Source organism: Artibeus jamaicensis, unplaced genomic scaffold (assembly GCF_021234435.1).
Source record: "Artibeus jamaicensis isolate MK-2021 breed Jamaican fruit bat unplaced genomic scaffold, CSHL_Jam_final contig_466, whole genome shotgun sequence".
Taxonomy (NCBI): domain Eukaryota; kingdom Metazoa; phylum Chordata; class Mammalia; order Chiroptera; family Phyllostomidae; genus Artibeus; species Artibeus jamaicensis.
This window is the reverse complement of record NW_026521844.1, coordinates 16817811-17106168: the sequence shown is the minus strand read 5'-3', so window position 1 is coordinate 17106168 and position 288358 is coordinate 16817811.

Sequence of the window (288358 nt, the reverse complement as noted above, 5' to 3'; positions counted from 1 at the left end):
TTTAAGCAATAACTTGCTTCGAGTATCTTCTACCTTGATTGTCATAGAAGCTCTGTCCCATAAAGACACTACTACTAAAGCAATTCCTGGCCCAGTCCTCTTCTGGACTTCACTTTTGGTGGAAAGTATTGGAATCAGGGAAAATAATGAGAGTTCACAGTGACTTAGGCTTCAGAGCCTAGTAAAGACATTATTGGCACCTGGGTCTATCAAATTATGAGTTAGGCAGCTTTAATAATGTATTTATAAAATTGCAAGAAAAATGTACCAAGTTTATAATATTTAGAAAATCAATATTTGGGAATTAATTTATATTTAACAGTTCTAGAATATGGCTTGCTTTGGCAAATATTATCATTTATAAATGTATGCTCCTGCAATCTGTTGATATTGCTTTTCACTCTTCCCTATCATTAAAGCTTTGTTGGCCTGTTTTGTAATCCATTCTGACATTGTGTGTACACGCGTGTGGAGTTTCTGTATGCAGTTTGATATTCTTTCCAGACATTATTAGTTTTTGTACCTTTACCAAGAGTAAATTTATTACCTAAAACTCAGATTGTAAAAAGTCATTTACCACTTTTACTTTTCTAAAGAGACTTATAAAACAGTGAAAAGACAAAGCAAAATCTAGGTGACAATATTTTTTATTCATATACCTGATATAGGACTTGTATCCAGAATATATATAATGTTTTCAAAACTCAATAGTAAATAAAGAAGCCCATTAAAATTGGACATGTGGACAGACACCTCAGCAAAGTATATAGGCTGGTGAATAATGCACAAAAAAAGATGCTGGTTCAAGCAGTTTTGACATGAGGGAAGTGTAGATTACACCCACGTAGAAATATGAATACAACCTTATTACAATGACTCAATTTATAAAGCCTAATCATAATGAATGCTAATGAAGATGTGAAGGGTCTGAGACTCTCTTTCATTACTGATAATAACTAAACTGGCTCCACCAATAAGGAAAACAATTTGACAGTTTTCTTACAGTTAAACATATACCTAATACATTATCCAGTTATTCTACGCCTAGTTTACTGAAGAGGAATGAAGCATACAAAGACTTATACACAAATATTTAAAGTAGCTTTATTTTTAATAGCCTCCAAATGGAAACAACTCAAATATCTACAAGCTCTTCAGTGGGTGAATACAAATGAAATTCCGCTTAGCAATAAAATAATTAACTATTGATATATTCAAGATAACTGGATCTCAAAATTATGCTGAGTGGAAAGAGTCAGAATCCTTTTCCTCAAAAAAAGTATATATTATATAATTCCACTTATGTAAAGTTTAGGCAAATACAAACTAATCTATAGAAAGAGAAAGCAGGTCAGTGATTGGCTGTGGCTGGTGGAGGCAGGGAGAAATAGAAAGGGGCATGAGAACTTTTGGGGATGATGAATATGCATTTATTGTTTGATGTGGTGTTGGCTCTATAAGTGTATGCACATGCTAAATCTTACCAGGCTGTACACTGTAAATATACTCAATTTATTCCATGTCAATTATATCTCAATAAAACCATGACAATGTCATTCATTATTACTTTCCCATTCAAAAGGCCATGAGAAAATTCAGCATCAATTATTTTAGCCACTTAACCAATTGCACTATCATGTGACATTTTAAAGGATAATATCCTAAGGACATGGCACTTTTATGCATCCATTCACATTTAATTTGATCTGAGCTGTCCATGATCTGAGTCACTTTTATTTAGGGATGCTTCACCTTTGTACTAAGGCATACATATTTGTCATGGACATTTATATTTCTCATGATGATGACACAGCCAATAGCAACTTACAAATTCATATCATATGAAAGTGGATACAAAGAGAGTGCTTTGATTTTCTTCAACATGCGTGTCCTTGGTTAATTCCCTAACTATCTATAGAGATGTGAACAAACACTGGAAGTTACAATGGTGTAACTGATATGGTGAAACTAGGTGCAAACACAAATGATAATATACACCCAATGAAAGCTATAAATGTTGGTATTTTCATGCATTCTAAAAAATATTTGTAATAAAAATAAATTTATAATTACCTGGCTAACTAATTTCTTAAAACTTCTGTTTGCTGATCATTCCCACAATGATATCAATACACACTGAGAATTTAAAATTCTATTTTGTACAAAAACCAGAACTTCTGACCTCCAAACTTCACAATTATAGTAAAAAATAATCTGAGGAACTCAGAAAATTTAAGTATCTTTCTACAAAATTTGTGAGGCTGAAATATGAAAGAGAATAATCTGAATCTGAGTATGTCAGATACAAAAATGTCAAATGTAAATGGCTCCTACAAACTTAAAAAATTAGGTACAATAATATTTTAGTTCCATTTGACTGAAAATACTATATGTAAAATGTAACCTTAAATAAATGGTGAGTTAATTATTTTTCTGAAATTGACAAGATAATTTTGTAATTATCTACCTATATATACAGGTATAATTATTACATACATACACTTCAGTTAAAAGGCAGAAATATGTATGAGTTTAAACATTTCCATCCTGTAAAAGGTCTAATCTTAATGATTTGATAATACACTTTCTATATATAGTAAATGAAGTACTAGTTACATAAAATATGATTTTTCAATAATTTTATAATATTTAATTTTGATTTATTTTATTTTGACAATTGTTTTTAGTAAACTAGCCTTACATTGCAGTAATAAAGAAAATTTGTTTCACTTCTCTTTAAATTTCTTTTTGTGCATTTTTCAATAAATATTGAGGAACTTTGAATTAGGTGGTGGGCTTTTAATTTGCTACGAATTACACACTATTAATACCTTCTGTCATCCCGAGTTGAACTCCCTTAGATCTGAAGCTTAAAATCATGATCCTGTTCATGAAACAACCTCTCTTGCATGTCAATTTGCCACGTTAAAAATAAAATACCTTGTGAGAAAGTTCCCTGCTCTTGACAAAGGATTTGCAGTTTTATTTGGAATTCTTGCAAATGTCTTTGAATCTGTGTTTATTGATTCTACATGATTAAGGCCCTTCGTGGACAAAGCACACCAGGATAATTGCTCCAAGAAAAAAAGCCTGCATTGTTTTATATTTTAGTTTGGCTTGCAAGCAAGTTTTTATGTTCATGGTTTGTTTTGACCTTATTATCTGTGTGTGTGTATGTGTGTGTGTGAGAGAGAGAGAGAGAGAGAGAGAGAGAGAAATTTCCCTGTTGGAAGACTTTATGTGATTCTTAATACATCTATGTAGAATATTTTATATTTAACTCTTAAGTTAAATGTATTTTAATTCCAAGTTAAAGTCTATGTTTCAGGCCAATACACAAATATATATTGTAATAATAGCCCACTTCCCTGTTATTTAGCTGTGAATTATTTTAACCTTTGCAATACATCAATGAATCATGGTAGAGAAACCTGAGAATGAAGATCTCTAACTTTAACTTTAGGCCATAAAAAATTAGAAGGTTTCAGTAATGGAACATATTTGTGAGAAATCATACAAGCAGGACTAAATTTATTGCAATAATAACAAAAACAAAATCTAACAATCGCCAAAAACTTACACAAAATATACATAACAAGAGTGAAATATTCACCATGCCACTGTAAACACAGTAATGGATCAGGCTGAGTTCTGGAATTGTAGTAGGTGGTCAAAGTCTAGATAGGTTTGTTCCCCTTCCAATAGCCTCAGGAAATACTGGAGAGGGAGGTCACTATTTCACTGCCTAATTTCACCCATCCCTGCTGAACTGTGAGTTTTGTCATTGAGATGTGAGTACATAGAATGACACTTGATTTTGCTTTTAGTTTTGATTATATGCATGTAATAGCTGGACAGGCAGAGGGAAATGAGACAAAGATAATGACATAGTTATGTTTAGAGAGAAGAGGTTTTTTGGGGAAGAGAAGTAATAAAGTGAAAGCTTATAATATCTGAATTTTGTGCATAACATATATATTATCAGTGTCTAAAGAATATGTCCTTCTTTACTGAAATAACTGATAATCAATTGTACAAGTTAAGCCTGGTGTTATAAGTACACTGAAGAAAAGCAAATGCATAGTCCAAAACACATCAGGGAAAATTCCCTCTATTATTGTGACATCAAATCTTGGTATGCTCCAGATTATAAAATTTTTGGTAGTATCAGAGAGTTAAAGTATACTTACTTACCTAAAGGAGTGTTTGTGAGCCAGTTGATTTGCTTTCTGACATTTATCACTGAATACATCTAACATTATATATTAAGAAAAAATAATACTTGACCCTTAGCTAATGTTAAAAATTACTTGATTTGTTAATGAATATAGGGAGAGATATTGAGAAGTATTTTGGACTGTTGAGTGAATAATGTACACAAAATGCAGATATTTCTGCACAGTTATTAGAGGTGGATTCCACATTTGGTTTCAGGTTTCTAACAACGGAAATGTGAGAACAACAGCAACCAAAATCAACTTCGGGTTCATGAGGTCTGGACTAAAATAATGTGACTTGTGTCTCTACAACACAAAAACTATGAAATCAGATCTCTAACACCATTCTCACTCACAGAAGTATTCCTTTTTTAAAATTATTTTATTGTTGTTCAATTACAGTTGTCTGCATTTTCTCCCCACCACTCCCCCCACCCTGACCCCAGCCAACCCCACCTCCCTTCCTTGCTTCCACCCTCCCCCTTGGTGCATGTGTCCTTTTTTAGTAGTTCTTGAAAACCCTTCTCCCCTCTGTTCCTTCCCCCTTCCCCACCCTCTATTATTAGATTGTTCTTAATTTCAATGACTCTTGTTATATTTTGTTTGCTTTTTTCTTTTGTTGATTATGTTCCAGTTAAAGGTGAGATCATATGGTATTTGTCCCTCACTGCCTGGCTCATTTCACTTAGCATAATGCTTTCGAGATCTATCCATTCTGTCGCAAAGGGTAGGAGCTCCTTCTTTCTTTCTACTGCATAGAATTCTATTGTGTAAATGTATCTTAGTTTTTTGATCCACTCATTTACTGATGGGCACTTAAGTTGCTTCCAGCACTTGGCTATTATAAATTGTGCTGCTATGAACATTGGGGTGCATAGGTTCTTTTGGATTGGTGTTTCAGGGCTATTGAGGTGTAATCCAAGCAGTGGAATTAAAAAAAAAGCCAGGGTAGCAATACTCATATTGGACAAAATAGACTTCAAAAGAAGAGCCATAAAAAGAGAACCAGAAGGTCATTTCCTAATACTCAAATGAAGAATCCACCAAGAAAACATAAACATTGTAAATATATATGCACACAACATAGGAGTGCCCAAATACATAAAGAAAATATTGGAGGACTTCAAGAAAGATATTGATAGCAACACAATTAAAGCAGGGAATTTTAACACCGCACTGTCAAAAATGGACAGATCTTCCAAACAAAATATCAACAAAGATATTGTGGCATTGAACAATGCCCTAGATGAAATGGACTTAACTGACATATATAGAGCCCTTCATCCCAAAGAAGCAAAATACATATTCTTTTGAAATGCACATGGAACATTTTCAAAGATAAATCACATGATAGGACATAAAACAAGCTTCAACAAATTCAAGAAAATTGAAATCACATCAGTATTCTCACTGCATTCACTTAGTATTTTTCAGTTTAGCCAATGACTGCTCACAAGATGTACTGCAGACAAAATGAACTCAGGAACTCCAGTGAGAAGCAATCATATATCTGACTTTCTCATGGCCTGGATCAATGAATAGATTTCAGATTACATAAAGAAGAGAATGGACTGTAGATTCTTTTTTTAAGCATCTTTCTTATGATATAAATGATATACAAAAACTGCTCACACTTAATGTATACAATTTGATATTGGACAGAGGCATGCACCTGTGATAGCATCACAAAAATACACACATCCAATACCTTCAAAAGTTGTCCTGATTATGTGATTAGATGATTAATTTTGTGAAAAAAATTCTATGCAGCAGAAAGAAGGAAAGAGCTCCTACCCTTTGCAACGGCATGGATGGAACTGGAAAGCATTATGCTAAGTGAAATAAGCCAGGTGGTGAAAGACAAACACCATATGATCTCACCTTTAAGAGGAAACTAATCAACAAAACAAACAAGCAAAATATAACCAAAGACACTGAAATAGAGAACAGGCTGACAGTGACGCGAGGGAAGAAAGGAGGGAATTTCAAAGGAAAAGGGTGAAAGGTTTGCAGGAACAATTATAAAGGACACATGGACAATAACAAGGTGATGGGTGGAAATGGGGGAGGGAGGTGGGGGGGCTGGGGTGTTGGGCTGGATTGGGGGGGAAAGGCAGAAAACTATACCTGAACAACAATAGCATTTTGTGTGTGTGTGTGTGTGTGTGAAAAAGCACTTTATTTAAGAATTACCCTCTTATTATTTTAAGTGCATAATATGCTATGGTACTGTCATAAAGATAGACATATAGCTTTGTGATATAAAAATTTCCATTCCTAATATTTTTCTGACTGTTTGATATAATATTTTAATAGTAATTTGGTATTCTAGTTTGATTTTCAAGTTTTCTATTACACTTTCTGATCAGCTCTTAAAGATGGAATCTATTTTGACTTATTTTCATTACTGATATTTGTGTCACTGCACCAATGTCTTATCATCTCTGTCTTTGCACTTTTAGGATGAGACTCTATTTTCTGTCTTTTAGTGTAGAGGTAAGTGTTGCTTGTCATACTCTGTTGCAGTGATTTGGAAGGTATTTTGTTCTAATCAAGTAGTGAAGGTAAGTTTTTCACATTATGAAAATTCCAAAGCAAATGATAAATAATGCACAGATTTTATAATGAGCTGGGAAGCACTTTATTTCACCTTCAATTTTAAAGGACAACCTTGCTGGCAGAGTAGTCTTGGTCGCAGGCCTTTGCTTCTCATTACTTGGAGTATGTCGCGTACCATTTCCTTTCTAGCTTTTAGACTTTCTGTTGAGAAATAAGCTCATGGCTTTATCAGAGCTCCCTTGTATGTTACTATCTGTTTCTTCCTTATTGCCTTTAAGATTCTTTCTTTGTCTTTAAATTTGTCAATTTAATTATGACGTGTCTTGGAATGGGCCTCTTTGGTTTCATTTTGTTTGGGACATTGTATGCTTCCTGAACTTGTATGACTTTGTCCCTCACCAGGTTAGGGAAGTTTTCTCTCATTATTGTTGCAAACAGGTTTTCTACCCTTTTCAGTTTTTCTTTGTCTTATGATATCACTATGATACAAATATTATTGTGTTTCATGTGTCCTATATGTCCCTTAACCTATCTTCATTCTTTTGTGTCTTTTTTTTAATGTTGTTGCTCTGCCTGGGTGCTTTTCCTATCTTGTCTTCTAGTGAGTAACAACAGTGTTTAATTTATTAATTTTCACAATTTATTATTATGGGGTTTGTAATTATAACATTTTTATGTCACTTGTTTCTTTTCCTTATCTCTCTATAAGGTTGTTTTGGTTACTATAATTTATACAATTAAACAAATAATAATTAACAAATATATTTAAATTATATTTATAATTCTTTTAGACCAATTTTCTTACCAAAAAGGCTGTCTTTAAAAATTTTTTCTTACCATAAAAGTATGAATTCAAAAGCTGAAAATAATTTTTATTTCAGAAGTTTGAGGAGGAAAATAATATCCATAATACATCATTATAAATAAGAATATAAAGAGTAGGGAGAAAATAAGGTATGCAAAAACATGTGTCTGTTTTGTTTTCACTAGTCAAACTTCAAAACCATAGAATTTATGAGTTTTTAAAATAATTATTTCTAATTTTGACTCTCTGTAAGCTAAACATTTAAACAAAAACCTGATTAAAGTGATTACCAATGATTGCAAAATATCAAAAATTTTAAGTGACAAATTTTGAGGTTTCCCAAAATTATAAATGCTAGTTACAAAGTTCTTTCTATAAAATATATTAAGAAACAACTTCTCCCTGACTTCTATTTTGTTGTTCTCCATGAATTTACTTATTTTATTAAGAAATTTTCTATTTTCCCTGGCTGGTGTAGCTCAGTGGATTGAGTGCGGGTCTGGGAACCAAACAACCACCGTTTGATTCCCAGTCAGGGCACATGCCTGGGTTGCAGGCCAGTTCCCAGCAAGCGACACAAAAGAGGCAACCATACATTGATATTTCTCTCCCTCTCTCCTTCCCTTCCCCTCTAAAGATAAATAAATAAAATTAAAAAATTATATTTTTAAGATAAGAAAATTGGAAATGAAGAAATAACCAGAAGCCTCTTTCTACTTTGACAATACAGTGCATTACTTATGATTTCAAATATTACCTAACAAGACATTTCTGCATCTCCACACTACTGATATTTTTAAATATTTATAGAATTAAAAATTAATATAGAAAAGGAAATTCAGTTGCATTGATAGTGAAACCAAACATGGAAAAAGCTATAAGTGATTTAAATAAATAACATAGCATATTGTGTTTGCATTCTTCAGTTGTATGATCAGAATTTAATGTCCACAGTATGCTGTAACAGAATCACAGAAAAGTAATGGTCAACTTTCATCATCACTCTTCAGTTGAAGACAATCTTAGTGACACATAAGGGATTTTTGAACTGCTATTTGATAGACTCGGAGAAAACGTTAAAACAATTTGGAATTTAAGATAATAAAAATATTTCTTGAGCAATAAGGAAACCTTAAAGTCATATTTCTTGCATACTAATGTATACCTACTTAACATACAATTTGTAGCGAAGGTAGTTCAAATCCAAGGTTAAAGAGTATTTTTATGTAATTCTTTGTAGTTCCAAGAACATGCAGAAAAAATTAGAAAATGTGTGTACAATGTAACTATATATAAACTGTATATAAATATATATATGTATTTAACATATTTGTAGGTGAGATATATATCATATAAAATTGTGATACTATATATTTAGTATATTTATATACCTTTATACACACACACATATATACATGTAGACACACACATATGCAGAAAAAGCATGCACACATATATTAATGAGGGCAATAGTTGAAAATTGGATCAGTAAATATTTATAAATTATCTTCTTTAAGCATATCTCTTGTTTTAGTAATACAGATCATATTACATTAAATATGACCCTTTGGTCTTAAGGTATATTTTAATATTCACCTTTGAAATTATTTATTTCTACATCTTTTCTGATGTGGATTTACTTTAATATTAGATATGTTCAGTATTTTTTATCTACCATATCATGACTTCTTTCAGTAGCATTCTGCATAATGAGATATCTGAAAGTATATATTTAGTTTAATTTTTATATTAATAGATATGTAGCCATGCTTCTATATCTGCATCTATCAGTTGGTGTTTTGAAAGTAAAATTTATGTTATTATCAGGTAGATGCATGCCTATTTATTATACATTTTTAATTAATTACTTGGGTAACTTCAAAACATCTTTTTATTTATTACTATTTTCTATTTACTAAATAGAAAAATAAAACATCTTTTAGAGTCAAGGTAAATATTTTCTTAGATGAGCAACTTTAAACAATAAAATATAAGATTTATTCTATGACTGCATGTATTTTCTGAGTTAATTATATTTTATCTTACCTAACTCAGTCATGATATCTTCTTCTTCATCACAGAATAGGATGCCATTTTGATTGAGCCTTAGTGACTTTTTCTGAAGTTCGAAGAACATGCAGAAATATTAGAAAATATATATGTGTGATGTAACTATATATAACTATATACAAATTTACTTTTGTTTCTTTATTTTTATATTTCAAGTTTTCAGAAAAAAGTTCATCATTATCACTCAGAATTATAACTAGAGTCTTCAGACATCTGTGTTCCCTTTTTGTACCTATTTCAGTTGTTCCTGTGCCCCAAAAGAGTAATCATAGAGTAAGTTTCTCTGGGAAACTTACACACAAATTTACTTTCATTTAGCACCATAAAATAGCTGAATTCATAACTAATTACACGATCCGTTTAGTTGTGCCAAAAATGTTCATTTAGAGTGAGCCTATTTGACCTCAGTGGGCACCCAGGCCTTTCCCCTTGCTCTGAGTAAGTATAAACCTAAGGCTTTAAATTCTGACAACAGAAGGTTCTCTGTTCAAAGTGAAAGTTCAAAAAAAATTTTTAAACTGTCTCCAAAAGAAAAAAAAAGGTGAAAACATTAGGGTTTTTTCTCTTTTTTTCTTTTTCTGTTTATTTTTCAAAGGCCTGTTTATTAGAAGAAAAATTAAAAAACAGGTTTTGATTTTCATATTAAGTCAATGGAATAACCAACATTATATTTGCAGGACCCTCAAAACTGAATGTTTTTAGTTATTACATATTGTAATATATAATTTAATTTATAGGCTCAAGTTTTTATTTCCATTTCTATTATGATATCTTCTACAGAAAATCCTATAACTTAAATGCAAAAAAAATAAAAGTTATTTAAAGTTTTCAACTCATTCATGTGGTCTGTTTTCCTTCAATCTAATAATTGCATGAAATGCACAGTATCTAGAGAATTCTAAAAAATATTCTGTATTCTAGTGTTCTTGACAAGTTTCTACAGAGTGAAAATAATAACATTTGATTTAGGAATTAAAATCTAGCAAAATATTTATATATAATAATAAATAATAATTTCTTATATTGACACCTGAGTCTTCATCATGAATTCCCACAAATATCTTCTTTGATCTCCACCAATTCCTGTGTGGTAAGATGATATATGAGGAGGGCCCACAAAAACAGAATTATCTTCTGGAGTGTGGTACAGGCCCTTTATAGTACAGGCTCCTCCAGTAGGTGAAGGTTCTAAGAACCCATCTGCAGCTGTGTACCAACTGGTGATGTTGTGAGAGGCTGTGTTTGGCTTCAGTGAATTTTTTTTTGAAGACTCTTTCAAAAATGGGTGCTGTAGGAGTGCATTTGCCCACACAGTGCTGTGTTCAACAGTTTTTGACCAAAAATGGCATGACTTCAATGTTCAACCCTCCCTATTGACCTGATTTCACCCCAACCAACTTCTTTTTCTTCCGGAATTGAAAAAGCCCTTAAAGGGAAATATTTTGCTGATGTGGATGAGGTGAAACAAAAAAAATGCAGACACACTAAAAAGCATCAAAACCAATGGGTTCAAAACTATTTTGAGCAGTGTAAAGAACATTTCAATAGGTGTATTGTATCAAATGGAGAGGACTTTGAAGGTGGCTGAAGTTTAAATGTGTAGGAATAAATACAATTTTTTAAATAAATAAATTCTCTTGTTGGGGTTCCTCCTCACACAAGTGTGCAATTTGCTAGGTAAACACATCCAGCTTTTAAATCAAAGAATACTGGGCTTTTTAAGGTCCTGATCTTGTGAATACTGCAAACACCTTCCAAGAAGTTTAATTGCTTCTAAAGAAAAATGTTTGATTTCGAAATATAGTCAAGGAAATTTCTTCAAGGTAACCCCCACAGATTTTCATCCTGAAGTTTTTAAAACTTCTACAAAAAATAGCAACCGATTTGCTAACATAAATAAAGGTGAAAGCCTTATATTTAATTTATTCCCAAAACCATATTTTTGTAAAGTTGTGTAGGATGTTATCTAATACATGCCCATCTCCAATTCAGATGGTATTATGACTAGTCATCTTTCCAGCTATGGGATGGATATATATCCATAAGCTTAACTGTATGTGTGTGTGTGTGTGTGTGTGTGTGTGTGTGTAGTATAGGCAATAGGGATAGGTAAGGTTTACTAAATAGGCTCCAGGCTAACAGGAGTTCTGAAAACTTTTAGAAAAGAGTTGGGATGTCTAAAAGAGAATAGAAGTAGTTCTTTAATTGTTCTGTTTCATTTTTTTAATGTTACCATTCTAAAGTGTGAAAAGCAAATACATATATAAATGGTGATCTTGGAGCACACCAAGACCTATTATCCTTTAGAATCTTTCTAGCAACTGAGATGGATTTGCACTAATTTGTTTATTATTACAGGCTTGGTCCCATTTGTTTACAGTTCAGTTGTCTGGGTTAGATGTCTGTGGTATCCTTGGTATAATATGCTTTTTATTTATTTAATTAATTTAAAATTATAACAAAAGATATGTGAAAATAATCAATGAATGAATCTTTATGTTCAGATCACTGCTCTACTGTTATATTTTCAGAAGCACTCATTCTAAATTAATATGCCCTTTCATTCCTCAGCTCCATGTAATTGCATTTGGTTCAAAACATTTATCTGACATGATATATGTACTTAATTAAAAATATTTTTACAGCATCTGTCTTCTCAACTAAACTGTGAGTCCCCTATGGACGAGTTTGCTTCTTTTCTTTGTTGCTCTATTATCAGCACTTAAAATTACATTTGTTGGAGAGTAGGAATTCAGTAAGTATAGAAGAAATGGATAAACAGAAATTTATGTAGTTCCCTTCACATCATTCTTTAATGAATTTCTTTAACAAACCAAGGTTAACTGTTTGTTGTATACCCTGCCATGACTTCTGCCTTTGGATATATTGTTGTTTTTAGTTCTTTGTTTTTTAAGGGCATAATTCTGTTACAGTAGTTAGCAAGTTAGAAATTAAGCAAAAGAGAGGGAGGGAATGAATCAGAAGCAGATATTTGATTAATCCTGATTGAGCTGTACAGTCACCCCTGAGGAATCTGCCCCCCAAAACAGGAGGAAGAAGATGAAGCACTAGCACATTATCAGTAGCTGCCAAAAAGGTGATTATAAAAGGAAGGAGACAAACTTGGTAAAATCTGTGAACACGATCTGACTGGATAACCATGCAAGCTCAAGAAAAGCCAGGAAAGAGATCGGCTGGTTTGAAGGAAAGCTTGCTGTCTTCCAAGCCCAAGGAAACATAAAGAAGCTTAACAAAAGGCCCCAGTCTCTTTGTAATATATCAATGTAATGTAATATATCAATACATATTGATATATTAGCAACCTCTAAACCAACGTGCAGCACAGATTAAGAGCAAGACAGAAATGGAGACTAAGCTAGACTCCTAGAGCATCACTTGGTGGGGTAATCGCCAGGCAGCTTTGGGCTGTGACCCTTTTCCTGGGCTTGGTGGGGACAAGTGTGGACCCACAGCCCTGGAAGCTGGATTTCCCCCCTCACTAAGAATGACTAAACTACCAGGTACTGACGATGTGTAAGGTGTGGTGTAGCTCAGGACCAGGAACCGATCTACCAGCTGAGTGCTGGGAAGTGCCTCATTGAATGTAGAAGCCTTTTCAAGGGCAATCTTGTCACTGTTGCTTAAATTCCTCCTTTGTGACTATCGCTGAACTTCCATTCTTGGGACTTTGCAAGAACCTATTTCCAGACCGTGCTGGGACAAGCTGTATACTCATTTAGTTAAATATATGTACAAATTCCCTTTATGTCTACTATGGTATAAACTTCCAAGGTGAAATTTCTGGGTGAACATAAGCTGTTAATTTTAATACATATTGATATATTACTATTAAAACTGGCATTTTATGTTTCCGAGAGCAATTTATAATAATATTTTACTACAGTGCCTTCTTTAAAATTATTAGTCTAACTGATACATGATAAATGTTATGACACAGGTTTTAAATTTCTATTCCCTATCAACTGGTTACAATAACTATTTTGTAGTGATCAGTGAATAACTGTCAAAGTTATTGATCCCACACAGAGGTTAGAACTATAACTTTGGCCCATTATCACCTACTTAAGCTCAAAACAGATTACATAAGATTTATAATAAACTCTAGAAAGTTTATTTATGGCTGCCTGAGATGCAAAAATAACTGTAGCCTAAAATGAATATACATTCAAATTAAGCATGCTTTTCTCAAGTAAAATTAGAAGGTAAACAAGAGTGACTACATTAATTTAATTATAACATGCTCTGCATATATATTTTCTTATTTGTACCAGTCAAAAATTAGTTTCTACTTCTCAGACAGAAATATTCTTTCAACTAACATAAAATAGTTGAGAAAAATATTAAATCCCAAACTGTTTTCAGTAACTGATATTTACCAAAGGTGTTAAATATAATCACAGGGTCATCTCCTGATAAGCTGTTTTAGGCAGCAGGCATGGCAAATCCCTTTTCTATTCTTTTTATCTTTAAGAGAATTTTAAAAACAATTCATTCAGATGAAAACCCTTTCCCCACTTCGGTCAAGAGAAATTGCACTTTCATAAGATTATTGATTATATCCTACCTCCTAAATTGTGAATATTTTCCTTTTTATTATTAATCTATAATTTTGCAGTTTTTCTTCATAATAGCTTTACTCACAAATGTTTTAACTGTTCTTATTACCTATAGTGTTTGCCAGGTGTTTCATATTTCAGATACTTTTTGAGATAATTTTTAATCTTTAGTCTTATTGCTTTTCAGAATTTGTAATTCATTTACTCTTTTTTTGGTGGGGTGGTTTCTGCTCTATCTAATGAAACAATCTTAATTGAAGGTTTTCTAGGATGTGAAAGTTCACCTAGTCTTTGTTGTTCTATATTCAACACTTAGAATGTGCACAGTAAGGTGCTGTCAGATGATAAGGTGCTGGGAGATAACATGTAAGTGGCTTCTCTGCATAGATAGACTACTTTGGTTTTCCTTTTCCGAGGGGACTTAACTACTTGCTTGTTGTAGCAGTCTTTTTACTAATAAATATTATTTAAAAACATTTAAGTGCTGTCATATTGTTCAGATATTTCTATTTTGTCTATTAGGATTATCTTTTAGAATGTTTATAAACTACTTATAAAAGTGTGAAACTGGATATTATAATTCATTCATTATAAGTACCTAAAATAAGCTATTTTTATTTCTAAGAAGATACTATATTAAAGAACTATAGATAAGTCATATTCATATTTAAGACTTCAGATAATTGACTTAAAGGTATTTAGATCAGATTCAATAAATAATATATTGAAATTTATTTCTGAAAAATGTTAATATTTATTTTAATGTTACTCACTTTGTAATGATCATGAGAAGCTGTGATATTTACACTCTAACTCTCCAGCTCTGGGTACAATTTGTGAATCCTAATATTGCAGTGTTTCCTAGTCCCTTTTGATTAGATCTGTACTTCAGTTGATTTTCAAGGGCCTACAATATCTGGTCACCACTGTAGTCATTTGCTTCTCCCTCCTTCATCCTCCACACCCACTTATTCATATGATTGGATCTCTCCCTCTGTTCTCCTTCCTGCTGTTTCCCCTGAAATACAAATTACCTAATATCCAAGTCTTGACGGATTTTGAAGGCTTGGCTCTAACCTGGAAGTGCGAGTTTCTAATCCCTCTAACTGGCCTTCTCTACCACTGAAAGATTGTCTAATGTTAAAAGAACACTTTTTTCCAGTTTACTTATATCCTACTATGAGTTAGAATTTAACTAGCTTTCTGTGGTTTTCTGTTTCTGGAGATAATAAATTATGGGGAAGGAAACTGGGTGGAAAGCGGATGATCACGGTCCATGCTATCTGGCTGAGTGGAAATAATCCACATCTCTGGGCTATTTAATTGTTTATGCTGCTGTTCAGTTGCTAGGCTATACACCTGAAGACTGTTTGAAAATTATTATGGGAAAGTATTATAAAAACACATGATTGGATACAATTTAATTTAGATAAACCCAGAAGCACAAACCATAATGTAGCCATTAATGGAATTTGTACTATGCAGAAAACCAACACAAGCAATATGAGAACCATTTTACTTAATTGCTTCTGGTAGTAATAAATATTTGAAAACCTAAAAAATCAAAAAATGGTCAACATCAAACACTCATATTTTATTGTAAAATAAGAATTAAATGATATTTTAAATAAAACACTCTAGCTGCTTAAGAGAAGTTAAATGATTCTTTAGATAAAACACTTTAGCTGCTGAGCAAATATATCCTCATCAGACATTTATTAAATGCATAATTATGAAAAATTCTGTCCAATTATGGTATGTGGAGTACTATATTTTCTTTACCTTCTAAAATATTACAATCAAATTACCAAAGTTGGCATACACAAAGACACTATCAAAATGTATTGAATAAGTGCAAATACTAAATTAAAAATTAAATTAATAATTCTGTTTTATGGTTTTTTAAATTAGAACTAATATGCATAAGACAGAGTACAAGGCACTAACACAGAAAAAAAGAGGTAAAATATACCCCTTTTCAAATTATGTTTGCTTTGTTTTTAAAAGACAGGAAATAATTGTTCTTGCTAGAAATATGTATGTACTCTTGGGTCTGAATTTATTTTAAAATCTGTGCCCTCTGTCTTTCATCATTAACTTTATCCTATAGAAGCTTCTCTCTCTCTCTCTCTCCTTTATCTTCCTTCTCTCCTTCTACCTGGAGTTATTTTGTATAGTTTGAATTCCATGTTTCCTTGGTATTTCTTCTTGTTGTTAATACTGCTCTGTTCATTGACTGCTATAGAACAGGTAAATTCTTCTAAAATTCCCTCTCTGGCATGTTAGGGAACTTTCTAAGGCCCGTTAGACTTTTCTCTGATTTGTTGCTGAGGGGCTGGGTAAATGCACCACTGACTTTCCTAAGAATGAGTGTTCAAGGAGGTAAACTGAGCTTGTGCACTTGAACAAAAGTTTATTAAACACCTTATAAAAAGAATCATTAGGGAGTAGTTTCCATGTGAGTAGAATATGCTGTTCTGTTTTTTGTAATTTGAGTCATGAGGCATTTTTTGGTTTGCCTGATATATATATCATATATATATTCATATTTCTCCATCCTTTGTACTTCTCAGTATATATTTCACAAGGCCCACACATCCCTATGCTTATATAATACTTATACCATAATGATGATTTAAGCATGTATATGCTTTTTTGTATATCTGAAAATATTATTGCACATACCTTATTGGAATTAGGAAAAAAGACTTTTGTGTCTTACCTTCAGTCAACCATTTTTATCAAAAAGACAGTTGAAACTTTTCCAACAGAGAGATTCTATTTATTAGCAACATATACTTAAGTACTACTGCAAACAAATAAGTACAGTGGTACCATGGTACTCATTGTTAATACACTTCGATACTCATGGTAAGTACCAAAAAAGATGACTAATGAACAAATTTTCCCATAAGAATAATGTAATTAGGAATAATTTGTGAAAGTTCCCCAGAACTTTCACATTTTACTGGGCTACTATTAAGCAATGGGATTCTTTTGTAATACAGACTTAAAATTAAACAGACATGGATTAAAAAGCAATTAATTACATAAACATAAGATAAAATTTAACTTCACTTGTACGGGGAGGAGTCTGTGGCACAGTGGGATGGTGGTGCTGGACTGAAGGAGGAAGAGAAGAGGGGTTAATTGTTGGAAGAAGAGTCCTTTGCCAAGACAATTTCAGGCAATTTCCCAGGGGTTTCTTCTGTTTTCTGTTTCATGGCTTCACTAAACATGTTGGAGACTCAGATTTAGGGAGTTTCCCTATAAACCTGTCAAGAGAAACTTGTTTCTGTCTATTTTTCACGACGTGTTAAAATTGTGATGTTATCTATTGATTAAACAGCTCCTCAGCTCAGTGGCATAGAGCTTTGTCTGGGTGATACTTTTCCACAAAGTTTGGAACGTCAACCCATTTACCGCACATTTATCAGTGCAGTAGATGCTTCCTCCGTTCCCTCCTCCTCGTCAGAAGACGTTTCCTCAGCCACTCTCTGTTGCTGCTCCCTTTGAAATTCCTGTACCTCATGAGAGCTGAGCTCTGCTCTGTGCTCCTCCAATAACTCCTGGACATCTTCATCATTGACCTCCAGGCCCATGGACTTGCCCAGAGACAAAATATGCTATATCATTGGACTACCAGGAGCATCCTTAAAGTCTTTAAAATCCCTTGGAGTTACAGCTTCTGGCTGCAGTACTTCCAGGCAAAGTTCATGGTCTTGTAAAAGACTTCATACCAGGCCTCATCTATGAGAGTAAAGAGTGGAGGATATTAAAATATTAATTTTAGTTAATTTAAGTTCTGGGATATTCCCAGAACTCTTTGAGTATCAACTGTGTATCCAAGGTTACTTCAAAACACCTCTAAAAAATAACATTCATATAGAGGGTTTTGAAGTTGCAAATGACCTGCTGGTCCATGGACTGGAGCAGAGGGGTTGTGTTAGGGAGCAAGAACTTCACAGTTATGAAACTGAACTCCCCTTAAATCGTCCTCTGAGCCTGGAGGGTGAGCAGGAGTATCATCCATAATTAAGAAAGCCCTGGGAGGCAGTTTGTTTTCCTGCAGATATTTTTTCACACTGGGGCCATAACTTCATTCATTGACTCTGTGAAGAATTTCCTTGTCATCCTAGCTTTAGCATCAGCCCTCCACATCACACTGAGCTTCCTTTTATCACATTATCTCTTGGAAACTCATGGATTTTGACTGTGATGCAGTAGTAGAAGCTTAAGTTTTAAATCCCCAGTAGCTTCCTCACACAACAATAGAGTTAGCCTGTCTTTAATCGGCTAGTGCCCTAGCAATGCTTCCTCCTCTTGAGTGAGGGAGGTTCTGTTGGACATTTTCTTCCAAAATAAACCAGTCTCATCACAGTTAAACACTTGTTGGGGGACAAAATTTTCAGCTGTACATAATCCCTAAGTTCGGTGACAGAGCTTCCAGCAGCTTCTTTCTTGGCACTGGCTGCCTCTCCATGCCTCACCACACTAGGGCTGCCAGATCTCTTTTTAAATTTAACAAACCATCCATGACTGGCTTTAAACATTTCAGTGCCCTCACCACTTATTCCAAGCTGGTCTTTTAACAGGTCAGCATGCAATTGCCTAGATTTCTCACAAATTATTGCCTCAGAAATTCTGTCATCCACTATTTTTCATTAATCCAGATATAAAGCAATTTTTCAACTTCTTCCAATATCTGTGATTGTTGCTTATTCACAAACTTGACTACTTTAGCAACATTTCTTGCTTTAATTGCTTCTTTATTTCTCATTATTGTTGAGATTATTATTCTCAGCATCTTATACATAAGAGCGATATTGATATTAGTCACACCTGCACCACTCTCATACATTGCTACAATCTTTTTTTTGAACACATGATTATTTTATTTTATTTGAGGGGAAGGAAGAAAGGGGAAGAGAGAAACATGTGTGTGGTAGCCTCTCAAGCACTGGGTACCTGACCTAGCCTGAAACCCAGGCATGTGCCCTGATTGGGAGTCCAGCCAGGGTGGGGGGAGAGAACCTTTTGGTTTACAGGCTGGCACTCAATCCACTGAGCCACACCAGCCAGGGCTCTTTTCTCTTTTTTGATCACCATTCTTACTAACTGTCCTTTAGGCTTAGTGATATCACTCTGAACCTTTTTGTGACCCATTGTTAACTTTTAAAATCACAAAATTACAAGACAGTGATGACGAATATGTGGGGGCTCTCCACAATTGGTGAGCTATACAGTGAGGCTGACATGTCAATCTCTGTTTCATTGCAAAAGAGGGGGAATGAGTAATGAAGAACTTTCTTTTGCGTGGCAGTGTTGTGGCTCATACAAGTTATAGCAAGGTGCAACAAGTCCCAAGCAAACACTGAGTGCTGAAACAATTTTTTTCTCACCAAAATGCAGTAAGTACAGGGTTTGATGAGTTCTGAAGCTAAGGAGTACTGAGTAATGACTGTATATGTTATTTACTTTACTATGAATCTGTTGATAAAATTTAGAGTCATTTGTGAGAGCTAGTGAATATAAAACAGTAGAGTTCTAATATAAAATACATTTCAAACCAGTTATTAAGTAAACAAACATACTATTTTAGCTGGAATATGTGATATTCAAACAGTATAACAACCTAAATACTTCGATCCTATATCAGAAAATAATAAGAAGAAAATATTTGTCATGAATATACATTATTTTAGTGGCAATCTTAATGTATTTTTATTAAAACTGCTTTGTTTCACTTATTATATTTGGTAATATGGTTGAATCTACATAAGTTGAGATGAATCAGATGATTCCTCCAAAATTCGTGCAAATTCAAGCTAAATTAAAAGATATAATTAGCTTAGATAAAGACAAATGAAATTTTAGAAAAACAAAGATTACTTGCAGTACAAACTATCTCCAATATAATTAGTTTATTGTTGTGTCACTAGTGAATTTTAAAACAACAGTTTGGTAGCAAATCTTAACATCCATTTTATCTAGAGCTAAGACATAGAATCACATTTTCAGCTTTAAAATGACAGAAACTTCTGGAAGAATAAGGCATTTTGATTTATCACTGAAAATCCTTGTCGTTTTAATCACTGCCCTGTGACTGGTTTTGGAAGTGTGTCCATGGCTTTAATCTGATACACAGGCAACATAAGGAGAGTCAGAGAGGCAGGATGGTGGCACTTTTTCCCTTTTCTTGCCAGTAGGTATTATACAAGACCCTACAGCTCCAGCAGGGCTCATATAAGGCTTCCAGCATGATAATGATTAAGGGAGGGCCCTGACCACACATTCAGCCTGATTTACTGCTCGAGCCAGACAACTCCTTTTAGAATGTCTAGAACAGCAGGTTGTCCAGCAATATGCATAGCAATGAGTTCTATTTTTAAAATCTTTGCTTCTCAGCAAGTGATAAGTATTGTATTTCTACAGATTCACAAATGAAAGTATTGTCCTGACTAAAAAAAATAAGAAAAAGATCTTCACACATTGCTTTTGTATTAACTCACAAGCAAACTAAAGGGTTAGATATAAAATGATAGGATTTTGTTTCAAAATTTACAACCATTCACTAAAAATTTATTCTTAAAAATAAAAATGCAAGCTTTGATAACAAAATGAATGATTGGTTTGTTTTTCCTGTTATGGACTACTTAAATACTTACACAATTAAAAGAGTGGAAACTCTCTAGTTGTACTGCATAAAGTTCTTTTTATATTCTTAGTGGATAGTGGTAGACACTACCTTTTATAATTAGTTGTCAGGACTTGTCCTTTTGGGGAATTTTCCATTATTAAACATTCCATGCTAAAAATAATCTCTCTGGCTTGATAATGGTGTATGCCAAATTGCTAATGGAAGTAGTGGTCTGTATACAGTAGACACACACACACACTAACGTACAAACACATGTAAATCTCAAATGTAGAGATGAGTTTATCCTACTCTGCCTTTAGGACAGGATTCATAGTTCTGGACTAAAAAAAACCTTAATTCTACTTTGATTCTTCTTTTTCCTTCATGTCCCTATGCACCCACATTTATATGATTAGTGATATGCAGGTGATATTGGAAAGTATGTTTATTTAATGTACATAAATTGTAGGGTCTTTCATCAAGACTGTTTTCTCTTCTTAGCTTTTACAACACAATACTATCCTCTAATAACCTATCCACTTTGTTATATGTCAGCAATAGCATCTCATACACTTCACCATTTATGCCATGGGCACCAAACAATCACAATTAATAGGGGCAGTGAACAGTAAGTGGAGCACTTTATCTAGGTACCAATTGACCCAACAGCAAGTCTATTGAAAAAAAACTGTATAAGTTTAGTAAAGATTGCCATATTCAATTACAGAAATTTGGTTTTATATGTTGCGTCTGTCTTATCTCAGCTTTTAAATTACCTTCTACATTTTGTAAAGAACCTGTTAATGAGTAGAATTTCCTAATGGTTCTTAGTGGTTCCTTAATTATTTGCATTTTTATGTCTCATGTAGAAAATCTTCCCAACAATGAGGTTCTAAACATGGAACCCTTATCTTCTTTCAAATTGTAATTTTTGCTTTTCATATTTAAAACTCAATTATAAATTGATATTTGTATATGGTTTGAGAGTCTGACTTCAATTTTTTGACACTCACTATGAAGTAAAAACTCTCCTCAGTGATCTTCAACGGTAGCTCTATTATGAACAGTTTCCCTTTATATGTGGTATCGTCCTGTCCTTCAGGAGGGAACACTACTGATGCATCTCCGTATCACGCTTGCTGCTCTTGCTGAAGCTGCTGTTTGATAGTAAGAATTCTATGTGGACATAAAAGTTCTCTCTATTCATAGTTTGCTAAGAATTGTGGTTTTATGCTGACTATTGAATTTTATTGTATACATTTCTATATATGTGACATGATCACATATATGTTATCTTTAATAAGAAAAAATGACTTTTTCTAATGTTAAACTTTCATCTCTGAAAACTAACTCATTCCCAACTTTGCCAAAACCCCTTATATATATGAAGTATGTCCAGAAAAAGTGTATTCATTGTTAATATAATGAGAACAGTTTACACAACATTGATGTAACCTGGAAGCCAAGGAGAGTAGACTGGAATGTGCATGTGTGAACAATGATGACTTTATCTAAAGCCTGGATTTGGCACCCTGGGACTTCTGGCTTTTCCCAAACTAAAAGCACCTTTCCAACTGGCAGGTGGAAAGGAAACAGGTCTGGGAAGGGCAAAGACTCTAAGAAGGAGTGAGGATTGCCCGAGTTTTGAGGCTGTGAACTGGGGTCTGGGTGATGATTGGCCAAGCTTTTGGAGGCCATAGCTTTTGGACCACTGTTTGTGAGATTGGTTGGCAGAAAACTTGCTTGTGAGCATTTGTTTAGAATACCAGAGTTGTGGTTTTAAGTGTTGCTTGAGTGTTTCCAGTTTGCGTGAATTTTTCTGGCCATAGTATTGGGCCTGCTGAACATCCAGGCCAATAGGGGCTGTTCTGTGTTGGTTCCTGGAGAGAGCTCACTGGGTAGAATTTAGAAGCCTGGAATATATGTACAGCCATTTCCAGTATCTTAGGAGGTACTGGTTTATTATTGCAACACTGTGTGGCCTAATTTTCAACTTGGGGGGAAAGTGGCTCCTACATAGTCCTCTGAGTTACTGTGCCATAATGTAATTGGAACAATACTTCCAACAGTTAGACAAATGGAACAAAATCCATTATGTCAATGCATTTATGCCATTGCATAACAGGGTTTCACCAGGGATAGAGAACTCCTTGGTACAGAGAAGAAAAGTGGTCTCAAAACCCACCCCTGACAGTAAGACACAGTAAGAAAAGGAAAACAACAAAAAAAAATGTCTCCTTAATGCCCTCAACTCAGGAGACTCAGGGTTAGCAGCAGGAAGACCTCCCCCATCAACACCACCTCCACTAGCTACCCCTGAAGTAAGACCCAGAGATTCAATGGATCCATCTCCATATGACAAGAAATGGGTCTCCCCATTGAAGATCCATCAGGGCCCCTAATTAATTGAGGGAACAGAAAGGTGCTGGAGCAAGACAGTTCCCTTCAAGGTAACATCCTAAATATGGAGTAAGTCAGGAAGGCCAGCCCACTGACTACTATTGGACCCATACTCCATTTTCCAACCCAGGCTTACTGAAGTGGAAGAATTCCAACTGCTTATATAGGGAGAATCCTTAGAAAATGACAGATCTTGTTGCCTCTATTTTTACCACTCATCATCCAAACTGGGCAGATGTACAGGCTCTCCTTAACATCCTGCTAATAGCAGATAAAAGATGGCTGGTTACAAATAAGGCTAATGAGGAGACTCAATGCCTCCACCACGACAATTCCAATAGGACCCCAACCCAGCTGGGGCAATCACCTTGAAAAAGCCTGACTGGGACCAAAATAGTGGGAACCTAGCCCTCCTGAAACATTACAGAAGGTGCATTTGGAAAGGGCTTAAGAAAAGGGTATCCAAGCAAAATATTTGAATATGATATAAGGCCCTTCAGAAAAAAACAAAAAACAAATGAAGACCCTTCTGAATTTTTAGGAAGGATCTATCAGGCTTATAAAAAGCACACATATGCTGACCCACAGGTATCAGAAAATGTGCAGATAGTGAATGTGACCTTTATTGGGCCAAGCACCCAGGATATCAGAAACTCCAGCATTAATACAAGCCATTGGAAATAAATCCTTACTAATTGGTGAACATAGCTTTTAAAGTTTATAGTGCCCAGGAAGCAAGGAAATTAAAACAGGCCGTGACATTCTTAGAAACAGGGTGGGGATCCCATGAGCAGAGGCAGTACCCTAAAGGAAAGAGGAAAAGCCCACTAGTTTCCAATCAATGTGCTTATTGCAAAGGGGAAGACCACTGAAGTAGGGAATGCCAGAAATTCAAAAGGGAGAAGAGAGAAGATAAAAACCCTCACTGAGTATTCTGGAAAGGAGAGGGCGGCATGATGACAAATGAGGAAGCCCAGGGGCTCCCTTCAACATTTCCTGGCCTATGACTGTTTCTCCATGGAAGCTCTGAGCACAGCTGACTGTGGTGCACAAGCTAAATGATTTCCTCATATATACGAGAGCTAGCTACTCGGTGGTAAATACAAAATTAACCCAGAAAAGTTCAGATGCAGTCATGGTTACTGGAGTGACTGGACAGTTGTAAAAACAGGCATCCATCCCTTCAACCTTTAGAATGCCAGTTTGGGGATCAAAAGCTTATGCACTGTTTTTGCTACATGCCAGCCTGCCCTATTCTGTTGCGAGGCCAAGATCGTCTTTGTAAATCAAATGCACAAGTAACTATTTCTACTGAAAATCAGCAATTATGCATAGATGTACCCCTTTTTCTCGCCACATTTGAAGTTCTTCTGGTTGGCCTAATAACCAAATTAACAAAGACAGATTATCAGGAGAAAGTCAAAGTCAAATGCATGAATAGGCAATTCACATAGACATGATAAATCCATGAATACTCCAAAGATAGTGAGGTAATATTGGTTATACAAAATATTTTAGACAAAGGAGAAGAGAGAGAAGTAGGGTATTAGATTTCAGAAGTGAGAATTGACAGGTAGTTGAGGAGGAGCAGAATGCACAGGGCAGGATACTCCTTGCCAGGTGACTAAGAAACACTGGGACTAGTTAGAGGGTATCTAGTTAACTGGCACTCACCTGAAACCCTCTTGTTCTAACATACATAATTCAAATTAGGCTAAGGCAGCATCGTAACATCTTCTTCCTAAAGCAGGTTCTCTGTCTAAATCTCTTGGGCAGAAAAAGAGTGGGTAGATGGTCAAAGGCTCTCTCTGAATCTTTTGCTTCTTAATAAGCAGCTGAAAAATTGATATCCCAAAAAGTAACATCAGCATGGCAGAATTTCGGGCCTTTCATAGATTATTATAAATAAGGAAACTGCAAAATCAATCCCAACCCTGCATGATTCTACAATCTAGCTGGGTGATAAGAACTCACTCATGAGTTCACCCATGTCCACCACATCAGTGACAATACTTTAAAGAGTGTTTCTATATAGACCACCTAGTCTAGTCATTTAATATGTTTTACAAAATTGTGTCTAATAGTAAAAAAAAAATAGAATCTTGCACATTATATAACTGGGCCTCATGAAAACAAGGTGGTTTACTGGTCTTCAAAATATTAGTTCAAAGGGTCAAGATGTCAGGGCACTAAATATAGTCTAATTTATAAAGTAAATTTGATGTTGGCCCTTTGTGGTATTATTAGACTAGTTCTGAGCTGGGGTTGCCCTGCCCCTGCACAGCCTGGGACCTCTAAGTTCTTGACTCACTTGGTGAAGAATTCAAGAATGAGCGCAAGTGAGAGGGAAACCAAATTTTGTTTAGGAAGAGAGAAAAAGAGGCCAGGACCTGGGTTCCTGGAGACAGGGCCTGTGGGGTGAGCATGGGACTGGCTGCTGCCACCCCTGCTTTCCTGTTTGCAGTTCTCAGGGACTTCAGTGTGAAGGAAGCACAAGTCCATGTCTGAGTCTGCTCGGGCAGACTTGCAGGGAGTACTCACCAAGAGCAGTCAGCTCCTGGAACATTCTGTGTTTCAGGTTCTGAACTTTGTGGTGCCAAATTCCATCTCTGCCTTTGGGTTGGAAGGAGCCTTGTCTCTGATATATGGCCCATTCTGGAATGATCTCTACTTGTGGTGTCAGTTTACATTATTAAGATGGTATATTGAGCTTTGAGGTCAGTCTCTGGTCAATTTATCCTCCATCTTGGATGGGTCTGGTTGCAGTCAGTCTTCCCTTTTTGCTGACTCCTGCCATCTACACAGTAGTTTCCTGCCACAAGCTGTTTTCCTTCAGTGGGGTGCATAGGTGGGGACTTTGGTGAGAAGATACAGCAAGTTCTCAGCCTGTGATGCCTCTACTGCTTCATCCCACTTGTCCAGCACTTTTTTGCAAATTCTTTCTATCCTTCAACACGCTTCCTTGAAATTACTTAATTATACTAAATTATTTCAGAAAAAACTGTCAAATATGATAGAAATCTTTAAATGTGAATGAGGAAAATATTCAAACAATGTACAGAAAAAAACAAAAGTTGACCCTACAGAGTTATGACAAATTGTTGAATAATAAATAATGGATAGATAGACATAAAAATAAAGAAAGAGAGAGAGAGAAGGAGAGAGAGGAAAGGGAAATTTAGATGGGTGGATAAAATGTGGGGAGCAAGAGAATGAATAATCTAGGAGTATAAAGTTGTTAAAATAAGTACTGCCTATTTAGAATCCTGTTTTGTTAGAGAAATCAGCAATAAACACATTTCACTACATCTTCTAAAATCTATGCCTATGTGTAGTTTTTCTATCATAATTATTCTAAAATAAAGAAGTATATGTGTACGTGTCTTTCAGCTATTTGCACAAAGCTTGGCATGTTAACATGTACATAATAGGGGATCAAGACATGTTTATAAGAAAATGCTAGAAAAATTCCCAAGCATATTTAATCTTTTTACTAAAGTTTACCACTTCCTTTTCTTTATGTCCTTATTGAAAACATGTCCTTTTACTGAAGAAGGGCACTTTCTTCCACTTACTAAAATCAGATCTTATTTGTAGCATATAATGTGAAAAAATGAAAGTCTCTTTCTATAATTCACCCCATCAATTGTCCATTATTTTCTGACCTTTTTATTCATTGAAAAATTCTACACTTAACATTTTCCTCTACTCCAAATCTGCTCACACACACTTAGAAAGCAAATGCTACCTAAAGCTAGTCGCTGGGAGTTCTGTCCCTTTTCTAATTCCAGGCCTGCTAAGTTGGAGTTTCACTTGGCCAAAATCATCATGCATAATTTATTTACCCCTCTAATTTTATCAAAAACACTGAACTCTGATCATAACATCCTATACTTTATTTTTCAATTCTTCAATTTCAGTTAGATATTTCAACTATGATATTGCTTTTCTCGGCGAGTTTATCATCCCCTACTGAATTCTATACTAGCTCGGATTCCATGACTGGCCATGAAATTGCTCTATAACAATCATCTTTTACTCTCTTATACCTCTATCATTCTTTACATCTATTCTTTAAAATTTCAAACCCAAAACCATTTTATCATTTCTTAAATCAGATATTATACATTTTCCTCACATTGAATTTTATCTTTCTAAAGCTTAAAATTGCTCTTTTGAAACATCACCAAACTATACCTCACCTTTGTGGTTTTTCACCTGGGCTCTATGTTTCTTTGGATGCAATTTCTACTACTTTTACCGCAAGAACTATCCAATTTTTAAGACTCAATCCAGGATTCATCTTTTTCAGAAAGTCTTCCAAGATCATTGCTAGAGGGAAGACTTCCCTCGTCTCTATTCCCATAAATATTGTTTTATTATTGCATTGTCTTATTTGAGCCTTTTCAGAAGCAGGTACTCAGAATAGGATTTGAGGACAGTTTTTATATCTGGGAGGTAATCCCAGGAGACTTTGGTAGTAGGCTGATAAAGTGAGACAAGGAAGAAAGGAGTCAATAAAGGTATATTTTTCAAAAAGTTATCACTTTGTTGACTGAAGATTAACTCCCCTTGGGAACCTTGAGTATCAATTTAGAACATACCCACCAAGTCATCCAACTCCCATCAGTTGTGGGCAGAGTGTTGCTGGGTGGAAACTATTAATTCCATGGCAATTCTGACATGTCTATCGCTCAGGTAACACAGGCTCCAGGACCCAGAGAGACACACTAGGAAACAATTTGAAAGTAACTAGTACAAATCAGTTACTGTAATGAAAGGGAGCTGCAAACTCTAAAGGAAATAGGAATTAAGAACCAATGAATCAGTTACCTGCTTTACATGATATATTCTTTTTTCATTATTTTAAAATTGATTATTATTGTTAGTGAATTTACTAGAGTGGCATTTGTTATAAAATTACAAAGGGTTGGGTGTATAATTCTAAAATACATCATTGAGTAATGTATTGTGCGTTCACCACCACAAGTCAAGTCTCCTTCTGTTATCATTTGTCTTCCCATTACCCTCTTCTACTTCCCCTGCCCCTCTTCCCTCTGGTGATCATCACACTGCCATTGTGAGGGTTCCTATTATTTAATCCCCTCACCTTTACCACCCAGCCTCCTAATTCCCCTCCCCTCTGACAGCTGTCACTCTGCTCCCTTTGCCTATGAGCCTGTTTCTATTTTGCCTGTTAGTTTATTTTGTTCATTAGATTCCACATATGAGTGATGTCATATGGCATTTGTCCTTTTCTGACTGGCTTATTTAACTTAGCCTAGTACTCTCCAGGTCAATCTATGCTGTCACAAAAGGTAATATTTCCTTCTTTCCTATAGCTGAGTATAAATGTACCATAGCTTTTATTTACTCATCTACTAGATGAACACTTGAGTTGTTTCCAAATATTCTATTATAAACAACACAGCAATGAACATAAGGGTGCATATATTCTTTAGAAGTAGTGTTTCAGGCTTCCTCAAATACATTCCCAGAAGTAGAATAGCTAAGTCATAAGGCAGTTCCATTTTTAATTTTTTGAGGAAACTCCATACTGTTTTCCACAGTGGCTGCACCAGTCTGCATTCCCACCAACAGGGCATTAAGGTTCCATTTTCTACATATCCTCACCAATACTTTTTGTTTGATGATTTATTGATGATAACTATTTGGGAAGGTGTGATGTGATATATCATTGTATTTTTAATTTGCATACTTCTGGTGATTAGTGATGTTGAGCATTTTTTTGTATGTCTATTGGCCATCTATATGTCCTCTTTAGAGAAATATATATTCAGGTCCTTTGTCTACTTTTGAATTGGATTGTTTGTCTTCCTGGGGTTAAGTTGTATAAATTCTTTATTTTGGATATCAACTCCTAATCAGAGGCATCATTGGTGAATATGCTCTACCATACAGGGGGAATCCTTTTCACTTTGTCAATGGTTTTTTTGCTGTGCAGAAGTCTTTTAGTTTGATGTAGTCCTATTTGTTGTTATTTTTTCTTTATTTCCATTTCTCAGGGAGACATAGCAGCAAAAATATTGCTCCAAGATATGTCTAAGATTTTATTGCCCTTACCTCTCTCCAGATTTCCTCCGATGATTTTAGTCTGTTCTACCTTCCCTCTGCTGAAGCCCAGGGTGAGTGGCTGTAATTGAGATTTTGTGCACTGTCCCTTTCACAGTGCATTGTGTCTTTAGCAGCCTCCAGTCTCTCACTAGCAAAAAGAATTCCACTGAATGGGAAATATAGAATCTAAAGAACTTGAGACACATGGTCATAAACTAAAGGGGGGTAATGGTGGGGACAGGGGGTAGGGTGGAGGGGAATGAAGGGGGGAATAGAACAACTGTAAGTTAATTAATAAAGTAGACTTCAAAGCATAAAAGAAAGAATCCCACTGATTTTCACAGCCATATGTTATGTGGGTGCCTCTCCACAGCTCTGGTGCTCTGGGCTGGAATAGCACATGGAGAACATCCTCTGAAAATACAGACCGGCAAATACCATATTCATGCTCCCCTTTGCCATACTCCCAAGCACCAGAATATTCTGGAGAGAATCATTTACATGGGTCTGGTGTCCTACTTTTTGTGGTCATCACCCAGAGAATGCCTCTTGACTGCCTGGCTATGAAGAACATGAGAATTTGAGTTCTTGGTCTTATGGGATTGTAACAGATCACCCAGAAAAGAAGCCTGTGTCCATATCTGGTGCCCTTATTTTGTGTCTGCCTCCAGGTGACACCTCTAAGTTGTTCAGGGCTGCTGGACATCAGAGAGTATTCTCATGGGTCCCACAGGACAGCAACCAATTGAGAAAGAATTACTTAAAAGCTAACACTTCCAGTCATAGCAAAAGGCCCAAGATATCTGTCTTTCTGTAAAGGATGCCTATTAGCTAAATTATTATTTCAGCCTGAGCTGCAAGTTTGTAATTAAATACATATCTATGGTCTGACTATAATTCTCTCAAGAGACCTTAGAAGATAGGCACTATCTTCACACCCTTCCCCTGACATGATCCAGAATGCCAATCTCCCCAAGAGAGGAGATTTATGTACATCTTTCACCATGGTGTTTATGTCTGGTGCCTCATTTTTTTCAGCTTCTGCCCAGGGGATGTCCCTTGATTATTGGCTCTGGTGGCTATGAGACTTGCATTGTTGGGTCCCCTGATACATTTGTGATTAGATGTTGCTCCTTGACAGGCTACCAGCCCAAATCTCTGTATGAACAAGAGACAGAGTCACACACTCTAATATTTTTGTGGAGGCCAATGTAGCCTGTTGTAGCTGGACTTTGACCCGAGAGGCAAGCTTTAGGTTTGACAAAAATCCAGTGGCCAGTGGAGCTACTCCAGGAATGCAGGCTGTGGATGCCCTCTTGGTGTTCTGCCTCTACTTTCCTCCTGCTCACAAGTATCTATGAGAGAAAAGAGCTTATGCAGTTGTGTGGAGCCAGGACTGCTTCCTACCTAGGGGACACCTCCAGAGCACCTGACACTGGTGACATTGAGGTTTAGGCTAGCAGTCTCACAGGACAGTATATATTTTATACATTTAAAAGCTGCTGTCTGAGGTCCAGTTTACAATCAGTTTGAGTTTAGGTCCCTTTGGGCCACTGAAAGATCTTAACATACATTTAAGTACTGGGAGCTATTAAAAATATATAATAGGATGCTTGGACAAGCACAAAGCTTTCATAGTCAATGAAGAGTTAGGGTAGTGTTAAAGGGCAAGTTTTACTTCCTCCATAAGGCCAATTTTTCAAGACTAGGAGAGGTGGTTGTTTCATAAACTTCAGAGAAGTGAACATAGAGAGCTAAGCAAAATGAAGAAACAAAGAAACATGTTCTAGAAACATTCATGTTCAAATGTTCAAAGAAACATTTATCTTGTTCTATCATTTAGAACAAGATAAAACCTCGGGGAGGAAAAACATGTTAACAAAATGGACAGAAGCAAAATGTTCAAATAATGGTAATTAAAATGTTCACTGAAATTAGAAAAAGAAGAGATGAACACAGTGAAAATATCAACAAAGAGATGAAAACTATAAGGAAGTACTAAGTAGAAGTCATAGAGCTGAAGACACTCAATAACTACACTGAAAAAATACACTAGAGGGATTTAACAGCAGAAATATGAAGCAGAAGAAAGTTCAGTAAACTCTTAAACAAGACAGGAGAATTTACCCAATCAGAGCAGCAAGGAGAACATAAAAAAGAAAGTGGCGTTAGCTTAAAAAGGCATATGACAACAGCACACAGACTAACATTTGTACTATAGGGTTCTCAGAAAATAAGATAGAGAGAAAGGGGAAGATTTATTATATGAAGAAATAATGGCTGAAAACTTTCCTAACCTATGGAAATAAATAGATCCAAATCCAGGAAGCTCATACACGTACAATCAAGATAAATTCATAAAGATTCACACCAATGCACCTTATAATTAAATGTAAAATATTAAAGAAAAGAAGAGAATCCTAAAAGCAGTAAGAGAAAGACAACTTGTTACATTCAAGGGCATCCTATAAGACCATCAAGTTTTTCAGGATAAACCTTTCAGGCTGTAGGGGAGTAGACTGATACACACAGAGTAACAAAACAAACAAACAAAAGAATTTCAACCAGTACTGTACTTGGCAAATTTGTCACTTAGAATTGAAGGAGAGATAAAGAGACTCAGGCAAGCAAAAGTGAAAGAAATTCACTAGCACTAAATTGGTCTTAAAAGAATGCTAAAAGGATTTATTTAACCGAAAAAGAAAGCATGCTAACTGGTAACAAGTAAAAATATGAAAAAATAAGTATAAATCTCACTGGAAAGGTGAATAGATATTAAAGGTAATAGATTAATTACTTATAAAGTTAGCATGAAGTTTAAAAGACAAAAGCAGTAAAAATAACTGTCATTAGAATAATTAGTTAAGGTATATACAAAATACAAAGACATAAAATCTAACATCAAAACATAAAATGTGGGGACAAGATAAAATGTCGACCTTTAAAATGCAATCAAACTTAAGTTTTCATAAGCCTAAAACACTGTTCTAGATGTAAGTTGCTATACAGGGTGGTCCAAAATGGGTTTACAGTTGTTCACATAAAAATAATACAATAAATAATAATACAAAAATAAAATACTCTGTGTTTTGCATACTCACTTCGGCAAGCCTACACCCTGTGTATAAGTGTTATAGTGATCACAAAGCCAAACCCATTATAGATACACAAAAGATTAAGGGAAATGAATCTAAACATACCACTAAAGAAGTCACCAAACCACGAAGAAAAAGAATGAGAGAAGAAAGTGAAAGAGACTCCCACAAAAACAGTCAGAAAACAATGAACAAAATGGCAATAAGTACGAACATGTTCAAATGGCAGCAATGTTTATTGTAATAGCCAAGATATCAAAACACCCAGAGTGTCCATTGATGGATAGATAAATGGATTAAAAATTGTGGTATGTGTGCCCTGGCTGGTGTGGCTCAGTTGGTTGGAGTGTTGACCCATGAACCCAAAGGTCACAGGTTTAATTCCCTGTTAAGGCACAAACCCTGGATGTGGGTTTTCATTCCCCAGTCAGTGTGCTTATGAGAAGCAACTGATCAGTGTTTCTCTCTCATATCGATGTTTCTCTCCCCCACCCTCTCACTTCTTTCTCTTCTCTATCTAAAATAAATAAGCCTATCCTAGGGTGAGGGTAAAAATTTGTGGTAAGTGTATAATGGAATATCATTTAGCTATAAAGATTGAAGCCTGCCTCATTTGTGAGAACATGAATGGACCTGGAGGGAATTATGAGAAGTGAAAAAAAATCAGAGAGACAGAGATTAAAAAGAAGTGATCTCTTTCATATGTGGAGTCTTTAAAAAGATAAAGGTTAAAAAAAGCCCTAAGCTTATAAACAAAGAGAACAGATTGCATGTTGCCAGGAGTGGGAGATTTTAAATAGAAGAATAATGCTTTGACTCTGGTTTCTGGAAGTTTCCAACATCCTGTCAGTCAGTTTGACATCTATGCAGGAAACCTGATTCTCTAGTCCAGCCTAATCTCAGGCAAATTATAGAAAAATCATTTTTTAGAGTAAGTGAATAGATTGGGGATGTGTGAATTGACATGTTAAGATTGGTTTAGTTTTGTTTCATGCATTAATTCACTCACACTAATAATATTGTGAAAGTATGTTGATTTAGCATTCAAATAAAGGTATCTTGCATTTTGGAATATTAGCATATATTGGGACAGTAAATAATTTAAACAAGTGAATGAGTTGTCAGAATAAACTTCTATAGAATGCCAGCTGGCCCTGATTCTTTTTCTAGCTAATGACTCTCAGTAACAAGATGATTTCAATGAAACAAATGTTTCCCTTTAAAAAGAAATTTATCCAACATGTAAAAATAAACACGATTCTGTGTTTATTTGCCCAAACATATTTCCTGGCAAAGAAAAAATAATTTTATTCACGTACATAACCACAGTGGTAAGAGAGACATATGTTCATATTTAGATGTTTGGGTGGGAATTTTGCGTTAACATAGCTCATTCATTAACACTAAATGTTAAAATATACAAAGAAGAGCTGTTTGTTTGTTTTAATAAGAAATTTTATAAGCTATCAACTGAAAATCATAATGGTTTCCTAAAATCTCAATTGGGTCCATTCAGCTTATGGAAATGCTATGGATGCATTGAAAAAGGCAAAGCAATAAAAATCATTTCCAACATAGCAGATATGCTTCAAACAGGAGTGCCTTCATAGCTGCACAGGCAGGTGAAAAGTTTGTTTATCTGGAGTGTTAAGAATCAATCTTTTCACTAAACCTTTAGCTCAAAAATAAGTCTTTTAGGTGGTGTGAATGCCCCTTTCTGTCTCTGCTGAAGGCAGTTCCGCAGGGTACAATACAAAGGCCTGTCAACTGTGGTTGAGAGGACGTGGCTTGTAGGCCTCACTGTGCAAGAGAAGCACTATGTCCTTGGGCAGGAGTTTAAAAGTTCTGAAGTCTTTCATTTAAAAAAATATGGAATAATAATTTCGTCATGTCTATATTATTAGTTTGTTCTCCTAATTCAATTAAGTGATTGTTATAAATACTTTGTGTATAAGCAAATAATACAGTTTTAACAAAGATTTTATAACCTCCATTGAAGTACATAAAAAGATCTGAATAATATTAGATGACAAAATATTTAAATACAACAGTTCTCTGAACACTAATATCCACATTCAAGGAAATTTAATTTTTTCAGGAATCTGACAATCTTTCCAAAAATTGTTTCAAAGGCTAAAGATCCACTAAAGCTAAGTCATTTTAGAGAAGAGTGCACCTATGAGATTGTAGTAGATTTTTGGAAGAGAAGAGGAAGTTTAGATCCAGACCTGTTTATACACAGAAACTTTGATGAGATGAAGGTAGCCATGCAACTCAATGGTACATGGTGCTGGGAAAAACGGAATAGAAAGCTGAACCCCTAGTTAACATAAATCCCTGACAGGTTATAGAGCTAAACTTCAGTAGTAAAAACCCCAAATCAAAGAAAATTTAGGGTGAAATCGCTGTTAGTGAGGGAGGACGAGAATCCTTGGTAAGATGCCCATGCGCTCACCATAAGGCCAACGCTCTGGTTGACTTGACTCCTTCTGGCAAGAGTTTCATTACACTGTTCTGTGCTTCTGTTGACTCAGCATCTGTGCCGTTTGGCCAAGTGGGTTGCAATAACTTAGCATTGAGTTAGTTCCCTCATACAAGTGCATACACTAAAATGGCTATATGCAAAGTCACAGCCAAATACAAGTTCCTGGTGGAATTTCTTCCACAGTCCTGTGATCAACTGTCTCTTCTGACTCCCAGTGCCTTCCCAAATACGCTGCTTACATGAGTGCCACGTGGGGCTTAACAAAACCCTGCTCTTTTGGTTTGAATTGACCAGTCTGGCCTTAGCCTGGAGACTCTAAAGCAATCTACCCAAAGACCCTAAAAAAGATGCACCTCAGATTTTGCCTCACTGTCTTCACTCTCCCTTGACCTTCCTGTTTGGGCTTTCTATGCATACTTTCTTAGTGACCTATGAATAATAAACTTCTCAATTTCACATTTTCTTGCGGTCTGTTCTTGAATGTAACTTATTATCTGGCACCTTCATATCTACTTAATTGTGTTCATTTGATAAGTTCATAGGAACATTACATTTTTTATTTAATAAAAGGTACCATGATACAGGTAACAAACCCGAATGCAGTCTGGGAGAAGATATTTAAGATACTAAAACTAATAAGGAATCATACATAAGAAACTACTGTGAATTAAAAAAAACACATGAGAAAAAGTTGTAAAGTGGAAAAGGAATATTACTAGGCTTTTCACAGGATAGATAGCCCAAACTATTGTTCAACCTCATTAGGTGGTAAAAACAATACAATAAATTAAATTATTAAGTTAAAACAGTAAGATATATATGTACACACACATGCACCTATCAGCATGGTGGAAAAAGTAAGTATGACAGCTAATAATGAGATTGTTAAGGATGAGGGGAGACCATTTATGTCATCTATTGCTGGTGGAACTAGAAATATATAGTCATTTCAGGGAAAAATATAAGTATAATTAATAAAATTACTGCTGATTATACTTTATACATTTGTGATCCAAGTTATATAATAGCATAAAACCAAGTATTATATAATAGTTAAAAATTTATCTCTCAAGTCAGATGATTTAGGTTCACTCTACATAGTAGATAGTTACTACTGAATAGTTTACTTAATTTTTCTGTGTCTCCGAAAAATTAAATAGTTAGGAAGACATATAGTACCTTATAACTATAAAAAATGAACTAGGGAACATGCATGAGTATGCCCATTAAAAGATTGTTGGAGTAGAGACTTGGGAGCACCCTAGGTAGCCATAATTAAGTGCATAAAAGAGCAGTATGTGGCTGGTATATAGTATAAAATATTAGGCGGTTGATAAACTTAATGGTCTTGGACAGCAATAGTACATCTAAAATATTTGGAGCAAGTTTATTTGAATTAAAACAAATACTGGACTTCCTGTTTCAGGTCAGACGTGTAAAAACTTTGGAAACAATCATTCTCATCTTTAAAACAAGAAAAAAAAGCTGAAAAAGTTGAAAATCAACAATTCTTTTTACATCCATTATCAACTGAGGTCATAAATTGATACTTGAGGTCATAAAGTAAGTCTCCGCTCCAAACTGAAGATAGAAGCAACTATCAAAAATCACAGTTTCCTGGGAGCAAAAGCTTCCACTGGAGTTAATACTGGTAAGACCATTATCCGAAATATGCAAACAAAAAAAACTCTCTTAAAATTCAACAGTAAGAAGATAATTAAAAGTGTGGACAGAAATAGGAACAAAAACTTCACAAAAGAAGATATATAAAAGGCAAATAAAAATAGAAAGATATGCTTAACATCATAGGTCATTAGGGAATTGCAAATTCAAACCACATTGAGATACTAGCACATACCTACCAGTAGGGCCCAAACCCAGGACACTGACAAGCACATGCCCGTGAGGGGGTTGAGCAAAAGGAAGTCTCATTCCTTGCTGATAGAAATGCAAACCAGCACAGCCACTCCGGAAGACAGTTTGGCAGTTTCTCATAAAACTAAAGCAACTTTTACCCTTCTATCCAGTTATCATCATCGTTGATATTTACCCAAGGATTTGAAACTTACATACAGACAAAATCCTGTACGTGGACTTTTATAGCAGCTTTTAAAAAAATAATTTCTAAAACTTGGAAGCAATTGTCCTTCAATGCACACTGCATACACTCAAACAATAGAATATTATTTAACAATTTGAAAAAGAATAAGCTATCAAGTCACTAAAATACAAGGAGGACATATGAAGCATATTATTAAGAGAAGCCAGACTGAAAAGGTTACAAGCAGTTTTATTCAAAGAATATAGCACTATGGAAAAGACAAATTGTTAAGACCCTAAAAAGATGAGTGGTTACCATGGTTGAGGGGGAAAGTGGGGAGGAGGAGGGGGGCACAGGCATATTTAGAGTGGTTAAACTATTGCATATCATATCCTAACAGCGTATACCTGGCATTTTATATTTCTTAAAACTAAACAACCCAAAGAGTGAATCCTAATGTAATCTATGTGCTTTAGTGAATAATGTATCAGAATTTGTTCCTCAATTGTAATAAGTGTACTACATGAAAAATTTTAATAATAGGAGAAACTGGGGGCAGGTATGTGTGAACTCAGTACTTTCTGCCCAATTTTGATATAAAATAAAACTGCTCCAACAAAGTCTATTAATTAAAACTTACCAATGCCCAGACTGGTGTGGCTCAGTTGGTGGGGCACCATCACACAAGGTGAAAGGTCGCTGGTTTGAGTCCCATTCAGGGCATATGATGAGGTTGCAGCTTTGGTCCCTGGTGGGCGCATGTAGGAGAGGCAACCGATCAATGTTTCTCTCTCCATTGATGTTTCTCTACCTTTATTTCTCCCTCCATCTCCTCACTCTAAAAATAAATTTAAATATAATTAAAAACACTTAACAATTAAACACCAATGAGGAGGGTTCTGCCACCCCACCCCCTGAGAAAAACAGAATTACATTCTGGAGGGTAGGATCTTCATTGTACAGGCTTCCCCCACTAGGTGAATGTTGTAGGAACCCATCTGTTTCAGTGTACCAGCTGGCGTTGTTGTGAGAGGCTGTGCATTTCATGTGTTTGCGCATTTCATGATGGGTGATTTATGAACATACCTGCCCACATGGTGCTGAGTGTTCAGCAGTTTTTGACTAAAACCAGCATGATTCCCATGTCTTACACTCCATATTCATTGGATCTGATCCTGAGTGACTTTTTTTCTACTTCCCCAAATGAAAAAAGTCCTCAAAGGGAAACAATTTGACAGTGTGGAAGAGGTAAAACAACAAACAGCAGAAGCACTGAAAGGCATAAAAATTGATACATTAAAAAACTGTTTTGAGCAGTGGGAATAACGTCTCAACAGTTGTATTGTATCAAGTGGAGAGTACTTTGAAGGCAACTGAAGTTTCAACATGTAAGAATAAACACACAATCTTTTATAAATAAAGTTTCTTTTGGGTTCCTCTTCTAAAGACATATATCAAACTTACCAGACTGGATGGGGAAGAAAATAGGAGTCAGGAACAAATATCAGAAAGAAAATAATGAGTTGAGTCATTAATGGCAAAACTCGCATAATAAAAACTGAGGAATATATTAATAATATTTCTTTCCAGAAGACCTCACATAGAAGAGAAAGTACTAAGAAGTTTCCTTTATACTTATATTGACAACTTGACCATCAATCTTGATAAAAATTAATTTGGAAAGTGTTTAGTGACAAAGAGCACAGCAAGAAGGTAGAAAGAGGGACAGATGGAGGAATCAGGCCAAGATCTCCTCTACCTCTAAGTAAGGGCTCTTTTATAAATGTAATAAATTTTCTGATCTAGCAAAGCTGGTAAGAATACTGCTGGCTTCTGCAAGTGACTAAGCAGCAGTGGTCATTGTGCCTGAAAGTTCCTTTATTTATTTTTTTAAAGATTTTATGTATTTATCTTTAGACAGAGAAGGGAGGGAGAAAGAAGAATCAATGTGTGGTTACTTCTCACACATTCCCTACTGGGGACCTGGACCACAACCCAGGTATGTTCCCTGACTAGGAACTGAACCTGCAACATTTTGCTTCACAGTCCAGTACTCAATCTACTGAGCCACATCAGCTAAGGCCAAAACTTTCTTTAAATCACTTTAGTATTGGCTCTGTGATACAATACATACATCAATTCCTTTTATCTTTGATTTATAGGAATGGTCAATTGAAGGAATCAAGATGCAAGCCTTTTGAAATCTCTATCTTGTTAACAACTAATGGTATGAAAATTAGCATACAATAAGAAAAATGACTTGTTTTTAATTTTTAATATATTTCATTGATTATGCTATTACAGTTGTTCTATTCCCCCCTTCATTCTCCTCCACCCTGTATACCCCCTCCCCCACCATTCCCCCCTCTTTAGTTTATGACCACATGTCTCAAGTTCTTTAGATTCTATGTCTCTCCTACTATTCTTGCCCTCCCCCATCTATTTCCTACCTACCATTATGCTACTTATTTTCTGTACCTTCTCCCCCCTTCTCCTTCTCCCCTGATGCTAACCCTCCATGTGATCTTCATTTCTATGGTTCTGCTCCTGATCTAGCTGTCCTCTTAGTTTGCGTTTGTTTTAGGGGTGGTTCTTCATAACTGTGAGTTTGCTGTCCTTTCACTGTTCATCTTTTTTATCTTCTTTTTCTTAGATAAGTCCCTTTAACATTTCATATAATAAGGGCTTGGTGATGATGAACTCCTTGAATTTGGTCTTATCTGAGAAGCACTTTATCTGCCCTTCCATTCTAAATGAAAGCTTTGCTGGGTAGAGCAATCTTGGATGTAGGTCTTTGGATTTCATGACTTGGAATACTTCTTTCCATCCCCTTCTTGCCTGTAAGGTTTCTTTTGGGAAATCCACTGACAGTCTGATGGGAACTCCTTTGTAGGTGACAGTCCCTTTATCTCTTGCTGCTTCCAGAATTCTCTCCTTCATTTTAATCTTGGCTAATGTAATGATGATGTGCCTTGGTGTGTTCCTTCTTGGGTCCAACTTCTTTGGGACTCTTTGAGCTTCCTGGATTTCCTGGAAGTCTATTTCCTTTGTCAGATTGGGGAAATTCTCCTTTATTATTTGTTCAAATAAGTTTTCCACTCGTGGCTGCTCCTCTTCCCCTTCTGGCACCCCTATAATTCGGATGTTGGAACATTTAAAGATGTCCTGGAGGTTCCTAAGCCTCTCCTCATTTTTTTTGAATTCTTGTTCCTACATTATTTTCTGTTTGATCATTTTTTTCCTCTTTCTGGTCCACTCCTTTGATTTAAGTCCCAGTTTCCTTTCCATTACTATTGGTTTCCTGTGCATTTCCATTCATTTCAATTAGTTTAGCCTTCATATGTTCCTCTAATTTGTGACTAAAATCAACCAGTTCTGTGAGCATCCAGATCACCAGTGTTTTGAACTGTGCATCTGAAAGTTTAGCTATTTCTTCATCACTTAGATTTATCAGCTCTGGGGCTCTAAGTTCTTCTTGAGCCATGTTTTGATCTGTTCATGCCTGTTAGGTATGAGGAGCGGAGCCTTAGGTGTTTACCAGGGCGGGGCCACCCAGGTGGCTGGTTTGTGATGCTGTAGGTGGGGGCGGGGTCAGAGAGGGACAATAGTGGTCCCCTCTGCTGCTTCCTGCCACTGGGGCCTGCATGGTCTGTCTCACCGCTCCCTCTTTCACCGGTTTATCTGCACGCAAATGTTTGACTGTGGTCAGCCCTCAGTGAGTCCGCCACCTTGTGCCTCCGTGAGTCCGCTTCTCCACACCTGGGATCCGCCTACGGCTGCCTGGGTCATGCGCCTGTGTAGCTCTGGTGGATCTTTCCTTCCCGACCCCACTCTGTTGCTGGCTCTGCCCCTCTTACCGGTTTGGCTGAAGAATTAGTTGTTGTCAGACTTCCATGAAGTTCAATTTTCTGTGGTTTTGGCTGCATTTTTTTGCTAAAACTTTGTTGTTTTTAAACTTGGTTGTGGGAGGAGGCACAGTGCTTCCACCTACGCTTCCATCTTGGTGGAAGTCCCTGAAAAATGACTTGTTAATTGTCGTGATGAATGTAGGAAATGGACTCTCATTAGTAAAATTAAAGATATTCAATATATGTAGATTAGCTGAAAATTTTCAGAGACTCTCTCCCCACCTTTAATTACCTATATGTAAGTATCCAACTATTCTGGAGATTGGCTTTCTCCCAAGAAGTAGCAGCATTAAGGTGTTGTGTTACGTGTGTCCTGGCAGTGGTTTTCATTTCTGAATCCATACCTTAAAGAGGTGTGAGCAAGTGAAAGGGCAGAGAGCTGGGACTTTTTTTGTCAGCAGGACGGATGCTTGCTTTGTTCACGATATTTGTTTAATAAGTATCTGCATGTGTGGTGGAATCTGACTGAGACTTTGCTCATCAAATATTCTAAGGGAATATCAAACGGAGAGTATTTAAGTGGACAAATGTGATAGAATACCATAACAATAAGGGCAGTGTGAATTTTGTGCTCTTTGGATTTAGTTACAGGAGGCTATGAGTAATGTTGTAAAAGTAGTTTGAGTTGCCGAAAGTAAAAACAAGAAAGTAGAAAGAGAAAACTGGTTATTTTTACAGAAAATATCATTGTAATTCAAGAGATAAGTTTGCCCATCCTGGATATTGGTTCTGTATCACTTAGATAAGGAGCCAGCTGGCACACAGGGCCTACCCCCCACTTTTTCTCAGTGGGAGCAGCTGGATCCAGACTCAGCTTCCCCGGGAAGCAGTGGGCTTCCTCACTCAGGCAGGGAAAGTCCCCTATACCCTCAAGGACTCCAGATGCTATGCAGCTGGCATTCCCACGGAATTCCTGTTAATCAACTAGAACCCGAATCTACATTGCCTGGTGCCAAGTAGTTTATGTGCAAACTGACAAAAGTACTTACACCTGTATGATAAAGATTAGGACAGGTCCAGATACACTTCTATCTGCTATTATGGGAGAGTGAGAGATTTATCCTTTCTCTTTTCATGGGAACCCTAACCGTGTACAAATTTGCTTTCCTAATAAAGGCTATACCTCTCCCCAGCCCATGTTATGACATGGCTCCAGCATTCTGACGTGCCCCAGGGACAGTGAGGGAGGTTGCAGAGGAGGGGTATGGGGGTACTGTATAAGCAGCATAAGACAAAGCTGAGTCAAAGGAATTTTAGAGTTGAGAGTAGTTTTTAGTTTTATAGAGTAAAACAGACTGCAAATCTTTGAATGCTAAAGGGAAGTGATAAAGAGAGTGGAAGATGTTAAAGATCATAAGACATACAGAATAATCAATAGATGAAAAGTCCTAAGAAAGGCAGAGGGCCCCCTATCCAGGGCACACTCAGTAGTCCTATGAACAGCTCTCCCACTGCATCAAGAGCTGAGGCGAGTTGCTGCAGGTGGTTTGCAAAGGCTCTTTACCTTCAGTTCTCATGAATTCCCAGGTGATTTTTAGTGCTTTCTCTATCTGGGCCAGGTTAAGCCAGAGGATTCTCCCAACCCTAATTATTGTGATCAAGGAATATGCTCCTCACTGTTCGACCCAGGTCTGGCATCCATATCTATCCCTAAACCAGTCCCTCTGGCAAGGGGCACACAAGCACACTTGCACTAGTCAGAGCAACACTAGCTGCTACACAAAATCACAGCTCACAACAAAATACATACTTACTGCTAGGCAGCAAAGAGTTGGATGGGTCTTCTGTGTTGCTGGAAGTCTCTCCTGTGAATAATGATTTAGGGATTCCAGCTTTTCTATTCTTGGTTAAACTCTCTTCAATAGATGGCTTACAGTATTGCCTTGAACATGTGATTTGAACTGGTAGAAAGAAAGCAAAGATCAAAAACTGTAACAAGAGACAAAGAAGCCATGATGTAAGGTTACAGGGGTTGATTCATCAAGAGGATTCAGCAATAATTATATATGCACTTAAAGTCAGAGCACCTGAATATATTAAGTAAGCACTTATAACAGACCTGAATGGGAAAATAGTCAATAATGCAATAGTAGTAATAACTCACATTAAAAAATGAATATTTATCCAGACTCCCCCAAAAATCAAGAAAAAAAACACTGAACTTAAGTATACCTTAGATCAAATTAACCTAACAAACACACACAGAAAGTGGCATCACCTGACAGCAACAAAATATATTTTCCTGTCAACAGCACGTAGAGTATCCTCTAGGTTAGAGTATCTGTTAGGTCAGGAAACAAGCCTTAGCAAAGGTGACAGGAACCAAGTTGTACCAAGTAGCTTTGAAATCACAATGTTATAAAATTAGAAGTCAATAACAGGAAGAAAATTGGGAAATTAACAAAAATGTGAAAACTAAACAACAATAACTAATAAGCCATAGAAGAAATAAAATTTAAAACCTTGAAACAAAAATCAATGAAACACAACACACTAAAACTTATGGGATACCGCAAAAGCTGTTCTAAAACAGAGTTTAATAGTGATAAAGGTCAATATTAGAAAAGAAAGAAAGATGTCAAGTAAACCAAGGAGCTAGAGAAAGAAGAATGAAATAAGCCCAAGTTAGCAGAAAAAAGAAAATAAAGATTATAGCAAAAATGAATAAATTGAGATGAGAAAAACAATAGAAAAATTCAATAAAACTGAGAGCTGTTTTGAAAAGATAAATGAGAGCATGAAACCTCAGATAGATTAACCAAAAGTGAGATAAAACAATCAGAAATAAAAGAAATTATAATGGCACCATGGAAATATGATGTCTATGAGAGACTTTTAAAAATAATTATATGTCAACTAATTGGATAACCTAGAATAAATGGACAAATTCCAGTAAATATATGACCTACCAAGATTGAATTGTAGAGAAATAGAAAATTTGAACAGACCAATAATGTTTTAGGAAATTAAATAACTAATCAAAAGCCTACCACAGAGAAAAGCCCAGGTTCACAGGGTTTGCTGATGACATCAACCAAATATTTTTATTTAAATTAATGACAATTTTTTTCACATTTCCCCAAAAATAAAAAAGGAAGGACAGATTCCAAGCTCCATTTCATGAGGCCAGCATTGCACTCACACAAAAACTAGATGAGGACACTACCAGAATGGAAAACTACAGGTTTACATCCTTGATGGACAGATGCAAAATTTTCAACAACACCCTGGAAAACTGAATTGAAACGCACATCACAAGAATCGTGCATTCATGATCAAGTAAGATTTACTCCTGAGATGGAAGGATGGCTTCACATATGCAAAGTAATAAATGTGATACAACATCTTAACAGGATAAAGCATAATATTAATATAATTATCTCAACGAAGGCAGAAAATTCATTTGATAAAAATTAACATTTTAATGATAACTCTAAACAAATTCAATGCAGAACATTTCTCAAAATAATAAGGTCTTATATAATAAAGCCATACTAATATCCCACTCAATTGTGAAAAGTTCAAAGCTTTTCTGCTGTCCTGGCTGGTGTGGCTCAGTTGGTTGGAGCATTGTCCCATAACCAAAAGGTTGTGGGTTTGATATCCAGGCAGGGTGCATGCCTAGGTTGTGGGTTTCATCCCTGGTCCAGGCACATATAGGAGGCAACTAATTTGTGTTTCTCTTTCACATGGATGTTTTTCTCTCAACCTTCCTATCTCTCTCTCTCTCTAAAAGAAAAAAAGAAAGAAAAAAGTCCTCAGGTAAGTATAAAAATGTTTTTTAATTTAAAAAAATTTCTCTGCTAAGATAAAAAACATGACAATGTTGGCCATTCATCTAACTCTTTTTCAACATACTACTAGAAGTCTTAGCCAGAAAAATTAGGCAAGAAAAAAAATAAGTAAAAAGTCTCCAAATAAAAAAGGAAAAAGTAACATTGTCTCTGTTTGCATATAACATGACTTATAAAAACCTCCAAAAATCCACCAAAACATTTTTAAAATATTTATTTATTTTAGAGAGAGAGGAAGCAGATGGGAAGAAAAAAGAGAGAGAGATGGAGAGAGAGAGAGAAGAAAACAGGGATTGGCTGCAACCTAGGCATGTAAACAGGCTCTGAACAGGAACTGAACCCCTAACCTTTTGATTCATGGGAGATGCTCCAAATCAACTAAGCCACAATAGCCAGGGCAAAAAACTTTTAGCATTAATAAACAAATTCAGTACAGTCGTAAACTGAAAAATCAACATACAAAACTCACATTTTTATATACTAATACAATTATTTTTAAAGAAATAGATAATATAATCCTATGTACAATAGTACTAAAAATCATAAAATGCTTAGGAATAAATTCAGCCAAGGAGGTGAAAGATCTATAAAGTGAAAACTGTAAGACACTAGTGAAAGAAACTGGAGAGGACACAAATAAATAGAAAGACATTTATTGATAAGAGAGCCAAGAGTACCCAATGGAGAAGACAATCTCTACAGTAAGTGGTCCTGGAAAAATTAAATATATTCTCATGTAAAAAAATTAAAGCAGACTGTCATTGTATAGCACTTAAAAAAATCAACTAAAACTGATTAAAGACTTAAATGTAAGGCCCCAAACTATGAAACCACTAGAAGAAAACATCAGAAAAAAGTTCCTTGACATGGGTTTTGGCAATAACTTTTTCAATATTTTTATACCTGGAACCAAGAAAGAGTTGTTAATTCTGAGTTCAGTAGTCTAAAATGATTGCAGTAAGTACCTTTTATCAGATATCTCTATCTCTCCTATGGAATGCATGGACAATTTAAACATGTAGTCTCTCTGAAAGGACCCATTGATTGATTTTAAACTCAGCGTTTCTGACATGGCTATCTTTGAAAAGGAGAAACAAGAAACATCTATTACCATCATCAACATTAACAAAAAAAATTTCTGACTACTTTCAGCCCAGAATAAATATTCATTTTTCTGAAGTTGAAAAATCTTATGGAACCCCTACCACATGAGATTACAAAGAATTGATACAACATTTTCAAAAACTGTCTAAAGAATGCTCATAATCCTTAAAATTACACTTATAATTAACCCTTTTTACATATATCTATACAAATTAAAACTTGGAATAAGATAGCTAGTGTAGGGATTTTGAGGAACAAGTATGAAAGACACAGAGATGAGGACTGGGGGGGGGAATGGGAGGGAGGGGGGGACCGGGCGGGGGGGTGGGGTGGGATGGGAGAAATAGATTAAAAAAATGTACTTGAAAAGTAACTAAATAAAATTTAATATTAAAAAAGATAGCTAGTGTAAACAGTAGCAAAGAGTTACCTTTCAGCAATACAGACATAAGTTTTGATCATTACAATGCATATACAAACCTTGAAATCAAAAATGATATCTACTATTGATATCTACTATTGCTAGAGCAGGAAAGTGTGGACAGAATTTCCTGGTGACTCAAAACTGAGAAGATAACAGAGATACAGAGCATGAGTAAACAAGAAAATACTGTAAGACCCTCTGGCTATGGTTTAAAATATTGGTGAACAGGAGCGTATAGTTTCCATGATGCTAAACTTTTATTTATAATAAATATTTACCATAGCATGTAGTTATATATTCTTGTCTTTATCAAGACTAGCTCAAAAATATACTTTTACTCTATTGACTCCTATAGTTAAAGAATTTATAGTAAACATGTATCTTTTAATATCCAATTGTATTTTAATATAAATTCTCACAAATTCTCTCTAACATTTAATATTGGAAGCAGTTCACCTTTTCTGAGGAACTGAGTATATGTGTATACTCAGGTTTCTTGTTACATATCTCCAGGTTTCTTGTTTAGTCTAACCTCTACAAAATTCTCCAATTCAAAGTTAATATATCGCCACCTATATTTTGTTATAAACACATGTTCATCTTTTCCACTGTTTTATTTTGCTCCTTTTATAAAAAGAGGTAAATTTCCTAATTTTATTTTTTATGTAACAATGAATAAACACTCTTCTGATTAATTTACCTAGTAATTTGTATACAATTTGTGATTGTTCAGTGTTTTCTAATAAATTTTTTTTCTTCTAAACCCCTCTTTTCAATCTTTCCCATTTCAGTTAATGGTGGTTCCATCCTACTACTTATTTAACTCAATAACTGTGTAGCTAGCCTTGACTTATCCTTACCTCACACTTCCTAAAAAATCCAACACATCCGGTCAGCCTTACCTTTAAAATAGTCTAGAATCAAAATATGCCAACCTTTACCACTCCTGACCAACCCACCACCCTCCTTTGCTTAGACCACTGCATAACTCTCATAACCAGTCTCCCTGTTTCAAACCCTTGCATTTTTTGTCTATTAGCAATAGGGTCTCTTTTCAACATGAAAATCACTGTAATCTCCTTAAGAACTCTGATTACATACTGCCTCAAAATTCTCCAATGGCTTCCCATCTCAGTCAACACGAGTGTCAATATGCTTACAACAAATGGGTTACAAAGGCTACATTATCTGGTCCTCTTTTAGTTCTTTGACTTCACCTACCCTTTCACATTGGGCATTCTGCCTCTAAGCCAGCCGGGTTCCTTGCTGTTCCTTGAAAAGAACATATCTATTACCCTTCAAGATGTTTATATTTACTGGTCTCTTTAAGAAATGGTCATAACATCGAATCTATAAATTGCTTTGGTAGTATAGACCTTTTGATGATGTTAATTCTTCCTATTCATGAACATGGTACGCGTTTCCAGTTGTTTGTATCTTCCTTGATTTCTTTCTTCAATGTTGTGTAGTTTTCTGAGTACAGGTCTTTTACCTACTTGGTTAGATTTAGTCCTAGATACTTTATTTTTTTTTTGTTACTATATCAAATGGAATTTTTTCCTGATTTCTGTTTTTGATATTTCATTGTGGGTATACAAAAATACCATATGATCTCACCTTTAAGTAGAACCTAATCAACAAATCAAACAAGCAAGCAAAATATAACCAGAGACATTGAAATGAAGAACAATCTGACAGTAACCAGAGGAGAGGTGGAAGGGATAATGGGAGAAAGGAGGGAAGGGTTTTCAGGAACAACCATAAAGAACATATAGAAAAAAACCAAGGTGGGATGGAATCAGAGGAGGGAGGTGAGGATGTCTGGGGTGAGTGGGGGTAGTGGAGGGAGGTAAATGTAGACAACTGTACTTGAACAACAATAAAATAATTTTTAAAAAGAAATGGACATATAATAACTATATAATTTAACTTTCCCATGAGCATTATTTAAGAGTTACAGTAACTGCATGTCCTAATGCACATTTAGTATGCCAGTCTTTTTAATTTTAGTTATTCTTACAGTTATGTAATGGTATATTATTGTGGTTTAAATAAATTTTCATAATGATAATGCTGCTGGTCATTTTTAATATGCTTTACTGATATATGTATATTATCTTTGGTTAGGTATCTGTTCAAATATTTTATCTACTTTTAACTGGTTGCTTTAAAAATGTTCCTTATATTGCCCTGGCTAGTGTAGCTCAGAGTATGAATGTGAGTCTGTGAACCAGAGGATCATGGTTTGATTCCCAGTCAGGGCACATGCCTGGGTTGCGGGCTGGTTCTCAGCAGGGGACACATGAGAGGCAACCATACATTGATATTTCCCTCCCTCTCTCCTTACCTCCCCCTCTAAAGATAAATAAATAAAAAAATTTAAAGTTTCTTATAAGTTAGAGTTATAGACTAGAGATATTCCTTCTATAGCAGATATATGATTTGCAAAGAATTCCATGTTATAAGCGAAAAAGTATTATTTTGTTCCAACCTGGATGCACTGTATTGTTTTCTTGTCTGAATATATATATATTATATATATATATTATATATATAATATATATTATATATATGTGTATATATATACTGTTTCAGAATTAAATGGTGCTTTTGCAACTTTTTATTTGCTGTTTTCTTTATGAACAAAAACTTTACCAATCGTAGCAGATGAAGCACTTTAAGTGCTCGGGAGAGAGGGTGTTTAGCATTTTGCTAGGATACCATATTCACATCTTCCATAACAACGGCAGTAATTATGTGCCTCCTGGTGCAGAGCATTAGAAACACTCCGGTTATTTCTCAGCAGGCCACAGAATTAACTCTCACAGTCTTCATCATCTATTTCAAGCAGCTCATCTGCCAAGCTGACCTATTCTGTAATCAACTAAATTGTATACTTTTGCTATATTTGCATTTTATTTCCAGTTTTCTCACACATGCACACTTCTCATTCATTCTCTGAAATAGCCTTGCTTGTAAGTTAAGGCTCAGTAAATGAATTTTCTCCTCTCAACTTTCAGTTTAATTTTAAAAAATACATAGCAGGGTGGAGGGGAATAAAGGGGGGAATAGGACATCTGTAATGGCATAATCAATAAAAATCAAAAAATAAAAAATACATAATGCATAATATTTCTAAATATTAAAAGTCTCAATACATTTAATATATTTTTAGATTTCAGTGAAATATATCTTCATAATCTATACTTCCTATAGTAAAGACAGAATCATCTAAACTATTCCTTTAGTATTTACATGGTTTGAAGTACATTTTTACTGATTAAAGTCAAGCCCTCAAATTATTTTTTAAAATATATAATCTTTATTATATTTTCCATTATGATTTAGTCGCCTTATATCCTCCTCTTCCCATCAATCACCACCTTATCGCCCATGCCCATGAGTCCTTTTTCTTTTTTGCTCAATCCCTCTGCCCCCTCTCTGCCCCCACCAACACTAGCTGTCATCTGCTCTCCATCTGTGAGTCTGTCTCTGTTTTACTTGTTAGTTAGGTTTGTTTCTTAGATCCCACATATGAGCGAAATCATATGGTATTTGTCTTTCTCTGGCTGGCTTATTTCACTTAGCACAATGTTCTCCAGGTCCATCCATACTGCTGCAAATTATTTTTAGTAACACATTTCAGTGCCAGAGAGTATTCAATTTAGGATTTTGAGGTATTATTATTTTTTAATTCATGGTGAGTCTGTTGTCTTAGAGGCATAGCAATCCCACTGTATTTTATAAAAGTATCCAAGCCCTCTTTATTTTTTTGCCATTATTTATAAAGTAAACATAAAACTATTTAATTCTAAGGAATGTTAACAATGATCATTTGATGTTCGTGAAGCTTTTAGCATAGCATTTAAAAACATATAAGTGGTGAGTAAATGGCCATTATAACAACTTCATATTTTAGTTGAGGAACATCCTATACACAATGGTGGGCAAAAGCATGTTAATAATAATAAACAAGAACACAATAATTAACAAATAATAACATAAGAATAAACTCTGTGATTTGCATACTCATGGTAAAGCTGCCTTTGCCCACCCCTGTAGTTTACCTCCCCAACTCTTACCAGCAGGTGGATTGAAAATAAAACCCTGCCTTTTGAAAGTTTGTGCAAGAGTATAGCTGTGTAAAAATTATATGTATGTGTGGAATTTCATAATAAAAGTTTACTGCTTATTCATAGCCATGTATTTCCTTAGAGCTGACATGGTGTTGAATTTTTTAATGATATCCTTTGAAGTACATAGGAGTTTCCAGAACAGTTCTGGCTTTCATGCTTGAAATAAGGCTCCTTACTGTGGCTGACTTTAATCACCCTCCACAGCACACTAGGATCTGCTACTGGGGTGACTAATATACTTGCAAAAATACTTTAGAATCATCCCAGGTCTTCTAAGGTGAAATACTCTAAATAAATAATATAGGTACACAGTAGCTGGTATTTTTTTAACCTGAAGTACGTCACTGCAGATGCTACTTGTTTCCTACTTTAAAATCTCATGGTATCAGAATGTTTGGATTATAGCTGATCCCAAAACAGTAACTGCAAACCCCAGCCTTCTGTGCAAGAAGTGTAGCCTGGTTAAGAGTTGTGGCCATTGAGATGAATGTGTTGTGCATCGACACTTATAAAATTTTATGAAAGGCCTCTTTCTCCTTGTTTTTCTTCCTACCTACTGCCTGGAATGAGGAACTGATGTATGGAGTTTCTCTTTTCAGGTTGGACTTTGAACCATTATGTTTTAGAAATCAGAACATGGAGAAAACAAGCAAAAGAAAAAAGAATACTAAATCCATGGGTCTTGTAGAATCACCATATTCTCTTGGTCTACTTGAATATTGACTTCCTGTCACTCACAAATAAGCTTTGTTCTTGTGTAAGCACCCCTGCACTAAATTTTATACAGCATGGAGGCAAACCGGACATAACTGCTACCATGATACATCTTCATTTTTCTGTAACTTGTTTTCCTGAGAGAATTTTGGCAACTTTTACATTTCAATTGCATAGTATTTATTTTACTATTGGATGAGTAAATTCTAAAGCATGTTTCTATTATTAATAATCTGATTATTATAAATAGTAGTTTAGCTAAAATTCTGAAGAATGGCCATACCAAGTGTTGGTGAGGATGTGGAATAAATAAAACTTTCATACACTACTGGTAGAAATGAAAAATAGCACATCTACTCTCTTAAACAGCTTGCTCATTTCTTCAGAAAGTAACATACAAATATGATTTAGCTCTTTATCCTTTTTTAGTATTTATCCCAAGGAAACAAAAGCAAAAGTTCACTAAAACAGCTGTGCACAAATGTTGAGAGCAACTTTATTTTTAAAAGAAATTGTAAAATGTTGTAGAACTTAAAAGCAGAAAAAATCCAAGTATCCATTATCTAATTAACAGATAAATAATGGTATACCTATGAAATGGAATACTATGCAATAATGTAAAGGAATGAATTATGGATATGAATGACATTGGAAAATCTTAAAATAATCATGCTAAATAAAAGAAGTAAAAAAATAATACATATGGAATGATTACATATATATGTATAATTCTAGGAAATTAAAATAATTTACAGTGACAGAATGCAGGTCAGTCATTTTCTGGGGACAGATATGTGTTAGTGAAAAACAAGGTTTGTAAAGAAAGCTCATGAGTCAATTTGGAGGGTAGAAGTATATGTTTGTTACCTTGATTTTAGTGATTTTTACTGATAATTAAATAAGTATATACATATCAAAATATATACCTTAAATAGGTACTGTATGTCAGTCATAATTATACTGTAACAAATAATTATTCATTAGTGCATCCCTTCCATTCCAGGAACATTGTGGGAGAATTCTCATATATTCTTTCAGGTAAGAATTTCATATTCTGTATAATGGTGACAAAGTAAGGGAAAGCCAACTGCTAGCAAGGTGGTTTACACTGATTATCTCATGAAATCCTTATGGCAATACTATGGGATAAGAATTGTTTTAAATTTACACATTAGAAAAAAGTTGACCAATTTGCCAGGTTTGGACTCATGTTATAGAGCCTCCAAGAAAAAAAATTGCCCTCACTGGTGTGGCTCAGTGTATTGAGTGAGGGCCTGCAAACTAAATGGTCCCTGGTCTGACTCCCAGTCAGGGCACATGCCTGGGTTTTGGGCCAGGTCCCCAGTGGGGGCATGAGGAAGGCAACCAACATCGATGTTTCTCTCCCTCTCTTTCTCCTTCCCTTCCCATATCTCTAATAAACAAACAAACAAACAAACAAATAAATAAATATATTTTTAATAAAAAAAAGAAAAAAATTTTCTCTGGAAGAAACAAGGCCAGGACATTGGAAAGGAACTCTTAGCGGAATCATGCCTCCTGCAGTTATTCAGAATGTGGACCAAAATTATTGAAAATGACAAAATTATATACTAACTATGGAATCTATGGAAAGTAACTCTATCTGTTTGAATAACTATTTCATCATTGAAAAATGAAGGAATAGACTAAATGATCAGAAATTTCCTTTTAGCTCCAGAGTTATGTGTTTCTACGAGTGATGGGCAAAGTGAATGCTGGGCATGGTTAGGAACAGAAGGAAACTCCAAGGTGATCTGTCCAGGAAAGGTGTACCATCTCAGTCAAAGCAGACACTGACAAACTTTTGATCATTGCTCCACAGTCAGGACTCCGTTGGAAGGCATTAATATCTCTGGAGCTTGTCTTGTCTTCTGTGAGTCTGTGACCGTGACTAGGAATTTTCCCTGAATCGTACTATAACATTACATGTTATCTATTAAAGGAGGAACATTTCACACAAAATTGGATTTATTTCACAGTAGGTTTTAAATGTACTTTATAATGTATGATTTATTTTTAATTAGAGGCCATCTGTTATAACTCAGCCTATTAATGCATTAGCCTTTCATGTCTGGAAACTGGCTCCACATTCAGCGGTCTACAAGCCTAAAATCATCTCAGCCATATATGAGCCACCAGGGACATATTTAACAACACCGGAAATGGATGTTGGGTAAAAAGAACACTTATATTCCTATTTACTAATTTAACAGACCATTACTTGTGAAGAGTTCATATTTTCTTTATCAAATAAAAAATAAGTGATTTTGTTTCTCTAAGCTGAATACACAATCAGAATTATACTCCTAATAAGTATTCTTGCTATTATTATATTATAAGCATTAATTAAAACAGCTTATATTAAACTTGATTATCTATATTAACTGAATTTAAAATTTATTATAAACGTTTCTTTAAAATATTTTAATTTTACTATCACATTTGAAGGGTTTTAAAAATATCACCAAAAAATCCTCTAATCCTCTCTGAGGCAGCATGGCTCAGTGACTCAGAGCAAACAACACTTGAAATTCCAATCTCAGTTATTAGTTCACCTACTGGGTGACTTAACTTCACCGGTTCTTCATGGGTAAAATTGGGGTGGTGGAAGCATGCCTCTAAAGAACTGTGGGTAAATATAAGTAGTTACTGAAGAATAAATTCCAATCTTTATTCCATAAAAATCAAAATAATCAAATCGCTATTGTTTAGCATGAAGCATCAAACCTAGGCAAATAGGTCATAGAATTATTGTGAGTCATGGAGTCATTGTGAGCCTTTGAAACTCATTAATGTGACACAAAAGTGATGAATTAAATAAAGACCTTCATCGGTTAAAAATAGATTATATGGTTCAAGTTGAATTCAATATTAAGACAGAACATAAATTTCAAAACATCAAGAACATGACAGTCCATAATCCATATGTGTGCTTCTGCTGACTGCTACAGACACAGTTTGATGGTCCTTGTTCTTAGCTGGGTTGAGGCAAAGTAATTAAGTGTATATAATGCATCATATCATCAATATATGCTGACATTAGAGAAAAATGAAATTTAATCTCTTTGCCCCCCAAAATAAGAAAACAAGGAAAAATACATATTCCCTGAAAACCACCCTTTCTGATGAGAGCCCAGTGAGGGCGTGGCTGGGGTCCAAGGGCAGAGAGAAGTGGGGTCCAAGGGCTTTAACATAAAGAGGCATCAGCACCTTCCTGCTCCTCTCAGGCGTTTGTGTTGTTGGGAAGAATCACGAACCTGAATTAGGTACGTTTTAGTAGCTAAACATCAAAAAACATCAAAATAGCATCCCAAACAAGAAATGGCTAAATTCATGACTTTGAGTTTCAACTCCTTATAATTTATTGTTATTTAATGTAATATTCTAACATTCTCATATCACATAAGAAAAGCACAGGATTTAGTGATGAGAAGGCTATGTGACCAGAACAGGAGTGTTTTACAGACTCCTATGTTTTCTTCTAAACATTTTTAGTAAGATATTGATGTATGTTGGAAAAAGTATATCTTTTTCTCATAACTAAAGAAGCCAGGATTCATACTGGTATAAATTGCAGGATTCATCCAGCAATTTCTCAGTTTGCAAATGATAAAACACCCAACTCTCGGTATTTTCTACCATTTCCTATCACACTGGCCTTGATCTCCTGTTGGAGGGAACCAAGTTTTAGCCACAATATTGCTGGTTATAAGTCAACGAGTGAGAGAGATGGTGATGCATCAGTAAAATTCCACCAAGACTTCAGCCTAGGACTTGGATAGCCAATCAGACCTTCCCAGTTTCTGTCCTCAGGGATGGCAACTAGAGCCCAGTCCAGGGTCTTATGTCATTGAAGACAAGCAGCACTACATCAGAGTATGCTATCTTGAATAGTGTTTATAACCTCTTTATTAGACAGGTCTTTAATGCTAGATATGCAAAAGAACATAAATCCTTAACCAAATTAGAATGTTTTTGAGGTTATCTTCCCAAAAAGAAACAAACAAACAAGTCACCACTGTAATGTAAAATCAACCAAAACAAAACATGATTTTTCCTTTTTATTGAATTTGTTGAGGTGAACCTGGTTAACAGATTTTTTAGGTTTCAGGTGCACAATTGTACGATACATCATCTGTACTGTGTTGTGTGCTCACCCCGCCAAGGCAAGCCTCTGCCCATTATCATTGATTCCATCTATACTCTCTTCCACTTTCCTCCGCTCCCCTCACCCCAGAAATCACCACACTGCAGTTCATGTTCATGAACTCTCTCTTGTTTTCTTTTTTTTAATATTAAATTTTATTTAGTTACTTTTCAAGTACATTTTTTTTTCTTCCCCCCCCCCCGGTCTCCCCCTCCCTCCCTTCCCCCCCAGTCCTCTTCTGTGTCTTTCTTTGTTCCTCAAAATCCCTCCCCCTTTTTCCCCTTAAGTTCCCTTCCCTCTCCCCTCTGGTGGCATTTGTTTTTCAGGTTTTGTTTTATTCTGTTTTTTTGTTTGTTTTATTCTTTAGCTCAATCCCTCCACACCCACCACACAGCTCCACCAACCCCATGACTGTCAAATAGGCCGAGTTATAACAGATGGCCTCTAATTAAAAATAAATCATACATTATAAAGTACATTTAAAACCTACTGTGAAATAAATCCAATTTTGTGTGAAATGTTCCTCCTTTAATAAATAACTTGTAATGTGTAGTACAATTCAGGGAAAATTCCTGTGAGAATTTTCCATCATATGAACCTCCATCTATGAGTCACTATTTTGCTTGTCAGTTCATATGTTCATTAGATTCCATATATGAGTGCAATGATACAGTACTTGTCTTTTATCTCAAATTCCATGTGAGAAAGTTGAGGCACATTTTGTGACACAACAAAGTAAAAAATTTTCTTTCCTTTTTTTAATTGTGTTTGAAGTTAAAAATATATTCACACCACTGATATCTTTGTATGTTACAAGTTTTGCTTTATATTTATTGAGCATCTATACATTTTCCTTCTATAGATTTTTCTTTATATTCAGAAAAGCATGCTTATATTATTAATCAAAATGGTAGCTAAAAATACCATGCACACATAGCTTGCTTACATGGGAATCTTAATACACCTAAAAAATTATTCCCTGTGAAATTATAATCATCATATTTATAAACTTTGGTTTCAAAGTCATCTTAAAATCTGATATATTAGTTCTCTGGTATCTTATGCTCTGGTTAAGGAAAAACATCAGCATGAACTTGATTGCAGCAAAACTTAATTATTTTTCTTGATATTAATTGCACACCTGTGTATTTTCTTTCAAGAGCAGCTTAAAAATCTATGGTCTTCATGAATAAGAGATTGATGATAAAATTAGCCTAATGAATTATTTAAAGCAAATCATGAACTCAGTAAACACTAATCTGTGTTTATTCAATAAAATAAAAAGAGACATGAGCTTTAAGATTCCATAGAAGTTCTTCAAATTTGAACCTCTCTGTGACTCACTACCTGACTTAAACTTTAGAGTTTTAGTAAATTATAGAGATAAAAATACAAATCACATGGCTCAGAGTTTGTCCTATAGAAGGCACTGAATAGACATTAACTTGTGTTCTTATAATTAGTACATAACTAGACGTTCATCTAATAAATTTTGCTTAAGTTCTTCAGTGGGCTGCTAAGGTAGAAGAGTATGTGAATACATGTACCTGTCAACTCTCTTTGCCAGTTGGGGGTATCTAGACACAGGTATTAATTAATTACCAAGAAAGTCTTGGAATAGCCTGAGGGAAAAGTCCATTCTCAAGAGCACCCTGAATATTATTACTTTCCCATCACGTGGAAAAAGTCTTTATCAAAAGAGAATGAAGCCACCCTGGGAGAAAGACTGATGCCTCTGTGTGTCTGTGCATGTGTGTGGACAAAACATAGCACACCCTGAGTATCTGAGACACTTGCACATTTATGCCTGCAGTTCTTTTAGTTTAACTCCTTGTTCAACCTAAGTTAGGAATTTGGGTTTCTGCTAGTCATAAAAAAAGAAAAAAGAAAGAAAAATGACAAAAATTTCTATTAAATCTGACATATGCACTCAGAGAAAACCTATATTTAAGTACTGACTCAGTTCTTACCAGGCATCTGAGACAAGGGAAGTCGTGACCTCTTGAAATCTCATGTTCTGCACCTATAAGTTGAGGACAGCTAATTATATCTATTTCACAGCACTGTGCTTTGTCAAAACCAGGCACTTTTATTGTCACAATCTCTACTAATAGTAAGTTTTAATCACTCTTTTTCCTTACATGTGTATAGCCAGAAAACTATTTTAATGTGGGGAAAGACTGAAAATACTGAGTTAACAAAGCAAAACCCACTGAGCTAACTCAAGGTGATGGCTAGGACCTCTGGGCGCTGACTGTGCTTCTCTGTGTTATCGTGAGCATACTTCAGTCTAACTGTCTGCTCGTGGACAATGTATGTAGGCTCAATTTGGTCTCTCCGTGGATACTATTACAATGCCTCTTCAATGCTTTAGTAGTTTGTTCAGACTTATTATTTCTCTTGATTAACTGTAAAGTACTAAGTTCAAGGATATTAAATCTACTTGCAATGATAGATTTAAATAATATAATTTAAATTTTTCTCAGATTTATCAGGGTTTCTTCCCCTTTTGTATCCTTGAATTTTCTTATGCATGGGAATAATTGTCAAAACTTGTCAGTAATTCAAGATGAGACTCAATAGAGAGTATCATCTTTTCAAATTCAAAAATCTATCTTAAGGAAAATTCAAATTTGTTATGAAGATTTATGGACAAGATACTCATTGTTGAATCATTGTGAAGTAAGACAAAAATTGAAACAGTTATAAATTAAAGGAATTTTTTTCTTCTCAACACATCCATTTCTCCCTTTAGGAGGCTACCACCTAATTCCACTTTGCCTCAGACTTTAGAAGTGATCTATCTGCCTCACTAACTTACAGCATATTTCCTGTTCTTAAGAGGTATTACATCATATGTACTGTACTGCAACTTTATTTTAAAACATTTTTAAAGATTTTATTTATCTTTAGAGGGGAAGGGAGGGAGAGAAATATCAATGTAGGGTTGCCTTTCATGCATCCCCTGCTGGGAACTGGCCTGCAACCCAGGCATGTGCCCTGACTGGGAATTGAACCATGATCCTTTGGTTCTCAGGCCTGTGCTCAATCCACTGAGCTACACCAGCCAGGCCTGTACTGCAACTTTATATATCACGAATCCAATCAAATTTACTTCAGTACTCCTAATGATTTCATATAATCTCACCATCGATTTAACAGCTCCCAATGGTTCCCTGTGGTAGGTATTTTAAGTTTCCAGTTTTATGATGTTCTAAGGAATGCTTGAATTACTTTTTCGAGGATACATCAATGTGAAATTATTTTCAAATACTTGTTATATATTATATTTTACAGAGCATAGGAAAAATAACAATTGAAAATCTTGACTTATTAGCCAGTTGAAGTATATTTTTCATTTCCATTCCTAAACTCACAATGGACAGTGGCATCTCATGCCAGGCTGACCCCCTGAACTTGTCTCCAAAACCCCCTTTTCTTGGCCTTCCCAGTGAGGTAACACTGCCCAGCCTGGGCTCTCTTGTTGCTTCTTCTGTGATGAGCCCTTCTTTGTTTTACTGTCCACAGTTTTAATAAAATTACCCTCACAGTCACCTGGGCTTGTGCTGTGAGTACTCTCCAGCATGAACTCAAGAACCCACACACTACTGCCTGGTCCCAGGCAGACCCACACAGGGCCAGGTACCCTGTCCAGAAACAGTTGGAGCCACAGAAATAAAGATAGAATTGAAATTAAGACAAACGTGATGATGAGTTTTGATGCAAAGTATTAACATTTCAGAATATTATACATTTTTAATTCCCTTGCATAGTGAGAGTTTTTACACACAGCAATAAAAAAAACTGGGTTCTCTTCTTTTCTTTCATATTAAATGATGTTTTTACTCAAGAATCAGCTTAATGAAATTACAAAGTTAGCAAGATATTGACAACTTAACAATGTATTTTTCTACATTGTCTATCAAAGATCTATTGGCTGGTTTAGGAAAATATTTGATTCAGAAAAAGCTTTTCCATGTCAAAATAGATCCTTAGTGTCCCCACAAACACTTTGCATTAAATTATCTAAGAAAAGAATAATTTGATTATATAGATCTTGGTAGCTGACCTTTATCCACTCAGTAGCTGAAAAAGTGGACTTGGGAACATAAATCAGAGCTTCAGCTATGTTGCATGGGCAAATGATTGGCTTTTCAAGCTTTCTTTCTTTCATGGGCAAACTATGAGTACTACAAGTGTGTTTACAGAAAAAAAAACATGTATGGATTGAATGTGATAATGGATGGGTAGGAGTTTGCACAGTTCCTAACAAAATATTTTATGTTCAATAAAATATCCATACACAGTTGGCCCTCTGTTGCTGTGCATTCTGCATTCATGGATTCATCGTGCCACAGATTGAGAACACTTGGACAAAAGAAAACAGTACATTGTTACTGAAGAGTACTATGTATTTAGATCTACAGTGGTCACTATCTGTACTAAACATGTACAAACATTTTCCTTGTTATTATTCCTTGTGCAATATAGTATAACAACTATTTGTATAGCATTTAGATTGCATTAGGTATTATCAGTAATCTAAAGATGGTTTAAGTATAGTGAAAGATGTGGATATTTGTATGCAAATACTACTCTATTTCATGTAAGGAACTTTAGCATCTATAGATTTGGGCACCTCTGGGTGTTCCGGAAACAATCTCTGTGGATACTGAGGAATGAATGCAATTATATTTTTCCTATAAATTATTGTGTTATTATTAAATCAATATTCTAAGTGTATTATAAACATAAAAATCATCCATAAGCTTTGCAATTCCATTACTATTAGTTATGTATTATATGTAACACCTCCCAGTCAAACGAAACACACTAATATACTATGAAACCTCCCAGAAAATATGTTTAAATTCCAGAACAAATCTTAGACCAGAACAGAGGTATCCTGATCCCTGGGCCAGGGTTTACATTTCATTATCTCTTTAATATTTTTCTTTTTGTACTCAGAAAGTTTTACGGTTTTGGTGAGCAGCTTCCAGACACCCCTGCAGGTAAAACCTGTAAGCAGGTATCTAGCTCAGTGCTCCAACTGCAGTTCCTGGACCAATAGTGTTGAGTTCACCTTGAAACTTGTTAGAAATATAAATATCTTGGCCACAGTCCAGACCAACAGAATAAAACCTTTAGGGATAGGACTCAGCAATCTGTTTACTTTTTAAAAATTTTTTACTTATTTCTTCTTAGAGAGATGGGAAGGGAAGGAGAAAGAAAGAGAGAGAAACATTGATAATGTAAGAGAGAAACATTGATCGGTTGCCTCTTGCATGCCTCCAACCAGCACCAACCCACAACCTGGGCGCATGTCCTAACTGGGAAGCAAAAGGATGGCATTACCCTCCGAGGGACAATGCCAGCTCACTGAGCCACACCAGCCTGAAGAGCAATCTGTTTTTAAATAAGCCCCCCAGATGTTTCGGATGCTCACTCTAGTTTGAGAGCCACTGCATGTTTAGGGCATTATTAACCTCCAAACCCCCAAATCTGACAACAGGTGTTTGTGAATGCTCAGCTCCTTGAGAAAATTCCTAGGCCTCAGTTTCTTCACATATACAAAAAACATCACTTACTTCACACCAGCAGGGGCAACCTACCAACCCCCAGTAAGAAAAAACCACGGAGAAGAGTGGGAAGGGAGATATTGCTCTCAGGAGTAACACCAAACACCAACTGAATCAAAACAAAAACAAATATATATTAAACCACAAGTGAGTGAGCCAAATTGGCTGATAAAAATATAATACATTTCTGGAAAGGTGAGTCAACAAACAACACTTCTACTGACACTCTTTCCCCAAATACAATAATTTTGAGTGGCAGTGTTTTGAAGAAATTTAATAAGTTGATTAAAATGTTTAAAGAAATTTGTTTTTCTGTTACAAAAATAACCTTCCTTGATTTGCAAAGTTATATAAAATGAATAGTGTTTTGATTGCCTGTGCTGTGCTATATGGTAGCCACCAGCCACATGTGACCGTTTCAATAAAATTTTATAATTACCTAAAATTAAATAAAATTTAAAATTTAGTTTCTCAGTTGATGATATTTCAAGTACTTGATAGCTGTATGTGTTTAGTGGAGACCATACTGGACAATACATTTCTAGAATATTTTCACCATTACTTAAAATTTTGCTCAATATCACTGATTCAGACAAACTAATGTCATGATTCATACTTTATGTAAATGCTTCAGATGACAGGCATTTTGCTCATTTACTTATTTATTGGCCTAATTAGAAAATTATTTATTTGTTCCCTGCTTTGTTGCATAAATAGTTTTATGCAAAAACTGTGATACAGTTAAAATGTAAGTACCTGAAGGGATAAAAACAAACTATATAATTATGAAAAAGATAAGATGAAACAGAAGACAAAATTAGTACAAAAATACTGAACAATTTTACAGGTAAAATTAGAATTTATTACCTCTAGCAGCCAATTCCAAGAGAAGGCAGAAAAATGTTAAAAGATTTGGGAAGTTTACAAAAGAGAAACTAGTAAGTACCCCATAATCCCCAGAGAGGCACCATTATTTAAGTTCTAAGACTTACCAGATATTTATTTTGTGGTTTCTCATAAAAAGAAAATGTATTAAGCAGAATAAAGCATGATCTTATCCCAAATTTCATCTAGCTATTTTATCGAATGTCCATCTGTCACGGCAGTGCTCATTTAGTATAATACATTTTATGGGGTAACAAAGTAATAGTAGCAGTTAGCATTCAGATGTAGGGTCTAACTTCAGAAAACTATGTTAGAAGAACCAGCTTTATAGAACTTCTTTATGTGATGTGATGCACATATGATTTTGAGAATTATTATAGGCATGATTACTCAGAAATGAATGTTCACATAAATTTCCATACAATAGGGGGGTTCATATGACTTGCACATACATGTTAACACTTCAATTTTTATTTTTTATGTAATGGAGGCCACTAAGAATTGTACATTTTTAAGAACATATCCCACAGAGAATAATTCTCATTCACTTCCTATTTGGTTTGAATAGATGTAATGTATCAGTATATCAATGAGCTCAAGATTACGTTCCTTAAAAAGTCCCAGAACATCAAGTTACTGTTTTTGGTTAAAGATGAAGTTATATACTTTACAAGTCAAACAGGAGAGAGATTGCAATGAACTATTGTTTTGAAACCTGATGACACTGAAAATTATGTGTACCTATGTAGAAAATCAACCTACTTCTCAACATAAGGAAGCTGAGGGAGCCCCTGTGGGCTGCAACCTTTGCAAACACTCAATAAATACTTGTTTGCTACCATCACTGACAGCATTAGCAACCAGTAGTCTGAATGACAACTAGCTTTTAAGGATAATTAACTGATGATGCAATGTCAGGCGTGATGGAGGGGTCTTGAGGTACGCTCAAAATCTCTGGTTCGGCCCTCTCAATTCCAGTGGGTAATACTTGCAACACATTTGCAGAGGACACAGCTGTAGGATAGACAGTGTCTAACTGGCTGACAGAAAGTAAATGTTAAAATATTACATGAAGTAAAATTATTAAAATATACTTAGTTAATATTTAAAATGTATAAATGTGTTATTATACATCAAGATGTTAAACTTCACTAAATGTGCAAGGGGGACTTTTGTCTTCACAGCAACTGTTTTATGGATTTTGTTTGAATGCAATTTATTATGAGCCATAAATGATATGGGCTGCTACAAAGTCTAACGTCAATTTTTGCTATAGTGACAGAAGCCTAATGTAAAATACAAGGAAGTAGTATGAAATTTTCATTGAGCTCTGCACTGGTATTTTGTTTGATTCTGAGCAGCACATTTTAAAATAGACACTGACAAGTTATTGATGTATGAAAATGTATACTAAGATTGATAAAGTTCTGTAAACTACATCAGCTGAGATTATGACCCAAATGAGAACTGCTGGAGGGAACTCATTCTGGCAAGGCAGATGGATTGGATTGTTATTTGGAAATGGTGAAACACAGAGTAAGGAATCCAAGATCAGTCAGGTAACCAGTGCTTACGTAGGAAATGATCATAAGAGAGAAGGACAGTTGCTTTACAGCTAAAGACAGTGGACTTGTCAAGAGAAGGCAAAGTCCCATTTCTATAGGGGTTATTTTTCACAGTACTTTGTAGTTTTCAGAAGCAGATGCTCAGGCAGGCCCTGACAAAGACTGGAAAAACTAAATATTTAAGACTAGGTAGAAATCTCCAGTTTAGAACTGAGGTGTCAAGGAAGAGGTAGACAAGTCCTATAAAGGATAAATATATGAACCACTTAAACAATTTTGATGTAAGTTTAGATGTTGATTTATATTTGTCATAGTAATTAAGCCACAGCAGAACCACAATTTTACTCTCCTGCATCTGTGGCAGAAACTGTTCTTAGGACACTCTGAATAAGCACATGACCTCATAATGATTTTATTTTTAAACCACAGCTTCAGGTTAACAGTACAGACAAATTAACAGGCAAGATGAATCACAGAAGCTCGGTACATTGGGTTCACGGATGGCTACAAAGATTAGAAACAACAATATAAAGATTGCTTTGGGCCCTCTTTGGAGGTGCTGGCCAAGGGCAGCCATCACTTGTGTTTTGCCCAGGGCCAGCCAGTGTGATCAACCAAGCGGTCTGTACATGGCTGCCACTTGTGCCAGGCTTGGAGATGCCCAGGAAAGGCTAAGCTGCAGACCAACACCAGCTAGGGCTGGACCTGGGGCCACTAGTGAGAGTTTCAAGGCATGCTGAGGCTGGGTGCTGATTTTTAAGAGATTTTAGGACATGGGCCACGACAGGCCATTTCTGTGGAAAAGCCACTGGAAGCAGCTTGGGACCTCAAGCTGAGTGGGGCAGGGTCTCAGGTGATCACCAGGGCTGGTCAAACTATGTTAGCTGGTTGGATGGTGACTCAGATATGGGGGATGGCCCATCTGGAGAAAAGCTGCAGACAATTCAGTTCCTCCCCATATGTTACTTATGTGTTTTGAGTGCTCTCTCTCTCTGTCTCTCTCCTCTCTCTAATCAATTTTAAAAAAAGGCAGGGACTCCAGAGGCCCTCTGTCTCACTCAGCCATAATCCTTGCTGGTGTTCTCAGCACTGAAACACTAGGCTAAAAAGCCTGGTGCGAGGTTGCTACTCCTCATGTTTCGAGGGTGATCTCTGTAGTCCAGGCAGCCCTTCTGATTTTTAACCACCACACATGACTACGAGTACAGCCAGTTCTATGTCTCTCCTCCCAATACCAGTCTTTTTTTTTTTTACTTCTTTATTAAATTTACTGAGGCCACACTGGTTAATAACATTATATAGGTTTCAAGTGTATGATTATATATACATCATCTGTTAATTCTATTGTGTATTCACCACCCAAATCAAGTCTCCTTACAACACCATGTACCCCCCTTTACCCTCTTCTGTCTCTCCTCACCCCTTTTTCCCTCTGGCAATCACCATACAGCTGCCTGTGTCTAGGAAAATTTTTAATCCCTTTATCGTTCTCACACAGCTCTGCAGCTACCCTCCCCTCTGATAGCTGTCACTCTCTTCTCCATCTATAAGCCTGTTTTTATGCTGTTTTTGAGTTTATTTTTTTCATTGAATTCCACATGTAAGTGAAATCATATGGTATTTACTTTTCTCTGGCTGGTTTATTTTATTTAACATAATGCTCTCCACATCCATCCATGCTATTGCAAAAGGGTAAATGTCTTTCTTTTTTACAGATGAGGAATATTCCATTGTGTAAATGTACCACAGCTTTTTTTTTTATCCATTCTCCCACTAGTAGACACTTGGCCTGTTTCCAAACCTTTGCTCTTGGAAATAATTCTGTAATAAACATAAGTCTGCATATATTCTTTTTAGTTAATGTTTCAGGTTTCTTTAGACATATTCCCAAATGTGGAATTGCTGGGTCATAAGGCAGTTCATTTAAAGTTTTGAGGTAAGTTCATACTGCTTTCCACAGTGGCTGCACCAATCTGTATTCCCACCAACAGCGCACCAGGGTTCCATTTTCTCCACGTCTTGGCCAGCATGTCATTTGTTCATTTACTGATGATAGCCATTTTGACAGGTGTGAGTGATATCTTAATTTGGCTTTAATTTACATTTCTCTGATGATTAGTGAGGTTGAGAGTATTCTCATATATCTATTGGCCATTTATGTCCTCTTTGGAGAAGTGTCTATTCAGGTCCTTTGATCATTTTAAAATAAGATTGTTGTGTGTTTTTGTGTTGAAATTTATAAGTTCTTTTTACATTTTGGATATTAACCCCTTATCAGATACCACTGACAAATGTATTCTTCTAATCAGTAGATTGTCTTCTCATTTGTAGATGGATTCTTCTGCTGTGCAAAAACTCTATATTTTGATGTAGTCTCATGTATTATTTTTGATTCTCTTTCCTGAGGATATATATAAGAAAAAATATTGTTATGGGAAATGCTCGAGATTTTACCACCTGTGATTTCTTCTAGGACTTTTATGGTTTTGAGTGTAACATTTAAGTCTTTAATCTGTATTTTTGTCTATTCTTGTGTATGGTATAAAAAGATGATATAGTTTCATTATTTTGCCTATACCTCTCCAATTTTGCCAACATTATTGAATAGATTATTTTTAGTCCATTGAGTATTTTTGCCTTCTTTGTCAAATATCAATCGACCATAAAGGCTTGTGTTAGTTTCTGGGTTCTTTATTTTGTTCCATTGATTTATATGCTTATTTTTATGCTAGTACCATGGTGTTCTGATTACTATGGCCTTGTAATATAGTTTGACATTAGGTAATGTAATTCCTTCAACTTTGTTCTTCTTTTTCAAGATTGATGAGGATCTTCAGGGTCTTTTGTGGTTCCATATAAATGTTTGTAATGGTTGTTTTATTTCTGTGAAATATTCCATTGATATTTTGATAGGATTTGCACTCAGTCTATACACTGCTTTGTGTATGTATCATGGTCATTTTAATGATGTTAATTCTTCCTATCCATGAACACAGTGCATGCTTCCACTAATTTTTACCTTCAGTGTGTTATAATTTTTCAAATAGAGATCTTTTATATCTTTGGTTATATTTATTACTAGTTATTTTATTTTTTGATACAATTGTAAATGGGATTGTTTTTGTAGTTTCTTTTGCTAATAGTTTATTATGGTTATATAAAAATGCAACTGATTCCTGAATATTTATTTTGTATCCTGCTTCTTTACTGAATTAATTTATCAGTTTTTACAGTTTTTGGTGGAATATTTAGGGTTCTCTATACACAGTATCATTTCATCTGCAAATGATGACAGTTTTTCTTCTTTCCAATTTGAATGCCTTTTATTTCTTCTTGTCTGATTGCTGTGGCTAGGACTTCCAGTAGTATGTTGAATAAGAGTGGTGAAAGTGGACATCCTTGTCCTGTTCCTGATCTTAAGAAAATGCTCCCTCATACCAGTCTTTTTTAAAAGATTTTATTTATTTATCTTTAGAGGGGAGGGGAAGGAGAGAGGAAGAGAACATCAATGTATGGTTGCCTTTCGTGGGTCCCCTGCCAGGAACTGGCCTGCAACCCAGGCATGTGCCCTGACTGGGAATCAAACTGCGATCCTCTGGTTCACAGGCCCATACTCAATCCACTGAACCACACCAGCCAGGGCTCCCTCCTGCCAGTCTTGATGTGGCTTCTTCATTATATCCTTGTTGTAGGACTTCTGTTCAGCAAGAATATAGGCATTCTATATGATGGTTGTATGTAGTGTAGTTGCAATGTTGATGTGGTTGTGGGAGGATTCAAGTACATTTACCTATGTCACCATCTTGGTTACAAGAAGTAATTCGTTTATACCTATAAATTAGTGATAGCACTGCCTGGCACAAAGTATAAATTCTAGACACATCAGCTATTATTATTATATATGTTTAAATGTACTTTAAAAGTCTTATGCAAGGCAAGATAGTAAAGTATCACAGGTCTGGAGTGACACTGAGCTTCACTGGAATTCTGGCTCTGCCATCTATTAGTGGGGTGATTGCAGTCAATTGAAACCTCAGTCTTCTCACTTGTTACGTGTCACTGAGTCCTCTCTGACCCCGGTGACCCTATGATGAGTGATGTTTACAATGTCCTGTCTTTACCTGTGCTGCTCAGTTCCTGTAGACTCATACCTAAAGCTTCTTTTGGGTCAATTCATCTCATATTTTCCTGCTGCCTCCTATTTTCTACTAAATTATTGTCTTTTCCAAATAATCTTGCCTTCTCATGATGTACCTGAAGTAGGACAGCTTCAGTTTTGTCATTTTTTTGCCTCCAGGGATGTTGCAGGCTTTACTTGCTCTACAGCCCACTTATTTATTTTATTTTATTTTATTTTATTTTATTTTATTTTATTTTATTTTATTTTATTTTATTTATTTTATTTTTGGAAATCCAGGTTATCCAGGGAGCGCTCCTCCACACCATATTTTAAATGAAACAATGTTTTCCTCATCAAACTTCACTTTCTAATGTTTGCATTTTTACATAGTATTTGGAAATACAAAAGTGTACATGATCTTAGCCTTGGCCTCTAATAACACATCTTTGCTCTTAGTGATCTCTCCTAATTCTTTCTTTTCTCTTTTTCAGAGTCTCAGCCTTCTCTTGATTTTTTAGATACAGTCTCCACTTCAATTTATGACTGAACCAAAGTAAGCAAAATCTTTTACACTATCAATGTATTCACTGCCTAGGTTAAAGTTTCTTCTGTAGTCATGAATTTTTTCTTTTTGATTATCATTTTTGTCTTTTTGGCATTACAGAAAAAATCCTACTTATCTTATAATTTGGTGTGAGGTTTAAGTACAATAAACATACATATACTTATAAAAATAATTTATACTAAACAGTCTTTTTTATTAAATTTATTGGGATAGCCTTGATTAATAAGATTACATAAATTTCAGATGTACAACTTTATTGCATCTGTTCTCCTATTGTGTGTTCAGAATCTTGATAAATGAGGAATATTAGGACCAGTGTTGTTAATTCAAGTAATAAACTTCAGTCAGCTCACTGTTACATGATTAATCACTTCAAACCTTTCTTAAATAAAATAAAAACCAAGTTTAAAGTGAAATACACTTCATACCAAATTGAATTCCTTGTCACATTTGCAATAATATAAAACTTTAGACTTTGTCAGAAATAATGTAATGTATTTTGCTCCTTTTTCAGGAAAAAAGGGGAAATTATGAACAATGGCATATATATAATATATATATACATATATGTGTGTGTATATGGTGACAACTGATTAAAATTTAATTTCAAAATGTCAAAACAAAAGGTTCAAAGGAATAACTGTGGGAGTTTTATCATCATTATTATTTAGGAATATCTTCTCAAACTTATCTAAAAACCTTGGCTTTTAAAACTTTCCAGGGTAATATCCAAAGTTAAAAATAAGAACACATGATCAAAGGAGTGCTTTTAATTGCATTGCTTTGACTTTTATAACTTGAAGCATGGGATTTAATAACCTCAAGCACTAGATGAGTCTATCAAAATGTCAATAAAATGCCCACTAAAACAGAGATTAAACAGAGTGCAGATACTATACCAAGTGTAGCCTGATTCTGCTAAGTGCTAATAAAATTTAATGGAACGCATTCATATTAAATTTTATCTAAAAATCTCAGTGACTTTTTGTAATGTTAATTTAGACCCAGTTACTATTTGGAGGATGTTTTGAGAGTATTGCTCTTTCTAAAACAAAAGGACATGAAAAGTAAAATGTTTACACATCAAACATGTTGACTGGAAAAAAAATAATGGCTAAAAACATGAATCCAGCTATCAAAGGGAAAAATAAAATAACACCTGAAGGTTTGCAGAACAGATCCTGAAATATATACCAAACTGCTTAGACGTCTGATGTGTGATTTTACGTATCATCAGCACTGAAATGGCTGGGGAAAAAGAGGGTGGCTCATGTGAGATTCAAGCCTGAAGACTCTAGAGCCACTATGAGTACTTCTGGAACAAGAGCTGTATACTTTTTAATAAAACATGCAGGGATTTGCTTTAAAAGAGTTGTGACACAGGGTGTGTTTTAACATTTCCCTTTTCTGTAAGTCTTTCTTCATCTCCAAATACACTCTTCAGGAGTTCTTATCCCCAACATCCTCTTTCCTGGTCAAGTTTCCCGGGCTGCCCTCTGCCTGCACAGCTAAATGGTCTTAGGAAGAACATGTGGTGCGAGTGATGAAACTATGACCTCATTTAAAAAAACTTGGGTTTTTATCAGACATTTCTATTATTTTGATAAATTTGGGGGAATCTCTTAACTTTAGTAATCTTTATAAAATAAAGAGCTTGTGTTCAACTTTTCTGAATTTCTCCAATGACTGTTATTTCAACCAGATGACATTTAGGCACATAAATACTCACAGGCCCAGCATGCTGACGTAATGATCATTCAAGAAAAAGGTTGTGTAATTTTCAGATAGTGTAAAATATTGGCATGACAAATTTTACCAGTAGAGATTCTTCTTTTTATAGAGAAAAATATATTATATTCCGTAGATAATACCTACCCAATACTTTTGTAGGTAACCACCTCTATCTTTAGCCAGAATAGGCTACATTGTGCTACTATAAGATTTGGGCTTATTAGCTTCAACAACAACAACAACAACAAAAATGTTTATTTCTTATGTGGCTAGTGCAGGTTGACAGTGTAGGACTCTGCTCATTGCTATAACTCACAAAATCAGGCTGTTAAGGGCTTCATTTCAGTATTTGTTTCACTATTACTCTAGCGCTGACCACCAAAGCTAAAATATCTGGTCCAGAAATGACACATATTTCCTTTACTCACACATTACCAGCCAAAAATAATCACATACAACCTCAGTGGGTATGAAGTGTACATTGTCAACATTCAATATTGGCCATGATTTTTAAGGTGATTATTTTCATAAGATATATCTAATTGTGCATCTATTCATCTTCATCTGCACAGTGAATTGCACTGAATATCTTTTTCTTTGAATAGCTTCAGCAACACTGATAGCATTCTCTAAAACTGGACTCAGTCGACTAACACTTGAGAGACCGAAGCATTAGAGTACATTGCAGGGATCAGTGAACAAAGGAGAATGTTGAATATGAAGCTGGTGTTTCATTTTGGAAACTTCAGAACTTGCCAATGGAGTAAGGACCCTGGGGTACTGTAATTCATAATCCATGCCTGAAAATCTCATGCCTATTGAACCAGAACTCAACAGTAAAGAGAGATCTAATAGCTCACACTAGAGATATTTTCTAATTATTTAAGATTAATCATTAATGAACTCAGGTTTATTTAGACACACAGTTGATATGAAAGAGTCTATGATACTTTGTAAATATAAGATGCTATATCTCAAAAACAAAGTTTAAAGTGGACACATTTTCCCTTTTCAAAATTAACTTATAAATATATTAAAAAGTTTATACTTCTATCTTGAAATTATATTTCATATTCATCAGATTAAATCTGAAAACGCTACTATAAATTATGCTTTCTTTCTCATTTAAATATTATTTTAAATCATATTATAATGAGTAGACTAATTTTATATAACACAGGCGAATCAGTTAAAAAGGAAACCCATGGCCTTGGTATTGCAGTTTTAAACGCCAGTACTTTAAGACGTCATTTATTTTGCCACAACAGCAACCACACTAAACACATTATCCTGAGCAAAGACCTATCTCTTTGGAGGATTTAGAATGCTTCACTACACAGATAGAACCATTTTATATTAGAAATATAAAAAAGTTTTTAAAAGAATCATCTTTTGCTTTTAAGAAAAGCAGTATTTATTTTAGTTTGGTAAAAAAAAACAGTTTATAGACAGGTTTTGTTATAAAATTTTATTTGTAAGTCTGCTAGTTGGGATTCAAAACATGTTTTCTCAAAGGTGCAATACAATGTTATGTCTAGTAGTTACTTCCATTTGACCGATATTTTATCTGAGCCAAATTACTGACATAGCTCTTCTGAATCCTAGGTATAATAGAAAATGCACCAAAAGATTTGTGGGGGCAAGGAGAGAGAAATGGAGTCTCTTAGCTATTGCAATAAGAACTGTCTGTCCTCAGCATCTTCCAGCATGGTTTTCTGTGCACCACTCCAACCGCCCCCCTGCCCCAGGCACCCAGGCAGCGACCTTGTGCCACATTAGTCTTCTGGGCTGTGTGCATCACGGTGCTTCAGGATTAGTGCTTTAGCAGAAACATGGAAGTTAATCCAAATAAGTTTTCCACATTTTTCCTGGTCACAGATTTCGTGGAGATAAATATATACTGAATATAACTTGCATTGACACATGTGTATTTATGACCTATTTGTGTAACATATCTCAACAGGAGACTTCAGAAACAATTCCAAATAGAGAAACAGAGTTCTGGGCTCTGTTGGAGATAAATTTATGTTAATGGCCTTAACATTCAGAAGCATTTTGGGGAGTATGTACTTTCATTTAGTTCTACTCATGCATTCGAGTTTTTCATAGCTTTAATTCTTTATATATATTTTAATCTATAGATTATATTAAAATATATGCATTCCATAGTTATAAATTTATGGTAATGGTTACATCTATAGCCTCTATATATTATTAATTAATAATCTAGAGTTACAGTATTGTTTTCATGAGCAGCACAAAACTTATTATTAGATATTATTTATAGATTCATTAATATCTTAACATTTAATTTATATTTATTATTTATTTAGTATTATGATTGACATAGATAATTAAATCACATGGTAAAATGTCATTTTTTATTTCATTCTGTAAACTCAAGAACCTTTATAATTTAGATCATTTATAAGCTTGCCCTGGCTGGTGTAGCTCAGTGGATTGAGCACAGGCCTGTGAAGCAGATGGTCGCCAGTTTGGTTCCCAGTCAGGGCACATGCCTGGGTTGCGGGCCATGTCCCTGGTAGGGGACACATGACAGGCAACCACACACTGAAGGTTCTCTCCTACTCTTTCTCCTTCCCATCCACTCTCTCTAAAAATAAATAAAATATTTTTTAAAAAGATCATTTATAAGCTTGATAGAAAAACAATAGGAAATTTAAATTTACAAGTTCAACCATGCAAAAGATCTGATAGTGCCCATAAATTCATATCATAATTAAAATGTCATTAAAGACATACCTCAAATTTAAAATACACACTATGTCCTATATAGTGAGATAGAAGGGTGATTACATGCATTGTGCCTTTTTGCTAAACAATAAGCCAGATCATAAATATGTACCCAGCACAGGCTACAAAAGAAAGTGAATAAAAGACAAATCTGAGAAAATATATTAACAATACATATAAATTAGAAAGAATTTATATTCACAATTAATAAATAAGTAAAGGACAATAAAAAAGTATAAGGAAGTATATGAATCAATATGGAAAAGTCAAGCATCATAAAGAACATCTGATAATTGCCTTAGTTTTTACAATAGCTTCAAATCTTTCTTAGATTTTGAACCTTAACATTGAAATTACTTTGCCTATTACTTTAATCTATTTCCATTTATCAAACATTGTTTCTTTTCTCCAAAGAAGATCTTCAGGCAGCTTCCTAATCTGTCAGAACTGAGTGCTGTTCACTGCCTGATGTACTGATATAAAAAGCAAACGGATAGCCCTGGCTGGTGTAGCTCAGTGGATTGAGTGTGGGCCTTCTAACCAGACAATTGTGGTTCGATTCCCAGTCAGGGCACATGCCTGGGTTGCAGGCCAGTTCCCAGCAGGGGATGCACAAAAAGCAACCATACATTGATATTTCTCTCCCTCTCTCCTTCCTTCTCTTCCCCTCTAAAGATAAATAAATAAAACCTTAAAAAAAAAAAGAACGTATACACTGATTTCAGCTCTTACCAAATGAAAACTTTGCTTCCATATTGTAACTGGGCCTTTTTCTTCAGTTCAAACTCAACATAACTCCTTAAATTTGTTTTGGGGACGTAAATAAAATATTTTCTTTGATGAGTGAAATCTATATTGATATTTTAATTGTATGCCATTGGTATGTAAGGATTATCAGACATCAAAATTTTACCAAGTACTAATGCAGTTGTGGCTGTTTTGGTATTAGCAGAGATAAATGATACACTAACCCAGACTTAAAGAAAACTATATAGTGTTATTTAAAAATACAGTATCAGTGGATTTTACAAGTAGTACTTCTTTGAGTTTTGATTTTGTATAATTTATAATAAAAGGTATTTTGTTTAGATCTTGAAAAAATTTTAAAAAAAGAGCAAATGGCATGGAAAGTAAAACGAGAGAAGCTGGAACATGCATGGGGAGCTCTCATTCCCTGAGGCAGGTCTAACACCTGTAAAAGAAGAGTGGACAAGAAGGAGGAGAGGGTAAGAGGTCCCTTAGACTGCAGCAGAGTATTAAAAGAGCATTGCTAGAGCAGTGGAAAATCCTGTGGTCAAAGCACCCTGTTCTAGGAATCCCATATCCCACAGACCTAGACCTCAGTGGTCTTCAGCTTGGAGTCGTTTTGGGAAGCATGGCCTTCAGGTGATCAAGATGGTGCATCCAAACGAGATAGCAGCAGGAGCCATCAAGGCTCTGTGCTCCCGGAAGGTGGAAATATGAAGCACACAGGTTGAAGGCTTCCACAGCCTGTATCACAAGTCAGTAATTACCAGTAAGTTCAATATACAATTAATAAATACCTGAACTGTTTCATTCAACTGACTATTAACCTTTCTTATGATGATTGTCATGTAGGGAAAGATACAGTTATTACATCATGGATCATTTTTTGTAAATGAGAAAAATGGAATAAGTAATAAAATAAATTACAAGTAATACAATAATTCCAAGTAAAATGTAAAATAAAACTTAATTTATTTTTATTAATTAGAACATTAGGTAAATTAGAAAATAAGATATAATCCAGTTGAAATTTAAGTAAGTCATATTGCTTAGGGTAGAATAGGAACTTGATATAGGATAAGCAATGATTTGTTAGAATGTTATTAAAATATATTTGTGGTTTGTCAGAACTATAGCATAATCAGGACCACAGAAAAAATTTAAATGATATTTAACAAAGTTTAGTCATGTGGATATATTTTAATAGGGAATAATGACTTCGAGATTCACTTAGAAACCACAAATTGTTAACATAAGAAGCAGTAAAGTAGGCCACTTTCTCCAAGTTAAACTCACAGGATGATTTTTAAGATTCTTATCCAGTGAACTTTCACAGTGATTAGAGATGGAAAGAATATCACCAGCTACATTTGACACTTTGGGTGCATGTGAAAATGTGCAAGCCTCTTCTCTGACTGATTTTTTTCCAAATAATAGTTATGTTTCAATACCAGTAGCCTTTTGAAAAAACATAAAAATCTTTTGAAAACAGACCTGGCAATCATAAATAAATCAATAAAATGAGAAAGGAACAAGAAAATGTTACCATAGACATGTAGGTCAGAACACATTTTTACTTTATCCAAGGTCTTTAATTAATTGCCTGAAAACACAGTAAACATACCCTCAAGCACCAAAGTCTGTCTCTTCGATAATATTTTTTCCCATAAGCAGTCACATCCCAGTGAGGACCAGGCCAATAATTCAGACTTAACACAGATAGCAAATTCTCAAAGCTTAACAAAGAGAAAGTTATTAGGGTATATTTTTATTAATAACATATATGAAAGTGTAGAAAAATAAGAATGATTGAGCATAGAGGAAGATGTTTCTCTGCATTCTCAACAAAGGTCTTAGCTACAGCCTCAGTGAAATCCTTGTATACTAGGCACTTCAGACTTATTTTGACTTGGGCAGAGGGTTTCTCTTATTATTCCCATTCTGCTAATCATGCATTGGATGCAGCCTACTTCAGGAAGAGCTCCTACCCATGTGCAAAGCCACTCACTTCAGCCAGTGCCAACCCCAAAGAGGTCTGACAGTTGGAGGCTGGCTGCCAGTAGCACTCCAAGCAGCTATAAGAATAAGTTCTGCTATCCTGAAATAGTACCACGATAGTGTGTCATACCTGTAAAGGAAATCCTTACCTGGAGATTAAAGGAAATACACACCCATGCAAGTATGATCAACTGACCTTTGACAAGGGAACAAAGGGAACGCAGTGAAGAAAACGTAGGATTTTCAACAAATGGTGCTGCAACAACTGGACACCCACATGCACCAAAATAGATCTAAACACACGCAGTCCACCCTTCACTAAAAGTATTGCAAAATTCATCATGGACCTACATCTTAAGTGCAAAACTATAAAACTACTACAAATATAACATAGAGAAAAATCTACATGACCATGAGTGGTAGCTTTGTAGATAAAACATCAAAGGCACAATCCATGAAGAAATAATTAACATGCTTGATTTCATTAAAATTTAAATCCTCTGCTCTGTAAAAGACACTCAATAGAATGAGAAGATAAGAGTGAGACTGAGAGAAAATATTTTCAAAAGACACACCTAATAAAGGACTATTATCCAAATATACAAAGAAGCCTAAAACTCAGCCAAAAAATGAACAACACAATTAAAAATGGGCAAAAGACCTGAATAGACATCCACTAAAAAAGTTCTACAGATGGCAAATAAGCACATGAAAATATCCTCTCCATCATATGTCATCAGGAAAATGCAATTTAAAACAACAATGAACACAAGCATGGGCCTGCGAACCACAGGATCGCGGTTTGATTCCCAGTCAGGGCACATGCCTGGGTTGCAGGCTAGTTCCCAGCAGGGGACACACGAGAGGCAACCATACATTGATATTTTTCTCCTTCTCTCCTTCCCTTCCTCTCTAGAGATAAATAAATAAAATCGTAAAAAATAATAAAATTAATAAGTAAAACAACAATGAGATACACACCTTTCAGAACAGCCAAAAACCAAAACACTGACCATACCCAATGCTGTCTAGAATGTGGGCAACAGGGACTTTCATGAATTTCTAAGGGAGTTGCAAACTTGTACAACACACTGGGACACAGTTTGGTAGTTTTTTACAAAACTAAGCATACTATTGCCATATAATCTAGTAGTCACACTCTTTTTGTCGCCAAAAGTTGGAAGCAACCAAGATATCACTTAGTAGGTCAATTGATAAATAAACTCTGGTACACCCAGGTGATGGGATATTATTCACTTCTAAAAATAAATGTTATCACGCTATAAAAAAATACAGAGGAAACTTGAATGCATATTACTAAGTGAAAGAAGTCAATCTGATAAGGGCACCTACTATATGGTTCCAAGTATAAGACACTCTGGATAAGATAAAACTATGAAGACTGTAAAAGGATCAGTTGTTGCCAGGAGTGAGGAGGAGAGGGAGAGATGGATGAGCAAGGCACAGAGGTTTTTAGTATACTGAAGCTATTTATCACAGTAGGACACTGTAACAGTAGATGCATGTCACTGTACATATGTCAAAACACAGGATGCACAATGACAAGAGTGAACCCTAGGGCAAACTGTAGACTTTGAGTAATAATGATGTGTCGCTGTAGGTTCATGAGCTGTAACAAATGTACCACTGAGGTGTGGGATATCTACAGTGGGGAACCTGGGGTGGGTATATGGGGAGTTTCTGAACCTTCTGCTCAATTTTTCTGCAAAAACCAAATTACTTTCAATAGTAGTCTATTTAAAAAAAGAAATACATAGAAGCAGATGGAATATTCTTTGAGAAAGAAGTCAGACATAGCGGAGGGTGGAAGGGTAGGGTGAGAAATGTGGTTGATTATCTAGTCAGATCCACACCAGAGGGACTTATTTTGATGAAATGCTCTTTTCCAGAATCTGTTTCTCCATCTGAAGCTCAATTGTATCTGTTTCAAGAATTAATGAAATACTATAAATTATTTATGAGCCTGATACACAGATATCTGTAATGGATGTTATATGAAGACTAAACTATTGCATTAATCTGAAGAGGCCACTGTCTACTTGTAGGCAAACTGCCTGAGAAGTCAAATTATCCAAATAATTCTTGAGGATCCTGGAATTCAAATTAAAAAGTGGATGATTTTTATGCTATTCTTCACGATGTGCAACACTGATGGAAAATATCCTGTTTTTTGGGAAGGACTGCTGAGCACCATCCGGGTAGGTGCTGGTCATCTTGCCCCTCTTCTGAGGCTGACCTGTCCTTCCGAATGATGCCATGCTGTGGGTCACACATCAACAGCCCCCATCAGTTTACTGTGAAGTGTTACAAGACGAACCCATTCTGTCTGCTCCAGCTCTGATCAATTATACGCTGACATTTTACATTTCACTACTCTGAGTAAGAACAGTTCACTTATAAGAGAACCTTGCTACTGCCTGCGTTTAACTGCCTTGCTTTAATAACTTATCCTGATTATACATGTGTCTACACATATATGTATATGTATGCATGTGCATAACTTGTGGCTACTAGCAACTCATTATGATTGTTGATGTATGTGTTTTATGGTGGGATTATAAATATAGATGAAGAAAGGTAGTTTTATTTGGTCATTTGCTTTGATCTACCAGGTATGTTCACTAATTCAGTATACTTTTATTGACCATACGCAGTGCCTATAACCTTGCAAGGCCTTGGGGAAATAACAGCAAAACAGAATCTGTTTCCAAAAGAAAACATTTGATCTGATCTCCATAGAAGGCATGACTTGGTGAGCTCTTTGTCATTCATTTTATCATAGAAGGTAAACAACCACACATGACAGTTTCTTCTTTATAAAAATAGGTTAGTTTTACTCAGGCTTTGGTATTTTAATTGGTTTTTTTAACTATCAAATACTTTGTCCTAGAGCATCAAGAGCAAGGTTCATCTCTTTTAACCTTATTTATCCCAAAGAAATATAATGGAATATGTTAGCGTAATTCCTGCTTTAATTTGTTATAATTTTAATTTGGTTCTTATTATTGGAATTAATTAATATTTCTGCCCCAAAATATGTGCTGTTAATTTTCTAGTTACATTGTCAAAATGAAAAGGACTGCAGTAATACTCCTGATTGGTCTGATAAGTAATTTTTCTGTCACTCTGTATCTTAACAATTTGTGGCAACACAATTTAATATTTGGTACTTTATAAAACATAAGGTTTTGCCCTGGCTGGTGTGGCTCACTGGATTGAGCAGCAGCCTGCAAACTAAAGGGTTGTTGGTTTGATTCCAAGTCAGGGCACATGCCTGGTTTCAGGTCAGGTCCACAGTGGCCGGGCATGTGAGAAGAAAGGACATTGATGTTTCTCTCACTCTCTTTCTCCCTCCCTTCCCGTCTCTCTAAAAATAAATAAATAAACAATCTTTTAAAAAAGCATAAGGTTTTATGAAAAAAATTTAAAATTCAAAATATGCTTTTAAGATCCGTGACTTGTGGGCATTGCTACCCTTCTGTAAGTTCTGTGAGCTATAACTGAAGTATGACCATTAAGTGGATCAAATGGTGTCCTGAAATATCGGCAGGAAACTACGAATTGTTGCAAACTGTACAAAGAACCTAAGTCAGATTTACTTTAAAATTATACCAGTTGGAAAGTCACTAAGTAGTTAATTATACTAGTTGGAAAATCACTAAGTAGTAGCAATAAAAAATTATTTATCAAATAAATTTACACAAGAATACATTTAACCAAAGTGAACATTTTTTTTGCTAAAAATTTCTCTGCAATTTTTTTATCTTAACATGCAATTTAAAATTTTTAGATAAGACTTTAATAAACTGCTTTTCATCTCTGTTATTATAATTATTATTATTTTCTGCAAGATGTTTAAAAAAGCTGTGTGATGAACTTCAGACACAAAAATCTTTTAAAGGACTATTAAAAATGTAATATATTTAATGTATTCTGTCTCATATTTACCACACTTCCAGATTTAAAAAAATCCCTGATAATGTAATTACACTTAAATAATGGAAGATATAGGTATAAAGTTTATTTCTAACTTACTGTTCTCATTGTTTTAAAAACAATCAAGATGAAATTGAGCACAACACCAGAAGAGAACCCAAGGTGCTTTGGGGATCATCCAGGACCATGAAAAATACCTGGGCTAAGTTTTAAAAAAATGTATAATCAAACAAAACCAGTTTATGAATAAATCCGAAAAAGGGAAGAAGTATAGTAATCAGTAAAATTAGGGAGGCAATGGTTAGAGGCAAAACAATTAGGAGGCAAAAGCATAATTAAAAAGTGTTGGATATATAATTTGAAAAAATAAAAAAAATAGAACTTATTGGAGTATAAAGAGAAGGAATGTGAGTTTTGTCAAATATTGAGAGATGAGTTGTACAGGCTTGTTATCTAATGCAAATCATTTCACCGGACAACAAAATCTTTCTGCCCACCCACCCAGGTTTCACTGTGATGGTGTTGCAGAATGTATGAAGGGCTACAGGAAAATGGATATAGCTTTGCCAATGTAATGTATACATGAAACCAATATTTTAAATTTTAATAAATTTCCATAAGATGCAGTAGGCAATCATTTCTTGAAAAACATTACCCTTGTTATTGGATTACTGAAATATTTATCAAGTTTAAAGTTATAGTAATTTGCATAGATGAGTACTCTTAATTACATTTGCATATATGTCATTATAATTATTCAACTTGCATATAAATTGAATGTATTATATTACCTGAAAACTTCAGGAGAACTGTAAAATAATGACAGCATTTTGCAGAAAAGCACATTTTGACCCGCAAGTACAGGTATTCTTTTAAAATTTATTTTGTTATGAGCCCTGACTAGCACGGCTCAGTGGTTGAGTGCCAGCCTGAGATGCAAAGGTCCCCAGGTTCGATTTCCAGTCAGCACATATGCCTGGGTTGTGGACCAGGTCCCCAGTAGGGGGCGTGAGAGAGGCAACCACACATCGGTTTCCCTCTCTCCCTCAGTTCCCCTTTATCTAAAAATAATTAGATAAAATCTTTAAAAATAAATAAATAAGCCCTGGCTTGTATAGTTCAGTGGATTGAGTATGGGCTTGTGAAACAAAGGGTTGCTGGTTCAATTCCCAGTCAGGGTACATGTCTGGATTGAATACCAGGTCCCCAGTAGGGGGCATGTGAGAGGTAACCACACATTGATGTTTTTCTAACTCTCTTTTTCCTTCCCTTCCCCTCTCTCTAAAAATAAATAAATAAATAAAATATTTTTAAAAATAAAAAATAAAAATAAATAAATAAAATCTTTAAAAATATTTTATTGTGAATTATATCATACAAGCTATGTATATAAAGAATGTTTTGAATTTAAAAGAATAAAATAAATACCCTTAACTCAGTGCACAAATTGGCAAATAAAATATTACCAGCATCTTTTTAAAATTTATTTATTTATTTATCTTTAGAGGGGAAGGGAAGGAGAGAGGGAGAGAATTGTACGGTTGCCTGTCGTGTGTCCCCTGCTGGGAACCGGCCTGAAACCCAGGCATGTGCCCTGACTGGAAATCGAACCGCAATCCTCTGGTTCGCAGGCTTGTGCTCAATCCACTGAGCTACACCAGCCAGGGCAAAATATTACCAGTATCTTTATGCTTCATCCAAATGCATCCCTATTCCTTAAGAAAATGCCAACCTCTAACTTGAATTTTTATTAATTTTAATTGTGAAATAATTATACCTAGAGAATATACAAATAAAGTGAATAAAACAAAAATGTAAATGTAATAATTTATCACAAAGCAAACCACATGTAATATCCACTGGGGGAAAGAAATTAAATTGTCAATGATATCGTGATATTGTGGGTACTGGAAAGATGGGGAGAATGCTTTTTAAAGTACCTGCTTTTCTAACCACTATGCTGTGTACCCGAAATTAATGCAAAATAATTTTAAAGGTCAACTGTAATGGAAAAAATAAAATTAAAAGAAAAAAAGCATGCCCCGTTTGGTATGGCTGTGTGGGTTGGGCATCAAAGTTGCCAGTTTGATTCACAGTCAGGGCACATACCTGGGTTGCATGCAGGCCAGGACCCCATTTTGGGGCATGTGAGAGGCAACTGATTGATGTTTCTCTGACACATTGATGTTTCTCTCCCTTTCTTTCTCCCTCCCTTCCCAGCTCTCTAAAACTAAATAAATACAAAAATCTTTTAGAAATAAACAAATAAAATCATGTCAAAATATGTTTCTTGTATGTTAATTACATACCAATAAAACTGCTGAAACACATTAAGATATCAAAAAATATTATTGGAAGCAGCAAAGCCACTGTTGAGCCCATTCGCCATCATTGCGCCCCCTTACAAGAGCTTACAGTATGCTGACTTGTATGGGAATCATGTCCATGCATTGTTTTTGACTTTTACCATTTCAGCAGTCCTTTAAGACTTTGGCTTAGTTTTGGTAACTTGAAGTTCATATTAATGGAATCAACAAAATATATGCTGTTTTGGACCTGGATTTCTTTGCCTCAGTATTATGCTTCTTAAATTTATCCATGTTACTAAGTGCAGCTGTATTTCATTTATTTCGATATAGAATGCCACCATACGATTATATCACAAGGTATCCATTCTAAGTATACATTTGGAAGGTTATAAGTTTTCATTCATTAAATAACACAGCTATGGTCATTTTTGTACAAATTGCTTAGTGCACATAAGTAATAGGTTCTTTTGTCTATATGTAGGTGTGAAATTGTGAGTTTATATGGCATATGTATTGGTACTACAAGAGAATAGAAATATGCTTTTTAAAGTGGCTATACAAATGACCACTAACCAGGAAAAAGAGCCCTCAGGAATACATAAGATTTCCTATCCACGTCCTTACCAATACAAGTTAAACTTGATAAATCTCGTGGCCTTTTAATACTATATCATCTTTTTAACTGTATTTTATCTACTTTATTTATTTATTTATTTATTTATTTATTTATTTATTTTAGAGAGAGGATAAGGGAGGGAGAAAGAGAGAGAGAAACATCAATGTGTGGTTGCCTCTCACATGGTCCCCACTGGGGATCTGACCTGAAACTCAGACATGTGCCCGGATAGGGAATGGAACCAGTGACCCTTTGGTTCACAGCCCTCACTCCATCCACTGAGCTATGCCAGCCAGGCTGTATAATCTTTAATTTAAAAATTTTGTACTGTAGTTCTTAATGTTTTTTAAGTCTCTTCTATATAGAAATAAGCATATAGCTCAATGAATTTTTACAAACTAATAATACATTAACAAAAACAAAAGTCAGATCATGGAACAGAATGTCTGTGGCATCTCCGACATCCCAGAAGCAGTCTGTACTCCACCCCACCATTTCTACTGGCGACCAGTATATGGATATTTAACTCTGCAGCTTATTTTTGCCTGCAGGCAACCATATTTCCCTTTTTCCTGTATTTACATTTTTATCTGGTAATTTTTCAGTACTTTTACTCTAGATCTGGCTTGGCTATAAGACCTACAGTGGGTTTGTAACAAAAATGATTTAAATAAACCAGAAGAACCTTTTCCTCATTGAGCTTACTACCATTGTTTTTGCTCTCGGCCATGGACATGAAAACCAGCCAGAGGCTACTTGACAGAAAATGAGATAACACCTGAAGAAGAGCAGGGTCACCCAGTATTTCCAGGTGAGGCTGCTGTTACCTGGTCTTGCTTTGTTATTTCCTTTTTTCTCCTACTTTTGAGTTTAATTTGGCTTCTTTTTCAAGATTCTTGAAGTGGATACTTAGATCAGCTTTTCAGACATATTCTTCACCAATGTATGCATCTTAGGAAACAAACCTTTCCCTAAATACTGTTTGAGGTACATCCCGTAAATGTTGACACATCATAACAATGTTAATTAACTCAAAATGGATTTAAATTTCCCTTGTGGATTTTTTTCTTCACCCACAAGCTATTTAGTTAGGGGTTTTTTATTTGTCATTTTTTAAATTTCTACTTAATTCCCCTGGAGTCCAAGAAAATATTTCCATAATTTAAATTTAATAAAATTTATATTAAATTTATTTTATGACTGACTACATGGAACATTTTTTTTATGTTTGCAGGTTTGGTCCCTGGACAGGGCATGTTCAAGAGGCAAACAACCAAAGTTCGATGTTTCAGGGTATATTCTTAGGGTATAATTCCAACAGTGGAATTGCCAGGCAGATCCAGTGATTATAGGTGGGAAAGTGGTATTTATACTTTCTTTGAGAGAGCAGGTGTATGAAGTTTTATGGTATTCGTAATTATGAAAAAGCACTTTATAAGTAAGATATAAATGGTGTCCCATGGAGAATTATAATTAATTGACTTCAGACTGGCATAGTTACTGGACAGATAGATGTATGAAGATACTCTTAACAAAGGTGAGAGTGGGAGATTTTTGTTTAAAAAAATGATGCTTTGAAAAGCCATAATTAACTTAGTTCTTATTTCTCATCACAGTGTATTCCACAAAACAAAATAGAGTAACATATTGTGAAATCAGATGCATAATAAATAATTTAAAATTCAGATAGTTTTCATGACTGAGGTTTTCAACAATAAAATATTCTACAATAAAGATGGGAACATGGATGTCATCGCCATCATCACTGTCACCATCACCATCAGGACTAACCCCAGGAGGCACATTTGCCAGGACCTCCGAGGTGCACGCCCTCTACCCTCCATGGAAAACTATCACATCAGGACCCTGTTCACATGCAATCTTTTCCCCTTCTCCTTATCTCCAGCTTTATTAGTTTCCTGTCATTGCTGTAACAAACTACCAAAAACACCGTGGCTTAAAACAACGGAAATGTATTCTCTCACCATTTTTAGACCCAGAATTTAAAAAGCGATGTTTCAGTTGGTCCTTCTGCAGTCTCTTCCTGCTTCTGGCGGCTGTCTGCCTTCTTCGACTCCTCAGCTTTCCATCACACTACTTCACTCTCTGTCTCCCTCTTTGACCCGCCTTCTCTGTGTGTCCTCTCCTTTTCTGTCTTGCGTAAGGACACTTGTCATTGAAATTTCGGCACACCTCGATAATCCAGAATGAGTTTATGTTAAGATTCTTAATTTAATTACATTTGTAAAGGCCCCACCTCCCCACCAAAAAGGGACCATTCACAGCTTCTGGGCATTAGGACATAATATCTTTTGGGGGTCCTCCCCTGAAGTCATTACACCACCCTTCCTTCAGGTGCTACCTTCTACATAACAATGGAGAAGTGTGGGGCTTTAGGAAAATTGGGCAAATGTTTAAATATAACCAAAAATCACCTTCCTTTTAACTCAGTGTTAGATGATGTACAATAAAAGATAAACCAACATGTCATCCCACAATACTGATATATAAAGTGCCACTGTCAATTCCAGTTAAACTGCATTCTTCCATGCATCTCCCATATCCATCAGCTTACTCACTTTCCAGGCCAGCAGAGTTTCTCTCATTCAGAGTATCAGTAGAGTATGGTTTTCAAAAAATTATCAACTATACATTACGAAAATCGATCCCAGATTTTTACAAAAAATTATCTATTGCTCAGAATTTTGTTATGAGTTTTTATCTTTGATGCTTTTTTCATTGGTACTTTAGCGAAAAATTAGAAAACATACCAAAAATAGTCAGCTAGCAGCTACTTTAAATAAGGTAGCCAAATCAGAACTAGGTGAATGGGTGATTTTTATTTATTAAAAGTGCTTTGTTTTATATCACTAGTAATTTTAATAATAAATTAATTTTTGGTGAAGTCAGAAAAAGTAATATTTAACAATAAAAAGAAACCAGAAACATTTAAGCAGCTCTTCAAGTTGTGTTTCCTTGTCTTTTTCTGTTTAAAAAAATTATACCTTATTCCAGATGTTGTTTCTATAGTAGATTGTAAATATTCAATAGTGTTTTTCTTATTAAGCCATTTTCCTAGAAACCATGAATTATACTAAATATAAGTGCATCAATAATGTAATATTTTAATTTGGTTATCATTAACCATTTGTCTATTTTATTGCAGTAGAACTTGTGTAATTTATTTGCCCTGAAGTACAATGCTTAGCAAAGTAAAATAGCACACATTTTTTCCTTTTTAATTTAAAAATATATATGGCTAATATCCCTGGGTTTTTAATATATTCATCTTTTTCTAATGCTTTTTCTAAGTCATAAAGTAGATTAAGATATATCATACTATCATGAGAAAGCAGGAATATAGTTATGCAGAATTGAATACTGTCCACCCTTAATGCTTTGATGCCATTTTATATCTTCATCCTTATTAATATTATAGACATTAGGTTAAAATGCAACTGCATATCCTAATATATCAAGTTTATGATCAGCCTAGCTCTATCAAAAATTTTCTATGATCGATGGTATTAGATGCTCACTCTGTATTTTCTAACTGCCTAAGAAGGGACAATTAAGTAAATAATATAGTTTCCAAAATTATTTTTGTGAACGTGTAGAGTGTAATCTGAAATCAATTTTTCAGACTTTGCTTATTATAGTGTTCATGGCTGCCATGGGAGTGTTTCTGAATAGCTATTATGCCACCATAAAAATACAAAGAGATTTTAACTCAAACTGCATACAAATGAATTAAACAATCTGATTTGTTTCCATAGAAGTAGAGACAAAGAAATTAAGGTTATAGTGTTTCATTACATTGAGCAATACATACCAAAAATCTCTCAATACAATGAATAAATAAATGAGAAAATGACATTTCCACAAAATGCATGATATTAGAGATGCTTTGAGCAGCTCCAAGCACAAATGGATATTTTTGAAGAAATGCAGAGGGTGCCATAAATTTGATCCATATCATTACCATAGCACACATCACCAATTTGACATGTGGTCTCATTGTTACTGTGAAGAATGGTTGGTCTCTGATCTTTAATGGGTCCCTGAGAGCAAGTTAGAGACTTTAAATTTCTAATGTTATGCAATTCACAAAACAAAACACTAGAGTCATGCAAGAGCCAGGGAATCTACAAGCAGTCTCTACCTCACTCCTCAAATAGTCTTTGGTGTTCTGGCAAAGTCCAGACACACATTCATAAAATACCAGGGACTATCTTAACTTCTGCTGTGCGTCACAAAGGATGCTAATACTGCCTTTGTTATCACCAGGTTTTAAGTAATAGTGGCCTTATGAATGAATACTTTTCTATTCTAATTTCTCTTCTGCTTTCTCCTAGTTATATCGCTTCTCTGTACATCCAAGTTGTCCATATCACTGTACAAGTTTGATCAGGCTTTATATCACATAATATTAAAGTATGTAGGGAACAAGTAGAAATCAGTCTGATACATTTAGTATGGAGTTGCATATGCATGGAATAAATAAGTATGGTATTCATGCCAAAAACCTCTAAAAGAATATGTATTATATATGATAGATATGATAGATGTGATGGATGGTAAATATGTGTGTATAATTTTATATTTATTTTCATTTTTATTTTAACATATTTTTAATTTACCATATTTTAACTTATTATATTTTTCTACTACTGTCTATACATCTTATACCTTTGCACTTCCACCCTTCCACTTCTACCCACCACCTCCTCTCACAGTCAACACACTGTTGTCCATGTCCATGAGTTATTTTTCTTTTTTGCTCAGTTCCTCAACCCTACAAACTTCCTACACCCAGACCTGTCAGCCTGCTTTCTATCTCTAAGTCTGTCTCTATTTTGTTCATTAGTTCAGTTTGTTCATTAGATTCCACATATGAGTGAAATCGTATGGTATTTGTCTTTCTCTGACTGGCTTATTTCACTTAGTATAATGTCCTCCAGGCCCATCCATTCTATTGGAAGGGGTTTAATTTTCTTGTTCTTTAAAACCGAGTACTATTCCATTGCGTGGATATACCACAGCTGTTCTATTCACTCATATACTGATGGACACTTGGGCTGCTTCCAAGTCTTGACTATTCTAAGTAACTCTGCCATGAACATAGGGGTGTATATATTTATTCAAATTAGGGATTTTGGTTACTTTCGATAAATTCCCAAAAGTGAAATTACTGGGTCATAGGGAAGTTCCATTTTTAATTTTTTGAAGTTACTCCATTTGAATTCTACAATGTCTGCACCAGTCTGTAATCCCACCAACAGTGCATTAGGGTTCCCCTTTCACAACCTCCTTGCCAATACTTATTTTTAGTTGATTTATTGATGATAGCCATTCTGACAGGTATGAAATGATATCTCATTGTGCTTTTAATTTGCATTTCTCTAGTGATCAGTGATGTTGAACATATTTTCACATATTAACTGGCCAACTGTATGTCCTTCTGAAGAAATGTCTATTTAGGTCTACTGCTCATTTTTTAAAATTGGGTTTCTTTTTTTGGTGTTGAATTTACTAAGTTCTTTATAAATTTTTTTATATTAGCCCCTTATCAGATGTATCAGAGAATATGTTCCCTCATTCAGTGGGTTATCTTTTCATTTTTTTAAATATATTTTATTAATTATGCCATTACAGTTGTTCTATTTCCCCCCTTCATTCCCCTCCACCCTGTACACCTCCTACCCCACCATTTCCCCCCCTTTAGTTTATGACCACGTGTCTTGAGCTCTTTAGATTCTATATTTCCCATACTATTCTTGCCCTCCCCCTATCTATTTTCTAGCTATCATCTATGCTACTTATTTTCTGTACCTTCTCCCCCCTTCTCCTTCTCCCACTCCCCTCTTGCTAACCCTCCATGTGATCTTCATTTCTATGGTTCTGCTCCTGACTTAGCTGTCCTCTTAGTTTGCTTTTGTTTTAGGTGTGGTTCTTAATAACTGTGAGTTTGCTGTCCTTTCACTGTTCATCTTTTTTATCTTCTTTTTCTTAGGTAAGTCCCTTTAACATTTCATATAATAAGGGCTTGGTGATGATGAACTCCTTGAATTTGACCTTATCTGAGAAGCACTCTATCTGCCTTCCATTCTAAATGAAAGCTTTGCTGGATAGATCAGTCTTGGATGTAAGTCTTTGGATTTCATGACTTGGAATACTTCTTTCCAGCCCCTTCTTGCCTGTAAGGTCTCTTTTGAGAAATCCACTGACAGTCTGATGGGAACTCCTTTGTACGTGACTGTCCCCTTATCTCTTGCTGCTTCTAGAATTCTCTCCTTCATTTTAATCTTGGCTAATATAATGATGATGTGCCTTGGTATGTTCCTCCTTGGGTCCAACTTCTTTGGGACTTTCTGAGCTTCCTGGACTTCCTGGAAGTCTATTTCCTTTGCCAGATTGGGGAATTTTGTTGATCGTTTGCTTTACTGTGCAAAACTTTTAAGTAGATGTAGTCCCATTTGTTTATTTTTCTTTTGTCCCTTTGCCTGAGCAGATATATAAGAACAAATATTGCTACAAACAATGTCCAAGAATTTACTGCTTATATGTTCTTCTAATATTTTTATGGTTTCAAGTGTAACATTTAAGCCTTTAATCCATTTTTAATTTATGCTAGTGTGTGCTATAAGAAGGAGGTCTAATTTCATTTTTGGCACCCATCTGTCCAATTTTCCCAACACCATTTATTGAATAAACTATCTTTATTGTATATTTTTGTCTTCTCTGTCAAATATTAATTGACTATAAAGCCATGGGTTTATTTCTGAGCTCTCTATTCTGTTCCACTGATCTATATGTCTGTTCTTTATCCCAGTACCACAATGTTTTGATTACTATGAACTTATACTATAGTTTAAAACTAGGTAGCATGATTCCTGTAACTTTATTCTTCTTTCTCAAGATCACTCTTATTATTCAGGGTCTTTAGTGGTTCCATGTAAATTTTTGAAATACTGGTTTTAGTTCTGTGAAGTACATCATTAGTATTTTGATAGGAATTGCATTGAATTTATAGATTGCTATGGGTAGTATAGGCATTTGAATGATGTTAATTTTTCCTATCCATGAACATGGTGTATGCTTCTATTATTTGTATCTTCTTCAGTTTCTTCCTTCAGTGTCTTATACTTTTTTTAGTGAAGATCTTTTATATTCTTGGTTAAATTTATTCTTAGTAATTTAATTCTTTTTGAACTAGTCATGAATTGCTTCATAATTTCCATTTCTCATAGTTCATTATTGACATAAAATGCAACTGATCTGGATATTAATTTTGTATCCTGTTATACTGAATTCATTTATCAGCTCCACTAGTTTCTTGATGGAATCATTATAGTACTTTATTTACAGTATCATATCTTTAGCTAATAATGACAATTTTGCCTCTTCTTTTCCAGTTTGGAGACCTTATATTTCTTCTTGTTCTCTGAAATGTGGTGGCTAGGACTTCCAGTACTGTGTTGAATAAGACAGGTGAAACTGAGCTCTGCCAGATTTTGATGTTGGATATCCCAGCTTCAAAATTGTAAGAGAATAAACTTCTTTGTGTAAGCCATCCAGCCTATGATATTTTGTTTTGGTAGCCCAAGCTAAGATAGATTTTGGTACTAAGAAGTAGGTGCTGCTGTAACAAATACCTAAAATTTTGGAAAGAGTTTTAGAACTGGGTGATAAACAGGCTGGAAGAGTTGTGAGGTACATGTTAGAAATATGAATGTTAATGTTAAATGTGACTTTGGTGAAGACGCAGAAAAAAAAAAGAGGAGAGCTGGATAGAAAGACTCTGCTTGCTTAAAGAATATGTAAATATTCTTAAGAAGAATGTTGGTAGAAATATGAATTTAAAGGCCAATTCAGTTTGCTTTCAGATAGAAATGAGGAAATGCCATTGGAAAGTAGCAAATGCCAGAGAAAAGGTGGTCCTTATTATAAAGTGGCCAAGAATGTGTTTGAATTGTGTTTATCTTCTAGCATTTTGTATAAAGTAGAACTTATAAATAAAATTGGAGTTTTAGCTGAAAGGTGTTCTATGCAATGTGTTGAGAGAGCAGCTTGGTTCTTCCTGAATGCTTATGATAAAATGAGAGAAGAAAGAAATGAAGCCAGGAAAGAATTGTTAAGCAGAAAGAAACCGGAACTTAAATAGTTAGGAAATCCTCAGCTTGTTCATATTGCAAAATATAAGAAAGTATGTTCAGAAGACAGCACCAAGTGTGTGACTGGGCTACACATTAATAAAGAGATTATGGGCTCACACAAGCAGAAAAGTTGCCAGTTTGTGTGAAGGAGATGAAGATGGGACAAAATGAGGAAGGCTGTCAAAATTCTTAAGTCCTGCAGCACCTCACAATGGAGATTCTTAACTGCCAACATGCACTTTTCTTAAAGACAAGAGAAGATTAACCTCACAGGTGATTCAGAGATCATTAGAGCTTCCTCCTCACTTTCAAAGGGTGAGTAGGAATCACCTTGATTTAAATAAGCCAGATGATGGCTAGCTGGAGCATGTGCAAACATGAACATAGTTTATACAAAAATATTGATCTTGTATTTTAAGATCCTGCCGAACATTCCAAACTGGTCCTAACACTCTACCAGGGATGTATAACACTTTCGTAGTCTCTAGGTCATGCTGGTGGAAGAAGAGTTGCCTGGGATCACACATTAAATACACTACAACATATAATCACAAAAAATCTCATAATGTTTTAAGTAAATTTATGATTCTGTGTTGGGCAGCATTCATAGCCAAGATGTGGCCTGTGGGTCATGGGTTGGACACCCTGTCGAGACTATAATGGATGAGGATCTTTAAGTACTTTTATTTAATATATCAATGTGCTCAAATCCTATATTATCAGTGTAAGAAATGTAATACTTTCCTTTACTGATGTTTGAAGCTTTTGCTTTATCAGTTCACTACTTTAGCAATGTCTGAATTTCTTATTGCATATTGTCATTACTTTTCTTTAGAAAAAGACAAATAGAAGCATAAAGTTATTCCACTTTGAACACTGTTCTACAAAAATAAATTATTGATTATTTATATAACTAAAATTTGGCTACATAGTTAATTTGCTGCTTACACTGAAATGTAGAGAGAAGGCAAATGGCATAGAATGGTTGGCAGTTGGCTCCAGTCCTCTGTATAATTAACATTCTCAAGAGAAAACAAGTGAGTGAATGTTTGTCCTTTGTGTGTGGGAAGGGATTCTGTTAGGAGATGAATGCCTTCTGATCACTGATTACTTTCTTAGTTCAGAATCATTTACTTGTGTGCAGTATAGTTTTCCTTGTTTTTTTGATAATAAAAAAGAACTAAATACTATTGCTTATTAGTAAGTTTTCAACAATACAATTCCAATCTTCCATGATTTAATTTTTAGACACCACTTACTGTTCTTTAACAAGATTAATTAAATCTTGTTCCGAATTCCCCATACCAACCAAGCAAAATACTACTTAGAAGTTAATACAGAGGATTGCTCAATAAGCTGTTATTTATGATGAAATAATTGTGAGGGGGAAAAACCTTCCTGTCCAGAGAAGCATAGTGCAGAAGCAAGGGGTGGGCATAATATAAGGCAACTGAGGGTTGATTATGCTCTGACTGTGGTGCTTTTCTGCAGACAGTACAGAAAAATCATGGCCAATAAGTAGTAAGTATCACATCATTCATCACCAGCTATGCCGACTGGGACCTTGAGGAGATTTTCCCGGGGATTAGAAGTGAGAAAAAGTAGAGGATGGAACATCGAAACTCCTTACCTTCCTCCTCCCATGTTACGCTCACTTGCACACCTGAATTTCTTTCATTATTTTGTCGAAGTGCTTCTGTCACCTAACGTGCTGTCCTTACCTTTCCCTCTTTCAAGGTCCATGTTATTGAGTGGTTTCAATTGAACTGTACAAATAGATTAGGGGGTTATCTTTTTCTAAATCTCAATTATTTTACAATATTTTACCACAGTCATATATTTGCTTTTTCTGTTTAATTGAAAAGCCACAGAAGCAGGAAGTTTCAGTTGCTTTTTACAATGCACACTTCATCTTAGTTACTAACCTCAACATAATCTCTTTTTCAGACAAATCTGTTCCCTCTGCCTTTTCTAAAGCATTTTATTCTCTTTTCACAATGAAACTTAAAGCAACTATTGGGCTAAGGTGACAGGGAAATCACTAACATGAAACCAAAGGAAAGAAAAGAGACAAAAAGTTAACAACTTTTTTCTATATGGAAATCTCAGGAAAGCATCCTAGGATTAATATAGCTCCCCTAGCACTAGGAAGGGAGTCAAAAAATTTCTGAGACGGTCTCTTGCATGAAACCCAGAAATACTGTACTTTCCTAAGATGGAGAAAATGAGAACAAGAGATAACACCTCTTCCCAGATCTCTGCCCCACACTGATAGGTTGGCAAGTCTTGAGAAACAAGTAATATCAGTTCACTACAGGTGCAAGTTAAAAATGTAAAACCTCTCTAAGGTGCATGCAAAGCACAGACCTGAAACTGAATGTGAAGCAGACATTGAATAGAACCCCCCCAGCAAACTAACTCACTCCCTAATTCTAGAGGCATCTGAAAGATGGGGTGCAAGGAAGTTAAACATAGCAAAAGCAACCCCCAAATCATATTGATTCCTAATAAGACTTACTCACCCCTTCACATTAGAGCCAAGCAAAAAAGACATGTCCATTTTCAATATAAATAATATATATCTCAGTCTCTATTGCACTATACAATAAGTTTAGGTTTTATACAAAAATTAAGAGATGCTAAGGAAATCACTGTTCAGATAAATTAAGCAAGAGAATGAAGTTCAGATATATTTCAGAAATTATAACCATCAAATAGGAAATTTAAATTAATTATAATTAATATCTTAAAAGTACAAGTGGAAAAGTTCAACATCATGCATGAACAGAAAGGGAATTTCAGCTGAGAGAAAATCTAAGAAAGAATTAGAATAAAATTCTAAAAATGAAAAACACGGTAACAGACATATAGAATGTTGCCAATGGTACCAAAGTCAATGGTCTTAGAAATTAATAAAAACTACCCAAAGTAAAAGAGAAGGAAAAGAACCTTTTAAAATCAAAACAAAATGCAGTTCATTCAAGGTCTGTGGGAAAATATTATCTAATAGATGTATATTTGGAGTGCAAGAAAAAAATTGAGTACTACAGGAAAAATGTCAAAGAACTAATGTTTTAGAATTTTCTAAAGTTAATTTAAAAGGACAAATCAAAGACTTAAGTAGTTTAGAAAATATCAAACAAGATATTGCAAACCACAAAAACCACACACACCCACACACACACATACACACATCTGGAACATAATATCCAAACTGCTAAAACCCAATTATAAAAACAAAGTATTTGAAGGCAACTAGAATGAACAACACAACGCATAAGGAGGCACAAAGTTAAGAATTACAGATAGAGGACTTCTTAATAGAAACTCTGGGAGCCAGGTGACAATAAATGGAAGCCAGTGGAGTATACACTACAAAGAGTGAGTTTTGCTGTATGTAAATTGTATCTTTTAAAAATGAATGGCAGCCCTGAAGATTTCTCTTGCCAAATATCATAATTTTGATTGTTCCGACAAAATTATTAGTAGTATTTTATCAATATTAATTAGAATATAATGACCAGTTACTACATAAGGCAAAATAAGATCATCAAAACATATTGGAAAAAAAAGCAGAAAAGAAAGAAAATCATCCTTCTCTATGCTAACATAACACATATTTTATTTTTATTCTTTTCATTCTTCTAAAAATTAAAATAAAATAACAATGAGTACATTATAATTGTAAAAAGATGTTATTCTAGCACCCTAATATAATTGATATGGGCTTTGAAAAAAATACATTTTATTTAATCAATAATTCTAGTGTTGGAACTCAGTTTTCATGCTAAATCTATTTATTTTCCACCGTAACTTTCACCAAAATATTCTTATAATAGCTTGACATTGCATTCATGTTTAGACTTTTGACACTGACATTACCTTGTTTTTAAAGGGATTCTCTGTAATCCCTTGATTACGCAAGGAATTAACTTGTGTAATGCAAGTTAAAGCTTTAGGTTTGTACAATGCCAATTAGGATTCTATAGAGAATAATTCATCTGAGTTAAAGGAAAAAATTTATAGAACATAAGTCACTTAATTCATAAACAGAAATAAATACTGGAAACAAGAATAAAGCAGGTTAGAATTACAACAGGAATTACATTCATGGGTATTGCATGAAATATATTGGTCAGAATGTCATTACTTCCCAGCTATACCATTGGCTCTGACCATGAGGCAGTCCAGATTGCTGCCAATAGGCATTAGATGTTTCCACTGCGACATATATTTCTAAAGTTGTCTGTGTTTCTCTGTGTGTCCTCCTCAAAATTCAACACACTGAACACGGGGTTATGATTAAGTTACATCCCTTTCACTGATATCCTAAAGTCCTTCTGTCTTCAGTTGACCTTTGTTCCAATCCACCAGACCCTAAGTAATTTCATTTAAGCAAAACTATTTGTGGGCAGTCTTCTACTTACACTGATTTAGTACTGTAATTCTGAACTTCCTACTGAATGGAGTACAAAATCGTTTTTATTGCATTCAAAAAACTCCATGATCTGGACACTGCCTATATCTCTTCTGTTGAAGGATCTCTCACATCTCACATTATACTGACCTTGCAAATCCTCAGGTATACTTTGCAAGTCCTCTAAATATAAGTTGAGTTTTTATATGTATGAATTTTCACTGATGCAGTGTTAGCTAACCAAAATGTCATACTTTGTCCAACACCACCAATTGCTTTCAGACCCATTTCCATGTCACTCAAGATGCGGCTGCAATTTTTTTCAATTAACTACTAGCCAAGTGAATCCCACTTTCCTTTTGCTATCTCTGTATCTTGCATAAGTTACTATTATTGCACTCATCTCACTCTGTTTTAATTCTTTATTTCTGTATGACTCTTGACTGACTTTGAATTCTGTCAGAGCAAGTTCTTTTTTAATTCAAATTTGCATTTTTGTACCTAATAAAGTCCTTGGCACATAAGAGTTTAGAAGAAGATCCTGTTCTAATTTAAAATCAGAGTAGGAGGGAAAAACATATATACATAGAAAGGACTGATTTAGGACTGATTGGAAAATGTTTATACTATTTACGCAGGTACAGATAAAATGTCATGGGATTTCAGAGGCAGAAAGATTATTTCTGGCTTGAGGGAAAAATATTTAAACAGGTGTTCAAACTAGTAAACATAACATCAAACGCACGCTGAGATATTTTGAAAGAAGATATAAAAAACCCACAAAGTTATAGTTAGTTGTCTCTTAGGGATTTAGCTAAATAAAATATAGTTAGAAGACAGGACAAAATTACTGATAATGTGACAGAGGTAAAAAAAAAACCTCAGTAACCTTCCTGAGAGTCGAAGCTAAATGCCGTTGACTGAGAATCAAGGAGGAGAAAGCAATGAGACAATTGGAATGTGATCATGACAGATAAATATTATTTTTAAGTGGCAAATATTACAATGTTAAAACTTAAAGTTCTATAGGTATGCTAAAATAAATTGTTGACTTAATCTACAAGAATATTAGGCCCTGGCTGGCATAGCTCAGTGGATTGAGTGCGGGCCTGCGAACCAGATAATCGCGGTTCAATTCCCAGCCAGGGCACATGCTTGGGTTGCAGCCCAGTTTCCTGCAGGCCAGTTCCCAGCAGGGGATGCACGAAAGGCAACCACACATTGATATTTCTCTCCCTTTCTCCTTCCCTTCCCCTCTAAGGATAAATAAATAAAATCTTAAAAAAAAAAGAATATTAAAAAGACAGGACAGAAGCATATCTAGAGAGAGAGAGTTAATGGTTTACTAGTACTTCCAGAAGCCTGTCGTGACCAAGAGTTAAATTTCAGTGAATTTGCTATGTAAATTCTATCTCATTTTGTTTTAAAGGCCAAAAGATTTTCTCGTCAAGTGAAATTGCACAGATACTTAATTTTGCTTTTTATCTATTCTCACCTATAACACCTACATGGTATTACTTAGGTAATGAAATGGTTATTAAGCAAACTGCACTCTTTTTTCTTCAGCTGGCATTCTGTCAGCTTCTGACGATATGAGGTATGAGAAACAAAGTGTACTCTTTCCTGTTTAGTCATTGTTCTTGTCAGCATCGTGTCTGCAGCAGGCGGAGACAACTGCTTAGTTTCCAGTCTGTTTCCCTTCTCTGAACCAGGGTCCACACACCCTCTACAAAGTACCAGCACAGCACCCCTCCTCTATTCTCTGCACCTCATCTGGAAGCTTGCAGAGTTGAATAATCCGCACTGCTTTCCTTTTGCCCCTCCGCCCAGCATCAGTACTTGCTTCCTGCAGTTACTCTGCTACTTATTTTCCTTTTTTGTCCTTTTCACCCTCTAATACTTTTTAACTAAAGTCTTTCTTTAAATTTTGTCGGTTCAAATAACTAATATGGTTCCGATTATCCTGAATGGCTCTTAACTGTGAAAGATATCTTCTATCTTGACTTAATAAACTTGATGAAATTATTTAAGGTTTCACTACATAAAATGAGATATGGCCATCTAGCAATTGACTGAACAACTTTGCCAAGAGGTATAAATTAATGGATCTTTAGGGGATTCACATGAAATTTTAGGATTATAATCTATAACGTTTATTCATTTTTTAAAAGCTTCAATATGATACCATTGGCTATTTTTAGTATTATCACTAACAAATCAATAATTACAATTGGCAGTGCTTATACAATTACTGCTAATGTTAAACAGAAGTTAAATGAATGGTTTCCAAGGACTGTGAAAGGAATTACTTAGTAGAGTAGATAGTTAGTCTGGATGTTCAATAAAGGACACTTAAACCTTTAAACCTAATGAACACTGTGAATTTGCCTCTCCCTTTTAGAGATTAAATAGGTAAGTATTTCTTCAATTTATATTTAAGATTTAGCCTGGTTAGATACTGGGAAGTGGCTGATAAAAACCTTAGTATATGAAATACAATCATTTAACTATATACATGTAGACAAAAGCTGGTAACATATTAAAATTAATGTTAGACTGGTATAATTGTGTGTGTTTTTTGTTCCTCTGGGTGCTGAACATAAACAAGCATCAGTTCTTCATTAAATTTAACTAAAATATCAAAATAGAAGCCCTCTTTTTCTTCTGGGACTTTGGCCAAAGGGGAGAAGTCCACAGACTCTCTCCTTTTCCACTTTCAACTGGAGTCAACTTTCTACCATCCATGAGAACCAAATTAACTTATAGTAAAAACATCTAAATTGGTAGACATTTCAGAAATTTTACAACTGTTAGAAGTCTTTTTTTTTCTGTTGGAAACTTTTTCTTTCTTAATATCAACATACCACCCTCTCCACCTTCATCTGCTCTTGGTCTTGTGATGTGGATATTGTTCTGGGCCCAGTAATTCCTACTACACAGAGGAACAGAAGACATGATAAAGTGATAGTGCATTTTTTCGTTGTTTAAGGCAGCTTATATAATATGAAATTACAGGAAGAGTTGAAACTTTTTGCTTATTATAGTCAACCATTCTATCTTCATTAGGAAGTTGGTGTATGAACAAGAGTCATTGATGTTGCACTTATCAATTAATTATAAAATAACATCTCATCTCATCTCATCTTATGTCTCAGATGCAAGTGTGAGAGAGAGAGCACAATGCCAGTAAAATCCACGCCCCCTCGTCTCAATCACAGATTTGTAGTGGACGAGAGGCTGAGTGGTCTGCAATTAAATACTTCAGCCTTCTTCCCATCCGGGCGGGGTCACATGACAAAAGCTTGCCAAGAAAATATAAGGTGCAGTGTGATATGTGTGTGTGTGCCTATTACATATTTAACTTCTTGGCCTAAGTGATTAAAAAGAGGGAGTGCCTTTTCCATCCTTTTCTTTTCTTTGAGTTTTTACAAAGGAGCACAGCAAGCTGGAAGCACATGGCAGAGCCAGGAGGCAGAGAGAATGCAGGAGTCAGAGATTCCCACTGTGTGAAGAGGACTCTCCCATCAGAACATCCCTTTGGGGCTCCACAAACTTATAAACCAATTCTGGTTATTGGGGAAGCATTATACATTTTATATGTGTTTTTTTGTTAAAATAGTTACAGCTATAGCAATAGTATTAAATGTATACCCTTACTTTTGCAACAGTGCTTTGGGCAGATTTTATATAACTTCATTTTTTTCTTTTTTAATATTTTATTTTTTTCAATCACTATTTATCTCTCCCACATATGCTCTTATTATTTTACTTTATGTATGTTCAGGAACTTTGAAGTAGGATGTTTAGAGAGGACATGAGAACTATATAAGGTTTCTGTTACTTAATTTGGACCTAGTCTAAGCAGAAGTCAAGATTTACACAGTGACATTTCTGAAATTCAAAAATCTCTGAAATTCATGATTTTTTGTTTTGTTTTGTTATTTTTGTAACTTATTTATTGGAGAAACTTAAGCTGACCTAAACTCAATTAGTATCTGACTTAAAATCTGTGCCAGTATATACTGTGTTAAAAATTCATAAATTTGCTACTATAAATGTGTCTGATTATAATATAATGTAATGTAATGTAATGAAACCTATTTTCATTTTATTTCCTTCAATGATTCTGAAATATTGTTAATTCCAAAGTAACTCTAAATCTAGGTATTTCAGATAAGAGTTTGTGGACCACCCATTTTTAAAAATTTTTTTAATTTATCTTTAGAAGGGAAAGGAAGGAGAGAGGGAGAGAAATATCAATGTATGGTTGCCTCTCATGTGTCCCCCACTGGGAACTGGCCTGCAACCCAGGCATGTGTCCTGACTGGGAATCAAACGGAGATCATCTGGTTCTCAGGCCCGCGCTCAATCCACTGAGCTACACCAGCCAGGGCAATGGACCTCCCATTTTTGATTGTCTCATGGCAATCTCAGAACGGCATGGGCCACATCACAAAAATAATGAATGAATAAATGAATGAATGAATGGTAAATGATAGACGATAGACATAGATAATAGATAGATAGTGAACTAGATAATAGATAGATAATGAATGGGATCAGATGTTATTTCACAGGCTGGTATAGTCAAAGATCTATATCTTTGCCTTCTGTTCCCCATACCTTCTTTATAGCACTTAGCATAGCAAAATCTTCTATCTTTTAAAGTGATTTCTGAAGGTTAGAAACTTTGTCTCCACTTTGAAGTTTTATGAAAAATTAATTTAAGAGGCAGCTTTTTGGCTTTTCTTGAAATTTCTGCTATTATTCCCAAACTTCTGGCTTTACTAGTGAAGTGATGATTGTTTGAAAGTTCTTTTTCACTTGGCAAAGGTGGGATAATATTTTCAATAGAACGTCTCCAGCTCTGTGGATCATATTTAAGGAGCGATGTTATAATGTGAACTGGAACATCAGGACAACAGACTCAGTGTTATCTCTGGCTATTTCATAGATGTATAAATTATTCATAATCCCATATAATATACTCTCTTCTGTTTATTTTAAATTTGAATTGGAATCAAAGTTTACATGTTTGTCTATAATTTGGTATTATACATTAAATATTTATTTCTATATGAAGGTAAGTTTATTGTATTAAGTGGGTCTCTATTTTGTCTGGTTCCCATAGAGGTTTGTAAAAATAATGTATTATAGCTGCAATTTTTATACCACAGATGGTGCATAATTTAAAGATAAGTGAGTGGTATGTAATAGAACCAGCACAATTTCAGAACAGAATGAGATATATATTTACATATCAAATATGTTTAGTATAGAGTGACCAATAGTATCATAATCTATTCTTGAGAATTCTATGGAGTCGAATTTGTCTATTTAATGTGAGCTTGAATAGTTGATCAAGTTTCTCTGAATAAGCAATCAATTCCTCTAAATCCAGTTCCCTTATATAAAACTATCTTGAAGGTTTAAACTGTCTTGAGATCTCAACTGAAAAAAGTTGTGAAATATGTTCAATGTTAACAAAAACAATGGCTTTAGTTATCCAGATCTTGAGTTATTTAGAACTGGAAGTTGATCCAATGAGTAGCATTCAACTAAATTTGATATTTATGAAGAGCAGTATTGTAGTATATTGTAGCTAAATGTTATTCAACCAAAGACTCCTAAGAAACATTCAACCAGCATTAGGACAACCACAACTTTAATGACTATTGATCTTTCCTGAATTGTATATCTGTAGCAATAAAACAGAATCAAGGCTGGCAAAGGAACTACCTAATAGAAACAGCATTACCTTTTGTGTACTTAGTAATTGTATAATGGTCAAGGAAGTTAAACAGACAAAAAACTCTATAGCTAAAGTTATTTTATCTTTCAGGATGTTCAAAGCAAATTTGAAACTAATCATAAGAACTCTTAACAGTTATCTCTCTGGTTTGATTTGAGCTTCTCATTCTTGTCTTGGCTTCACCGGAGTAGAGGGAGTTATCTCTACAACATAAAAGAGGATTAAATGGATGTTTTCTGACACTGTTCTTTAATGTCTTGAATATACTGCCTTTGAATTACAAGGAAAACAAATCTTAAAACAGCAGGAATGTACAGCAGCTATGCTATATTATATTAAGCAAATGCAAATTCATCAGACAGGTGTGCAAGCTGGTTAGATCAATACAATTTCTTGTTAAATTTTAACTAACATAAAAGAATTATTCTTGCCAACAAATCTACAGCCTATCCTAGGATTATAAATATTTTCAAACATAAGTATATTCATTTGAAGAGACCAGGAAGATACTCACTTACTCTCTATATACCATATAGATTCTAAGTGTCTCTCTGTATATATATATATATAATTTATTCTCTATATATTCTTATTGGTATGGTACATGTTGACCATATTGTTTCATAAGTGCTTTTGATAGATAATTTTTCAAGTATTTTGTCTTTGTGATGTTGATTTTTAATTTTTTTCTATCTTGTTCAGCATCAACATGAATTAATTACTCAACTCAGTAGCTCTTTTTTATACTGTAACTAATATATAAACACCACAATTTTCATGATAAAGCCTGATTTCTTTCACAACTTCTTATTTAAATAATTTCTAATGTCATTTACATATATATATAAACATAATACAAAGTTTTTATTATTTAAGTGTTTGAATCAATCTCATTTTGAATATCAGTTTTTCCACTTACATTGTATATAACTATAACCAAGTTTCTAGACATCACTATGGTGCATAATCTTCATCCATGTAGTAAGAATAACCTTTGGGTTTTGTTTACAGATTAAAATAAATCATATGGAGTCCTTATGCTACCGGGAACATAGTAAGAACTTAATAAATGCTAGATGTTGTTATTGGAGTATCATGGTGATACTTTTATTCATCAGAGATCTAGGACATGATGCAAAGGTATTACCGATCTTACAGAGCCACTGGCCAATGAGCCAAGTGGTTAGACTAGAAGAGTGTTTCTCGAAGTGGACAATAACATCAGCATCACCTGGTAACTTGCTAGAAATGAAAGCTTTCAGGACTTGATCACACCTGCTAAATCAGAAATTTGAGGGCAGAGCCCAACACTCTGTTTTAATAGGTTATCCATGTGATCCTGTGAGCTATGGTTTGAGAAGCACCAGTGGAGTAAGACTGAACTCGGCTTCCCAGGAGATTGTGTGCATTGGAAAGAGGTGAGCAGCACAGGATTTTATGTACTGAACTGTGAGTTACATGGTTTTTAGAGGAAGAAAGGATACAGGATTAGGATTGACATTTCAGCTCCCCCAGGACCTCATAAGATTTCACAGAATCCTGTGAATTGTGGTGAGGAACAGAGTTCACCTCAAATCATTGGGTGCAGAGCACATTGGAACACTGATGAGAAGATAGGGACTACAGAGGCTGTAAAACCTGGTTGCAAAATCTGGAAAACAAGGAAAAATTCAGGTACCATATCCAAAAATCAAGGAGGCAGGAGCCAATATGGGGACTAAGATCAGATTCGTCTGCAGTGCTCCATCCAGTGCTTAATCATTTGCACATGACATCAGTGCCATGAGCTCACCAACACTCTGTGGCCTGGACCTCCTTGCCACATGGCGCAATGGCTCCCATTGAGGATAATGATGCATTGCCAGTGATGAGAATGTACAATGAACCAAAGCCGATTCTCCCTTCTGGGTCCTGCAAAGTATCTAAAATAGCCTCTGAGATTAGTATTCAAAATTGAAATTCTGTTACTAGTTTAAATCCGTTGACTAGTAAGCAAGAGCGTGAGAGTGAGAATGAAAGAGGAAATCAACAACCATGACAAGAATTCATTCACACATCTTAATTTTTGTATTCGTTTATTTTGAACAGAAGACAATTAAGAACATATGCATTTATAGCCCTGGTTGGTGTAGCTCAGTGGATTGAGTGCCAGCCTGCGAACCAGAGTATCGAGGCTCGATTCCCAGTCAGGGCACATGCCTGGGTTGCGGGCCAGTTCCCAGCAGGGGACACATGAAAGGCAACCATACATTGATATTTCTCTCCCTCTCTCCTCCCCTTTCCCTCTAAAGATAAATAAATAAAATCTTTAAAAAAAGAACATATGCATTCAACATCAAAATACCAAACTGGGATAATTCAACTTACTTGAGAGCAAGATTACATAAGCTGTTCACATTTGTTCTGCCCTTTATCAGGATAGTCCGGTCATCAAAACTCAAATGCAATAACCATCCAAACAGTTAATCTACAACCATAATAAAGGCATCATTTTCTGCTACTTTTTACAATATAAGATTTATAATGTTATTTTCACAATTCAGTGTCATTATTCCCATGTCTACCTTACATAAACACCTTCCACCTGCCAGGTAACATGCTAGAAACTTAGCACATAAAATAGGTTATTCTCCCTATCCACCAAAATTGTTATTTTTATTAATTGATTAGCATTCCAAATTTTCTCTTTGCCTGTTCTAGTACAAAAGGAACTCCTCAGTGATAAGGACTTCTGATTGCTCAGAAAATCTCTTGCAAGTAATTTTGGACCCAATGATACTCACAAGTAGATCGAGTAAATACAGTTATGATTATTTTTTTAGGATTCCAGTGAATAAACCTGGAATTTCACACATTTAGTATTGAGAAACTACCTCAGGCAACACAAACATGTAACTGAAATACTGAAGAAAATTCTGAATATGTGGTCAGCCATTTATACTTGTATATAATATAAGTGCCTAGATATGTACAAGACACAAAGCTTTGATCACAAAAGATGGCTATCTACACAACAGTTTGCAGAAAGATCCTTTTGTCACTACTGGTGCTATTTATACTTAGAAATAATTGACTTGTGAATTTTTCTGTTGTGCAGATTTAGTAATTCTGTATCATTACTATTTGCTTTTGGCAGAATTTCACTTTTTATAATATTTTTCTTACTTTCTCTGAGCTTGTTTTTCATTATTTCTAGTATATTCTTAAAATATTATTTATTTATTTTAGTTGATTATAGCATTCAAAAATGGTCATTTAAAATATTTCTCTTGCCTAAGAAAACACACACCAACACACATGGGCTGCCTACATGTGGCTGACAGGCTTTCTGTTCTTGTTCTTGGGCACCAGATGTGGCAGACCCTAGCCAGCAGAGTCTGCCTGTTGTGGCTGAAGATGAGAGTGAATGCACAGGTGACAGCAATCCTGTGTGGAAAAAGGGAACAGGCACGACTACTCTCCCAAGGGGAGAGTGCCTATGGGTGCCTCGGCCACTCCCTCAAGAGGGGAGCGCCCTGACCCTTGCCTAGACAGGCTTTATTGTTTTCCTGGGGTCTTACATCAGAGAAAGATTTATTATCTATTACATAGAATATTATTGTCTACATTTTAGGTACAATCAAGAAAATGAAAATTACATGCTGAGGGGAATGACGATGAGTTGATTAGCTCTGTCCTTGGGAGAACTCATACAGGCTTTGGAAATTACCTTGAAGATAGACAATACACATTTGTTGTTTTAGACCAGGGTGATGGAGTTTTAGCAAGAGCAAGTCATAACAATCTGTATGCATTTTCTAGGCCCAATTTCCACGGGAAAACTCGGTTTGAAGATCTGGCTCCTGCCCACCACTTCACTGCTGTAGGTTTTCCATACAGAGCTGAGTCACATTTGCCAGGCTTAAACAAACCAGTCCTTTACACCTAAGAGGAAAGAATATGTTTTAATTGAAAACTGCTATAAGGATTTGCATTGGGATGGATTGTGCAATGTTTATCATTCAAAAGTGGTATTAAGAACATAAATGTCTTATATACATTATATTTGCTTCTTTCTGAATTTTGTCTCAAAAGAAGATTAAGAAAGTGCTAAATATTGGAAATCAATAGCTGAAAAATGCATTCTATTTCCAATGCCCTCTGAATGTTTAAGAAATATGTAGTACAAGAAGGGAAATGTAAAAAAAAATCAATTTTACCCACTTATTTCACCATATAAAGAAATCCACTTGATAAATGTTCAACCCTATTGATTTCTCATGTATTATATTGCCTTCTATTAGACCAGTGAATATAAGTCCATGAGCTCATAGTCTGTGCATTGCACCACTGCTGCAAAATTAATTGTATGCTCACATATCCATATTCACATCGAGACACTATGTTTCATAAGTCCTCATAACAAACGCAACTTGGCTTATTGCTTTTACCTCTGCAGCAGTAGCCTGCAACATGATTTTCTTCTTTAAAAATTACTAAAATTATAGAAAGGATTCATGGACAAGAACAGTGGGGAAGGGGTTGTCTTCATGGAGAGGGTCGTCTTTGGGAATAGGGTAGGGTAGAGCCATAGGGGGAAAATGGGGACAACTATAACTGAACAATAAAAAATAAAGTTGATTTCAATGTGAAAGCATTTCTACCATCCCATAAAATTCTTAGGTTACAACTGATTATTTAATAAAACTACTTGATAAGGACCTGAGAAGATTATTTCAGATCATTTAGCTTCATGCGGGCAATCAAACTTGCAGTGAAGAGCAGTAAAAAACTGAAGTGACCATAACAGGAGTTCCGGCATTCCTTGATTACCTAACTATTACCATTTGTTGGCCTCACTGTAGTTCTGATACTGCAAAAGGTATTACTAACATTTTCATGAGTGCACTAAATTTATTTTAAAAGAAATATTCAATACTCAATGTAACTTAGAGGTTTTTAAGAGATTGTTTAATTTACTCTTAAAGTTATCAAAACATTTACTTTTAAACAAGTGTGTGTTTAATCTTAGTTTGTTTTTTCTATATCATCTTTACATAAGTTTTATATGTATTATATATATATATATATATATATATATATATATATATATATATACAATTACCTTGATTGACTTTTTCAATAAAAATAATGTATCAGTCAGAACTGGAATACATGTAGATTAATAAAGCACAATATAAAAGAGCCATAATATTAATGGAGTCCATTTCATAGAAATGCATTATTTTAGAAACAGAAATAAATCATAAATTTAAGTCCCCAATGTCTCCTCTTCTGCTGTAAAATAATCCACATGAATAGTACCAATAGCCAACTAAGCCTTGTCATGAGCATACTCTAGTTTAGTCAAAATATAAAGGTTTTTAAAGTGGAGAAAAACACATTATTAATTTAAAATTCTAGCAGCAATTAAGAAGATACCAGAATGTGTTCGTGATTGAGTGAGACTGAAGCAAAGCGCCTAGCTTTAACTCTGTATCTTTCTCTGTCATGCAAAAGAGCACAGTGGATTTAAAGAAAGGGAGACTACATTTATTTCACAAGAATGACATTTAAAAAGAAAATATAGTCATTTTATTTTCAAATGCTGGTATTTATGTTAGGATATATTGTGATTCATCACTATGTCATAAATACTATTATTAATTACTCCAAGTGGCTACACAGTACTGTTTTTGAACATCTCATTTAGTTCAGGCCTCTTCCATGTGTTAAGATACTTCATTGTCACAAAACACCCTGGGAGGGAATGTCCTATATTCATTCTTTTTTAACCAGTTACCATAAAATATTTTCTTTGAGAACCCATCTCTGCTATTATTAGCCAGGTGGTTTGTGTGGAAGATTGATCCTCACTCCAACTCCACGGACGGGTTCAGCTTCGGGGAAGGTTTAATCTAATCATCTTGTTCCATTTCCTAGACATACTGATTTCTTCAGAGAGCAAATTAAAGTGAATTAAGGCTAAAGAAAGGTGAGAATATTAATACAGGGACTTAAGGAAGAGTGAAGTATCTTCTCTTCTTCAGGACTTATGGCAAAAGTGTGTGAGACCCAGTGCTATCTCATCCTTACTGCCATAAGGGAGTCCCTCTGAAAATACAGGCTAAGAAGACCAAGAAGTATAGATACACAGAGCCTGATTTAACATTTTTTAATCTATTGGATCGAAACATGCTTAGAGGTCAAGTCGACACAAAGACTGTCAGTTCCATAGCCAGTAAGTTGCCCTTCTCCCTTTCTTCCTTCCTGACTTACTTCCTTTCTTCTCTCATTCTTTCCTTCCTCCTTTCCCTTTCTAGCCCCCTCTCTTACTTTTCTGTACACCCTCCTCTTTTTCTTTTTTTAATTAAATGTAGTTTAAATTGAAGGTTTTTTTTTAACAATTATAATTTTTAATGTGTATATCTTTGTGTCCATACTGAACTTCAAAAAGTTTATGTAATTTGGCTAATAGAACTTATTTCAAATTCTTCACCAAATGACCCCAAAATCTAAGTTTATTTCTTTATACTGTGTAGACCTATTGCTGTTAACAGAGTCTCACAATAGCAGAACAGGGGAAGAAACCTAAGTCTTCTGGTGACTAACCAAAGTATTTTCACAACACCAAACTTGATAAGATTTTATCATAATAAAATTAAAACATATGAGACCAGCCCTGGCTGGTATAGCTCAGTGGACTGAGCGCGGGTCTGCGAACCAGACAATCGTGGTTCGATTCCCAGTCAGGGCACATGCCTGGGTTGCAGGCTGGTTCCCTGCAGGCCAGTTCCCAGCAGGGGACACTCAAAAGGCAACCATACATTGATGTTTCTCTCCCTCTCTCCTTCCCTTCCCCTCTAAAGATAAATAAATAAAATCTTTAAAAAAAAAGGAAGTCATCATTCATTACCCCTTCACAATCAACCCACTAAAAATCCTATCTCTTTAAAGTAAAAAAAAAAAGCATATGAGACCCATATGTAGCCAGTCTAACAGATGTTTATCTTTTCTCTTTTCTCTTTAATAATTTTGCATCTTTACCCTTTCATGTACATGCTTAAAGATATTCTAATGTCCTTTGATAGAATATCATCTTTTAAAATAAAAATATTCCCATATTTAGATTAAAGAAGCAGATGGTAGGGGTAATTTAATTTCCATTGCTTTTTAAATAAAGCATTCTATGTTGTTGCAATTCAATCTCTTTTTTTTCTTCTGATATAGATACAGCTGACCCTTGAACAACAAGAGTTTAAACTTCATGGGTCTATTTATACATGGATTGTCTTCAGTAAATAAACAGTTGGCCCTCTGCATCCCTGGGCTTTGCATCTGAGGATTCAACTGAGCATGGGCTAAAAACAATACTTTGGATCCACAGTTGACACCTGCAGAGGCTGAGGGCCAATTATATATATTGTTATCTGTCATTTTATGTAAGGTACTTGAGCATCCATGGGCTTTGGTATTCATGAGGGGGTCGTAGAACCAATCCCCTATGGATGTCAATGAAATGACTGTAGTTAAGTTCTGTGAGGAGTCCAAAGTTATATGTAGGTTTTTAACTGCAAGAGGGATGGCTGCCATGTTGTTCAAGTATCTATATTTGAAATAAGACAGTGCTTGGGTCTGGCAGAGTAAATAATATAACATCCTGAATCACAAACATCTATGATAATAATCAAACAATAGTGATTATCTTAAGCTTGAGTTACTAAAGCAATTTGCCAGAGCCTATAATAATTTAAGCTACTTTAACTCTGACTCTCAATATTAAACTTTTGCTAAAACTGAAGTAAGCCATTGCCTTAAAAAAGGTAGTGTATGCTTCCAATTTATTTTTAATATGGTAATTATAGAAGATAGAAAATACTTGAAAAGTACTTGGCTAATTCCTGAGCTAGAAACATTTTGTTCAAGCACTGGTAGTTACAAACTATTCAGAAATCTTTTATTTTTTTTCACTATAGTAATATAGTGAAAAATAATTGGTAAATTATGCAACATATATTGCAAAGATCTATTGAAATTAAATATATTGCAATTAAAACCAACTTCCTGCCCCTTTCTCTGTGGAATCACTGCGGTGCCTGGGGCCCTGTACATATCCTGAAAATGGGAGGGCCTTTAATGCCAGCATTGCAGCTCAGTACAGCAGAGCTCGGGTCCAAGTGCTTTCTATACCACCCACTTCCACTTTGACCAAACCATACCCCTCAATTTCTCTGCAAATTTCCTGTCAGCAAGGCCCCAGTATTTGAAGGTGAAGATGGTTTTTGTGTGTTAGAAAGCAATACTGTCACCTACTACTTGAGCAATGAGGAGATGCTGGGAAGAAGTCCAGAGACAGCGGCCCAGGTGGTACAGCAGCTGAACTTTGCAGAGATAACATAGGGCCTCCAGCCAGTACTTGGGTGTTCCGCACCATGGACATCAGACATACAACAAGCAGAACCACAGAGAATGCAAAGGGGGAGGTGAGGAGAGTTCTAGGGCTGCTGAATGCTCACTTGGAAACACAGGCATTTCTGGTGGGCAAACATGGGACACTGAGTTGTCTGCAGCCTGCTGTGGCTTCATAAACATGTCCTGGAGCCTCCTTTCCACCAGACCCTCCTCAACACCAACCACTGGTTCCTCACCTGTGTTAACCAGTCCCGGTTCCACTCTCTCTTGGAGGAGATGAAACCCCATGAGAAGATGGCCCAGTTTGAGGCTAAAATGTCTGCAGAGAGTCAGCCTAAAAAGCACACACCTCAGAAGGAAAAGGGATTTCAGAAGCAGAAACCCCAGGCTGAGTGGAAAGAGCAGAAAGCAGCTGCCCCTGCTCCTGAGGAGATGATGAATGTGAGCCAGTGCTGGCTGCAGAGCCAAAGGCTAAGGACCCCTTTGCTCACCTTCCCAAGAGCACCTTTGTGTTGTATAAATTTAAGGGCAAGCACTCCAGTGAGGACACTCTTTCTGTGGCGCTGCCATATTTGGGGGAGCACTTTGATAAAGATGGCTGTTCCCCATGGTGTCACTTCCCTGAAGAACTTAGCCAGACTTTTGGGAGTTGCACCTTCATCACTGGAATGTTCCAGCAATTGGACACGCTGAGGAAGAATGCCTTTGTCAGTGTCATCTTCTTTGGAACCAATCATAGCAGCTCTATTTCTGGAGTCTGGGTCTTCTGAAGACAGGAACTTGCCTTTCCACTGAGTCTAGACTGGCAGTCATATAGGAGGCAGAAACTGGATCCTGGCAGCAAGACCCAGGTGCTGATTCAGGAGTACTTTTGCCCTTTAACATTTCATATAAAAAGGTCTATCTCAGTGGTGATGAACTCCTTTACCTTGGCCTTATCAGGTAAGCACTTTATCTGCACTTTCATTCTAAATGATGGCTTTGCTGGATAGAGTAATCTTGGATGTAGGCCCTTGCCTTTCATGGCTTTGAATACTTCTTTCCAGCTCCTTCTTAAGTAACCACCTGATGGTCTTGTGGGAACTCCTTTATAGGTAACTCTATCTTTTTTTCTTACTATTTTTAACATTTTCTTCTTATCTGTGATCTTGAATAATGTAATTATGATGTGCATTGGTGTGTGCTTCCTCGGGTCCAACTTCTTTGGGACTCTCTGAGCTTCCTGGACTTCCTGGAAGTCCATTTCCTTTGCCAGTTTGAAGAAGTTCTCCTTCATTATTTTTTCAAATAAGTTTTCAATTTCTTGTTCTTCCTCTTCTTCTGGCACCCCTATAATTTGAATGTTGGAACATTTAAAGTTGTCCTGGAGGTTTAAAGTTGTCCTGGAGGTTTAAAGTTGTCCTAAGCCTCCTCATTTTTAAAAAATTCTGTTTCTTCATTCTGTTGTGGTTGAATGTTTATTTCTTCATTCTGCTCCAAATCATTGATTTGAGTCTCAGTTTCCTTCCCGTGATGGTTGGTTTCTTGTACATTTTTTTAAATTTACTTTGCATAGACTTCACTTCTTTTTCTATTTTGCAGTGATACTCAACCAAACTCTTATTATATGAAATGTTAAAGGAACTTATCTAAGAAAAAGAACATAAAAAATATGAACAATAAAATGACAACAAACTCACAATTATCAACAACCAAACCTAAAAAAGCAAAAACAAAAACTAACTAAGCAAACAAATAGAATAGGAATGATTCACAGAAATGGAGATCACTTGGAGAGTTATCAGTGGGGAGGGGGTGGAGGGAGAATAGGGGGAAAGTTACAGGAAAAAAGAAGCACAAATGGTAGATACCAAATAGACAGGGGGAGGTTAAGAATAGTATGGGAAATGGAGAGGCCAAAGAACTTATATGTATAACCCATGGACATATACTAAGGAGGGGTAATGCTGGTGGGAGAAGGGGATACAGGGATGAGGGGAATAAAGGGGAGAAAAACGGTACAACTGTAATAGCATAATCAATAAAATATATTTTTCTTAAAAAGAGTACTTTTTCTGGGAGGGGGCCTTGCAGCATGTGTGCAAAGACTTCAATTTGGGCAAAATCTTCAAGTGAACATCTCTCGCCATCACTTAGCTGGCTGCACCTGTCCTTCAGGGAGATGGGGGTCATTAAATGAAAGTGAACTTTGAAAAAAATACCTTCCTAAAAAATTAAGTAGATAAAGTGAGAAAAAATGGTAGGAATGACAACAAAATATTCCAAAGTAGAGCTATATCTGCAAAGTTTAATTAATACTACAAAGCCACTAATAAATATAAAACAGTAATGTCTGAGAGATTTACACCAAAAAAAGGGTAGGAGGAATTTTACATTTATGGCCAGAATTTGCATATAGTTTTTAAGAAATTCTCTCCCCACAAAAAAACCTGTTTCTTCCGTTATTTTATGATTGACAAAAAAAAGACAGTTCTTTTTCTCTGAATCCCAGAGGCTCTTATAATATTTTGACATATGATAAATTTATAGCTTAAAGAATTCTGTTTCATATCTCCTGAAATACCTAAAAATAATTTTCAAGTGCAGTTCTTGCCAGTATGGCTCAGTTGATTGAAGCATAGTTCCATACCAAAAGCTGCTGATTCAATTCTCCGTCAGGGCACAGGCCTGGGTGGCAGGTTTCATCCCTGGTCCAGGCTGTACATCCCCAGTCCTGGTGTTCCTGGTGTGTGTGGGAGGCAACCAACTAATGCTTGCCTCTTGCACCAATGTTTCTCCTTCTCCCTTCCTCTCTAAGAGCAATGAAAATATGTCCTTGGGTAAGGATTCAATATATAAATAAATAAATAACGCAGAGAATTGCTAAATTTACTATTTTTCACATACAGCAGTTTATTTTTTACTATCAGAACAGGTAGTTCTGATAGTAGAGTCTAGGTCATTAGCTATATGAGAAAAATTTTTATATATGTATGGATTTAATTTTGAATATTAAAATATCTGTAAAATGAATATTTCTATTTGTATTTTATTAGATTCTGAAATATACAAATATGTATTTTAACAGAAAACTCACAATAAAATACAATTAGACTCATGATTTTCTTCTTCCTTTTACTGTAATTTTATAATTATAAGAAAATAAAATATTTAATTCAAGGTTGAACTGTTATATCTCAGTATATAAGAAAATCAAACACATAAAGATTTTAGAATTTAAGTTTGAAGAAAATATTAATAATGATAATTTTTAATGTATTTTATATGGTATTATAGTGGAATAATTTATATGGTATTATATAAATAATTTAATATGTTAAAATTTTAAACAATCGCAATATACTCTATGACTCAAATGATATAGAAAGTTATAGAAAGCAATAATTTCATGCCATTATTTGTGAAACCATGAGAAAATTTATTATTTATTTCCTCAATTAGTTAAACTGAACCACAGGTAGATTGAATCAAATATTCAGTCAACTTGAGTGATATTTGCTTCAGAAAGGCCAGATATTAAACAAAAATTTTAGCTCTGGCTGCTATGGCTCAGTGGATTGAGCCTGGCTTGTGAATCAAAGCGTCACTGGTTCGATTCACAGTCAGGGCACATGCCTGGGTTGCAGGCCAGGTCCCCAGTAGGAGGTGTGTGAGAGATAACCACACATTGATTTTTTTCTCTCTCTTTCTCCTTCTCTTCCCCTCTCTCTAAAAATAAATAAATAAAATATTTTAAAAAGAAATATGTACAGAATAGTAAAAATCTAACTGTCCTGACTTTCAGACGTGACCCATCTTCCAGGGCAGAGCAGGACCTTTCTAAGGATTTCCTCACCCACACTCTCATTTTGCAAAGTATCCTTGTCTTTTCCAGGGTGAGTGCCTGTTTTTGCACCAGTGAAATTCAGAAAGGAAATACAAATGCTTAAACTTACTGTCTTTTTATTTTAAATAAAAATTATTTTATTGAGGGGAGTTCCGCATTGAAAAATATATATATTCTCACAACCTGAATTTACTAAAAATATAGGAGACAGTCAATGTTAAAATGAGCATCTTTAAACACATGAAAAGATGCTCAACTTCACTGGTAATCAAAGAAACTCTAATGCGTGAAGGGCCATCTTATACTGTCACATTGGAAAAAAAACAGAATAAAAATAAGTTTTATTTTCAGGAAGTGGTCCACACCCAGAGACACAGGTGAGCTAATACTCAAACACATGGCTCCCCATAACTTCCAAGAGATGGATTATATAAGGGAAAATCATTAATCACGGTGACTACAGGAGTTAAGGCTGTGGTCTGCATTGGTTGGTTGGCACCAGGGATGGTGGTAGTTTAGCAGTTCATCTGCTCCTGATGTCAGCCTTCAGGCCTTGCCTCATCTATTTCACTAACTTTCTGGAACTGGACCTGAAACACAACTGAGGCCTAGATATTATCTCTCATTTGACCAAAGCTCTGTCTATGCAATCAATGAACCCGAGGTTTTGTTTCTAAGATTATTTGATGCCCACCAGAACCTCACTGTTCTGAGGGCTTAATGATTAAGGGAATGGTGGTATAAAGAAAAAGCAAGAGGGTGAGTCAGGGTGCTGACTGGGGCCAGTATGAATCAAAAGGAAAGAAAGGAAAAGGAGCATATCAAAGAAAGAAAGTATGTGATTTCAGAAGTTGAAAGAAGACATAACGCAAACTTAACAGGTCTAAATCTACACTGCTGACCTTGCCCTCTAAACATGCTCCAAAATCTGATTGAATGACAACTTCTAGTTGCTTCAAGTTCAAATATTTTCCTCTTATCCCAAATGTAGTTCTTTAGGAAATCACACTGCCATCCTATCAAATCCATACCTAGATTCTGATCCCTTCTCACCAACCCATGGACACCACACTGACCCAAGTCTGGATTATTTCATCTGCTCATTCTGCTCCTATCTAGACCCTACCTATTCATTCTCAATACAACAGGCAGGGCAATCCTTTTAAGTTAATGTTGAATGATGCCATTGCTGTTAATGAGTTTCTTTCATAGCTCCCCATTTTATTCAGTCTAAAAGGCAAAAACTATATTTATGGTTTGTCTTATTCCTCTTTCTTCCCATGACTTACTTGTAGGTGGTAGAACTGTCTAGAAAAAATTCTGTTTGAGGGCTTTTCCTCTAACTCAAAAGCTCTTTTCAAAAATATTCTGAATTACATTGTAACAAAAATTATATTAAATTTAGAAATCAGGTAAAATAATTTTAAAGTTGGGTATTATGCCCTTTCAATGTCATTTGGGAGCACTTTTTAATAAGCCCACCCATGGGTTATTTAACATAATGCAGTTTGTTTGATTTGATGTTTACAACTGAGTTATTGACTATGGACTAATAAAGATTTAGTGAAGTTGTACATTGACTTGCAGATATTTGGTCAGTAAAGATGCATATAAATCTCCCCAACAGGAAGAAAAAAAGGCCTCACAGCTTATGCTTATAATTCAAAAGACATTAATCAGTTTTGCATCTAACCTGTCAAGTTTATTCAATTTTCTATTAAATCACCTATAAATCCAGAGCTCTGCAAAATGTTGTTTGATGAGCCCATCTTACTGATCTCCTCATTAATTAATGATTGAAATAACATCTTCAGTATGTACGTTTTATTATTTGTACAAGAGCCATGTTTTAACTTAAAAAATTATATTTTCATATTAGATTATTTATTTCAAATATTGGTGTGGAAACTACCCCTGCAGTGACTCCTATCCTTGTCTTCTTATTTTAAGAATTGCTATGTACCCTACCCCCAGCACTTCCTGTTTTATTTTGTTTATTTTCTTTCTTTCTCCTGATAGAATATAAACTTATAAGCATACTTAATCTTTCCCTTTTGCTCACTAATGTATAGTTAGTTCTGGTATAATACAATGTATGTGTTAAAATAGACCACATTATGCAAAATTGCACAATGAAAATCAGACTTTGTGGGAGAAATGAGGTTAAATGCACAAAGCTCAAACACTTTATTCGTGATGTTAAATAAATAATAAATGAATGAACACATGTTAAATGACTACGACATACACAGGTACTATAATAAATGTGGCAGTTTACCTTGAAGAAACCTAAAGTGTGCTTGCAGAACTGACCTTGAGAAGCTGCCTCTGCTGTGTTATTGTGAAGTAGTGGAAGGAGGTGTATCTATATTGGTTGCATACTATCATACCAAATGTGATTGTGTGTGTCTGAGAACATGTGTGATGAACTGAGTTGTGTGTAAGTGTGTATGTGCATGTATGTGTTGTGCATTCCTATGAAGTTTGATTCACGGTCCTCCACTGGTGGCTAGAGGAGAATGTTCAAGAGAGAGATTAATTAGGTATATCTTCCATTACTGGTGCATACCTGATCTACCCAAATATTTGAAAATAAGGAACCTCACCAGAAAGTGCATGGATGGAAAATAAGCCCATGAAAAAGTGATCAACATCAGTATTCATTGTTTATTTTGTTGTTTAGCTTCCTGTTAAAGGTGAGATCATATGGTATTTGTCTTTCAATACCTGGCCTATTTCACTCAGCATAATGCTTTCCAGTTCCATCCATGTTGTTGCAAAGGGTAGTAGCTCCTTCTTTCTCTCTGCTGCATAGAATTCCATTGTGTATATGTACCACAGTTTTTTGATCCATTCATTTACTGATGGGCACCTAGGTTGCTTCCAACTCTTGGCTATTGTAAATTGTGCTGCTATGAACATTGTGGTGCATAGGTTCTTTGAAATTGATGTTTTAGGATTCTTAGGATATAATCCTAGCAGTGGAATTGCTGGGTCAAAAGGCAGGTCGATTTTTATTTTTCTGAGAAAATTCCGTACTGTTTTCCATAATGGTTGTACCAGTCTGCAATCCCACCAACAGTGAACTAAGGACCCCTTTTCCCCCACACCCTCTCCAACATTTGTTGTTTGTTGCTTTGTTTATGATGGCCATCCTGACCGGTGTAAAGTGGTATCTCATTGTGGTTTTAATTTGCATCTCTCTGATAGCTGACAATATTGAGCATCTCTTCATATGTCTCTGGATAACAAACAAGCAAGCAGAATAAAAATGAAGACACTGAAATAGAGAACAAGGGGACAGCGGCCAGAGGGGAGAGGGAAGGGAATTTAAGGGGAAAAAAGGGGAAGCATTTGGAGGAACAAATAGGAAGGACACAGGGACGAGAACTAAGGGGGGTGGAAATGGGAGGGAGGTGGGGAGCATGGGGGGGGCTAGGATGGGAGAAATAGACAAAAAAACTGTACTTGAAAAATAACTAAATAAAAAATTTAAAAAAAGAAAAAATCAGTATTCATTGGGGAAAAAGCAAATTGAATCATACTAGAATACACTACACTGCTTTAGTTTGGAAAACTTAAAAAAACTGATATTAATGGTTGACAAATATCATAGCAACTGGAATTCACTTACTTTGCTTGTGAGGATGCTAAGTAATACAAACATGTAAAAAAACAGATTGACAGTTTTGTATAAAGGTAAAAATTCACTTCATATGACCAGAATTCCCATTTTTAGATAACTGTCCAAGACAAATTATAAGTAAATTTCACATAAAAATTTATACAGTAAATTATAACAATTTCACACAAAAACTTGTACAGTAAATGATACAAGTTAAATGATCTGCATATAAAAGTATAAACACATTGTGGTGCATTGATATGGTAGATTACTATTGAGAAATAGAAAAATTATCAGCTGGTACAGACTTCAATATTGATGAATCTAAAATTTCTTATGGTAAGTGAAAGAAGCCATACTCACATACTATGATTCATTGATAAGATGACATCATTGATATGATATTCTGGAAAATTCAAAACAATAGGCATAGAAAACAGATAAGTGGTTATCAATGGCTGAGAGTGAAAAAGACAGACTAAAAACAGCATGAGGAAACTTTTGGATTAATAAAACATTTAATATCTTGATAGTTGTGATGCTTAATGATTACATGTTTTTTGTTAAAAATCACAGAACTCTATGTTAAAGAAGGGTTGATTTTACTGACTGTAAATTTATCTCAATGAGCCTGCCTTTAAAAATGATTATCACTTACCAATTTATAGTAGCTTGAGAGCTAATATGAATTTTGGATTTATTTACATGCATACGTTAAGTGATAGCCATCAATTTATTGCCTCTTATGTTCAATATATTCTTCAAATTAAAATGCAGACATTAACTTACCTTACTTACAAAATAATCTTATAAGGAAGGTACTGCAGTTGTTATTATTTTGTATTTGGGCAAACTAGGCTCAAGAAGTTATAGAACTCTCCAAGGTCATTGAGTCTGTCAATGACAATGTAGGAATTTAAATGTAGAAAATCTGGGATCAGAATTCAACCTATAGTCTCATTACAAAGTCATATGGCTATGTGTATTTATACATAAAATATACAATTTATATAGCCATATATAGTGACATATATGTAAAGTTACATATTTATGCTATTATATACATTGAACAATAACTTTAGAAAATAAGATGCTCATTATATGATATAATTAATACTAAGACATCAAGGGTGGAAAGTATACATAGATAAAAATATACATGTATATATATATGTGTATATATATAGCCTTACTATTTGTGGTAGTTTTACCCTATAAAACTGCTACCAACATGGAATTAGCAAGTGTTGAATTCTTGTTCCTAGCAGAAATATAAGTTAGGTGCCTGTGAACCCCTGGTCATGACATTTCTATCAACAGACCCATAATTACTGTTGTTTTATGTGTGTTTCTGTTTGAAATCACTCTATGTCATATGTTTTGTTGATTCATTGGTATTGAATTCACAGCCTGCAGCAGTAGGCCCAAACAGAACATCAAATACATAAATTTCTTCTGTAAGACACATCATAGTGTTCTTGCACTTACAGAACTCTAAACAACACTTCAGCACTACACTCACAGGCCATTTTAAACATCAAAATCACCAACCAAAATCACAAATTTAGAAAAATATGGTGCCAAATACATAGTGATTATGACACTTGTCTACAGTGTGAATACTGGCACAAGAAATCAGAGCTTTACCTGATCAGCCTCAGCTGAAAGTTTTGACCGGAGCAGCCCAATGTCTTTTGCCCCTCTGCATGTGCACCTGTCAGGAATGACTGAGAAAGCATTTCAAGTATTGATTTTAGGTCAAAAATACATTTTAGCAAGTTAATTGGCATACAAGGATTCCACTAATAATGAATCCACTGATAACGAGGATGTACTGTGTGTGAGTGTGTTACCTCCATACACAGTTCTATTTTTCTTTATTTCTTAGTATTAAAGCATTATTTCCAAAATTACTTAAGTTCATTCTTTGGAATTGCTATATTTGGTATATCACATATAGCATATTACATGTGATCAATCAATTTTTTAGATATTTTTAACTTTGATATTTTTGTACTCCTTCAGTATTATACATTTTTTCAAGGAACAATTTTTCTTTTCTTCTAATTTATCTTCCACTAGAAGATTGCATGTGTCATATAGTTGCGAATATTTTACTGTTTTCTTCACTGTTAGATCCTCTTTTTCTAGGACAATTCCTAGAGCATAGTAGATGTGCGATGAATATTTGGATGAATAATCTAATGCCTTTAAATTCCTATGAGATGAGGGAGTCTGGATCCACTGACTTTCACTCTTAGGAAGAAAAGAAAAAAAACTTTCATGCTTTCAAGATATGTGTTAGTCCTAAGAGTTAAAAAAAATTCGTCAAAATTAATCTTTATTTCAACTATCCATCTCAGAAATATCCATCCATATCCAAGCAAAATAAAGTATTTCTATTTTTAGATACTTGAAAGATGACTAGGTTTTTGCTCAATGAAATAATAAATTTTTAGAAATGATGTACAGTAATACCTACTACATTTGAAGTTATGTTTGAAGTTATGTATAGTTTAATGTCAATATGTCAACAATCTATTTCCATGTCAATATGTCAACAATCTATTTCCATATCTGAATAAAAACAATTTTAAAAATTTTTCTATAGGTACAGAAGAAACCTTTAGTGATGTGAATGCTCTAAATATTCTGTTATATAAATAATCTAGAATGGTACACAGTAATGGTAAGTATAATTATTTGAACTTCAGATTTAAAAAAAACAGATTGAACAAGGGAACCAAAAACAATCACTAAATGCATTTTTTGAGTGATTTGAATGTCTTTTATAGCCAACTCAGTTTGACCTTAACAACCTACTAGCAAGGCCAGTTTTCACATGGATAGAATCTGCTATTGCAGTTTCCTTTCAAACGATCAGCTCTATGAATGCATTTCCTCAGAAAATAAGTCAGTATAATCAACAATATTTGAGTGAAACAGAAAAATACAGTGGTGCCTATTAATGGAACCAATGGCCTTTGTTTTACTTTGGGAAAAGTACAAATCCTTGTTACTTTTTTAACAACTTTCTGAATTCCAGTTCAAATATCAACCTCTAGAAACACTACACTATTAAAGCTTTAATAAGAAGAAATTCAGGTGAAAAGCAGGGCATTACATAGACCGATGTAGACACAGAGAATAGTCATAGGCTTCAATAGAGGCACAGTTTACAATCTCTCTCTGAAATGTCTTCTGTCACTAAGAGGATAAATCTAATAAACTTTCAATTGTGATATTAACATGGGTGATTAGTACATCATTAGCAAAAAAAATCTTGGAAAGGAAGATGGTCTTTAACAATGGTAATTTAAGATATTTCCATTGAAATTATGAATAACTAAGAAATTTCATTTCTCATATTTGTTCTAGAGAGACAATTATCTATAGATAACTTTCATACTTCTGCACAGTTGGGACTTTGTGGGTCAAGGGCAAAGATTAAAAGATGCTTGAATAGCAAATATGCCTTGAAATTAGTGATGGTGAGTTACTCCAGAGATTTAAAGACAGATCTCCCCAGGGTCATTTGCTTACATTCTAGGATGGCGAAACTAAAGAGCGTGTCTTCTCCTTTCTCTTCCCATCCCAGACATAATTTTGTCATATTACAGAGTCATCTCCCTCCCTCCCTCTCTCTTCAAACCTCAGAAAGAAAAGGCAAACCCAACTCATTATCATCTCCAAGTCTCATAATCTCAGCATTGCTCTCCTGGGTTGCACTTCATTGTACTTGCAGGGTAACACAGGGTTCTCACATCCAGGGAAGATCAGGCCTCTGGGAACTGGCACTGAGATTCTCTGTGAAGAACAAACTATCTGTTCTCTGATGCAAGGACATCATGTTTCCTGTCAAAGTATAATTGCAAAGAATAATTAGGTTTCTTGCCAAAGGACTCAAAGGAGTCTTACTGGAAACTGTGGCTCTCAAATTCTGCTCAGTGAAAATCTTGCTTCTTAATGAAAGTATCATTCTAAAAAGATTTAAACCAATGTTTCTTTTCTGACTGATTTTTCTCATGTCTTGCAAAGGTATATCTAGGATATTTCCATTTGTCAGCTACCTCACCCCACCCCCTGATATCATTTAGTTTAAGTGATATATATATATATATATATATATATATATATATATATATATATATATATTCTATCACTTCTAAGGCTAGAAACTATGTGAATACATCTTATATAATTGTGTTTTGAAATCAGGAAAAAGTAAATGCCTTTCTAAAGCTACTTTCCTTAGGTTTTGCTTGGATTCTTGGATGTTATATTTTACTCCCTTCTCAGAATATTCTTTCTCTAAATGTTTCTATTTGCCTCTGTGTTTCTAGAGGTAGACACACTTACTGCTTCTGTGTCATTATTATACACCCCTCTTGGTAAGTTAATTTATTTCTGTCTCCAGTTCTGCCACATTCTTGACAATTACAGTTGACAAAACTTTCGTTAAAATAGTTTTAACCTAGAGATGAAGTGGGTGTTTGGCTAGTGGTCATCAAGATAAAATATACATAGCTCACAGTGTATTATAAAGTATGGCACTTAAAAGTAAATCAAATTGTTATAATTAGGTTCACACCAAACTATAACAATACATATTTTGATATTATAAAAAGAAAAATGAAATATTTAAATCATTTCAAATAGAATATTTTTATAAATCTAATCTTCATTTAAATATTTTAGTATATAAATACAAATTACCACTTAATTTTGATTTGATAAAATAGACTGCAACACTTTAGAACTTGTTACCACAGACCTCACTAATCATAGGTTCCTTAAGTACTGGGAACATGAATAAAACAGATACTATTTTCAATATTCACTAATTTTGTCACTGTGTCAGCAGAGTGTTTTTGCAGGCTTAAATGGCCCTATTATTTCCGGATGGGAGGCTTTCTTAATATTACTACTACAGTACTTTCACGAATCATGTTACAAGTCTCAGCCTCAAAAGAGTAAACATTTCTTATTATGCTGTTTGGAACTTCATATGAGTTCATACCTGCTCAGACTACAAATAGTAGTTGGAGAGTCTAAACTTTCGACCCAACACTACAAATGTCATAGAAGTAAGTCATTTCGTTGCTTTTAGGAAACACAGGAAGGATGACTGAGAAGGGAAGAAAGACTGAGAAGGGAAGTAAAAATAAGGCTGATTTTAGATCGTAAATGTGGCAGGATAAGTCCTAAGATTTGGGTTCTCATGGCTGTAAACTGTAATCTCACCCATGGAGAAATCATTTTTTAATCCATCCCCAAATATCCTACCTCCTGTGCTTTGGTAGCCACATACCATGAAATGCTGAAGGTATTACATTTCAAGGAAAAAGGTAAGATAGTAAGAAGAGCAGCAACTGCATTGTAGAGTATGAGGAGCAGCTTCCTACTCTGTGCCAGTATTGAGACCCAGGTTCTGGTCATTCTCAGGAAACTCCTATCATCCAAAGGCTCAGGCCTGTGCTGTGATTCACAACAAAATGATTTGTATTATCCAAATCTCTTCAAAAACTTTTAGTATGAAAAAGAAAAAAAAGTATGCCATTGTCACTTAAAAAACTATTTCAAAATTATTAAGATGCGTTAATGTATTAATCATTTCATCTTTTTTGCCCTGCCAATTTGTAAGGCAGATATTATTAATAAATGGCATATAAATGAAGGTTGATGATAATATTGTAGGGTGATCAGTGTGAAATGTCTTTTAAATCAGAAACACAGGCTGAGCACTTAGAGCCTGAGAAAACCTACAGTCTTTATTTTTTAATACTGAGAGATAACATTTTTTGAGAATTTGTAAGTAGTACTAAGTACATATATTCTTTTTTTAATATTCAGTGGTATTTTGCATTAGTTTCAGGTGTACCATATAGTGTTTAGATGATCATGTACTTTATAAAGTGTTGCCCAGATATTTCCAGTACTCACCCTGGACCATACATAGTTATTGCAATATTATTGACCTGTTCCCTATTTGTCTGCTTCACCCACAGCCTATTCTCCAGCCAGGTCTGTTTCCAGGCATCAGTTTTTTGTTATACCATGGAGAGCTCCACGTGACACTTTCTATTCCTGCTTCTTCTACTTTCTTTTATCAATTCTCCTTTCAGATACTACATTCGCATTTGCATATAAAGTCTAAAAATAGAGTGACTGGATTTATATAAAACACTGGGTGCTGCATAAGCCAAAGAAAGAATAAGACTTCTGTGCTCATCATAAAAAACAGGAACAAATCATAGTATGAATAGAATATGCACATAAGGACTGTTCTCCTGCAGGTCAGTAACATTTTATTACATATTATGGGTGAAGGTTAGAAGTGTGAGCATTAAGGCAATCTGACTTGTTCAGGATGATCACGTCAATATATATCCACGGGGCTTATCTGGGGGGGATGAAGATGAACTATTAAATGATCTGATGATAAATGATTAAATGAACTATTAAATGAAGATGAACTATTAAATTAAATCAGATCTGAAGTTTAGCTCTTCTTTTCTTTGATGTCTCATCAGTATCAGTACCAGACACTGATGTTGGCAGTTTACAGATTTGTAAATAACCTTGCCTGAGTTCACTTTATGCCATTTCTTCTCTATTGAGACTGATTGTTGTATCTGCGATATCAATTGATGGTGATATTTTAAATTCTTGGTCTATCTGAACTAATGCTTCTGCTGTAGGTGGTGAATGCGGTCCAGTTTTCTGTACCTGTTAAGGCAATTATATTGCTCAGTACTTTTGACCTGTGAGTTCATTTTCCCCAGGAATGTGTCTATTCAGGCTGTTGCTTCAATTGAAAGGAGGAGGAACGTATCTCTGAATTGAAGAGATATCTTCAAAGGAAGAGGCCCTAATCTCTGAATTGAAGTAGAGGAAGGGGAGTATCTGGTCTTACATAGACACTAGACAGCACTTTTATTTGCCAATTCTCCTCTTGCCAGAATCTCAGCTTTATAAACCTAGGTTCTAGCAGCTTTACAAATATCAGGTCATATTTGACAATTAACAAGCCCTTGTGGGCAGGGAGACTGGAGGAAGGCAAACAGATGTCCAAGGGCATTGATTCATCTTCCATGGGCATTGAACTAGGCTGCTGTTAGTCTATGGACCCAATGCCACGAGCTGGCCAGGCTGCTGCCATGATTATTCATCCTGAGGGTGAAACTAATGATGATCTCAAGGTCCTATGATCTAAAAGGCAGCGTGTCCTTTTAAAGAAGGGTCGTTCCTCTCTATCCAGCCCTTTCAATCAGTAGTTCAAGATTACCTTCAGTCACCTTAGGGTTTCCTAATGTTTGTATTTTCTTCAGAAAGCTGGCAGTACTTCTAAAAGCATTACTTGAAACCATAACTTTTCCCTGAGGTACCTTATTTCTTCTAAGACTTGCCCTCCAAGTTGTGCCAATGGGGAGAGAGATTCATGATAGTCTCAGAACCTAAAATCAATATAACCTTCACAAAAAATTATTTGTAACCAATGAGTACTCACAGAATTCCAAACACAGTAAACCTATTGGAGAGGAACCAAAGTCAAGGTACCTCAAAACTCCCATTTTGAGAATGAGAAAACTAAAAGTTCGGAAAAGTCACACCTGTAACTTCTTTGTAGAATTAGAATTATGACCTAATTCTTGACTCCTAGTCAAGTATTTTCCCCAAAATGTTCTTTAAATTCTAATTTCTTTGTGATATCAACTTTATGATGACATAAATATATGTTCTTGTAAAGAAAATAATTATTTTCCCCTTTTATCTCTAAGAATATACAGTAGAATCACATATTTCTCTAAAATCATGAAATAATTTGATGGTATGAATAGATATACAAAGTCTGATACTAATTACCCCTCAATAATAGAATGCTTTTCAGAAAAAATAACATTCCGATTCCATTTTTAATGTCTGTGTGATTTTCTTTCTCCATTCCATAAAAATGACTTGCTACTACAAGAGCAGGTAGATAATCAGACACATTTTTAAAGTTGTGTCTGGCTCTACACATGATACCGATTTTCCTTGCACGGAGCAAGATGGTACACTTAACAAGGTAAATTTAAAAGATGTGGTGTGTGTAATGAAAGGGCTATTTGCACTGGTAAGGTCAAGGTTAAAGGAGCTAAAGTAGATGAAGCACCCAGATCCAACAATATCCAAAGACACTACCTTTCTTTTGCCCGATGTGACAAAAAGAGGGAGATGAAGACAGAACCTGACAAGAAGCAAAGGCTGGGATCACAGCAAGAACACTCAGCAGGATCTGAGATCTGAGGTTATAGGCAGGAGATTGTAGCCAGTGCTGAGGCTTAACAGGAAGGAAAGGAAATATTACACACTCTGACCACTCCTGTCAAAGATCAGTTTCCTACCAGTACCTCCAATTGGCTAAACCCAACCAGACTCTAGAGAGGAAAGGAGGTGAAGGAAAGCAGTCTGTCAGGGTCAATCTTCCTGATCCCAGAGCAGGGGGAACATTCAAGGATAAAAGACCTAGATGAACAATAAAAAAATAATCAATAGAGTCACTATTATCAGTATAGTGTTTTAAGCAGTGGAATGGAATCTAACTGGTACCTCCTCACTAACACAGTGGGACAAACACCATGTTCAAGTTATGATCAAATTACTCAGTGGACAACAAAGCAATGAATAACTGTCAGTTTGAGTTTAATAATAGTTCAGATAGTATTATAAAAACTGGATGCTGAAAAGAGAAAAATAACAAGCATAGAGACATTCAGAGCATTATTAATAAATAATTTAGTTTGCTTTGAACATATGATTAATGAAGTAAAGGGTTAGTTAGGAAAAGAAATTTTTAGGCTATATGGCCAACAGAATATATTAAGATTACACTTCTAAGGGTATGGGGTTAATTCTGTTATTAATAAGGGGTTAAATAAGAGAATAGAGAGACCAAACATTAAGAGACATTATGATTATATGAGATGTAGTTAGTGAGCATGACCTTATGCAAATAGAGCATACTGATGTCTTAAAGAAATTATGTAAAATTAAATGTATTTCATTCATTCTTGTATTCATGTAGATGTAGCATAATTTGTTGCATGGTAAGCACTCAATTAACTACAATAAAAGTTAATTTTATAATAGAGAGAAATTATGAATAAGCAAAAATGAAAACATCAAAATGAAATAAAATAAAAGCATCGATATTTTTCATATTGCTGGAGTAGGTGGAAGAGTGTAAAATGGTTGTTGAAATTTTTAAATCAATGGTAGGCTGCTCATTAGTTCATTGATTCCAAAAATATTTATGAGTGTACTCAATGCACCAGGAATTAGGCTAGAAAATATGTAAGGGAAGAGATATAATCAGTGCCTTCTGGATAGCACATTATCATGGTAGAAACAAGAAACTTAAGTTGCACACTGTTGTCAACATGTGAAAATGGTGCTGGGAGGATACAGAGAATGATTATCTTCATCAGTCTTGATTCTCGTTGTTGGAAGCAAAATAAGCCATCAAATGGGAGGTGTAAACCAGAGCTCTATCAACAGGGGACTGGTCTGATCACACTTTCATTTTGAAAAAGTATTTTTGTTGCACAATGGAGGATGGATTGATAAGATAAACAGGGAAGCACAGGCAGAACAAGGGTTGCAGGTGATGTTGGAAAGGAAATAATTAATGACAGGTGGAACTCCAACATGGGCAATACGTCCTGAGGAAGAAAAAAAATTAGTAGAAAGAATAAATAGAACTTCATTTTAGACAGCTGGACAATTATACATCTGGAAGAAAGGAACGGAGTAATGCCTAGTTTTTGGATTAACCGGGTGTTTGATGATGCCTTTACCAAAGTCAGAATGTACAAAGATCAGATTGTGGAAATGTTAATGAGTATGAGTTGAGATATGTGTGTTGCATCTGATCTTCCCATGAGATATGAAAGTAAAGATCATCAGCACACAGTTAAAGGTACCAATCTGCAGCTCATGGGCAAGATCCAGGTTCAAGACGGAGGTATGGGCAATGGATAGACACATGACGAACACAGTTACAAGCATGAGAGAGACCATGAGTAAAAATCGAGTTACCTTCAACTATAAATAAGGAACAAAACACAACCCTGAGTAAGAATGGCTTAAACATGATTAATACCTACTTACATTTTTACATTACACTTCAGAGCCATTCATTAGCCAGGGTGTCAAACTCATTTTCACTGGGGGCCACTGATGTCTGGTGGTTGTCTTCAAAGGGCAAAATGTAAATTTAGGACTGTATAAATGTAACTAGTCCTCAACTAGAGGCAAAGCGCTCAGTGATTCTGCCAGGTGGAAACAAGGTCCTGGGCCTATAAAACAAGGTGGAGGGCCAGATTCGGCCAGAGGGCCTTGTGTTTGCCACCTGTGCATTAGAGGTTGTGTGTAACAGCACTAATCCACAAATTCCCATTCATCCAGTGTTTCCACTTATCTGGCTCTGTTACATAATTACTAAAAAATGCAGTGGCACAGAAGCAAACAGACATTTATTGTACTCAGGTTGTATGGGTGAAGAATTTGGGTGGGTCATAGTGAGGGTGACGTGTCGAGAGTATGGGCTAGAAAATTCGAAGGCTGGGCTGGATTCATCTGAACACTTGTTTAGTCATAAATCTAGTGGTTTTAATAAATGTAGATTTATTTTAGACTAGAAAAAGAAGTTAACGCCTAACTGAAAATAAATTTATTAGACACTTAGATATTTTCTCTTTTCGTTCATCTCTGTTATTCCATTCTATCTGAAGCATTATATAGAAATTCAATTACATAACATTCTATAATTTTTCTCTTCCTTATAAGACTGTCGCAAAAGTCCATTAAAACTCCTTCCGTCAAAATGAAAGTTTTTGTAAAGCACCTTGATGGAATAAGTTTGCACACAATGAAAGCTACTTTTCCTGACTTTCACCATTTGTGTGGATTTTTTCCAGGACAATTAAGAAGAGAAATAGTGACTGTAATATAAATGCAGTTGAGAAAGTCTATATACTCAAGGCAGAAAGTCACTACCTTAATAAATGAACAAAGAGCTACTGCCAAAACAGAAATCCAAAGGTCTCTGCAGTAAATAAATTATACCCAATATCAGGAAGCAGCCATAGTGGCCTGGGACTTGGGGCCATGTGGAAAGTAGATCAGCAAGTGTGGATAGAAAGTGTCAGTAAATTAATACAACAGAAAAGGGGATTCAAGATTAGATTGCCCTGTGCTAGCTGAAGGGTGGGGAGTTTGCTGCTGGGAACAAGAATTAATAATTCCACCAACATTTAATAACACAGGTTGTATAAGTTAACACTAAACACGATTATTGTATGATTACATATTAGTTGCATGAACTATAAGAAAACTCATTATATGGTCAATTTGCAGTAGTTATGTTCATTAAAATCACTGGGAACACTAGAATAGAAAATACCACATTATTGCTCTTAGGGGAAATACAGATTTAAATTCCTCCCAGCCTATTGTCAACTGACTAATACATAACTTTTTAAATGTTTGTTGTTATTTGAAGACAACTTATTTGATATATACTGTTGATTCATTAACTCTGAACTCAGCCAGTAGCACTGTAATTCATGCCTGAGCAAAGCTTGTATCAAACACACTTGTGTTTTATTTAAAAGGCACATCACAGTTGTCTTCTGCTTCAGGACACAGCCAGCACTTCAGCACTAGGTTTGAGGGCCATTTGAAGCAGCAAAATTGCTAACAAAAAATAGACAAAAAAGGGGAAAAACATGACACAAATAAATTGGAAAAATACACTTGTTTATAGCATGAGAACTGAAACAAGAAGACAAGTTGTCTCTGTCTTTGACTTCAAATAAGAACTTCCCCCTGGGGAGACTGGATTTTTTAGTCTTCTCTGCATGCCCATGTCTGCAAATGGCTGAATACCACAAAAATGGATTTGAAGGTTACAAATAAATTTTAGCCAGTAGGCAAATTCTCAGATACAGAATCTGCAAATGAGGATCAAGTGTTTCATAGAGTAGGTTTAATTCTCATTATAAATTTAGTCATCTTAAGAAGAGTATGTTTTTTCTAGAAGAAGGCATCTGAATAGGGCAGATAGACCTTACTTGTCAGGGACACACATTCCCTCACAAAAATCAAGTGGACCCCTGGCTTTTTTGGCCTTGCTGGGACTCATATAGTCTTGGCAATACATCCCCCAGAAAGGGGGCTACTTTAGGGTAGGATCAGGTCCATTCTCATTAGTTACACTGTGAGGCTTAGCACAGTTTCTGGCACAACAAAGATTTACAAAGACTCTTGTTAAAAACAGGAATTCAATAAATATTACCCTTTTCAGTACCATTTGTGTTTTTATTGTCCAAATTTTATTTTGAAGATTCTTCCATCATTCTCTAGTATTTTTAAAAATCTTTGTCATTGAAATAATCTTATCTTGAATTAGCATTTTAAATTTTGTTTTCCTAAACTATATTTTGTTTACTTAGTCTTATACTTTGACTATAATAGTTTCTAACATTGTTACGCTCACCATCATCAAGTGTTCAGTAACATCCATTCTTTGTTTCATTGAGTATTAGATCAAGTTTAGCAGTTCACGTTGCTTATTCAAGTTGCTAAAGGAAAACCAACTTACCAAAGCAATTAGTTTCTAATATACCCTATTACATGACTCACAGAAATTTAATTCATTAAGAAAATAATAATTTTGTGTATTTAAGAGACTGAGTTTCCCCAATTCCCCCCCGTCCCAGGAATTGCCTTAAAATGTATGGGAAAAACATTATGTCCTCCATTTGGCTAGGAGACACTAAGTACACGCCCCACAGGTCACTTTTGTTTGTCCTTTTCTCCCTTCTTCACTCCTCCTTAATATATGATTGCTTGCTCACCATTCCTAAATGTTTTATGCACATTGCTCTTCACCCCATAAGAAGGCAGACGCAGTATGTTAAATGCTGCATACATTTCTGCCAGCCTCCCAGTTTCTCTCTTTCCATATATAACCTTAACTATTTCAGAATCGGAATCCATGCTAACTTAGATGCTGAAATCTATACCTCATTCCAATGAGTTATAACCTACTTGGAGTGCACAGCTAAACTTGGTAAAACAATATAATGAAGTTGCTAAATTCTTATATTTTAAGCCTGACAATTAAGCACACTGATATAATCTTCTTTTCTTGAAAGTAACAGAAACTTCTTCAAAAATCACTTAAACAAGAAGTATAACTTTTCTGTTAGGATAAAGTGTAATTTTTCATTTAAGATGCAGAATGAGCACATACATTTATTTTCTCTAATCTCCTGAAAACGCAATATAATCTATAATAAAGGAAGTTTAGAGAAATAACACCATGATAAAGAAGAAAACTAGAGGGGAGCTCTTGATGGAACTTACTGATAAGAGAGTTGATAAAGGTGAATATCATACACCTTGCTCAAAAATTGCAGAAATAACCAACCTGTACAGGGTCACCCCTAAGTGTGCAAGTTCCAGGGAAACTTATTTTTCAGAGATCCTGGCACTCTTTTGCCAAATATTACTTTATTTGCATGACTTCAGGTGCAAAGCACTCAGAAAGTTTCAAAAAAGGGATAAATACATACACTTATAATAACAAAAATAGTAGTAGTATAAAGGCATACTTCATTAAGAACACAAAGAGATTGATAATAGGTATACACATGATAATATAACATATTCCAATAATGTTATGATAAACAATTATTTCTAGCTAGACAAAAAACTATAGTGTCAGTAAAGAAAAATACAATTATACATAAATGATTAATTAAAAATAAAATATAAAAATAAAAGTCATCAGTTCAAAAATAAAAGAATGTAAAAATATAGCATCCTGTTTGTGTATTTGAGGGGGATATTACCTTGATAAAAATCATACTACTGTTAATTATCTCTGGAAAGCAATATGCCCTTCACAGCATTAACTAATTAATTCAGTTATTAAAAATGAGTAATTACAGCTATTAGACTAATGGGCCTCTAAGTCCACAAAAAGGTCATTGTTACAGAATATTATTTCAAGTGTGATCCATGGTGCATAAATATCAAAATATGTGTGTGCATGCAGTCTTCTATTTTATAGCTCCATTGTCAATGACATGAACAAAGAATGGAACAAATTAATAATATAAGATATGGCTATAAGGCATAATCTAAGGATATTAGAGGGTGGAAAGAAACATTTGATATTTCAGTTTGAAAAAATGTGTTATAATACAACAAAACTTAGTCAGAGTCAGAGAAGTGATGCAAAATACAAGAAGACGAAATATTGTGGAAATTATATAATTATCCTTACTTGTTAAATTTCCCTGATATGAACTATGAAAGACTGTAACTGGCTATCAGATCATCAGCATTATCACTATTAAATGTGATAAATCACTATGCAAAGCATAGCCTCAACTTTCAACAATAAAATAACACAGTGACTGTTAAGAGCTAAAATGACGGAAGAAGGCCATCACTTGCTATTCTAGAATAAAACAGGCAAACAGGTCAATATTGAAAATGAGATAGGTAATGATAACTTACTACATTTTAAATAAACAAAAGGGGCATGCCAATTGTCATATACTAAGTGAATGTTTCCAAAGAATCAAAACTGTATGATGAAAAGCTATCACTTATACAGACTTAGAATTAGAGAGAGTGATATCTGATTAGTTATGACCCTTTACCCCTCACACAGTGAGCTTGGCTAGAGCTAGGCAACATTATTTGAAAACATACCCAATTTGAAAGAACTGTGTTGCTGAACACATACAAAATTATTTTCCTTTTAGTTACTCTTTGTTCCAAATTTTTTTCCTACTAAAAGCCCTTCATGATTTTAAGTAAAATTATAACTGTGTCAACTTTACAAGTAAAATCTAATGTTTTCAAAAGAGCAGGTCTCAGACCCTAAATAACAAAGTGATAACTTTTAACATAGAAAATGTATATATTGTTTAGTTGTGTAGGTTCCTGTTAAAGGTGAAATCATATGGTATTTGTCTTTCAATGCTTGGCTTATTTTACTCAGCATAAACAACAAAACAAACAAGCAAGCAAAATATAACCAAAGACACTGAAATAGAGAACAGGTGGACAGTGACCAAAGGGGAGAGGGGAGGGAATTTCAGAGAAAAAAGGGGAAGGATTTACAGGAACAAGTATAAAGGACACATGGACAAAAACTAAGGGGGATGGAAATGGGAGGGAGGTGGGGAGCACTGGGGGGGTGGGCTGGGATGGGGTAAAAGACAGAAAACTGTACTTGAACAACAATAATGTAAAAAATAAATTAAAAAGAGAAAATGTATATATTTCTATGGAGAAAAAAGGTACAATTCCTAATTTCTACATTTATCTGAATGGGGATAGGGTGATGAGTTGGATGAGCCCTTAAGGAAAGAACTACTTCTGAACTGACTTTGAACTGACTTTGAAGAAGGCAGAATGTTTTATATAAACATTCTAGAAAAAAACAGCATGAGTAAAAATATTCACTGTGCAGAAAACCATAAACTATAAAAATCTTTGACCTTGGTGATTAAGATACTGACAGCCAGTTTTATTGTTTTTTAACACTGTCTTTGTGTTATTAGTCCACCTTTCCAGCTGCATTAGAGCCAGTCTTGACCAGGTCTTAAATCAATGCTATGTAACTATTAACAACCCTTTTCTGATGCCTCACTGGAGCCCAGGATTAGCGCATTATCTCACTTTTGTAGTATGTTTTGCTTGAGTGCATGGAGGCAGCCAGGTGCTGACTGAGCAACGACTTCCTCACCATTGATCATCTCTCGTGCCCAGTTGTCACAACTAGTCTTCTGTTTTTCTTTGCAGTGTGACTCCGATCCCACTCGGAGATGTTTTAGAATGCATCATTGTATTTTAACATGCACTTTAAACAGATCGTTCACTTTAAAACTGGATAACTTCTGATAATTATCTCAGCCTCTTTAATTTGCAGTGAACACATAATAAACATGTTTACTTGGGAAGGAATGCTATTCTTATAATTCATCTGACAGTTTAACCATAAATATAAAAATAATACTTTTATCACATGAATGGTTAATTTTTTATTTATGTACTTAAATTACTTCATCGATCACTTCTCTGTTAAATGGTACTGTGTTTCACAACTACACTGTCGTAGCTCAGTGCTGTGAACATGCCAGGACTTCTGTCCTCACAGCACTGGTCTTTCAGAGTGACAGAAACATCACCACTTTTGTGAAGCATCTCTTGATCAAGCTCTAATGGCCTCACATTCTTATTAAGGCATGTATTACCCATTCTTAGAATTCTTTTTTTTACATGTGTGTCTTCTTCACCAAATCATGAACTTCTTGAGAAAAGAGACTCACATTTGTTTCAATACCCATTCTTAGTACATTCCCTGATTCATCCAGAAAACATACAGGAGAGCACTACTCTTTTGAGGCTCACATTGTACAAAGCACTAAATACAGAACAATACTATAATTGATGCAGTATTGTCTGTATTTCTACTGCACCCAAATGCATATTTACATTATAATTAAATATGTACTGTTGTATGCAAATCTGTCGGGGGAGACTACAAATGAATTCCTCAAAGAATAATTTTAAATGAATATTTTGCATTTCAGTCCCTAGCATATCCAAGGATAATACAAAAATTCACCAGGACATTCACAAATATGGAAAATAAGTGTAAATTGTCTTTATTTAGTTTAAACCATAGATTTGTTTAACATTTGAGTTTTTCTGTCATGTTTCTCTTTATTTATTTTTTTAAAGATTTTATTTATTTATCTTTAGAGGGGAAGGGAAAGAGAAAAGGAGAGAAATATCAATGTACGGTTGCCTCTCGTGGGTCCCCTGCTGGGAACTGGCCTGCAAGCCCCAACTGGGAATCAAACCTTGATCCTTTGGTTTGCAGGCCCGTGCTCAGTCCACTGAGCTACACCAGCCAGGGCAACTTTTGAGATTTTTAAATGGGGGATTTAAGTGCATTCCTAAAGCAAATTCCAGCAAGTGTTACTTAAAATATGTGCTGAATCTTAGTTCATATACCTAAAGTATGGTTAAACAGTTTGTAGTGATTTTGTATCTTTTTACTATGTTTCCTATGAATTCTTATTTGTAAACCCCTGGTTAAAATGACAAAAACTCTTTGAATGCACTATTCTACTCTAGAAAAAAAGGTGCAAAATTAGTCAGTATTTTTATATAGTAAGAATCAGGTAAGAAAAAGACATATCTTTCTTTTTCCACAAATACAAAAGCAATTTAGAGGAAATAAATCTTCCCTGAACAATGGTTTGGTTATATGTAATATATAGTGTGCCAATGTAACTTTATAAATGTAGCACCATATCTCATGAATTAAAACATAGCACTTAACAGTAATGACTGGGTAACTGACAAGATGAGAGCCCTGCAAAGGGGCAGCCAGTCGGCACAGACCTGAGCTGCTCAGTTAGGTGTTGATGAGTTCCAGGCACCTGGGGCACATTCCAATGGACATGTCAGGGTGAAGACCAGTGAGATGACACTGGGATTACAAGCATTTGTTTACCCATGAAATTCACACTCAGATTTTACTGAAACTTCCCGAATATGTTTGGAGCTATGAAGCATTTGTGCAGTTAATACTGGATGTGTAAGTGTCAGTCCCTGTAGATTACTACGTGACTAAATCAGATTCTGTGGCAATCCCTAGTTATCAATAAAGCTCTGCTACTGACTGTATTTCTCATTCAGTGTCTATGAATGCAAGTGAGTAAGAATGACATTGAAGCAGGACCCTTACATTCTCTCTAATTTACCTTTAAGTTGATGATTTTTTTACCATATGTGGTACAACAGTAAAGACTATAAGACCTTGCCCTGGCTGGTGTAGCTCAGCGATTGAGCACGGGCCTGCAAACCAAAGGGTTGCTGGTTCAATTCCCAGTCTAGAGTATATGACTGGGTTGCAGGCCTGGTCCCCAGTAGGGGACCACTGAGAGGCAACTATACATTGATGTTTCTCTCCTCGTCTTTCTCCTTCCCTTCCCCTCTCTCTAAAAATAAATAAATAAAATCTTTTAAAAAAGAAAGATAAAAAACAGGAAAAAAAACTTTTAAAAAACCTCATATTCCGCTTCAAATACTGAAAAGGAGAGTTTTTGCATATTTGTATATGTGGAGTTCTACCACATTCTTGTTTTTTATACTGCCTGTAGTATTTAGTTTATCATTTCTTTACCTTTAATTATTTTTTTAGTTATTTTTAGTGGTACTTAAAAAATTTCACAGTGACCCAGTTCCCTATAGGGTAATTTTTAATTGAAGGCTAAAAGTCCTTGTCTCATAACTGGCAGTTTATTTCTTTTTACCGTCATTCTGGCCGCAGACAGATTTGAACGTACTCATGACTCGTGTGGTTTTCAGTACCAGGGCTTTTCACTTTCCTCTCTTGCTTTAGAATTTATTTATACCGTCTTGTTCTGCATTATTTATCAGATTTTTGTCTTTTCTCCTTTCTAATAGTAGACTGTCTTTCATTCGTCTCCCGTCCCTCGATTGCTTTAGAATAGTATTCATTTTGATCCTTTCAGCAATTTTTCTTAAGTGATAGCATGTTTCTTTGGCCTCAAATAATGTAAAGTTCCCGCTAGTTCTAGTGACCTTCTCTAGTAAGTTTGGATTTAAAGATGCTTTAACTCTTCCACTTCACCCCAACCTTTCTTTCCTGTTATCAGTTACTGTATTATTTGAGTTTGGTTTTAAAGTAGTTGCTTCTAGCACCTGAAGATAATTAAATATCTTCTTTAAACCTCCGTAAATGTATTGTTAGTCATTAAGATTGATAAATTATATAGAATGCGTAAATTATTTATATATTACTGAGTTTGTCTGGAAAGTATCCATCCACTTAATATGAAAAATTGATACATTTATTAAAGAAAATACAAGATACATTATAGACAGGACAGTAATGCCTGGGTCCCCTTCAAAGGTATGACTTTCTTAAAGAAATCTGGTTCTTTGGTAGAGGTTTGAATCGTCATCAACAACTGTAGTACTATGTGACTTCTGGTCTGGTAGCAGAAACCACAGCATGAGTTCTGCTACCACATGTTTTATGCCAAGATCCTGTGTCAAAATCTCAGACACAGCAGTTTTTGGAATCCCTGGGTCACCTTCTAATTCTCCCACCATCAGTCACTGATCTTTGTTGATTGCAGCCCATAAACGTTCAACATTCTCAGGTGCTCTGCTTGTTGCAGGCCTTCCAGAACATGATGATCACTTTCAACAGATTCTCAACCATCTTTGAAGCATTTGTGCCACACTTTTATATACCCTGCACTCATTGTATCATCCCCAAAAGCCTTCTGAATGATCTGAATAGTTTCCGGAGAGGAATGTTCAAGCTTAATTCAAACTTTGATGCAGATTCGTTACTCTACTCAGTCATTTTGAATGTGACAGCCACACAGTACTCATGCTCGCTCAATGGCATCTACAACCCTCACTGTCTAGTACAGTGAAGTCATCATTACTTACACATGTGCATTCCTGTCCACTGTCCTTGGCTGCCAGGTTACGTAGATGTCACTCAACCCATTCCCATTATATTAACAATGGCTGGACTTTTCCCAGACAGACCTCGTGTTGTGTGTATGTGTATGTGTGTGTGTGTATACATGTATGTGTTGTGACCCTTCAAGGCCAGGCAGGTCCATGGTATTCATGCAGATGAAAAATATTCATGGAGCCATTGGGATGTCTGCTGTGCCTTTATTCACAGGTGGGTGAGCCACGCATTATGCAAGCGGTGTGTCTATCTGTATGTCTCATGTCATGGCCCTTGCTCCTCAGCATGGCACCCATTGTGGCACCTGTCCTTGGGTGTTTCTCATCATCATTGCCCCCAGCAGGGAGTCCCTACCTGTTTAAGTACTAGAGGAGACAAAGCCAGAAAGATGCCAGAAATTACGTAATGTAACATGATTCTGCACATGCGAACCCACTTCATGTTATGGGAACAGTTTATTGGACCCAGTCTCAAGGCAATGAGAACACTGGTTATCAGGCCCCTCCAAGGCTATGGGAATGCTTCTTCCCTTAGTTGCCCAGACACCTGGGTGGGGAAGCCAGACTGCCTCCACTTACCCTACAATATATATGTGCATATCCACACACACAAACACACACACACATATATATACACATGGCAAAAATTATTACTATTCTTTGATAATTATAAATACTGTATGTCATTACACATTTATTAAAAAAATAAGAAAACAGCAATCTTAAAAGGTATAACAAACCATCTCAAAATATGGATAAAGCCAAAATTTTAAAAGCCATGATCATAGCAAGAAACTTAACAACTATCTTAAAATTGATAGATCAATTACACATTTAAGTCACACATTGGAAAAAATAAAAATACAAACAAGAAAATACCTATTTTTTTTATTAAATATATATATATATTTTTCAAAAGTCAGTATTATTTTACAAATTTCAGGAAAAACTAAGAACCAATAGTATACAACCCATATTTTGATTGAATCAGGTATTGAAATCCAAATAAAAAATTGTCTGAGACCCATGTTTCTATGGTAGTCTGAAATTCTGCAGATCAATGGAACTGCAGCAGATAACTAGGGAAGCCACATAAAATCTAAACTCACCTGTTCGAGCTATGGGACAGCTGCTGAGTCAAGCCAGACTTGACGGGAAAACAACTGTAGAGAAGGGGAAGCAATAGGGTGCAGCTTCTACCAAATTCAGAACACTTGGTTATTCTGGCTGCAGGAACGAGAACTGAAGATATACTCAGAAGGCCCAGGCCAAAGGTCACTACAAGGCTGGGGAGCCTGGCAAGCTTTTGGCATCCTCATGTGGATTGACAGAAAAAATTAATAGAAGCTAGAGGAGTCAGGAACCTACTGCCTGGAACTATATTTGGGAAGGTTCTCCTAGGGGGTGTTAATCCCCTGGTACTCCCCACAGACCCATTAGACAGTACCTGTCAGCACTGAGATGCAGATCCAGGCAGGCAGGAGCTGAGCTGAAAGGTTGGGCACATGGATGCCTGAAAGGTTCTGCTATGACAGCTGATAACATAAACTTGCATGTGCCAGCTGCTGTGTTATTTAAATTTTTAAATCTGGTGTATTGATAACCTAAATGGGAACAGAAACTTCAAATTATTTACAATAACCAATACAACAAATTTATACCATCAATTTAGTAAAGAATATATAAATCAAAATGCTAAAATTACAAACCATCAGCAAGTTCATAATCAGTTTTACTGTATTAAAGTGGAAATATTTCTAAGGTTAAGGACAACAAAGACAGACTGAAGGCAAACCTCATACTAAGATAGCAGGCATGAAACAAAATAATTAGTGTCCAAAGTATATAAATAATTTCTACAATTAAATAGATGAGTAATCCCACAGAAAAATATGCAAAGACCATGAGTGAGTACAAAATCCTCTACAGACTTATGTCAGAGGTAGGAATTAATTCAGGTCAAAGCCCTTATACAGTCCTTTGAGCAATGCAAATAGGTTTTATTTATTACCAGTCCTTCATGTAGTCTTACTTTGATATATGATGAAGGCCATTTCACTGGGTCACAAACATCTACGTAGCACACAGTACAGCAACAGCGTAGCAATTATGCAGATATAAAGCATGTCTTCGACGACGCCCTGCAGTCTCCTCAGGCTTGTTCAGCCGGGTCCATGTTTGTTCCCGAGCTGCAGACTGTCAGGCCACATAATTCTGGGAGAAACACTGGTAAATCCTAAGGTAAAATATATGATTCGCACTGCAAGGAGTATTTTACATAAAAGAAGACACAAATTGTCAATATTTGCATTTAAAGATGCTCAACTTTACCAGTAATCAGAGAATTGAAAGTTACAATAACATAATTTCACACCTATCACTCCAGCAACTAAAAAAATGTCAATATGTCAGTGATAATTATACAGGTTGTGATTATGAAGTTGTTAATTAAGCACTGGATAATGGTATGCTCATTCATTCAATAAAGCATTAGATCATAAAAAAACTCTATGAACTAGAGATTGTTACAATTCCCTTTCAATAGATAACAAAGCTGAGGCTCGGTTAGGTTAAAAGGATAAAATTTTGTCAATTGTCCCATTGCAAATAAATGTCAGAGCCAAGATCAGAACTCTAGGGCATATGCTGTTACTCATTGTTTATACTGCCAGTATCAAATGTCAGTATAGATGGAAGAAAGGGGCTATTTTAGATTTTATAGAAAGTGATATAATGCACGTGAGCACTATGAAAATCATTTTAAGTATATCTAACAAACTTGGAAGTATCTATACCATATCAAATACCGTATGATCTCACCTTTAATGGGAACCTAAACAATAAAACAAACAAGCAAGCAAAATATAACCAAAGACATTGAAATACAGAACAGTCTGACAGGGACCAGAGTGGCGAGGGGAGGGAATTTTAGAGGAAAAGGGGAAGGATTGACAGGAACAAGTATAAAGGACACATGGACAAAAACTAACAGGGGTGGAAATGGGAGGGAGGTGGGGAGCACTGGGGGGGGTGGGTTGGGATGGGGGTAAAAGACAGGAAACTGTACTTGAACAGTAATTAAAGAAATAGAAAAAAATTAAATAAATATAAAAAAGAAAGTATCTATAACCAGAAACCCCAAATCAGAATATATTAATTAATTAGTTAATTAATTTTTTAGAGAGAGGGGAAAGGAGAGAGAAAGAGAGGGATTAAAACATCAGTGTGTGGCTGCCTCTCATGTGCACCCCACTGGGAACATGGCCCACAATGTAGGCATGTGCCCTGATTGGGAATCAAACCAGTGACCCCTTGTTTCACAGGCTGGCACTCAGTCCACTGAGCCACACCAGCCAGGGCTATTAATTTTTTTTCAACATTTGTACAAAGAGGCCTATCCAGGATATTCATTGTCAAACTTTTGACAATAATTAGAAATTTGAAATAACTAAATGTTTTTCAACTAAAAAATGGATACAAGTCAGATACTTTTATTATGAAATACTATATAGCAGCTAAAAGCAGTGACCATATTTATATGTTTTGACAAGTAAAATCTTGGGAAACAGGGTTAACTATACATGTAGATTGCAGAAGAATCGCTTGTGTAAATTTTTAAATTAAGCAAAATAACATATATTATTTATAGATATATAGTAAAAACTGCATGAATGAGAGGTATGTACTTTTGATTAGTACTTATATTTTGGGAAGATAAGAAGAGAACTGAGACTGATAAAGTTTACAACCACTGTTCGAATGTGATATCACAGTATAGAGAAAATACTGGTAAAAGAAAATGCTGGTAAAAGAAAAGCAGTTAATTCAGATGCCAGGCATCTGAAAGACGGGGGGACTCATGTCTCAAAGGCCATCTCCACATATCAGTGGTTTTTATAAGAAGGAAGAGGGGGCAGAACAAGGGAAGATCAAGGGCAGGGGTTGGAAAGTTCTCTACCTGCAGATCAGCACCGTCCATTCCGATAAGGCCAGTGATGGTCCAGGTGCACCATCCTGGTTTAGTCATCCTGGCTTCACATCATCCTGGCTCCATGTTTGACAGTGAGCAAATCTCCCAGAGCTGGGTTGCCTGAAGATTGGAGTCTGTCTCTTTTGAAGTTATTTACTAGGATTCTTATAAAAACATACTGTTTATCTACAAGCTACCTATTAGTCATAGTCAGCACTTACAGAACCATGTCAGAAGAATGATGAGGCAGGTTAGGATTCTCACTGTTACAGAAGGGTTTAAGGCAGAAGAAGCAACAGGGGAAAGAGGAAAAGGGGGACTTGAAGACAGGTTCAAGGGATAAGTCCTGGACAAGCTGCCACTGCCCATTGCTCCCTTGGTTGCAAGTCTTGTGGGGTCCCTTAGATTGAGGAGAAACAGCAGAGATACAAGGCATGGGCATGCTCTATTGAGACCAGGCCATGGATCCTTTGTATTGATATTTTTTAATATTTATTTGGCTGGCCAGAATCCTTGGGGAAGTCTCAGGAGAGGGTCTTTGTTGATTGCTCAGCCGGTTGACTCAGTCTCCCCATTCCACTTGCTGGGGAATTTTTGTAGTTTCTTAACTAACCTACCTGAAACCTATTCCAGGGTGCCTTGCTCTCCCTGTGGGTTCTACCAGCTTTTCCAGAATTGGCTCCATTACCCCACTGGACAACTCCCTGTGCACATCATTGATACCTGTTTAGATTCAGGGATCTCAACAGCTGTCTTCACTCCATTATCTAATGTTTGGGGAATAAAATGTCATTTCTCTTTCAGAGCCAAGAAAGTTCTGTGTCTCTTTAAACCAGCAAAGCCTTTGTTCAGGCCTTCAGTAAGCAATCCGATTAAAAAGCCAAATTAAAAGCAGGAATCCATTTTTCCCCCTTTCCCTGGGTTATCTTACCCTTTATCCACATGGAGGATTTTCAAAGAACAGCTCAAATGAAGTCATTTGTGGTCTGCTACTTAAAACAAAGAGGCCTGGACTTTTGAGAGAAAACTTATCCAAGTTCACCAGATACAAAGCGAGGAGTCGATGGGGCACAGTGGGCCACTGCTGATATACAGCACCAAGCCCAGGCCCACAGGATGGTTCTGAGTGGGCCTTTTGGAATCCTATCACAGCATGCCAAGTAAATGCCAATGTAAAAAATATTCAGACCTCTAAGAATTTATATGAGTTTATTTGAGCCAAACTATAAACACATACCAAGGAGCAAGGTAGCAGATGCTTTGGAGAATATGAGTTTGCAGCTTTAAAAAATCATTTGGAATCAAGGAAGGAACCTGAGAAAGATTAATGGAGGTGGGAGAAAGCAGGGCAGGGATTGGATTACAGGGCAGTTACCAAGATTAGGTACCACTCTTTCAAGGGCGGTTATGCTTTATTTCCAAGTTGTGTTAAAGTAGATACATAGAAACAATGGACAGGGCTTGCTTAAGGCAAAGATAAGCCTTTTAGTTAGGAAATTATGCCTTGGGCATAGAACCTCCCCTTTTTAATCCACGTATCAAATATAGGAAGGAGGTTCAATATAACTCTAATTAAAAAATATCTATCAAATTTGTTGAATAAGAAGTTCATTAACTAGCTTCAGCAACATGGTGGGCTGGAACCACTATTGTGATACGTTAATAAACCCACAGAAAATAAAGAATCTGAGAGGGCATGTGCAAATATCTGTGGTATAATAAATATATTTGGTTTTTGTTTCTAGTTTCTAGCATAGAGCTGGTAAAAGCCTTGGAATTTCCTGATTGATGGCAGTGTGTTTTGTTATTCATATGAAGTTCCTTTAGATCACAACTGAGTTTATGCTAATAAGTTGACTTAGGATGCATCCCCTAGCTAGCTTCAGAATGATACTGTTCTACAGAAATCCCCAATACTCTGTGATTGGAGGGTATGAATTATCAGCCCACCTTTGGGGCACAAGGCTGGGGACTGGATTATATAAACTCTTGAACAATTTACCCTGGCTGATATGGCTCAGTTGACTGAGTTCCAACCTGTTAATTGAAAGTTTGCTGGTTCAATTTCCTTTCACGGCACTTGCCTGGGTTGTGGGCCATGGGATCATGCAAGAGGCAAGAGATTGATGTTTCTCTCAGACATTGATATTTCTCTCCTTTTCTTTCTCCCTCCCTTCCTCTTTCTCAAAAAATAAATACAAAATAAAACTTTAAAAAAATACCTCTTGAACAATAATGTTTGGGGAGTTTCTGGGCTGACCCTATAGAAACAGAAGTTCTTATCCTCAAGAATTTTTTAGACCTGGCCTTAATGTATCTCTTCATCTGGCTTTTCACTTGTGCCCTTTAAAATAAATTAGTAAATGTTAGTAAAGTAGTAAATATCAGTAAACTGATTTCCTGTGTTCTATAAGTCATTCTAATAAATTATCAAATCTGAGGACAGGGTCATGGGAATCCCCAATTTTTCACTCATAATTGTGAGTGAACAGAGTTATGACTGGTGTGTAAAGTTGAGGCAGTCTTGTGAGACTGAGCCATTAACCTGTGGGATCTGTCCTAACTCCAGGTAGTTAGTATCATAAACAAATTAAATTACTGGACATGCACCTGATGCCTGAGAATTGGCTGGTGTCAGTAAGCTCACCAGGAGTTAGTATCCCCTCCACAAAGTTTGCCTGAGATCAAGTGGAGACCTCTTAGTAACTGGAGGATATAGAAAAGCTTTAAAATTAATTAATTTATTTATAGAGGTGTTTGACAATATAGGTTAAGGAGTACTGAGGAAGAAAAAGCCAAAGTTAATTAGGAGAAAACTGATGAAATTAGATCACTCAGGAGGTGGAAGGAAAGAGAAAGTCAGTCAAGAGTAGACTGGGAAGATGTAACCCTGAACACTGAGTGGGAACAAGAGGAAAGTGTTGTTAGCATTTCTGTTATTTTAAGAAGAGAAAACAAAGTTGCCTCAGTACATCTCTGATTGCTTAAATGTTCTCTGTAAAGGAGGAAGTAAAGTTTTCATTGGAGAAAGAAGAAAGCTGGTTAAGAGAAATGAAGTTTATACAGACATTTAGGAAATGAGACAGATGATGGGGAAAGAAAATAATTGAATAAAATTTCTTTTTTTCACATCTTTTTCTAGTCAATACAGCTGAAAATAAGATATCTGAAAAAAACAGATATTTATTTTACCATAGATTCTCTAAGAAAAGAGCTTACGTGTTCCTCAACATCACAGAATGTCAGAAGGGGAAATGGTAGTTGGTGTGGGTAGGATGGAAAAATATCTTGCTGACATTAGCTAATAGCTCTATTTTGCCCCAGTAGAGATTTTAAATATCTTTTTCTACTACAGCAAAGTTTCTACTAAATTTCAGTGTATTTTAATTTGGTTTTGGATATTATTATTTTGAAATTGTTTTTATTTTAATTGATTTTTATGTATTATATGAAATAATGTATAGGTTCTAATCAACATTATATAAATATGTCAAAGAATACAATAACAGTTCGTCTTTACAATGTGGACAGGAATACATATCTTTAGATAAAAAGCACTAATATGTATTTTTAAATAAATAAATGTATCTTTAATATATATGAATGCATAAGTTTTGGGAGATATACTGTTTTAAAGGGTGTGCAATCTATATACAATGTATTTTTTACATAATGTAAGTTAATTTGAAACTTTAACTACAAAAAATCCTTCTGAAATTTCATTTTAAAATACTGTGTAAGCATTATTTGCATAATTATATCCATAGCTTGAACTAACATATGCTTTAAAAAGATTCCATAAAATTTAATTACCTATAAAAAGTATCTGCCATACACTTTTTATTATATTCTTAACATAATAATTCAGTTTATTTTTCCACTTAACAGAGTATAAATTATTTTAGTATTTTCATAGTTCAATAACATTTTAATTTTTTGTCTTTTGTCTTTTTAATGATTCCATTTTTATCTCTGCTGTTTGATTTTACTATGTATTTATCTTCACTCTGAAAGAAGATGACCTTCAAAGAGATTAAAAATTTAAATTAAGAATGCTTTAGTTTTCATTAGCTTTTAATTAGAGCACTCTAAATATTACTTTAAAACTTAGGTTTTTCATATAAACTACTTTAGAGGCCTTCTTACTCAATACTTGATTTTATGCTGCATTATTAGTTTAAATTAATAAGAAAATACCAAAAAATATATTATTTTTAAAAGTGCATCTTTATGAGATGTTGCAAACAAACATTAACATTTATGCCATTAGTGAATCTTTTAAGTGAATTAAAATTTTTGTTCCACCAAAGAGAGATTGAAATAGGGTTACTCATTTTTAATCTACAGGAGTTCCAAATTAATCAACTTCAAATTGACATTTAATTAGATGAATGCACAGTTAAGTAGTGATTAACATACATGTTAAGTCTAACTAACTGCCTGAGAAGTAAAGCCATAGTGTGGTGTGTGGATGTGAGGGACACTGTTGAAGTGGGAGCAGATATATAGACCAGTGTCGCAGTTACGTGTGCGTATGCATGAGCATGTGTTTGTGTTTCAATTGTCCGGTGTTCCTTATGGTGACAAGATTACCTTACCCTTGGCAAACTTGGAAAACTTACTTATAAAAACTGAATACTATCAAATTAGAGCATTCTGGAAGAAATGCCTTTTTTTCATAAAAATACCCTTTTTCCATAAAAATACCCTAAAAATTTGAACAAAAAGGAGGTACTTGAACCCTAATTGAGATCCGCTGAGTCAGCAATTCAGGAAAATCAGGCATTTTTAGAATCTTCTACAATTAAAAAAAGTCAAGCTAATTGTCCACATGCAACAGATTCTCCATTTATATCTCAAATCACCATAAATGGTACAAAGAACATTAAAAATTAAATCAATCTATAATCATGGTGGAGAAACAAACAAAAAAATATAGTGGATCAAAGTTACAAACAGTCCTTGAAAGAAAGAATGCAAAATGGATGAGATGGAAAACTAAACTGAATGTGAAAATAGAATTCACAAACTTGATACTACTATAGTTCAACATTGACTGAAGTTTAAATAATTACAGGTGATGATGGTGATTGAGAAAATGCCCATAGGGAAGAATCCTCTCATATCAGCACCTTGAACCTGCTAAGTGAGTCATTGGAACAAGGATGGTGAGTGTCAGAGAGCACTGCTCTTGCAGGCAGTCTGCACTTTGATATCCTGAAATCCATGGAAACCAAAAGGCCAAACTTAGAAAGAAAAGGTTTTATTAAAAAGTAAATTTTATACAGAAATTTCTGTACTAAAAAAAAGGGTTTCTGAGACATTCACTGGTACTTCCTGAGCTATTCAACAAAGACTTCTTAGAAGAATCAGTCTATGTGAAGGCAAAGCTGCTAAAATGTTGAAGTACATAAAACAATATAGAAAAAAATCTGCCTTGCATTTGCTCACTTAATTTGTAATTGGTGTGTTTCATTAAGATTCATTTTATATTCATTGTCTAGATTTTCTCACATAGGTAACTCAAGACCATCAGGTATGTTTTCACCCATGACATCTAGATAATAAAAATAAAAACCATGGCAAAAGTAGATTCAGAATCCAACACCATAAAAAGCCTTGCTTATTTGATATCAGAGATCAGTACTGCACAAGGGAGTACTGATTTGAAACTGACCACAGATAATGCCAAACCTAAAAGGTATCCAATAGGCAACAGGACTGTTAGCTGGGTCCCCACAGCATAGACAGATAGATGTTCACACTTTTTCCATGGACTGGGCTACATATGACCTAGACATCTCCTTCTCTAGGATAATACATCTGATAAATTGGACAGAAGGAGAAGAGGCTACCCTGAGTGAATGGCAACACATGGGCAGTAGGGGTGGCCTTCATCTATACCTAAGGGGTTGGCCCTCCAATCCCTCTATTGCTAGACTATAAGCAATAGTCTAGCCCTCCCGCAGTCTTCCTGAAAGCAGCTGGTATGGATACCACAGGAAAATTTTCAATCCTATTCTGCAAAGAGACTATTACAGTGTAACAGGAATTAAAAACCAAAAATTCAAGAACCCAGTTAAGAACTAGCTAATTGAGTGTAACCAATGCTGTGATGAAAAAAAAAACAACATATATCCTTTGTCAACTTTGACCTCTGGAGTATATAAATCTGAAGGAGGAATCAGCCCTTGGGAAGACAGACAAGAGCACAAAAGCATGCTGGGGCTACTAGAAATGAACAACAGGTTTCCAGATACCCTGATGTGTGGTCCAGAAGTAAGTGTGGTCCCTAAGTAGGCAGGTGGGCCCCTCTTTTTGTGTGGATACATGGCTCAAGGAGAGGTTCAGTGGGAACCTTGAGAGTGTGGGGAGCACAGCAGTAGCTCTCGCTCAGGTCCAATGTTTTTATTACTTGGATCAACACTCAAGTGCAAGGAGTGTTCCTCAGATTCAGAAGCCCCATCTAGTGTCAAAGAGCATAATTACAATAAACCTACATATGAATGTATCTCAAAAAATCACACAGCAATAACCAAAAGGAAATAATGCAAACGTCCAGAGGAAAAATAAATTTTATTACCTAAAAAGGAATAACAGTCAAATAAAACACGAGCAGTTCCAACCAAAAGCCTTTATTTAAAAAATTTTTTTATTTATTTTTAGAGAGAGGAGAATGGAAGGAGAAAGAGAGGGAGAAAAATATCAATGTGTGATTACCTCTTGGGTGCCCCCAGTAGGGACCTGGCCTGCAACCTAGGCATGTGCCCTGACCGGGAATCAAACCAGTGACCCTTTGGTTTGTAGGTCAGCACTCAATCCACTGAGCCACATCAGCCAGGGCCAAAAGCCTTTCTTTTTGTGGCACCTGGGAGATTTCCTCAGTGGGAACAAGTTTTAGGAGTTCAGAAACAAATTCAGAAATAAAATGCAATGTCTATTATTTCTGCCTCTATTCCAGACTGTAATTAACAAGTACTGTAACAAATAAGAAATAAAATAATAAAATATATAAGGCTAAGAAAATAAGAAACAGGGATGTCAGCATTGTCAGGTGATATGTCTTCTATGCCTTTATGTAGAAAAGACCAAGAAATGTGCAAATTATTAGAATTAATGAAAGGACCAATAAGGTTAAATAAGGAAGCAATAGATAGCATACAAACTACTAGACATGTAATAAACAACTGTATACCAACCAATATATTTAAATACCTGGCTGAAATAGATACCTTAGAAATATATATATTCTGAAACAGTGCAAAATAAATTAAGAAATTGAATTGATCACTATGTTTTAAGTCAATTGAAATTGTAGTATTTTTTTCTTTCAAGCACTATATCTCTAAATTCAGACAGTTCTATAGATAAGTTCTATCAAGTTCCACTTGAAAAATTAATTTTTTGCCAGATTAAGACACGTGTTAGAAAAAGATATATGTAAAAATTATTCAGCTTTTGAAAATGTGACACTTTTTGTGCAAAATCCATATTTATGGATTAGATGTTAAAAGAGAGAGAGAAAGGTAAGGAATTCTTGGGATATTTTCTTGTTGAATGTAAATACTATTCAACAGGCATCTATTGTCAACCTTACATTTTCCTCCAAATAATCTTATTTTCTTCAAATATTGTGGAGTCGCACATCTGTATGCTATGCTACAAAGTAATCTTGAGTCCAGGCCTCCTTTTCTGAAATTGTCCTGTATCAAATTACCTATATCAGTTTCTTCTAGATTTTTTCCCCCAGGCTTTTCAGACGAAATTTGTCCATAATCAAGCTCTAATCATTTTCTAACAAATCTGTTTCTTCTGATCGTCCTTTCAGGAAATTAACAGCTTCGTCAGAGCTCAGAAGAGAAACCCAGAATCGCCTTTATCCCCCGTCTACACCTCATTCTGCACAGCCGCCTTCCGTCCTATCACTTCTGTTACAAGTGCATTGCGAGCCTCATCCACCTCTGTGCTCCAGTTTGAAGCACTAAAATAGACTTCTGATTTGGTTGCCAGCTCGCTCTACTGCCACATCCTATTCCATTCTCCGTGTCACAGCCTGGATGATTTTTTTCCCCCAGCAGAAATCTTACCACATCACTCACTCCCCAGTTTCAAAACCTTCAATAACTTCCCATAGACCTTAAATAATATGCAAAATCTTTTTGCATGACCTTCAAAACTTGGATTACACCTCCTTCTTCCTTGTTCATTACTCTTCAGCTCACTGGGGCTCCTTCTTCATTTTGAAAGTGTCACACTGTTTCATGTTTAGGGTCTTTGCATTTTAAGAGTCTGAGAGTAACTTCTCTTCACCTTCCTGATATCAAGATAAATGACACTTCTCTGAGATCACCTCTAACCACTTGAAACAAAGGATTACCAAATTATTTTCTAATATAGAACTCTATTGTTGTTTTTTTTAAAAAATAACATTCAGAGGTTGAAGTTATAAATTTGTGATTTATTTGTTAAAAGTCATTTTCTCCCATGAGGTTTATATTTACACCAATGAATCTTAAGTCAATAAATGTTTTTGTAGTAGTAGACAAATGATATAAATGGACTTTTGTTAAAGAACAACAGTATACTCCTGATATTTTAGAAGTCCATACATTAAATACTAAGTAAAATAGGGGATGATCAAATTAAAAACAAAACAAAATTTTAAAAACCTGGCAGCATTTTTTTTAAACCTTACATGGCAAAACTTAAGTTTCCTAAAACAATGTTGATTTAATTCGTAAAATTTTATTTGTTTTTTTCCTTTGGTTTTAAAAGTTAAATAAACTAAGATCTATTAATTTTTACTTTTGCTGAATTTGAAAGTACTAAATGAATCACTTAAACTGTGAAAGAACTTTATCACAGTCACCACATATAAGTTCCTGTAGACAGCATAAAATATTTAAGCATTCAAATTAAATTAGATATTTAAAAGCCATCAAAATTAATTTTCATTTGACAGTGCTCAAGTACATTCTTTGAAATATGAAAATTAAGCTTTAACATAATGAAGATTAGTCAGGAGCCCTCATGTGAGAAATAGATATGAGCTGTTTAAGATGTTTAATTACAATATTTTAAAGGCTATTTTAAATCAGTGTTCTATAAAAATAAGTTTCAGCACTTTAGAATATTTTAAATTAAAAATAAAAATACTTAAAATAAGTTCTTAAAACATTTTTTGAAAGTGTGCAATATATATATCCACATTTATATTTATATTTATATTTAATTTATGGTTGTACTAGTTTCTTTTCAGATTCCACCACCCCCCCAGGGTATTTTCAGGTTTCAAAAATACCCAGTATCTTTCAAATTCTGATACAATTCAACAGAAATTCAATGTAGTTTTTCTTGTGCTAAAGATATTTCTAGTTATCAAAGTGGCAAAGTCTGTTTGTTAGCAGCCGGCAGGGAGTTTAGGAGATCAGAGACCAGCACCAGAAGTGCTCAGTATTAAAAAGCTGAAATAATTCCTGGAAAAAAAGTAAACCTCTCTGGTCTATATGGAAAGAACGTATATCTCCTACTACTGCTGTATAAACCTAATAATTTGCAAAGTGCAAGAAACTACATATACTGATTATCAATATAGATTATACAGAAAGAGAGATGGGCTACAAATTCTGTATATATGTACATATGCATTTAGTTCACTATATAAATATTTATGTGCATTTGTGTACATGTGTATATTTAACTTACTACAGAATGTGTTCCTGCATACCAAATACTTGAAATAAATGAAAAACACTAAAGTGGTATGTTTCCACATGAACAAGCTACTTAACTACTTAGTTCAAACAAACTGATCTGGCTCTTTTACTTGTTTGTCACAGAGACAAGACAGACGCATTTCTTAGGAGTGGTACTTTAGTCTCTATCACTTGCGTGACAAAGTTCAGTTAATTTAATATGTTTTTACTTTATTTTATTTATTTTTACTCTTAAAAACCATCCTTATTCTGACCCAGAAGTGAGTTTTCAGTCAGTGGCTCTGACTGGGTTCGTTCTTCAGGAGTTTCCGGGGTTCGTTCAAGCAGTCCCCAAGGCTGGTTTAGCACTTTGAGTTCTGTGATGCTCTGAGGAAGCCATTGAATTACCAGATTAAATGGTTCTTCTATGCTAGTATTAGGGCATTTCAGAAGGACATCTTTGTTCATCCAGTTGCTGGATTTTTTGGATATCATCAACATCAAGATGGAAGGTTCTAGAGTTTTGATACATATGTTTGGTGTACATTAAGGAGTTCTGATAAATGGACTATCATAGGCCCAGAAAATGAATGACTCATCTCATCAATGGCAACCAAGAACAGATTAAACATGATGTGCGAAGCTGACCAATGTTCTCCCTTGTTAAAGTGGGTAACGCTGGAGTTTCAGAATTTGGTAAAAAGCCTGGCCCACCAAAGTGCAAACCATCCCCATGGTCCAACTCTCAGAAAGAAAGCTTGATGTCTGTGTCTTGACTCTTCCCTTGCTGGGAGGTCAAGGTGGTCACATCGCTCCAGACAGAAATCATGTTATGCATAATGTCATTCGCTGTAGATGAATTCATATCTTTTGGATAATTGATAACCAGTGTCAATACCACAGGGTGGAGCCTCATTTCAGGGTCTGGGAAAGATGATGCTTTGCCTAGCCAGCCATGTAAACCTTTCATTCTCAGTCAAATAACCATTATTTCTGATTCTCGTGTCACTTGAGAGATAATATTAAACCCAGGTGATAAAATAAAATTAACCTACATAACCTGTTAAATTTTTTCTAAAAATAAAACATCGAAGTTTCAGGACAAAAGGGCCTAAGAATAAAGGTCATGAAGGCGTTAGATGAGAATTGCCCAGCGAGATGGCCCCTGGTCTTTTTGATGGAGGTGCTTGCTCTTAAGACAGAATCTGTGACTCCTCAAGCATAGACAGTGCCTGGTTCTGTCACCAGGCCCACAGCAGGTCTGCTTGGGCCAGGTGGTAGTGTGTGGGTTCCTGAGTTTGTATGGGAAATATTTCACTATGTGAGTCCAGGGGATTTTGAGAGCATGCTTTATAAAGCTGTAGGCAGTTAAACAAAGGAAGGGCTTAGGGTAGAAGAATCAATAAGTGAGAGCCTAGGCAGTGCTCTGCTTGCGCTCCCTAGAAATGTTACAGGAAAGAAGTGAGCCTAGGTGGGGCTGCTGTTAGTTCACTGAGAAGATGGGGCTGCTTTTAGCTCACTGGAGAGTCTAAGAGAGGAGGAGTAACAGGAGAGAGCCTATGTGGTGCTCAGCTTTGGCTCCCTAGAGATGTCATTGGAAAGAAATGAGCCTAGGTGCAGCTACTGTTAGCTCACTGGGAAGTCAGAGGAAAGGGGGGCCTTGGGGAGAGGCTTAGAGGATTAAGCCTGGGGAGAGCTGCTGCTGCTGCTTGCTGCTCCCCTGGTTCCTAGTCACATGGGGACCTATAGAAGTTAGGAGAAAAAAATAAAGATGTACACCTGAGAGGGAAGAAAGGTATGGTTATACTCTACAGAGAGCCTGCCACACTCAGTTAATTTTAAAATAAGATCTCCAAAATTCTCTGGATGACTAATTTTTTAAAAAAATAGTGTTTGCATCAAGTCATAGCTGAAGGCATTTATTATGAAATTGGGTGGGTGACCCCAACCTCCAAGTCATCTTGGCTCATCTCTTGCTAGAGGAACACGCTACATTTATCATTATCCCCCTTATACCTACACGTGGGCTTTGGCATTTTCAGACGAGGTCCATCCCACTCAGGGTGGTACGCCTACAAATGCATTTGATATTTTCGAATGTAAAAATAATAAAATCCTCTAAAATAGAAATGTTTAATTTAAAATTCAAAACAAGTAAGTATGATATAGGCATACCTTGTTTCATTATACTTCACAGACATTGTGGTTTTTTTTCACAAATTGAAGGTTTGTGTCAACTCTTTGTTGGTGCTATTTTTTCCAACAAGCTTGATGATCAATATTTGTTTATCAGTAAAGTATTTTTAATTAAGGTGTGTACATTTTCAGGCATTATGCTATCATATACAATAGACTACAATATAATGTAAACACAACTTTTAAATACACTGGAGAACCAAAAATATTGTGTGACTAACTTTATAGCGATATTTGGTTTATTGTGGTGGTCTGAGATAAATTTCATTAGTGATAGTTGAAAAATGATAATTTTCTAATTCCATCACTCCTCCATTTATTATGGTTGGGGGTAATTATCTACATTAACTCACTTAATCGTCACAGCAAGACAACTGCTATCCCCATTTTAGTCGTAAAAATTATGTAATATGCCCACATTTACTTATTTAGTAAGATAAACAACTGATATGTGAACCTAGATAGCTGGCCTCAGAGGTTGATGCTTTTAAGTTCATGGCCCTTTCCCATTCTCACACATTTCAGAACAGAGCTTTGGAACCAGTCATCCCGGGTCAGCTTATAATGGGTCAAACCATTACGCTCATATTAAATATTAATTCACTCTTTTCTCAAAGTAGGGAAACTTAACAGAATTAGTGGTTTCCAAACTGACCACAGAGCTCAGGTGATGTTTTGCAAGTGCATTAAGGCCAAGAAGCCTGCATAGTTGAGGGACTTAGAACTGCCCCACCTCGTTCTACAAGGGGAGCTGCTCGGTGTGTATCTGGTGTCCATGGATGTTTCCATTTGGATGACGTGTTCCTCTGCTATAAGGGAAACCAGAGTTTCAAAACCACTGTGCCACACTGTCATCTTCCAAAAATGTAGACATTTAATTTAAAAGTTTAAAATAAATAAATATGATATAGACATACCTTGTTTTATTGGACTTCTTCAAATTTTAAAATAAATTATATGGTTTTACGGAAACTTTTTTCTAAATAAGTGTTTTCAGTATGATTCAAGTTTGTTATTATTCTTTGGAAGCTCCTTTTTATTTAAATCTGAATATATTTAGTAATATACTAAAATATTTTTATTGATTAATTATTCCATACAAATTTAAAAGCGCAGGGCATTTACTAAGTTTCTTCTATGCTTAGGCTTTGCCCCAGATATTGCAGAGTCTGACAGCAATTAAGAATAAGATATGCCCACAAATAAGTGTGAGAAAAACAGATAGTATTTGTTGGAATCTGTGTGCCTTCAGAAAGGCATCTGAAGTCTTTCAGAAAAAGGAGGGACTCTGTCACTCAGCTCATTGCCATGTGTAATGCGGGCTCAAAATTGTCAGATGTTCTACTTGTTTTTCAAGAAAAACTAAAAATACCGATGCTTTATATAAGTTATTCCAATTTTTAAGTATTTTTAACCTACTTAACACCATTTTAAAATACTGTGGAGGCCTAAGCAAATGCATCTGTAGATTTCTGTTTAGTCCAAGACTGCCAGTCTGAATCTTCTGAATCAGGAAGCATCCTCTAACCCCCCAAACCTGTCCCCAAGGCCTACACTAAGTACATGGCTATTTAAAAAATAAAATTGTTCAGCCCTGGCTGATGTAGCTCAATGAATTGAGTGCAGGCTGAGAGCCAAAGGGTTGCCAATTCGATTCCCAGTCAGGGCACATGCCTGGGTTGCAGGCCACGTCCTTATAGGGGCCACTGAGAGGCAACCACACATTGATGTTTCTCTTCCTCTTTCTCTTCCCCTTCTGCTCTCTCTAAAAATTAATAAATAAAATATTTTTAAAAATAAAATAAAATAGTTCAGGTAGACAGAAATGTAACTCTTTAACACTGGATAATGTTTAACTTCTCTTTTTAAACAATTTCACATTTTCCAATCATCAGCAATAAATATGAATGTAGTCTAAAATAAAAAAAAATAACAATGTCAAATAAAAAGAAAAACAAACTCTCCATTTTCTATGGTCTAAATGTTTGTGTCCTCTCAAAATTCATGTTAAAATCCTGACCCCCAATGGTGATGGTATAGTCTGTGGGAGGTGCTTAAGTTATGAGTGTGGTGTTATGAATGGGGTTACTACCTTAGTAGAGATGGCCCAGAGAGACTCCTAGCCCCATCTGTCACGTGAGGACACAGTGAGAAGCCCATTTATGACAGGACATAGAGCAGCTATGAAGCAGGAAAAAGACCCTTATAAAAAGGCAATGATGCTGGTACCTTGATCTTGGACTATGAAATATAATAAATCTGTGTTGTTTATAGGACTCTCAGCCTTTAGGATTTTGTTTTAACAGCTTGAATCAACTCGGACACCATTCTTTGGTGCGAAGTTACAATTCTTTTCAGAACTCAAGTAGGAAGACATTAGCCTCAGAAGAAAAAATAAAATAAAATGTATATATTGTGCTACCAGTCTCTCTTAAAATCTGAAGGGCAAAGGGATTTAACTATAAAAACAAGAGTTTCATATGAACTTGCTGAAACTTAGCAAGAGCCCCCTTGCATCTGATTTTTTTTAGTGCTATAAGTAAGACTGAATGCTTAAAATCTTTCTCAACTACATGCTGAATAAAACACACACACATAAAATAGCAATATCTCCCTCAGAGGGTTGTTTTAATTATTAGATGGAATGCTAGCTGTAAAGAACTTAGAATAGTATCTGGCAAATGCTTAGTATTTAGTAATTATTAAAATGTTTTATTATCGCCCTGGCTGATGTAGCTCAGTGGATTGAGCACGGGCCTGCGAACTACACGATGGTAGTTCAATTCCCAGTCAGGGCACACGCCTGGGTTACAGGCCAGTCCCCAGCAGGGGGCTCAGGAGAGGCAACCATGCATTGGTATTTCCTTCTCTCTTTCCCTTTCTCTCTAAAAATAAATAAATAAAATCTTTTTAAAATGTTTTATTATCAATAAAAATGACTCTTTCAGAGAAGTAATTATGAGTACCTCTTTGGGGGGGAAAACACATGGCTTGACTAAACCTTGACAGTCTAATACATCTGCGGGGACAAACAGATGGCTGTCATATTCATTGCATTGACCCTACTAGGTTTTTCTCCATAAAAATAACTTTACTGAGAAGAGTCTGGCGGGTTATTTTTTTCTTGAGCCATTCAGCAGCCTCCTAAAAATAGTCCCTGCTATTTAACTAAGTTTATGCTTTTTATATAATACTTCTTTTTTGAAAAAACTTCATTTATTTTTCTTGAATATTATTTTAGTGCCAATGATCTCTCCATTTTTTCCACTTTTAAAACACTTTATTTTTTCTAATGATGATATCTGTTAAATTAAAACCGAAGTTAATCAGTATTTCCATAAAGCGTAAGCCAGTAAAGACCCTGAGTAACTGATGAAGATTTAAGAGCTTCAAGTTTTAAAAAAGTATATCAAATAGTTAAGATGAGCCTATTGTCATAGAGAAAATGAAATTAGACTAATCTCTAATATCTCTACCCATTAGAAAATGTGCTAAATGTATAACTTTAAAATATATTACCAGACCAGAACTCAGAGATTTCACATGGCATGGGAACAAAGAACATAGGACTGTCATCTAATAATTACTCTTTATGCAATAAATTATATAAATGTCTAACCACTATGTTGTACATCTAATACAACATAAAATAACATTAAATGTCAACTATTTTATACAACTATGTATAAAAAACTGTTGTATAAAATATTAAATGTCAACTATAATTTAAAAATAAATGAAAATAAACAGTTAAATAACAGATTGATTAAAAATTACTGAATTTTTGGTGTTCTCTGGGTTGGCGGGTCGGTTCCTCTGCACCGGTTGGGGGGGCCTCCGTATTTTGAATTTATTTCCTAATTCTAAACCATTATTTAGTCACCCTGCTTATCAGCCAAACATTTAGGAATTCAAAGTCACTGAATATGAACCTTTTTAGACATTAAATTATTATGATTTTGGCCCAACTGCTTCTGTACCAAGTAGAGTAATTAAAATATATTTAAATCATCACCAACATTGATAAGGCACCTGTGGAAAATGAGACCATTGTCATACTAGACTTCAAGGCATGTAAAACCCACGCTAGTGTTTACAAAGCGTTTTGTTCTTCTTCCATTGCAATGTAAGGTATAATTTATAACATACATCATAGCCAAGTTCAAGGTAATATGCCAAAATAAATTTCATAGCATCATTCTTCAACTTTCCTGAGAAAGGAAAACACCATGGTACCTATGTTTGCAAGCTAATTTTTAGGTAAAGATGAAAAGTATAGCATCTTTAAAAATGTGTACCTTGATGTTACATATTAAAATAATACTTTGAAAAAAATTTTTAAAAAAATAATACTTTGTCTTTTCCTTGCTGTCTTTATTTTTGATGATGTTACAGATACAGCATTTTTAGGACTGAAATAACAAAGGACTAGCTCTGCCTCTCTGCAAGAACCCCAGATCCCCCATCATTTTAATTATACACTGACAATTTATTTTACGTTCTTAAGTTTCAGAAAAAATCCATCACATTAAAAATGTATTTATTCATAAAATGAGCTTTCACACTGAATCTAAGCATTAGATTATAAATTTTGACATCACGCATAGAAAATATTTCTATATTCTGGGAGACATATCATTAAACAAATTAAAATCTCAAATAAAATTTTAAGGCATAAAGACTTATGTTTTTCTCTTTTGTTTATAGTTATTCAACATATCTTAATAATGTACAATATTTGTGAACATGAAGTAGATTTTTCTATATGTTTTAACCAAAATCATTAAAAGCTAGACAATATAGTAAAAGCTTTCACATTTCAGAGATTATTTTAATTCATAAAGAATACATCAAAAATAAAAGTTTCTTTATATTGTTACATGACTGCAGTAGATTCTCTTTCATCATTTTATTTTAGCTTACTAAGTCATCTATTTAAAATATTAATAGTTAATATTTTATATGAAGTGTTCCATTAGAATATAGAGATATAAGAACTAGCTTGCATAGAGTGATTTTGTTATATTCAACTACATAAACAATCTCAGAAGAATATTTTTACTTGAAAATATCTAATATCATAGAGAAGAATGTTTTATAAAATATTTGAGCCATGAAAATATGTAAAAGACATGAAAATAAGCAAAGTATTTCTCTTTTAGCTTTATGCTAATCACTGGTATTGATTAAACATACCAAATTATAAAGCATTCGCAACACATCAGAGCAATTTTTTTAGTTCAATAAAAATTTAAGCATGTGTCCCCTCATCTCCACCACAACACATGGATATGATGAATATTTTACAAATTAAATACATAAATAATATATTGGTAGTTGAATTATCTAATGAAGCATTTTGAATGTTAATATAATTAAATGTATACCTAATTTTATTAAATTAAATATCTTCCTTTTACCAAAAATAAGAACCAAGAATCCATTCTCTGAATTTTCAGCATTTTCTCTTTTTTTTAAATTTTTTAAAATATTTTATTTATTTATGTTTAGAGGGAGGGGAAGGGAAGGAGAGAGGGAGAGAAATATCAATGTGTGGTTGCCTCTCATGTGTCCCCTGCTGGGAACTGGCCTGCAACCCAGGCATGTGCCCTGGCTGGGAATCAAACCGAGATCTTCTTGTTCTCAGGCCCCCACTCAATCCACTGAGCTACACCAGCCAGGGCTGAATTTTCAACATTTTTTATTAAAACAAAAACATACTTGCTACTGACATAGTAAATTTAAGCCTAGTTGGGAGTAAGAATAGCTCTGTTATCCTGTGGATTTCTTTCTCCCTTGTTTCTTTCTCTTCAATGCTCATCTACATAAACTTGAAATCCATTTCTAAGGAAAACTTAAAACTTCTTCATAAAGTAACTTAAGGAGAATATATGTATGCCATTTATAAGATAAATGCTGTGTCTAAATTGTGAGACACTAAGCCATTATAAATTGTTGCAGAATCCATATTAGAAATGCAGAAGATAAGTGTTACAAAGTATATCTGTTCATTTCACTAATAAAAAACATTTTATTTTGCTCCAATGACATTAGAAATAGAAATGGGGACCAACATAAAAATAAGGAATCTCAGAATGACTAAAAACTTTTGCAGATATAGTATAAAAAGTATTGAGACAAATGAGACTTTCTGTTCTTAAAAGACAGACACAAAGAGTTGTTTAATGAAACCTTTCAATAATGCTCCTTGGAACACAAATAAATAATTAAAATAGTTTTGCTAAGGGCTTACTCTGTGAGAATCAGAAGCATATGGATTGGAGAAAAACTTCTGGAGGCCAAACTCATTAAAGTTTTTGCTAATGCAAAACATTTGAAAAACAGCAAACAAGCTAGCTAAATCTAAAACAACTCTTATTTTCACCATATTTAATTACTGTGTAAAATGAGTCCTCATTTACTCCTTTACAACACCACTTTTTTCTTTAGGAAACCATACAAAATATTCACTAATCCATTCCAGCAACATTTATTGAGTATTTTTGCCATGAATTTTTTAGACATTGGATATAAAACAGTCAATTAGATGAAATACCTGCCTCAAAAAAGCTACATTCTAGTAAAAAAAATATAGTGTTAATATAACATAACTTTTTTAAATATCTCTCTTTTTAAAGATGTTTTATTTGTTTTAGACAGAAGATGAGGAAGGGAGAGAGGGAGAGAAACATCAACATGTGGTTGCCTATAGCACGCCCCCTACTGGGGACCTGACCAGGCTGGCAACCTAGACATGTGCCCTGACTGGGAATGGAACCAGTTAGGGCATTATAACATAATTTAATACCAGTGTATTGTTGTGGACCCATCTACCTGGTTCTAGGAATTGTAACTCTACCCCCTGTGGCTAAAGATGAGTTGGTGACCTCTGGAATGTGAGCCGCAGGAGACAAGGCTTGTCTCTGGTAGTAAATGCTGCCTCAGTTTCCTCCCTGCCCACAAAGCATGGTCAGAAGTCCTTGACGGGTAAGACCCCTCACAGCGGGAGACAACCTAAGCCAGACTTGATCATGTGGGAGGCCATCATGGAAGCACTCAAGGGGCTGCAACAAAGAGCAATGGACACTTGCCCTCTGGCTTTGACAAAGCCCAAGTTCCCATGTCCTCTGGAAGAAGCACTTCCTGGCTCTAATCCCCTTAAGCCTGAATACCTGATGGGGAGAGGTGCAGCTCCTTGCCTTGCTAGAGCGTGTCCTGGGGGAAAAATCTGGCACCACAAAGACTTCCTGACAAACCTGTGAAATCTGCTCTGCTAAGAGCACTTTCATTTATATGTTAAGGGTTCGAGCAGGAAACTAAAACTCTCTTCCAGATGGATTCTGGCTCAGACGAGCCCTCAGATTTCTTTGAAATGTTATACTGTTTGATCCTTGCCACCCTGTATTCCTGTGTATTACAACCCAATAAAAGTCCTTGGAGGAAGGGGCTCAAGGCCTTTTTCCCCTGAGAAACTGGCCACTGCTCACGGCCTTTTTCCTCTGGGAAAACTGGCCACCTCTCACCCCCAAGCAGATCATGTCTGTCATGTTTACTCTCATCTGTGGCACATGGTGGGACTTGCGAGTAAAGTCACCCCCACAGTGTACGAATTGTTCAGATAGTTTACCTCAAGACTCCTATGGTCTTCTACAACACAAAAATTAGCAGGGGTATAAGTAATTCTGTTAATTCTGTCTATCAAACTGTAGCTTAGACAGTTTTCAATTTAATTATTATTTTTGACATCCTTAAATAACTGAATACATTTCTGCATTTATTTTTTTAATCTGGTACTTTTTGCTATTAAATTCTTGCACCTGAAAGAAGAAGTTCTTTGAACTATTAAAATTGTCTCAAGAAGAAACACGCCAAGAAATGTCATAATTAAGTTACTCAAAATTGAAGATAAGGAGAGAATCTTAGAAGCAGCTCAAGGAAAAGAGAGTTACAGACAAAGGAGTTCCCATAAGACTATCAGCTGATTTCTCAAAAGAAACTTTTCAGGCAAGAAGGGGCTGGAAAGAAGTATTCGAAGTCGTGAAAGGCAAGGACCTACATCCAAGATTGCTGTATCCAGCAAAGCTTTTATTTAGAATGGAAAGGTAGGTAAAGTGCTTACCAGATAAGGTCACATTAAAGAAGTTCATCATCACCAAGCCCTTATTATATGAAATGTTAAAGAGACTTATCTATGAAATAGAAAAAAAGATAAAAACCTATTAACAGTAAAATGACAACAAAATCACAACTATCAACAACTGAACCTAAAAAACAAAAACTAAGCAAACAACTAGAATAGGAACAGAACCACAGAAATGGAGATCATGTGAAGGGTTATTAGTGGGGAAGGGGAGAGGTAGAATGGGGAGGAAAGATACAGGGAATAAGAAGAATAATTTGTACGCACATAATAGGGGAGGTTAAGAATAGTATAGGAAATGGAGAAGTCAAAGACCTTATATGTACTACCCATAGACATGAACTAAGGGGGAGGGGATGCTGGAAGGTGGGGGACACAGGGTGGAGGGGGATATAGGGGAAAAATTGGGACAACTGTAATACCATAATCAATAAAATACACTTAAAAATACTTTGTCAACATTGCTGCTTCAGGCAGAGTTTGATGTAGCTCAGATGACTGAACCAAATGAGGGTTGAGCAAGAGAGTGAAAGGGTAGGAATGAGAAAAGAGGCCAAGCAGTGTCCCAGCTCCTTTTAGACTGTGCAGGTGTTATACTGTTTGATTCGTAAGACATTCTCACACTCGGGATAAGCATGAAATTTCATTTCTGAGGCAAATCTATGCACTTTTAGAATTAGTACTCTGGAATTTCCCTGTTGAAATACACGTTAAGAGGGTTGAAAATATATTAACATCCTGATCATTATTTACAATGTAATTTTTAAGATTGGTAATCAAAATAGGCAACAAACAAAATCCAAATCAACGCACTTCTTGGAGACATTATGTTACTACAGCATGCCAAGTGCTATAAAAAACAGAAGCATAGGTGGTGTAGTTTTCCTTCCATCCAGAAACTTAAACCCACGCAAAGATACCCTGGAAGTAAAATGGGACAGACATCTGCTTCCCACCTCCTTGTTGCCTTGACACTCTATTTATTTTTATCTTTGGACATGTGTCATAGTTAGAAAAATTAATACTAGAGGGAAGTGTTGCATAGTATATTTATTTTTATGCACCAATTATTTACAATATCCCAGAAGTTAGCAAGCACTGAATCAGTTATTTTGAATATTGAGAAGTTCAGGACCAGAACTAACACAGACTGAAATAATTGTGGAATGCTCTACCAGAGAAACAAACAAACAGCAAATGATGAAGATAGTTGCTGGACCTGGGAAGAGAAATGAGAGGATGAGTCAGTAGCAGAGAAGCTTCACCAAAATGCAGATATGGAAATGAACAAGGTTTCCAGGCATCGATTAGAAAGGACTTGATTCTGACAAGACCAAGGGTCAGAAAAGAGGCAGGAGATATTTGGATAAATAAGTGTGGCTGAATCACTGATAGCTTTGTTGAGCAATCTAAGGAACTTAAACAATTTCTGAAAAGTAACCTTATATCACTTTGGGATATAAATGAGGAACTTGAGGAAAGTAGAATTTTCACGACAATGAACATGCTGAAATTTAAAAAAGAAAAGAAAAACATTAGAGGTGATACAATATTTTAAATATAAAAAGTTGACCAGGGAAACATCTCAACAAGAATGGAAATGGGAGAACAGATAATTCAAAATTTGTAATTTCAGATTTTATGATGAATTCATTGTAAATAGAATAGTTTAATAGAAATTTTGTTTTCAAGATGGAAAGTCAGACATATTTGAAGGCAGAACTACATACAGACATAGTGGAAAAATCCACTATGCCACTAGCATTGTAAGTAAAGGGTGAGGGATCAAATGTTGACTTGAAGTCACTGGCATTAAGTGATCAATAGGTGAAACCTCTTAGATCTAGGGTCAGAGGAGCAGGTCTTAACTTGGCAGGTAATCAAATAAGATTCACATCACATTCAGGAAAGTTGGATGTCCTTTGGATAACGTCCAAATTAGAGAACAATCAGAAAAGAGAAGTGGCTTTGTTCTTGTCCTAATAGTTCAACTTACAGTTTACAGTGAGATAAGACTCATCTTCAGGTGTTATTTATTCTATAAGCATCCATTAGGTAATAACTATTTTGCAGGTATTATGTTGGCTCCAGAAAGAATTGATGGAAGATAATACCAATTCTTAAAAATCTCAAACTCTTGTCAGGGTAAGAGATGAATAAATACTAACTCTAAATGAAAATGTTGGGGCTAAAAAATTCCTTTCCCTCTCACCTACTAAGTTCTTATCATTGGACTCATAATCCAATCAACACAGATTTACAGGAGAAAATCAGATTTTAATACATGTGCTTGGAGAATTCACATAAACATAAAAATTCAGACAGCGGTGCAAAGTTGGGTGTATATGACCTTTCTGACAAAGGGGAAAAAGTGGGGAGGATCTTAGATTTCAAACCTGAGAATGGATCACTCACAGGTACTTGAGGAAGAGGGAGGCACACATGGCAGGAAGTTCTTGCTTCAAAGAGACACAGCAGTAATGCATCCACCAGGCCCTGGACTGGAGTTCCCCCATCCACCGTTCTCCATTCAAAACAGACTAAGATGAATATCCTAAGATCTCCTTTCTGGAGCTCAACTTCCCATCTGAATCTCTTAGGTGGGAAAGAGAGAGGGTCAAAGGTCCCTTCTGAGTTTTTGTTTCTTAATAACTAGATGAAAATCAGTATCCCAAAAGACAGCTTTAAGGTTTTGATCCCCTTCAAAAATATTCGGAGAATTTTTCTTGAAATATTTTATTATGTATTTGTTTATTTATTTAGGTTTCTCAAGAGGAGAGGGAGCACTATGAGGGGAAGAATTGCATCATGGATTAAAACATGCAGTAATAATAAAAATATGATCAATAAAAAATTGTTCACTGTGCACAAACCTCTTCTATCACCCTATAACTAGCTTAGAATATATGGTTACATCAATATAATTAATTTATTGACTATAATGTTTATTTTTCATTGCTCTATAATAAATTTAAAAGAAAAGGGAGTGCTATTTTTCACTGCCAATATTATTTAAATAAAAAATCTTATTAATTCTTGAGCTAGTGAGTTTTGCTAATTAACTACACAATTGCTTAGCAGCTGAGTAATTTGCCAATGTAAAACCTCATTTCGTAAGGGTGAGTGGAAACATGTGGGCACTTATCCCTGGGTGTGCATTGATGCACATGGGTAGTTAGAGACAGAGACTGCTGCGCATCAGCCATAAATCCCACTGTGCAGTCTCCACAGCACTATTAGTACTGTTGGTACTTGGGTAACTATTGCAATGAATTGATCAATAATAAGGTTATGAGAAGTAGCCATTCTACAGGAGGGACAATAGAATGATGTTCATAGAGCTAGTAATGGCTTCTGAATCCTGCAAAGAAAAAGAATCTGTTTTTATTTTGACCGAGAAGAAACAAAATTCACAATGTATTAGCAGTGACATACACAACCATAGCTTGCAGATAGGGAAATGTTCACCTTCTAGAGAGAATTTACCTGCTGTTGAGAACCATTAACTCTATATGCATAAGCAAACAGAGAATTTCAATTCTAATTCATCAGTCATTCAGTCATTCAGCAACTACTTACTGAATATACACTTCTTGGTGTAGATATATTTTTAAAGTATGACATGATAAGCCAAAATTCTACTTATAGATTTCATTTGTTTTTTAACAAGTAAAAGGAGTGGTGGACCTAAGTCATCCTTACATTTAGAATTCGAGCAGTATAAGGGTCAACAGAAAAACCAGGAAAGACCAAGGCAGGTATTATTTCAGGAAATACTGCAATACAAACTAGCCTGTTGTAAAATTAAATGATACAATCTTGGCATTTAAATATCTGTAAACAAATATTATTACTTCCTTATTAATGATTCTGAATCAGTTTTAAAAATGTCCTCCTGTGGAAATGAAAAAGATCATCAGAATCTAGAAAAGTAATGGGGTCTAGACCAGAGTATGCCATTTTCTATAATTAAGTATTAGCATTAGTCTCTTGGACATAATAAATTGAAGACTGGTAACAATTCTTATTATAGCATTTATATTAAGGCAGTTCACTAGGCTATATTTTGGCCCCATTAGATCCTCATATCATTGACAAAGCAGGTGGCAGAACTAAAGTTTGAACTCAGGTGGTCCTCGTGTGAATACCTGATTTTTTTACCATTATAGTATAGCATTTTCAAAGTTCATAATTTTATTTTTTCATAAAATTAATGAGTGTTCTTTGTATATGTCTTTACATATTCTTTACATATATTATAGTTGTGCATTTCACAGGTTGTAAAAACACACATATATGTGGGCTCTGCAGATTCTCCCTGACGGTTACAGTAACTACAGTACAGGGAACTGAAAATTATTTTCCTTCCATGTTGCTAAGTTCTTGGCTGAGATGCTTGGTAATAAAAGACAGATTGACAAGAGAAAAACAAACAGAAGTTTGTTAACATGTGTACCTCATGTATACGTGGGAGACACCCAGGAACAGCAATGTTCAAAGAGGTAGCATTTGAATTCAGGATTAGATGCCACCTGAATTGGGAAAGGGAATAGGGGACTGAGACCTCTCCAGGGAGAATAAAAAATTTCTGGGAAAAAAGAATGGGCTGTTAAAAAATGACTGGGAGGTGTGTTAGTGACGAAGGAGTGCTGTTCACCACTTTCTCTTTTCTGATAAAGGTAATGGTGCCTGATTTATGGTCTCCAAGGAAGAAGATTCTTAACACTTGAGTGTATTTGAGAGGATAAGGGGAAGTCAGAGAATGCTTCTCCCTGCATTTGATGTTTGTCAAGTGCCTACAGCTCAAGATAATCAAAATATCAAAGTGGCATATTTCCAGACAACATATTCTGAATTCCTACAATCACATTTTGGGATGACATATTCTACTAAGATTCAATATCTCCAGTAACTACTATGGAGATAATTGATGAAAAATACTATTTGAATTGGCCAGTCTATAAATATTTTCATTTGATGGAGAACTTGTTAATGATTGATTATAATTTTCATTAGCATAGCTCCTTTAAAATATTTCAGTTCACTTACATTAGATTAAAAACAAATTTAATTCACTCGTGTTATTTTTGTCACCTATATATCCATTCCTTTGTTGTTATTTTAAAAGTAATGAAAAACTCCCAGTTTTAGAGTAGTTTTCAATTTCTTTAAAAGGTCAGAGTAATATTTCTTTAGAGTTTAAAAAAATAGGAGTAAACCAGCATCCAGTAGAGCTGTTCCTAATGCCATATTTGCAACACATTCCTTTTTCTCAAATAGCTTTAAAAAGCTTAACAATGGTTACCTTACTTTTCTCCATTTATAACATCCCATAAACCTGCCATATGGCAGTACAAAGTTGAATAAACTCCAAGTTGAATACAATGTGTAAACTGTGGAGGTAACAGAAAACTATCACAGAGTAACGGAGATATTTATGGGTGTATTTACAGTAAGACAGTGAATCTTTAGAGAAAGGATAAAGCAGCCCTGTGAAGCAGGCATTCTGGTGTGGACCTCACACGTTATTTCCACAGCGGCTCAGACGGCGGCAACAACGGAAGAGCAGCAGCTGCCGGGTCCAGCCTGGGCAGTGCGGCTGCACACACCAGCCAGGCCCCTCTTCTTCAGGGGAGGATGATACATTCGTCACCAGTGTGCCTCAAGACACTAGAAGACATAAAGCATGCCAACCATGGTGTATGTTGTTTTGTGACAAATGAAAAAGAAATGGACAGTACTTGTAACACGAAGGTCTTTACAGAAAGATTCATCTTGTTAAAACCTGTCATTATTTTTACCTTGAAAGTGCCACATGTGTATGTTGAAGTTTGTTTTGGTTTGTGGTTCATACAAAATATTCTGCCTACAGAGAAAACTGCTAGCTAGCATTGATGCCCAAACTGAAATTGTTTATTTATATAAAATGGTAACCTAATAATAACAAACTGTCATAAACTCTTGTTAAAACACATTTAATACAGAGATTTTACTCGTTAATTTACTGACACTCCTGTGAGACAAATCATTTATAACTATGGATATATTAAATTATGGAGAGAATAGTAATCTAATCTCAACAATGCCTGATAATGCTAATGCCCAACTGCGACTCATACCCCCAGAGGTTAAAGGAAGAGGTGAAAGGGCCACAAATTTAAGAAGTGATTCTTCATATCACATGAATAATAAGAATTTATTATAGTAAGCTTATTAAAACATTGTCATCTTATTTACCATAGAATACAAATGCTGTATACAACCCCAAAAATAACAACCCATTTAATCTTTAAAGCATATTCTCTATTGATATTCTGGATGTTAGCATCATGTTAGTTAATATAAGGCCATCTGTACCCACAGATTAGTGAGGGTTTGAGACATTTTGACTACACAAACATATAGAAAACTAACTTTTGTAATAGTATGTATAAGATATTTTCTAATGTCACATCAATTGCAATTATATATTATATTAATGATTTAAAATATAATAGACATCTAATATACATCTATTAATTCCACCAAAGAATCATGAATTTGTTGCAATGTTTGCTTTTAAATAAATATTTTGCTCTTGGAATTTAGAGTAAGAGGAATATTTCTGTTTCCATAAAAGCAAATTTTATTTTAATTCTGCATATTTAATGAAATATTGTGAGATGTTTTAATAGTTCAAAAATTATTGCTATAAGTAATGAAATATATAGCAATGCATAACAAAAAGACATAATATTTGAGATTGTTTTAGCGCAATTAATACTAGAATAGCACATTCACAGCTAATGATTCAAATAGATTTTCAAGGAATTGCAATATTATCTGTGAAATTAATTCCAAAATACAAAATTTATAAAACTAACTTTATAAGTACATTAATTAAAGCTTCTTACTTTTTGGTACATGATAATTAAAATCAAAATGTTAAATTATAATAGACATAAATTGATACTGAGTCACAGAAAAAAACATTATGCAAGGGAACATTTGAAAACTGGAATAATTACTTTTACAAATATATGTTCACAAAATGGGTCTAATACTTCTAAAAGACTTTAACTAGATTATTTAAATATAACTAATTACATTATAAGCAAAATGCCATGGAGATGCTAAAATACATGTGTGCTAAAAGACTATGGATAGTCTTTTAAGCCTACCTACAGCAAATTCGAAATATAGACTGCTTCCCTTCAATCCCTCTTTAAATAAATACAAAGCACCCAAAAAATACAAAAATAAGTTAGTCTAATAGAATAGTTGCTTCAGTTACTAAGATGATATCTCCAAAGACATGTACACTTAAATATTTTCAGAAACTTGAACATATGAAAGAGTACATCTTTCTCTATAAAATGTCTCTAAAATAAGAATCTAATAACTTTGCAAAATATTAAGGATGGCTTATCACACTCTAAACTGTCAGAAAATTCACATAGCATTTATCATTTAGTATAAATACAGCATTTTGAACTTTTTGCATGCATATAATGGATATATTTTTAGCAAAGATTATGAATGATTCATGTTTGCTCATTCTTTGATATTATTTAAACATAAAATGTAAATTTTGTTTCTTTAAATAAAAATTTTTTATTTCTTTAAAATAAGAATAATTTTTTATATAGAGAGATATGTGTTTTATATACATTTTTACCAACTAGGTTATGGAAGGACACGTTTTATGCATCTATTTGATATGTACTACTATATGCTGTTTCTGCATTTAAAAAACAAGAACATAATTTGGGCTTAACCAGTATCATCAAGGTTATTAAGTTCTAGGATATATGGCAAAGAAAAATTATTCTTTATTAAGTAAATCTTAAGAAGTAATTTCTCTCTACTTAATTAAACTATAATTGTGATTTTTAATTTTACTTAACTAATATTAAATTTACTATAATATAAAATGTACTGTAAGATATTAACTTTAAAGTGTAATCACATGTACATATTCATTTAACATTTTGAATATCTCCTATGAAAATAAAGGAATTGTCCTGGCTGGTATAGCTCAGTGGATTGAGCGCAGGCCTGCAAACTAAGGGATCGCGGTTCAACTCCCAGTCAGGGTACATGCCTGGGATGCAGACCAGTTCCCAGTGGGGCACACACAAGAGGCAACCATACACTGATATTTCCCCGCACCTTTCCCTTCCCTCTAAAAGATAAATGAATAAAATTTAAAAAAAAAGAAAGGAATTGACAATGTTGTTACTTCAGGGGACTTTATGTAAAAGTTAAGAAGGTGGTGGCAAAAACATTCTCAACATTTGGAGAAAGTAGAATAGAGGCACACAAAAACAGGCATGCAAATACTGTTGAAGAATTAGCTCCTCTAACATCAGTAGAGAAGTTGTGGCCATTAAAACAAAGACTGTACTATGTGAGGATAAAAGGTAAAAATGTATACTACCTCTATTGCATGGGATCAGCCACAGAGAAATTAACATATAGCCAGATAAGCGCCATAGAAGTTCCTAGGGCCTCATGAAGTAGCAAATACAAAATTGCTATGGGGTGAGACATTCATACTCCAAGTGTACAGGGGTCCTACCCAAATAACAGCCGAAGCAATAATGACTTAGCAATGAAACACTACAGATCACTAAGAATAAACTTGAGACTAAGGGGTGGAAATGGGAGGGAGGTGGGGAGCACTGGGGGGGTGGGCTGGGATGGGAGTAAAAGACAGAAAACTGTACTTGAACAATAATTAAATAAATTTTTAAAAATAATAAATAAATAAAATCTAAAAAAAAGAGAGAGAGAAAAATCTACTGAGAGTGACTCGAAGATTGAGAATCCCCAGGGGCCACAGTCATCATGAAGTCCCATGTTCTTGGTCTTTATCTTCAAACTCTCAAAATGAAGATATGAGAAAGATCAACACATTCTCCACATCAAAGCACTAGACTCCCGGGGGAAAAACATTGAGCAGAGCTTTATCACAGCTGGGGGAGAGAGACATTTCTCCTACTCTAGATGCCTCTAACTTTCCTATCTTACTAAGGGGAAGAGAGAAGCTATACTACTGGAGAAGCATTTTGAAAGCAAAGTCCAGCGATGGAACTGGGAAAGCCACATTTGTGCTGCCTGTCACCTACCAGACCCAATAAGCAGAGACAGGCATTGAATCTTTATGGGTGCTTGATTCAGATGGCTGGTAATTCGAGAAGATGGCGGGTTTATACCCTAACACCAAGCTAGCCTCTTTATAACAGAGAACATGGTGCAGTGAGGGGTTTTGAAATTCAGGGAAAATTAAATTACAAAACGGCAGCATTCTCACCCTGGGCAGTTAGCCGTCCCTGGGTTGGGTGTGGGGTACGGGTGGTCGATGTCCAGCTCTCCCTGGGACACAATAGCTCGGTTGTCTCCAGCTGTGCCTCAAGAAATTGGGTGTCTCTCTGTGGAGTGGTGGGCTATACCTACAGTTCCTGAAACAATAGGTTTAATATATGTATCACCTACTAGGCTTATTAATTGTTTACTAACATTTTCCAACTATTGAGTCCTATATCATTCCCCGACTATTAGTTTTAAAATATCTTATTTTGATAAGATCAGTTAGGTTGAAACAGCAGAGTGTAGTCACCTCTACCCTCACAGTCACCTGGACTCAGGTTGTGAAATCTTTCTTACATAAAGTCAAGAACCCACACACTACTGTCTGACCCTGAGCAGACCTGCTCATGGCCAGGTCCCGTCCAGGAATGACAAACCAGTCCTTAATACTTAGGCAAGATTTTTGAAGCTAGTGAGGGACAAAGAGGACACAGAAGAGAAGGGGAGAGAGAAAGAAATTTGGAAATGGTTGTAGGTACTATAAATTTTAATTAAACTGTTTGGAAAAGGCAGAATTTGGATGATTGTCCAAAGGGGCATAATTGAAACAAGTTCAATTTTGTTCCTTATTTCAAGAGGAGATGACTTTTGCCACTTTGTAGAGAGAAGGGAATAATGCCTACAGAATTGGAGACTGGACAGGCTGGGACAATGGGGAGTGGTGGAGGCCCAAGGGCTCCCGACCAAGGGAAAGGAAATGGGTGGATGATAAGTGCTAGATATTTTAATTTTTAAAATCATAACTATATTTCTGTGACATTGCCTTAATGAAAAAGCAAGTTATTTAATTGAGGTGTACATTCCAGAAGCATGAAATGAGTGGCTAAGCAGACTCGGGTGCTATAGACAGTGAACAGAAAACAAAACAGAAACAGACAAACAAACAAAACCAAATAGTCCTTGGTCTCAGCGTTCATAGGATGGTGTCTGAGAGGGGTAGGGATGCTTTGGGGTTGAGGGAAACAAGGTGAATTCTGATCTGGTATTCTCAGCCCCGTTCAGTAATTTGGATGATCTCTCCAGAAAGTTGGTTTCTGCCTGGACGACTCTGTTAGATGCACATCTTTTCAGAAGCATCCCCACTTTTACTTACCTTCCTTAAGATGATATCTAGGTACATGGAGAAATGGCTGGTATGCACGGGGTATAACTATAGACAATATAAGGGGGAGGGAGCTACTGAGATCTTTTCAGTGTCTTTGGGACCCTTGCTAGTCTCTGCAGAGTCTCCCTGAAGGATGCTCAGATTTGATGCTAATGTAACACATGGTCTATGTTCTTACGTTAGACTATGCTTCTGTTGAATCATCCATCTCCTGTTTACTGATTCTACTGATATTTCCATTTGCTCTGATTTCTCTTTAGCATCAGATTTCTCTTCAGTTCTAACCTCTAGGAGCACTTAATCTCCTGCGATATCTGCCTCTTACATTTTCAATAGCCAGCAGATTAGACTAATAGCCACATTAGCTGCCCCATTCACACGCACATATACACAGTGGTGCACCTTAAAGGTCATTTTCCAACAGTAGCGAGCCAAGGTAGGATTAAGAGGCCCAAATATGTCCTTATCTGCCCTTTGTACAATGCAATCTGCTTTAGTACAACCACGTGAAAAGGTGACATTGGTTAAATCCCAAATAGAAGGTGAAATTTAAAAAAAAACTTATTGCCTCTGACAGTTTGAGGATCTTCCTAACAGCATTCTCTTCTCTAAAACTTAAGCTGACAAAGTAGTCAGAAAATGCAGTTCAACACATATTTATTCCCACAGGTCATTTTTATGAAAATTGGGGGCTTTTCTTTCTTGTTCTTCTCATAGTTCTGACACATCACTAAAGAAATAGTTACAAAAACATTCCGTTGATGTGCTTCCAGATATACCAAAGGAGAACAATGAAGACATTTTTGAAATGTTTGTTTCTCTCCACTACACTGGCTTTCTATCACTAAGGTCTAGTTAAAGCAGTCAGGAATATCAGATTCGAGCCTGAAAGATGATCCACAAATGACTAATTCCTGGTAGTTTCCACCTGCTTTCTTTCCCGGGGCAGTAACTCTCAATGCTGGTACATGGAGATAAAGAATGGCAAGGTATATAAAAGAGAATATTTTAAAAATAACATTTTCTTAAGATTATATCCTTTTTTCTATGCAGTTGCCTCATGTGTAATATCGAATTACAATTGCGCCTAATATAGGATATATTCAAATCAGGTAACACAGACCTGACAGTTAATAATTACTCTAAATAAAGCAGAAAATTAGGCTGTCCACTGAAAATTGGTAGAAATGGGGGGACTGCTTGATGAAAGTGGAAATTATAAAGTTATTTTTGAGAAATATTGTAAAGTATGAAAGAACCAAGAAAAACGATGTTGTTTAACCTCAAGGAATCAGTGGAAATTTGACATTATACAATATAGCACAAAGTTTTTATAGTTTTTGCATCTCCTCCATCTATTGTGTGTATGGGAAAGGACAAAGAAATCATTTGGTAATGGTAGTCTAGGTTTTGTAAACAGATCATAATCACTAGGGAAATTCAAATAGGACGGGGGAGGGGGCTGTAGGTTCTAATTGGAAGGGAGAATATAATTCACCGATTCTGGACTAGGTGAGAGAGTAAGTACAGCCAGAGGGATTCTGTGTCGTATTTTTATCCAGTCCATTTTGGGATTCAGGGAGGTGGAGAACAACTGCTCTTTGTCACTAATTTAGCAATATTTTAAATTGTAGTCAGAATTGGTAACAAAAATGATCCAAGTCTCAAAATTCTCTGCAGGCTGCTCTGTTCTAAACCATGAGAACTGAACTGCAACTGTCTAACTTGTGCAGCAAATGTGTGCTCTTTGCACTTCCCAGATGAAAACACGGACCAGAAATTCCCTGTGCTCCCTGGGAACCCTATAGTGATGTTGTCACTGACCTTAGATCAAGAAATCATTGTGTATACATGAGCATATTTAAGAATAAACAGTCTCCAGAAATCAACTCTCTCATGCTCTCTCTAGGTTAAAGATATGATTGTAAGACAGGGTTTGGTTTTGTTTTGTTTTGTTTCTGTTGATTCGTACATCACACAGACATCAGGGAGCCAACTGTTCACTCTTTATTTTCCCATCTAGGTGCTTAGTTTGCCAAATGTGCCCCCATGTCCTTTCTCTGAATTCTTAGAGTTATGAACAATGAAGCTAAACTAAACTGGAAAGTCTTTTAGAAAGATATTTTCTTATTCAAGAACCATTTGCTACAAAAAAAAAGAGGAGAGCCAGACAATGCAGTATAGTTATAAGGACAAATTTATCTAAGCACTTTAAGCATTTTGCTTACCTATTACTATAAAGTTAGAAGTTTTCATCACAAATAGCCCAACCGAGCCTCATTTCACCAATATGTCAGGTTAAATTCAGGACCACATTTAATGAGATTCTCTCCTAAACTATAATGCACACCATTAGAAAGATGCTCCTATGTCAACATTGCTCATTGACAAAGAGAACAACCAGTGCTTAATTAGCACAACAGGCAATATTTCAGTAATTCTGTGTCACATAAATACTTTCTTTCCCAAATCTTTCTTTAATTAACTTCTGATTTGAACTTAGAGAAGCTTTCCAATGCACACATTTAAAAAAGCTACTGGACCAAGATTTCTAAAAGCATAGCTTCTTGCTTAAAGAAAATAACTGAAGCTATACTGCCAGCCAACAACTGTCATATGTCTGTAAACCCCCATGGTTTCCCCTTCTACATGGCAGTAAAAGGTTAAATCTACAGCTCTGATATTTAACTCACAATAACATACACATGTGTATCTTAGAACTTTAATCTAACAAAGTGATGTAAGCATTTAGAATAGTGTTGGTTATCTGATATGTAAGTAATTGTGACACTTGAATAAGGGATACAGACATTTGAGGTCTGTAGAAGGTGGGAAAGAAAATGAGGGGATATGGGTAGAAATGTTGCTCCTTCTACTCTCGGAGCAAGGACACTAGAAGACCAGAGAGATGCAGGTTTGAGGTGCAAAAAAAGCAAAGAAAATCAAATCGAATATGTTGAAAAATGTTTATGAGGGAGAGAGAGAGAGACATCAACTGGTTGCCTCTCTTGCCTCCCATACATGCCCAACAGGGGATCAAACCCTCCACTCAGATATGTGTTTTGACCAGAACTGGATGACAACTCGCTGGTGTATAGGACGACCCTACAACCAACTGAGACACCCAGCCAGGGCTCACCACCACTTTTGAATGACGTGGAGGTCCCTAATGTAACCCTTTCTTTGGAATAGGCTACTTACTCTGCTTCAAATATTCTCCTTCCCTCTCCCACGGTTCTCCACCAACCTCAATTTGTCTACATGGACAATTCATCTTTTACACCCAGTCTTTAAGCACCAGTTTAAAAGCTTCATTTTGCTTAATACCATCACAAAGTTACCCCTTTCATTGGAGTCCCCCTGCACACGCACACCGTGCACACTCTGTTACACGTAGCAGGTCATTTCACCACAGATAGCTTCTGCATACCAGCGACCCTGACTGTAGTGCTTGAGGTTAGAGACGTCTTTCCATCCGTGTATCTCCTAGCAAATATGCACTTAAAATGCGTTTGCTTAATACACGCATGAGGTATTGTGAGTACTAAACACTTTACTGAGTACTATTGCAGAGTTGAGGAGAAAGGCTTCTCACCAGAATCATCATAGAGGTGTTTTTCAATATTAACGCATCAAAAATGTGTAGAATCTGCTATATTTTTCAGGGTCTAGGTTTTTGAGGAGGATGGCCTTTCTTTTTGTGCTTCTTTCTTGGCCACGAGGCAGGTTGCTTTTGTCACTTTGACAGTGACTGAGACCTTGTAGATGAGTGGCTACACACTGTGGCATGTATCCCCACCTACCGTAAATGTGTCTCCCCATTTTCCTGATGGGACCACTGTGATTTAGTGCCTAATTATGGTACTACAGAACTCTCGGTTCCAGTTGCATTTACAAAACACAAAATTTTATTCCACAGTCCAAATAATAAATGTTTTGTACAATGTGAATATTTGTAAGCCAGTTACTAAATAAATGTTAACTTAAACATTATTTATATACAGTATTTTTCAAATTACATTGTGTTCAGGCAGGAAAAAATGGTGAAGTTTGACTTCAGGTATATAAATATATTTTTAAGACTTCCAGAAGAAAACAAGAAATCATACCTAAAACGAGAAAGCAAAATTCACTCACATATACACTGTAGGGAGTAAAATAGTTAGTTTTTTTACTTATTCATTCTATCTTTTTATTGTTATAACTCAAACTGGTGTTATATGAAGTGCAGCTTGAATACCAGAGAATTACCATCTCATGGGAGTTCATTAGAAATACAGACTTACGAGACCCAACTCAGACCTGCTAATTCAGAAGGTGAATTTCAAAAAGATCCCTAAGTGATTCCTCTGTGTATTAAGGTTTCAGAGTATGGTCTAGATTATCTTTCTTTATACCTACTAGACATTGAAGTTTTAAAGGTAAAAACTTCACCTTAAAGTGTACCATAGTCATCTAAGCATGTTTTTCCTTTTTGGGAAATAAAGCAAAAAGCATTAGACTAGAAATGCCCATTGTTCAGACATGTCTCTTACCTTTAAATGTGTGTGTATGTGCATCATACACATACATCAGCCTTCGTGATGAACGCAAGAGTCTTTTTTATACGATAGCTTTTCCCAGAAGTAGGAAAGAGAATTTCCCAAGGCAAGGGGCCCACCCAACAATTTTGGCCAGCTGATCCTAGTCAGAGAACACTAATGGAAAAAATGAGGAATAGAGCTTATTTCAACATCCTAGAAGTCTCCCTAAATCACTAGTCTACTTTCTTCCTCTGTCAGTCCACAGACACTTTTTCCATCAGGGACTCTGTTGGGGACCACTTTGTGTGGTATCAGGAATTGTAGCCCAGCACAAGCCAGGCCTTGAATAAGGGCCTGTAAGTCTTGACCAGAATGCTGGGAGGCAGGCTTGACCTGGTACTAGCATGGAGGGTTCCTGTGGGAAATCAAACCTAAAGAATGCATTTTACCTATACCCTCTGAGGCTTGCTTTGCTTTGTATACCCTTGTTGCCATGAATCAAATATCTAAATCCAAAACTGAAGGAGTGAGCTCCTAATCTCATGAACCTTGCTTTAATGACCCTGTGGCAACAGCATGTCTAGCAGACCCCGGCCCAAGGCAGATCTCTGTGTTTCCTCAATTGTTATCTATAGATAATATCTGTTTTCTATAACTACAGCCTTCAGACATGGATTGATGAGCTTTGCACACCTGATATATACCCCATACATATTGTTCTCAGTTAAAGCCTCAGGAGAAAGGACCTCTGGGCTCTTCTCTGAGAGATTAGCCAGGCTTTTCTCCCCAAGCAGATCTTATGTTGGTAGCCTCATTTCATCTGTGACTCCAGGGAACACTATGGGATGGGGTTCCCCACATGGCTCTTAGCAGTGACTTCACCAGCAGAGCAGAAGCACAAAACTAACCTGTCAAGCAGAAGGCAGCCCCTCCCACGCACTCAGGAAATGAGTGCGTGGTGAGAGTTCTTCTCAGTTGACGCGAGATGTGCTCAGACGCTTCACTCTCCACCTCTCCTCAGCTAATCAACTAACCTTGTTCAAAGTCAACCAACACTTAAAATATTCAACAAAATTGATTAGACTTTTATACTTAAATCTTCTACTAATTTAATCAGTATTTCTGGGATACTGTAAGGCAAGTCTCACTCCATTAAGCTGGCTCAGAGAGGAGTCTTAGCATGGTTCCTGTAATAGTCATAACCCTTGAGTAATTCCTTTCGTTTTTCCTGTCTCAGTGTGCAATATAAAGTGAAGAGAATAGCATTGGCTGGTGTGGCTCAGTGGACCGAGTGCCAGCCTGAGAATCAAAGGGTCGTTGGTTCAATTCCCAGTCTAGGACACATGCCTGGGCTGTGGGCTAGGGTCCCAGTGTGGGTCATGGGAGAGGCCCATCTCTCTCTCTCTTCCTTTCCCTTCTCACATAATAAATAAATAAAATCTTTTAAAAATCTTTTTAAAAAATAAAATAAAGAGAATACATCACTCTCTGAGTATCAGTTAAAAAATGTGTTTAGCCCTGGCTGGTATAGCTCAGTGGATTGAGCACAGGCTGTGAACCAAAGCATCGTGGTTCAATTCCCAGTCAGGGCACATGCCTGAGTTGCAGGCCAGTTCCCAGCAGGGGACACACAAGAGGCAACCACACACTGATGTTTCTCCCCCTCTCTTTCTCCTTCCCTTCCCCTATAAAGATAAATAAATAAAATCTTTAAAAAATGTGTTTAAAATACCTTTGAAAAGTACAAAATGCTTTGCTAATGTAAAAGATGAAAAATATATCTTAAAGGGGAATAAAGGGAGGTTAAGATAAAAAATAAATTCCATGTTCATTGTCTGCTAATACTACATGTCACAACAAAATAATAATAATCAGGTGAGATTAAGAGCATCATTTAAAGCCAAATTATTCAATTAAACTTTCAAAGTATTATAAAATATGTCACTCAAATGCACTTTGTTCTTATTCGTAATTTTAACACTTGATATTTCTTTAAAAAATGGAAAAGAGAAATAAAGCCAGGGAGTGAGCACCAGCTAGAAAGAAGACCAGAGGCTGTCACCTGCATTGATGGTACAGTTAGAATTTTCCATTTTATTCTGACTTAGAACTAAAATAAATAAATAAAACAAAAATAAAAACAAGTGCAGTGCATTTTATTCATGCACAGCACAGATATTTCTCTTCAGGAGAAATTCCCCTGTGCTGATTTAATTTTTCTTTGTGGAAAAGAAAGTAAATCAGATAGTGAATAAACACTTTGAAGTTGTTTTATTTTAGAGGTCTGTTGCTTATAATTAGGGGGTCTTACTGTTCAAGTACACTATATTCTTCTTGTTCTGGTTCCGACTAAATTGATACACAGAAAGAAATGTAGAAGCGAACATACCAGCATTATTACTCATGAAACCTGGGTGGTAGGAAGTGGTAAGGCAGTTGAGCTCCCCCATTCTATCCCACCAAGTCCAGACGTTTAGCAGTTTGTACTGATACTGTCATTTTAGGAGTCAGGATTAAACCCCAGGTGCTGAAAGGCCCACTGAGTAAGCTGATACCACACCAGAGCTGGGCACAAACAGGAGTGTCTGGACTGGTGAGAGTTCTATTCTTGCATGTTCCAGCAAATTGATTGTTTCTCCCCCTAGTACCATAATCTTAGAGATAAACCTTAAAGCAGCTATTTTTAGGTTGTTCTTGTACTTTTAAAATATTTGAGTCACTTGTATCCAGCACTAAAGTATGAGAAAAGTGTATTAGATGTGTTTTTAAATTTGGTATTGCTAAAAACAAAGTGCATGATGGTGAGAGCCCAAGTTGTCTTTCCTTCTGTGATATATATATCAGAGAAGGAAAAAATGTATATATGAATACACACACACACACACACACATATATATATACACTCATAGACTTTATAAAAGAATACACAAAAATTGGTGATGTTTTGGGTGAAGGAACTGGATATACACTGAGGGAGTGTGTGTGTGTGTGTGTATATACACATACATATGTATGGATCTCTCTCTCTCTCCACATACACACACACACATACACACACACACACACACAGATCCACATGGGGAGGACCTGAGGCCTCCCTCCAACAACTGGCAGCCACACAAGAGACCTGCCTTGAAATGGATGCTCCAGCCTTACCCAAGCCTTCAGATGACTGCAGCATTGGCCAGCCTCCTAAGAGCGTCTTGAGAGACCCAGAGCCAGAACTTCCTGAGCCATTCCTAAATTCTTGACTCACAGAAGTTGTGAGGAATATGTTTTGCTCTTTTAAGCCACTATTTTCATGTGATCTGTTACATAGGACCAGATCATCAATACACTGTGTGATACTGGTCTAGCTAGACAGACTTGAGATCCTCTGAGCTGGTATATTAGTGAAAGAGGCCCTTGCAACAGTAGAAGACTTTCACCCGGGCTCCAAGCCTTCCCTTTAATCATAATATTTGTCATGCCACCAACCCATGGATTTTCATGGGCACGAAATTCCTTGACCCCCTGTCACTTAAAGAGGACAAATGTACAAATACAAAATAGGGTTTTGCTGTTTGGGGGCAACTTACAAGCAGAACAATAACAGAATTTACACAGCCACCAAGCTTTCAGAGAGGAGGATTAGGCCAGACTCATTGGACCATGTGTCCCATGGTTAGAGCTCCTGTAGAGAGGGAGCCTGCCTGGAATGCATCCCATTTATAGGAAAAGTGAGGCAGGGAACATCTTATACCACCAGCATGGCAGCCACTTGATGAATGAAATGATCTTGTTAGAAGGAGGGCCTCTGTTTCTCTATTGCTTGCTGGTACCTGCTGAGCCAGCTCTCTGCTGAGCTGCTGAAAGGAGAGAGGAAATGAGTCTCTAAGACTATCCCATTTGTTTTTCCTCACCTCCTGGATTCCCAGCACTTCATTGATCTCCATTCCCATGCTGTGGTATAAACACAGCAAAGGTTTGCAGGCTCACTGGTGAGCATAGAGAAAAACACTTGTTTTTTTTTCATTCTCAGTAAGAAACTTTGGGAGATAACTGGGGCAGGCACTGAGAGAACAGCATCAGCAAACTAATAAACTTCAGGCTAGTTCATTCTGCCTGGAAACTTCCTAACCATTTTAGAGAATTTTCATCTAAAGAATTCTAAATTGTTCCCAATGATTTATTCTTTTTCCTTATTGAAAATCTCATCCCCATTAGACAAATCCTCGACATGTAGCTTCTGTGCCATGTTTTTCTTGCATGTGTCATTGAGAGACCCATAAATATCCCTTAGCCAAAGTGGCCACCTTCTCCAGAAAACACCCTCCCAGAATACAGACAGGGAAATAGGAATTCTGCCTTTCCCTACTTTCTCCCACTACAAAACATGCTGGGCTCTTTCCCGGTCCCACCACTCCACTGGGAGAGTATTATCCCACATGTAGTGGGCACCATTCTTCATCTCAAGTTACTAAGCCAGAAACATTTATTTGTGGTCATTTGGGTCGATTATTAAATCTTTTTTTGTTCATAATTTCCTTTACTCACTGACATTGAGACATTTGTCTCACTGACTTACTAAGTGTGGTTTAGTAATGACTCTCTTTGCAGAAGGAGGGGAGGAACCTGTATATTATCACTCGGAACGCTGCAGCCAGGGGTCTGTGCTGAACATGTACAGACGTGAGTAGGTTCGGAGCTGGGCTTAGCTGGTTGGAGCCCAGCAGCACACACCCAACCTTCAGTGTGGTCAGGAGAAGCTAAGACAGAACAAGTGAATGGAGAAATGGCCCCACCAATATGTTTATATGAAAAAAAGGCCTGAGGAGGGAAGTCTTGGGCAATTACTCCTCTCATGCACTGTTCTTTACCCTCTCTCTCTATCACCTCCCTGCTAGCTATCCAACATTGGGAGATTTTTTTAATTAAAAAAGAAAACCAAAAAAAACCTAATGTGAATTTTCCATCAGCTTTTAAGGGTGGAAAACCCACTAAACAAAGACAGGCCACACATCTGTTCATGAGTTTAAGAGCTTGGGGGAAAAGACAGGCCCTGCCATGAAGGTAGGCTCAGGAATCTGCATATTCTGACAACTCCAAAGACCTGATGAGAGGGGCCAGGAGTGGATGATCCTTTATAGATAGGAGGTCAAGTATATTGTAAATAGTTGGCACCTGGTGAGCCAGGGGAGATAGACCCAGAATAAGTTGTTATTTGACTTAAAAACCTGCACCTATTGAGGAAAATGAATTTTCCAGTTCTCAGGGACAGACTGCATTGGGGGAGAAGCCACTCTTCACCCTCATTTGACCACATTGTTGCTCAAGGAGGGACTGGCCACCCCAGGGACTCTAGCCTCAGCCCAGCTTTTCTTGCCAATGGCCCTTGTTGTTTGTACATAAATACTTAACTATTTATATTTCATTCCTTTCCCCCTAGCTAGAATCATTTATGAATTTACTACACACATTAACAAGAGGAAATTAGGTATTTAATCAGCAATGCTGAAACAACATTTCCAAAGACAATCTTTGTTGTCAACCTCGGTTGACCGAGGGTGGGGGTTCATTCCGTGGTGGTGTCAGCCTTCACTTTCTTCCCCCATCTCTTCAGCAGCCCAGGCTGATGTAGCAACCTTAGCCGTTGACATGGAGGCTTCACCCTTCTCCATTTTGACAAAAACCTCATCCTCAACAGACACATCACTGTCATGCAGCTGCTATCTCACATTTTTCTTGTGCACGGTATTGAGAGGCCCATACATATCCCAAAGCCGAAGCAGCCACCTTCCCAGGAACTCGCCCTCCTCCATCTCACGTTCTGATGAGTGTCTCTTATGTCCAAGGATTGAGAAAAGACCCCTTCCTCTTTTACCTTCCTCTGATTCTGTTCTATGACAAAGCATGATGAGACAGACGATTACTATAAAAATCGTTGCTACTGCAGTCACAGGTGCTGCCCAGATGAGTTTGTTCTTATATCCATAGCTTGGTACTTCTTGGCTAAGCTCACACAGTTCCTGCTCTTCCTCTTCAACCTGGGTTTCTGCCCTCTCATTATGCCATCGACCTGCACCCCAGTCTGCCTTGGGAGCCTTTACTTACTGCTGCTCACTGAGAAGCTCCGTAAGAGATTCATGAAGGCTGACAAGCTGTCACCCTTTTTGCCCAAAGATGACCTCTATGTCTCAGTGGTCAGCTCAGTGCTATTGTTTTTTTCCCCGGCCTCATAAATTTTTGTGAAAGAGCCTTTTCACGTGTCCTAAATATAGTTCTCCACCACAGTGTGTGTTAGTCAGACACTTGGTGTCACCATGTAGTTTGACTGTCCCACTGACAGCCTCGACATTACTTTTAAATTGGCAGAGGCAGCAGGCCACATGGCTAGGACCAATTTTTCCACTTTGAGGGTCATCATGAGGATGCTGTCAACTGTTTAAGTGACACTTGAGTTGTTCCCAGGTCTAAGTATTTTAATCATGCCAATTTAAAAAGATACAAATTTTCAACAGTTATCAGAAGTTGTGACTGAGAATTAATTTGTATAAAAACTGCATTCCATGTCAGGCCTGAAATGTTCCAAATCTTACTTTTATGATTAAATTATTATGAAGATTTATATTTTACAAAAAAGGGATTCGAATGTATTCCTCTTGACAAGTTGTATTTTATTTGAGGATAAGTCTAAATGCTGGAGGGAAAGTCTAAATACTGAAGAGATAGGAGGCCTAAAGATGAATCCTCATGTGATTCCCTCAAACTATTTTCACTGAGGTTGTTTCTTGACCCAATGGTATGACTTTCATGTATCTTACCAAGGTAAGAAATTGAGTGTCCCTAGAAATTTAAGATGGTGAAGGTGACATTGTAGGTGCTGGGGTCTGGCACAGGTGCTCTGCAAGTCTGGGCTCAGGGTCAAGACCAGTACACAACCCTGTCTCATTATTCAAGGCACAGAGATCACGTATGTTCATGATGGCATTCTGTTCAGTTGTTGGATGGCCTGTCTCAGATGTTTCTACTTGCTCAATTCTGATAAATTCCATGTCAGACCCTTGAAATGTGACTTCACTCAAGGTGTGCTGCTGAGCCCGGACAAGAAATGTCACCATAGAGTGCCTTACAAGAACTTCAGTGGGTTGAGACTTGCAAGACAGTGGGCTGTCACAGTAAGTTCTGGTGTTATGGTGACCTCCAGGTCCACAGGTGGAACTGTGACATCAAATAAGGTTGTTTATTGAGCCTGAAAAGACCGTAAATGTGGAAATGTCAGTTCTGGGTGCTTTGGTGGAGCAGTAGTGGGGTGCAGGGCTGATCTTCAGCCTCCACAGTAGGTTCTGGTGTTATGATGAGCTCCCGGTCCAAAAGTGGAACTGCCACTTCAGGAGAGGTTACTTGCTGAGCCTGAACAAACTCTGGATGTGGAAATGTCACCTGAGCATGCTTTATAAGAGCTGTAGTGGGCTGTAGGGCTGTAGGATGTTCAGCCTCCCCAGTAGATTCTGGTGTTATGGTGATATCCTTGTCACTTCAGGCAAGGTTGGTTGCTGAGACTCAACAGTCTCTAACTATGGAAATGTCACTTTGGGCTGCTTTGGAAGAGTTATAATCTGCTGCAGGGCTTTAGCCTTAGCCTCTGAAGTAGATTGAGCTATGGTTGCCTGCTGGAATGGAGACAATTCTGTCTTCTCACAGGCCTTTTGAGAGACACCTGGCTGGGTGGGAGGTTTGAGAAACATTCTTCCTCCTCTTGGCCTTACTGCTTCCAAGGAAAGTAGCTGGACTTCCTTAAGAATCTTCTTCACTTAGTTCTACATAATTCCTTTGTTTGACATATACATGAAGTTGAGCTTCCAAAAAATCATCTTGTAACAGAGAATAAAAACTTTATACTACTCTGATTTACCATAAAATTGAATTAGAATAAAATGTACTAACAAACTCATAGAAGATTCAGGTATTAAAAGTTTTCTTATAGGCATTTTATAGACATCAACAGTTGCAGTCCTGTGTAACCAAGGAATGACCCTGACCACAAGAAACTGGGCAAGCTAGAGCGACTCATTGTAATGGACCACACCTCTGGTAATGGGGGAGGGATTCAGCTAAGCATACATATATTGCCCTGGCAACCAGAATGACACGTGTTGCCTCTTTTTTAAATTCTCCCATCCAAAGAGGAACACACTAAGGCACATCATTAAGTTACCCAAGATTAAAGACAAAGAGAGAATCTCTAAAAGCAGCAAGAAGAAAGAGTTACCTACAAAGGAGTGCCCATAAGGCTATCAGCTGACTTCTCGAAAGAAACCTTGCAGGCAAGAAGGAGCTAAAAAGAAGTATTTGAAGTCATAAAAAGCAAGGACCTACATCCAAGAATACTCTATCCAGCAAAGCTATCATTTAGAATGGAAAAGTAGATAAAGTGCTTTTCTAGATAAGGTCAAGTTAAAGGAGTTCATCATCACCAAGCCCTCATTATATGAAATGTTAAAGGAACTTATCAAAGAAAAGGAAGATAAAAAAATATGAACAGTAAAATGACAACAAACTTGCAACTATTAACAAATGAACATAAAAAAATAAAAGAAAGAAAAAATAGAGCCAAAAACTAAGCAAACAACTGAAACAGGAAAAGAATCAGAGAAATGGACATCATGTGGAGGGTTTTCAGTGGGGAGGGGGAGGGGAGAAGTGGGAAAAGGTACAGAGAAGAAGCAGCATAATTGATAGGCATTAAATAGATGGGGAGAGGTAAAAAATGATATAAAAAATAGAGAACTCAAAGAACTTACACATACAACCCATGGATGTGAACTAAGGGAGGGGCATGATGGAGGGTTGTAGGGTGCAGGGTGGAGGGGGACGAAGGGGGAAAAATTGGGAAAACTGTAATAGCATAATCAATAAAATATATTAAAAAATAAATTCTCCCATCCTTCTCAGCCACTGGGGGCTGGAGGTCCTGGGCCTTGGACACTGGAGACAGTAGGAGGAGAGGGGAGGAGGATCGCCCCTGACAGCGTCAGGTCCCACGCCCTGCCTCCTACCTGGCTGTCAGCAGCTGCTGCCTGCCTGCTTCCCGAGTGGACGTCAAACTACACTTTAGTTTCAGTGATTTGATAGAGGGAAAAAAACCTAAATGGGACCAAAGTTTATGTGCCTTCTTCAGTAGTACAGATTTTTGTTCTTATTTTTCAGGTATTAAATTTATATGTAGTAGTTGTAATAACAATTATTTAAATAGTTATTTTTGTACACTATGTGACTGTTAAATAAAAGGTGCTTTTCTTATCCACTGAACTCTGTCTTTGGAGTTTTGCCTGGTAGGGAATGAGCGGTAGGACCCCACATACACTGGTTGGGTGAGGTAATATCAGAACCAACAAAAATGCTGCCAGCACATGCTGTTCCCAGATATCAGCAGTGAAACTGCAGATGGAGCAATGAAACCACATGACAGTGCACACAGAAGACACCCTGGAAACTACCCAAGAACAGAGTGAGAAACTGCATATAACCAGAAATTCCTCGGTTCCCCTCTTTCCAAGCTTCCCCTATATAAACTAGCCAGGACACTTGAAATGCTGAAACTGGCTTTGAGACAAGAGTCCACCGTCCTGAGATGATAAGTCCGCCATCTTCCAGGTTGCTGTCACCTGAATAAAAACACTTTCCTTTACATCAGCACCTGCCACTTGAGTATTGGCTGTCAAAGCGTCAGGCAGCCTGACCTGAATTCAGTTACAGTCTTGTTTCTTAAGGAACCAAAATGAACAGGACAGAGAATTGGATGAGAACCAGCCTAAGACACATTTTTCAGTTACTTCTTAAGCTGGGTAGTCCATGAGAAGTCTCAGAATCTATCTGGCTCCAAACCGGACTCGCAGAAAGATGTTGAGGATTTTTTTCATGTGTATTTTCTAGTCTCCAACCTTTAAGACAAAAAAATAAGTGGCTTTATTGTGTAGAGTTATCCTTCCTCAATATCTGCATTTCCAACATTTACCTCATAATTCTGGGCTCAGAATTCTTTCACAAGCAGCTGCTCAGCAGGAAGTTCTAATGAGGAATTCTGTTTGCTGACAGTGGTAGAGAAAGATTCCGGAGCAAACTGCAGCCTTACAAAATGAGGAATCTGGATGCAGAATTTTACCAAATAGAATATGGAGCACATGTTCTAATATCTGCTTCTATGGAGTGCATCAGTCAAGGTTATATTAAAGATAGTGGATATCATATGAGGACCCAACGGCCATGTAAGAAGGGGACCAAGGGCATAACCCCCAGTGACCCAGAGTGAGTAACGTTTTTCTGAAAGCTGTGAATAGCAGAGAATTCTTACTTCTTATGGATGAGTTAAGCAAGGAAGGGGTTGGTAGATGAAAGCTGTAGTGTGTTCTATGGATAATTTCAGAAGTAAAGGAAGTGGAATAGGATAGTTAGTACATCCTCTGCTCCTTCCCCAGCTATATTAGTTTCCTAGGGTTGCCCTAACAAAGTGTCAAAACCTGGGTTATTTAAAACAACTGAAATTTTTTCTCTGACAGTTCTGGAGGCTTACAAGTCTGCATCCAAGGTATTATTAGTACCACGCTCTCTTTGATAGCTCAGGGGGGAAATCCCTCCTTGCCTCTTCTAGGTTTTGACAGTTGCCAGAAATCCATGATGCGTCATCACTCCAGGCACATGGACATCTCATCCCTGTGTGTCTTCACATTATCATCCCTCTTTGTCCAAAGTTCCCCATTTTATAAGGACACCAGTCACATCGGATCAGGGCCCACCCTAATAACCTCACTTTAACTTGATTGGCTTTGTAGTAGACTCCATTTTCAAATTAGTTCACATTCTGAGATACTGGGATTTGGGACTTAAATTCAACCCCTTTTGGGAGGACACAACTCAACCCCTAACAGCACCCCAGGCTTCACCCCTTGTACTACTGTGAAGACTTTCCTCCTATGAAGAGCTTGGATCTCTTTCTCCATGTATCTTCCACTATAAGCAATTACTGCTGAGAAGTAGTGGGGCAGCTCTTCCCTTAGTTAAATCCACCTTCAGGTGGCTCAGTGCTGGGCTTTGCTTTACTGCTATACAGTTCTAGTAGTGGCCATATTGCCCCTATTGGATGCATCTCTGAGGGCCCAAAATTCAGCACTCTCTTCTGAGTGTGGAGAAGCACATGAGCAATTTAAAAAAGGCGCCCCTGGGTCCTAGTCTTGGCCAAAGTGACAATGGTTTAATGAGGGAAGTAAACAAACTTGGCTGAGTTGAACAGAAGGGTCACATTCCTTCAGACTCCAATCTGCTTCACTGCTTAGTGCTGTATGTGTGCATTATCCACAGGCTCCTCGGTATGATTTTGTATTGTTCTTCAGTTCAATACATTCAATATTACAAAACTAATCTGACTGGCCACATTTTGTTCAATGAGTAAATTGAATTGCTTTTATCCTACACTACAGTTTTTAAAAATAATTCTGCTGAAATTAGCTCTCTCTGGTCACTACCTACTATTATAAAAAGAGTGTTTCAGGTAGAAATGAAAGAACTCTAAAGAGCAATGTGAGACTACACATTTGATTTTAGCCAAAGGCTGAGAAGTGATAGCAATATGAGATTATAAAGTATGACAATCATTGATAAAGTAAACTTTAAGTTAAAAATTGTCTTTAGAAACAAAGAAAGTCATTACATAATGATAAATGTGTCAATTTAACATGATAATACGATTGTGAATATATATGCACCCAACAGCAGAGCACCTAAGTATATAAAATACATATTGACAAATATGAAAGGAGAAACAGACAGCAATATAATAATAGTGGGAGACTCCCACAGTCCACATTCAATAATGTATAGAACATCCAGACAGAAAGATCTATAAAGGAAGAACTTGAACAAACGTATAGACCAAACATACCTAAAACACATATACAGAAGTTTTCACCCAGCGGAAGAATGCACAGTCTTTTCAAGTACACATTGGAAAAATCTCCATGATAGATCAATGATAGATCTCAAGACAAGTCTTAACAAATTTAAGAAGACAGAAATTATAACATGTATCTTTTCTGACCACAATAGAGAGAAATAAGTAATGAGTAAGAGCAAAAAATGGGGAAATTCATAAATATGTGGAAACTAAATAATAATACACTCTTGAACAGTTGCTTGGTCATGGAGGAAATCAAAAGGGAATTAAAAATACAGCTAAAGACAAATGAAAACAAAAATACAAATTTCTAATATTTATAGGGCTCAGCAAATGCACACTAAGGGAAGTTTATTGTGGTAAATGACTACCGTAAAAAGAGAAAAACAATCTCAAATAAACAGTCTACATCTTAAGGAACTAGAAAATAATAACAAACTAAATTCAAAGTTAGCAGAGGAAGAAAATAATAAACATTAGAACAGAAATAAATCATATAAAGAATAGGGAAACAATAGAAAAAATCTAAACTAAGAATTGGTTTTTGAAAAAAATAAACAAAATTGACAAACTCTTAGTGAGACTAAGAAAATAAAAGACTCAAGTCAAATCAGAAATGAAAGAGAAAATATTAAAACAGATGTTTCAGAAATGAAAATATAATAAGGCACTATTATGAACAATCATATGCAAATGTATTGGGTAATGTAGAATTGAATAAGCTTCTGGAACAGATAACCTATCAAGACTAAAACAAGAAAAAATACAAAACTCAAACAAACCAATAACAAGTAAGGAGATTGAAGTAGTAATTTTAAAAAAATTCCCCAAAAATAAAACTCCAGAAGCAGATGGCTTCACAGCAGAATTCTACCAAACATTGAGAGAATAATGACTGCAAATCCTTTTAAAGCTTTTCCAAAAAACGGAAGTAGAAAAAATATTTCCAAACTCATTTTATGAGTCCAGCATTACCCTGATACCACAGCCACATAAAGACACCATAAGAAAACTACCAATATCTCTCATAAACATAAATGCAAAAATCCTCAAAACAATACTCAAAAAGTGGTCCCAAGTGGGTTGCTAAATTTTGGTGGGAGCATTATCCCATACATCAAAAAGTTGTGGGTTCAATTCCTATTTAGGGCACATACCTAGGTTGCAGATTTGATCCCAGGTTCAAGAAGGTACAGGAGGCAACCAATCTCTCTCTCTCTTCTTCTCTCTCTAAAATGAAGCATATCCTTAGATAAGGATTTTTTAAGTTTAAAAACATAAAGTATTACATACTGAGTTCAACAGTATCATCAAAAAAGATTATACACTATAACCAAATGGGATTTATCTCTGGGATACAAGTTTGTATTAACATACACAAATCAGTCAATGTGATATATCACATGACAGATGAAAGATATAAATCACATGATCTTCTCAGGTGCAGTAAAGCATTTGACAAAGATCAGCATCCATTTAATAAAATAGGCATATAAGAAAATTTCCTCAACAAAGGCCATTTATGAAAAGCCCACAACTAGCATCATAATCAATGGTAAGGATGCCTACTCTTGAAACTTATATTCAACCTAATACTGGGAGTATTAGTAAGAGTAATCAGACAAGAAAAGAAATAAAAGGTATCCAAGTCAATAAGAAAGAAGTAAGATTATCTCTGTTTACAAATGGCATGATCCTATATGTAGAAAACTCTAAGAAGCACACACACACACACACACACACACCTATTAGAACTAATAAACAAATATAGTAAAGTTGCAGGATACAAAAACAACATGCAAAAATCAATTGCATTTCTTTTTTTTTTTTTTTTTAGGGAGAATTATTATTACTATGTTTTATTTGTTTTTACATTTCACCATGCTGTATTTTCTATTATTTGCTGGGTTTCCATGGCATAGAAAGAGCAATCACACCAATATTGATCTATTCAAAAAGAAAATCAAGAAAATAATCCTATTTACAATATCATTAAAAAATAACCAAAAAGGTAAAAAAATTGTACACTAGAAACTAAGATGTTGATGAAGTAAATTTAAAAAGACAGAAATAAATAGAAAGATACTTGGTGTTCACGAATTGGGAAGATTAACATTGTTAAAATGCTTATACTGCCCAAAGCGATATATATATTTAATGCAATTCCTATCAAAATCTCAATGGCAGTTTTCAGAAAAATAGAAAAGCAATTCTAAAACTTGTATGGAAGCACAAAAGATCCCTAATAGTCAACAGAAACTTGAGAAAAGATAAACGCTGAGTTGGAAGCATCATGCTTCCTGGTTTCAAATTATATTACAAAGTTATAGTAATTAAAATGGTATGGCACTGCTATAAACAGACACATAGATCAGTGGAACAGAATAGAGAGCCCAGAAATAAACCAAAGTATGTTTAGTCTATTTAATGTTTGACCAGGCCCCCCAAAATATACAATGTGTCCCTGGCTGGTGTAGCTCAGTGGATTGAGTGATGGCCTGTGAGCCAAGATGTTGCTGGTTTTATCCCCAGTCAGGGCACATGACTGGGTTGTGGGCCAGGTCCCCGAGAGGCAACCACACACTGGTGTTTCTCTCCCACTCTTTCTCCCTCCCTTCTCCTTTCTCTAAAAATAAGTAAATAAAATCTTTTTAAAAATTATACAATATAGAAAGGGTAGTCTTTTAATAAATGGTGCTGTAGAACTAAATACCCACATGCAAATGAATGAAATTGGTTTCTATTTTCATCACTCACAAAAATTAACTCAAAGTAGATTAAAGACATAAACATAAAACCTGGAACTGCAAAACTACTGGAAAACATTGGAAAAATCTCTTTAACATTGTCCTTGGGAATGGAAACAAAAGCAAAAATAAATACATGGGACTCCACCAAATTAAAAAGCTTCTGTATGTCAAAGGAAACCATTAACGAAATGAAAAGGCCACCTATGGATTAGGATAATATATTTGAATGGTGATGCTCAGTTGCCTCTCCAGCATCACAGGGACCAGTGGAAGTAATATTGTGTGGAGAGCACCTCATGACAGGACTGAGGCTTTCAGAGGGAGAAGGCAGTCAGGCCTCCAGAATGGTTAGGGGAAAAGCTCAGGTAACAAAGAATCTTACTGTTCTTTTAACTGTCCCAGAAAATGATTTCACACTCTGTGTTCAAAAGGTTACTTTGAAAATTAAAAATTAAATGATCCTGCCTTGACTGGTGTGGCTCAGTTGGTTGAGTATTGTTCTGAAAGCTGAAAGGTCACTGATTTGATTCCCCAGCACATGCCTGGGTTGTGAGTTCTGTCTCCTGGTCCAGGACTTGTGAAAGACAACCTGTCAATGTTTCTCTCTCACATCAATGTTTTCTCTCTCTTTCTCCCTTCCTTCCTCTCTCTCTAAAAATAAATTTTAAAATATTTAAAAACAATTAAATGTTCCCACTGAGTTTACTGAGGTCCTCTCTGCTCATCCAACTAGGGTATACAGTAGTCATAAACTTATAGTTTATCTGTATTTTCTTTCTGATACTTACTAACAGTTTAGTACAAAATAGAACTTCAATACGTATGAACAACTTACCAATAATATAATGCACCTCACCTAAGAAAACTATAAATCATGGTAGGCAATATTGTTATTTTTTCACCTATCAATCATCAAAATACCCAGAAATTCTGTAGTAGCAGCTCTGCTCAATAAATGTGTTAAAGTGATCTAAAATTAGAAGGGAGTTTACTTCACTATAATCTTTCGGTGGCAAATTGATCCAGTCTTCCTGTTTGCTTGATAGAATATATCTCATGTCTGTTTTTGCTGCCTGCTAAGTGGCAGAGAACAGCCAGATGTTTGCTACTACAAAATATATTCCCAACAGAATAAAAGGAGCTTTCTTCAGGGACTGTTATGTTCTGTTACCTTATCTGTATTTTACCACCCAGTTTATGGTACAATCTCTAATCTAAATCAGGAAGAATACTGCTAAACCAGGAGCATTTTCTCCTGCCATTATGGAGTTTCTTACTAGGCAAATTGCATTTTTTTGTCCTTTTAACCAACATTTACCTGCTGTTAATTTTTCCTTTCATTCCCAATTTGGTTATTATATAAAACAGATTTAGCCAGTTGACTAGTTATTATATGTAATTTAGGTACTTGATTTACTATTTAATAAATTATGTGAAGCCAGTTATTTTAAGGCATTAAAAATGAAACCTCCAAGCAATAATATAGCATCACTGAGCCAGACACTGTGCTCAGCTCTTTATGTATATATTAGAAATAGTTTGTTAGAAATAATAGCAGTTATTAGTGAGACCATGGTGACTGTCAATTTTTGCCATACCAGCCTAGATGTAAAAGTGGTATGAAATCTTGAGGAAAATGTCTTCCCCCGCCCCCAGTATTTTTCTTTTTCTAATAAAACCTGAACTGTGGGAAATTTTGAGCTCTATATTTTAAAAAATTCTGAATACATAAATCTTTCATATTACCCATGTCCTCAATATCATACTCATCTCTGATATGCAAATTGCAGTGTCTGGTGTTACAAGAGATTTGGAGATGAACAAATTCAAGTCCCCACTTTTACAGAGTTCATAGTAGTATAGAGAGAACAGCTAAATTTGTGGAGTGCCTCATTTTGCTCCAGGCATTGTTTTAAATGCCGTTAATTTATTTAATTCTCATGACTATTCTATTATGAAGGCTCCATTTTACAGGCAAGAAAATCAATGCATAAAAGTTACAAATCTATTTAGAAAACTGTAAGTCCACTCAGCCTAAGGTAATTACATCCATGAAAAATTTGAATAAACTTCTTCGGAGGTTCTGAGATGATTACCACCAAAAAAATGTAGGGATGAGGTAGCGTTTGGGAAAGGCTAAAAATTCAAGTGTGATTTCAACAGGCAGAGAAACCACCTGCAAAACAGACTTTGAGTTTGAACATGTTGAATATGACATGCTCCAGCATACACAGATGAGAATGTTTAGGCTAGTTTACAAGATTAATATTTAGGAGAGGTTGGGCAGGAGATACTACAACCTGAGAGTTATTTGTGTAAATTCAACTGTACTTGAGGGGAGAGGTTAAAGAGTATAAAGGAAGCCCAAGGATGGAGCCCAGGTAGATTGTACCTTTTGGCAAACAGAAGGAAGACAACAAGGGGGCCAGTGAAGCAAGTGAAGAAGTAATAGCCAGAACCAATGAGAAGGTGAGTTTCTAAAGAAGGGCTGAAAGAATTGGGTAATGGTGTCAAATTCTGCCTGAAAGGAGATGGGTAGGAATGGGGCAGAAGAAAAGGCCATTAGAAGTTGAGGAGGAGGCAATTTAAAATTTGGGGGTGAAGAAATGCATTATAGCCAAGATGCAGACCATACCTTTAAGAAGTTTGGTAATCAAGGGCAAAGAGATAAGGTGGCAGAAAGGTTTGGGAAAGGCATGGGTTTCATAAGAGAAATGGCATGAATTCTCGGGAACACGTGAAAGACATAGGTGAGGGAGGAGCTCATTGAGATAGGTTCTTGAGGGGGTGGGGAGGAATGGAGTTCAGAGCAGCAATGACTTACTCGTATGTTTATTTTCCAGATGAGCTCTGGAAATTCTCAACTGCATCAATATATAAGGAAATGGTCAGTACTACCTCCCAGACACAGTGAAAAAAGAGAGAGAGAGAGAGAAGACAAAGATTTTTTTAATCAAATGGAGAGAGTAATACTCCACTGAGCTTTACTGAATCATCTTCAGGTAAATCATCATATCTAAAACAGTTTGTAAAAATAATAATTAAATTAATTAAAATAAGAATAAGGGGAAAAAAGGACATGGCTATGTTAACGTCGTGTTTGAAATCTCTATAAAAATAATAAACAAGCATTAACAATCATCATTGCTACCTTTCTAAATGAGGATGGTACCCAAAACATCAGTGACTTAATCATATAAGATATGGGTCCATTGTTTCAGGCCAATTTAATTTCTGATTACTCTGCAAATGTTTTCTTGAAAAAATCATAATGTCTGCAATTGATGAGGATAATCTTAGTTCACATCTGAATACAAATATTCAAAGGTTTCAGATATATTCAACTTAAATCCACATTCATTCTTACTCTTTCTTCCTACATTTTTGTGATGTAAATTCCACTTCATGCTATTCTTCGACAGAATCTCTTGTGGTCTCTTTCTAAACTCTTTTAATGTTCTGGGAAATAAATTGTCTCTTCTACTTCATTCAGATGCCTTCTTCAAATCTGCCTTACTGCCACTCCTTTCTCTCTCACACATTCACACACAGACACACACACACACACACACACACACACACAGAGGTCATTTTAATAAAATACAGACATGACCATATCAGCCGGCTACTTAAAAATAAATAAATAAATGGCACTTATTGATTCTTCATTCCATTATAAGCTAAAATTTAAAATACTTTAGCACCTTCAAACTCAATCTCAACTCACCTTTGATTGTATATATACATGTGGATATTAATTTGTCTCTCTCAATTTACAACATGTGTACATTTTCATTTGTTTTTTAAGTATGTTGTACATCATAGACATAGGAGTATTAATATTTTCTAATCTTCATTTATTTGGTGAATATTACCTGCATTTTAAACTTTTTTTCCTGGGGAGAAAAATCTTCCTTCAAAGCAGTATGAAAGGTTTCTTCATCTGCTGTCCTACACATAACTTATTGATTAATTAACTTAGTCAACCTATCAATTATGCATTCACTAATTATTTATTGTGACTATAGGATAGACACTATATAAGCTCCAACAAAAATCTAGTGTCAAAAAATAGGAGGTCTCTATTTTCTTGGAGCCTAGAATATAATAGAGTAGAAAGGCCATAATACAATTAAATAAAAAGTATAAAAACATGTTTTTGATAATTATAATAAGCACTATAATGAAAAAGAACAGGGTGAGAGAGAAAAAAGGCACAGGGGACCCACTTTACATTGGGAGAGATAGGCTAGCTATTCCATGCTGATGTGATAGGAAAGAGAACTATACCACGTGAAAGAGCCAGCTCAGCTGGAGCACAATACCGAAAGGAAAGAATATCTGAGATGAAGTTGAAGATGCAGGATCTGAAGCAGTGAGACCCAGCGGGCAGACAATGTTAAAGAGTCTACCTCGATGTTAAAGAGTCGCATTTGGAAGTTAACGTGAAGACACTCAAAGTCAAGGAGGGCTAGCAGGTAATCTTTAAAAACCAGTTTGACTGCCATGTGGAAAATCAGCTGAATGGGAGCGAAAACGGAAGCCAGACACCAATCAGGAGTCAGGTGTCATTGTGAGGGGTCAGGTGCCACAGACAGCACTGACTTTAGCTAAGAAGGTTGAAGACAGTGGAAAAAGAAAGAAGGAAAAAGAGAAGTTTTCACTGAGCAATAACATTTTGCTGGACTATATTGATTGCTAGTAAAAAGACGGATTATATGTAGAGATCAGGAGTAAAAATAAGGGATTGCCAAGTAGGTTTTAAACATTTTTGAGTTTCAGAGATGTCAGACAAAAGGTGAAACAGAGAGACAGGACTTCATTGGTCCTTTTCGTGTTTGTACAAAAAAAAATCATTGAAACAAGCAGGGAAATCACTCATGTTTTAGCTTCTGAATTACATTCACAGTATACCTTTTCCTGGGGAGACAAATAGCTTTAATGAGCCCTTGGGCCAGCCTGGAAGCACTCAGACAAGGAGAACACACTTCTCTCCTGAAAAGCCTGTGAACTTTGATTCAGTGCATGAAATCAATATGAAGCTTCAGGGCCCAGATAGAAGTTACAGCAGAAAAATTATCCAATGGAAAGTGTTATTGAACATCTTGGAGGAAATCTTATAGTTTCAGTATGTCAAATGGTGTGTGCAGATGCAGTTCTATAATGTTTCTGTTGGAAGTATATATTTTCAGATTTGTTTCACATTAGTTGTTGTAAGAGTATTGCGTGAAAGAGACATTAATTGTTAGGTAAATAACACTTACTGCCCCGCCTTGGGTTAGACAACTGAGGAAGCTCACTTGCAAGTTCAGTTTTGAAAGTCAGCATCTGCCATTGCAATTCCTGGTTTTTCTTCATTTACACTGTCATATACATGAGGCATACACCTGCATAGAAGAATTTCAGGGCCTTTTATTTCCTCGGTTTTTCTTTGGAAGCATGACTGCCTATCTCACTGATGTGCTTTTCATTGCCTACCTTGCTCAACTGAGGAAATTTTGCAAATAACCACAGACTGTATTTCAATTTGATCACATTCATTTGGTTAAAAAAGATTCAGTCATTTCTCCTGATGCTGAAATAACTAGGCAAACTTCATTTCATTTATTGAAGAGAACTGTTGTGTATGCTTTTTTTACAGTATACCTAAGCAAGTAGATAAACTAATTTAAACCTATATTGAAGTAACTGTATATTTTCTTAGAAAAAGTGAGTTTTCAATTACAAGTTAAAATTATAGTCACAAAGGCTGTATAAATCCTAATCACGAGAAATAACAGCGTCTTTCCCCAAATAGCAGGTGCCCAATTAAGGAAAAAGAAGGAAACTAAGAAATGTTATCATCAGTCCTGACTTGGGTGCTAGCTCCAAATGCCAAGTGTGACTGTCAGCAAGATGCTGAGAGGCTCCTTTTGATCAACAAGCCTGCCATGATTAGGGTGGGCTCACTCTTTACTAGACAGACAAGCTGTTGACATGTAGGCTGATTTATTCAGATAGAGCTTCTTCTCCGAAGCAGCTTCTTGCTGTCTAGGCTGGAACTGATCCAGACATTTGCAGGGCCTGAGATAAAAGGACAAGTGGAGACCCAGATGCTAGAGGCCTAAGTAAACAAAGTTATAAATAAACAGAGTTATAAATTAAGCTAAAAAACTACTTAATAATCATACTGTACCTCCTACCTTGATAAAATATATTGCCCCAATTTCAAAATTTGTTTTTGTTTTTATCCTTTACTTTTTCCTGAGTTCCACTTTATTTTTATTGCTCTCTAATTTTTGTACTTATTCTTAGTGATTTAAAAGATTGAACGTAAATGTAATTGTGTTCAAAGGGTAAAATGTGAATATATTTTAATAAAAATAATAGTCTAGCAAATTTAAATTAAAAAAATAAAATTATTCTTCACTTTAAAAATATTTCCTTCCAAACTAATTAAAATTTGCTGTTAAATTTAATAGACAATATAAAGTTATATTTGAGAAAATAAAAATCTAAATACATCATTTCTATAAAATTGAATTATTAAGATTAAAATTATATTTAAATATTTTAGAAAGATTAAACTTTCTATGGTTTTGCCATTAAGCGTGTGCCTATTTGCCAATATAAGAATTAGAGACACTGCATGTACCTTCAGGGGTCGTCAAACTTTCTCTATAAAGGACCACTGAATATTTTGTGTTGATGGACTACACAGCCGTATTACAACTACTTGAGTCTGTCGGTGGAGCCTGAGAGTGGCACACACACTACCTAAATGGGTGAATACAGCTGCGGTGCCAAGAGAAACTATTTCCAGAAACGTACCGCAGGCCAGATTTTGCCTGAGGACTCCGTTTGTTGATTCATGCTCTAGAATTATATGCATACTAATTTTTAAGACTAATTTGACTTATTTAATATTGGAAGATGTCTCTGTAGCCATCATATGCAATTGATGAAATGCCACATAAAGTCATGAGCTTTTCCATAACTACAAATTAATACATAAAGACTTAAAAAAAGTGAATGGGGGAATTTATTGCTATCTTGTTACTGAAATGAAGGATTTGACAAGATAATTCGACTTTTCTTTTATAAGAACTTATGCTTTTAAATACTTTTATTATGTCTGTGAGGTATGGGCATCAAACTTGCAAACCTCCGTGCTATCTGGAAGCAGTCTGACTTTGTTTGAGGTCTTGGTAAGAGAAAGAGTTAGCTTTCTGGCATTGTGCTGGCGTGTGACAACTGTTTAGATTGACTGGCCAAACGTGCCAGCCCAAAGAGCCAGATTCTGCGTGACCAAGGTTCTCATGTTTGTTAGTGAATTTATTCCTGTGTATGTGTGTATGCGCTTTTCTTCTCAGCTGCAAGTGGACTCAGCAGATTGACATAATTCTAGAAAACAGCCTAATAGAACTCTGATCATATTTTGGTTCTCCCAAGTGTTACCTATGTGAGCCAGGGAATGTTCTTTAGAAGCAAGGAATTCTAAAAACAACATAAACATTACTTGCTAAATGCACACAAAGAGCTTGTACTTACTCTGAGAAACAATAAGAATTTAATGCCAATTTGTTGAAACATATCTCCACTCTCTTATTCATCCTCGAAAAGCTGAAAGATTAGCTTTCTCCACACACAATGGTTTCAGAATAAGTAGAGTGGAGAAAGTAAACATGAGACCATAAATGTGGCAGAAATTCAGGATCTTCCATCTGAAATGTAATCAAATTTACCTAACTACAAACATATTGTATGGTATCATTCTGTGTATCACTTTGTGCACACTTTCACACCACTCTGGGCCCACGGAACATTGCACTTTTCCTGATGTCTGTGACTGAAACTGCACCTCAGAATAGCAGGATCTTGGAGAGCTGTTATGTATAAAAAACCACAGTGATAACCATCTGGAGTAAGGCCGCACATATGGAAAGAAAGCCACAGCAACTCAAGTTCTCCATTAAATACCACAATCTATGAAAAATTAAATCACTTATAATTATTCATGAGATGAAACTGAGTTTAAGTAACAACTTGTTCAAATGTGGCAGGTGACCTGATTAGGAATACGTTTCTTTTTGAACTTACAGTTACATAGGAAGAGCGAGATCTCACTGCTGGTCATGGTGACTACCAGTCCAGGAGACCCCTGTCTTCATGAAAAAGAAACATTCCCACTTGCCAAATATCAACCTAATTGTCACCTTATTCATTGTTTTCGTCAATGCTAAAAGCTACTTGGGATTATCAGACTAGGAAAATAAGGTTAGGGAAGTTCAATTTAATTTATTTATATTTTTCAAATTATATTTTATTGATTATGCTATTACAGTTGTCCCCATCTTCCCTCCCCTCCACCCAAACCCTCTCACTCCTTTAGACAAATCCCCTCATTGTTGTCCCTGTCCCTGTCATGCATACACGTCCTTTGGTTATTCTATTTCTTATGCTGTATTTTACATCCCCACGGCTATTCTGTAACTACCAATTTGTACTTTTTAATCCCTTCACCAATTTTGCCCATCCCCCCACCGACACCCTTCCCAACTGGCAACTATCAAAGTGTTCTCTGTATTTGTGATTCTGTTTCCGTTATGCTTGTTTGTTCCTTTTTTATTTACTTATGTAAAAATAAAGGACATTAATCCAGGTCTGTCTACTGCACAGCCCAGTACTATAAGGCAATCATTGAACTGAATGAATCACGAGACTGGATTGCAATTTTAATCTCCAGCTACCACGGTGAGCAGAACTGGCTTCATGCTCATCATGAGATGGTCAAAAATGTTCCCCTCTACCCCTTATTACACATTCCCTATTTTTGTGGTTCTATGATCGCATTTCTTCCAGTTTGCAACTTGTTCAGTTCAAACAAATACAGATTCTCAGCTGGCTTGCTGACTAGAGAAAAAAGGTCCCCTAGACTGTTAATGATTAACATGTTGCTCCTTCCTGATTCATAAGCACCAGTAGATTTCTTCTGGACTCACTTTTATAAATGGTCTCCAGAAGAAAGTTTTCAGAATTCCTGTGAAATACACAAAGGCAAATTACTAAGTGGGATTAAAGAAACTGTGACATAGGATAGTGGTAAAATTTGTGAGAGGTGAAATATCTTGTTATATGCGTATTTTGCCTGTAATATGTAGTGTACTGACTCTCAAAGGGGAAACCACACTTGATTTTCATCTTCTGTGCTAAGGTGGGGTTTTCATTTTTGAAATCTTTCGGAGCCTGGCACTTTTTAGCACTATGAATTGCATTTTCCTTCTTCCCAGATTCCTTATTTACCATTATTTATGACTTTCCCACTAGAAATTTTATAACTCTCCTAACATTGAGGCTACTCAAATGAAACAAATCTGTAAATGATGATAGTCTTTTGCAAGCAAGATGAGCTATCAATACTATATCTACCACTTAAAAAGTCAAGTACTAGCAATAAAACAACTTTAACATTGTTTCGCATATCAAAAAGAAAACCTAAAAACAAAAACCTGTGTGATTTCACGTTTAAGTCAGATTTTGAACCTAATATTTATTAACTCCACAAAAGACAGCACTATTCCCAAAACTAGTGGTGATCAGAAATATAATGGGAAAAATTCCCTCAATTGTGTCTTTCAATTTGAGAAAGTGTGGCCTCTCATATGTCATTATAAAGGGCATGTTTAATTCCATTTTCCCATCTCTTTTTGGTATTTACATTAGTAACATTAAACCATAATTGTATTTTATAAAGCGTAAGACATTAAATGACAAAAAATTGTGCCAAGAGGATTTCATTTACCACTTGCTGTGTAGGGGAATAGAGTTATACCACCCCTATAAATGTCAAAGGGAGTCATGAATAAATCTTCAAGAATACAGAGGAAAATGTATCTGAAGAAGGACATGAAAGGAAGACAATGGGCTTACTTGAGCCAAATTAGGTGACAGTTTGATTTTCTGAGCCAATACTCCATAAAAATAGAAGTCACATTTAAAATCACTTAAGATAGTGATTTCCTTATTAAGAATTTACACATCTCTGAAAACTTACTCATACTTTGCACAAAAAAAATTATTTTCAATTACTGAGTGCTTTCCAACAACCTTGGGTCATTTATGTAGTATCCCACTTCCTTGTAATTGTCACCAATTAAATGTTTTGATGATGAAATACATTTTTAGCAATAAATCATCAAGGAATTATATGATTGTATGTTTTAAAACTAAATAGTAGGAGGCACTGCCTGTGTGAACTTCATGAAAGTTCCAAGAACTTTCATTTTAATGAAATTGTTGGATCACAAAACTCTGGCACATTTACACAATGGAATACTACCCTTCATGACAGCATGGATGGAACTGGAGAGCATTATGCTAAATGAAATAAGCCAGGTGATGAAAGACCAATACCATATGATCTCACTTATAAGTGGAACCTAATCAACAAAACAAATAAGAGAGCAAAATAGAACCAGAGATATGAGAATGAAGAACAAACTGACAGTGATGAGAGAAGAGGGAGGAGGGGGATAACTGAGGAAAGAAGCGAAATGGTCATCGAGAAACATGTATAAAGGACCCATGGTCAAAGACAATGAGATGAGGGGAGGATTGAATGTGGGAGGTGGGAGTGGGTAGGTGAGGGAGAGCAATGGAGGGAAAATGGGGACAACTGAGCAACAATAAATAAATAAAGCTTCTACAATCTAAAAAAGAAATTGCTGTCATAATTTTGGTGTTTCATTATTTTGACAAAGCAGTCTTAATACATAATGAACATGAAAGCATGTTTAATGTTACATTGTACACACTGACGATCATATTTTATTAAAATCAGTTGCATATAAATTTATTAGCACTTACTAAAATTGTATCCTTTTTAAGTTACAGTTGATGTACAATACAGGATCTGGCACAAATAATGCCCATTTTTATTATAAAAGATTTTATTACAAAATCATAAGCATGTAATTCTGTAACATAACCATGTCATATTGAAGCATACCATATAACATTTTAGGTGAAATGTTCAAATTAAAACTATAAATTATTACACCTATGTTATTACCCTACCAACCACACTCAAGCATTTTATTTTCCCATGACTATTCTGTAACTACCAATATGAAATTATTAATACTTTCAACTTTTTTACTCACCTCTTCAACACTTCTCCTATGTGGTAACCATCAAATTGTTCTCTGTTTCTATCCATCTGTTTTTGTTCAGTTGTTTTGTTTGTTTTTTAGACTCCACACATAAGTGAAATCATCTGGCATTTGCCTTCCTCTGTCTGGCTTATTTCACTCAGGACTATACACTCTAGGTCCATCCATGTTGTTGCAGAATGCGAGATCTCATTTTTCTTTATGGTTGAGTCATATTCCATTGTATGAAGGCACCATTTCTTTATCAATTCATCTCTTGATAGACACTTAGGTTGCTTCCACATCTTATCTATTGTAAGTAATGCTGAAATGAACATATGGATGTAAATGTCTTTTTGATTTAGTGTTGAGTTCTTTGGGTAAATACCCAGAAGTGGAGTTACTAAGCCCTTCTTTGACTCTTTTGTTTTGAAGTCTATGTTTTCTGTCATTACTATTGCTACACCAATTTCTTTGTTTATTTCTTTTCACTATCATGAAATTTTTCCACTCTTTTACTTTTAGTCTGTGTTTGTTTTGATCTGAAGTGAGTCTCCTATAGACAACATATGTAGGGATTTTATTTTATTTACTCAGTCACTATAATCTTTTGATTGGAGCATTTAATTTATTTGCACTTAAAGTATTTGTTATTACATAAGTATTTATTGCCATTTTATTATTTATACTTTTTTCTTTTTCTTCTTCTTAAAGACTCTTTAATATTTCTTGTAATCCTGGTTTGGTGGTGATAAACTTTTTTAGTTTTTTCTTGTTTGGGAAAATTTTTATCTATCCTTCAGTTCTAAATGATAGCCTTGCTGGGTAGAGTAATCTTGGTTGTAGGTCCTTGCTTTTTTATTACTTTAAATATTTTTTGCCAATCCCTTTTGGTCCATAAAGTTTCTATTGAGAAATCAGCTGACAATATTATGGATGCTCCCTTGTAGGTAACTACTTTTCTTCTGCTGCTTTTAAGATTCTCTCTTTACCTCCATCTCATTCAAGCACAACACCCATTAGATTTCATAGCCAAAAGTTATGCAGTCTTCTTTTTCTCACATTGGAACCCTGAGCTGTGGTTTCTGTCATCTTGAGCTAACATTCATGGAATGCTTGGACTTAAAGCTCAGAATCTGATGACTCCCAGGCACTGCACATCCTAACTTTGCATGGGCCAAAGTGGTTGATGGTCCAAGCTGAAGAAAAGGCCATTGCATGTAAAAGACTATTGTCAAAACAATATTATTTGAAATCCAGAACAATACAGTGAGAAGAAAGAGGGTGAGTTAGATAGCCTGGCTTGAATTTTAGATTAGGCACTTATTATCTATGTGACCTTAAGCACATACTTATATTTGCTGAGTGTAGCTTTCTCATCTTATATATTGGACAAATAATATTTGCATTATAAGATGATTAGGCATAGAAGTTATCTGTTAAAAGCTCTGGCATAAAAGGAAACCAGTATATAACAATCGCTATTTAAGCACGTGTTGTTTGTACACAGTAGTTAATGACTGCTAGGTAGTTTGAACTTCCCTAATGAGATTCATGCATAGCAATTCATATCAGCCTTGTCTGAATTCACAGAGTTTAAAAATATTTCACCTTTAATTACCAGCTCTAGAACACTTCTGACTTATTCAATGAGATCAGCATCTGACTCAGGAGGAAAAGAGAAGAAGAAAATAGTGAACTATTTTACAGAAAATAGTGAACAACCTTTTACTGCTTCAACCTCCCTTACAAACAAACAAACAAACAAACAAACAAACACTCCCCATTTAGAAACCCAAGACATCATACACTTTAACAGTACAAGTGAGCTTATTTAAGATGAATGAGAAGAGCTAGTGATTTCCTTGACACCTGGTTTACCCACTGAAGAGCTACTGCAATATTTCTGTTAAGAGGAGAAATCAGCATATTGGGCCTGAAGTCAGCATTGTTTAAATAAAAAGAATGTATGCAGTGCAGTTGCAAACTGCTACCAAGGCTCTATTCATACAGTGGACTTCACTTAGGGTCATTGCCACTAATGGCAGTCAGTGTACAGGAATCTGTCTCCTTATGGTTCTTGTATCAGCATTTATAACTGCTTTACCATTTCTTAGTATATTTCATTAAAAGCACAAATATTTTATGTCCCTGTTGGTTCACCTGTTTTGTGAAGTCAAGTGTAGAACCCTGAAATAGCAGAATAAATTAGTAATATGTATAAAATTTCAACTACATTTTCATTCTGGAGAATGAGTTTTACAAACCAAATTCTTGGCTTTCTCATATCTTACTTCCTGTTTCCCAAGAAGAGATGCCATAAGAAAATTCTTTGAAAACTCTCCCCATACTCTCTTTGATGTAGGAAAATAGACCAGCTGCAGTTTATTCCCTTTTCCTTTTATCTCCTGGGAAAAGAAGCTGGCCGAGTTAGCCTAGTCCTAGCTGTTATCACAGAGAAAAAAAGTCTTGAAGGGTGGAATAACAATGGTAGGAAGACCGTTCCCTGAAGGCTGACACAAGTTTCTCTGGTTCTAAGTATACCCAATGTATTTATCTGACAGAAATCTATACTATCCCAACACTGGATTACACTCACCAGAATAGGGGTATCCTCTTCACTGTGAAAGTTTTAATGCAAAAAGGAATATAGTGAAATCTGTCATCTTGAGGTCACTGCTTGCTTCACATAGTTCATTACTGCTTGTGAAGGCCTGCGGCCTGGGAGCTTGTACCACAGCATCACAACAGAAAGTGTTTAAGGGCTAACACCGTGGCCTTCTGCATTAGCAGTGCAGTGGGTGTTGGTGGCTGATGACAATGCATAAATATTAGGCCATTAGCACTGACAGCAATTAGTGTGTGCAATAGTAAAAAGTAGCCATTCACTAATAATCATCCTTTCAGTTTAGTAATAATCTTTTCAGTGATTTTTTTATGGATATGGCTTCACTTTTCTATTTTTAAGCTGCTTTATCAATGTTATAAGATTAGTCCACTTGCCAGATAGTAAAATCCAGTTAGTACTGAAGGATATAACATAAAAATGAAAATCCACTTCTCTCCATTCACAGGCACTTTTAAATAGTCAGTTTTTCAGACTTTAGATAATTACCTCAATAACTATGAATATTATGTTCACACATATATTTATTGTCAGTATTAAATACAATCTGTACTTCTATAAAAACTGACACATTACAGTTTTACCTTCTCCTTCTACATTTCTAAATCTTTGTTAATGACATATATACATATTTATTTTTATTTTTATTCTATTAACTTTATATCAGTCTATAACACACTTAAACATTTATTTCTTTACTCAGATATTTTTAGAGAGTATGTTAACTTTAAAATGAAAGGAGAGAGAGGGAGAATGCATATTGGGTTTATATATTTTTCATATTTTTAAATGTAATATAATTACTTGGTCATTTGTGGTTTTGTATATGCCTAAGGCCCCCCAGCTACTTAATCATGTATGTGTTATAAAAAACCCATTTATTTAATGTACTTTTCTGAAATCCCCCCAAAATTGTATTTTAATTTGTACCAATTACTTTCTGTGTTTTTAAGATTTTATTTTTATTTATTTCTAGACAGAGGGAAGGGAGGGAGAGAGGAAGAGAAACATCAATGTGTCTGTGCCTCTTTTGCACCCCCCCAAATGCAACCCAGACATGTGCCCTGACTGAGAATTGAACCAGCAACCCTTTGGTTCACAGGCCAATGCTCAATCTACTGAGCCAGGGTGATTTGTACCAAGTACTTTCTAGGCCAGTTTGACTCTCCTCCTCTTAGAATGAATGGCCTTAATTTTTTTTTGCCTCCTGAAGTAGGTCCCGTCCCTTGGATATCTGGGGTTCTGGACAACAACTGTAATAACTCCTAAGAGAATATAAAAGAAAAGACCCGTGACTGACATAATATGAGTTCTTTCGTGACTAAATTAAGTCCGTTTAGTGTTAAACTTAATCATTTGCTAACCTCTGATTCCTGTGGCCTTAGGTTGTTCCTTTGTTCACCTTGGTTTCTGTTTTTTTGCGTGTTGTTTTCCTGTTTTCTGATCGCTCTTGGTCATCCATTCATATTTTTCAGTGAAAGATTCTGTTACTGAACTTTCATGGGTAAGGTAGATATTCTCTCTAACAATGTATGTTTTTGTTATTAAAATTTTACTTTTGAATATTCTCCACTTTAGAAACTCAATAGCTCTTAAATTCCTTTTTTATATTAATATATGTTTTATGACATGTTCTTTATCGGTACAGAAATATCCATATCATTTAACAGAGGATTAAACTATGTCCTTCTTTACATTTCTACTGGCCTATACACTGTTGTCAGTGATTATTACTTCCTGCAGTGATTTCACAGCAGCCTTTTTACAGGTCTCCTTGCCATGTACCCACATCCACTTATGTGAAATTAGAAAATGTCGGCGATTTTAGAAAACAAAATGAGCCTGCTATGTCCATTCCTGTAGTGAAAGTAAAAACAATGGTATTAAAATCAGAACACTAAATAGCTTTCCATTTCATTGTGTTTTTTTGAATTTCTCTTAATAATGCTTCAGAGTTTTTATGATATAGGTCCTTCGCCTTCTTTTTAAGTTTATTTTTAGGTATTTTATTCTTTCTTTTGCAATTGCAAAAGAAATTGTTATTTTCTTTACCCTTTCTGAAATGTCATTGCCAGTATATATGAGTGCAGTGGATTTTTATACACTGATTTTTGTATGCTATGACATTACTGTATTCGTTTATTGTTTCTAATAGTTTTTTTTTTTGCTGGAGTCTTTAAGGGTTTCTATACAAAGAATCATGTCATCTGCAAAAAAAGGAAGCAGATTAAAAAATGCTATTTATTTTTTCTATGTTAACTTAATTATCTTTGTAATTTCATAAGCTAAATTAGTAAGCACAGATAACTTAAAATATTGACCCAAGATGAACATATTATATTTGAAACAATTTCCTTCAGATGTAGTTATTAGTGGGAAAGATTGGCTTTAAAGATGAGAACCTGTATATTGGGAAAGTTATATTATAGCTACCCAGCTAATCAATTATTTTCCATTAGAAAGAAGTGGGAAAGAACTAGGTGCTCAAGCAACTACTTAAATGATTTGGTTCCTGATAGCCTCAGGAGGTGTTATAATTACCCTGTTAGGGTTGTTCCAATGGAGGACAATGGAATTTTATTGAGGTCTATTTCCAAAGTAATTTTTGGATTTAAAAGTAGAATGACTCAACGCATTGTTCACACTGGGAGTTATTCCAGTTCCCCTTGGGCGTCATATAAAGATAGGATTTGAGAAACAGTGAATAAGGTAATCTTTTTAAATCATTCTCTTGATTGGAAGCAGTTCAATTTATTCCAGAAGTAGATAGTTGTGAATACATTTTTAAAAAATTGAACTTCCCTTAATATATTTTGCTCTAGGGATCTCTAAAAATATTTTAGAATATTTTATTTTGACATCTATGACAATGTATATATGTTACTTTAATCCATGCACAGTTATTACTCTTTCTCCTGGTAATGAGACCTCATTTTATTTGGGGAAGTAGCTTCTCCCCACTCCAGCAATGTGGAAGCTTCCCACGTTATGGCTTCTTGAACCCTACTCAAAAGTTACATTAGTAGCTGATCCTGTGTTATGTCCTTCCAATCTGGGTCAGTGTTTGCCATGCATTCAGAATATTTCTCTGGGATTTTTTAAAGTCCTCTTTGGTTAGAGATTCATAACTATATGACCACAATGCATGTCAGTTTGAGAGACTGAAATAGCACTAAGAAAGAATAAGGAATATGAAGCTCAAAGAGGATATGCAGGTGGTAACTGTCTCCAAGCCTCTCCAGCTTTGGAATCTCTGCTTCTCCTGGTTCATTTCTTAACTGTCTTAATTTTTTTTTTATTTTAGAGAAAGAGGATGGGAGAGAGAATGAAAGGGATAGAAACATTGATGTGAGGAAGCAACATCAATTGACTGCCTTCTATATGTGCCCTAACTGGAGACTGAACCCACAACCCAGGAATGTGCCCTGACTTAGAATTGAACCAGTGACCTTTTGGTTTGCTAGACAGTGCTCAACCAAATGAGCCACATAGTCTGGGTCCATTTCCGACCTTTCATTAGATTAATTCTAGTTTCCCATTTATAAATCTTGTATTTTCTAAAACTAGCATGATTTTCAGATAAAAAATTATTTCTAACATAAGAATCTTGCTGCTCCCTGGCTGGTGTAGCTCAGTGAATTGAGCACAGGCCTGCGAACCAGATAATCGCGGTTTGATTCCCAGTCAGGGCACATGCCTGGGTTGCAGACCAGTTCCCTGCAGGCCAGTTCCCAGCAGGGGACGCACGAAAGACAACCATACATTGATGTTTCTCTCCCTCTCTCCTTCCCCTCCCATCTAAAGATAAATAAATCAAATATTAAAAAAAAGAATCTTGCTGCTAAGAAATCTCATTCATCAAAAGACAGCTTGGAGTAGGAAATGCCTGGGTGTAGAATGCAGTTGAGCACAGACTGCAAAGCAGACTTGCACTGTATCACCTTGGCAGGTACTGAGCTTGTATTTGATTATCTGCTTGATTGCTACAGACCTACTTTAAGAATTAAGAAAAATCTCAAATAAATGATTTTACCTTACACCTAAAGGAACTAGGAAAAACATCAACAAATGAAGCCAAAGAAAGTGAAAGGAAGGAAATAATAAAGGTCAGAGCAAAAATAAACAAAGTAGAGTCTAAAAAAATATAAAATGTCAGTGAAACCAGGAGCTAGTTCTCTGAAAAGATAAACAAGACTGATAAACCTTTAACCAGACTCATTAAGAAAAAAGGAAAGAGGACCCAAATAAAATCAGAAATGAAACAGAAAAGGAAAATGAAAGAGAAGAAAAAAAACCATTGCAAACAACTAACTATACCCCAAGAAATTGGACAATTAGGATGAAATGGATAAATGGAACTTCCCTAGAAATATACAATCTTCCAAATCTAAGTCAGGAAGAATGAGAAAATTTGAATAGCCAGATTACAACTAATAAAAAATTATTAGTAATTTTATTTTATTAGTAATTAAAAAACAAACAAAAAATCTTGCAACAAATAGAAGCCCTAGGACAGATGGCTTCACAGAGGAATTTCATCAAACATTCAAAGAACTAACACCTATCCTCATACTATTCCAAAACATTCAAGATGAGGGAAGACCCTCAAGCTCATTTTGGAAAGCCAGCATTATCTTATCTAAAACCAGACAAAGACACTATAAAGAAAGAAAATTATAGGCCAAAATCCCTGATTAATATAGATGCAAAAACTTCCCAACAAAATATTAACAGACCAAATTAAGTAATACATTGAAAAGATCATACACCATGGTCAAGTGGAATTTATTCCTGGAAAGCAACTTGGTACAATATGGAAAAATTAATTTACAGCACATAAATAAAATAGAGGATAAAATTATATGATCATAGCAATAGATACAGAAAGAGTATTTGACAAAATCCAGCACATATTTGTAATAAAAAGTCTCAGCAAGGTGAGAATAGGTATATAATAAAGATTATATAATATAATAAAGGTCACATAGGACAAACCAACATCATACTCAATAGAAAAAAAGCCAAAAGTGTTTCCACTAAGATCAGAAATGAGACTGGGATGCCCGCTTTCACCACTCTCATTTAACATAATACTGCAAGCCATAACCACAGCACTCAGACAAGAAGAAATAAAAATCATCCAAATTGGAAAGGAAGAAGTGAAACTGCCAGGATTTGCAGATGACATGATATTCTATGAGGACCCTACACATTCCACTAAAAAAAAAACAAAAACAAAAAACTAAAATTAATACAGGAATGCAGTAAAGTAGCAGTATACAAAGTAAATATTTATAAATCAGTTGCATTTTTATAGATCCATAATGAACTATCAGAAAGTAAAACTAAAAAAAAATCATATTTACAATTCCATTAAAAAGTAACTAGGAATAAATTTCACCAAAGAAATAAAAGACAGGTGCTCAAAAAATTATAAGAAACAGAAAAAAGAAATTAAAGATACAAATAAATAAAAGCATATACCATGCTACTTGATAGAAAGAATTAATGTGATTAAAATGTCCAAATTACCCAAAGCAATTCTAGAAATTCAACAAAATTCTTATAAAATTAACAATGAGGTTTTTCATAACATATAATAAATAATCCCAAAATTTATATGGAGTCCCAAAAGACTCCAAATAGCCACTGCAATCTTGAAAAAGAAAAACAAAATGTGGGTATCACACTACTTGATGTCAACTATAGTGCAAGGCAATAGTAATCAAAAAAGCATGGTACTGGCATAAAAAGAGACACACAGATCATTGAACAGAATATAAAACCCAGAAATAAACCCAAGTGTATATGATCAATTAACACATGATAAAGGATGAAAGAACATACAATAAGATAAAGAAAGTCTATTCATTAAATAGTGTTAGGAAATTTAGACAGACACATGTAAAAAGAAAAAGAAAAACCTAGAATACCTCCTTACACCATATAGAAGAATAAACTCAAAGAGATTAAAGATGTAAATGCAATACCTAGAACCATAAATTTCCTAGAAGAATACAAAACCAGTAAAACTGCTGTCATTTCTCTCAGTAATATTTCTTCTCATATATCTCCTCAAGTAAGGAAAATAAACAATAAACAAAGAAGATTATATCAAACTAAAATGTTTTTTGCACAGCAAAAGAAACAAACATAAAAATGAAAAAAAGACCTACTGAATTAGAGGAGATATGTACCAATGATACATATAATAAAGTGTATAATATGCAAAATTTATAACTATAAAATTCATACAAGTTGACACCAAAAATAATTCTAATTAAAATACAGGCAAAGGTCCTGAATAGACACTTCTCCAATGAGAAAACTCAGATGACCTAGAGACATAAAGAGATGCTCAATCACTAATCATTGGATAAGTGCAAAATAAAAGCACAATGAGATATCACTTCACACCTGTCAGAATGACTACCTCAGTAAATCAACAAACATCAAGTGTTGGTGAGGATGCAGAGAAAAGGGAGCCCTCGTGCACTTTTAGTGAGAATGCAGATTGTTGCAACCACTATGGAAAGTGGTAATAATAATTCCCAAAAAATTAAAAATGGGAAAAAAATTAAAAATAGAACTGACTTATGATCCAGTGATTCAACTCCTGGATATATATCTGAAAAAAAAGACCCTAATTTAAAAGAATATATGAACCCCTATGATTACTGCAATTATTTATAATAGGCAAAATATGGAAGCAACCTTTGTGTTCATCAGTAAACAAATAGATAAAGAAGATGGGGTACATATATACAATGGAATATGACTCAGCCACAAAAATGAATAAAATATTAAAACCTTACCATTTGCAGCAGCATGAAGTGTCTATTGTTGCTAAGTGAAGTAAGTCAGTCAGTGAAGGACAAATGCCATATGGTTTAACTTAATGTGGAATCTAAAGAACAATATAAGTGAACAAAGAAAAAAGAAACAGACTCATAGATACAGAGAACAGCTTGATGTTCACCAGAGGAAAGGGAGGTTGGGAAACTGAGTGCAGGGGGTGAAGGGGTTAAGAAGGACAGGTCAGTAGTTACAAAAGAGTCACAAGGGTAAATTATATATGATGAAACATGGGTTTGGGGGATATGGGGGAATACTTTGTAAAATATATGATTGTATAACCACTATTCTATACACCTGAAACTAATACAAAATAATATTGAATTTAAACTGTGATTGAAAAATAAATTTTAGAAAAGGAGTATGATTGCTTATTTTAAAGAACAATACATCTCAAAGTACCTACAACCAAAGGAGCTCAGCAACATCACCAAGCGGCTATGTCCCCAGTACCATGGAAGCAAATAACAAAAGACAATAGTTTCTACAAAGGTAATTGATAGTGGCAGGTGAGAACTCAGGGAAGTAAATGATTTCAGTAAAATCACAATGTTGTGAGAAAATTAGTGAGGCACCTGACAAACTTGATGTGATGGAAGGAGTAATCTTTATAAGTTAAGGAGTTTACCAGATAAGAAATAGCATTAGACACACTGAGAGGAATAGCATGAGAAGACATGCACCCACAAACTCAGGAGAGGGAAGAATGACTAGAAACTTGGAAGCAGTGGGGAAATGTACCACACATTAGCACAGAAGTAGCTTTGTGCTATAACTTAGCTTATTACCTAATAGGCTTGGGATAAATTTTTAAACTTCACTAGCATGTGTGAATCTCGGTATAAAGAAATTAGTTGTAGCAAAAACAAAACAAAACAAAAACAACCAAATAAATTAATTCATTAAAAACCAAACTCTAAACTACTGCATTTTTTCAATTAACTAATTTCTTTCAGTATTCTCATTTTTTTTGGTAGACAATAAACGAACTCTAATTGCCTCAGTCCCAGAGCCTGAGGTATGCTCGGGTATCTCCCAGGCTGAAAGGTTTCTTCAGGCACATCGGATCCTGCCCCTTTGCCCTGCCTCTTCCATGCTGTAATAGCAACACCAAGCTAATCTAAAAGGAACCAATGACGCGAGCTCTTACCATTTCCTCATAGCAATGCCAATAAGGTGTGCTGCTCTGGTCTCCCAGATTCTCAACCCTTCATAGATTCTGAGAACCACAGGTATAGTCAAGGAAGACCCTTTTATTTATTTTAAGAATGGAATCTTAGCCCTATACAGAAGTCTACATGTGCAAAGGAAGTGAGTTTAGTCAAAGGGATAGTCTCTGTCTGTAGTAGGTTTCATAATTCATAGAGGACTTGTAAAAAAGTAACTATTCTAGTATATTTCCAGAATTTGAAATTGTCTTTAAAATACTTATTGAAAGCCTAATATGTTCCAGACATTATTTTAGATGCTTAGATTCCAGCAATGGGGATAGACAATAAACAAAGAAATAATAAATTAAAAATTATATATTGTATTAAGAGGTGGTAATAATAAGAGTATAGCAGGTAAAAAGAGGTGAGTGTGTGAGTTTCATCTTTAAAATAGGGTGGATATGATATATATGAATGATCGCGATTTAAAAGAGGCAAGATTGTTCAGCTATGAGGTTATCTTAGGGAAGGGTGTTACAGGTGAAGAGTCTAAGTTGGGAAAAATCAGCGGTTCAAAGAACAGTGAAAAACAGTGGCTGGAGCTGAATAAGCTGGAAGTAGAGGAAGGTGGGGGTTGGGTCAGAGAGCTATTGAGGGCCAGCACACAAATCACTCTGCAGACCTTGTTGAAGGGTATTGTTGCAAGGATTATTTCTCAATGAAAGGAGCCATTGAAGAGTATCTCTTAAATCTTTTAAAAATATATAGTGAACACAGTATTGATATATGCTGTTGCCTATTTTAAAAGGAAAAAACAAAACAACACAAAAATATTTTAAACATACTAAAATGCAAATAAACCATAAGGATTACATAGCACCAAGCCATTTTTCTTAAACATAGAAGGTGATGAAATATCATTTAACAGCACTTCTGAACAACCTGAGGAAGAAAGCAACATGTTTTCCTCAAATTATATTTTCAAAGGGCCCATATGCAGGCTAAGGCCCTCCACAAAAGAGCAACAGAAAGACAGACTCATTAACTCCCAGGTGTAATTTACCTTTAACAGCTGGAACCAGCCAACAAATAGAGATGAACCAAGGAATAAGCCACCTGCTACTGTACTGGCTGAGTCATTACTGTAATACTGCCTCCTCTAACATGTACTGAGCAGTGCTGAATACAACTGTCATCAGAGTAATAGAGAAGAATGCCAACCTCAAAAGTATTTTTAATATTTATGAAAGCAAAAATTTGATAAGGATCTGGAAATTGTGCTCAGAATATACATCTTTATTTCCAGATATGGAAAATGAGGAACAACAGTTTACCAAAAATAAGTATTATGATTGGTGATTGATAGTTATTGCTTTGAGTTGTATCTGTATTTATGTGAAATGCATAGAGAACTTTATTAGTTAACTATGAGATAGCCTATGTTTACATTTCTGCATTTACTATAGAAACTGAGTTATCATCTTGTTATTACTGCTATTTCATTCCTATAATTAAGAAGTTGAGCAAGAATTTCTATGCCATTTTTCTAGTTCTTGTTTTAACATTTTCAAATATTTTTATTTAATAGTGTTTAAATAATTTTCAACTACATTGTAATAACTTTAAAATAAGTTGTTCTAATAATTGTTTATATTACCTAGAGAAATTTAACAAACCCTGGAACATAAATGTTAAGAAACTGTTTGTGTGTAGCTTTTACTACACACATTTAGATGTTGGTTATGTGTGAAATGTTTTTTTCATAACATATTGACATTTTCTGGCAGTGGTATAAATCTGAAAAATATACTATATACATAAGGAATTCTTTCCCACCCTAAATCTTTCTTACCAAACAGAGATATAGGATAATCTTAAAAAGGACAAAATTCTAGTGGGGGTAAAATTGAGTTCTATTTTGGATTTAAAAGTCACAATTAGTCTAAACTTTTTTGTGTGGAGATTTTCAACTCAGGGATGACAAGCATGGAACAACATTTCTTTCCACATACATGTGAGCTGGTGTCTCAGCCGACTCTCTCTGCTCCTTTATGCACTTCGTCTTCCATTGTATTTTCTTTCCTTCCATAGTAAGTTGTGGAAGTCATGATGGCAGTAACTACAGTGGATAAAGTATGCAAAGAAAAAGGTTGGCTCAGGTCACAGAAGTTAGAGTGGATGATATGATGAGCTAGGTAAGTTATAGCTCTGAAAGAAGAAAGGCACCAGGAGAGCTCAGCTCTTCCAGCCCCAGCGAACTGTGTCTTCCAGTGCAGGAACCTGACACTGCTTGGGCGAGCCTTCAGATCATCCCAACTCCAGCATCCAAACCAACCCAGCACACACTGGGTGAAGCATAAATAAAGGTACTCTTGCCAGATCCTGCACAGAAAACAAGTTCATGAGGAAAACAAATGATGTTAAACCACCAAATTGTGGAGTAATTTTTATACAACATTAGATGATAGAACACAGACAAACATTAATTTAAATGATTGTGGACATAAATTCAGAAATAATGAAGATCAAAAGTATTCAAAAATATCTTTAAAGTGTTTAAAGACAAATAAAACTATTAACCCAGAATTATGTATCTAGGAACTACATCCCTCAATAATCAATAATATGACAAAAAAGACTTATTTAGGCAAAAGGAAATAGAAAACCAGCAGAATTCTTCCCAACAGAGATGTACAACCAGAAATAGTAAGTGTAGTTCCGCAGGCTGCAATACAAACTCAGGTCTTCAGCAACAAATAACAAATATCAGAAATTTAAGTATATTTGACCTTATAAAATAAAAATTACAATATTTTTCTTGTGGAGTATTTGTAGAGATATCATGCCTTGAATGTTTATACCATAATGGGTGATAGGATAGAGTAAATGGACTACGGAATTATAAGATGTTCTATATTTTAGATGAAAGTTTATAATATGAGCATATGCCCTATCCCTGTGTTAACACTGGAAATCCTTTCTCCTCTCCTTATTAAACAAAACTAAGAATAAGTGAAAACAACCTATCTGCTTGCTCCAAGGAATACCTTCTCTTGGAGGATGTTGTAAACCAAACAAACAGCTTACTTATTAAAACTTACTCATTAAGATTTATTTCAAGACCCTTTCTTCCAAGCCAAAGTTAATATATCCCGAACTTGGTCCAATTCAAACTAGTGTCCTACCTTACAGGTGCCAACAATTGGTTATTGGCACCAATTTAACAACAACTAGAATATCAAATTTGGGGTCCAGTGAAAAATGAAATTTTATTCAGTGCAAACAGCTCAATGGTGATAGAACACAGCTATGAAAATAGCAAAACTGAGAATTCCGCCAAGATGGAGGCATAGGTAGAAGCACTGCACCATCTTGCACAACCAAGTTTAAAAATAACAAAGTTTTAGCAACAAAAATGCAGCCAAACCACAGAAAATTGAACTACACGGAAGTCTGACAACAATAAACCCTTCAGCCAAACGGGTAAGAGGGGGCAGAGCCAGCAGCAGAGCGGGGTTGGGCAGGAAAGATCCACCGGACCGACCAGGGCGCTCAACCCAGTTGCGCCAGCAGCCATGGGAGGATCCCAGGTGTGAAGAAGTGGGGGGACCCACTGAGGGTGCAAGGTGGTGGACCCACTGAGAGCTAATCATGGTCACACATTCGAGCCCAGATAAACCTGTGAAGGAGCTAGCAGTGAGATGGACCATGCAGGCCCCAGCAGCAGGAAGCAGCAGAGGGAACCACTATTGTCCCTCTCTGACCCCGCCCCCACATACAGCATCACAAACCAGCGACCTGGGTGGCCCCGCCCTGGTGAACAACTAAGGCTCTGTTCCTCATATGTAACAGGCATGAACTAGATCAAAACATGGCTCAAGAAGAACTCAGAGCCCCAGAACCAATAAATCTAAGCGATGAACAAATAGCCAAACTTTCAGATGCACAGTTCAAAACACTGGTGATCAGGATGCTCACGGAACTGGTTGATTTTAGTCACAAATTAGAGGAACATATGAAGGCTAAACTAATTGCAATGAAGGGATATACACAGGAAACCAATAGTGATGGAAAGGAAACTGGGACTCAAATCAAAGGAGTGGACCAGAAGGAAGAAAAAAATGACCAAACAGAAAAGGGTGAAGAATCAAGAATTCAAAAAAAGGAGGAGAGGCTTAGGAACCTTCGGGACATCTTTAAATGTTCCAACATCTGAATTACAGAAGGGGAAGAGGAACAGCCACGAATGGAAACCTTATCTGAACAAATAATAAAGGAGAATTTCCCCAAGCTGGCAAAGGAAATAGACTTCCAGGAAGTCCAGGAATCTCAGAGAGTCCCAAAGAAGTTAGACCCAAGAAGGAACACACTAAGGCGCATCATAATTATATTAGCCAAGATTAAAATGAAGGAGAGAATCCTAGAAGCAGCAAGAGATAAGGGGACAGTCATCTACAATGGAGTTCCCATTAGACAGTCAGCAGATTTCTCAGAAAAGACCTTACTGGCAAGAAGGGGCTGGGAAGAAGTATCCCAAGTCATGAAATCCAAAGACCTACATCCAAGATTGCTCTATCCAGCAAAGCTTTCATTTAGAAAGGAATAGAAATGAAGGACAGATAAAGTGCTTCTTAGATAAGATCAAATTCAAAGAGTTAATCATCACCAAGCCCTTATTATATGAAATGTTAAAGGGACTTACCTAAGAAAAAAATGAACAGTGAAAGGACAGCAAACTCAGTTATTAAGAACCACACCTAAAACAAAAGCAAACTAAGAGGACAGCTAGATCAGGAGCAGAACCATGGAAATGAAGATCATGTGGAGGGTTAGCAACAGGTGAGTGGGAGAAGGAGAAGGGGGGAGAAGGTACAGAAAATAAGCAGCATAGATGGTAGGTAGAAAATAGATAGGGGGAGGGCAAGAATAGTATGGGAAATATAGAATCTAAAGAACTTGGGACATGTGGTCATAAACTAAAGGGGGGAGAATGGTTGGGGAGAGGGTGTGCAGGGTGGAGGGGAATAAAGGGTAGAAATAGAACAACTGTAATGGCCTAATTAATAAAATATATTTAAAAAATAAGATAGCAAAACTGTGAGGCCCAGGGCCAGGTGCTCCTGGAGCCAGGCTCCTTTCTCTTAAGCTAGGCAGCTCAGCTCAGCTCTGATCTGGTCTGGTCCACACTGCTCCGCTCCTCTCTGTGACAGTCTGACTCTCTGCTCCTGTCAGTTTGACTTTGCTCCTGTACAGACAGAGATGTTTTTGATTTTTCATCTCCAGCGGGGGAAATGTGGCCTTGGGAAATGCATTCTTCACTCTTCTGGAGCCAAAGGGAAGCTGGCTCATATAAATAGAAATCTTCATTCCTGGTCTCAGATTGGTATATTCTCATGTAAACGAGGACTCCAAATCCTCACTGTTTGAAGGATTTAAAAGGCACTGTTTGTTCTGACTGGTCAGAATTGAGCTGCTCTGATTGGTCAAAACTGCACAACTCCAACTGGATGGGGAAAAAAACTCAGTCCTATTGGTTGAAATAGGATTCCACAAACTTGTTTTTAAGGGCTGACTCAGATGACAGGAACACAGGGCAAGCAGGCAATTCAATGCAAAGACAGGTAGTTCAGTGAAGATTTTTTTCCTGAAGTGCAGTTTGTATAAGAGAACCTTGTGTAAAAATTGTTTCTAGGCTCTGTTATTTGTTTGTTTATTATTTTAGTCCCATTAGCTATTAGGAATCCTTCATAGTATGCATTTTTTTTCTCAGAGTCCACATAGGACATGACTAAACATTTAGTCTGGACTCTGAAACCCTGCAGTATTCTCAATTGCCCTCCCCTTCTGAAACATGATCAGAGTCTTCCAAGGTGGCATTCTCTCTTCCTAAATAAATCTGATAAATTGGGTTTTGCTTGATCAACAGTTTTCTGTTGTTATAGTTTATTATTATTATTATTATTATTATTATTATTATTATTATTATTGGTTGGCTTTGGGAAGTTGATAGCTGACTTAAAGAAAAATAGTAGGCAAATGACTGGAAGGTGGAAGGAACTTGCAAGAAGTCTTCAAGTTTTTGGTTTTGGGGTTCTTTAATTATTTTATTCTTGTTCAAGTATAGTTGCCTTCATTTAGCTCCCCCATTCCCCCTATCAGCCAGCTGCACCTCCCTCCCCTGCTTCCATCCCCTCTTGGTTTTGTCCATGTGTCCTTTATAGTTGTTCCTGAAAACCCTTCCACCTTCCCCATCATCCCAACCATTATCACTCTGCCATCTCCCCTCTGGTTACTGTCAGATTGTTCTTAATTTCAATGTCTGTGGTTATATTTTGCTTGCTTGTTTGTTTTCTTGATTAGGTTCCACTTAAAGGTGAGATCATATGGTATTTTTCCCTCACCACCTGGCTTATTTCACTGAGCATAATGCTCTCCAGTTCCATCCACGCTGTCACAAAGGGTATGAGCTCGTTCTTTCTTTCTGCTGCGTAATCTTCAAGTTTTAAACAGAGGTTTTTCTCATTGAGATAGTTTGCTCTACACTCTCTCAAGGAATGAACTCAAACCAAATGCATAGCCTAATTGGAACCTACATATAAAGCAGATAGATACTGCTTGATTAAAGTTAAGGCATGGGTAAAAAGTAAGGAAAAATGTGAACTTTACATTTTTGTGACACTGTTAGGCAGATAGTAAATGTTTCCTATGCTATAGCTTATTGAAAAAAGGTAAGCAAGGTACAGGATATATCAACCTTTTTTTCCATTTTCATTTTTTATTAATTGCAAAAGTTATTTTAATTATCTGTTTTAGTTTCCTCATCTGTATAATCACAATACTCTCTACTTCCCGATTATGATGAAAAAGTAGGAACAGTTACAGCCTTAAAATCTTTGTCAATTCTGCAAGAATCTTTTCAAAGGAAATTATAATAAAACTAAATCATTGGTGCCTGGCAGGGTAGCGCAGTTGGTTAGAGCATTTGTAGTAATATGACAAAGTTATGGGTTCGATCCTTGGTCAGGGCACATAAAATAATCAACTGATAAATGCATAAATAAGTGGAACAACAACTTTATATTTCTCTCTCTCTTTCTTACTCTCTCTCACAAAAATCAATCAATAATTTTTGAATAAATAATTGTTAAAAAGCAATTCTTCTTACTCCAAAAATAATTAATGATGACACCTGATATTATGAGAAATATGGCTTTACTAAGCACAGAAAAAAATAACAAAACTATTTTAATTAAGTGTGAGATTTTCAGAACTAAAATAAATCAGTTTTGCTAGAAAGAGAATTTAAAAACAGAAATTACCTAAAGGTCAAGTATAAATGAATCAGTTCTTAAATACTAATTAGTGCTTTACTAGCGACTGTATGAGAACATTTGTGGATACAAAATTGAATGGCAGAGATTAAAAAAATAGATCTGGTAGGTAGACTTAATTTATTCCTCCCACACTAATCAACATTTCTGAGTATTTTATTTCTCAGACACGATTAAAGAGTTTTCTACTTATTCTTTTTTCTTTTTGTGACTAAGAGTGTTGATATAAATTTTAATTTATGTTAATAACTAAGGGAGAACTATTTATAATTCAGAGGGAAATAGTATTTAAAATTAAATTAACATGCTCTTTTACTTGTTCATATGCCACTTCATTATTTTGTGTCAATGCAGTACATTGTCCCAGAAAACAATTGTTCAATAGTTCCTTTATTATTTCTATTATCTCTCCTCCCATGGCTTACTTTCAACATGATAATTATATTTTTAGTTAAAGTCATTTGTATATATGACTTTAAAAATTGAGATAACTGCAACTGAGCTATGAAAATATCATTTTAGGATAATTAACTCATTTAAGAAATATCTCATTGTAGGGATGCATATGCTGACATTAGTTTAATGATGTGCAAATGCCCTAGGAACAGGTAGAGGCACAGTTTGCAGGTAGTTTTTCCTGAAAGAGGCCACAGAAATTGATATGTCAGAGGACCTGTATCTGCTTATAACATTCTTTCTGGGAAGAGGAAATGTGAGAATTAAAAAGATTTTCTGATTTTTTTTCCTCCAAGGATCACTTGACTTGGAAGTACAGCTTCAACTCAGGTTTCTCAGCTCTGGTTATTTCGTTCAAACCCTCATCCCCTATTTTCTTTAGAACAGTTTCAGATTTACCAAAAAAAAAAAATGAACATATCATACAGAGAGTTTCCATGTAACACCCTTCCCTTTCCCTCACAGTTTCCCTTATTATTGACATCCTGTATTAGTGTGTTACGTTGGTTACAATTAATAAACCAACATTGATACATTATTATTAACTAAAGTCCATAGTTTACATTAAAGTCCCCTCTGTGTTGCATAGTTCTACGAGTTTTGATAAATACATAATATCATGTATCCACCATTACAGTAGTATGCAGAACATATCATCAGTGTGCCAAAATTCCTTGTGACTCTAATATTCACCCTCTACCCCCTCCGACCCTTGTCAGCCAATGACTTTCTTACTATCTCTATAGTTCACTTTCTTCATACAGTTAGAATCATAGAGTATGTAGTCTTTCCATACTGGTTTCCTTTATTAAAGTATGGATATTAATTTTACATGTATAGCTTTATATGAATTATATATGAATTTAAGTTTCCTCGGTGTCCTGTTTGTGGTTTTACAGTTTATTTTTTTTATTGCTAAAAAGTACCCCATGTTATGGAGCTACTACAGTTTGTTTATTCATTCACCTATTAAGAAACATTGTAGTTGCTTCTAGTGTATTCAGTTATGAAAAAATCTTCTATGAAAACATTAATATGCAAATTTGGATGTGGGCATTAGTTTTCAGTTAATTAGGTAAATACTTAAAAATATGATGCATTAATTGTATGGTAACACTGTATTTAGCTTTGTGAGAAAGCAGCTGCCCCATCTGCTGTCCACCCCATCTGCTGTCCGTAGCAATAAACGACAGTTCTTTTGCTTCTCCTCTTAGATAGTGTTTCATGTTGAAAGACTTTTTTGGATTTCAGCCATTCTGATGGGTGTGTAGTAGTATCTCATTGTTGTTTTTATTCTCAATTCATTGATTAGATGTTTTAATCATCTTTGATAAGCTTATTTTTCATCTATATATTGTCTTTGGCCAAGGGTCTGCTCAGATCTTTTGTCTATTGTTTAGTGTGATTATTTTTAAATACTGAATTTCAGAAATCATTTGTATATTTTGTGATAACTCTTTTATTATAGATACATTTTGCAAATATGTTCTTGCATTCTGTCTGTGACTTTTTTCTTTTCTTATTAATGTCATCCATACACCAATATTTTTCAATTTTAATAAAGTCCTACTTATTAATTTATTTTCCTTCATAGAGCATGTTTTTGGTGTTTTATCTAAAACTCATCACTAGTCTCAAAGTCATTAAGACTTCTATGTTATTTTCAAGAGTTTTTCTTGTTACCTTTAGGTTTATGATCTCTTTTAGTTAATTTTCACATATCGTGTTGACTGTTTAGCACCATTTGTTCAAAATAATATTATTTTTCTATTGAGTTGCCTTTGTTTCTTCACCAAAGAAGAGTTTGTAAAAGGTTAGGTCAGGTCAGATCACTGGGGAGCATAGGAGTGAGCCTCATTAGGCACCAAGCCAATACTTCCCCCAGAAGGGCAGGAAAAAAACTCAGGAAGCAGATTGAAGCTGCAGCCTGGGAAATAGGCTTCCTTACTCCTTATACAAAGCCTGTGAAAGCTGTCAGGGTGGGAGGTCCCACCTTGGTTTGACATGCCTGTGTGCCTATGTATGGCTGGGAAATGTCTGCCCCTCTTCTGCAAAATGGCGGCCAAAAAGGGTCAAAGACACTGAGGAACTGATGAAATTGGCCAACATGGTGAAAAAAAAACAGATGCTCTGTCATACATGGATTTCGGAGATTAGTCCTTAAAATGGAACATGCCAGGAAGACCTGTGGTCTTTTCCCTTCCCCTTGCTAGTCTGGTCAGCCTCAGTGGGTCAGATTTCCTGAGACTGGTGGTGGATCCCAGAAGCTGCACAGTCTGGAAATGTTTGCAGCACTCTTCTCACACAGAAAGCAGTGGCAGCTCAGGCAGTGCTGCATGACCCTGCCCAGCCAGGCACACAAAGACTGGTGAGAGGTGCCTGGAGCCAAACTGTGGCCAGGAACCTGCCAAGCAGCCTTGATGAGCATGCTATTGCCACCTGTGTTCCCCAAAAGATGGTGATTTTAAATGGAAATGGACTTCCAGGCACATTCTGGAACTGGTCTGGCCTGGCAGACATTGGCAGGGTTATCTGTCTTTGGGTGTTTTAAAGGGAGCAGGGCTCTGAGGCAGAAACCTGCCAGTATTCCAAAGCTGTATAGCCTTTAAATAAACAACACCTTTCCTTTTCCACCAAACTTCTGACTCCATAGTTCTGCCTGTGGTCGGTAAGCAGTAGAACTCTACTGTCTATTTGACAACAGCACTGGCTGCTCTGTAACAAGTTGACTGTATTTATAAGGGTGCACCTCTTGGCTCTCTGTTCCACTCATCTATTTGTCTTTCACTGATAGCACATTCTCTTTAGTACTATGGTGTAAATGTTGATGTTTAATAGTGTCAATCCTGTGACACTGTTCTTCCTCTACAGTGTTTTGTTGGCTATTCAGAACCTTTGCTTTTCCATATAAACATGAGAATCAGTTTGTCAATATTCATTAAATAACTTTCTGACACTACAATTGGGGTTGTTTTAATCTTTAGATTCAAGAATTGACAGTATTGAGTCTTCCTGTCCATTAACATAGAATATTACTCTGCTTCTTTGTATTTTGGATTCTTTCATTAGTGTTTTTTTAATTTGTTTTTAGTTTTTCTTTATATATATTTTATTTACATATTGTGCTAGACCTACATCTAAAGTTTTTTTTGAAGGGGTGCTAATGGCAATAGTATTGTATTTTTAATTTCAAATTTTAATTGATCATTGCTGATATTTATAAAAGCAATAACTTTTTTTTACTTCCAGGAGTCTTTTATTATTGTTCTGTATGTTTGTTTCCCTGTTTCTTTAGAGTTCTTTATAAAGATAACCATATTATTAGTGAGCAAACACAGTTTTACTTTTTCCTTAATAATGTATAATTTTATTTTATTTTTTATTTATTACATTATCTATGATATCCAGTATGATACTGAAGAGGAGTGGTATAGGAAACGTCTTTTCCTTGCTACTGATCTTAGGAGAAAATAACCTAAAATCTCACCAATCAGTATGGTATTAGCTGTATGTTTTTTTATAAATGTCCTTTACCAAATTAAGGTAGTTACATTCTGTTCCTACTTTGCTGGACATTTTTGTACTGAGTTGATTTTGGATGGTGTCAAATGCTTTTTCTACATCTATTGTTACAATTATACTTCTTTTATATTTACGTAAAGTTTATAAAATTTATAAAATTTATATAATTTTACTTTTTTTCTTGTTGATGTAATGGAGTATATTGACTGATTTTCAAATATTGAATAAGCCTGAAATAAATTCTACTTGGTAATGATATGTACTCTTTTATACAGTGTTTGAATTAATTTACTTGGTGTTTAATTGAATAATTTGCCTCTACGTTCATGAAAGATAACATTCTGTATTTTTTTTATAATGTCCAATTTTGATATTAGGGTAATTCTGGCAACATAAGTAAAAAAGTGCTCCCTGTACCTTCTCTTTTTCTGTAGAAAACTGGCATTATATCTTTCTTAGATATTTGGTAGAAATGACCAGTGAAATAATTTGATCTTGGCTCATTTTTGAAAGATAATTATTATTCATTTAAGTTCTTTAATAGGTACAAAACTATTTGGATTAATTATTTTAGCTTCTGTGATTATCCTAGTTTATGTTTTTCAAGAAATTTGTCATTTTCACCTTATATCAATTTGGTGGGCTTAGGGTTACTTATAATATTCTTTTATTGTCCTTGTAATTACAGTAATGACCAATAATCCTAATATGATACTTCTGATATTAGTAATTTGTGTTTTATCTTTTTATTTGTTTAGTCTGGCTAGAATTTTAACAGTTTTATTGCTCTTATACAAGAAACAAACTTTCATTTTGTTGATTTTCTCTGTTTTTTTGTTATAATTACATTGATTTTTGCTCTAACTTTAATTACTTCTTTTATTCTTTGCTTTAGGCTTATACTGCACTATGTTTTCTACTTTTCAAAAGTAGGGATAACTACTTTTTGGAATGAGTCTCACTTGAAAGTTATTTTAGAGACTTGGAAGAAATGATAATTAAAGTAAGAAATGAAATATTACCTGTTAAGGAAAGAATGAATAAGAGAGTCCAGAGGTAGAATCATCAGGGTTTCTGGATGACTGAGGTAAGAAGATGTAGAGGACCAAAACTGTTCCAAAGAGTGAAAGAAGAACCAAGAAGTATGAAGGTAATGACATTACATGAAGTATAGTAGAGAAGGGACTCCAGATGGATCAAAACTTTAAAAAAAGTTTTAACTAAAATATTAGCATAATAGCTATCATAGTCTGCTCAGGCTGCAATAACAGGAAACCATAGACTAGGTAGTTGATAAACAACAGAAATTTGTTTTTCATAATTCTAGAGGCTAGAAAGTCCAAGATCAAGGTGCCAGCAAGTATGATACCTGATAAAGTCTTGCATCCAGGTATTGGGTTGGCCAAAAAGTTCATTTATTGTTTCCATGAGATGGCTCTGGTAACTTTTAGTTGTCTAACTATATTTGAAACAATTTTTGTTACATTGTATTGTGACCGATGTCATTTCAGTGTGCATTTTAAAAAAAGTATCAAAATTGGTGAAGTTTTGTGTAGCCATTTTAATATTGAAAGTGGAAGAATCTACACATTTTTGGTATAATGTTTTATTATTTCAAGAAAGGTAAAAATGAAACTGAAATGCAAAAAAAAAGATGTGTGCAGTGCATGGAGAAGATACTGTGACTGATCAAACATGTCAAAAGTGGTTTGTGAAGATTCATCTGAGAGATTTCTCGCTGGACCATGCTCCATGGTCGGGTACATCCAGTGGAAATTGATAGTGATCAAACTGAGACATTAATTGAGAACAATCAGTGTCATACCATGCAGGAGATAGCTGCAATATTAAAAATATCCAAATCAATAAAGTTATTGGTGAAAATGAAAAATCTGTATTTTATGGAAATAACCATGGAGACTTTTTGGCCAATCTAAAACATAGTTGTCTTTTCATTGTGTTCTCACACAGCAGGTGGGGGTAGAGTTTGCTGGCATCTCATTTATAAGGATACAAATTTCTTTCATGAGAGTTTTGTCCTCAGAAGCTAATCACTTTCCAATGTACCCACCTCCAAATAGTACATGGAGGGTTTGGTTTTGACATATAAAATCTGGGGGCACAAACATTTATTCTATAGCACTAGCTTATGCCAGTATACAAAGATATATACAGATTATATGAACTATAAATTAACCTAGAAAGTATCTAGTATTAAGAATTTCTTTTATAGATAAAGAAATCGAGGTTTTGAGGGATGAAATGAGCTCACAGGGATAACAAAATTATGCCAGAATTCGACAACAAAGTTAAACATCCAAGGACAAGCATTTTGCTCCAAAATCGACTGGCTTTCTATCATGATAATCAACCATACATAGAAGATTATTATTTAGGTAAGTTTCACATAGCACGGAGTTTTATAATTTAGCATACAGGAAAAAGAGCCCTTAAACATAGCATGCAATTTTGAATACTGTCTAGTAAAAATCTTTAAAAATACTTTAGTTGAGAAGAGTATATATTGATATTATAATTAAAAAGTGACCAAATGCTTTATTTCAAATCTTAGTGTCAATGAGAAAAAGCAGTATGTCATTTTTTGTTTTAAAATAAAAGAAGCAAATTAAACAGCATCTTTAAATTTAAAAACATGAAGATACCAACTGAAAAGAGTTTGCATATTTGCTTAGAAGTAGATTCCCTTTCTTTTATAATTAAAATTAATCTTCTCCAAAAGTCTTATGTTCCATTGAAGACTTCATATTTTAGGCAATGCATCTTTATTCCACCTTAGCCTGATGATGTACTATATTAATACATCATTAAAGAGACAGCTTTCAGAAATGATATATTAGTATAACACATCACTGGAGAAATCACTAAGGGGGCATGACACATTGGACTTTATACTAGTCTTTGAAGAAGGTAATTCTTTTTTTAGTTCAGTGAGTTTGTTAAATGTGAAGGACCACACAGTGGCACATCTAATTACCAATAAGTTGTTCCAAGTTGGTGAAAATTAACATGGACAGAAAAATATAACAAAGTGCAATGAGTAGGATTTTGTAACTTTGATAATAGTCCAAGATTATAAAGGGGACCTTCAAAACAAAATTGAAGAATGAAAGCGATCAAATTTAACCAAAATGTTTTAAATTTTTAATATGTAATCTACTACCTGTCATTTCTTTTTGATTTAAGATGAAGAAAACATTACTTTATCAATGCCATCACTTTAACATCCTTACTGTTTCATGTTCCTAAATCTCAGGCCTCATGAGGCAATTCAGTACATGATATAACATGACTGACTACTGAATTGTATTATTAAGATGCTACATAAAGCACTGTGGAAATAGCCTAGAAATTTAGATTGGTTTTGCTTGATCTTTACATAGTTAACAAGAAAGTCTTTAAGAAGAGCTTTGGATACATAATATGGTGGTTAAACATTAAAAAAAATTAACCAATACTTCCAATACACATAAAGCCAAGTCAAGTAAAAAAATCAACAGTCAGAAAATATTTTAATTGCTTTCTTTATGATGATATTTGTACCTCTCTCTCCCCCTTCTTTCTCTCTTTCTCTCCCCCACCCTTGCAATTCTCATTTAAACATTTCATAGAATTTGATGTTTCAGATGAATTACAAATCTTTCAAAAAGAAAGGGTTCAACTTCACTTGGTTTTCTTGGCAAGAAAAAATATTTGGAAGTAGAACTTCTTATGAAAAATGAAAGTTTTCATTTTTGTTTGGTGGAATATTTTAAATCAATGTTATAAATTAATTGGCAACTTAGATTTAAATAACTACTTGGAATTGCTACATGTGACTATCTACAATTGTCTAGATGAGAAAAATATGTCTTATAATAATGAATTTAAAGACAATTATCTTTACTTACAACAGAATTATGCAAAGCTTTCAAGGCATCATTAAAACAGCACGACTCACATTAAAGCTCAAATATGACCCACCTCACCTCCAGATTTTTCATCCTGTGTAAGAAAATCACTCAACTGGCAATTCTGCAGCAGTCTTCAAATTAGACTTTAATAAAATTAGTGTCATTTTAGATATACCCATCCCTAAGTTGCTTATTTAATTTTAAAAGGCAAGTAAAGATGAATGGATGTTTTATTACATTTTATAAAACCATTTCTTCTAGGGAAATCAATAGAGGAGAATTTTTTGTGTGTCTTGGAAAGTCCTTGTTTGGCAGTGAGCACAGGTCTTCAGTCACATTTGTTCAGAGCTTTCCCCCTGGATGTGCCCTTTGTGTGCACTGCTGTGTGGCCTGGGCCTGGCTTTCAATGACTGCTTCCAGGCCGGATGGCACTTCTTTCTCTCCAGCTCTAGATACTAAATGAAACACACCCCAGGGTTTGCCGCCACCAAAACCCTCTTTCCCAGATTTTCACAGTATTTCAGCAACTTGTAACAAAATGAATCAAGTTGGCGAGCAGCTCCTTAAAAAAAATGTGCTAATTCCTGAAAGTTAAGATCCACATATGAAAGAATAAATTACAGACTAAAAAGGCAATTTACTTAATCAGTAAAAAGATATTTCCTTAAGATCTTGTCTACCAAACCCACAATTAATCCAGAATGTTTAGAGTAATATTTTTGTTTGTTATGTAGAATTGAAACAGTTAATTGATGACACTGTCAGAGGTTTTATTTAAAAGACTATAAAAATAAATGAGCTGATTAATCAAAATTAAAACTATTTCACACAGAATTAAACTTTTAAACGTTTGAACAAATGCAGATAAAACATCTACTCAGTTGACAAAATATACAGGGTGGTCTTGGCTGGTGTAGCTCAGTGGATTGAGCGCTGGCCTGAAAACCAAAAAGTCGCTGGATTGCTTCTTAGTCATGGCACATGCCTGGGTTGTGGGCCAAATCACCAGTAGAGGGTGCATGAGAGTCAAACACACATTGATGTTTCTCTCTTTTTATTTCTCCCTCCCTTCCCTGCTCTCTAAAAATAAATAAATAAAATATTTCAAAACCCCCCACAAAATATACAGGGTGGGACAAAAGTAGGTTTGCAGTGGTTCATATGGAAAAATACAATAATAAATAGATAATAATACAAGAATATATTTCACATACAACTATGAATATTTGTTGCCCCAACTGTATTTTCATTATCTGCAATCTTTTTCAAATTATCCAGCAGTGTTTGCACAGTGTTTTCCTAAAATAGTACTTTAGTTTATGAAATAGTGATGGCTATGGTAAATCTCTGTCTTTGATTTGCTAATCAAAGGTAACTGAGTCTTTCTGTCTAGATGAAATCAAATTTAACCCTAGAAGTGTTCATTCTATAAGTAATCTGAACAAAAGACTTTTGCAATTTCTAATTCTTCTGAGGTTATGGGTTTTAATACCATCTTCTGAGACTATCTTTGATACGGGCATCACCAGTTTCTTTTACCAGCATTAATCTTAGGATTTTAGAGTCTGTAGGCCACAAAAGGCAGGTTATTCCTATGACAATGATGTGTTTGACAAAAAGTGCACATCATATTTTAGGACACTCCAAAAACACTAGGAAAAATAGGATCAAAATGAACATTGAGAGGTAAAGAAAGAAAAATGTGAAAAAGATGTAAGCTCATAAAATACATATATAGAGATTTATAGATATATAGATATATTGATAGGCATATATATGAATATATAAAGACTTGCTACCTACTACAGCCCATTCAATAATTCACATTCATGTCATGCTTTGTCACTGTCCAAATGTAAATATCTCCAGCCATCTATCCCCTATTATTGCATCTTATATATATGGGTCTGTTCCCTTTTTTCCCACTCATACTCCCATTGATCCCTTCCCATTTACATCTGTTTTTGATGCCCAAGGAAACCCTCATTCCATAACAAATATCCCCTCACTGTTTATTGTCAACACTGTAATCTCCCTTACTTCCTTATAATACTCTAGACTCTCTCCTAAAAAACACAATCTTCCCTGAAGTCGCTATGTCCCTTTCAGCACTTCTGAGTGGATGCTGCTCATTATTTTCCATTCCATGTAAATAAAAATCATGCCATAAATTATGTATTTGAGGACATTCTCATATTTTCTTACTCTCTATTTCCCTACCTTTAGTTCATTTGCTATCTTCATGTTTCACTCACGCATCGGACGTTTCCTTGCCTTACTTTATTCCTTAAACATCACTCAAGGTTTGTCACAGTCACAGGATCTTCAGTGAATAATCCTTCAATATTCTCACTTCTCAGGTCCATTTCCAGTGACCTGAACTCCAGCTGAATATCAGTCACTCTGAACTCCAACCCTGTGTGTCATCCTTCTCAAGAGACACAGGAACTCTGGAGCAGAAGAGCTAAATCTGTGATCATGTGAGCTCAACCATCGGACCTTCAGGTTCTCTTACTCTCCTGCTTATACCTGTCCTTCAACTTCATTGGGACCTCAAGTTCATACGCACTTCACAGTCTATTTTTATAAGCTCATTCTGTTCTCTCTCTCTCTCTCTCTCACACACACACACACACACACACACACACACACACTCTCTCTCTCTCTTTTTTGTGTTTAGGATAGTTTCATTACTTCAACCACTCTCATGGAAATTTTTTAATTGTCCTCTGTCCTTCTGTACAAAAGTTAAACCAGAAAAGTCCAAATGTTTACTTTCATCTGGGCATATTTTCCTTCTTCTAGCCCAATGATTGTCAAACTTACAGGTTTCAGTATGCTTTTAAATTTGAAAAATATTAAGAACAATAAGTAGATGCTTTTTGTATGTCATATATATCAACATTTACCATATTAGGAATTAAAACTGAGAAATTAAACTATGTATTTATTAAAACACTTACCATAATAAATAATAAACCCATTACACATTAACAAAAATATATATTTAATGTCCAAATAACTACCTTATCCAAAACAAAACAAAGCAGTGATAAGAATATAATTTGCTCTACATTTTTGCAGTGTTCTTTGATGCCTAGTTATAGACAGCATGACAACACATGCCAGTTTGGAGGTACATGACTTGTCACCCTATGGGTATGTTTCCAGCTACATGTGATCTCTTTCTCCTCTTAACTACCCCAGAGGGCTTGAAATATTTGTTATGAGTTTTTTAACTCTCATTGCAGATGTTTTCTCGTGCCAGCAGAAACAATTTAAAAAGAAAAAAAGAGACAATAATAACCATAAAAACTCTTTACTTCCCTTTAGCACACAAGTTCTTGATTTTTTCTGAATTATGACAATTATATCACATACCAGAAAAAGATTAAATATTTTTGAATTGAATTTAATTCAATTTCTAAATTTAATTGAATTTCTCAGTCCAACTCACTTTCTGTTAGAAGTCTAGCTCTTCAAAGGACTCATGCTCCTAAAGAAATCAGTTTCCCATTTATCACTGCCATTATTATTATTATTGTTATTATTATTATTTTATAATTTTGTATTAGAGGTTTTGGGCATCAAATTACTATTGGCCAAATGTTCTATTTTTCTTAGGAGAACAAGTTTGACTTAGTGTCAAACCCCCTATATTGGACTCCTCCCAACCCTGCCAGGACCAAAACATCTCAAACATTCAACTCATACTCTAAATGTTTTTTTTCCTTTCATGCCCCCAGTGCTTTAACCAGCACTAATACTTAAGGAACTATACAGAGTGTTTGGCCCATCAACCTGTATAATTTCTTAATGACCGGGAGGCCTACTTTACAAAGAAGAAAGAACAGCAGTGACACACAACAATAGGTCCACTGGTGCAGTCATACGCCCCGTATTCCACACTGCCTGGAATCTGTCAGCCCAGAGGAGTGAGTGATCAGCGAACTGAGGGCACAGCTGGGGTGCCAGCTTGGAGTTGGCACCCAGTAGGATGTCACCCTTTCAGAACTGAAGCACTCATTCCCTAGCCACTGCTGGAGTATTAAGGACTGAAAGCTTTCAGCTGAGTTTGCACTTCTCCACTTCTGCCTTCTTTCCCCATGATTCCTGTGATTGTCAGTAGGCGATGATAGCTGTCTCAATGTCATGCCCTTTTCCTTCTGAAAACTGGTGATGGAAACTGCTAAAGCCTGGTACCTCGTCCTCAAAGTGGGACAACTCTTGACCATTCATTCCATCTCCAAAGTTCCTTTTGGGATTGGCTAAGGTCTTTGTCACAACAGCCATGCAACTTTTCCCAATCCTGCATTCCTCATTCTTCTACTGGTACTGATACTGATACTGAAAGCATTTCTCAATTAATGCCCTGCATGCAATCGTCATACCATGGTCTGCTCCCAGGGGAAGCCCACCTTCATTGCTCTACTACAGTGGAAGTTGGGGAATGCCATCTTTAAGACTGGTGGGAATGTGCCTGACTAAAAATCAGCATTCTACCTAAGAAAGAACAGGAAAATACTTACTGTAAATTGTTTAGTGTCTAGTATAGATGTAAAATAGAAGATTTTTGTGAACAAGGAGAGTTTGTTTTTTCACCATGGTACTAACATTGAGAAATGAAACATATTTTATAGATGCTTTTATATAAATAAATTAATAGAAGCTGATATTTTGTATATCTGCATCTATGTATGTACCTGTAAAACTTTTACTTTTTTTTTGCTCCACTAAACTCTCATAATTTAAAACATTAATCAAGAGCTTCAGATATGTCAAGCACTAGTCTAAGTTCATTAAATGTGCTAATTTATTATATGACAAAAAATGGCAGATATGACAAAAACACTGAGATGACAATGAAGATAATCATGGTGAATATGCTTTGCTATTGCAGCCACAGAGATTACAAAAATCAGGAAGAGAAATTATATACTCAGTACAATAAAAAGAGTCATCTTTTTTAAAGTAAAACATGCTAATTCATGTATAACATTTTTCACTTAAAGTTATTCATGGAAGAGTATGGGACAAGGCCTGAAATATTCAGAGAAATATCAGTTAATTGTCAGGTGCTAGCTGTCTGTGATGCAATGAAAACTTTTCTAGCTAATTGTGATGCTGCTCAAATAAAGTCTGTAGCAAGGAAAGAGATAATTGTATAAAATATTAAAACAATTAGATTCAATCACACACTGTCAATTTCCATATTTTTGAGGTAAATATTCATCAACATTAATAAGCAACACTTCTTTTTCAACTGGAACTGTGTAAAATGTTGTATTGCACTATTCTAATAGTTTGTGAGCCACAGTTATCAGGCAAAAATAAAAGAATTAAAATGAGATTTACAAAGCTGGATGTTTTTACAAGTTACTTAATAGCTACTTCTCCTTCAGTATGAAAATATTTCCATTTGTATACAGGTGGCATCATGGCCAGGACCTGAAGATGAGCCATAATGGACTCATCATCATTCCCTTCTCTGAATAATATACTCACTTGCAGTAAATGGTGGTCATGTGACAGGGTTCCAGTCATTAATTGCATGGAAGTCATGTGATTAATTACCTCCATGGGGTCCGTGGGGAGGTCTGCTAGAATGTTGCTGTGAAAAATTTTTGCTTTCTAGCAAAAGGTACAGGATTGTAATATTGCTTATTTGTGAAACCTCTTCCTTCCTTCATATATTTGCACATTCGATAACTGCTATAAAAATGTAACATTTGGAATTAGAATAATTATCTTGTGTCACATGACAGAGGAAAATCAATGACACATGAGACTTTTGCTCTAATATCATTTAGCTGAATAGAACTACATGTGAAACTAAATCTTAGATTTCTTATTAAGTAACTAATAAATATCACAATGGGTTATGTTAGAGCTATTCAGATTATTATTACTTGCCCCAAGAAACTCCCATAATTTAAAACATTGATCAAGAGCTTAGGATATGTCAAGCACTAGTCTAAGTTAATTAAATGCATTAATTAATCTATTTTTTAATATAATCCCTTGGAATATGTACTATTGGTATCTCCACATTATACATGGACAAATCAGCCACAGAGAACTTACCCAAGATCCTACTGCTAGTAAGTGGTGGGGACAAAATTAAAATCAAGCTAAAAAAATACTTTTCAGAGACAAAAAACAAAACAGTAAAATTTAAAAAATAGGGAGATCACCTGAATAGACACTCCTCCCAAGAAGACATACAAATGACCAACAAATACATAAAAAGATGATCAATTTCACTAGCTCTAAGGTAAATTCAAATTAAAGCCACAATGAGATACTACCTTATACGTGTTAGAATAGCCATTATCAATCAATAAGACAAATAATAACAAATGTTGGAGAGAATATGTAGGAAAAAAGAAACCCTCGTCTACTGCAGGTAGGACTTTGGTGCAGCTATTATGGACAACAGTATGGAGATTCTTTTTAAAAAAGAAGAAGAAAGCTACCATATGACCCAGCAATTTTCTGTATATCCAGTTGAAATATTTGAAAATGCTTAACTGCAAAAATATATGTATTCCTATGTTCATTTCAGCATTATTCACAGTAGCCACGATGTGAAAACAACCTCAGCATCTTTTGACAGAGGATTGGATAAAGACGTGGTACATACATACAATGGAACACTACTCGGCCATAAGAAAAGATGAAATATCGCCATTTGTGACATGGACAGAGCTTAAGTGTATCATGTTAGCAAAATAAGTCAGACAGAGAAAAAAAGAACCATAAGATTTCACTCATGTGTGGGGCATAAAAGTGAAAGTAACAAATTATCAAAAGCCCCCAAAATAAAAAAAAGAATAATCTCATAGACATGGACAATAGTATGGTGATTATCAGTGGGATTGGGGGATGGGTGCAGGGAGCCATTGAGAGGTGTACAAGGGAATACAATATATTGTGACAGAAAAAGACCAGATTTTGGGTGGTGAGAAGGCAATGCAATGTACAGATGTATTTTAGATTTGTACATTGACATTTATATAATATCAAACAATGTCACCCAACAAATTTAATTTAAAAAAAGAAGAGACTAAGCATGAGCATAGCTCTGTGTCCTCAGATCTGAGGCCCTGGCTGTACCCCGGCATCCCCAGCGCTGGGGGTGGACTTTGTTGGTGTATGTGTGTAAACAGTTCGGGTGTCAATGTAGGATGTGGTATGGAGGACGAGCAGTTAGCAGCCCAGAGGGTTCCTTGGAAGTTCTTTCCTGAAGAAGAAACCCAGGTAGGAGACCCCAAGGAATGACCTCACTTCTTGACAACAGAGCCCAATGGAACTGGGAACCCTGGTAACCAGCAGCCACATTCTAGAGAAGGCCCTGCCTGGCCCACTTGGCTGGAGATGCTGGAGAGAATAACATGTTTTCTTGCTGTTTCCCTGGTTGTGAGTCTGTGGCCTCAAGAATCCTATAGGGGTAGACTGTTCCAACCCTGAAGACATTGGGTCATGTCTCAACCCAGAGGCCTCTGGCCCTTCTCTTAAAGAAACCTAAAAGTAACACAGGGAAACCAGGACAGGCTACCACTGATCACACCAAGAGCAGGCTGAGGAGTGGTTAGAAAACCAGTGAGTTGATCATGTTCACAACCCAGGTAAAGCCTGACTGGATAGATGTGGTGTACGGAGCAGTGTCTTTCTGTCTGAGGTTTACCATGAACCTTGGAGGTGAATCTTATTTCACTTGGGTAGGGGTCTGTGCAGAAAAAGATCCACACCTGATCTGGCAGCAGAAGATCAATGAGAAGAAGGTTGATGGGGACGCTGCACCATCCCTCTAAGTCAGAGGCAAAATAATGATCTAAACCATCAGGTTTAGAGCCGGTACAGGTTTGGGGCAAGTGTGGGCACTGAGGGGCCTCTAGAACTTGAGCCCATAAATGGCCAGGAAAGTCTTTCTGTCCAGAAGATGGTTCATCTGGACCTATACTGGCTACTTCAGAAAACCCTGAGCTTGTGATGGATGTACTACTTACTGCTAAAGAGTAAGCAATCATGTGAGCCCGCACCACTCTGCAGGAGACCCTGAACTGGTACTGGATGCACTATCCCTGAAGACTGAACCATCACCTGCATCTGTACTCAATCCTGCAGAAGACCATGATCTGGGTCTGCACTCATCACATGGAAGGAGGAGCCATCATCTGCACCAGCACCAGCACCGGCACCTGCAGAAGACCCTGAGCTGGTGCCGGATGCGCCACCCCTTAAGGGCGAGTTTGCTGGGGATCCATATTTTATTCTATTTATTAAATTTTTCTTCAAATACTCCCCCACCACAACTTTCTTTTCTCTTTTTGAGCTTTCTTTTTCTTTTATATTTTTATTTTTGCTTTATATTTGATGGTTTTAAATAAACACAATAAAATGTAACATTTTATTTGTTTCATAAGAGGGGGTGGAGACAGGAAAGAGGTGGGGAGGGCCGGGGGTGGGCTAGGATGGGGGTAAAGGGCAGAAAACTGTACTTGAACAACAATTAAAATTTAAAAAAAAAGAAATGCTCCGCATCCTGTGTCGTCTGGGAAATGGGAATTAGTACAATAGTAACACCCCTGCACACCCACTGGTATGGCCAAAATCCTCAGTATTGACAAATCCAAATGCTGACGAGGATGCGCAGGAACTGAACTCTCTTTCACTACCAGTGGAAATGCATAATGGTAGAGCCAAATTGTGACATAATTTGTCAGTAGCTTACAAAACTAATCATGCTCCTAAAATACAATCCAGCAATCACACTGGTATTTCACAAAGGAATCAAAAATTATGTCCTCGAAAAGCCTAAAAACAGATGTCTATAGCAGTTTTATTCATAATCGCTAAAATTTGGAAACAACCAAGATATGTTCATTAAGATAATGGATAAACAAACTGTGGTACATTCAGACAATGGAATACTATTCAACGTTAAAAAGAAATGTTATTAAGCTACAAAGATGCATGGAGGAAACAAATGCATATTATGAAGTGAAAGAAGCCAGTCTTTAAAGGCTACATCCTGTATAATTTCAGCTATATGACCTTCTGGACAAGGCAAAACTATGGAGACGGGAAAAATCAGTGGTTGCCAAAAAGTCCAAAGTTTGTTGGGGTGTAAATGGTTAGAGAACAGAGTATTTTAAAGCAGCAAAAATACTCTGCAAAATACAATGATGGATACATGTCATAATGCATTTTTCCAAACCCATAAAATGCACAAACTCACGAGTGCAATACAATGTAAATAATACAATGTCTGGACATCGGGAGATTATAATGTGTCAATAGAGGGGCATCAGCTGTAACAAACGTACCACTCTAGTGAGGGATGTGGGTAATGGGAAGGCTGTGCACTTGTGGGGGTAGGGCCAACATGAAAAAATCTTTGTATGTTCTTCTCAATTGTGCTATAAACCTAGAGTTGCTAAAAAATGTCAATGAGAAAACAACAAAAAAGGAATAATAAACAGGCATTGTAGCATGAGCACAGTGACCAGCTGCACCTTTTCACATATGGAGAAAGTAAGTGTCAAAGGCAATAAACAATTTACCTAAGTGTACACACAACCAACTTGACCTTCAGACTCTGTTGTGTGGACAGCCAAACTGGTGAAAATCTTAAAATAAGGACTATTGTCACTTTTTATTAATTAGGCATTTGCTCTGTTACAGGAAGATCTTGCATTTAATGGAAATCTGAATCACAAAACCTATTTTTGGTGTTATCTTACATTAGAAAATTGAAGTAGCATTTGGTACTAATACATGATTCTACAAAAAGCTTTTTAAAAACAGTGAAATGTGAAATTAATCTTGAGACAAAATTTTTACGTCTCCTCTCCAATGCACAGGCTTTTCAAATGACAAAGGAAGGTTTTATGGTGAATTAATGCTACTTCAAACACAATTCCAGTAAACATAAATTAGAACAGGATTAAGATGAGAGTTTTAAAATGCTCCAGGAAGAGAGAGGGAGAGGTAAGCATGTGTGATTCAGTGATGAGGCACTTTCAGGGATTTATACAGGGACATCAACAGCCAAACAAACCTTAACTGGCCCACATCTTGGCAACACTGAAGGTTCACTGATGATATGGCCACGTCTCGCTAAGTGCCCCTGTCCAGACTGCTTTTTGATCCCCTGGGCCTCTGGGACCTCTGGGGTTTATACCCTCACCCTTCAATCAACTCTCCAGTGAAAGCACTTTCCTTGTTTCAGTCATGATTCTCATGTAGAAAACACTGCCAAGGCCAGCCATGACCTTTGCATGGTGCCCTGTGCGCAGAGATGGCCCCCTGCAGCTCTCCCTGAGACCCTTTGCTTGGCCTGAAGTCTCCCAGGGTGCTGAATCATGGAAATGCTCTTCACCTCACACTGGGGGTTCTACAGATTCCTGTCTCACTTTAAAAAATCTTTGGAACTCTTTTCATTTGTAGGTCATCGTCCCTCCCTGCTCTGAAGAGGGAGCCTGCGTGTTGAGTGAGAATAAGCGGAAGCTGGGTCCTGAGCCAGATTGCCTCCTCCAGCTGCTTCGCACGCTTCTCACTGCTGCCTCCTGCACAGGAGGGGCCTGGCTAGCCTTGTTTGGTCAAATAACTGTGGAGGAGTTTGTTTTTATGTGTTTCTGGTTTAGAGCAATAAAATTTAACATCTGTACAAACCACAAAGTAATCACCTCCAAAAGTCTAGTTAACTCTTCATTAAACAACTGGGAACACTTCAAAAATTTCCACATCATCCTTGTGGAGGGTCATATTCATCTCCGTAGCGGTCCAGTTTCAGTATGTGCTTCGAATCCAGCACTGTTAGGTACCAGTGACCACTGCTACCTGGTTGGTCCTCTCCTAGCAGGGATGACAGGAACTCTCTCAACTTTTGATTTCAATGACTCCCTATTTTCACAGTGGCTTCTGAGATGATTTACTGTATTAGATAGCAACGCAGCTGTAAAAAGATCTAAATAAATGTACTTTAAAAAAAATCTGGAGTAAAAGCCCAGGGCTGCAAAGTTAGCAAAAGGAAGGAAATAACAAAGATCAGAGCAGAAAAAAACCTGATATAGAGATGGGAAAAAATAGCAAAGATCAATGAAACTAAGAGCTGATTTTTTAAAAGATAAACAGAATTAGAAAAACTTTAGACTTTCAAAAAAGAAAGAGAAGGCTCAATAAATAAAATCAGAAAAAACAGAGACATTACAGCTGATTTCGCAGAAAAACGAAGAACATACAACCTACCAGTACTGAATCTTGAGGAAACAGACAATCTGCACAGACCAATGATAAGAAAGGAGATTGAATCAGATATCAAACTATCAACCATAATGAAAAATATTTCAAAAAATAATCTCCCAACAACAATAACAAAAGCCCAGGACCCAATGGCTTCCCTGATGAATTTTCCAAAACATTTAAAGAAGAATTAGTGGCAATTCTTCTAAAACTATTCCCAAAACTTGAAGAGCAGGGAACACCCCCGAATGCTTTTTATGAGCCAGAATTGCCCCACTACCAAGGCCCAGTAAATACACGACAAGAAAGGAGGGTAAAGTGGTGGCAGCTGCCAGGGCCAGGAGGGTGGGGCAAATGTGGAGACGTTGGTCAGAAGGTACCAACTTCCAAGTACAAGATAAATGCGTTGTAGCAGTCTAATGTACAGCCTAGTGATTATAGTTAACACTGCTGAATTATATTCTTTTTAAAAATATTTCTTTTTAAAAAAGACTTTTATTTCATTATTTTTAGAGAGAGGGGATGGGAAGAAGAAAGAGGGAGAGAAACATCAATGTGTGGCTGCCTCTCCAGCGCCCTCTACTGGATACCTGGCCCACAACCCAGGCTTGTGCCTTGACTCGGAATCCAAAGGGCAACCTTTTGGCTTGCAAGCCTGTGCTCAATCCACTGAACTACACCAGCCAGGGCTGAATTATATTCTTGAAAGTTGCTAAGAGAATACTTTTCTTAAAAAAGATATTTTATTTATTTATTTTGTTTTAGTGAGAGGGGAAGGAAGGCAGAAATAAAGGGAGAAAAACATTGATGTGAGAGAGAAAGATCAATCAGTTGCCTCTCATCTGTGCCTGGATCTGAGACAGAATCCAAAACCCACGCATTTGCTCAGATAATGGACCAGACCCTAATCTCAGGCATGTGCCCGGTCAGGAATTGAACCCAGAGCCTTCTGCTTTGGGGAATGATGCTCAACCAACTGAACCATAGCATTCAGGTCAAGAGTGATCTTAAATATTATCAGCACACACAAAAAAGGTAATTATGTGAAGTACTAACTAACACTACTATGGTAATCATTTTGCAATATTTAAGTGTGCCAACTCAATAGGTAGTAAACATTAAACTTAAACAATGTTATATCTCAAACAAAGCTAAAAAAACAATTTGCCATCAGAAAACAACTAAGGCTGGTGTGACAGCTCCCTAATAAGTAGTGGGTACTACAGACAATAACAATATAAATAATAATAAATAATTATTTAGCACATGCTATGTGCCAGTGACTATTCTAAAAACTAACAAATTTAATCTTAGTCAATCCTCCTATTATCTCTCCCAGGAAAGCAGGTACTATTATTTCCATTTTACAAATGAAGAAGCTGAGGTATAGAAAGGTTTAAGAAGTTAACAGCAAAAGAGGTAATGGAGGTATGTTTCAAGTCAAATCAATTTCTTAACCTGCCTATACTGCTTCTGTGCTGAAATGTTCCCCTTAAATTGTGGTACCTACAAAAGTCCCCTTCCACAGTCACAGTCAAGACTTTTATTAATGTTCAAACCATCTCCCAATTTTGCCAATAGGAGGTCCTCTGAGCCAACTTGAATATTCTTTTCACTCATCCGTATCATTAGTCTTTGAGTATTTCTTACTTTCCTGCCCAACAGCATGTCTCCATTCATCTTATATTTTACAGCCCCAGGCTGCTTCCAGATTCTTCAGGAAGCAAATCAGTATTATCATTTTAAGGAAAAACTTATAATGAAATGCCCTTAGAACAACCAATACCAACTAATATCTTTAACATAATATAGTAAAGTAATTTGCCAGTTCATCAATTAGGGACATGGTTGGATTTTTATTATCAAGAATAAATGTTCATCTCAGTAGAATTTGTCTTCATTAAAGTCATGGCTCCCTAAGAAGTCATTGAGACATGATGAATGAGTATAGCCAGGACTTTAGATTATGTCCTCAGAATGGAGATCCAGGCTTAGTTCATAACTTCCTGGACAATCAAGGCACAGCCTTACTTAGTCTGAAAGTGTTCTCCCCAGCAGACACACAAATGAAATATAATTTATTAAGTTGGTAATTTTTCTATACTGTCATTACTGCTAAATCAGCATTCTCCAATCCTAGAAGACTTTGCTCTACTCCTAGTCTATGTCCAGCCTGTGGGCATACGTCCTATGAAAACAAAGCAGGTCACATGAGCCAGAAATTCTCCCTTTTGCCCCAAAAGTAATAAAGCTTTCATAAATCCCAAGAAATTTCCCAGAAGACAAAATCGACCACGGTCTTCTAAATAATATTACACTTGACAGCTTAAAACCAAGTTCTAATTTTTCACTTACTTTGAAAGTTACGGATATGTGAATAAACCAGACTCTAGAGAATACTCAGGAAGTAAATAAATGAACTTAAGTATCAGACCAATTGTTAGTTTGAATACCAACTCAAAACCTTAGAAACTCTAACCCTAGGTGACTTATTACATTCCTCTCTGCCTCAGGCTTCTAAGGGAGTTAATATGGGAGTCAAACACAATAATTCATTAAGAACATAGGACCATGCCTGGGGAGTAAGTGCTCAATAATGGTTAGTTAGCTATTGCTATTGTTGGTTTCCTTTCTTATCTCTAATGACTGCAATTACCAATGCCGCCTGTATTAGTCAGATTAGGCTGGTGATTCTTCAGTGACTAATTAATCCAAATTCTCACTGGCCAAATTATATAAAAATTATTCCTCACACCAGGGAAGACCCCTGTAGGGCCTGGTGGCCCCCAGGCAGCTGTCCCCAAGCAATTCAGGCTCTTTGAGTTGACCCAAGGAGCCTCAGTGACCCAAGCACCTCAGGCTCCTTGAGGTTTTCTGGGAATTTTTTATTTGCTTTCTCATTTTATTAGGCCAGGATTGGTTCTCATATCCCCCGCATGCCATTGACACCCACAGTTTAATTTTCTATACTGGTAGCTGCCCACGGAGCAATTTCAGCTCCCAGGTTTGCTTATCTATTTGTTTTTCCATTTCCATTGAGCGAGTATATGTGTGTTGTGGAGGGAGAGGGGGAGTGTAGGTAAGAGGGGGGCTTTGGAGAATGTCTGATACTCCCACCTGAGTTTGGCTGAGTTTGGCAAATCATTTAGAAATATGTTTACTGTGGTTTATTCAACCTGTGGGTGTTTTGTAGCAAAAGAACTAGTTTGCCTCATAGCCCAGAAGCAAAAGTTAAAGTTGGCAGGCTTAATTTTTATTTTGTTTTAACTGCATATATATATAGGTTAAAAAAAGAGGAAAACATTTCTTACAGAATTTGTCATTCATTCTTACTTAAGTAAATGACTCAAGAAAAATAAAAAATATATACATATATATGTGTGTGTATGTGAGTTAATATTTTAGTTACATGATAGCCATGTGATCAGTGATGTTTAGTCAGTTCTTAACTTCTACTCTTAACAGGATTTTGGTCATTATTTTCCTTTTAAATTTTTTTATGTTTCTTAAATATATTTTTTTAAATTTAAATATGTCATACATTTTGGAAAAAAGCAATGTCCAATGTTAATTAGCTTGAAAATTAGTTAAGTAGGTATTTTTTCTGCTTTTTAATTTAATTTGGGGATTTCTCTAATATTACTTATGAGTTTCATTATTTAATTTTTAACTAGGTTTAGAATTTCTTATTTCATAATCCAAAAAGTAATGGAGGTAGAAAAGTATAATACAGTATAGACACATCGACTTTTGAGGATTTTTTGTTTGTTTGTTTGTTTGTTTTTAAATTTTTATTTATTTATTTATCTTTAGAGGGGAAGGGAAGGAGAGGGGAGGAGAAACATCAATGTGTGGTTGCCTCTCATGCGTCCCCTGCTGGGAACTGGCCTGAAACCCAGGCATGTGCCCTGACTGGGAATCGAACCGCAATTGTCTGGTTTGCAGGCCCGCGCTCAATCCACTGAGCTATACCAGCCAGGGCTTGTTTGTTTTTTTACACAAGGAAAAAAAATTATTTTTGAGCTCACTGAAATTTAAACTTTCATTTTCGTGTATGTCTTGGTTACCTTTAAAACAGTCAATGTGGTACAGATATTTTATTGCGTCACTAAAAATAATTTTTTAAAGCAAGTGAAAATGACAAGCTTAAAAAATTTTACTAAAGACTTGAAACTCAATATAACTCAGTGTCCCAAAATCTTAGTTAACATTTTACAATTGAATATACTTATCGAGTAAATGTTCTGCAAATGGATTCTTTTATATGTGCTTGCACCAATGACTTCAGAGGTGGTGTGCATATCAAAGAATCATAATCAAAGAAATGAAAAAGTAAGCAGGAACTTAAAAATGTTACCCCTCTTATGGGGTTTTGCCACTTGGGGTGCTCTTTTTAGAACAAGACATGGTTGTCTCTGGGTTGTTTTGTTTACTTGCACCAAGTAAGGAAGACAGGAAATTCATAGCCAAAGCTCTATCTCACCAAAGGAAGGCTTAGCCTTTGCTTAGATACATTGCTTGGTCAATGACATGCTGATTTCTTTTTTGCAGTTGGCTACACAGATGAGGTTGGGGCTTTTTGTCAAGCTTATTCTGTTTACAGCTGGTCTGCAAATACTGTAGTACCTTTTTAACACTTAGCAAAAATAGCATTTAGGAAGAATGTCCCAGAAGTTATTTTGTTAGACCCTAGTCCAATCTAACAAAATAACTGATTAAATTTACATTGTGTTAAGATGGCATTAGGTTTCTCAACAGTTGACAAGCTTAATAGAAAACATTGTCATCCTATCTATGATTTTATAATAATCAGGAATGGTGGGGAAATAATACATTTTAATAAGGTGTTTGTCTATTTTAAACAGCAAAGATAAACATGAAGAAAATGAAATTTTAATTCAATTTCATAAAAGGAGTTTTTCATCCAAGTGTTCCATCTAATGTACCAGTGTACTATTAAATTCCCAAATTTAGTGTGAAAGATGGTCATCAGCATAGAGTCAAAGGTAGCATGATGCACTAAAGGTTTCAGTGCCCAGGGCTATTCTATTTAAAATCCTTCTTAGTCACTCTTTCAGAACAGTGGTGTGGTCCCAGAAATGCTGTGATGCTGAACTGCACGTGCTGGGCCAGCTAGCTGTGGTGCGTAAGGAAACCCCACAGGGGGATGACAGCCATAGGTAACAGATGCTCCTTTAAGTGGAAAGATGGGACTTAGACCTGGACTGCGGTCAGAGAATGATGCTGGGTCACTGAACCTGACCGAGCTCTCAAAGCAGGCGGATCGTAAAGCACATGCTGTGGTCCAATGCAAGACAAGGGTCCCGCACAGAGGTGAGGCTCACAAACCAATGAACGGTCCTCAGGTGTGTTCAGTGTGAAAGGCACTCTTGATGAGGCAGTGATCTTTTTAATCAAACACAAACCGATGGTAATAATCACTGACCCTATTCCTCTGTTTAAAATGTGCGTCTTCAAAACAGCGAGTTTTTGCCCTGGCTGGTGTAGCTAGTGGATTGAGCGCGGGCCGGTGAACCAGAGTATCGTGGTTCAATTTCCACTCAGGGCACATGCCTGGGTTTCATGCCAGTTCTCAACAGGGGTCACATAAGAGGCAACCATACCTTGATATTTCTCTCCCTCTCTCATTCCCTTCCCCTCTAAAGATAAATAAATAAAATATTTTAAAAATAGCGAGTTTTTAATAGAGATCATTTTACTAAGTAATGAGAAAATGTTCTAAGTTTCTGTAATTATTTTCAAATACATCAGAAAAAAATAAATTCCATCTACCCAATGCAACATTTTGGAGAATCTTGAGATAAAAATAGAAATAAATAGAAATATTGGAATTCCGATCAATATCCCAATTATCCTGTTACAGGTGCTACCACAGGATTGCATTTAAAGTGCAAATTTAACTGAAAGGACATTTAGCTTTTCAGAGAAAGCATCCCAAAATGGGAGGCTACAAGTCACTTCTAAGTAAAATTGATGCTTCACACTTCTTGCCAGTGAAAACTTGAATGCTCCTAAAATCAGAACGATTGGTTTCCATAAGGCACTGGCTTGACTCAGGTAATTGTATTTGTTTACAAAAGCCTGCAATCCTTTAAAGTACAGACATTAAAACAAATATTTCATTAAAATGTAATTAGTTCAGCAGATAAGGAGATTTTGACCAACTAACATTATTTCCTTTGTCTTCAGGCCATAGAGTGTCAGGCTAAACTTTTCTTGGAGCTCCTTTCTTCCTGCTTTTCTTAGTGTATCTGAAACCCTGCCTCCTCATTTCAGAACAGATAACTTGAGAAAAAAATGAAATCCTGAAATTTTCCTCTCACATTTACCATTCTTTTGGAGACAATTTATTTTCACTTAAAGCACTTTTTCTCAAAATGATACTTTATGGGAACCGTCTTCAGAAAGAATGTAAGAACCTAATACTCGGCAAATGCCTGCATAGCTAGGTGATCTGGGAAAGCGGGGGTCCCAGCCCTCCCTGTTAGGAACTGGCCAGCACTGCTCCCATGAGCTCAGCCAACCCCGCCCCTGACCACTCTATCCCTGGTCTTTGTCCTGGTGCCAGAAAAGTTGGAGGCCGCTGCCTTAATGTTCTCTTATCTGTGTCTTCGCACATGCCTCACGGTTTGTCTTTCCTCTCCTTTCATGGTGCAAGATTCCCTTTTAACAAGGACTCTCAGATGAATTTCCTTTTGAGGAAAACTGACCTGGCGCCCTGGTGCGATGACTTCTTAGGAACTTTGTTTGCAGACACTTGGGCTTGACATTTTCATATCACTAAATGCTGGCTGACAATCTACAATAGTATTAAAAGGGAAATTAATTTGTAAGGCTATGTGGCTTAGTAAATAAACTTATTCTGAATATTAAATGTGTTAGGCTTCTTGGTGATTATACTAATTTTAACATGAATCATTGACATTTTATAGAAATAGTCTTACATGATCAAAGAAGAAAAATTACCTACAGTTATTCGGGGGGATAAAATATATGTTTAATTTAAATTTTCTAAGCAATTTGATGTTCTGGCTTTTAATTTTAAATGTAAAAAAAGACAGCACAGACAACACCCTCTCTTAGAAGACTATAAGAGAATGTTGTGATAGAGAAGACAGGGAAAAGAAATTTTAGGGCATCTCTTCCACATTCTCCTTACTCTACTGAAAACACTCCAAATAAAAACACAGACAAAGCACCCTTTGTTACAGAAATGAAATTTCAAAGTAACTAACTTAGCCGTTTCTTGCAATTCATTGCTCATTTAATCCCCCTTTGTTACAGAAATTACACAGCCAGTATGGAGTACAGAACTGTATTTCTTTCAAATTTAGATTTTCAAATATGTTGAAATGTTTAGGATGTAACTACATTAATTACTGCCCTGGTCAGGTAGCTCAGTTGGTTAGCATATCATCCTGCACACCAAAAGGGTGAGGATTTGATTCCTGGTCAGGGCGCATGCCGAGGCTGCAGGTTCAGTCCTCATTTAGGGCTCACACAGGAGGCAACTAATGGATGTTTGAGATCACATAGATATTTCTCTCTTCCCCTTCTTCTCTCTCTAAAATCAATAAAATTATCCTTGGGTGAAGATTAAAAAAAATAATTACCACTAATAAAATTTAGTTAAAAAAGAAGGTATAATTGGATAGATAATAAAAGCAGTTAAAATAATGACTAAAACAATAACAACAAAACTTAACCTCTGTGCATCTCCTACCGTATTTCAGCAGTGTATAGTGATTCTTAAAAGTAATGGAGAAGTCCAAGAAGTAAGTGCAAAGAAGTTAGAAATTCAGTAAAGGGAAATATTTTTGAAGAAATGTGAATCTGATATTTTACACAGAGGAAGATAGAATCACTAACATTTTTGGTTTGATTTTTATTTACTATTACCTTTTGGCCAAATATAATTGAAAAAAACCTTTATAGTTTGTGTTATACGTACCTAAATAGAGGCAATCACCACAGATTTTTCTAAAATAGAAGTTGCCTTATGTCTTTTTCTCTTTTGTTCCCTTTTCTGAGATGGTACAGAATTGGATTAATTCCTATTAAAGGAACTCTTCTATGTTCCATCTCTGTATCTTCACTTTTCATTAAATAATGGAAGGAAAACAGTCTATTTGAGGGACAGTAACTATGCAATTGTAGAGTACACAGTTTGATTTAAAAAATATGAACATTTGAAAGCTATTGTTAAATTTAAACAGTGAGCCAAGTGCTATGCTCAGCATGGGAAGGAATGTGATGCGTTGCTGTGAGTGCCTGCCCTGGACCAGGCATAGTTCCTGGGCACACAACAAAAAACAGTCAGGTCAAGGTCCAGCTGGAGGAGACATACGGACAACAAAGAAATAAACACATAACCTCAGCCTAGTGATGAGTGATATATAAAGAAATTTAACAGGATGATGTAATAGAGAGTGACTGAGTTGTTTCTTATAGTCACCGGAAGAGGTGACATTTAAGTCAGCATCTGAATGACAAGAAGGAGCCAGCCCTGAGAAGGCCACAGAGAGGACATGTGTCTAAGTGTGAGTCAACCTTGCTTAGTAGATTAGCATATTCAGAATTTGAAATCCATGAAGCTTTCTGGCAGTACTAGTAATTTAAGCATTTCTACTGATATTTTATTTAAGAAATGGTTCATGCAACCAAATATGGATAAAACAGCTTGTGCAAAGTCCTTACATAGACCTCAGCTCAGTAGCTTTGAAAAGAATGTAAAGAGAGGTCAACATACAAAATTATGCTGGGCAAGGGGGTGAACACTTGAGTTTCAGAATAGAGGTAGATAGGGGATTGCTCATTGAGAGTTTTGTAAATCAGGAGTTAGAATTTTGTTCTAACTTTGAAAAGAAGTTACTGGAGTTTTTACAGATAAGAAGTGATGTGATCTGATTTACATTTTAGAATATCACCTTGTCTGCTTTACAGAAATTTTATTGCAGAGACATCAAAGGTTTGAGCAAGCAGATGAGTCAGAAGGACATTCCTGAGTGGACAGTTTGTACAGTTTATTAGAATTGGATATAATAGAGTGGGACACATTCAGAAGGAACGTTCCAGAGTTTCACACTGGCCAGAGCGTGTTTAAGATGCCAGTCAGACAACTATGTGACAATGGCAAGAAGAGAGTGTGGTAGGTGACCGTGGGTTCCAAGGAGCATTTCAAACAGTGATGGTGTTTAAAGTCATGGAACTGGATAGATGACATCACCTATGTACACTGTGTAGAGTGATGGGAAATGAAAGTGGGCCCAGGACACAGCTCTGATTTACTTCAACCTCTAGAATCAGGAAAAGGCACCAGCCAAGGACAATCAGAGGCAGTTGTAGTGAGGTAAGAAGTGTGCATTGTCATGGAAGCAAAGGAATGGGTTATTTCAAGAAGTAAAAAGTAACTGAGATATCAAATTTTTAAATTATTTTTTAGGTGAACAAACAAAGAGGAAGGGACAATAGTTTCTGGTAAATGTGAGATTAAACAGGTTTTTTTTAAACTAAGGCAAGAGGTGTTTAATACATGTGTATATCGTTTAATACATATGTATAACAAACCAGTGGATAAGGACAGAGACAGTATAAGAGTGAGGTGAGTGACGAATCCAAAGCACTGATGGGCATTTTGCCCAGTTTTATGAGGATTAAAACTTAGTTTTTCACCATTTGTTTAATGCACACTTAGCGCCAGGCTTAGGGCCCCATGAGACACTAAGGTTAGATACAGTCCCACTCTTGTCCTTTTTCATTCACTCCAGCGGTAGAAATAGACCAGTTCATACACTGCCTTATGTTACTAAGCAAAAGTCAGAATATTTTTTTTAAGAATTAGAGAATTTTCAGAGGTACTTTTTTGGAAAAAAATAAAAGAGTGCTTTAATGGCACATTTAAGTCAGCATTCATTGTGAGATATTTCTCCAGCTGATGGCAATATCATAATTGGTCATTGGTAGATTAGTTGTGTAAGCACATCATTTGAAGGTTCCCTTTCAAATAGATTATAATAACCTTATGTGTTGTGTAGTATGCAATCAGAAAATAAAAATGGTCACTTTGGAACTGACACTGTTTTCTCTTAATTCTACCCAGAGAATATTTGATGATTTTTAGGTTAAAAATGTTTTCACTATTTTTAAAGACTAGGGCATGACTCAAAAGATCAGTTCCATTTTTTTTTAACAATGTCCAAAGAATGTTACATCTTAACAAGTTTTTGACATGTTTTTCAGAGATTTCTCTTCTCTCTACTAATATGTACACACATTTCTTTTGTTCTCTTTCTTTTGAGACTAATGTATCTTTACATGTTTTTTCTTCTTTTATCATTTTGTTTCACTGCTGAATCCCTTATACCTAGAATGGTAGTTGGCATACAGGAATGGCTAACCAAAAATATGTTGAATAAATGGATAAAGTAAATCTTTGCAATTCTAACATCATATAGCCTAATAATGCCTGGCCTAGAGGTGATGCTCAGATACTGGACAGGTCATGTGAACAGAGAAGGCAGCCAAAGCTTGAGACTGCAACCGCCTCTTTTTAGTCAGTGATGCTCCAGTTCTGCTCAGTCATGTTCATAAGATATGGCACTGCAGCAAAACAGTGTTGCTGAATCTCAGTTTGTCATTTGATGAGTATGAGCTTCTGGCCACATTAACCAAAAACTTCTATTGAATTGTTCAATATATTCATTTCTAATATAGGAAACAGTTGAAGGGAGATGATGATAAATATGTAAATATGAAAACAATTTACAACATATCATGGTACTTAAAACATATCAAGAACAATATATTTTAAAACTTTAAAGAAAATTTTATCAAAATAATTTTAAAAAGGGATACATATTGAACATCAGTGATAAAAAGATTCATATCCAGAAGCCATCAAATTACTTATTTTACATTACATGAAGATTCTGGCTTTTGGGAAGTCATAATGCCTGTTTTTAAACAAGCACTCAAGTTCTAAAATTTGTATAACATAGTACATTTATGTTATGAATTAGGTGTAAAAATCTTAGAGATAACTTAATAAAAAATGGTGAGTGTTAATGAGTAGAGGACCTTTTTAGTTTTGAATTTGAGAAAATGGCAATGATTAAAACAGGTTCTTACCAGCAGTACTATAATTTAGATCAGTAAAGCAAATGATTAATTTGATTTGATAAGAAAGATCTTATCATTTTATGACTCTATCATTGAAGCACAAGTAGTAAATATAGCACAAAGTAATGCAAAATGATTGGATTTAGTCATGCTGCTCAATTTTCACTTCAAAATGTGATGTTTTAAAACCTATACCCCAAGTCTCCAGAGCATGATTCCTTTCAATAAAAAACTCTGAAGACCTTTCACCTCCTTGTCAGAGTTTTTCAACTTGAAATATGACCTCATACATCAGTGGCCAAAGCTTGACAATTTAAAGGGTTGACATTTTAAAGGGTTAGCCTAAGGGATGTTATAGCTATTTATTCCTATAGTTTCCTCTCAACTTCTACCTTTGAACAGGGCAGACAGCCAGCAAGTCATGAAACTGGACTCTATTATTCTGTCCATAGAAACACTTTTACTGAAATAGGGTTTAACATTTTGTCCTAAGGCTTATACTGGCTAGATTTACCTAGGAAAAGGTCACATAATGTTACAGGTATTGTCTAGTGCAGGTGTTCAGCATGTCTTACAACACAGCCTGGAAGTAAATTTTTCTTAAAGATCAGTGCTAGGTGCATTTTGTTTTGTTTTTCTGTAATCTTTTTATTTTTTCTCAGGACCTGTGCTTTCTCTTAATAGATAATATGAGTGATATTACTCATCAATTTAATTCTTTCACCTCAGTTGCTAAGCAACCTAGCTTAATGCTTACTAACTTTATTTGTCCTTGCTTGAGGTGCTTCTAATTAAAAATAGACAAGATCTCAATTATTCTTGTAATAAAAAGCTTCCACTGAATCTAGTTTACTCACATTTTGAAATTTATGTTTTTAGTACAGGATACAATCATACATAAGTAAATAATTGGCTTTGCTATAATTATATTGCTACAAGTAACCACCTGTGCATCACAACAAAAATCACACAATCATACTGTATCAATAGTAAGACTATCATCAGGAAAATACAGTTTGAATTCATGACCTGAGCAAAGATTTAGATTCTTTGAGTATGAATTATGTCCTGGATCCTTCACTTATTAATGGGCCTTCTCATCTTGAGCAACTGATCTGTCCAAGCCTTTGTTTCTTAATGTATAAAACACGCATAAATAATAATATCTAGCAAAAACTGTTTTATATATTCTAAACAACATATGGGAGGTAAATTGACTAGAATTTTAGTATGTGGGGCTGCTCTTTGAATACTATCTATTCTATTTTCTAAATAGTAATAATTATTTTTGTTAAAACTATGCTTTTATCTAAATATTCGTAACAAAATTTGCGAACTAAGCTAGTATTTTTCATCTTAGAATTGTAGATATTGCTTAAAATTATTCTATCATTTAAAAAGCAAAATAATTACATCTGTATTTCAGACCTCTGATAATTCTAGGTATTTATATCCCTGGGTCTGTAAAAAATAAATCATTCATTTCATTGCTTCATCAACCTATCTTTTTAGGGATGTGGGTCTCTAATGTAGCCTTCAGTTAACTATTAAATGTGAAATTAGAATAGTTAACAAGGATGGCAATTTTCCCAAAGCCATCCACTTTGCAGGGAAAGGATCTGGATAGAATCTGTATTGATCTGACTCAGAACTTGTTGCTCTGAGACACAGTGCTATACATTCTTCAAAACGTGTGGTTGTGCTCTAAGGATAAGACACAGCTTAGTGCAAAAGGAGAGGAGTGGGAATGTTAAGGCCTTACTGCTTCCTCAGTCTCTGTTAATAACTAGCTAGAGATCCTTAGGTAAGTCAATTCACCACTTAGAAACTCGATTTCTTTTCTGTGAATAGTTATGAAGTCTAAACATAGGCTCTCTAAGTTCCCACCTGATGATAAAGTTCTTGATTTCATATATTTTTGTCTCATACCCTACCAGCTTGAGGTTAAAATGTGGGTGCCATAACAGTCACCACAGTTTTTTTTTCCTGGTTCTAACCCCTCCTTTCCCAGTGCTGGGAACATTGCCTTGCAAACTCCCTCTTAGAATTTCTGAAGAAGTGTCTCAACCACATTCTGGATCACAACCTGACATGTGATGGTTGATGCTTCTTTTCTTATCCTGACTTTTGTGATGATGTCCACTGGCCAGAGCACTGTCCAGTCTCTATCCTCTGTAACAGATTATTAAAGAATGTAATGCCAGAGATGGCCTAGGTGGAGGCCTAGGTAGACACATCGTCGCCTCCTCACACAGCCAAAGTTAAAGAAAACAAAAATTTAGGAATGAAAAAGCACCCAGAACTGACAGAAAATTGAACTGTATGGAAATCCAACAACCATTCATACAGACCAGTAAGAGGTGTGGAGTCAGCAGCTGGTATAGACGGGTTGCAGGAAAAAGCAGTGGCTAGAGACCTGGGCATGCAGGCAGCAGCTGGCAGACTCTGGGCATGGGGTGGCAACAAGAAGACCCAGTGAGGCATGCAAGGCCACTGGCTGACTATGGTCACACATATGCATGCAGATAAACCAGGTGAAAATAGGGAGCAAGACAGACTGTGCAATCCAGAGCCCCAGCACCAGGAAATAAGGCCTAAAAGCACTGATTGGAAACACCTGTGGGGATTGAGGTGCCGGGAGAGACTCCCAGCCTCACAGGAGAGTTTGTTGGAGAGACCTACAGGGTCCTGGAATGTACACAAGCCCATGCACCTGAAACCAGCACCAGAAGGGCCCAATTTGCTTGTGGGAAGTGGCACAAGGGACCGAAATCCAAGAGAGAGAACAACGAGCACCATTATTTCCTCTCTGACCCTGCTCCCACATACAGCATCATAACCCAGCAACTGAGTTGCCCACCCTTGTGGGTTCAGCCTCCAATGAACCCTAAGGTTCCGCCCCTCCCTACATAACAGTTGCGACCAGACCAAAAAAAAAAGGGCTCAAATGGAAGAACTGACCAAAACCCCAGAGTCAATACATCTCAGCGACCAAGAGATAGCAAACCTATCAGATGCACAGTTCAAAGTACTGGTGATCAGGATGCTTAGCTCACAGAATTGGTTGATTTTGGTCACAAATTACACACACAAAAAAATGAAGGCTACAGTAAGTGAAATGAAGGAAAATGCACAGGGAACCAATAGTGATGGGAAGAAAACTGAGACTCAAATCAATGGAGTGGACCAGAAGGAAGAAAGAAATAACCAAACAGAAAAGAATGAAGAAACAAGTATTCAAAAAAATTACAGAGGCTTAGGAACCTCAGGACATCTTTAAATGTTCCAACGTCTGATTATAGGGGTACAAGAAGGGGAAGAGGAAGAACAACAAGTGGAAAACTTATCTGAACAAATAATAAAGGAGAACTTCTCTAATCTGGCAAAGGAAATAGACTTCCAGGAAGTTCAGGAAGCTCAGAGAGTCCCAAAGAAGTTGTACCCAAGGAGAAACACACCAAGACACATCATAATTACATTAGCCAAGATTAAAATGAAGGAGAGAATCCTAGAAGCAGCAGGAGGTAAGGGGACAGTCACCTACAAAGGAGTTCCCATCAGACTGTCAGCGGATTTCTCAAGAGAGACCTTACAGGCAAGAAGGGGCTGGAAAGAAGTATTCCAAGTCATGAAAGGCAAGGACCTACATCCAAGATTGCTCTATCCAGCAAAGCTTTCATTCAGAAGGGAAGGGCAGATAGAGTACTTCTCGGATAAGGTCAAGTTAAAAAAGTTCATTATCACTAAGACCTTATTATATGAATTGTTAAAAAGACTTATCTAAGAAAAAGAAGATAAAAAATATGAACAGTGAAAGGACAGCAAAGTCACAATTATTAACAACCACACCTACAACAAAAGCAAACTAAGCAACCAACTAGAATAGGAACAAAACCAGAGAATGGAGATCACGTAGAGGGTTAGCAACAAGGGAGTGGGAGGAGGAGAGAGAGGGAGAAGGTACAGAGAATAAGTAGCATAGATGGCAGGTAGAAAATAGACAGGGGGAGGGAAAGAATAGTATGGGAAATGTAGAAGTGAAAGAACTTATATGTACAACCATGGACATGAACTAAAGTGGGGGAATGTGGGTGGAAGGGGGTGTGCAGGGTGGAATGAAGGAGGGGAAATGGGACAACTGTAGTAGCATAATCAATAAAACATGTTTTAAAAAAAGGCCAAAATGCCAAAACCAGTTTCACTGACTGTAAGAAAGTACAATGCAACATTTTGTTGTTTTGGTTTTTGTTTTGGTTTATATTTGAGACCCCTTTTCTCTAAAGCTTAGTCAAATGTGCACAATGAAAATAGAAGATAATCTAAATGACAAATTGTTTTTCTCTGTAACTAAATCCAGTTGTCCATAGACTTTTACTTTATGCACCCTCTCTTTATTTAGCATAAATTTATATCTCAAATATTTTAATCATTTACACTCATATTTTTAAAACAGGCTTGGGCTACAAACTATTCAAACAGGCTTGGCATATAAGTAACAGAATTCTAAAGTGATCTCAGTTTATCGAACTTTGAAAACTGTTTCTGTATTGATTATGCAGGAGTCTACCATAATCTACTACCCCTCCTTGACTATCATTTTATATGGTTTAGTGATTCAGAATTGAGCTGAACAGGGCCCAGTTTTTCACACCAGTAAGAAACCAGTGCATGAATTGTCAGTGCAGTGTAATGAATAGTACATACTTTGGAATTGGTCAGGTCTTGGTTACAGGCCAAGCCTTACACATACTAGCTCAGTGGTCTTAATTTTCTTCTGTCTCAAAAGTGTCATTTATAAAATGAGGATTTTTTTGTGAATTCCAAAATATATAAAATATGTAAAGTGTAGCAATAAATTCTGATTATTATTATTAACAATTTTGCAGAGTACTGGAGTAGACAGAAAGAAAAATAGGAGAAATCATGTGGTTGGGCAAGTGAAGTGCATCGGCCTCTCTATGTTTCTGAAATATACACCTTTTCTCTGAAAGCAGTTTTATAAATTCACTGATGATCTACATCATAAGCCTGTTGCATGAGAATTTAAACAGTTTTATTTGTATAAAAATTAGTGTCAACACAAATTTATACACAAGACACATTTTAAGTTATCAACATTTCTGTTAAAACTGAAGCATATCATCTGTGTAATAATTTGTAAGTGCTGATCCTATAAGAAGAAACCAGAGCACTGGGGCAGCTGGCCATACCAGGGTGATAATGCTGTATCTCTGAAGAGAGTGCCAGCCTCTCCTCAGGCTGCTGGGCAGGTCAGGAGCACAGCAGGGGTTTCAGTAGAGAATTATTGCACCTTCATTGTACCACCCCAACCAGGCATTCTTTTTAAAGCTTTTTTAATAACAGGAGTGAAAATTTAAGAAATATGGGTATTTTTTTCTTGAGAAATATAAAGAAGCATGCTTTGGAAGACTGTCCTGGAAGTTCCTTCTTAAAATAGAGCTATAGCATATGTGAAGACAGTTCCAGTTATGAGGAGAAAATATATAAAGTGTCCACTGAGTTCAAGTTTTCATAAACAAATACATCTCTGCCTCTGGTCTCTGGTAGTTTTCTCAATGCCCTGTGATTCAGCTGTTGCATATAACTTTTAAAATAGACCCTCTTCAGTTTTGTTAAAAAATTATGATTTATCAAATGTGCCTGCACTAATGATTTTCCAAATGTACTGGAATAGATTATGTATGCAACTAACCAGTAGAAGGTGATTTTTGCCGAATCCTATGAATGCCCTGATCCAACGTGATTTTTTACCTAAATATTCACATGAAGAAAATTTACTTGGAAAGATAGTTTAAGTCCTGAGACACATCAGCAAAGCATGAATAAAGCCATTGATTCTGCTTTCTGATTTTATCTGTGAACATTGGTATTTTAAATTCCATGTCTGCACATACAGTACATAAACTTTGTCCTTAAAAATTTTTAGTATGCACCACAGGCAAATATAAATATTTAAGTATAAAAAAGATTAAGGATAAAAATACGAAGTAAAAATTCTCTAACAATAAGGCCTCTTAAAATTTTATTAGTACACCTTGGCTGGTGTAGCTCAGTGGATTGAGCACAAGCCTGTGAACCAAAAGATCGCAGTTCAACTCCCACTCAGGGCACATGCCTGGGTTGCAGACCAGTTCCCAGCAGGGGACGCATGAGAGGCAACCATACATTGATATTTCTCTCCCCCTCTCCTTCCCTTCCCCTCTAAAGATAAATAAATAAAATCTTTAAAAATTATATCAGTACTTAAAGGAGAATATATCAATGCATGTCTCATGTATTGTTAGTTTACAGAAGCCATCGGACACAGATAAAAATAGATACCCAAATTTTCTGTGACAATCTTAATTTTGTATCCTTTAAAACTTGACTCTATCATATCCTAAAAGTTTTAATATATAGCAAGCAAAGTAATTTAGTCAAGACAAGTAATACTTAATATAAAACAATGTCATATAAAATATCATTTATTAAACTGAGTGTTAATAATTTGGAAATTGGGGGAAAAGTTAAAAAATTGGAGGTCTGGATTTTCTTAAAATTATAAGTGTATCATTTATAAAACTTTATAAAAGTGATCCAATTCATTGGCTTCTTCTATAACAAATTAAGTGTACACTAAAGACCTCAGAGGAAATGATACATGAACTTGCTTAAGACATAGAGAAATAAGGAATCAATGTATCTCCATCTAATTTATATAAGTAATATATATACATTTCCCCTTAAACTATTAGTTAGAATGAAGTTCAAAATAATTCATAGAAAACAATATGAAGATTATAGAATATAGAGCAAAAAAACTCATAGTATTAGTAACTGAGTCTGTAAAATATGCTCTTTTAGTTGTAGAGACAAATAAATTAATTCAACTTGCATGTGTAAGAATTTAAAAGAGCTCATATGATTATATATAATGAAAAGGTTGTTAAAGCATTATTTCATAAAAGAAACAACTTACTGGGCTTTATCTGCCCAGGTCACCATCATCTGAGCAGAATTAATCAGGTTTACTCCACCCATCCTGACACTTGATGACACAAGAAGGAAGAGTTCTTTGATTTGAATTCTGAGAAAGATCAGGAAACAATGTCATCAACTAGTATGGAGTGGACTTTATATATTGCATTTTACATGAATTAAAATCCCATGAGAATGTCACATGCTACCGAGTTCCAGGGTGAAATTCTGATGTAAACTACACTCCCAAGAAACCTTCACCTCTGACTTAGCCAGCGGAGTTAAAGGTCAGATGCCTTTTGTACCAGGTTTTGTAGATCATCTTCTAAGCCCATCATTTTGGCTCCAGCTAGTATATTGTAAGATGACCTGTTATTATTTTAAATAGTTTATATTTATTTTCTATCTGAAGCTTTGAGTTATTTAAAATTTTAGTTTTATTATTGCTGTTTTGTTAAGTTCTTTATTCATGTTATGTGGCAAAAAAGGTACTTTCACTAAACTTTACAAATTATTTCTGCTGCTGCTGCTTCTCTGCAGTCTAAAAATGGTACTTTCTGTTTCCAGGGTAACACTCTACCTTATCTTTTTTTCTGTGGATTCTGTGGGCCCTGAAAGATGTGAGTCAATGTGAAGTACAGAGTGGCCTTGGGCACTAATGACACCACCCAGGAAGGCTACTTTCTGGAGCACTGGATAATACTTTGACCACAGCATGAAATAATGACTAAAATGAAGTTTTGATGACATATTAAAGAACAGTTGAACATAGAAAACAATAGAATAGTTACTGTGCACTTATGTAAGCATTAGGCACTTGCCAAGTCTTTTGAACAAATTAATTTTCATCACAAACTTGCAACGATGGGGGAGGGTTAAACTATATATCAAATATCACAGGTATGACAAGGTGGCATTAAATTCCTTAGAGAGTGACTCTTGTCCAACACTGTGTAAGTTCTTTTAGTTTCTGTGTGATTTGTGTGTGTGTGTATATATGTGCATATATACATATACATACACATATACATGTATGGATATCCATATATATATACACACACACACACACACACACACACTCAAATTAACACAGTATTGAACCATATTCACACTGGAAAACAATGTCAGATGGAATCCTCTTCCTTCCTCTTTTTCCTTCCTCTTTTTCCTTCCTCTTTTTCCTTCCTCTTCCCCTTTTCCTCCTCCTCTTTCCTTTTCTTTTTCATACATGCTATTTATCTGCTTTTCTCATTTGGAGGTTGAGGTTTCTTTTTTTGATCTTTTCTATGTGCTCCTTCCATGAGTAGGTGTTCATGGAGAAGTCATTCAATAAATTATACCTGAATACACATATGGATAACTAAACAAAATATTGTTATTGGTTGATATGCCCTCTGTTATGATAGCCCTACTATGTGCCAGATATGTGCGAGGCATTTGTTTTAATGACAGAATAATGCAATTCATGCATTGTCTCAGTTTCACAGATGGGGCACTGAAAATGCGAGTGCTTAATCACCTTGTCCATGATCTCGTGCCGCAGCGAAGGGGCACAGAGCCGGTGCGAACCGAGCCCCCCCTGCATCTAAAGCGTGCTCACGGGCTGCTGCGCCTGGACGCCGGACGCACCATCTCCTTTGATCTCCCACAATGGGCCTATGAGGAAGTCAAGGGTCTTTATCACAACACATTAAGTTTGCTTTGCCAAATATATCGGAACAGAGACATAAATTAGAATAAAGTAAATTGTATAAGTGGTTGATATGATGTCAAAATAATAAAGTAACTTAAGAATTAGAAATCTGTTGGTTTCAATTCAAAAGATTATCATGTGGAAGGAAAAGATTTTTTATTTAAAATATACATGATTTTAAAGAAAGTTTCAGAATGACTCTACACACTCAATTTATCAATATAAAAAGTAAGTTTTAAGATAGTAAGAAAGCATACATAGAAAATTTGATAGAATTATTTAAAATATTAATATACAAAATGCATGTTATTAAGAATATGTTAGTCTAAGTTTTTAGTCAGCAAAACAGGGGATTTGTAGGAATTATACCATATGTAAAACTGGGAAGAGCTGTGGAAGTGAAAGTCTGGAAGAGGGATTCTGAGAACCCAAGGAGTTGTTGTATTACTTACCAACCAGTTCTTTGGAAGCACTGGTGTGAGTTAATACGCTGTGTCAATGCCATCCAACCAAGACCACCAGGAACGTGTCTGTGTCTGTAGTTGAACAAGTTGGGTTTATTACTGCTGCACAACATGGATGGAGGTGTCTTAACAAGAGTGTGTTAGAAATAACTTACCTAGCCCTGACTGGTGTCGCTCAGTGGATTGAGCACCAGACTGAGAACCAAAGGGTCACTACTTCCATTCCCAGTCAGGGCGTGTGCCCAGGTTGCAGGCCAGGTGCCCAGCCGGAGGGGTAAGAGAGGCAACCATACACTGATGTTTCTCTCTTTCTCTCTCTTTCCCTTCCCCTCTTACAAAAAATAAAATAAATAATACAATCTTAAGAAAAGAACTTACTGATATATTTAGAGTTGGGCTAGGTGGTTTAGGGTAGGTTTACACAAGCAGACCTTTACTCTGGAAACAGGGAAATCTTGATAATTCAGTATCTTAATTTTATGTAGAAAGAGGGAAAACTTGCCTAGTGCTAAAACTATAATTAGCAAAGAAGCAGCAATTGTTCACATTAGGCAAGAGTAAGGATATGTGGACATTTTTTGTGTTTAGGACAATGTTTTGAATTTGCGGTGGCCCTATTTTGTTTTCATTCTTCAAAGTCACAAAATGAACTTATCTGATGTTGATATTTGTAACATTATTTATGTTGAACAAAAGAATACCTCAATCTCACTGTGAGTGCTGGGCCATCCCAGCAGGCAAGGACTCTTTCTCTTTGTGCATCACTTACAGAAAATCCAAAGTGTGACCGTGAAGGGGAAGTCCTTGAAGAGGTTGAAGGGAAGCTGTTGTCAAGTAAAGCTACTGTCTGATGGTTCTGGGAACAAATACTTGGTGCTGCACCTAGACCACTGTTGGATGGCAGTTCTTGCAGTTGTTGGACAGGAAACGAAGGAAAGCAAGGAGAAACTGGATCTGGTCCGGCATTTCTGCTCCCAGCTGGGAACTCTTGTTAATCCATTTTTTAGAGGAAGAAACTTTGTTACAGAGGCTTAAGTCACTTACTCATGGTCACAAGACTGCTGCTAATTGCTGGTACCAGGATTTAACTAGACACAGTCTGTCTTTAAAATCCAAAATCTTAGCTATTTGTTCCTGTTGATCTCAAAACAAACAACAAATGCATGAGCATACAGTCAGAATCACTAGCGCTTGAAAAAATTCCAATCAGTACAGAGTGTTATAAACATCAGCCCCAATCTATCAAAGGTTGGGAAGCCCAGTGTGCAGGAAAGCACTAGGAAGGATGGACTTCAGGTATTCTGCTGCTTTGACAATGGATTGCAGTAATTTTGGAAAGTCATTGTCAGCATCTATCAGAGTTTACATGGCATGAAAAATTCTGCCTGTACCAATTTGTCCTGTAGAAATAAAAGCAGCAATGAGTAAAGAAAAACATACAGAAATGTAGATATGCCAGCATCTATAACAGTGTTACTGATAATGACATTTAAATGGGAAATAACCTGAACGTGCATCAGGAGAAAAATAAGTGAATAAATTACAGTATACCCTTCTATCAAATGTTATGAACCTATGCCATTATTTTTTCTATAAATCTAAAAATTATGGTGAATCATAACTTTGTAAATTACTTGATGTTTGTAGTGCAATTTTATTTTTAAACCAAATAAAGGAATATTTTTATAAGTATGTTGATATCAGCATGAAATATCTATGGAAGAATACACACCAGGCTGTTAACATTGCTAACTTCAGAGTAAAGAATGGAAAAAGTAGGGAGCACATGGAAAAAAGTGAATTAATTTTTGCTCATCTAAATTTATATATTTCAATTTTTAACTTATTGAGCACCTATAACTTTTGTACGGACAAAAATATGTAGTATATAATGCTTCTCAGGAAGCTAAATAATTTGATATTTCTTTTTAAAAATATTTTATTTATTTATCTTTAGAGGAGAAGGGAAGGAGAGAGGGAGAGAACCATCAATGTATGGTTGCCTTTTGTGCGTCCCCTGCTGGGAACTGGCCTGCAGGGAACTGGTCTGCAACCCAGCATGTGCCCTGACTGGGAATCGAACTGCAATTGTCTGGTTCGCAGGCCCGCGCTCAATCCATTGAGCTACACCAGCCAGGGATATTTCTTAGGAATGTTTAAAACAATGTTTATCCAAGTGAAAATGTGATAAAATAAAAACAATTCTGATTAAAATATTTTTCATATTAATAAAAGTGTAATGCAATTGAAATGTTATAAAATATAATGAAAAATGTTGATATTTTAACATTTTACTTTATGAAAAGCAACTTATATAAGAGGTCTTTAAGCATTATGAAGGTAAAGTGACCTCTATAAAAATATAGCAGTGTAAGAGAAATCTGAGTAGTCATCTGCTCACAGTATATATCTCTATGGAGAGAGATAATTGTACCTGCTTATTTCATTTGTATTTCAGCAACTACAAATATTATGTTGACCCACCAGACTCTAGAACAGAACAGCTAAACTTCCAAAGAACAGTAGTTTATGCTTAAGGGAATCAGAAATTTCTTAGATGTAGCCATTAACAGAGCCAGGAAGTCTTGCTTTTATGCAATATTTATATTTGTCATCAGTTCTATTAAGATAAGCATATAAAAAGGTGAGTTTGCTAATGATGGGTTCCTTAGGTCACTGCCCCTCATTTTAAAAATAATAATGCTGAGAAAATGGGGGACAGAAAGAGAGAGAGAAAAATATCACTATGGAAGAACCAGTACATAAAATTAATTTTCCAAACACTTTTAATTGCAACATCTCAGTTTGTGTGGAACACATTGTTCACTTGATGCAATGTCTGTGTGGGTAGTATTCAAATATAACCTCCATTTTACTCAAATAAAATGTATGTGAGCATTTGATATATTTGGTTAAAGTGTTAACAGGTTTTGATAAAATGTTATAAAACATGATAAGGTAATAATAAGCCCAAATGAAAGGTCCTTTAAGTGAATTTGTACCTATCTCCATACTGATAACATGCCATGAATAGTATTGAGAAGGCTCAAGTATATTCCAAAAAATGGTAATTTAAATTTTTATCTCATACATATGTATCTCACTGTCATTGCACTCTGTAATTCACCTCTGAGTGATCATTTCTAAGGTTATAGTATCTTATAAATGCATTTTCTAATTATATATCTATAAATACTTGTCAAAATTAAAATGTTTATAATATAACTGATGTGACCAGTTGAACATTATGAAAGATTATTTTTCTTTTAAAGCTTCAAAGATGCTCAAATGTAATGGTATATATATGGTATACTAGAACTTAATATATTATAGAACTGTTGTACTGATAGAATCAGAAATGCACTTGCAAATGTACTTTGAGGGTAATTTCCTGTCCAGTGTCAAATCTGCCATACCGTTAAGATCTTGAGTAACTTTGCCCCATCTGAAATGCAGATATTCTCAAACTTACTCATTATGATAGTCGTTGAACTCTGTTATAAGAGATGGCCCATAAAAATGATCTATTAATCTACTTGGAAAAATCTATCTATAATTAATTCCTGCAGATAAATAGCATTCACATTTTGATAAGGAACATAAGTACCAATAACTCTTCCACCTATACAGTTTTATGTGCCTCTCTTCATAATTATCATTCTGGAAAGCTTTCAAGTGATACCTCTTATTACAGTAGAATAGTTTCCTGGTAAAGTTCTGATATATGTGTTCTTATTTAAGGTGAATTTGAAGATGTCTAGGTCAAAGCTAACAAAGTCAAGTGCACAAATTTAAAGGTATCCAGTTGAAGTACTCTTGAAATACACCTAGAAGTAAGAAATTTACTACCAGTGGAAATTATTTGCTCTTATAAAATATGTTGTGAAAAGTCAAATTATCAAATAGATGTGAACATATTACTTTTCCTGAAGGTATTTTACCTTTTTATGTTCAGATATACTAGTGTCTCTTTATGAACCTGGTGTTTATAAACACACAACAGATTGCTATTTGTGAAATGAGATTTTGATATTAGATTAAAATTAAACATGGATCTCAGGAAAAGCTTAATCAGCCACTTTTTATTAACCTTTGATAAATAAAACAGAGTTGAGCCATAAATTCAAATAATGCTTAATTTTTTTCAAATTTTTGGAACACATGGTTACTTTGTCTCTCCATAACATTTGCTATTCCCTATCTTATGTCTTCTAAATTTATAGCTATCTTTTTCTGGATTTATTTTACAAATTAATTAATGTATCAAATAAGTCCAATATAAATAAATCAGTTTATTGCATATATCATTCTTTTACTTGGCTGTTAATCACTTTGCAACAATAAGTTTTTAGACATATCTGATTTACAACTTTAGTGTTTTCTGATACCCACATACAGCCTCTATTAAGTTATGTTATATAGTTTAATTATATATAAGCTAACTATTAGTAGGATATGTGTATCTTTTATAACTATACTGAATTCAGCCACCTGAGAAGTACTTTATGTGATTTCATAACATGCTTCATGATTTAATCAGATCATTTATTGTCTTTATTTCATCATACTAATGTATCACAATTTGTGTTAGGGCCATAAAAGTGTTGCAACAGATTCAATTTCAAATATCAAGTCTGTCAAAATACAAGTTGATAAAAAGAATAAACTGACAGAACTTTTCTTGAAAAACACAACCTGAAATATGTACTGCGTCAAGATTCAATGACAGTCCAAACGTTGTGAAGACCAACTCTATCCTAAGAAGCTGTCAAGTACATCAAAAATGTTTGCAAGTTTGATTCCTCTTTTTAATCTTATATAGTTTACAGAGAAAGGACTTTATATATTGATCAACTCTTCCTAAATTGTATGGTAACATTTTAAATTACTGTAAAGGGAACTATATTCCTTATAAAAACAGGCTTTCCTATATTTCTCAATTTTTTCCTAATAAATGTATATAAATCTGTATTAAAATTGATGTAAAAGGAAGTAAAAGAACAATGCTAATGTTATTGTCACATTTTTAGTCTTCTCTATCATTATTGGTACCTTAATACGTCAGAGACCTTCTCTGTATACCGCTTAGTAAAAGTGAGTAGAAATTTCTCTAGCAACACTTACAGAAATACAGTTCACATGTGCTGCCAAAAACAGAAGCAAATTACAAATGCCTAAAATAATTCATTCTACTTAAATTTAAAAACACTATAAAGGTAGAAAACGTGTGGTTATTTATATTTGTGTAAATTATAAAATGACACCTACCAAAAGCAAGAAAATGGGTATATATGGTGAGAAAAAGGGAGGTGTAATGTGGGAGGAAAATATGTATGCACATTCTTTTTAAATTGAATTTATTGTGGTGACATTGGTTAATAAAATTATATAGGTTTCAGGTGTACAACTCTTTAATACTTCATTTGTACTATATATAGTCTTAAAATGAGTGTTGTGTATATGTGTTCCATAGATTCTTTGGCATGATTGCATTATTTTATTATAAATCTAAAATTGAAATTGAGCAGAAAGACTTGTATTAATGGTATTTAATATCTATGATTGATACTCGTGCCTTCACTGAGTCATGTATGATGTTCAAGGCAGCTTAGGATGGAATGGCAGTGTTACAACCAGAGGGGCGTTAGTTTCTATTGAAAATGGTAACACATTTCTCATTTCTTTTTAATTTTTTTTATTTTTTAACTTTATTTTTATTGTTGACACTATTACAGATGTCCCAATTTTCTCTCCCTTTGCCCACCTCCCCACTTTCCTCCCCCTTCCCCTCTGGCCATCACTATGCTGTTGTCTGTATCTATGGGTCATGTATTTATGTTCTTTGGCTAATCCCTTCACTTTCTCTTGTCCAGTCCTGCCTCCCCACTCCTCTCTGACAGATGTCAGTCTGTTCCATGTATCCATGCCTCTGTTTCTATTCTGTTCTTCATTTCATTTTGAATCCTAGGCAGCACTGCTCTGGAGTCCAGAGTTCTATTACCAGAATGATCAAGCTGATTTAGATTTTCTCTTTCAGGACTTCCACAACTACTATGATGGCAGAGCCACCATCTCTCTCAGCTGGATTTCTGTACTAGCTCCTCGGGCTTCTTCCACCCTTCTCTATCTTCACATTATTCATGAATCAGAAACCAAGTAATTATTCTAAACCTTATTGGATTATATGACTGTGTTCAAAATACTAACCTGGTCACATTATTTCCATCTCAAACCCATTCCCATCCCCAATCTATCGATATCCTATACCTTGACCACTACTTTTTTCTCAAAGTATTTATCGTCTTTTCATTTACTACATAATTTACTTATAAATATGCTCCACCAAGGCAGAGCTTTTGTCTCAATTGATATGTTTCAAAAAGAGAAAAAGGAAAAGAAGAGAGAAGATAAGGATTTCTACTTGTACTTCTACTAACTAGAGTGTTCAGAACTTTAAGTAATACCCCATCCTACCTAAACAGACTGATGCAGACACACTAATGCTTTAACAAAATCTGAACAGAAACAGTAAATCATATATTCTCCAATGAAATTGAGTGATGATGGTTTATTTGAAAGTATATTAAAATTATTATAAGCAGAATGTCTCAGGTTTAAACATGTTACTTTTTTTCATTTTTTCTTTTTTAAAAGATTTTATTCATTTATTTTCAGAGAGAGGGGAAGGGATGGAGAAAGAGAGAGAAACATCAATTTTGTGGTTGCCTCTCACACACCACCTACTGGGGACTTGGTTCACAACCTAGGCATGTATCCTGACTGGGAATCAAACCCGTGACCCTTTGTTTCACAGGTCAATCCACTGAGCCACACCAGCAAGGGCTTCATTTTGTCTTTGACCAAAAGGTTTTGAATAGATAGCTCATGGTGAGTGTCCGAATTAATATGGTGATGATAATAATTAATGGAATTAAAAATAGCCTATGATCTATCTATAACAAAAAATACAGCTTGATTATTCTTTCAGAGTTTAAATTGGTACTTTGATCTCATGAATATTCTTTTAAGAATGTTATTTACAAACAAATTACTTGGCTACCAACAAGACTCAATCAGCAATTCTAATTTGCAATTCTATGATTCACAAATTCATAGAACTTTTCAGAGTAACAAATATTTCAATACTTTATACTGTCTGGGTGTGTACCATTTTCTAAATTTTAAAAATATATATAAAAATGAGAATTGTAACTCCTACGAGGTATCAATCAGCAAATGAAACATGAACATCTAGCTAATGAAATTCATCTTCATATATTAATACATTTTTGCGAGAAGTACATACTGCCATCAAGTATTTGCCTTTTTACTATTTTTATTTCTAACATTTCCTAATGGTATACAATTTTGGTAAGAAACAAAGTAAAATTATATGTGCTTTCTTGTTTCTATGTGTATGTGTGTATATTCATATATATGCAAATATATGCTAATACAAAATACTGGGATTCTTTTGTCCATTTTACTTTTTGAAGAGTATGGCTATAAAATTGCCTTAACAACTTAGAAAATTCTTATAAGTTTTGAGTTTAAAAGATTGATTTAAGGAAACACCAGATTACAAAAATCCTAAGAAATAATGTTAAAATACAAGAAATGAAAACATTTTTATACTCCTATTTATATACCAATTATTTTCTTGAATAAGGGATGAATTAATATGAAATTATTCTCAAACCATGAAATATTAAATATATAAAATATTATTTGCTTGCTTAGCAAGCATTTGGGGACTTTCATAGTAAAGATTGTTGGAAAATTGCATCATACATTTAACTGTATTTGGATAAATTCTTCTCCCTTCCAATTAATTAGGCTTGTATCAAAGGGCTTTACTCAGCTAGTAAAGATTCCTCTGTTGTTCCATGGCTATACTTCAACCCAAGTCGGAACTGAAATCACATTGATAAAGGTAGATTTTTTGTGGCATCATAACTTCATTAAAGGGAGAATTGGAAACAAATATGTATCAAATATATATGCAAACACACACAAAGTACTTATATTTTTACATAAATTTGCTTGACTTACTCAACAAAGGTTTTACACCAGTGTGAATAGTTTCATGGTTTTTTGTTGCTGTTGTCAAATAGATGACAGTAGCTGCTATGATCTTGGTGGCCTGTAGAAAGATGTACTTTACAACCAGAGGAAAAGAGAAATTACTCATCTAAGTCTTTGTGTAACTCATTAATATAATTCCATAGCAAGCTTTTTAAAAATTCTTAAAATCTGTTTTTGTAAGCTCAATTTTTCATGCATAATATCATCTGTGCTGACTTTCCTGCTCATACTTGTGATACGTCATGTCTGCCTTATTTCTAGAGCACATCTGGGTGCATAAGAGAAGAGCAGTAAAGAAATATTTACCAACTCTGTCTCCCTCACATGTTCCCCAGAGCACATCGGTATCGATTACACTGCTAGACGGCAAATGGCTGGGATATGTGATATTTAGCCCTATTCACAACCAGTCTGGCCAGATCAAGCAGGACACTGACCAGGACCTGGTGGACATGAACCCTAGCTGGAAGATTCTTTGACCACCAAATAGCATTGATCAAGAAGCTACTGTAATGCTTTTTTAGGTAAAGCTATGAATCTAATTCTCCTTTCAACAATAACATTTATAAGCATAATAGTATGGCATAGCAATAATACTAGCTATTGTTCATTGAGTGCTTACTATACCAGAGGCATTCTTAGTGTTATAAACTTTAATGATATTGCACCTGATACAAGTCCACATGGTGTGACCTCAGAATTTATTTTCTCGTCCACTGCCAGTTATCCTGTCTCTGCAAAGACTAGGAGACCCACTTCATTAAACTATTACTCACTATCTCTTTCTATAAAACGGGAACAGTAATATCAGTCTCACAGTATTATTTTAAAAAGCACCAAAGAAAGTCCCTGACATGTGCAGACTCTAGACAATGCCAGTTTCATTTGCATAAAATGAATATCTCTCATGAAAATATGTGTCTATGAATCATCTTTTGTGCATGCCAGAGAAGTCAGACTATTCAGATTCTTTAGTTTTAATTGTTTTATTACCAGTAAATTTTTATTTTTCTTTCTCTTTATAAAGAGGTACCAGATGTTCTCTGTAAAAATAAAACATCCAAAAAAAGAAATATCAAAGTTACACCACAATAACACTCGAAATAGCTGAAAGAATATGCAATATCTATTTAGTTTTATGATGAACCAGATACCATAGATATTTGTTCCCCATTCATCATCTCATTTAGTCTTTCATAATAATTCTTATTAACTGACATTCAAATAACAGATAGGGAAACAGACATGGGTGATTTTATTATTTTACACTAGAGTCCATCTCTGGGAACTAATGGCAGACAAAGTTTTATTTTTAAAAAAAATTGTTGTTGTTTAAGTACAGTTTTCTGCCTTTTCCCACCACCCCAACTCTTCTCACCTTCCCCTCTTTCCACACCCCCTTGTTACTGTCTGTGTCCTTTATAGTTGTTCTTGTAAACCCTTCACTCTTTTCCTCCATTACCCCTTCCCCTCTCCCCTCTGGTAACTGTCAGCCTGTTCAATGTCTCTGGTTATATTTTGCTTGCATGTTTGTTTTCTTGATTAGGTTCTACTTAAAGGTGAGATCATATGGTTTTTGTCTTTCACCTCCTGGCTTATTTCACTTAGCGTAATGCTCTCCATTTCATCCATGCTATTGCAAAGGGTAGAAGCTCCTTCTTTCTTTCTGCTGCAAAGAATTCCATTGTGTAAATGCACCATAGTTTTTGGATCCATTCATTTATTGATGGGCACTTAGGTTGCTTCCAGCACTTGGCTATTGTAAATTGTGCTGCTCTAAACATTGGGGTGCATAGGTTCTTTTTAATTGGTGTTTCAGGGTTCTTAGGATATAATCCTAGCAGTGGAAATGCCAGGTCAAAAGGCAGCCCCATTTTTAGTTTTCTGAGGAAACTCCACAGTGTTTTCCATAATGGTCACACCAGTCTGCCTTCCCACCAACAGTGCACTAAGGTTCTCTTTTCTCAAATCCATTGAGAAAGTCTATTGATTCAGAATCCATACTTTTAACCAAAGTTTCTCACTTGCTGGTAGCAAAATATAAAATTTTCAGTTTATTAGCCTTATATTTTTATTTCTCAGTTGTAATGTTACCTCAATGCAAAAAGTTTAAATTAGTCTGAAATGCATTTAATCAGAAAAGTACAGGTATCTATATAATTACATTTGATATGCATTCTAAAGTATAGGAAATGTCTCCTTAGTTTTTTTCAATTTTATTTTAATAAAATATTCCAGCATGAAATACTAGAATATTAATTGCTGGACTCATATGATTTCCTGTGTTTTTAAAACTAGCATCTATTCCCTGTACTGCAATACTTGTGGCTAAATTGTTTCCCAACACCCACTAGCTGGTACGATTCACTTACTTTGCACATTACTAACATCAGGGGTTTGAGTACAAATGGGTCATTTATTTCCAGAAGATAATTTTTTACATGTGTTTCTGAACTCTAAGGATTTCTGCAAATTGTCTGTAGCAAAAAACATAGCAGTTTAGGAGAAATGTTCAGAAAGCTATGTAGCTCCGAATCATAACAGCTTTAAATTATTTTTTCCTTTTACCTAAAAATTCTCAGCACTTTCTATCTCATATCTGGGGCACATATTTTGTTTCTCTCTCCTTAAAATAAGACTCATCCATCTAGTCACAAATTATATGGTGTTGCTATTCCATTTCTTCTTCTACAATATGATACAGCTTCAGCTTCTAGCTTTCACATTTCTGCAGTCATCTGCTTTACTTTTATTCAGCCTTATCTTCCAGATCATGATGATCAAACAAGCGTGGTAACAACCGATGCATTAGAAGTTCACCTTCCCCTCCCAAATGTAATGGTTGTGCTCCATGAAATAGTCCTCAGCCAGCAGGTGGACATGTGCTACATCAGAGCAGGCTTTCCGTTCTTGGAGCAGGATAGGCTCACCTCTGCTGGGGTTTATGCTTACAAACAACAGGAGTGCATTTAGTTGTTTAACATTTAACAGTTGCACAGAGCTTCCATATGAATGCTCACACCATACTAACTTTCTGGGACAGCGTGATATAACAAACGCAGTAAATAAGATTTTTTATTCTTATTTTTTTATCTTACCTTTCCAGTAAGTCTGGCAAAAATTCAGGGCAGGTTTAATATTTTCACTTCAAATGAAAAACTTGAGACACAAAGATGTAGAAATTTCTCCAAGGTTAAATAATTAGTAAACATTAGAGCTCAGATAAGCGTGTCTTCTAAACCACAGGCAAGCTTCTAGCCTCTCTTTGCTTCTGCTTTCTCTTGATAGACACTGTTAAGAATTTAAAAGTTCCTGCACATGCAGTCAAGTGCTTGAATTCCTGCTCTGATCCTGCTGGATTCTCCAGCTGTGTTAACTTGGCCAAATCACTTAAATAATTGGTGACTCAATTATTTTGCTCTTCCGTAAATAGAGCTTTTATTGTGAATTTTATGTAACAATGCTTAATCATTGTAGTATGTATATAAATTAGCAATAATAAACCCTTACCCACCTATTTTAAGGTTTTCATTTTCCAGTAAAATTCTGTAACATAAACAAATAAAGGAACACCTGAGTGATGCTAGAGTTGGAAAAGCCCAGGACAGATCCCTGCCTTAGACAGCCATGGACTGTTCCTGGTACAACACAGGACAGAAAGTGTGAGGAGACCAGGGAAAGGCAAAGAGAAGGTCTTAAAGGAAAAGGAAGACATTCAGATACATATTAGATACCTTAGGTACCCCCCACACAAAGCACCTTGGTTCCCAGAACGTCGTGGCAAATTGAGGAATACGATGAGGAAGTGGAAATGGCAGTGGAGACTAAAAGATCACCTTTGTGAGTGATAAACAAGCAGCTGTGGCTGGGTGTGAAGCAGAACAGGCCTATTACTGAATCCAGAATTAGGCTGATCTACAAACCCGGATGCAGATACACACTACCCCACCCCAGGAGAAAAAGGTACAGAGTGTCCATCTCCGAAGGATCATCAAGGAATTCTTGCTCCCTGCACTGGGTCCCAGGATGGAGAGAAGGCAGCGCTGAACCTTACACGCCAGGAGACTCCTCTGCCACATGATGCTCAGAAAGAAAAAACACTCTATAAACCCTAGAATTGAAAAACAAGCAAAAATAATAGAAATATCTAGGTGAAAAAAAAGATTTACAAAGAAAAAATGTGAAAGCCACAAAAAAAGTCAATGTTTGAAATATGGATGTATTAAGTAAATGCAACAGACAAAACTAAACATGAGTTCCTCATGAAAAGTCAAAGGCAGGATTAACTTCGCAAATAGAAACATTAGAAAGTGAGTGTTCCTCTGATGTGTCAGAAGACACTCAAAATGAAGGTTTTTTAAAAATTCCTGTCACAAGCCTGTGCAATGAGTCATAGTACCTTTATTTTCCCAATGGGACGGGAAAATCGGAGAAGTTCAGTTGTGTCCCGTGCCCTGAACATTCCTCATGGAAGAACTGGAAATGGGACCTCCAGCAGGTGACTGCAGTTTCTCAGCAGAATATGACACAGGGCAGCAGAACACAATTATTCCATTAATATGGGCATCACACTAATATCAGAATTTGCTTATACAGCAGAATATAGAACTAAAGAGCATTTGATGACACTAGTGAAAAATAATGACAGCCTAATGTCTTCTCCATTATAAAAATATACTCAAGTATATTTTTAAAAATAGTAAAATTGTGACTTTAATGCAAATGTGAAATGAATCCTCATCAAAAATTGTATGTGGTTTATTAATCAAACCACCAGCAAGATGTTTGAAATGATTCAAAGATCATTTTAGAAACTGGTTGTACATAGGCAACTTATTAAAAAATTAAAGTATGATTGCTAGATTAGATTATTTTTAAAATGGTTAATATCTAAGGGAACCAGCCATAAACCACTATGTTTGGTTGGTATTTAACCTGTTGTAATACAAAGAAATGATTTGCATCATCACTGGACAAACACCTACGATTTGACTTTCGCCCTTCCCTTATGGAAAAGGATACCATCCGGTCAATAAAAAGTCAAGTCTGCAGCTGCAGGAAACAAACACTCAGTAATCTCTTTCATCTATTTCCAATATTCAAATAAATATTCTGACAGATACATGGAAACACTTGCTACTTATTAAGATTAATGTTTTTCTCTTGATCACTCAAAGCCTTCTCTGCCACCTGTTCAGTACAGGAGACAGGTAGAAAATTGTTCATCTTTGGCCATTCTCTTTTGTAATTATGCCGCTGTTTCAGTCCCCTTGTGTGATGTCACTTACTGGGCTGAAGTTCTCTTTTACATCCGCCCCTCCCATTACCTGACTTGGTTATCTCAACTGGACTAGAAATTGTTGTAGTGTATTAACTACAAAAGAAATATCTAAATCTAAATTAAAACTAAAAAAATAAATAAAACTAACTAAATAAAACAATACACAAAGTTCTTTCCCAAGATCTTTGTGCCCTGGTCCATACACCTTCCATGGGCCACAGTCAATACATTGTCATTGACTTTCTCCAATAAATCGGGACATGAGCGAGGGCCACAGGCAGCTCCTGGATGGCTCTACTTTAGGGTGGCATCCAAAGTCAGCTACAGCCACAGTCAGCCACAGTCCTGCTTTCTCAAATCTCTTATCTCTTTATTCTTCTTGTGTTTTCTCAAATATGTCTTGTTATTTTTTCAGCTGTGGTTATATACTTCTTTGTACCTCTTTTCTACCCCTCTCTTATTTACTCTCTAATCACAATTATCCAAATGTCTCTCCACTGAGCAGATGGTCCAATTCTCCTACTCATTTTTCCTTTTATACTCTTGTAGCCTTTAGTACAGTTCTGCATAAAAAGCAGGATTTTATTTTTTATTATTATTAGTTGCTTATGTTAATTATATAGTACATCTTTCCATGCCCTTTGCACAAAAAATGTATAGTTAATATAAAGTGAGTAAATAAATTAATCAATGAATGAGTACAGATGGAGTAATTAGTTAAAAAGGTCTATGCAGTTTATCATAATTGTACTAGTAATTCGTTATGGGTGAACTGTGTGGGTAAGGATACTTATATAAAAGTTTTATGTAATACATTCCAACATCTTTTATGATCAAGATTCTGTTCACGGGTGATCTCCTTCATGAGGCTTTCTCTCAACTGTCAAGAGAAAAGACCTTGTCCCTGGGGGGACCACGGGGTTGGCAGATGAGTGCAAGATGCCAGAGGAGAGGTGACAGAAAGAAACTGGGATAGAAAATACAGGGTTCTGCTTAGTAGAATTAATAGGATTTTTACTCGAGTCAAAATGTTCTAGTGTAAATCGGGCACATTGTTCATATTCAGAATAGCTTTATGCAATTCAAAAAATAATCACCTATCATAGGGGATAAATAGATGTAGTAATAGATGGTGCATTTGATGCAGAAGACATCTTTCTGAATTGATGAGTCACTATGTTAAAGGAAAAATGACTTCATAATCCCCACTTGCCTGGAAAAAAATCTGCTTGTCTCATATTTGGCAAAGGTTGATGAATGTTTACATGACCCACAAACTAATGTGATTTTAGATCATTTTCTGCAGACTATAATCCTTAAATAATTTCCAAGACAATATTTTCCCATCAAATATATGCAAATTATAATGAAATATGATAATTAATTTTAAATGCAGATTTTCTGCTGAGAAAACTTTCACTCGAACAAATGTGTTTTCAATGCAATTGGAATTATAAGCTGCAAATAAGTGTAGTAATTTACCAAGAGGCTTTTATTCAGATTCAACTAAACATCAGCTAGTTATCAGAAAGGTAAAGGAAAGAGTTTTCATAGAAAAATCATAAACTTCTAGGACTGGTAGTAAATGTATCAGTAAGTATTTTTTATTATCCGAATAAGCAAACCTCTGTCACTGTGAAATTGAAATGCTGTGGAGCTGAAGCCTATCTATGAAGTATTATATCTTTAATATGTACAGTCAGAACTTCAGGTGAGGGCATTTTTATGTTTCATCCAGAAAAACACCAGGCCCATATCACGCCCAGGCATAGGAACACCCTTTTTATTCATCTGCTTGGGGTGACATGTTGGTTAATTATTTATGATTCTTACCTAATTTTCTTTAGGCTGCTGCCATTTTTTAATAAAATATGCAGTCCAAAATATAGTAGAGATTTATGATGGAAGGGGAAGACACAGACCCAAGAAAAGGCCTAAAGCCTGGATGAGTTCAATGAATGAAAATGAAGGTTATAATTTCCGCCTCTGGATACATACTTCAATCTACTTCACTTTTCTAGAAGAAAATGTTCTTCATGTATAGTTCACATACACACGATGCTCACACACACACACGCACAGAAAAAGCACTTTGTGCATGTCTTCTATTATGCCCCTAATCTTATTAAAGCCTGACCAGCAGAATTGAGGGTGAATAAGACAGGAAGCAAAATTCTGTGCTAGTGGATCACCGTACCAAGAATATTATTACTGGTGGACAGGACTGAGTGGAGCCATCCTCATTTTCATGTCTGATACTTGGACGATGGGTGAACCCCAGTTCTGGATAAACCATTGCCATGTATTCACAACATGTTTAATTGAGTCTAATTTTGAATATATATTGCATCATGGAGGACATTCCTCTATGCCACATAAATTACATGGCTAAAAATTTTTTTCAAAGTAAAATTAAACACTGCCTTCTTAATTTTAGGGATTTATTTATTTTGGCCTAAGAAAACTTCTAAAGGAATAAGTATCACCATTGTCTTTGCATTTCACAATATACATTAACAATCTAGTGATGTGATTTTTTTTTCAATAAGAAAATGTTAGTCCTGGCTGGTGTGGCTCAGTGGATTGAGCACAGGCCTGCAAACCAAAGGATTGCAGTTTAATTCCCAGTCAGAGCACATGCTTGGGTTGCAGGCCAGTTCCCAGCAGGGGACGCACTAGAGGCAACCATACATTGATATTTCTCTCCCTCTCTCCTTCCCTTCCCCTCTAGAGATAGATAAATTAAAAAATTTAAATATTAAAAAAAGTAGTTGTATATATAAAAAAGAAAAGAAAAAGAAAATGTTAGATCCTGGAGTTCCTCATATCAACAGTAAAAAAAATATCTCTCTTAAAGTAACACACACGAGTGTTTAAGCCCTACAGAAAAGATACTGTTCAGCATTTAGTAGACTTGCTCTAGAGAGTTCATCCACAATTCTTGTTTTTTCCTAGGCAAAGTAGTTAAGCCATTTTTCCAAGAGAAGAAAAGGAACAGAGCAAGCATTCCAGATTTTGGGTTTTATGTCCATATACAAATATCAAATTATGTTTTTACTATAAGGACAATAGAATCTTTTGAAATTGATATGAGTGAGGTCTGTCCAGAAACAGTCCAGCCATTGCTGATATAATGAGAATAATTTGCACAGCATCAATATAACCTGGCAGCCAATGAGAGTGGACTGGAATGCACATGCATGAGCAATGCTGAATTCACTGAACTAGTCAGTGGGGGTGATGGATGCCACTGAGTGAGCATGTGTCCGGTGTGGCTGTCACATTAAAAATAACTGAGCAACGAATCTGCATCAAATTTTGCACAAGGTTTAAACATTCCTCTGTGGAAACTATTCTGATGATTCCAAAGGCCACAGCCATGGACAACTGTCGACAACTTCATCACAACAATGCGCCCACTCATGCATCACATCTTGTGCAGAGTTACTTAGGGAAACATCAAATCATCCAGGTGACTCAGTCCCCTACAACCCAGATTTGCTGCCCTGTAACTTCTGGCTTTTCCCAAAACTAAAATCACCTTTGAAAGGGTGGAGATTTCAGACTGTTGATGAGATTCAGGAAAATATGGCGGGGTAGCTGATGGTGATTAGGAGAACTGTGTGAGGTTCCAAGGTTCCTAACTTAAAGGAGACTGAGGTGTCATTGTTCTATGTACAATGTTTCTTGTATCTTCTTCAATAAATGTCTCTATTTTTCATATTACATGGTTGGACACCTTCTGGACACACCTCTATAGCACATATACAAATTTTCCTGCCTTCATTCTTACTGCAAAAATAGAGGAATCATTCATTCAATTAATTTTTTATTTTGCAATTACAAAAATTTCTATCTTCACTTGCAGACCTCTCTAACGTTTAGATTTCCAAACATTGTGAAACAATTTGTAAATGTATAAATACATAAATAATGAATAACTAATGGGTACCTATGGATACGTTATTAACATCTATATTGATATAGTTATCTCTCTTCCAACTCCTCTTTCTAAGGAAATGACTCCTCTTATAATCTTTGGTTAAGGATGTTGCCAAAGGTAGTTTCCTGACTAAGGTTCTTGTCTAATAACTTATTAAATAGTACTTATTGAACTGGGAAAATATCCTGAGAATTATGAAATAACTGAGTATATTACTTGGTAGCAGAAGGTTTGGAGAGAAAGTCACAAGGAAGACAGCATTATGATAACCGAGTCATTTAAATGGTAAAGATACTGTAAGAAGTTTGGAATAAATTGTCCATAAGTTTGCCTTGGGTTCTGAATGAACTTTGAAGTTTTAAGTTTCATCTAGTTTAAATAAACATTTGTTGTTTGAAGGCCTGACTTCCATTCCCTGTTCTGGTGCTGAAATCTTTATTCTCCTTAGGTATAATACTGCTCCTGAATTCTCTGTCCATGTCATCTGTATGTGGCCGACCTTGCCACCAACCCTAGTGACAGGCCCTTCAGTGGGGTTCATGTTAATACCCAACTATCCTCACCACAGTGATTCACTCAAGGATGGGTATGGGGCCAGGTTTAAGCCAAAAAGGGATCAGTCCAAGGAGAAGAAACAGCTTTTTATTAATATACATTGTCCCACACAAATAACTACCTTCTTTAAATTACAAAATGTTTTATTATAAAATCATAAGCATGTAATTTTGTAGCATAAAAATATTATACTTAAACATGCCATATAACATATTAGGTGAAATGTTCAAATTAAAACTATAAATTATTACACCCATGTCATTACCCTACCAACCACAGTCACACAGACATTACTTCGGCCAGTACCTGTATATATATTTCTTTTATGCTGAACTTGGAAGCAATGAAAGTACAATTGTGTAGTTCTTGACAAATGCCTTGTCACCTCAGTTCAAGAAACTGCTCGAGAATAAAGCCAACTCCCCAAAAAAGCAGAGCTTCTAGAGAGACAGAGAGACAGAGAGTGACAGAGATAAAGACCTGAGGGCATTTATTAAGGTCCCCATTGGAGTCACACTTAAACACAAAATATCTACAAAATGTTCAGTTTTGTCATCCAGTTGTTATTGAATTTCTTGAGCCAGTTTTTTTAATTTCCCCATTACAGTTTAAAGGGTGTGATCATGATCCTTTTTGATGTGAATATTCAGCTTTTCTTAGTTGATCTTTATACATAGGGTGATTCTATAACATCCAGATAATGATCCTGTTTGGAGTGAGGGGGAACTACTAATAACTGCACCAGCTGAACAGATGTAAATTGTGACTTTTCCCAGCAAATCCAGAGGAATGGTCACAGTAACCATACTGCAAAGAATTGGTCACACTGGCCTGACTCCACTCCTGTCAATGAACTTCAGTAAAAGCAGAGCAATGTCTCCTCAGGACCCTGCTCAGAGCATGTATAAGGCATTTACCATGTGGGAGATAAAGTAATAAAAAATAATTGAGGAGGATCGAAGCAGGAATAAAAGTGTGCTTGCTGTAGATTTATTGCTGTTTTTTTCTCTCTTTGATTTTCTGGCTTCTTTATTTTCTCACGTCATTGGTTCTTTGTTTTTCTTTATGCTTCACTAGTGTTAAGCTTGCTGGTGTTTACTTTTTTCCAAAAATACACATTTGAAATTTTACATTGGAAATCTAACACTTTTCTGGAATTAGTTTGCTATAGAATAGCTGTTTACCTAAAATAATAGAAAAATAAAGCTTGCAGATTTATTAACTTTTATTAGGACATATTGTAAAACTATATGCTTTTTTAACTGCGAGGTATGGTTTTAAAAAGGACATAATGGCTAAGTATATCTGGCTCTTTTTTCTCAAATTATGAAAGAAAAGGCAAAAGTATTTTGGTTTTCTAAATCTCATTGAGAACTCAATTTTAAGATGCATTTTAAAATACAGGTTATTGTTTGTAATTATAAATTAGAACAACAGTGAAGCAACTGTTAAATTGCAGTCCTTTTTAAATGATTGACTTAGTTATTTTTCTCAAGGCTTGAAACTTCTTTACTTAATAAAAGGTGTAGAGTTATATGTTTTCTCTTGAATGATGCTTATGAGGATTACACAACTTACAATTTACAGACAACTTGTTGAGTTTCTGTCCATGGAAAATAGTTTATTCCATATGTAGAGGCAAATCACCACAAACTTATATCCATTTGTTAACGTTCTCACTCAGTCATTTTTTCCTTCCATATTATAAGTTTTATCATTTTACAGTGATAGTTTGTGAGCCTTCTCAGTGATGGTCAACAAAATAAAAATTAGAAAATGATTCATTTTTTTCATATAGCTGTATTAAGGCAAATACTCTTCTGCCTCAAAACTGTTGTTGAAAATACTATTTTCAGTGAGGCATCCTGTAGAATACTGAGACTCAGAGACTATTTCAGTCCCTGTGAAAATTATCTTGAACATTTCATGACAGAAAATTATGATTGGAGATATATTTAAATGAACATCACTGTTTTTTGAAAGCTGAAAGACTTGTATTGTATTTTGATTAGATTAATGTACATGCTTAAGCATATTTCTCTTCTTCTTGTATAGAAGTAAAATGACATGTAAGCCTCTCATAGATTTGTTTTACTTTAATAACAATTTGGAAAATTTTTTATTATTTAAATTAGGACAAGCTTTATAAAAAACAGATTTTTCACATACAGTGTTTGAAAACTGAATGAGCTAACATGTTTTATTCCTATTATTAGTTTTAGTTATTATCAGTTTTAGTTATTATCAGTATAACCATGAATACTACTTAAAAATGAGTATGTGAGGGTACAAATTGTAGTTAGTACAAGTGAACCTTTATTTTCTCACTGTACTTCTTCCAAGGCTCCACTATATTGAGGCAACATTATAAACCACTTCTTATTTGGTTCTTCAAATGATTGCATATTAATTTATATTTATGCACTCATATTTCTGTTTATGGGTGTACTTGTTTTAAACAGGACCTCTTGGCTCTTTGCTACAATAAGTTTCATTCTCTTCTATCTTTTTTTCTAGTACCTTCTCAGTTTTAGCATGAACTTTTTTTTAGTTTTTTAATAATGTCTTTTTAACTTATAATATGTTGTATATATTTAGTAATTTATACTGTACATTTATGAAATATATTTACACAATATATTTAAATTTTATATATTTATATAACCTGATATTAATCTATATAATTAAAATAAAATTGGTTATTTGTTAATTAGATGTAGCATTTACTGGTTTCAGTATAACTATGAGACTATTAGTTATTTTCCTTTCTTTCCCACCCTCTTTGCCAATCTCTATCCTCTAACTTATATTTGTTATAGTTTTGCTTGTGCAGTGAGGTGTATAAGACACACACTATTCTTTAAATGTGGTGGCCTTCTATATTTTATTGATAATTCCAAACAGTGGAAAATATAAAGACATTTAAAATATTGTTTCTATAAAATCTTTAATGTTAATGCAATGTCATTAATCACAGAAAGACAGAAGTGTTATCCTACACTACTTACTATCCATGTCTGCAGGTGATCTTCCACGTAATGTACCCTGTGACTTTTTCTAATATTTTGTGTTCTGATCTACACTTATCTGACTTTAAAAAATCCCAACTTTTAGTTTTATTTATTCTGAGATCTTGTTTTTCTTCATTTTAGAGCAAGACATTATGAGTTTGAGAAAAGGCTGATTTTATTTGGCTTAAAATTTGATTGACAGTTTTTCCAGGAATAGAATGAATTCTTAATACTTAAAATTTCATCATCTGAAAAATATGCTGCATATCAAAAATATGAGAATTGGTTTTTTATTTCTTCTTTCTTATCTCTCTGTCAGCATTTTAAACTCGTACTTATAAAAATTTGGCAATAAATTTCTAAATATTGGTCTTATTTTAAAATCTTGCTTGATCATTGGTGATCTCTTTTATTCTGGTGATTATATTTTCTTCTTTTTTATTTCCTCTCCTCAACTAATTTTACCTCCTCCTGAAACTCTATTATATAGAGGCCATATATAGCTCTTGGGTCTATCTTCATATGTCTTTTTATGTTTTCCTATACTTTCCATCTCTTGCTATAAATAGATACATTAAGACTTTTTCTTTCAAAAGAATCTATTTCACTTGCTTTGCTAATTCACATTTCCCTGCCTCTTCTATGCTGTTTGATTTTGTTAAGTGCCAGGTGTTAGTGAGGAAGGATAGTAAAAAGCTAGGAAAATTCCTTGACAGGTAGAAAGGGGAAAATGAGTGAGCTGAACAAACTGGCAAAGCAGTTTACAGCCAGCTACAGATGGTCACCTTCCTAGAGGTAACATCGAGGCCTTAGGAGTCTTACAGCTCCAGGACCAGAAAAGCAGAAAAACCAACTGTGTCATGCCAGCACCAGCTGCAATGACTACTAACAACCCCTCGCACTGACCAATCAGAAGAGACCGTAAGTCTGAAAGGTCACACCAGGAAAGCTAATGAATATTCTGCTGTAAACCTCACCTGAGACCTCTATTAAGATTCCTGCTAGATTCCTTAAAATCCCTGCAAGAGAAAAATAAAAATCCTCAAAACACAGAACCCATGCCATGCTCTCCTTCTGGGGAGCAGTCTGCCTCATTCTCTTTCCCTTCTTCTTCCCTCACTTCTTCCCCCATAAGCCTGCATCTCCTAAATTCTAATGACCTCACAAGTCTTGCAACCAGGGAAGAAATGGGCAGCAGCAACTGATTCCAGGCTAACGCCCTGAACCTGTCTCCAGGTCCCAGTGAGCTCAAGCAGCCCTGCCTCCACTCTCCTGTTGCTTCTTATATGCCAAGCCCTTCCTTGTTCTACTGTCCCCAACTTTAAGTAGGGACCTTCAAACTCACCTTGATTCATGTGAAATCTTCCCTGCTTTCAGTCAAAACCCCACACACTTTTGGCTGGCCTGAGGCAGAATTGCTCAGGGCTAGGTCCCCTGTCTGGTAACATTAGGATGGTCCAGTTTATGTATGACCCTTAAGATGACAGTTTTTGTAGCTGGGGTGGACTTCCTCTGCAATTGGGTTGACTTATTGTCTTTGACTGGGGGTGACTCATTTTAACATGTATAGAAATCTTGGAAAGACACACATCTCTGGATAAGGAGCAGGAAAGCATATGAAGATTCACAGATTTTCTAAATAAAGAAAGGTTAATTTTCAGGTTATACTTCACTGATGTTGTCATAGCTTAAATTCTGTTTGTTTCAGAAAAATTGGGGTTTAAGGAGACTCTGATTCTGCTTGAATTCTGACTCTCAGACCGCTGGCAGATAGTGAAGAGCAGTGTAGGAAAGTGCATCCATGGAGTGAGAGCAGCCTGGGTAAAGGCATAGGGGCCAGAGAGAAGGGGGAACATGTGCGAAGCTGAAGTGGCTCAGTGCACAGGAGTAGAGGGTGTCTTCTGCATTGATCCACAGGTTTGCTTCAAGATAGAATAGAGAGGCCCTGGCTGGTGTAGCTCAGTGGATTGAGTGCAGGCCTGCAAACCAGACGATCGAGGTTTGATTCCCAGTCAGGGCATATGCCTGGGTTGCAGGGCAGTTTCTAGCAGGGGACGCACGAGAGGCAACCATACATTGATATTTCTCTCCCCCCTCCGCCCCTTCCCCTCTAAAGACAAATAAATAAAATATTTTTAAAAGATAGAATAGAGATATCTAAGCCACATTCAACTTTCTTTTCCCCCTTAAAATATACTTTATTTTTAGAGCAGTTTTAGGTTCAGAGAGAAATAGCAGAAAGTATAGAAAATCCCCACATAGCATTACCCCCACACATGCACACTGCTACTATAAACATCTTCCACCAGAGTGGTCGATTTGTTAAAATTGATGAACCCACATGGATACAACATTAGTACGCAGAGCTGAGAGTTTGCACAAGAGTTTACGCTTGGTGGTGTACACTCTATGTGTTTAGACAAGTGCCCAGTAACATGTATCTACCATTGCAGTATCATAAGAATAGTTTCTCTGCCCTAAAAATCCTCTGTGCTCTGCCTATTAATTTCTCCTTCCCCCTAAGCCCTAGCAGGTACTGTCTTAACAGTTTTAACTGTCTTAACAGTTTTGTCTTTTCTAGAATGTTATATAGTTGAAATTGTATGGTATATGTAGCCTTTTCAAATCAGCTGATTCACCTAGTAATATCTATGTAAGGGCCCTTCATGTATCCTCATGGCTTAATAGTTCTGTTTCATTTTGTTTTGTGCTTTTCAGTACTGAGTAACGTCCCTGTTTCTTGATGTACTACAGTTTATCTATCCATCAACCTAGTGAGGTACATCCTGACATCTTGGTTGATTTCAAGTTTGGTAATAATGAATGAAGGTGATATGAAAATCCATGCACAGGTTTTTCTGTGGACTCTCTTTTTAAAGTAAAAAGCAGCCAATTGTTGTCAGAAAGCTCTGAGTTTTAGAGCTTTGCTTGTTGTTGCAGCTAGAAATAAGTATCTTTGTTAATAGAACTGACCATTAATTTTGTTGAAAAATCTTTTCTAGACACCTCAGTTTTTACAAGGAAGTCTCAATATTACCAATTTATTTGATCTCCAAATACAGGAATTTGATAATCTTCATAGTTTTTTACTAAATAGAAAATACAATGATTTTATAAATGATCGAATCAAATATATACATTAGCAAAAAGCTTCAGATAAAATAAAATTCCTTATAAACAGAACAATAAGTTGGCCTCCGCCCACCAAGTGGTTTATATCTGATTGAACTGAACTGTTTTTGTTGTAAATACTAGAAGGTATATACTTGTGTGTGTCTGTGAAGATGTTCAGTAAGGTATGAAGACAAAGCTTAATTAAAATAATTAGGAAATTATGCCAGTTATAAAAACTTAAAGGTTGCATGGCCTTGTACAACATTTGTGATGTAACTATTATTTTTTGATAGCTTCGCTATATTTAAAAATTAAACTCTTTTAATGTTGTCATTGTGTTTGACATTTCATGGAAGGATGAAAACCTTTGGGCTCTAATTCAATTTTCTAGGGAAGGTGCATATAAACAAACAACCAAATGCTTGGTAATAAGGGCATCCATACCTGTCTTAAGTATATGACAGCAACAGCACCGAAGAGAAACACAAGGTTACGGAGTGTGTGGTTCTTCCTAGCAATTACAAGGCCAGGCGAAGATTTAAGGAAGCGGGGGTATCTCATTGTTTCAGACAATGAGAAGTAAAGGTCCTACATATGTAAGTTTGCACTGTTCGGAACTTTACGACTTGCATGCTCACCTTGCCAAAGCTTCAAAATACATGCATATAGATATTTTATTTCTCAGATGAATAACATTCTTAAGGTTTTGAGAAATACACCGTTTAGAGCTGATATCTTTGGAATAGTGGTATCTTCAAAATACCAAGTAAGCTAGGGCACGTTTCAGTTTCGGTACTACCTGTAATGGCCTCTCTGATTGCTTGCTCCTCCATTTCTGATAATATGCTTTGAAAAACAATGTCCTTTAGGGTTCAATGGACCATGAAATAGTCTCTGCAAAAATACCCCTGTTGCCAGCATTGAGACAAACATTCATTTTGGCTGTCAGCTAATAGAACTTGGAAGAAATGAGGCACATTTATTATGTACTGATATATTCTGACTAGATAATCCTTTTTAGTTGGAGGCACTATAAAACCAAGTGCAGATTACTGTTGGCAAAATAGTGAAAAGTAAAATTTACTTGAGCTGCACAAGTTTTGCTTCCAATTTCACAGCTGGGTAATTTTCTTTATAAACATATATTAAAAAGTTTTACTGGGAATGAGTATATTGTTAAATAAGCAATTTATAATATAGTAAGGTCAGATAAATCAACAGATTTCCCAAATAATAATGTTTATGTTTTCAAAATGCGATAGTTTTCTAAGTGTTGTAAGATCAGTAGTTCAGTTAAGTAATTTAATAAGGATGGAGACTATTATTAGCATGAAAATGCAGTTATAGTAAATTTTTTATAAACTGTTCATAATAGGAAATGTTAGATAACTATGTTTTGTGTTTATAACTAGAAAAATTAATTCTAAATGATATTTTGAAATAATAAGATAGTGAGTTATTTCATGTTTAGCCATAAGCTTAAAAATGGTGGTAAATGTTAATAGAAGGTAAATAGAACAGGACTAAGTTAACCTTTGAGGAGTAAAGAATAGACATTGTTAACATGGTACAGCAACAGGTTGAGCGTTTGCCATTTTTCAAAGGGGGAGACACAGAATTATAGTTTGCATCGTAAGAGGTCCTTTAGATAGTTATATAAACTGTTCTCTGTAAATGAAAATTCACTTCTTTGTAAATTATTTAATCAAATCTAGTCATTGTTTTGTTATCTCTTTCTGTTATTCAAAGCATTTTAGCAATTCACTCTGCTCTGCATGTATTTCAGTCATGAGTGAAATAGCAATCTCACTAAGAACGATATCCATTTATTCTTATCTGAAATCAGTGAGGGGGATTTATACGCCTCAAGCTTCTGCCATTGTATTTAGCAACTGTCTCAAACTGTGTCTCAAGTCCAAATAGCCAGAGTTATTCCTTACCCTGGTATACAGCTGATAAAACAGTGATAGTGGACAGAGATCAATGATGGCATTGAAAAACCTGTCCAAGAACACCATTACAGTCAATAGCAAACTAATCTGTGTAAGTAAAAATACTTTTTTTTCTAATTGTTTCTTTTTCTTCTTCTTCTTAGATTTTACTTTATTTGGTAAAACTCAGAAACTCACCACCAGTTCATGTCCACACCCTCCTTCTTTCTGAAGGAGGCATTTTCCTACAGACAAAAAGGTTGTGGTTTGGGAATCATCCACCATCTCCAACCATAATCGGGCAGCCATGGCGTGGTATTCTGTCCTGCAGACCCAAAGCTCTCAGTGACAACAGAGGAAAATAAAAGGCAACTTTCACTTCAGAGACAGTGAACTCTTCCTTCCCTTCTTCCCTACAACCCACAATCTCCCCATAAGCCCAACCTAAATAAAAGGATAGCAGAGGACAATGCTTGGATGTGATAAGTGTGAGAGACATATGCACCACACACACATACGCACAGAACTTCCTTTCAGTAAAAGATCTGTAAAACCCCTCCCTGGAAAGAAGACAATTGCAACATCAATCAGGGCTCTCTGACCCAAGGTGATGATTGAAATCATGTGACACTGGTAAAAACCCAGAGAGAAAATTATCTTAAAAATACTTTAAGCCCATTCCCAAGTCTGCAGTGAACTGGTTTTAGTTCTAAGTCATTTTTGTTTCCACATAAGTGACTGTGGCTTCTGGGTTAGCTGGCTTAAGAAAGATTTCTATGGCTGAGAAGATAGTAGTGAGTGGGTGAAGGAGAGAGGAAGCCAAAGCCTTCCAGTAAGGGCCTGGAAAAGAAAATCTCTGCCCTTGGCTAATAGACCCACAACATCCACGATCTTGAACAGTCATTTGCGGTGGCCTGTAGCTTCATTCAGCTGCCATTATCACACTGTAGGCTTGCCACAACCTCCTGCATCTTGAACCAGCTGATATCCAAGAAACTCTCAATCAAGTCTGCATTGATGAAGTTGGTGGCTAGTCTGTCTTTTGCTTAGCATGAAAGGATCTCCAGAAGGAACACTCAATCTTGCCTACACTTTTCATGACTTTCAGTTGATTCTGCATCTAAAACAGGAGGTTGTACCAGTTCTCTGACTATGCAGTCACCAGCCCAATCATACCATTAACTGTGTGGAAGACCACTGAGCCCTGTGTCTCTCCCAGATAACCAGAGAGTCAGCAGTAGTCACTGATGAATTCACTAAGGTGGGAGAGACCGACCTCCTGAAAATGTTTCCATTCCTCATCAGTGGTGGTAGCACGATCCTTGTGACGCACAAACCGAGAAGGAGCCTTGTACCCAGTGCAACCACTACAACAACATCAGGGCTCTCTACATGAAGACAAGGCTGACTTCCTCCGGGTGGGTAACCTCATGCCCTCCCAGCTGCTGCTGTCCTCAAAGCTCACAGGGGGAAACTTTGAAGAGGTTGCTGGAGACTTTAACCCCAAGAGGATGAGTGCTAGAGAAATCTTGGATGACAACAAGTTCCTGGGGACAAAGTGTCTATTTACTTTTAATAAAATCATGCAGAATTGGGGAGTAAGTTTTGCCAAATATTGTAGGCTCAGTTTGGGAGAGTCTAGTTTGGAATATTAACTATGCGACACACTAAAAATTTACTTTGGAGGTTTATATTATACCTCAAGAAGATAATCATTCCTCAGAGAAGGTTATTTTGGCATCACATGCAAAAACTACTTACATGGCATCATGTGTAAGCAGTTTCTTGAATAAGTAGTGTCAAGGGTCTATTTATTTCACAGCGGTTCATGATTGTCCCAGACAATGCCATTGAGGCCCACAAACCCAGATGAATTCACCTCCCATCATTCTCATAAACATATTCTACAATTCACCCTCTGTATATTAAGCTTTTTGAACTAAGGAATGTATTCTAATGAAAGAAACTAAATATGCTTAATCACTTCTTTGTTTATATATATGTATATATATATGTATACATATATATATGTGTGTGTATATATATATAATACATCTTTCCTTATTACTATATATTCCTTATGAAAAAATTAGCCATTGCAGAGGGGGACTCCATATTTCACCAGACAAGAGAATATGCTGTTTTTATCTATTACTAAGAAAAAATGACAATTAGTAATATAATAATTTCCTACCTAAAAATTTAGTTTTATGCTTTTGGGAAAAGATCTTTTTAGCTCATTTAGTCACAAATTTTTTTTAAAGGAAAGGAAAATTTTTCTTATTTACTCTCATAGAGTCTGTCTAAACTTTGCCTAAGAATCCAACTGACATAAGTTAAACAAGAGAAAAGCATAAATATTTTAATTTTTATATGTTCATGGGGGCCTATAACAGAAAAATAAAGACCCAAAGAATGAGTTAGAGTTAAATGCTTGTATACAAAGCTAGACAAAGAGGAGTAAATCATAAAATGTGAGAGGGCAAATGGTATTGGATTACAGTAGATAATCATGAAAAAGTGACTAGGAAGATCAGAATTAGTTTAACCAAATTTATTTATACGGATTTTTCTCAGCCTTTGATCCCCATCCTTGGTGATAAGAATTTTTCTTTTTTCCTGGTATAGGAAAAACATGTTTTCTAGGACAGTTTTATTTCCTGTTCTTAGGAGGGGAAAAAAGGAAGATCAGAGTGTCCTTCTTGCATCTCTTATTTTTCAGGTGCCTTTAATTCAAGATGGACAAAATGACACTGTGGCATATTTTTGGGTGATGTGATTAGAACTTCTTCATAAATCACAACCATTTTGCATATTATATTAACCTATTATTGCTGCTATAACAAATCACCACAAATGTAACAGCCTCAAACAATATAGATCTATTATTTTATAGATTTGAAAGCCAGAAGTCCAAATGTCAGTGGGGTTATGTTTCTTACGGAGCTCTAGGAGAAAATCCATCCCTTGCCCTTCTCCACCACCTAAAGGTTTGATTCAGCTCATTCCTCCATCTGCAAAGCCAACAGAAAAGCATCTTTAGATTTCTCTCTGTTCTTTCTTTCTCCTCCTCTATTTTGCCCCACAGCTCTTCCCAACTCTCAGATCTGCTTCTGTCATAACTTCTCTGACTCTGATTCTCCTGCCTTTCTCTTGTAATCAATCACACTGGATCCACACTGGTGATCTAGGATAATCTTCCCATCTCAAAATCCTTAACCTAGTCTCATTTGTAAAGTCCTTTTTAGCATGTAAAGTAACACATTCACAAGTTTAGGGAAATAGAGTGTGGACATCTTTGAGTGCCATCATTCTGCCTGTTCCATATATATAAAAGAAAAAATATATGAAATAAATTAATTGTGATTTCTAAAATTTCATATCCAGAGTCTACTTATAAAAATATTGATTTATAGAAATAGACAACAGTGATTTAGAGGGTACAAAAGCAGAATATATAAAGTTCAATAAAATATTGTAAAGTGAAAAAATAAAGTATGACAGAAAAAATAGAATATTGCCAACACCATTTATTGAAGATACTTTTCTTTTTTTAGTGTATATTTTGGCTCTTTTGTTATAAATTAGTTGACTTTATATATGTTGATTTATTTTTATTCTATTAATTCTGCTCCATTCTCCTTTATCTGTTTTTCTGCCAGTGCCATACACTTTTAATTACCATAGCTTTGTAGTACACTTTGAATTTGGACAGTGTGATATTCCTGGCTTTGTTATTTTTTTCTCAGAATCATGTTGACTATTTGGGGTTTTTTTGTGTGTGGGGTTCCATTCAAAAATTTAAGATTTTTAATTCAATTTCAGTCTTTAGTTTGAACACATCTTTAGAATTCTGATAGGGATTTCTCTGAATCTGTAGATTGTTTTATGTACTATGGACTTTTTAACAAATTTAATTATTCCAGTCCATGAACATAAAATATCTTTTCATTTCTTTGTGTCTTCAATTTCCTTCAACAATGTCCTACACTTTTCAGTGTACAGGCCTTTTACCCCATTTGTTAAGTTTATTCCTAAGTATTTTATTTTTTGTTGTGATTATAAAAGATTGTTTTCTTCATTTTTGTTTCTCATAGTTCAATGGGAAAAAAAGCCATATGAGAAATACTTAGACTAGACCACTATCTTATACCATGCAAAAAAAATAATTCAAAATGGATTGCAGATTGAATATAAGACCTGAAACAATAAAATGCATACCAGAAAACACAGGCAATAAGCTTCTGAACATTTGTCTTACTAGTATTTTTGTGAATTCTACTTCAAAGGCAAGGAAAACAAAAACAAAAATAAACAAATGGGATTACATCAAACTAAACATTTTTTGCACAATAAAGAAAGTCATCAACAAAACAGAAAGGCAATCAACCTAACAGGATTTGTTTTGCAAATATTTCTAATAAGGGGTTAATATTCAAAATACATAAAAAATCTCATACAACTGAAAAACAA